This window comes from Macaca mulatta, chromosome 16 (genome assembly GCF_049350105.2).
Source record: "Macaca mulatta isolate MMU2019108-1 chromosome 16, T2T-MMU8v2.0, whole genome shotgun sequence".
Classification (NCBI taxonomy): Eukaryota; Metazoa; Chordata; class Mammalia; order Primates; family Cercopithecidae; genus Macaca; species Macaca mulatta.
Genome location: NC_133421.1, coordinates 14,029,119 through 14,272,911, shown reverse-complemented (window position 1 = coordinate 14,272,911; position 243,793 = coordinate 14,029,119). Strand labels below are relative to the sequence as shown.

General features: G+C 41.3%; 1 protein-coding gene and 1 long non-coding RNA gene across 7 annotated transcripts; one reads left to right on the top strand and one right to left on the bottom strand.

Annotated features, from left to right (window-relative positions):
* Positions 1-2,917: 2,917 nt before the first annotated feature.
* MYOCD (myocardin) lies at positions 2,918-221,574 on the bottom strand. Of its 6 annotated transcripts, XM_077970382.1 has the most exons (16): positions 221,302-221,574; positions 180,671-180,978; positions 63,551-63,616; positions 58,310-58,353; positions 53,174-53,229; positions 51,032-51,107; positions 47,301-47,462; positions 34,313-34,488; positions 30,982-31,107; positions 25,758-26,014; positions 24,486-24,639; positions 16,959-17,888; positions 13,430-13,573; positions 11,776-11,904; positions 9,263-9,320; positions 2,918-6,893 (listed from the first exon to the last, which is right to left on the bottom strand). In XM_077970382.1, the coding sequence occupies exons 6-16, from the start codon at positions 51,045-51,047 to the stop codon at positions 6,322-6,324; spliced, it is 2,724 nt and encodes a 907-aa protein (XP_077826508.1). In that variant the 5' UTR covers positions 51,048-51,107; positions 53,174-53,229; positions 58,310-58,353; positions 63,551-63,616; positions 180,671-180,978; positions 221,302-221,574; the 3' UTR covers positions 2,918-6,321. The 6 variants fall into 6 exon arrangements, with proteins under 6 accessions (XP_077826508.1, XP_077826510.1, XP_014974098.3 ...); XM_077970384.1 differs by lacking the exon at positions 58,310-58,353; XM_015118612.3 differs by lacking the exons at positions 180,671-180,978; positions 221,302-221,574 and adding an exon at positions 102,289-102,662.
* Positions 62,609-96,971, top strand: LOC144335341 (uncharacterized). Its single transcript, XR_013406123.1, has 3 exons — positions 62,609-63,371; positions 63,762-63,811; positions 96,645-96,971. It is a non-coding gene; the product is annotated as an uncharacterized LOC144335341 (long non-coding RNA).
* Positions 221,575-243,793: the final 22,219 nt, after the last annotated feature.

Genomic DNA, 243,793 nt, shown 5'->3' with positions numbered 1-243,793 from the left:
ATCTTAATAGGCATATGCATAGCTTGAGAATCTGTTTTGTAAAGGTTCTGATTGTATTAGTATGATCCACAGTAAGTATCAGCTCAGGCAGTGTGTGCAGTGCTTGAGATCCGGGCTTTGGAGGTAGGCGAATTGCATTCTGACTCTTGGCTCTGCCATTTCTCAGTCGTGTAACTTTAGGCAATTTATGTATCCTCTGAGCCTGGTGTCTTTATTTGCAAAAACGAGGATGATAATGATACTACTTCATGGGGTCATTGTGGGAATAAAAGGAAACAACACATATAAATAGAACAGAAAACCAAACACCGCATGTTCTCACTCATAGGTGGGAACTGAACAACGAGATCACTTGGACTCAGGAAGGGGAACATCATACACCGGGGCCTATCATGGGGAGGGGGGAAGGGGCAGAGATTGCATTGGGAGTTATACCTGATGTAAATGACTAGTTGATGGGTGCAGCACACCAACATGGCACAAGTATACATATGTGACAAACCTGCACGTTATGCACATGTACCCTAGAACTTAAAGTCTAATAATAATAAAAAATAAATAAATAACAATAAATAGCACATTCCACAAGGCCTGGGTACATCACACAGCCACGAGAAAAAAAAAAAAAAGCTTTACATTTCTTTTTAAAATAAACATTTTATTTAAAAATATATGCATTTTCTTTTAAAAAAAGAACACATGCCAACTTTGGTATTTTAGCCACTGCTTTTTGTCTCTTCCCAGTAACCCACATTTCTTTCTGATTATGCATAATGGAGCCAAAGAGACCAACGTGAAAACACCACTCCACAAGGTCCCACAGAGAACCTATGCTTGCTCTTTTTTTCTTTACAAAGTGTCTCTTTATGCTTCGCTGAGGGAGGATTTTAAGCACCCAGCAATACATCGTCCTCCGTTCCCACTGCAGGGCCATTGGAGAGGAACTCTGGGGAGCAGTGTGGGTTCCTTTCCTTTGGAAAACATTAAAATAACTTCCAGGATCCCCATCGTTATACTCCCCTTTTCCACTAACACACAGGAGCTGTGAAACCACTTCGAGGAAATGCATGCTCCAGTGTTCATGACGGGAGCAGATGGTTAAAATAAGCACAGGAGACCTTCAGGCGCTGGTTTGTCTTAATCCACAGGGAAAATCGCTGAGTCCCAGAATCAAAAGGGAACTTACTCACATGTTATTGCATTCAATGGGTCCTATGACAATTTCCCTGGCAGATGACAACAAAATTCTTCCCAGATCTCATCCTGTCTTGCAATCGTCTCCCCATGGGTAATCTCAATCTAACCATGGTTTCTCTATAAACCTGGACTCTAGAATCAAACTCAGCTCCTTAACGCAACTGACCAGTTCTTGGCACTATCGGATCGTCTTGTTCCAGGACCTGGGCTTTGTGCGTCTGTCAGTATCATCTGTCTAATAAACCATTGGCAATTTCACCCTGAACCAACCTACCAGTTTATATTGGATTTATGAGAAAACCAAGAACCCAGACTCTTTTCACTACAATTTTTCTCATATCTGATATTTGATAGCAAACTGTGTACCAGCAATTAGGAACTTCCTTCTGTGAGGAAGGCAGCTGAGGGCTGTAGGGGGAAATCAAATTGCCTTCGTATTCTTAGATGATTTTCTTTTAAGGGCAAGAGGCTCACCAGTAAGTGTCCCTTTTGTCTATAAAGCTGCTATGATACATAGGGATAGGACACAAAAAAAGTTTCCTCCACCCTTTCCTTGCTTTCAAGGGGCTTCTGTATCTGGCAATCAAAACAAATCTTCAGCCAGGCACGGTGGCTCAAGCCTGTAATCCCAGCACTTTGGGAGGCCGAGACGGGCGGATCACGAGGTCAGGAGTTCGAGACCATCCTGGCTAACACGGTGAAACCCCGTCTCTACTAAAAAATACAAAAAACTAGCCGGGCGAGGTGGCGGGCGCCTGTAGTCCCGGCTACTCGGGAGGCTGAGGCAGGAGAATGGCGTAAAAACCCGGGAGGCAGAGCTTGCAGTGAGCTGAGATCCGGCCACTGCACTCCAGCCTGGGCGACACAGCGAGACTCCGTCTCAAAAAAAAAAAACAAAAAAACAAAAAACAAACAAACAAAAAAACAAAACAAATCTTCAAACTCTCGTGGATGTTTTAAATGATGGGAAATATTAAAAGATCTCCAAGTGATAGACTACTGGTGTTTGTCCACCAAGAATAGTGCAAGAATTTTGGAGTGAGAGATAGCTTTTAGCTAAAAAGTGATCCCCACCTCTACCCTCCCTTTTGGAAAAATGAAGACCCCCCTCCTTTTTTTTTTTTTATCATAGCTAAAAGGTTTCTAGTTTGAGAACTGGGAGATTCTCAGTGTTCTTATATGTAGCAAATACAACTCCCTGGTCATTCAAATCTGAACAATCTGTGCTGAATCAATTCAGTATTGTTTATCTGAAGATTTGTGTGCTTTGCCCATGGTGGGTATCAAATATTAGCCACTGGATGAGTAAATCTGACGTGGGAGTTTTCAGCCAGACCAGAATCTGTTTCTAGAAGAGCCGATTGACTTTAAAATAAATAATATTTGGAAAGAACTATTTTGAATGCTTCGGATAGGTTTTACTGATTCTTTTTTTTTTTTTTTTTTTTTTCAGGTTGGATGTAAATGTTTTTGAATGGCAAAAGGCTGACAGTTCTCAGATCCTTGATTGTTCAAGTGAATGTTGTCTTGGTTTCCTCAATTACTGGTACAATTATTGTAGTGCTAAGAATGACTTCTCCTTAAAAAAATTCTGATTTACTTCTCATAGTGTTACATCTTAGCTGAACTGAGAAGTTCATAGATCAGAAAGTTTGGCCCTTTTTTTCTTCCCTTCCTTCTTTCCTCTCTTCTTTCCTTCCTTCCCTTCTCCTTCCTTCTCTCTTTGCCTCCCTTCCCATCTCCTGTCTTCCCTTCCTTTCTCCCTCCCTCTCCTTCCTCCCTCCGTCCCTCTCTTCCTCCCTCTTTCTCCCTTACAATAGAATATGTGTTGTCTCATTAACGTTGTTAGAAGCAGGGTCACGACTAATAAGCACTGGCTTGCCGCAAGCACTTGCACGAATAAATTTTTTGACTTCTTTAGGTAAGTATGAATCTACTAGACTGCAGCAGATAGCTGCAAATGTCTTCAAGTCTTCATCACCACGGGGGTTCAGAGGTCCTAGGAAAACTGCACATGGTCATCTTCAGGTTCTAAGAGCATTAGGAAACTTGAATGTGACCATCTTCGTAAGTCTCTGTACATCTTTTAGTCGTGCCTGAATTGTCATCACAAAAGACACAACTAAGAGTTTAAAAGAATTTAAAATAAAATTCTCAATGGGAGACATATTCATGGATTATCTGATGTACTGGAAGCAGCCAACTTCATCAATTTTCTCCCAATTATCTCCAGTTTTCTCCCTCAAATTTCATGTCTGAGCTATGCAGAGAGAGGGTGAATGTGGTTTGTGGAGACTGTGGAAGGAGGTTGAGAGCAGTTATCCAGAGATCTGCTCTTTTAACTGTGTTGGTTTGCATTGGGATATAGGAACCATTTTATCTTTTGTCTACCGTCAGGCGTATTGATCAGTCCTGGGTCATAGCCCAAAAGATCCCCATAAAAAAGCACAATCTGGAGAAGTACAGAGGCCTCCTAACTAGGTCTAGTCTCTCAGATAGAAATACCCAAAGGAAAAATATAATTAACACTCAGTCCCAGGTCTCAGAATAGGGGCACTGTGTGAATTTGTTTTCCAAAGGAAGTAAGGGGAAGAAAAAGAACGTACAAACAGCAAAACGTGACACCTGAAAAGTGCACTGACCAGCAAGCTTTGTCAAGACCCCAAGAAAACATCAACAGCTGAGGAATGAACAAATGTGTGGAGTGTATTAATAAGGTTTTCTTCCCCAGTAGCTTCATCTTCGAAGGAAACACTGGCAATTTTTTCTTCTGGATTGTGTTGGTTCTGATGACTGACATAAAAGCAAAATAAAAAATTTACCATGTGGATCTTTTAAAACACAATGCAGATAAAGGAATGTAAAATGATTTTCATGTTCCTTTCATATTCCTCTATAAGAGACTGTGATACCATTTCCAGCTACTAATGGTGAAGCCGTTCTGTCTTTTCACATCCATATTCACTGCCAAGATGAGCTTGTTCACGATAAGCAAGTAGCTGTGAGTCATCGGGTTGGAGTCGTTAGTCATACACAGAGAGACAACGTGTAGTCTGGTTGATTAATCAGAAATTCATAGTGAGAAAGGCCAGGTATCATTCACATCAGATTAAGGGTTAAAGGCTTTTGGTGTAGAACTCAGTAGTGCTGCTTTTGAAGATACATGCACACACAGATATAATATACACATATGTATATATCTATCATACATACATGTGTATTTGTGTGTGTATGTGTATTTGCCCACATCCCACCCCCAGAATAAGATCTGGCAGCTCTCAGAGTAGCAATCACCAAAACCTCTCTGTGTTCACACATTTTTTACAAGTTAACAATGGAATGACTTCTAAATCTTTGGTTTATCAAAAACAGAGCTTCTAAAATCACAACATTTTTGATTATTTTTTCTATAAGTGCACAGTGAACAACATTTTTTTTTTTTTTACAAAAGATAAAAACAGTGCCTTAGTGATTTAAATAAAAAAACAAAACAACAGCAATAGCTCCTTTCTACAGCATGCAACAATATAAAATGGTGAACTGGAGCCACAGTGAGCCTTACAGAGACTGTCCTGAAATTTTAGTTTTTTCCAACTCCCAGCCAAAGCCACGAGAGGTAATGAGGAATGCACATTCGACCATTGTCTTTTTCCTTCCATTGTTTTCAATGTGCAATTCTGTTTTCTTTCAAAAACCCAGATCTGAAATTCTCTCCTGTAAATATCATCCGTATTTGTCTTTACAATGTAACGATTTCCAATTTCCCCAGAGCAACACAAACCAATAATTTCTTGAAAACTAAATGAGAATAGAAGGAACGTGGTGACTGATGGACCAAGTCACCAGTTTCTTCCTCAAGAAATTCTTGCGACTTCCTTTTGCGGCAAACTGTGAGTGTGGAGAATGAGTTCTCCAGAAGAACCTGGATTATTACATTTGTCAAAAATGGCTTTCTTAGGAGTATGGCAGCTTGTTAGAGCTGAGAAGTCCTCCCCTCCCGATGTTGGGGCAGAAAAAGAAAGATGGCCAAATGAGGAACAGGAAAGGATTGGTACCTTGAGGGAAAAGTGGAGTGAGAGAAAGATAAACTGATAATAGCAAAACAAAAGGAGAAGTTGGACTCCCATAAGTAATAGTCCTGTTATAGGAACCCAGGGTGTTTATTCCAGGGTATGTGAAATGATGTTATTCTCTAGTCCTGTCTGAATTATCCCTGGTACGGCTTCCTTCCTGTGCCTCGAGATACGTTTCTACCAATGTGGTCATCTCTAGTCTTTGGAACTAAAGGGGGCTGGCGGTGTTGGGGAGCTTGTGGCATCTCCTTTGGGGGAAGAAGGTCTGCATCCTTCAGGGTTCTCATCTAGGACACGTACTTATCAGCAGAGATATGGCGGGAATGATTGGGTCACTGGTTGAAAAAGAAGAAAGTTCTGGGTGGAGTTCTGTGGACTCAGTTCAGGTTAACTGTTATTAGTGACCACACAGAGTCCTGGGTACAGGTTCAGAACCACTCCAGTGGGGCAGTTTTGTGGTAGAGGGACATTGAGTTGATTTAGCTTTCCTCGAAAAAGATTGGTTTTGTCCCTCTGTCTCAAGAACTTTTGATCTGAAGCTGGGTCTGGCTTCTCTTTTGAAAGATAGTAATGGAGACATTGGGCAACAGCTTCCATCGCAGGTATGTCTTCCATAACCTTGGAGGGCTGGCTTCCCTGTGCTCCCAAAAGACTGTGTTTCCTTTCCACGTTATCTCTAGTGAATTAATGAGAAAAGCTTACAGTGTGAGCTTATGCCCCAAAAATGCCTGAGAAAAATAATGGGCTAGAAAATATACTGGTCTTTGAAAAGGCAGTTAAATATCTTTTTTGGCATCCTTAATCTGAGAAAGCACATTTTTGAATGCACTGTTGAAATCATTAACAGGTACTGAATGTTGGTAAATATTACGGTATATGTATTTCTAAAAATGTCTTCTATTTGTTCTTGTTGATTGGCACAGAAGTCTCCATTGCTTCTCTTTAATTCTCTTCTTCTTCTTCTATTTTTGGACAGTAAAGTACGTATGGCTGTGTGCTTTCCCCCATGGTACTCCTATTGGTCTTCCGTAGCGCTGGTGCATCGAGCATTCTACCACTGCTGTAAGTGAAGGTCCATGGAAGAACTCAAATTGAGATCAGTGACATCCAGGAAATCGATGTTGAAGATGCTGGGACTGCTGGTGGTGAGGGCGCTAAAGCCTGGTGTGGAACTTGGCGGAGTGAGGTCCAGCCACTCCATGGTTTCCCAAGGAGATTCAGTGAAGCTTAACTGCAGCCCACTGCTGTCCACGGAAGAGGGTGAAAACTGTGTCTGCATCGGAGAGAGGGGGCCTGGCAAGATCTCATGTGCATTGAAGAGGTCTTCTGCAGCCTTCCCAGAGAATCCATCCATTATCCCATCAAAATGAGGTTCTTCGCTCCCAATTTTTAGGAGGGTGACATCACTCACCTTTCCTAGGGGGCTCTGGGAATTTAATAAGACTTCAAGATGCTCATCACTGTCGGTGGCATAGGGATCAAAGGGGATCTGGTTGCCTGAAGAGGCTTGTTCAAAGGAAGCCGAGGGCTTGGGGAGGACAGCAGTTGGACTTCGGGAAGATCTGGGTATCTTTGGGACTTTTTGAAGACATGAGTGATCCTCTCTAGCGTCTGCTGGCATTTCTGTGGGCAATACACGATGTGACTTGTTAAATCACTTCAAATTGAGCATGCCACGCAATATGAGTGAGTTACACTTAGATACAGAAGACGGCCATGCTTCCCTGGTCACCGCTCACCACCCAATCTCATCTCTAAGCTGCTCTGTCAATCTCCAATTCATCGTCCCTCTGGTTTTTCCCAAACCCTTTCCTCTTGGGAATTCCACTCTGTGATTCTGAAACTCTCTTCCCCGAAGGTTCCTGTGCCTACTCCTCTGACCCCTGGTAGTCCCTTGAGGACACTGAGTCCATCCCTACACCCTCAGTGAGGGCCTGAAGATGAGGGACCAGGTGCCACGCCATTGCCACTTTCTGATTGCTACTCCACTTCCTTCTGATGACAACTCAGCAGTTTTGGGTTTTGAGGGTGACACCAATGCCTCACCCCTAGCCTCCTGGTCACTCCTCCTCATTCACTGAAAACTCTACTTCCTACTCCATTGCCTTTTCCCCACTTCAGCCCTTCTCATTCTGTAACCTGAGCATCCTTGGAAATCACAGCATTCATGGTGGCCTCTCAGCTCCCGACTTGCTCCTCAACTCCAGTGATTCCCTCTTTCCCACCCTGTCAGACACACCTTGGATTGTGTCATCTCCAAATACTGCATCCCTCTGAAAGCTCACTTTCAAAGTTTCTACTCTCTGTCCATCCTCTCCCAACCCTCCAAGCCACTTATTAAGTACCTCGTAACAATAATTTCCCGACCATTTACAGTCACGCCAGTCCATAGACTCTACTACGTTATCACTGTCCACCAGTCCCTCTGGTCTTCACTTCTTTCCTTGTCCAGCCTGTAGTTTTGGCAGAACCCCACCCCTGGAAGAACCTGATCGTCTGCCTTCGCTGAGCATGCTCTGGATCAGCAGAACGTTGCAAGAGAAAAATTAAACAACTAAGCTGACTTAGTTTCACTTTAGATTTCTGATGTCAGACACTCCGCTGGCATTTAAGACTGCAAAACAACCCTGCTGGGTTTCTCCAGAAAACTCAATTCATTCATGATTAAGTCATAACTGCTCTTCTTCCTCTGAATCTTCCACACTCCCCTTCTGCATCCTCATGCGTTTCTGGCCTTGCCACATATTTCATTAAAGATATACAAGGGCAGGCTGGGTGCGGTGGCTCACGCCTGTAATCCCAGCACTTTGGGAGGCCGAGGTGGGCGGATCATGAGGTCAGGGGATGGAGACCATCCTGGCCAACATGGTGAAACCCCGTCTCTAATAAATATACAAAAAATTAGCTGGGCGTGGTGGCGCACGCCTGTAGTCCCAGGTACTTGGGAGGCTGAGGCAGGAGAATTGCTTGATCCCGGGAGGCGGAGGTCGCAGTGAGCCGAGATTGTGCCACTGCACTTCAGCCTGGTGACATAGTGAGACTCCGTCTCAAAAAATATATATATAGATAGATATATGTGTGTGTGTGTGTGTGTGTATATATATATATATATAAATACAGGCATCTGATATGAACTTTTCTCATTTTTCCATCACAGAACTCATATACACACATGTTTGTACCCATCTCTTTCTTCTTCCCTCTTGTTACAGTGGAGGAAAGGTCTGTTCACTTGCTTGTTATCTGTCTCCCTTACCAGACTGTAAACTCCATAGAAATCAGGACTTCATCTGATGCGGCACTGAGACTAGCACAATGCCGGGCTACCCCTTCTCTGAGCCCTTTGCTACCTCTGTCTCTGAAATTTTAAATGTTTTTGGCACAAGGGTTCCTCCAAGTTCTTTTCTTTTTTTCTATACATCCTCCTCAGGTCATCTTATTTATTTGTGTGGTTTGAAATTCTAGGTACACACTCTGTAATTTTTTAAGTAAATAAATGAACAAATTAAAAGATGACAAAAAGCACATGTTGATTATGTTTTATTGCTAGCATGAATAACATTTAAGCCTGAATGAACCATCCAGTGGAAGGTTACTAATTGAATTTCACTTTGAGTAGGTGGTACAAAACGTTCATTATCTGCTTTTTTCTTTTCTCATAATTGAGAAGGCAGGCACATTGAGATTAGAACATAGAAAGAAGTAGTGCAGCAAGAAAACACTTAAGGAAACAAGGATTAAGCTGAAACACGAAAACTATTAAAATGATTCTGAAAAATGTTCCTAGGACAAAGGCAGTGAGGAATCATCCACTATGCTTTCTTTTACCAGCTCTAAAAATGTGCGAGAAGCTCAAAGGAAATGACTCTCCCTGAGGACTGCCTGGTACATCCAACTCACAGTGTGCATCTGATCTTGCTACCGAGAGTTCATTCCTTAAGAGTTCACGCGGGCTCAGAATGTCCTAATGGACAGGACACAGGCAGTCTTACCTCCACTTTCAATAAGCACGTCCAGGAGTTCATCCATCTGCTGACTCCGGGTCATTTGCTATTACAGATTAACCAAAGGAGGACAGATAATTTAGAAGGTGGTTATCTCCGTAGGAAATCATTAGAAGCAGCACTGCAGGATTTTGAACTAGGTTTGGTTAAGGTTTTTTTTTTTTTTTTTCTAATTGTGGTAAAATACACATAACTTTAAATTTACTATCAACCATTTTTAAGTGTACAGTTAAGGGGCATTAGGTACATTCACACTGTTGTGTGACCATCGCCACCATCTGTCTTCAGAATTCTTTTCATCCTGCAAGATTAAAACTGTGTACCCATTAAACCAGAATTTCCCACACCCCATCCTTTAGCCCCTGGCGACCACCATTTTCCTTTCTGCCTTTACGAATTTGACTATTCTAAGTCCCTCCTGTGAGTGAACCAGACAGCATTTGTTCTTTTGCAACTAGCTTATTTCCCTAAGTGTAATGTCCTCAAGGTTGATCTATGTTGTGACATGTGTCAGAATTTCTGTTTTTTAAAGACTGAATAAAATTCCATTGTATAGATATAACGCGTGTTGTTTATCCATTCATTTGTCAATGGACATGTGGGTTGTGTGTACCTTTGGGATACGATGTATCATGCTGCTATGAACATGGGTGTATTGCTTAATGGTTTTTTAACCACGTTTGATTAAGCTTCAGTATTAATTTTAGGCAGATAAACTGCTGAATGAAACAGTCTACTACAACAGGAGAAAGGAAAAAGAAGGCACAATGCTTCCCAGCACAGAGTACTTTAGAGTCAGTTCTATCGTTTGAGAGGTTTTCATCCCAGGAGCAGGACATCTTAGTATATAGAAAATGTCTTTTTAGGCTCTTACTTTGAAGTGACCTGAATCTACCTCTTGCTTGGTTTCTGCAATGTGGTCCAAGAACTTGGCTCATATTTTGTTGGTTCCTCATTGCAGTAGCTTGAGGAAGCTGTAGACACTTGTAGGGTATGTCCCCTCCTCTCTGGCTCATCTCAGTAGAGTCTTATTTCTGGACGTCCACTTTGCCTGGCTCTCTTCTTTTGAAACTGAAGAATCAGCTGATGTTTACGGAAACCAGGGGAGAGGAATGGGGAGAACAAAGGCATATATCCATCTCACTACTCGGAGAGCCCAGACTCAATAAACGCAGGTATCAGTAATCAATATGGATGGGAGCACTGACCAAAAAATGAGTCATTTACCAGTTCAGAAGGTACCAGAAGCCTAAGTGTCTGGCAGGTAATTGAAATGAACTGAATATAGAATAAGAAAAAGAGGCAGAGAGCAGAGCACAGCTGTGGCTCAAAGTAGCAGGAGAACCTTGCTTTCGGCAATTGTCTCGCAGCAATGTGGCTCCTGGGTTGCCAGATCCTCTAACTTTTTAGAAATGAGAAAGCCCACTTTGCATACCATCTCCTGTTATTTAAAATATTCTTTAAGCCAAACAAAACTTAACTGCAGGCTGAGTTTGATCTGTGGGATATCTGTATACAGCAACTGATGTAAATGCTCTTCTCTGGGTTAAGCACATATGAAGGGCTATCAAATACCTTATCCAAGCTCAGACTATTTGAAATAGGGGATCATTAATTGTTTTCTGTTTTTCTTTTCTTTCTTTTTTTTTTTTTTTTTTTGAGACAGGGTTTTGCTCTTGTCACCCGGGCTGGAGTACAATGCTGCGAACTCAGCTCACTGCAACCTCCGCCTCCCCGGTTCAAGCAATTCTCCTGCCTCAGCCTCCCGAGTAGCTGGGATTACAGGCACGCGCCACCACACCCAGCTAATTTTTGTATTTTTAGTAGAGAGGGGGTCTCACCATGTTGGCCAGGCTGGTCTCAAACTCCTGGCCTCAGGTGATCCACCCGCCTTGGCCTCCCAAAGTGCTGGGATTACAGGTGTGAGCCACCAGACCCAGCCTTGTTTTTTCTGTTTCCTACTTTTTAATTTGGAGGCTTTCCAAATACAAACGAAAGCAGAGGATACAGTGAACGTCCTTGCGTTTATTATCCAGCTTCAACACCCATCAGTGTTTTGGCAGGGTCACTGAATTTTAAAGCCAGGGAGGACCTTAGGAAGTATCATTACCCTGACAATCACTGTCATCTATTTGAGAAGCTATTATGTACCTGATCAAAGTGGTAAGTGTTAGGTTATCTAGAATCCTTACCAAGCAAATATCCCTATTTTGTGTAAGAGAGCTGAAGTGTTCACCTGAGCGACAGTGGCAGCTGGCAGATGGCAGAGCTGGTACCAAAGCCAGACAGGTGATCCTCTCTTCTGTCCCTGCCTCACACAGCTACACACGCAACACTGTTTTCCAATTACTGTCCACATAATTTGCTCATTCTGGTGGCGTGGCACATGACACACTCAGTATCAGAATTTACAAACTGCGTGAAGTTTAATCGTATAAAACAATGTCTGTTCATTGAGTCAGTCTATTTATTCTTCCATAAAGAACAAATCACATGGTTACCTGCTTTACGGCATCTTCATAGGATGGAGGCTGTGTTACCTCTGAAATTGCTGAACTTGACTTAGAAAAAGTTGGGGATGGAATGGAAAACTTTGGCCCCACCTTATCAGAAGAGTGTAAACCAGCCATCTGCATGGGTAAAACATGGAGAAAGGCATTGAATTCATGGGTCTGACATGATACTGTTTCTGTTCTAGAAACAACAGGCTAAATTTTGGAAAAATTGATCTAAGAGGAAAAGAAAAGGTCCAGGACTTAGAAAACAACTCCCATATATTAACAATAGTGAATGCTACCGTGGGTTTATTGGTGGTGGCATCTTAGAATGGGAACTTTGCAGATCTATTTTCCCCCTTAAGGTGCACCCTCTTCTTTTAGGGGAAAATAAGTAAGAGTCCAGTTCAATACGAAAAACATCAGGCCGGGTGCGGTGGCTCATGGCTGTAATCCTAGCACTTTGGGAGGCCGAGATGGGCAGATCACCTGAGGTCAGGAGTTCGAGACCAGCCTGGCCAACATGGTGAAACCCCGTCTCACTAAAAATAAAAAAAAATCAGCCAGGCATGGTGGCGCACCTGTAGTCCCAGCTACTCGGGAAGCTGAGGCAGGAGAATCGCTTGAACCTGGGAGGTGGAGGTTGCAGTGAGCCGAGATCGCACCACTGCACTCCAGTCTGGGTGACAGAGTGAGACCGTGTCTCAAAAAAAAAAAAAAAAAAAAAAAAAAATTCAACCCAGGAATTTTCAGAGTAATCTATCCCACAGGTCATTTATTCCAAACGGGTTATTTTGCAGAGAGCTGGAGGCATTGCTGAGGTCTCTTTATGAACCAGCTTTGTTTATTGTGAGTGTGTTCTCCTGTGGAGTGCCTGGCCCACGTCAGGGTCTCTGTCCCTTCCCTGACTTGTGGTATGTGGCACTTTTATGTCATGCTTATGTTGTTTGTCTCCTTTCTGCCACCTCTTCTTTGCCCCTTGAGACTCTCCATACCCTGAATCCTTCATACCCTGGACTTCTTCCACCAGCTGAAAGGTGACGTCTCTTCCTTTTCCACAAAGATATTGCACTGTGACCCCTGCTTTGCACATCTCTCCAATCCTGTCCAGGGATCTGTGTCCCTCTCTCTTCCTCCAACATGTTTCCCACACACCCTGATCCCAATCTTTAACTTCACAGAAATGGGTTAATTGTTCACGTTGTTTTGCAAACAGATTATGGCCATTTTAGTCATCACGATTTCTGTCTGGGATGACCCCAGGAGATGACTCCCTGGGAAAACTTCTAACTCATATTTGTACATCCTTTTACACACACTTGGAGTGGATTTGTTTCTCTCTAAAACGAAATTTACTTCTGCCTTTAAAGGGAACTTCATTATTGCTCACGTTGGAGGACCTTTCCAGCCCTTTATAATCAATCTGTCCCTCCCTCCCACCAGCATTTAATGTTGTAAGCATAGATCAGTCATTATTAACCTATATTGTTCTTTATTTTTTTATTTTATTTATTTATTTTTTGAGACGGAGTCTCGCTCTGTCACCCGGGCTGGAGCGCAGTGGTGCGATCTCGGCTCATTGCAGCCTCTGCCTCCCGGGTTACAGAAGAGAGAAGAGGCAAAGTGAATCCCATGTTGAAGCCTTTTTTCAGGTGCCTACCTTTTGCTGTACACATGGGCTTTTGGGACAAGGGTTGCCCCCAGCACCGTGACTGCTGTCTGCTTGGGCTCCAGAGAAGGGTGGGTGGAGGCTGGAAGAACGGGGAGAGAAGCTTGGAGGATGGCCATCGTGAGCTCCTGAGTTCTGTAAAGGAAGAAGTGACAAATTACATGGCCAGCAGCAGCTCACTTGAGTGTGACCTTGGCTGACAATTCTGGTTCCTGCCCTGTGTCCCCTGGTGTCATTTTTACAAACCTTCCTAAATTCCATTACCAGATGAACTTGCCTAAAATCTGGCTTTTTAGACGTCATCTACTGCTCAAAAACTTTCAGTGGCTCCAGATATCCACATCGTAGGATTTCCACTTTCAACCCAGATGGGTGTTCAAGACTGTACAGTTTGGTGCTATTTACTTCTGCAAGCTTAAGTTCTACTATTCCCACCACGGACCTCGAGCAGCATGCCCCGTACATTCCATCTCCCTACCTTGTCCCTTTCCTGGCCCTCTACTTTTTAACATGACACTTCCTGTCAAGTCCAAGCCCTTCACAGAAGCTTCCCGGACCTTTCCAGCCCTTTATAATCAATCTGTCCCTCCCTCCCACAAGCATTTAATGTTGTAAGCATAGATCAGTCATTGTTAACCTATATTGTTCTTTATTTTTTTATTTTATTCTTTTTTTTTTTAGATGGAGTCTCACTCTGTCGCCTGGGCTGGAGTGCAGTGATGCGATCTCAGCTCACTGCAACCTCTGCCTCCCGGGTTCAAGATATTCTCCTGCCTCAGCCTCCTGAGTAGCTGGGACTACAGGCGCGTGCCACCACGCCCAATTTTTGTACTTTTAGTAGAGATGGGGTTTCACGATATCGGTCATATTGGCCAGGCTGGTCTCTATCTCCTGACCTCATGATCCACCCGCCTCAGCCTCCCAAAGTGCTGGGATTGCAGGCATGAACCACCGCGCCTGACCTAATTTTTGTATTTTTAGTAGAGATGAGGTTTCAACATATTGGCCAGGCTGGTCTTGAACTCCTGACCTTGTGATCCACCTGCTCGGCCTCCCAAAGTGCTGGGATTACAGGCATGAGCCACTGCACCTGGCCTAATTTTTGTATTTTTAGTAGAGATGGGATGTCACTGTGTTGGCCAGGCTGGTCTTGAACTCTTGACCTTGTGATCCGCCCACCTTGGCCTCCCAAAGTGCTAGGGTTACAGGTGTGAGCCACCGCACCCGGCCTGTTCTTTATTGTTTTATCATGAAATTTTTAATGTCTTCAAAGAGTCTTTGTGAATCATAAATCACTGTACAATGTTAGCAGCAATATCATCAGTACTGAAAAGTTTGGTCCAGAGCTACGTCTCAAGAGCTATTTTTACCTTTCTTTCCCAGGACACTACACACTCAATACTTGTTTGTTAATTATGCCAATAATTTATTTAGGTCCTAATTTCTCCCAGAGCGTCCCTCAGGGGTAGACATCATTCATTGGAATGCATGGTTCCTGTAGGTTTGTAAAAATTAATTCCCATTAGCTTTTGCTACCCTTCACACTCTTGGGGTGGAGATATTCCACTTGAATAAGGCATGCACTTAGAATTAACAGATCTTGGGTTCCTGTGATCCTAGGTAACTAATTTAAGCTCTTTGAGCCTCATTTTCTTCAATGACAAATAAAGAAGAATACATTGGAGCTCATAGGTTTCTTGTGACAATAACTGAGATTACTCATAGACGTGTCTCTTAATGCTTGGCACTTAGCAGGTATTCAATTAATGTGAGTTTTCTTCCAATTCCTTTTCTAATAATGTTGATTTCAGAACCTTCTGATAATGTAACCTTTCTCAACTTGACTTATATAGGCTTTCCTAGTAATTCCTCAGCTCATGAGCATAAAAGTCTTTGTCAGTCACTTTTGCCTAGTCTTTGAATTAGTGAGTCTCCTAAGCCATCTCCTATGACCACTCCCATTCTAGTCCAGCCACTGGCCCTCTTTCTGATCCTTGAACAGTCCCTACAAGCTCCAACTTCAGGGCCTCTGCATGTGCTATTTCTCCTTTGCCTTCAATGCCTTCACCCCAAATATCCACAACATTTTCTTTTTACTGCTTTCAAGGTTTTGCTAAATGTCCCTGGTCCTTCTAATTAAAGTTGTAAATTTCCAGCTGGGCGTGGTGGCTCACGCCTGTAATCCCAGCACTTTGGGAGGCCAAGGCGGGCAGATCATGAGGTCAGGAGTTTGAGACCAGCCTGGCCAGTATGGTGAGACTCTGTCTCTACTAAAAATACAAAAATTAGCCAGGCGTGGTGGCATGCGCCTGTAGTCCCAGCTACTTAGGAGGCTGAGGCAGAAGAATCGCTTGAACCCAGGAGGCGGAGGTTGCAGTGAGCCAAGATCATGCCACTGCACTCCAGCCTGGGTGATAGAGTGAGACTCCATCTCAAGAAAAAAGTAGCAAACTTCCAAATTACACACACACACACCCTTTTGCTTTTTCTCCAAAAAGATGTATCATCTTCTAATATAGTACATAATTTACTTTGAAATTGTTTCATTTGCTTTTAAACTGTCTCTGTTCCCATGAGAATAGAAATTTTTGTTTGACTAGCTCGGCACTAATTCCCAGAGATGAGAACAGGGCCTGGCACATAGTAGGTGCTCAGTAAATGTTTGCACTATGCAGACCATTACATGAAGAGTAAGATCTGATGATTTCCCCTTTAAACGTTTGAGGCATTGGTTTGGCCTATGATAAGGTTGGATACCAAGGAATCCTGGGAATCCTGAGAGCAGTGGTCAGCAAACTGCAGCCCACAAGCCAAGTCTTGCTCACTGACTATTTTTTTAAATAAAGTTTTATTAGGACATAGCCATGTGCATTTGCTTACATGATGTCTGTGGCTGTTTTTGTGATACAAAGGCAAAATTGGGTAGGGATGACACAGACAGTGTGACCTGCAAAGCAAAAAATATTTATCATCTGGCCCTTTACAGAGCAAGTTTGCCAACCCCTGCCTTAGAGGATGAGTGAGTTTGGTCTACCATGGAGATTCAAGGATTGTAGTGTCTGGGAGATGCTGGTATGCTTTTGGTAAACCCTTCACATTGAAAGTTCTGACATTAGCTCTTTAGCAGTTGAAAATTTGTAACCCGGCCGGGCGCGGTGGCTCACGCCTGTAATCCTAGCACTTTGGGAGGCCGAGGTGGGCGGATCACAAGGTCAGGAGATCAAGACCATCCTGGCTAACACGGTGAAACCCCGTCTCTACTCAACATACAAAAAAAATTAGCCGGGTGAGGTGGTGGGCGCCTGTAGTCCCAGCTACTCGGGAGGCTGAGAGGCAGGAGAATGGCATGAACCCGGGAAGCGGAGCTTGCAGTGAGCCAAGATTGCGCCACTGCACTCCAGCCTGGGCGACAAAGCGAGATTCCGCCTCAAAAAAAAAAAAAAAAAAAAAGAAAGAAAGAAAATCTGTAACCCACTTCCAGAAAGAGGTGTGCACCAGGCATGGTGCAAGGTGCTCTTACCTGTGCAGTGCACACCTGGCTGCTGATGGGCGAGGAGACCCTGTGTCCTTCTCCCTGGGCCCCGGAGGATGAGGGCAGAAAGTGCGGGTTGTTGGGTGATGGGGGCAAACTGATGTGCTGTGGGCTTTTCACGACCCCAAGCGGTGAATGCTGAGGGGAACACTGGGGGCTGAGAAATGTGGAAGAAAGTACATTGGTTTGATCTGAGGACTCCACACAATGAGCATTTCCAAGAGGCTGGAGTTGAGCCGCTTCACAGGCCGGCGCGTGACACTCTGAGCTGCCGCTTTGTCTTTTCACAGGTACTTGGGATGCAAAAGGACAGCTGGAGACGGCCTCTTCCTGCTTGATGGAGGCAGCCAGGAAAGGCAGCGGCTTCTTCTCTGAACAGTTATTCCTTTTCTGCTTCTGAAGCTGCATCCTCAGCTCCTCCACCTGCCTCTGCTCTTGCTGGAGTTTCCAGGTGAGTTCATTGATGACCTTCTGCTTCTCCACCAGCATCTTGTCCTTCTCGGAGTCCAGCCCATCCAGCTCAGAAGGAACAGAGCCCCCATTCAGGCTGCTCATGAGACTTTCCTCCGTGCACACGTGGACCGGGGACGGGTGCAGGCCGAAGGAGGGGGAAGTATCATTGAAGGTGTCCGGCAGGGACCCGGCGACCGACAGGTCAGAGGAGGCTGGGGAGATCGGGGGGCTGGAGCTGGTGCTGCCAAAGTGGTAGAAACCATTGGAGAGGGCGCTGGTGGAAGAAGTCTGGTAATTGGGCAGCGTGTTGGGTGTGACAGGAAAAGTGACAGTCGTTATATCCCCAAAGTTCGGCCCTGGGTTGCCAGAGCAGTCCTGGAAGGGTCGAAGCCGGTCCATGAGGGCCGTTTTGGTGCCTGACACAGGCAGGCCCCGAATTCGAAGCTGTTGTCTTAATTCAGAGACCTAAAGAAATCAGAATGTGGTCAGTGTGCTGTTTAACGACAATATTTTTAAAAGTGTATTCGTTATAAAATTAGCTTCAAAACATCACAAATGGAATTCTACAATACCCACTGTTTTTTATACTTCTTTCCAATTTCCTCTCCTACCCCTGATATAAACCAGTTTTGCACAATTTTAACAATTACTTTTAACTTTATCATATATGATGTTTTCACGGCCTTAGAGTCATAGAAATGGAGAGCTTGAATGAATGGTAGAAGTCATCTAATCTACTGCCCGTCATCCCTCATGGCGATCCGTGTCCCCATTTTCTAGATGAGAAAACATATCCGCCTGGGTTTAGACACAAACCCTCCAACAATAGTCTTGAAGTACAGCGAAGTCGGCAGCTTCTCTGGCTTCCTTGGTGAGGGCTCTTCCTACCACGTTCTCTTCCTCAAACCCGAGCGTGCACCAGAACCACCGGAGGGTGTGTTACAAAGCAGACGGCCGGGCCCCACTGTGGGGTTTCTGGCTCAGTTGATATGTATTTCTAACAAGTCCCCAGGTGATGCCCAGACCTGACTTTGAGAACCACGGCTCCTTATGAACATTTATACCCTAATTTTAAAGACCAGCTTGATAATAGTCGTCTACTGAGAGAGTAGGTGGTGATAAGGCCATCGGTTCAAATCCTGGCCCTGCCTGTTACTAACTCAGTGATCGATCACTCCGTTCCTCAGTTTCCCTTCTGGGAAATGGAGGGAATAACACTTTATGCATTTTTGTGAGGGTTAAAATGGCTTAAAATGCATAAAGCACTTGGAATAGTGCCTGGCAAATGGTTGTGCAAAATAAACTTTTACTAATATTATTATGTTAATTCACATGTAATTATCTTATCCCTGTATTTTTTATAATGTTCTTAAACTGGAAACTCTAAATATCTACAAATATGAGAACTGGCTAGGTAAATGATGGTGTATGCAAATGATGGGACACTACAGATCCAGTAAAGCTGATGCTATAAATATTTGCTGACATTGGATGATTAATTGCTTGTGGTATAGTAATAAGTGAACAAAGTTTGAATTGATTGTATTTTTCTAAAAATTATATAAACAAGGTATGGATATATATACATATATATATATTTAAAGCTATGTTTGCATATGAAATTATCCAGATAAAGATATGCTAAAATGTTAACAATGGTTCTCCTTATCTGTAAGTTCCAAATATTTCACATAAATGTATTACTTTTGTAATTAAAACAGGAAACATATTAAATACCTAAATTTCAATAATTTCATAAAACAGAAGACTATAGGCAAATATTCTGATATTATAGGAAATTCTGATATCTGTAGGAAAAGGTTGCTTGAGAAAAATATTGAAAACAAAATTTAAAACTTCTGTAAGTCAAGAAACTACAAAGCGCAAATACGAATAGCTACCTTGGGAAAAACTAATCACAACACAAATAATAAAGTGTTAAAAAGCTCAATGTATCAAGTGCGCTAATTGATTAAAAAGAAGATTGATACCCAATATAAAAATGGGCAAGGGATATATGATCCAGCTTTTTCAGAAACAAAAATAAAATTTAAAATATGGACTGTAATGTATGTATATCATCATTAGTAATCCAAGAAGTGCAAATCAAATGAATATATATATGTATTTATTAAATTGGCAAATGAATAAGAAGAGTTTGTGTTAGTTAAGTAGCAGCAAAAATTAAAATTAATTTTTTTTTCAGGCGGACTCTTGCTCTGTTGGCCAGGCTGGAGTGCAGTGGCGTGATCTTGGCTCACTGCAACCTCCACCTCCTGGGTTCAAGCAATTCTCCCGCCTCAGCCTCCCAAGTATCTGGGATTACAGGTGCACACCACCACACCGCACTAATTTTTGTATTTTAAGTAGAGATGGGGTTTCACCATGTTGGCCAGGCTGATCTGGAACTCCTGACCTTAGATGATCCACTCACCTCAGCCTCCCAAAGTGCTGGGATTACAGGCGTGAGCCACAACGCCCCACCCCCAATTACAACATTTTTGAAAAGCTCTTTACTACATTGCTATTCAAAGTATGGCCCTTAGACAAACAGCATCAGCATCGCCTGGGAGCTAGTTGGAAATGCAGAATCTTGGGCCCCTCTGCAAACCTGAATCAGAATCTGCATTGCTACCAAGAGCCCGGGTGATTCAGTTCACACATGATTGCTTGAGAAGGGCCGCTTCTGGGAACAGACTGACACAAACGTTCAGGGCAGAAATTTTACAATATATATCAAAAACTTTAGACAATATTAATATATTTCATTCAGGAATTTTATTCTAGCCTGAGGAAATAATCAGAGAAACTAACAAATGTAGGCACAAAGGTCAATGAAATCATATATATATAGCACTTGGAATAGTGCCTGGCAAGTGTTCGTGCAATATAAAGTTTTACTAATATTATTATGTTAATTCATGTGTATATAGATATAGGTTTTGAGACAGAGTCTCGCTCTGTCACCCAGGCTGGAGTGCAGTGGCACGATCTCAGCTCCCTGCAACCTCCACCTCCCGGGTTCAAGCAATTCCCCTGCCTCAGCCTCCTGAGTAGCTGGGATTACAGGTGTGCACTACCACACCCGGCTAATTGTTTGTATTTTTAGTAGAGATGGGGTTTCACCATGTTGGCCAAGCTGGTTTTGAATACCTGACCTCAAGTGATCTGCCCACCTTGGCCTCCCAAACTGCTAGGATTACAGGCGTGAGCCATGGAGCCCGGACTGAAATCACAGTTTGAATAGCCAAAATCTGGTGGCTAGTTAAGTGTCCAGCAGTGGAATGTTAACTAGGTGGTGAAATGATATGCTGCTATTAAAAATAAAACATTTATTGAATATTAACAGTTATGAAAAATGTTCGTGATGTGTTAAGAAAAGAAGTATGCCAGTAATTTATGTACACGTCATTTTTTTCAAGACAATTATTTTAAAACAAAATGTTTATATGCATTTTAAACCTAGAAGGAAATATAATCTGCTTTCTGTGAGTCTTAATTATTTTTTAAAATACTGTTGACTTTTCTACATACTATCATATTTCGACAGTCAATATATGTTACTTTATAATCAGTTAAAAGTTATCAGAAAGGATTGAATTAACTTACATTAGCAATTATTTAGTTATTTACCCTACAGTCTTGCTGGAATTGTTTTATCATTATCTTTTAGATTTGCTGGTTTGAAAAAGTACAAAATGGCATCTCATTATTGTTTTAATTTTGAATTACTTAAAATTGATGAGTTCTACATTTATTTTTAGAATCTGTCTTGGCACTGAATAATTTAACTACATTATTAAATAATGTGGCTCATATTCTAAAATAAAATGAATACGGTTGAGTTTAATTTACCTTAAACTTCAGAATATTACACTGTATGGGCTTGTTCAGGACAAAGGTTTGTATACACCTTTTTCCTACATTCACTGGTGTTTTAATCATTAATAACTTTCAAACCTATTATGGGAAAATTGAAACATACACAAAAGTAGATAGAAAAGTCTAATGAACCCTATCTACTCATCAACAAACTTCAACAATTATCACTCATGTCCAATCTTGTTTATTTTATACTCCAACCCACTTCTCCTACCTTTCCTGAATTATTTTGAAGCAAATCATATAATTTCATCCAAATAATTTGGTCTCTAGCTCTAAAAGATAAGTACTCTTAAAAAACCATAGATACAATAACATTATCACACCTTAAAATATGAATCATTATTTCTTAATATCAATAAGATATTCTCCCAGTTTTTTAAACTTTCAGTCTCTCTCTCTCTCTCTCTCTGTCTCTCTCTGTCTCTCTGGTATGCTCTCTCTCTCTCCAATTTTTTTTTTTTGAGATGGAGTCTCGCTCTGTCGCCAGGCTGGAGTGCAGTGGCGCAATCTTGGCTCACTGCAACCTCCGCCTCCCGGGTTCACGCCATTCTCCTGCCTCAGCCTCCCAAGTAGCTGGGACTACAGGTGCCCGCCACCACGCCCTGCTAATTTTTGTATTTTTAGTAGAGATGGGGTTTCACCATGTTGGTCAGGCTGGTCTTGATCTCTTGACTTCATGATCTGCCTACCTTGGCCTCCCAAAGTGCTGGGATTATAGGCGTGAGTCACCACACCTGGCCAATTTTTTTTTTTTTTTAATAGGACACAAAAAATTATCCACATACTGTCATATATAGCCATGAACTTTTCAAAAAGAAGTCAAAGACTTTTCTCTCAGTGTTCTTTTCCTTTTATGTAGCAAAACGTGAAAATTGCTTCCAAATGTCACCTCATTATATGACCTTGCTGATTACTATTTGGGGGGGGTCACCTCCATCCATTCCTCTTATTTCTTCCTTTCCCCAATTGTGGCTGCATCATATGTCTCCTTCATTCCTCTTCTCCCCTTCCTTCTGACTCTTTCCATTTTGTTCTTTGTCAGTCACATTCACCCTTCTAGGTTCAATGCTCCACACATTACACATGCTTCTGAAATTTCTTTTCCCACCCCTGACAACACAGCCTGGCTAATTCTTACTGACGGAAATGGATGTCTTTTCTCTCGGTTGTCCTGCTGGTCCCTGAGACTTGACTTTCCCGAACTGAACGAACTTGCCACTGTCCCTTCATAGCAACTCCTCATTCTACTCTCCCTCTTTCTGTCATTGATGTCACTCTCCCAGGACTCAGATGGCGCATCTCCCCATACACACAGTGAGTGGTCAAGTCCAGCCACGTTCTCTCCTGCCCATCTCTCTCTTTCCACTCGTCTCTCATACAATAGCAAGGCCCTTGAAATAAGTTACTTAGCTTCAAGCCTCAGTTCTGTCATTCATAAGCTGGTTAAACTGCCTATCATTTGACCTCTTTACGATTCTGGTTTGTTTTTTTTTTTTTGAGACGGAGTCTCGCTCTGTCGCCCAGGCTGGAGTGCAGTGGCGTGATCTCCGCTCACTGCAAGCTCCACCTCCTGGGTTCACGCCATTCTCCTGCCTCAGCCTCCTGAGTAGCTGGAACTACAGGCGCCTGCCACCTCGCCCGGCTAATTTTTTTTTGTATTTTTAGTAGAGATGGGGTTTCACCTTGTTAGCCAGGATGGTCTTGATCTCCTGACCTCGTGATCTGCCCGCCTCGGCCTCCCAAAGTGCTGGGATTACAGGCGTGAGCCACCACGCCCGGCTCTATGATTCTGGTTTTATTTTCACTTTTTAAACTGGGGAGACAAAACTTATCTTGTGGGGTGAAAATTAAAGCAAATCTACACAGAATAAATGACGGATGGCTCATATTAAAAAATACAAATTGGTAGGGGCTGGGCAGGGTGGCTCATGCCTGTAATCCCAGGACTTTGTGAGGCCAAGGCTGGTGAATCACCTGAGGTCAGGAGTTCAAGACCAGCCTGGCCAACTTGGTGAAACCCTGTCTCTACTAAAAACACAAAAATTAGCCAGGTGTGGTGGTAGGCACCTGTAGTCCCAGCTACTAGGGAAGCCGAGGCAGAAGAATTGCTTGAACCCGAGAGGCAGAGCTTGCAGTGAGCCGAGACTGTGCCACTGCACTCCAGCTTGGATGACAGAGCAAGACTCCATCTCAAAAAAAGAAAAAAAAGGCCGGGCGCGGTGGCTCAAGCCTGTAATCCCAGCACTTTGGGAGGCCGAGACGGGCGGATCACGAGGTCGGGAGATTGAGACCATCCTGGCTAACATGGTGAAACCCCGTCTCTACTAAAAAATACAAAAAAAAAAACTAGCCGGGCGAGGTGGCGGGCGCCTGTAGTCCCAGCTACTCGGGAGGCTGAGGCAGGAGAATGGCGTAAACCCGGGAGGCGGAGCTTGCAGTGAGCTGAGATCCGGCCACTGCACTCCAGCCTGGGCGGCAGAGCGAGACTCCGTCTCAAAAAAAAAAAAAAAGAAAAAAAAAGAAAAAAAAAATTGATAGGCACCATCGTCATCATCATCATCTCTTTATACCTACACTAATTATTATAACTCTCACCAGCCAATGCTTCTGAGCATGTGTATCTAGAGGGATCCACCTGCCTCAGCCTCCCAAAAGTGGGTTTTGAGGGGTCTGACAGATGGCACTATCATATCTGGATCATGTTTCTCTGTGACTAAGGCATCTCCTGTCTTACTTGTCTCCTGTCTCACTCTTATCTAGAAATAGCCTACTTAAAAATTATTTTTTACTATGGTGAAATAAACATAACGTTTGTCTTTTCCCTCTATCTCAAATGCTCTTGCCCTTCCACCTTCTGCCCTTTTACCATGGGGTGGCATTCGCCAGATACTGGTGCCATGTCCTTGGACTTCTCAGCCCTAGAACTGTGAGAAATAAATTTCTTTTCTTCACAAATTTCCCAGTTTCCGGTATCCTGTTACGGCTGCGTAAAATGGGCTATAGTCAACTGGGGTGTTCAACCACAGCAGGATAAATTCTGCCACCTCCTTCAGCGTTTCCTATGGTCTTCTTTCCCTCCCACTCTCTTACTCCAGATACCAGTTGGTCGTGGTGCTGTTAACAACATACTGTTGTATTTGTTTAAAAAAAGAAAGAAACTCATGCAAAATCCTATACCTTCAGATCATCCAGGTTAGGTGGGAGTGGGCCGGGTTTGAAAGAAGAGACACCAGTTTGTCCAGAAAAACTGTTCTTGACAGGAGACAAGGGGGTATTGCTCAGTGGCGTTGAAGAAGAGTTTGGATTTCTGACCATCTGTTCATTTGGTTCTCTAAAAGACAAACAAAGAGGCACTTCAGGTACAATCAAATATTGGTGGTATAACTTGCGTTTAGATCGGATCCCAAAGTGATGGCCTGCAAGGGTCAGGCATGTAATAAACCAGCAGAAGGGAGCAGGGTGAGGAAAAACAACAGGGCCGGCTAGATGGCAAGTGGTGTGTGACATCTGAACTTTGTTTAGGGAGATAAGAGGGAGCGGTGGGGACTGTGGCACACATCCACCTGTGATTCAGCTGCTGCTCTGTCCTGGGGAGGCCAAACCCACCTGGTGAAGCTTGGTTGTGTTTAGCGCTTGGCGTAATCGCTAGCATAGTCTGAGGAGGACAGGAGGAATCCTACCTCAACTTTACATGTAGGGATATTGACGATTTAAAAGGTGATGTAGCGATGTGGTCACACAACCTGGGCTCAAGAGTCAATCTTTGAGGGTTTCTCTCCGCTGCTCAGCAATGTTCTTTCCAAAAGCAGAAGTGGATCGGAATTGCTCATAATTCCAATATCACATTCTTAGACATTCCACAGTCCAATTTGAAAATGCTAATCCTTTCCTATTTCCCAAAGGGACCTTTTACCAAGGGCACTGATTTATAGTAGTCCACCCGTTATTGGCGGTTTCACTTTACAAGATTTCAGTTACCTGAGGTCAACTGTGGTTCAAAAATAGATGTGTACAGTACAATAAGTTATTCTGAGAGAGAAACCACCACATCCACATACGTTTTATTGTAGTATCTTGCTATAATTGTTCTATATTGTTGCTAGCTATTATTGTTCATCTCTCACTGTGCCTAATTTATAAATGAAACCTTATCATAGATATGTATGCCTAAGAAAAATACACTATACGTAGAGTTCAGTACTATCTGAGGTTTTAGGTATCCACTGAGGGTTTGGAATACATCTGCAGATACATCCCAGTCTTATGGCTCTGAAAAGGTGTGCATAGTTTCTAAATTGAATCAGCTTCCAAACATACTGGATGAGGAAATGGTGCAATACAGGACTTGCTAGGCCCCATGGTGCTGGCCCCACGTACATCAGATAGATATTAACAGACACCCTTCTCAACCTCTGCCCACAGCCACTCTCCCAGGCTTGCCGGACTTACTTAAGCTGAGCTTGGTGCATCCCTGGGTAGCTGAATCGGTGTTGCTGCTGCTGCTGCTGCTGCTGGCTGAGGATTTGGAGCTGCAGGAACAGCTGCTGTTGCTGTAGCAGCCGAGCGTAGGCTGAGTCCATAGGTGGAGGGGACTTCTCTGCCTTCTGGTCTGGGGGAATGTACTGGTGATATTTAAGCTTCTTCACCTTTGGCTTGGGGTCCTTGGGCTTTTTGTGGCGGTTCTTACTGTCACCCAAGGATTTGGACTGCAAAGAGGATGAGGAAATGGCATGTGCTTTAGGCCATGACTGAGAATGACTTTGCATCATGGACACATTGTGAGGCAGTTTTGTCTGATGGCCATTCTTGAACCTCAGAAATACAATATAGCAAAGGCATGATGTACAAAGAGCTCCTAGAACACTAACATTGCTAATGAACAAATTCATTGCAAATGTATCACACTGGAAGGACACTCCTTAGACAGGGAAAGTTGAATCTTAGAAGCAGCTCCAGAATTTTTCTTTTCTGGAGTACAGCAAAACGTAATCCTGTGTTTCAATGAATGCATTCTCCTAACCTAAAACCAACTGATGGCCTAACAAAGGCTGCCTTCTGATCTTAAGACTATTTGTAGAAAGTTCCTTTGTGGCTGGGCACGATGGCTCACACCGGTAATGCCAACACTTTGGGAGGACGAGGCGGGTGGATCACTTGAGGTCATGAGTTAAAGACCAGCCTGACCAACATGGTGAAACCCCATCTCTACTAAAAATACAAAAATTAGCTGGGCGTGGTGGCAGGTGCCTGTAATCCCAGCTACTCAGGAAACTGAGGCAGGAGAATTGCTTGAACCCGAGAGGCAGAGGTTGCAGTGAGATGAGATTGCGCCACTACACCCCAGCCTGGGCAACAAGAGTGAAACTCCATCTCAAAACAAAACAACAGCAACAACAACAAAAGAACGTTCATATGCATATGGGAAGTCACCTTTAGTTAAACACTTAATAAGTGTTTTTATTAATAAGTGTTATTATTAAGTGATTTATTAATGACATAAACTTAGATGAAACTAAGATTTTCTTTGACAGTCTAGGATGTGGTTATTTGTTGCTTTGGACTGAAAGTAAGATAAACCCTGCCTATCTGCCTGCTTAACACCCTCTCGCCTGCCTGCCAAATACCGATGAAAGATCAGGAAGCAACACCTTTTGAAATAAGGATACTTTACTTATTATGGGAAGGGTTATGCACCTACTGGAACACTTCCCAGAGTTGGAACCCAAAGCATGTATTGCATGATTCGGACACACTGGATCAGGAAGTTAAGGGTATAGTCTTGGTAGGATAAGACAAATGTTTGAAAGTGGTACAATCACTTAACTTTAATACATCTCAGTTTCCTCATCTGCAAGTTGGAGAAAATATTCTTTACTTTTTCTCTCACTAATTGGTATGAAGACTATAAAAGATAATATTGAAATAATAACAGGTAGTCAATGAGCAGGTAATTGTGTCTATAACCTGCTCCTGAAATAAAAGACTTTTGTATTTAGGAAGGAATGGGTCCATCCTGTTATCAGGTTTACAAAAAGTTAATTTTCAGGCTGGGCGCGGTGGCTCACGCCTGTAATCCCAGCACTTTGGGAGGTAGAGGTGGGCGGATCACTTGAGGTCATGAGTTCAAGACCAGCCTGGTCAACATGGTGAAACCCTATCTCTGGTAAAAATAGAAACAATTAGCTGGGCATGGTGGTGGATGCCTGTAGTCTCAGCTACTTGGGAGGCTGAGGCAGGAGAATAGTTTGAACCCAGGAGGCGGAGGTTGCAGTAAGCCGAGACTGCGCCACTATGCTCCAGTCTGGGTGACAGAGCGAGACTCCCCCTCAAAAAAAAAAAAAAAAAAAAAAAAGGAATTTTCAAACCCTGACTTTATTACAGAAGGTTGAAATGAAGAACATGGATGTCATGACCTCAAGTGATCAAGGATTTGGGGGAACATTGGAAGAAAAGTGTGTTACCACCGGTGTCCAGAAGAGGGGGCTCCTGAACAGCTGGCAGGCATATTCTGACTTGGCAGCTTCTCCACTTCCACCACAAACTACACATCTGAATGTGACCTTCTCCAAAGGAGCTTACAACTCGCTTGGACTCGGCGCAGTGCACCCCCAAAGGCTCTTTTGTTTTCCAAAGAGACTTCTTCCTGGCGACTAATGAATAATGAGCACAAGTATTTCTGTGTGTTTGGTGGCTCCGTTTCTCCCTGCTTACTAATCGATTAGCATTCTAGTTCATTAATCAGTCTTCTGTTCTTGGAGAGTTTCTGCAGGGCTCCCGAAACCAGCTCTGCCCTGGCTTGCTCCAGATCAGCTGCTGTTGTCGCCTCATTCTGGGACTTGCCTTGTCTGGGAAGGATGGGAGCTGCAGCCCTGGCAGGGTCCCGCAGCTAAGTCGGGGGTCCAGGAGCTTTTTTTCTCTGTGTTGCCTTAGCACATTCCAGAAGGTACTGAAATCGGATCATTTACTCTGGATAGTGTGGGGTAAAGGCTACTACTACTATTCTCTTTTCGAGCCCAGGGCATGCTAAGGTTGTGTGTGTTTGTTGACCAAGCAGAAAAAAATGATGGCTCTTCTAAAAACAGCCAGCCTGCCGGGACCAGCTGGGTGTCTGTAAGAATCGCCCTTTTCATTGAAAGTGATCTGTTCATCTCCTGGGCTTCTATCATACTTTCTACTACAGTGAGGTTGAAGGCTTTGCTAATTGTTTTGTTTTGTTTTGTTTTGAGACAGAGTCTCACTCTGTTGACCAGGCTAGAGTGCAGTGATTGCGATCTCGGGTCACTGCCACTACCGCCTCCCGGGTTCAAGCCATTCGATTCTCCTGCCTCAGTCTCCCGAATAGCTGGGACTACAGGCACGCACCACCACGTTTGGCTAATTTTTGCGTTTTTTGGTAGAGACGAGGTTTCACCATGTTGGCCAGGCTGGTCTCGAACTCATGACCTCAGGTGATCCGCCCACCTCGGCCTCCCAAAGTGCTGGGATTACAGGTGTGAGCCACCGGGCCCGGCTGCTAATTTGAATTATGCAAAATTTAAATACTGTGATAGAAATATGAATAACATTTCTCTTTATACTCAGCTTTAGAAATAATGGGACTCATCTCCTCCTCCTTCCCCTGCAATGAACAAAATGCATTGATAGTCACATAATTTCAAACCTGTTGAGCTGAGTGAATTTTCAGATGGGTTTAAGCTCTTGTGGTTCGGTGGGGGAGCCTTACTGAGAAACTGAAGTGTCTATCATCCATTAGACCATAAAACTATTACCATATCATTGATTTTTACTTCAATTTACCATCTTTTTTAAATCCCATAAGAGTCATTTTAACATTCATTAAGTGGTGGCACTCGAGCTGAGAAAACGTGTTCCCAAATCAGTCAGAAGTTATTTGGGAGAGGCCAGGCACAGTGGCTTACGCCTGTAATCCCAGCACTTTGGGAGGCCGAGGCAGTCCGATCACCTAAGGCCAGGAGTTCAAGACCAGCCTGACCAACATGGAGAAACCCTGTCTTTACTAAAAATACAAAATTAGCCAGGCATGGTGGTGCGCACCTGTAATCCCAGCTACTGGGGAGGCTGAGGCAGGAGAATCACTTGAACCCGGGAGGTGGAGGTTGCAATGAGCCGAGATCGCACCATTGCACTCCAGCCTGGGCAACAAGAGTGAAACTCCGTCTCAAAAGAAAAAAAAAAAAGTGATTTGGGATAAAACATTATGAAGAAGGCCACATGATTACCAGGCATCCAGTTAACTGAAGAGAGAGCAGCCTGTGTACTGTGAGATACGACGCTGGTGTTTATAGAAGCACAATTCGCAAGTACAAAGATATGGACCCAACTTAAGTGCCCATCAATCAACAAGTGGATAAAGAAAATGTAGTACATATACAACATGGAATGCTACTCAGCCATAAGAAGGAACGAAATAATGTCTTTTGCAGCAATTTGGATGGAGCTGCAGGCCATTATTCTAAGTGAAGTAACTCAGGAATGGAAAACTAAATATCATGTGTTCTCACTTATAAGTGGGAGCTAAGCTATGAGGATGCAGAGGCATAAGATTATGTAATGGAATCTGGGGATTGGGAGAAGATTGGGAGTGGGGTGAAGGATAAAAGATTACATATTGCCTACAGTGTACACTGCTCAGGTGATGGGTGCACTAAAATCTCAGAAATCACCACTAAAGGGCCAGGCGTGGTGGCTCACGCCTGTAATCCCCGCACTTTGGGAGGCTGAGGCGGGTGGATCACAAGGTCAGGAGTTGGAGACCATCCTGGCTAACATGGTGAAACCCCATCTCTACTAAAAATACAAAAAATTAGCTGGGCGTGGTGGCTGGCACCTGTAGTCCCAGATACTCGGGAGACTGAGGCAGGAGAATCACTTGAACCTGGGAGGCGGAGCTTGCAGTGAGCTAAGATCGCGCCACTGTATTCCAGCCTGGGCAACAGAGAGAAACTCTGTCTCAAAAAAAAAAAAAAAAAAAAAAAAAAAAAAAAAAAAGAAAGAAAGAAAGAAAAAAGAAAAGAAAACAAAAAAAAGAGAAATCACTACTAAAGAACTTATCCATGTAACCAAAAACCACCTGCACCCCCAAAACTATTGAAATAAAAATAAAAATTAACAAAAAGATAATGCTGAGAAAACGAAACATTTGCTATTATGAGTCTAACTACCTGCCTACTGTGAATGAAACCCCATGTTTATTTCCATCGGAAGACTGGCCTGAATGATGTAAATGTTACTTTATGCAAGCTTTTCAGGGATAATTCCCTTGCATAAAATTCAACGGCTGTATACCTGTTTTACGAAACTTGCAAATCCTGCTTTACAATCAGTTGTATCTACCTCAAGGGTGAGCTTATGAAATCTTTTACGTCGGAAACATGCTGGCTAAGCTGTGATCCCAAAGAAATGCAAATCCACAGCTTTCTCCACGGCAGAGGTGGCCTCTGCTGTGCTGCACGGATAATGAAACCTTGGTCCATATACACTGGCGACCCATTTCCCATTTCCTGTTTTGTGACCCTCCCAGTGAGCCGAACCTCTGCACGGGTCCTCCGTGTAACTCTCCTCGCGTTGTCAGACCTAACTCAGAAAGCTGTGCTTCAAGTTGGCTCCGTGAGCCGCGCGTTCAGGCGGGGCTCCGAGGCTGGTGCGATCGTACCTTTACAGCAGCATGCACGGCTATGGGGGTGCTGGGGGGGCCAAGCCCCTGCTTCCCCACATCTGACTGGTGGCTGGGCTGGGAGGCTGAGTCATTTCTGTCGTTTTCTGAGCCAGAAGCAAGATCCTGAAATCCAAATGTTACGGATATTAGGAAGATACAGGAATAAGTTGTGTGACACAGAACTCTGAACACACACCTCTGCTGCTTTCATCCTAGCTTCTTACCCAAGTAAACATCAGCCTACCTTCCCAGGGGGAGGAGTCACATACATATATGTGTGTATATATGTATACGTGTGTGTGTATATGTATGTGTGTGTGTGTATATGTGTGTGTGTGTGTGTGTGTGTGTATATATATGCTTGTTACCCAGCTGAGAACACTTTTGAGAGAGAAAGGGAATCATTCTAAGTAAGGATTCCAAAGACAGGTATAAAACTGGTCTGTTCTAGGCAAACTGGGACATCTGGTCTCGCTGTGTGAGCATTCCACCTGTCTGTGACAAGGTCCACCTGTCTTGATAATGCAATTGAAAAAGAAAGCAGCAGGGAAGAGTGGGTGTAGGAATGTGGGGGGAAAGTAGGACAATGAACAAGGTAGAGGAAAAGAATGTTAGCAGAGAAAGGGAAAGTGTGTGTGTGCAAGTGTGTGCAAGTGTGTGTGTGTGTATGTCCAAGTGTGTGTCTGAGTGTGTATATGTGCATGCATGTGTGCATGTGCATGCATGCTTCTGTGCATGTGTGTGCATATATGTGTGCATGTGTTAGGTATATACATGTGTATATATGTGCACATGTGTCTCGTGTATGTGTATGCACATATGTGAATACATGCGTGCACACAGGCATGTATATGTACATGTGGTTTTGTGTGTATACATATGAGAGTGTGTGTGTGTACGTATGCATGTGTATAAAGACATAAGAAACCTTTATCAGAGGCAGAGTCTGTAAAGGGAAAAATTATTTTCTCTTTCGCTCCTACATTCTTGTGTTTCAACTCTGACAAAATGGAGCCCGGGCTGCCCATGATCTCTCCATGCGGGGGTTAGGAATGAGCTTTGCAGTTCTTCCCTGAGCCCTGCCTGGCACCTGTCAAAGGCCTGAAGGATTCTTTTCTCTTGGAGCCTCAGGGTCCTCATCTGTCAAACATGCATGCCTGGAGAAATGACATACAACGACTTTCGCATCTTGCCCGGCATTGTTCGGTGCTTGTTCTCTTTTTTCCCTCTCCTAAGGTGAAGCAGAAAAGAACTTGCCTTTTCCTCAAACCATTCTTAAATCAGAAGCTGAGGAATTTACTGTCAGAATAATGTGTACAAATGATCTGATATACCGTTTGATGTTATCAAAGAAATTTGGCTGCAAAGACCAACTGTGGCTTGCAGGGGAAGGAAAAAATGCTTTGATTATAAACTCTTGCACAATAAACACACGAATAACTCAGCTCAGCTTTCCATGCCTCCCTTTTTTCCTCCCATTTCACTTTTTCTCCTTGGCAGCGTTAGGTTTGCTCTGATGGGGTGAAGATAGGCATGACGATAAACAGTAACTGGCATGGTTTTGGGAAACGAGGCACTGAATGATAATTATTTTAACTGTCGCTAATATCTGTATGGTACTTTTCAGTGGGGAGGGAAAAAAGAAACCCCAGCTTTCAAATATATCTAATTTCAGTTCATTGCACAATTTACACGAGGCCAGGAGGGGCAAATCCTTCCTAAAGAGAAGGGACTGAGGGTCTGAAGGACTCTCTGGATAGAGGCAGAATTGGAAGAGCTCACATCTGGCTTCCACGCTTACACATCTCTTTCCCCTCATATGTGGACGCCCGCGGGCATTTCTCTTAGGGGCTCCATGAATACCCTCTGGCTGGATTTCCCCAGCGTGGCTGGCACTCTGCCGTATTTGTAGAGCCCACTCAGTTGCTCGGCCTCACAGAGTTTTTGTTCCTCCTCTGTCAGAATCAACCTCGATGATATCTACTTGGAGAGGTCTCTGATTTCAAATGAGGAAATTTTGCGAAGCACTTGGCACTGCCCCTGGCCCAGAATGAGCACTTAATATGTGGCCGGAGCTGTTGTTCATAATCATCATTATTCTTTTTTGTTTTCCTTTGAGACGGAGTTTCTCTCTCGTGGCCCAGGCTGGAGTGCTGTGGCATGATCTTGGCTCACTGCAACCTCCGTCTCCCGGGTTCAAATGATTCTCCTGCCTCAGCCTCCTGAGTAGCTGGGATTACAGGTGTGCACCACCACGCCTGGCTAATTTTTGCATTTTTAGTAGAGATGGGGTTTCACCATGTTGGCCAGGCTGGTCTCGATCTCCTGACCTCAGGTGATCCGCTCACCTCGGCCTCCCAAAGTGCTGAGATTACAGGCGTGAACCACTGCGCCCAGCCCATAATCATGATTATTCTTTATAAACGTGCTTTAAGAGTATTCTCAATACACGTTCCTCATGCTCAAGGGTTTGTAGATTTGTCCAGAAAGAGGTGAATGCTACGGTTGGGTTGGGGCTGAATTTTGCAGCAGCTTGCTAGGTAGAAACCTGCTAAGAGTAGAAGCAACGTGGGCCTCCCTGCCTTGGACAGAGCCAGCGTTTCCTTCTCTGCACTCCCCAGAGCCCTGTAGCCAGTCCTCAGTGCACAGAGAGATGGTGAACTTTGAATCAGTCCTTGCTCTGGCACTTCCTAGCTGGGAGATTGTTGGCGAGTCATCCAATATCACTGAGCCTCAGCTACTTTGTCCATAAAAATGGAGAGAAAAAGTATCTGCTTGGCAGAGCAGATGCTTTAATGGATAAGTTAAAGGATGTAGTTCTGGCCGGGCGCGGTGGCTCACGCCTGTAATCCCAGCACTTTGGGAGGCCGAGGCGGGCGGATCACAAGGTCAGGAGATCGAGACCACGGTGAAACCCCGTCTCTACTAAAAATACAAAAAATTAGCCGGGCGCGGTTGTGGGCGCCTGTAGTCCCAGCTACTCGGGAGGCTGAGGCAGGAGAATGGCGGGAACCCGGGAGGCGGAGCTTGCAGTGAGCCGAGATCGCGCCACTGCACTCCAGCCTGGGCGACAGAGCGAGACTCCGTCTCAAAAAAAAAAAAAAAAAAAAAAAAGGATGTAGTTCTGGAGGTTCTCTTGCAGCGTTTTCTGGAGCTTTTGTCACCCCACACAGAGGCCTGTGCTGAACAGAGCGAGAAGAGGCATTGAAATGCCGTGGCAGCCAGGGACATCTCCAGGTTCTCTAAGCAAAACCAGCCGTAACAGATTTTAAGACTGTGAAACGATAATACATTGAGATGCTGGTTTTTGTTTTTTTTTTTTTCTTACCTGGTTTGTCCCCAGAGAACCTGTCGAAGGGGTCTCTGAGGCTTTATCGTCTGGCGGGGATCCCGCTGAGTTTTGGGGGTCTTCACTTCGAGTCTGATCCGGAGAAAGCCCATCACTACTGCTGTCCTCTTCAAAAGCAAAAGCATCCGTGGATTTGGAGAAACTCACCTGGTTACCTGAGGGGGTGAAATCCAGGAACTCAGTGAGTGGCTTAGGAGAGTCAAAGAGCTATTTTAGAAACGCTTCGATGTGTCACTTCTATTAAAAATACACCCCTCTCTCTCTCCAGTTTGTTTTAAGTTTAGGTAAGAGTGAAGCTGTACTTTAAATTATTGTGTTTATAAAAAAGTGGTTTGTTTGGCGTGTAGGAAAGAGTGCTCTATCAAAGGTCTGTCATCATTCGTTAAACTTTATTCTCAGGTTTCTGCACATCTTCCCGTTTTCTATGGGAACCCATATGTTTTTGAAACTAAACTGGGGAAGGAGAAGGAAAGAACAGGGAATGCTGGGTGCAGAATGAGGCCAGAGGAAAATGTGGTGGGAGCATGCGCCCATGTCCCTTGGGTTTTACCATGAGAAATGGAATCGAGATGACAGCCTGCCGTTTGCATCATCTTCAAACATAAAGCGAGGCACACAGCACACAATGTTTAGCAAACTTTGTTCATAAGGATAAGCGAGGACAGCTACTGAGTTTAAATTCCTAAATGTCAGAATTAGCTAATGTCACCACCGTGTCCCGAAGAGCCATTCAACGAGTGCATGCCTGTTTACAAAAGCCATAAATGTGTCTCAGAAACTTCAGCTTGATCCTTATTTTTCATTATTTGGAATTTCTTTGTATTCCTCGTATCTTTGTGTCTATTTTGGAACTCCTCAGTGGCTCACGCAAGCAGGGACTCTTCCTCAGCAGCCTGCATGGTTTTGCAAAGGCAACAGAAAAATTGGTGTGGGAGAGGGGTTATCGCACCAGATGGGACTAGAATGACATCCTTATATGTCCCTTACGTTTTTATTTGCCACATTTCATCTGGTTTATTATCCAGCTGCACAGTACACAATGTGCTGAAGCCACATAGCTCTCCTGACCCGATTCCAGGGACTGCTCTGCTAAAGGAATTTAGGTATTATCAGGAAGTTTTCCAGCCCGATATTCTGCAATCACACCGACAAGAACTTTTGACTCTTGTCTTGTGCAGATAAGAGAAAGGAGCTCTCACTGCAGGGATTGGAAAGGCAACGAGGAGCTGGAAGTAATGGAACAAATGTGGCTTTGGGCTTGTCATCGCCACCACTGCTGGCATCTGTCACAGGCCCTCTCACAGGCATTCAAGTGTCACATCAGGAAGGAGGCCGTGCAAGGACAGGGCAGGGGGAAACTCCAATCACAGGCCCGGGGCGGCCCACTAACTGGGAAGGGTTTGGGGCTGAGCATTTCTGCTCCATGGGTTATTTATAAAAGTCATTATTGCTTTTCCATGAATATAAAAGTCATACATGTTCATCATAGAAATTCATACCTTAGAAAAATGCCTAATGTGGCTGCACACAGTGGCTCACGCCTGTAATCCCAGCACCTTGGGAGGCCAAGGCAGGTGGATCCTGAGGTCAGGAATTTGAGACCAGCCTGCCCAATGTGGTGAAACACCGTCTCTACTAAAAATAAAAAAATTAACCAGGCGCGGTGGCGGGCGCCTGTAATCCCAGCTACTCGGGAGGCTGAGGCAGGAGAATCGCTTGAACCCGGGAGGCAGAGTTTGCAGTGAGCCGAGATCACACCACTGCACTCCAGCCGGGGTGACAGAGCAAGACCCTGTCTCAAAAAAAAAAAAAAAAAATTGGGGGATGATGTGTATTACTGAGGGTCAGGTAGGCAGGCAGTAGGTAGGTGGGTGGGTGGGGGTTGGGGGGTTAAGTGTTCCACATTCCAGAAGTCACTGTATTCTCTTAGGATCCACATGGCACGTGCCCTGGGCCAGTGCCATTCACATTGTCGGAGACCCTGCGTGTGACTTCGTTAGACTCTCAGGGCAGCCAGTCTTCTCTGCCCAGCGGGACCCTCTGAGAGCTTCGTCATCTTACCTCCCCTGCCCACTTCCTTCAGTCTAAATCCATGTGAACCTTCTCTGATCTGATACTTCTCGTGACAAAGACCCCTCCTGTCTCCACACAGGGTATCATATCCCAGGAGTGTACAAATTAGAGGAAATTAACCAAATTGCAACATTTTATACATATTCTAACATGTGGGTAGAGATGTTAAGAGAAGGAAGAGAGAGGGGTTTCTCCTCTTATCCTCCCAAAACCCAACTTCCATTGTTTTGAGTGGAGAGAGAGCAAATAATAACAATAGCAGCTGGATGAGTTCACCTAGCAGTGGCAGCAATAGCAAAAACAGCCAACTTTGTTAGACTTCCTAATAGTTCAGGAAAGGGGCACATTTTCTCATTTCTTTTTCTTTCTTTTTTTTTTTTTTTGAGACAGAGTCTTGCTCTGTCACCCAGGCTGGAGTGCAGTGGCGTGATCTCGGCTCACTGCAACCTCCGCCTCCCAGGTTCAAGTGATTCTCTGGCCTCAGCCTCCTAAGTAGCTGGGACTACAGGCATGTGCCACCACACCCAGCTCATTTGTGTATTGTTAGTGGAGACAGGGTTCCACCATGTTGGCCAGGCTGGTCTTGAACTTCTGACCTCAAGTGACCCACCCACCTCGGCCTCCTAAAGTGCTGGGATTACAAGTGTGAGCCACTGCACCCAGCCTTCTCATTTCTTTTTAATAAATGAACACATTGTAAGGTCTGGTCCACCCAGTTATTTCGGGACTGAACTAGGACAGCAGTGCTAGGCTTTGGAGTCTCAGACCTTGTGATCCACCTGCCGCAGCCTCCCAAAGTGCTGGGATTACAGGTTGAGCCACCGCGCCCGGCCTACTCTGTATACATAGGTCATATACTAAGGGTGTCTCCGGAATTCCACACAATAGCTGAATTTTTGAGATCTGAGGGACTGACTGTGACATCTTGCTTTTCAGGAACGAAGAAGGCAGGAGATTCTGGGAAGGGAGAGTCCCGATGAATTTTATTTGGACTTGCCTTGGTAAAGGGGTGGAAAGACTGTTGGAGCCCTGAAGTTACCGCCAGTGAATCAGCCCTTTCCACTCTGACACCTGGCGTTTGGTGACCTCAGGTCGAAGCACTAGAATGATGTGCAAAAGTCTAGAAGTTGAGTATCTGGAATAAAGGTGCAGGTGATCTATCACCCCTTCCCCAGGGCTGGACAGAGCATTCCTAAGCCATTGCGTTTAACTCCAGCCTCCCCATTTTAAGAGGAGTAGAGACAAGCTGAGGTGTGATCAGATAAGATATGGCTAAGAGAAGAGACAGAAAACCATGAGAAAGGAGATCCTTGTATCTCGATGGGACACAATCAGAGAATCTGTCACGGGCCAGACTGCCTGGTGAGTGCTAGTGGTGGTTACAGGGAGGAGAGAGCGATGCGAAGTTGTCCAAGAAGCCTCCCGGAGGAGGTGGGATTGAATGGAGCCTGAAGTGACTGTCAGCGGTGGACAGGACAGCAGAAATTGAGAGGCGCGCGTCTGACAATGAAAGGATGGGGCGCGTGGATGAGAAATGATAGAGTGGCCATTAGCAGGGTTGGGTTGGGGAGGATGACAAAGAAGTGCTTTCAGCCGGGGGAGAGGGCTATTTTAGGAGCCAGCCCCTGGAGAGACATTGCTTGTAGGAGACAATTGGGGGTACGTAGGGCAGGGGTAGCACAGGAGGGACATTCCCATGCTTAAGTCAATGACATCAGGAAACCATGAGCGCGTGGAACTCCATCCCAAGGACAGCTTTACACCTGCGTAAGCAACCAGGATGAGTGCCACGGCCCCAAATATGACTCCTCTCCAGTATCTAAAAAGCACGATGTGCCAGGTTAGAACCCTCTGACAGCTGCACCGAGGACCACTGGTCGCTGTCCAGGCCACAAGACCCCACCATGGGGGCCCCTGTCAATCACCACTCCTTCAGGGTTACTAGTGGCTGGTTTAGATTTGCCACTGCCAGGGCAGAAGACGAGGGCAAGGGCAGGGAGCCCACGCACAGCTATAGACTTGACTCAGTCGCTGTCAATGGGAAAAACCTTAACATTGGAGGGGTTCCTGTAAGTACATAGCAGTGCCTTCCGTTTGGCATGAACGCCACCTACGGTGTTCGGTGTGGTCCACAAGGCCCTGGGTTCTGGAGTCAGGCGCTTTTGAGTTTGCTTTTTGGTTCTACCATTTCAGGGATAGCGTGACTGTTGGCAAGTTATTTGACCTCTCTGAGCCTCAGTCTCCCCATCTATAAAATGGAAATCATCATCATAGTAGCTAGCTCTCAGGGTAACAACATATGGAAAGCACGGGGCCCGGTTCCTGACGTGTAAGTGATGAATAATTTCTTGCGGTTATTGTTGCTATTGTTTTTTGGTAGGAGCATCTGTTTGTCTCAAGTGTAACATCATCAAGAAATAAACAGACCACCCGGGAGGCAGTTTATCCTCTGGTCAGCTTGGCAAAGGTCAGCACAACTCCAGAACCAGAAAAACCGGTTGGTCCCGAGAGGTTCATGCTGGGAAAGCAAAGGCGGACCCTCCTCAGAGTAGGAGGAGTGTGGGTGGAAAGGCTGGCATGCCACTCCCTCTCCTTCCTGTTCAGGCCAAGCCCATGCAGAGAGGGACAAAGGTCACCTTATCTGACTGCCTCTGGAACGACCAAGTCTACTGGCTCCGTGGTGTGACCCTGGGCCTCCGCTCCAATCTCCCCCAGCATGAGACTGGCTGGGAGCTGACGGAGAGCGGTGTGCTGGCTATTGTCCCTGCAGACGCGTCAGGGGTGTGATGACAAGGACCTGCTTTGGGAAGCCCTGACATCATCCTCTGGCTATGCTCGCAGGGCTGGCTCTGGGCACCGGCCCCTTGGGGATCTTGGGCCGGTGACTCGGAGCCTTCCCTCTCCCTCTTGGAAGTGATCAGATGAATGAGTCAGTTGTACTTTCTTTGCATAAACATTTAAAATGCCAAGATTAAAGCAAGATAATTGGAGTCCTAGTTACCTTTCTGTGAGGACCCACACCGCGGGCAGGAAATCATGAAGTGAAATGTGAAAATGCACCTCCTTCCTTATCAACCTGTGAGCTGGTTCACTCCACTGCAACGGAGCTCTTTTAACTCATGGACAGACTACCTCCTAACATCCCAGAAGAGACTGAAGCAAAATTTGCTTCTCCAGGGAGAAAGTCGTACACAGAAAAGTAGCTATTGTTTCAGTGTTAGCTGTTGCCTAAAGATATTTGTATAGATTTAGCATGTCATAGTCTACAGACTGATTGGACTATCTAACCAAAGTCAGAACTCACCGCTCTTGAAGGGGAGCAGATGCCTTTATTATGGAAACGGCAGAATAGGTAGATGTTTGAATGAATAATTTTTTTTTACTCAGATCCCTGGCACTTTAGAAATTAGCCTTATGTACTTTTTTTTTTTTGAGATGGAGTTTCGCTTTTGTCGCCCAAACTGGAGTGCAATGGTGCGATCTTGGCTCACCGCACCCTCCACCTCCCAGGCTTAAACGATTCTCCTGCCTCAGCCTCTCGAGTAGCTAGGATTACAGATGCCTGTCACCACACCCAGCTAATTTTGTATTTTTAGTAGAGACGGGGTTTCTCCATGTTGGTCAGGTTGGTCTCGAACTCCTGACCCCAGGTGATCACCCCCACCCCCGGCCCTCAGCCTCCCAAAGTGCTGGGATTGCAGGCATGAGCCACCACACCTGGCTTTTTTTTTTCTTTTTTTGAGAGATAGGGTCTCACTCTGTCACCCAGGCTGGAGTGCAGTGGTTTGATCATAGCTTACTGCAGCCTCAAATTCCTGGGTTCAAGTGATCCTCCTGCCTCAGCCTCCCAAGTAACTAGGACTACAGGCATGCACCATCACGCCTGGCTAATTTTAAAAGTTTTTGTAAAGATGAAGTCTCACTATGCCGCCCAGGATGATCTTCGTGTCTTTTGATACACCTGATCCTAGGGCCACACAGGTCAGGAAAAGCAGTTAACCTGTGTAAATACTCGTCCTGCATTTCTCTTGAGATGAATCCTCTAGGGACAAAAAATAGCATCAGGCAAGGCGGGGGGATCACGAGGTCAGGAGTTCAAGACCATCCTGGCCAACATGGTGAAACCCCATCTCTACTAAAAATACAAAAATTAGCTGGGTATGGTGCTGCGTGCCTGTAATCCCACCTACTTGGGAGGCTGAGGCAGGAGAATCGTTTGAACCCGGGAGGTAGAGGTTGCAGTGAGCCGAGATCGCGCCATTGCACTCCAGCCTGGGTGACAACAGCGAAACTCCATCTCAAAAAAAAAGTGCTTTATCCTGTCTCCCTTTTCTCTTTTATAGGATCCTCCTCAGCCCCTCCCAGAGCCTCAAGCTGCCCTCAGATTTCTAGAGGCGTCTCTTCAACCTCAGCTCCCCCTTGGGCATGCCTTGCCCACCTCTCAATGATGCCTGAGATGACTTCCAGGGAGGCAAAGCCGTTACTTCACTGGGCGGCAGAGGCAGACTCCAGGCACTGCTTTTCCCTCTCTGCGCTCACCCTTTCCTCTCCCACACTCCCTTCCCGCCACTCCCACACGCCCCAGCGCTCCCAGCTCCCCGATTCTCTTGCCCTCCTCTTTCCCAGGACCATCCTCAGCAAAGTGTTTGTCATGTATGCCTTAGTGTGTTTCTTTACCCCAAGGGTCGTTTGCTCTTTGGAAATTATTTCTCATGATGGAGTGATAGATTTTGTTCATGAGAAAGTTATGCCAAAGCAAAATTTCCTTTTTTATGCCAAAGCAAACAGCCCTACCATCTCACTCAGGGCCACGGTTATTATCTAGCTGCCTTCAAAACGAATGATCAGAGAAGGTGCAGACTTCCGGCTTCTCTGAAGAATGCCTAGATTCTTAGTGAATAGGAAGGTTTTGTTATGAAGGCTAAGCGCGGGGCACACTGGTGAGCAGTGACTAGTGTTGGATCTTTTATAAATGTAAGTGATAGAAATGGGTAAGCTTCTGGACCAGTCCTGGAGGATCAGAATTATTGCTTTCTACATGTAAGGGTCACGGTGATAAAAAGAACAAATTTAGCTTTGACAATGGGTCTATATATTCTAAATCACGGGTTCTTTTTTAAAAAAAAAGCCTGGCTGGGCATGGTGGCTCACACCTGTAATCCCAGCACTGGGAGGCTGAGGTGAGGAGTTCGAGACAAGCCTGACCCACGTGGAGAAACCCCGTCTCTACTAAAATTACAAAATTAGCTGGGTGTGGTGGTGGATGCCTGTAATCCCAGCTACATGGGAGGCTGAGGCAGGAGAATCACTGGACCCCGGGAGGCGGAGGTTGCGGTGAGCTGAGATCACGCCATTGCACTCCAGCCTGGGCAACAAGAGCGAAACTCTGTCTCGAAAACAACAACAACAACAAAAAAACCTGACTCAGGTGAAGACTGGCCCAGTCCCATGAAAAGGTGAGAACACTTTAGGAGGAGATGGTTGTCTTTTGGAGCTGAAAACCTGGGCCCTTCTACTGTTGGGAAGGCTGGGAAGGTCAGCCTGGGTTCTGTTTTACTCAAGCTAGGAGTCAGACGTCTGGACATTATATGACTTTCGCGGGAGCTAAGGGATATTCACGTTAAGTGAAGAAAATGCTCTAATGACCAGCGAGAGAATTAACAAGCTAGAAGTAAGCCTGTAGGGGTCTCAACACAGAGGGATATTTCAGTAATAATGACCACTCATAAACTGAGCAAGGCCATGCTAAACTCCAGGATATAATATCTATTCTCATGAATCATTGCTTCCATGTAACATAGTGCTTTTTGTATTCAGTGTTCTGGCCTGATCAGCAGCTTTCTACAAGGTAGAAATAGGCCATGAGGTGCACGCTCCAAGATACGGCCCCAAGGAGGACCAAGTCCCCTATTCCCCCACAGAATGTCATTTTAGGGTGATGAGCCTGTTTTTTTCCCTCCACCTGGAAACTGTAAGACTCTATGAATTCAGAAAGTCAGCCTGCAGGCTGGGAGTGGGATCAGAAACTGGTACTCAAGAGGAGAGGGGAACAGACATGGTGCTTTCATCCTGCTGACTGCAAGAGAGATGATGTCTGGGAGTAAGAGGGAAAATCCCAGGGTAGGGACAGTCCTCTGTCAATAATGTCCTTCCCTGTGTTGTTGGGAGAGGTTCTAGATTCTAGAGTTTCTATTGCAGGGTTGGAGACTTGTTGGTCCTTAATGAAGTTTGGAGGGAGGGAGACAATGATGGAATGATCCTCTCAGAGCTTGGCAGAAACTCAGAAACACAGCTGCAGAGAGAGCCGGAAAATGTAAACACATCTGGAAAGGCACGTGGACAGGGGAGGGAAAATACACAGAGGCTGGAAGAATGATACACAGTGCAACCACAACCAAGGGAGAAGATACAATCACAAGACATGACACACAGAAGAGAGAGCTGGGTCACCTTTGCCATTGGAAGGACTATAGCTGTCGCTACAGCTGTCTCTAAGTCCGCTCTCTCTAGCTGTCTCTAAGCAAGTCCCTCTGTCTTTATGATATTCCTGTTCACCTTGCCCATAAAAACTCTTAGGCACATTCAAAGGGTGACTGCTAAAGAGGCTGATGCGTAGATGAGCAACAGGTGTTCAATTGCCCATTACGGCTGTCCACTTTTGGATTTTTCTTGGATTAAGTCACACTGTATCCTCTGCCTCTTTCTCTAGCCATTCCTTCTGTTTATTAGTCACAGATTCCCTGCTTCTATCTTAAATACTACTGCATGGGAGCCTCATTTTAGCCCTCTTCTCTTTTTATACATCCTCATTTCCCGCAATTACCTTCCTCCACTGGGTGCTCATGGTTCTTCAGAGAAACTTAGAACAATTGGGAGCCAATACTGTCTACTTCTTGAGGCCAATAACTTTAAAATTCAGGAGGGGAGTGAGACTTTTTAGTAATAGGTAAGTTGTACAAATTAAGGAGAAAATTTGAGTGCACAAATAATTATGGACAACATTGAAAAAAACTCAAAGAACTACTCTTGAAAAAGCTACTGGTTTCTTAATTTCCTTGGTTTCCTATGATTTTAGTAAGCAGTGTTTTAAAGCAACCACTCATTGTGATCATATTTAAATGCTTCCAGAACATGAAAAAATATGAAAAGGTAATTATAAACTATCTTGTGAAGTATGTGTAGGTTTGAATTTAAATCTGAAAAATATAAAACAACAACATAGACCAGCATCATTTATGAATATTGTGGCAGACAGGATTAGCTACTTATCAAAAGCTAGGATCCCTCTTCCGTAATATAAAGGCACTGCCGGAAATGGCTGTTCAGCCAGAGAATACCTTTCTCAGCCATATGTACTGTTCTCGCAATGGAATGTGAGTGCAGGTGATGTGGTCATTTCCAGGTTGAGATTTTTTTAACAAGTGGATGAACCTTCTCATCTTTTCTTCCCCCTTTCCTGGATACATTCAGAGAATGACAAAGCTCCAGGGCAGAGACTAGCAAACTAAGGCCTGTGTGCCTGCTGCCTGTTTTTGTAAATAAAGTTTTATTGGAACATAGTCATGCCTATTTGTTTACTTACTGCCCATGGCAACCTTCCTGCTACAACATCAGAGTTGAGTAGTGACAGGGACAGTCTCAAGTATTTATTATCTGCCCCCTTGAGAAAAAGTGCCACCCTCACTGTAGGGAATGGTGGCGCAACAAGACTGAAGGAGGCTTTTCATGGAGGAAAAGCCTCTTTGAACTCTTTCCAAGCAAGAAATACATCTTTCTTGTTAAACTGTTGAAGTTTTGTGGTTTGCTCCCCAGCCAGCATTATCCCAACTAATAACGAAATAGACGCAAAATCCCAAATAAGATACTAGCAATTTCTAAAACCAAATTTATGAGAGATTGTTTTCCCCTAGAAATTCAAGGAAGATTAGGAAAGGTAGCAATACTACATTACTTGGTCAAAGAAGAAAAGCCACGTCATCATCTTTTGAAATGCTTTGAAAGCATTTAAAAAAACTCAACATCTGTCTTGCAAACTACTCTTATTGCGACAGGAATAGAGAAATACTTCCTTAGAAAATCTATCCTATACCAAAGGTTACATCATATACAGATGTGAGTGACTAGAAAAATCCACATTTAAGAGAGAAACAAAACAAAAATGTATGTAATCATCAATATAACACATTATAACATAATATAAAACATAAGGCAGCACTAATATAATATAATAAATATAATATAATATTACTTTTGAGACACTGGCAAGGTACCAATAATAATAGTATTCTGCTATGTAATATATAATTTAACAATAACTATTAAATTATATATTACCACATTATTGATTGTATAATATAAACATGTGCTTTATGTAATTCATACATATAGTTTTATATATAAGATAAACATCTATATGATATAGATATTTTATATAAGATACATATTATTTGGTTTGTATAATATAGTATATTATACTTTATAATATATAATTTGTATAAAATGTATATAATGTATAAATAATATATTCATAAATAAAATACATAAACATTATATGTAATTTATTTCATTAATGTACTACATAGACTTTTAGAAACTATATTAATTCTATAATATGCTAATCATGTTGTTGTGAAAAAGCACCAGCCAGTGTACCAAGGCAGAAAATAAAAATGAAGTAGAAAACAAATTTCCATTCCCTTAGACCTGGACAACTTAAGATAAACTGAGAAACTATTGGAACTATTAAGATCTTTGACACTGCCCAGTTATAAAATAAATGTGTGAAATTAATAGGTTTCCCATATATGAGCAATAATCAACATGACTTTACTTAAAAACAACAAACTTTGCAAAGGGAAATAAAAAAAGACATGAATAAGTGGAGATAGATACTGTGGAAGAATTTATAAAATTATGTATTTTAAACATATGAATTCACTATAAACTAACACATAAATTCAGTGCAATCCTAAACAAAATTACAATAGAATTGAAGATGACACAAAAAATTGATTCTAATTTTCACTTAAAATATACTTGCAAGAGTAGCCATGAAACATTAGAAAAATCAGACAATTGTAAAGAAACTTGTGAAGACAGATATTAACACAAAATGTAAAACAGATCACAAAATTGTGATAAACAAAAAAAATTAGACCTCTCTCGTAAACCAACTACTTAAATAATTTCAGACACACTAAGGATTTAAATGTAAAAATAAAAGTATATAGATATTACAAGGCAATCTAAGTGCATAAACTCTATATTTTTGACTTAGGAAATACTTTCAATAAACACGAATTCAGAAAATATAATGAAAAAGATGAGGGGATTTGACTATACATTAATTAGGAACTGCTATAGGTAAAATTAACTATATTAAAAAAATCAAAAGTGAAGGACAAACTGGTAAAAGGATGCGAAATACCTGTGACAGATGGAGGATTAGCATTTTTTTCCCTATATAAATAGCATACACAAAGCAGTAAAGCGAGAACATGCTCAGCACGGAAGAAGATAAAAAGCCAAGTATTGCCAATGATACATAATCACAAGGAAAAATATAATCTACTAGAAACCTAAGAATGTAAATTAAAAGGAAACCTTTTGCCTATCGTGTAAAAATAAGTCACAAATGTACGTGCACCCAACAAAAGAAAAATAAATAAATACATGTACAAGCACAGAGCAGAATGCTTTAAGAAACAATAAGAGATGCCCGATGGAGATTTTTACCTGCCCGATGAGCTTATCAGAGTAAAGATGGTGGCAGTGCACTCCTGAATACTCAAGGCCAAGTCCAAAGGCCCCAGATATTTAGTGGGGAGGGAGAGAGTAGAGGAGAGAGAAAATCACAGTGGGATATGTAAGTGGGTACTGACAGACGAGTACATTGCCTCTCCTGGAGTTAATATTTTCATATTTACCAGTTCCAAAGGCAAAATTCATGTGGCCTCTGAATCGCTGGGTGAGAGCAAGATTTTAGAATGTGAATAAACTGGACGACAAGTTTTATAATAAACTTAGTTTTGGATAAAATGCGCTTATACATACTTTTTGACAATGTGTCAAAACATTTAAATGTACTCTGCTTATTAACATCTACCAATAGTTTTCAGAGCGGATTGCGGGCATAGCTGGAGAAAGTTAAGTGTGTCTGTAGGAGAATTAAGCTCCCTTTCTCCCTGTTACCATAGTTTTCCTGGTTTCCAGCCCAAAGCCTCTATGAGTGAATTCAGTACTGGCAGGATGTTTGGGTTCACCTAGTATCAGTTGTTCAAAAAGTCTACAAAATGATTTTATACAGTTTATAACAGAATCAATATTTGTGTCTCCTTTTTGAGTATTTGTCCTTTGACTTCGTGGAGCAAGTGAGAGCTGTCAGAGTTTTTACATGCATTGTTTACCATGAACTTCAGTCCCAGGAGCCTGTGAGCTGGGTAGGGTGGGTACTGTCACCTCCATCTCGAGGTGAAGTGACTGGGGCAACTGGGCCTGAGGTCTGGGTTTTCTAGTCTGAGGCCAGTGCTCTTTCTGCTGATATAGTCTACCTCTCTTTAAACAAGGAAGGCTAAAGAGGACCGTGATTGTGACTCCTAAGTAAAGGACGTCTTATAGGGGAGATGTATTGAGGATTATACCTGGTCAGGTTCTCAACTTGCCTGACTAGAGCAAAATTATCCTGTGTTGACTTGGCCTTGGGGAGTACAAGAATGGGAGTTGCAACCAATGCCCAGGATCCCTGGTTATGGAGAATTAACTGGACTAACAACCCATGGTATGGCTCTTGTCAGGTGAGAGGCCCTCATCCCCAAAGGTCCTAGTATGTCAGAGCTCCAGGCTGCCCTCAGATCTCAAGAGCACCAAGAAGAGACATGCCATGTGTTCTAACTACCTTTTATGGCCTCTTTCACAGCAGAATCCACAGGAAGAATGTTTTTTTCCACCAGCTCCAGTGGCCCTGGTCGTAGAGCAATTTTTTCATTGAGATCATCGGCGAGTCGGGCTCTTTTCAGCTTCATCTGAGCAGTTGGAATGGACCTCTCTGCAGTGGAAGCTAAAGGGTTGAAATGAAAAGGATCAGTTCTAGAATTTGATGTCTCTCTCTCTCTCTCTCTCCGTCTCTTTTGTTTCTTGGCTTGTGGTCACAAAAGATTGTGTCACATTGTGCTCTACCATCCTAATAATTTTTTGATGCAATCATCATCACTTTACAGGGATTATCACCAAAGCCTAGACACTTCCAAATAAAGGCAAATCGAGAGGCACATGGAAAAGTTAGAGACGCTTGCTTTGCGAGGATTTGTGAAAAAAATGTGCAATTAGGAGATTTTTGTAAGCGAGCAGTCTGCAGGCTCTGTATTGCTTGCCTGACCCTAAGCTATGGCACTTGGATACACATTTCGTCTGCATAGTGACCGGCATAGGCTAGGCCTGCAGTAAATGTTATCTGTTGTTATTATTAGTAGTACTAGTATGACTTTTAAAGGATTTTGGACTAGTCAAGGCTGTGACCGACTGAGTCAAATGTCCAGGTCAGTTGCGAAAGAAAAAAAATTCCATTGAAACAGTTATCTAATTAAACAGAGGGATTTTTAAAAGTTGAATTCATCCACAGGCAGTTTCTCATCATTTGGAGGGTGTGAAAGGTCACGTCCAGAGCCTTAAATCCACTTCGATACAGCTGACACCAAACTTCCTTTTTAGGTTGGGCCCTGACTTATTTCTGTGGAAGAACTCAGAGGAGAATCCAGCTTTGTTCTCATGGAGAACTGTAAGTTAAGATTCTATAAGAGTTTGCAACTTCACTCTCAACTTCGTGAATCTAGAAAGTGAGATATTTACAGACAAGTCCCTTAGCCTCATTATTTTATTAGTAACCACCTGCTAACCCCAGACCCTGTGTCTGGCACTGATCTAGAACTCTCCATACAGAAGAGGTCTAGGGATGTCTCATCGGTTGCCACAGGCTTGGCTGTGGAAGCTGCCCCTTCAAAGCATTTCACATTCAATGGAGGGAATGTGGATACTCTAAACCAAAGAATGGTTGTACCAAAGCCCATGTCCTCTCCAAAGGACCCCTTACAGTTCCTTGCAAGGGCAGCTTGCTGGCTCTCTGTCTCAGCCATCTTTCTGACTCATCCTGTGTACCAACTCAGGACTGATGTTCAGAAAGCCCTCCGTTCTTCTGGTGCCTCCGTACAAGATGCTTCCTACCATCCACGTCTCTCAATCCAGTTTTTCAAGACTGCTACAAATTTAATCTACCTCCTGTCATGACCTGTGGCTCTCCAGCCCAAATCCTACCATTCCAGAGGGCCTGGTCCTTCTCCTTCTGTCTTCTATGTCTTGAATTCACCTTTGCACCCTGGCTTATTTCCTTTCCCCACCTTTAACTTCTTCCCCACTCCCCACTACCAACATCGTACTTTTGGGTCCCAGCATAAGGCTTTCCTAACTCTTCCTGTTCTTACAGATCCCTTTCGCTTTGACTGCCTCTAGCAGTTACAAGCACAAACCCTTCACCTTGTTGCTTCTGAAATTGGACAACAAACTCCTGGGCAGCAGGAGTCATTCTGTATCTAGCAGATCTTTTATGTTCCAAGAAGCTAATTCCCAATTTCTGTTGACAAAAGAGGACCCCATGGGAGGCACCAGAGACGTGCAATTGAACTGGGGGTTGGTGCAGTTCACACCCTGATATTTTAATTCAAGACCGTATTGATGGAAGAAATAACATTTCGTATGTTTTTTGATTATAACATTACTGTGTACTCATTGTCATAAATGTGAAAAATGCTAAAAAAGTGTGCAAAAAAATGAAGATTTCAGGAAAATCCCCACTTAGTGTCACCTACTTTTTTTTTTTTTTTTTTTTTTTGAGACAGAGTCTTGCTCTGTTGCCCTCTGCAGTGCAGTGGCGCCATCTCGGCTCACTGCCAGCTTCGCCTCCTGGGTTCACGCCATTCTCCTGCCTCAGCCTCCTGAGTAACCGGGACTACAGGGGCCTGCCACCGCGCCCAGCTAATTGTTTGTATTTTTAGTAGAGACGGGGTTTCACCGTGTTAGCCAGGATGGTCTTGATCTCCTGACCTCACGATCCACCCGCCCTGGCCTCCCAAGGTGCTGGGATTACAGGCGTGAGCCACCGCACCCGGCCTGAAAAGTCTATATGTCATTTAAAATGACATCGCTTGGATTTTTGTGCAGCTGTGATTTTTGTGCTGACACAGCCGCTGCCTCTAAGCTTGTAGACACCACTGCAAAGGAGGTAAGAATTCTGTCACCTCCCTTTGAGGGCCTTTTTCCCCTGTTTTCCAGACACCTGGCATCCTTTGGCTGCCTCGTGCAGATCAAAGCCTTCCATCCCACACAGCCTTCCCTTCAGCTTTGGCCTCTTTCTCTTCCCTACCCTGAAAACAGTTCTCCGTCTTAAAATATCCCACCTACTTTAAGGTTGAAAAAGGGTTAGTCTTGGAAAGCCAGAAAAAAATAACTAATGATGCCAATCAAAGAACCAAGGTTCACAATTTCCAGGATATTTCAGAGCCTTTTGTGTGCTTTAAAGCTAGTGTTCAGTCTTGGAAGGAAATCCACGTTCTAGAGAAATAGCATTCAGGCTTTGTGCAGGCTGTTCCCTCAGACTGCGACACCCTTCCATCTTTTTCTACCTGGCTCAGTCCTCACATTCCAGCCCATTTCCTCACTCCTCCCCTGTCCATTCTGATCCCGATGGCTCTTTTCTCTGATCCTCTTCCATACACCCACCACACCAGGCATTTCCTTTCTTTCCGTGCTGGATTGTAAATGTGATTCTCATGTCCTCTGTTATACTATGAGACCATCTGAGGGCACAAACCTGTGGCTTATTCATCATTGAACCCACTGGCCTGGCAGAACAGCTAACTCCTAGCAGACACCCAATACAGTGTGTGTTCAAGGAACAAATATCTCATAGGTAACCGTCAAATTAGGGGTTGGACCTCTTTTAGGGTGGGTACCAATGGTCTCGGGGATTGTGTCTCAGTTAAGGCAACTTACCAGGCAGGAGTAGAAGCCTCTCCTCCTGCATCCGGATGTCAGAATATGGGGACCAATTAGTTGTTTGTTTGCCTTGTCTCACACGCCCCAGCACAGAGGCGGCACCCTAAAGCAGCACTAGGCCTGCTTTGATCAGTACTAATTTCCTCAGATTGTATTCCCTGCACACCAGAAGGTAAGGGCGTCAGCAAAGTGCAATCAATTACCTGGAGGATACAAAGGCAGTGAGGGGACCGTGATCCCCTGCCAAAGCGAGTGATGATCCAGATTAGTAATAATTGTCAGCACATGCTGGACATGTTCCTTGCACTCCTAGAAGTTATATGATTTGCCGAGGCCTTAGAGTTAGGAGATGGGACAGCTGAGATCAGAGCCGGAGTCTTTAACCCGCTTAACCATTTTATGGCTTCCCAACTTGGTTATCTACGTGGCCTCGAAGGCTTAGATGATTGCTTGAAACTATCACTTTGTAATGACAATGGAGATTTTTAAGAGGGCTCAGCAACTGTACAGACACAAGTAACTCTGGGAAAATGGCCCACCATTCTATAGCATCTCTTGGTGTCTGATTTCTTGCAGGCTTACCTTGGAGTATGTGCATATTAACCAAGTTGGCACTGTTACACCTGTTTCTGGCTTTGCGCTTCAGGGAATTTTTAGCCTGTAGAACCCAAACAAAGAGAATCACCTAGTTTTACCTTTTAAAAAACTCAATTTATCTCACAGGAGAAAATAACCTTTTAAAATAATAAATGAAACATGAAATATTCTTGGTGTCTCACATTTTGATGAAGGAACATTTACAAAGACCTCTCCCATAATTTTTAGATGGGAAAATAAGAAGGTGAAGAGCTTGGGTCCACGTCAGGGCTACAAACCTAAAGCTCTTTCAGGGGCAGGCAGGTTGGTACATGTTAATGAAATGTTACTATAACAGGATACTAGGCTGCTTGTATTATAACCAATCTTATTCCATTGCCTTTTTTTTTTTTTTTTTTTCCTTTGAGACAGGGTCTCTGTCATCCAGGCTGGAACGATCATAGCTCACTGCAGCCTCGACCTCCTGGGCACAAGTGATCCTCCTGCCTTAGTCCCATGAGTAGCTGGGACTACAGGCATGCATCACCAAGCCCAGCTAATTTATTTTTTAATTTTTAATTTTTGGTAGAGACAGGATTTCACCATGTTTCCTAGGCTGGTCTTGAACTCCTGGACTCAAGCAATCTGCCCGCCTCAGCCTCCCAAAGTGCTGGGACAGCCGTGAGCCATAGCACCCAGCCTCCATTTCCTCTGAAAACAGTCACAAAATTAACCAAGATCAGAGCTAAAACATTGCCTAAATCTAAAATAACAGGACAAGCTATGCCTCTTTCCCATTATTCGCCTGACTTCTCTTTTAGGACATGTGAACATGTAAAGCCTACAGATTCAGGCCCACCAGGAGATGGATGGGCATGAAGAGAGAGTTTATTTACCCAGTCTCGTGATCTTCTTGATGGGACTGTCGGTAGGGCTGTTGCAGGCTGTGGGAGGGCCAACACTGGACCCCAGGTTTCTGATGTCTAGTTCTGGATTTTTAATCTCACTGTAGTGGATCTCCCAGTGGCCCCCTGAGAGGGGTCTGGGAATCACTCCCGTTCTGATAAGAGTCGGCTGTTCTTTGTTATTCTCCAGGTAATAGGAATCACAGCCACCTGTGAGCTACTTTGAAGAGTAGCAGATCCCTCCTCTTCCTCTCTACCCACAGACAAGTTGCAAAGCTAGCGCTCTCAGGCAAGGAAACATCGGCAGGCAGATACTCTCTTTGCCTTTCCTTCTCACTCAAAGTGTTGATACTTGCTAAATAGTATTCATTAACATGTTATTGACAAATTCAGGTTGCAGAGATTTGTTATGAAGGTACAGAATATATGCCGAATCTCACCCTCGAATGCTACAAAAAAAGAAGGGAAAAAAAGCAAATAACCTTTTGCCTTTCAGTAGCCACAGATAAGTTCTGTATGCATAAACCATGCCTTAGCATTGAATTGGATTTTTAAAAATCTAGTTGTTAAAAAATGACAGGAATAAAAGGTGAGGCTGCTTGAAAGCCGACTCCACTTCCCTCTCTAAAGTGTTTTTTTTTTTTTTTTTTTTTTTTTTTTTTTTTTTTGAGACGGAGTCTCGCTCTGTCGCCCAGGCTGGAGTGCAGTGGCCGGATCTCAGCTCACTGCAAGCTCCGCCTCCCGGGTTTATGCCGTTCTCCTGCCTCAGCCTCCCGAGTAGCTGGGACTACAAGCGCCCGCCACCTCTCCCGGCTAGTTTTTTGTATTTTTTTTAGTAGAGACGGGGTTTCACCGTGTTAGCCAGGATGGTCTCGATCTCCTGACCTCGTGATCCGCCCGTCTCGGCCTCCCAAAGTGCTGGGATTACAGGCTTGAGCCACCACTCCCGGCCTCTAAAGTGTTTTTGACTCTAGTGCATCCTTACTGTAATTTCTTCCAACATTAGAAAAATGGGAGACTTTTTAAAAAAAAGCTAAAAAATAGGAGTTTCAAAGCTAACATAGTTGATCCCATTTTTATAGTTACTGGTTAATAGGAATCAGATTCCATATGATATGAGGGCAGGGGACTGGCAAATTGACTGAGTTTGTTGTAGGAATTCTACACGCATCCGCCAAGGGTTAGCATTCAGAGATTCATAACCTGTAGCCTAAGCTTGGGTAAAGACATGTGCAAAAATTACCTTGTCGCTCTCCAAATGTTTTCTTTGCTCATGGAATTCAGCTGGACGTTTCAGTGCTGAAACAGACACACAAAACCATGAGTGGAGACTGGGTTATGGGCATCGGTCAGTATCGCAGAATTTGCCGGTGTGCTTGCTGAGTTATGCACAGTAGGGAGGTGATTGCCTTTATTAGGCCACAAGCAATGAGAGAGGACAGGCCTGGAGGACACCAGCGGCCCTGAAGCCATAGGAGACAGAGGAAGTGGAATCGAAGCCTCAAACAGGGGGAGTAGCAGAGGCAGGATGTGCAACAAGAAGAGAAGTGATGGAGGCAGGGCATTCCAAATTCTGGAGGAAACAGAAGGGGTGGTGGATAGCTGAAAACAGAAAGAATGCTCTGGTTTGAGGGAGAGGTGTAGACTTGGGTAACTAACACCCTCTTTGACTTTGCTCTGTCCTAGAGTGCAAAAGGCTTAGGGGATGACTGTGGTCTGTGTCTGTGGGGTGGGGTGGTGCTTTGGAGGAAGGGACTGTACTCTGGATAAAGTGTGTGGCTGGTAGGTCAGGAACATGCAACTGAGGGTGTTGAGTGAGAAGCAGAGAATCAAACTTTGAGGGCTGGAAGGAACCTTGGAGACAGGGAAGTTAACTCCAACAGTGAACAGAATGGGGAAACTGAGGTCCACAGAAATTGATTGACTAGCTCAGGATCAATTAGGGCTGGGAACATAGGTCCTGTGACAACTCTAACCTCTTTCAAGGTGTGGTATGTAAAATATTAACAACCAGTAGACACAGGCACTGGTCAGTCATACAGAACACACGGCAGCTGTGAACAACCTGGACAGAATGCCAGCCTTCACTCTCTTCCCATGACCTCCTCCTCATCACAACTTCATAGCACCTCTTATGGGGGTTTAATAAACTCCTTTGAGCAAAGAAGTAGAACATCATTTTGCAAAACTCTACATTTTGCCTTGATTTTCCTAATCTAGAACAATCTCAATCAGGAGCCACAAATAATCACTTTTCATGATAAGTGATAAGGTGGATTAGCAGTTACAGACTTGCATTGATTTTTCTCCCCCTGAATTGTATGTCTGGACAACTTGAGGAATCACTCGATCCAGAGTTCCAATATGACTTGAACAGTGGTTTACCATAAGCTGCAGGCAATGCAATATTCTTCCAAATCTTGGCCAGCACAAAAATTAGGTTTCTGACCAGATCAGGGTGTGTGTGTGTGTGAGTGTGTGTATGTGCGTGTGCGTGTGCGTGTGTGTGCACACATGCCTCATTCAACCCTTAAGACCATGCTGAATCTGGACATAGTTCTCAGCAGGGTTTGCTGGAGATCAAGCAGACATAGTTGTAGTCACGGTGGCTACCATAATGGTAGTTGGCCCTAGTATCCTCTTTAAGGATGCTGCTTGGGGAGTTAATAAGTCACACTCTCTATAAAGCTCCCTGTTCACCCCCAACATTAACAATGTTGCAGAACTACCCCATCTGGCTTCCTTGTGCCAAAAATAGTTGACAGGCATCCTTCTCACTTTGACCAAAGATTAAGAGACTTCCCTTCTTATAGAAAAAAAAAAATGAACACGCTTCTTGAATACCATTGATCTGGAAACTGTTTTACAGTTGTCTCTGCTTTCTGCTTTGTACTCTTAAAATGAGCTTCTCTGCAAAACCTCCCTTTTTAGATGACCCTTTTCTCCCATTTCTCCCAACTCAGTGATTCTGAGAAATTTATATGCAGTTGTCCTGTGTTGCTCATGCATTTTCTTTGAGTTGGGTCTGGTCATTATCCTTAACAAGGCTTGCCTTTGCCTGCGTTTGATCGCAGGTGGAATTTATGTCGAGGGAGTTCTGCAAAGCAACTCCCTTTCCCCTTAAGCAACCAGATTATGATACAAAGTCTGCTTGAAGTCCAGTGGGCCATTGCGGATCTATACAATCTCTATCAATAGCTCCTTCCTCTGTCCTGTCTCCTGGTAATCATTTAGTTAGGTATTGCATATTGGTGTAGTTTAATTACTTACATAACCCCGAAAAGGAATCGATCTTCGTGTAGTCTTATTAAGTGGTTAAAAAGAATAGCATACCCTTTTCATCTAGAAACTCCCCGAAGGGAATAGCATGAATAGATCTTGGGATATCTCTGACATTCCAAACACAATTGGTTTTAATTGGGCTTGGGGTTTAGGAGGAATTTAACGGGTTCTCATGTCTCTGAGGCTGTTCAATGCTTATTAGCAAAGCGTATTAATTGTTCTAAGAAACACTGTATTTCCTGTATCTCAGCTTCATAGAGCTACAATTCATCACTTCTTGGTGTTAATAACTCCCCTGGGAGATGATTCACACGGTCCAGTTCCCTGATGCCAGGAGCACAAAGGTCTTCTGGGATCTTCTACCACAGGGTGGAAGAAACTATCTCCATTTAGCAAGGACTTGGGAGGAAAGCCAGAGAGGTCCACATGCTGTATTTTACCACATGCTCTTCTCCTCAGAGGTTAAGGGGTGTTCTATGGGGCACTGGCTTGAGGTCACACCATGGAAAACTATCCTGCCATGGACCTGGGCTTGAGGTTTGCCTTCTCAGTGACCGCAGAGACTGTGGGTTTTAGCCACCTCCCATGAAGGCCAACAAAAGCAATGGAGCTCCCCACCTCTCAGTTGGCTTTTTGGAAAATACATAAAAAACCACTTCTGCTGCCAGCCTGGGGAGTATCAAATGGCAACATTCTGTATTTAAAGAACTTTGACATTTAAGATTGAAAAGGAATTTGGATTCTACATTTTTAAAAAACTCCATGTGATTTTGAGTTAAAATACTGTTGTAAATTCAATCAGCCACACATCTAACTCATTCCCCCTGGAGGAAGATTAATGGCTCCTCACGAGGGAATTTGTGTTCTTGCCTCAGAGTTTTGTTGCAGGCTATTCCTATTTCTGTCCCCAAAGCTCTCGCTAATTTGGGTCAGCCGAGCATATAAACATTTGCTTACTTAGAACTTAGAAAAAAGATTCCGAGATAAGAACAGTCTTCCTGCGGTCCTCTGCTCTCCGCCGTAACCTCATGCCTCCAGCAGGATCCCAGTAAAAGGAGAAAACAGGCCGTGGAGCCACAGAGAACTCAGTGAAGGCAGGGGCCTCACTCCTCAGCACAGGGTAGGGTCCCTGGAGTTGGGCAACTCTGGCAGCAGAAGCAGGGCGGTACCTGGTGTTGGGCTGTGCCTGGTGCAGGCCCTGACTTCTCTTAATGGGACCATTCAGCAGCAGGCTTGGAGCAATCCCAGATCCATTGCTACTAACAGGACCAAGAGGCAGAATTAAAGAGCCAGAGACTTCAGGGCATCAATGAGTGCAGCGTTCTCAAAGTGCAGCCTCCGGACCAGCATCTTCAGCAACTGGGAACGTGTTAGAAATCCCAATTCTTGGCTGGGTGTGGTGACTCACCCCTGTAATCCCAGCACTTTGGGAGGCCGAAGCAGGTGGATCACGAGGTCAGGAGTCCAAGACCAGCCTGGCCAAGATGGTGAAACCTTGTCTCTACTAAAAATACAAAAATCAGGTGGGCACGGTGGCAGGAGCCTGTAATTCCAGCTATTCGGGAGGGTGAGGCAGGAGAATCGCTTGAACCCAGGAGGCAGAGGTTGCAGGGAGCCAAGATCGCACCACTGCACTTCAACCTGGGTGACAGAGTGAGACTCTGTCTCAAAAAAAAAAAAAAAAAAAAGAAAAGAAAAAGAGAAATCCCAATTCTTGGGCCCCAACCCAGCCCCACAGAATCAGAAACTCTGCCAGTAGGACCCAGGAATCTGTGTTTTAACAAGCCTTCTGGGTGATTCTGATGCAAAAGCTTCAGAACCGCTGTGATGGGATTTATAAGTCCAGTGGATCTAGATCTAGGGGTGTTGGGAACCTAGGACTTCCAAACGGGAGCAATGAATGACCAGGACTGATTTTCAGCATTTCAAAAAGCTGAAGAGAAAGAGTATGTCTGCCCGGAGAAAGGCTGCTTAGACTCACAAAGCTGTCACTTTTCATTGCTCCTGCCCGGAATCATAGAGACTTGGTTTAGTTACGGTAGTTCTCATCAACAAGCACTAGCTGGTAAATTTATATACCATGAATTAGAAAATTAACTTAAAAACATAACATTAACTATTTAAAAATGCGTGGATTAATAATTAATGTATGTAGGATTCTTTAGGGGGACAGGGAAGACAACGCTATTTTAAACGTAAAACCTATGGCGGTGTTGGGTAGAATTGAAGAAGTCCCGGGTGGCTAAAATTTTGGGAACCATCCATTTGAGCTCTGCTCTTGCTCTACCATCTACTTTTGGTATAACTTGGAGTAGGCCTGAGAGTTTTCCTGTGCTCTCTCTTTCCCACTTATAAAAATGGGCTTATTCATGCTTGTCTTCTCTCCATCTTGCTTTTAAAGACAAATCGGGTCATAAGAACTTTTTTTTTTTCCAAACAGGATACATACTATGCATAATGATAATGCTTTGGAGATTATATTTTCTTTTACGCTTGGAAAAAAATTGCTAGTTCAGTACTCCAATGATAGTCTTAAGGATCTGTTACCCCAATGATAGTCTTAACGGTCTGAAAACAGTGCATTTCCTAGTGTAGCTTTGTAATGTTCAAGACCTGGCTAGCGCACTTGGAGAATTTGATGCAACATCTGTGAACGCTTTGGAATTTCTCAGAAGGAGGGTACAAGGACGAATTCAAAGTGTGCCTGTAATGACTGGTTTTCTAGTTTCTAAGGAACAGGGAAATGGGAAAATTGAAGGAGAGATGGGGGGAAAAGAAGGAAGGTAAGATTTTTGACCCAAATGGGATTGACATGAAAATCCAGGGCACCTTTCTCTATCTCTGAATTTGAGATGTTAGAAAGAAGGGAAGAGGCAGACAGATTCATTCCCTTGCGCCGTGTACTGCTCAAACAGCCGACAGTGTGTGGTAGGGTGTAGGGAAAAGCCAAGTCAAATGAATGCACTGAGAAAAGGAAGAGAGACTTTGTCCGGTCAACTTCTCAAAACTATCGTGAAGCTGCATGTGATAGGGGTGCGGGAATTGCCCCGGTCATTCTTCTTGCTATTCAGAAGTACCACAAAATTCAGGGATTTACCAAGGTTTTGCAGTAAGTATGTGGCTGCTGTAGCTTGGATTAGTCTGCAAAAAAAATAAAGGCAGCACCATTCATAGACAGCTCATTGTATCTTTAAATTCATTTACATTGATCAGATCATGGAACTAGGCTGCCCAGACATTTCATTCTGGCCAGCAGCGGCTTTCTCTGAGACTCTGTGGACACGTAGCAGCCTCTGTGGGCCCCGTGTCCTCTCAAATCCACTTTAGCTCCCTAATCTCATCTTCTGTATTCCAGGAGAATAAATTAAACCTTCTTACATCTCTCCCCTGGGTGAAACACCATAGATTCACTTTAGTAGCAGAGGGAGAGGGAGACGGAGAGGGAGAGGAAAAAGTGATTTTTCTTTCAATCTTCCTGGCTACCCATTCTTCTGTAGTGGTGCAAAGTTGTCCAAAATTATTCAATGAGATGATTAAATGGGGGTGGTTTGGGACCCCTCCTAGACTGGAAGCACTTTGAAACAGAAGTTGAGTCCGACTTCTCTGTGTGTGTTCCCCAGAGCCTTTCTCATAGCAAAGGATTAATAAATATTTATTGAAATGCTCTATGACCAGTTTATTGAGTCTGATTTACATGGCTGGTCATCTTTCCACATCAAGTCTTCTGAAGTGGTTGGAATAAAATGGTGTTATTTAAAATTTTACCCAGGAGAGTGATACCCAGGGAGAAGAGTTGCAGGAGAGAAAATCTGCATAAGAAATAATGAACAGGCCCAACAGATCTAGGGAAGGAGGTGGCCTCTGTCCTAATGCCACAAGAATGTAGAGAACCCTGATGTCCTCTTGCAACCTTGAGCCCAAAAGGGAGGGATAGTGAAACCATTTCCTATGAATCCTGGTTGATGATGGCGAAGTAGGCAATTTGAAATCTCCATATTGAGATTTAGAGGTGAGATTTTGGAGAGAAATCTAAACAATAAGTCCTGTAAGTAATATTTCTAAGTTAACTTTGAGAGGACATTTCATTAAGGTTTCATGCCGATTTTGAAAATGTGAATTTCACAACTGCCATTGTAAATGCACCTGGACTGAGAACCCTTTACCTGCTATTTAAAATTGTTCTGGTGATTCTGTCCTGGCCTCAGAACCCTGCCCGTCATGATTAAAAATCAAGAGATGGTGCCTTTAAATTCATTCAAAGCACATAAAGAGGGAAATTAGCCTAAACTCATAATGCCCACACATAAGAATAAAGCGAATGTTTAAGAGAAGTGATTCACGAGGATTATAAAAAAGAATTTGTTGCTGGTTGCTAACGACTGTTTATTACTCTGCAGCAAGCTCCAAACCTGCAGGATGCATGCCCAGGAAAAGGGAAGGAAGAAAATTTCAATCCATTTGGATTAGTTTCACTAGAATTACACATGATTCACCTCATTAGAGTCAATGGGGGAGGAGCCTCATAATTTAATTATCAATTTGGAATGCCATTGAAGAGAGACCTGCCATACAGGTAAGTCAGTGAAATCTTTCATTCGATGCTCATCACGGCGAAGCATAGATTATGATATAGAACTTGAAGCCATTGCATTTAAATCATCGGTTTATCTTTGGCATTTTCACATGATACACTTTTTAAATTTTCCAAGTTCTAACTGAATTTTTTGGCCGTAAAATGCCTTATGATAGCAATATAAGTAAGTGTTTTTAAAGGCCAAGCGATTCATTTTGAACGTTTGAGAAAAGGAGCCTAGGCAGGGATCAGGAGACACAGGTTCTGGTCTCAGCTCCTCCCCAATAGGAGGGAGTTGCATGTTATCCAGTGGATAAGCCCTGAAGATTTAACCTAATGTAAAACTCACAACTAATTCTCGGCAGGTGCTTCTGTTGATGAGTTAAAAATAGTAAGTCTGGCCAGGTGCGGTGGCTCACGCCTGTAATCCCAGCACTTTGGGAGGCCGAGGCGGGTGGATCACGAGGTCAGGAGATCGAGACCATCCTGGCTAACACGGTGAAACCCATCTCTACTAAAAATACAAAAAATTAGCCAGGCGTGGTGGCAGGCGCCTGTAGTCCCAGCTACTCGGGAGGCTGAGGCAGGAGAATGGTGTGAACCCAGGAGGCGGAGGTTGCAGTGAGTTGAAATCACGCTATTGTACTCCAGCCTGGGCGACAGAGCAAGACTCTGTCCCCCCAAAAAAAAAAAAAAAATAGTATTGCTATTTTATAAGGACAATTAACAGTTCACTTAGCCATCAGCTTTGAGTTTTGACAATTTACGACACGTTTAAAAAGATTGCAACTATTTCAAATTTTATGAATAAAGTGAGAGATTTTATGAATAATTTTATCTGGCATGGGTTTACATTCTCAAAAATGAAACTGTAGAAAATGAGACCACATGAGATCTAGGCTTTGGGACATTGGAAAAATCTCTTAGGCCTCTTCAACCTCAGTTTCATGAACAAGAAAGACAAACAGGGATTGGGATGAGTCAGGGGTTTTCAAACTCTATTCTGAGGAGAACCAGCACTACAGAGAGAATTCTCAGGGGGCTTCTGGAAGGAATGAGGAGGGGCCTAGTAAATGGGGCAGACACCCTTGACACTGCCTCAGCCAGTGCATATATATATGTATATATGTACACACACACACACACATATATATAGTGCATACGATTTAACAATTAAAAAATTAGAAAATCACAGAATTAGGTAGGCTTTAAGGAATATTAACTTTTTTTCTTTCCTCCTTTCCTTTCTCCTTTTCTTTCACTTTCTGTTTCAAAAAATGTAAATAGTAGAATGAAAAAATAAAGTCTTCTTGTGTAAGGTAATGAGTTGCACACTGGATTATGGTTTTGTTTGTTTGTTTGTTTTGTTTTTGGATGGAGTCTCGTGCTGTCGCCCAGGCTGGAGTGCAGTGGTGCGATCTCGGCTCACTGCAAGCTCCGCCTCCTGGGTTCAGGCCATTCTCCTGCCTCAGCCTCCCAAAGTGCTGGGATTACAGGCTTGAGCCACCGTGCCCGGCCTGCTTCTGTGTGCTTTTTATCAGCTTTCTCCCTAATATCTTGACTCTCTCTGAGGGGCCATCTTGCTTGTTATTGTTATCCCTGAAGTGCCTGGCACAGTCCCCTGTATATAGCCTGGTTTATAATAAAATTTGTTGAAATTATATTGAATTGAAAATATCCTGAGGCCCTTGCTGAGGCCCTTGGTTCCTCTTTCCTTCTCCCAATCGTTTGCATTTAGACATGTTTCCTTAGGTGGCAGAGGAAGCACATTGCTCTGCTGAAATGCATGTAGATTGCATGTTTAATCTCTCACTGGGCTGAAGAGGCTAATCATCAGCAGGTGAAGAGACGCATCCTATCTCTAGCTTCCTGAGAAGAGCTAAGTAGAAAAAATCTGTACAGGCGGGGCCTGCGGTGTGCACCTGTCATGACTTGGACACTTTTCTGTAGCAGAATCTACACCCTTGGAAAGCCTGGTTGAGAGGAGGTAGCTGAAGATTGGGGAAAGCCTTCATCATAGTGTGTGATTTTAAAATGCTTTATTATTTCATGATTTGTAGGATTTTTTTTTCTAGAAATTATCTTAATGATGCAATGGACTAAAGATGCAAAATTTCAGTTAAACGGTATTTTGTTAATATGCATATTATTTGATTCTGGAATTCCTGCAGAACGAAATACTATATCTTCATTGGACTCTACTATACAAATGAACATTTGACTTATATAACTTACATGATAGGTGTTATTTTAAAATGTATGATAGTGTGAATTACCATCTTCATTGGGTGTTTTTACTAATTTTCAGATTTAACCCCGTATCCCTCAAAAAATATTTATTCTCAGCCAAATGCCAGCTGCAAGACCCAGGCCCAGAGTATTTAAGCACATGAGTCAAACTTTAAATCAGGTGTTTACAACTTGGGCTTACGGAAAGGTCCTGGGTCCATCTGCTCCATTTGCCTTTCCAGAATTAAGGAGAAAGAAACATCAGTGAAGGGATAGATTATCAGCTTTGAGCGAAATTGTCTTGACCTGATCTGACATCTGCAGACCTTTGGTTTCTCCCTGTCTTTAGCACCTCCAAGGAAAGGCTAAGATGAAACAGGCCACACATTGACTTGCTCCTTTGCTTTCTCAGCATAGTTGTCAACGTTGCTTAAACAGCCTTGAAATAGCAGGCTGAGCTGTTTCTTTTGTACTTCACAAACCTCTGAAAGAGTTGTCCCAGTTTAAGGTCACATACTGTTTACTATTTGTAGAGCTCAGCCACGAACAAAGGATTACTTTTGAATTACAAAACAAGAGGCTTGAAAAATTCTTAGTTTTGTTCTGTCTCTGAAACAAAGACTAAACTTTCAGTGTTCAGCCATGGGTCATAGTGCTTCCACATAACTAACTACGCAACATTTTTTCTAACTAATATAACTAACTACACTATACAGACCTACACATAGGGCTTCCATATAACTAACTACACTACAGTTTTTCAAGGGCAGACTTTTGCTTGTTGTGTACTGAACTCTGAAGTAACAGTCACAACAGCATTTTCCAGGCACCTGAATTTCTGCACAAGTCATTATAGATCTTGATTTTTAAATTTTATTGGAGAGGAAGTTAGAATCTATGGCCTGGTGCAGCTTCACCCATGACTTATTCATCCAGAGTACCCTTTTCTCTGTTTCCACAGATAATCAGGAATTAGCTTTCATTGCTGAATTGGTAGAAAATTTAAAATATATCTTCTAAAATATACAATAATCCTTCTTCTTTTACCCAGATCGTGGCCAGTAATTCAACATTATATCATTTATGCTAAAATGGTATTGCCACTCCACCTTCTAGGGAGGAAATACTTGACCAATGTTCAATTACTTGTGGACTCAAATACCCCAAACAGAACTGAAACTGAGGAGGTGAGAAAAAGACGATGTAATTGATGCTTCTGGAATGAATATTAATTATATCCAATTTTAAAAGTAGATGAGTCAGGGGTGCCCATACTGAATTGTGTTTACCCTGAGAACAAATCCATTACATTGGAATTTTAGGCATAACCAGTATCATTAAAAGGAGCCCCTTGCAGGTGAGTAGGTAGCAGCTGGGGCAAAGCATCCAAGGTCTGGGATTTCTGCTGATACCAATGCTTTGAAGATCTTGGGAGACCATGGCATTGGCTTAAACTAAATGACCTCTGAGGCACTTTCCAGCTCCCAAATGGTGTGGCCCTACGTACATCAGTAATTAAGAGATGCAGGTACTCACGTGGTATTAAGCCTTGGTTAGCCAGCTGTTCCTGAGTCCTTCTTTGTTGAAGTCTTAACTGTAAAACTTAGAAAAGGAAGTGTTAGTTTGTGAGTTGGGCTAAATATCATTATAATCATTATATTTTCATTATACATTCATAGCTCATCTCATTTTATTTCTAAAAGAGTTCTGAAAATTATTATGAAGTTCATTTTAATTTCTGTTGCAGACACAGTGGAAGAAGAAGGAGAGAAGCTGAGAAAGTTACAAGGTTTTGCGGTAAGTCTGTCCCAAACTAGAATTAGAATACTTGTCTCCTCTTTGAAGCACATGTTATTTTCGCAGTGCCACACTCCCTCTCTCCACATTCTGTCATTTGTAAGATAAATATCATCTAATTCCACTTGGGTGGCAACCAGTGATATCAAGAGGGGAGACAGAGTCCCACCTAGGTTCAAATCTCATCTCTACCCCCTTAATAGCTGTGTATCCCTGAGCAAGTTGCTTCACATTGCTTACGCTCAGTTTCCTCATTTGTAAATGAAAACGACGCCTACCTGGTGGTGTTGCTATAAAGTTTGATAAAACAGTGTATGCACATTGCTTAGCAGAATGTCTGGCACTTGTAAAGACATTTTGATAAGTGGTAGTAGTAAGAGAATCTGGAATTCTCCTGGGAATTCAAAGGCCTATTGGGGTTGTGCTTTATCTTAGAAAAATTAAAACACCGTAAAATTGTCAAATTATATATTATAAATAAATATAAGTATGTTCCCAATATGATGTATCTATAGCACAAATAGATTATATGTATCATAGACATGTAATGGTAAAAATTAAAGAATATTGAATTATTAACTTCTGAGGGCAGTATTTACAGTGTTCTCCTTCCCACTGCCCCTCTCCTCCAAACACATTCTATCTTTGGAAATTCAGACTCCTCCTCATGGATATTCCATGTTCTCTGTATATATTGACGGACACCCCTGACTCATCTACTTTTAAAATTGGATATAATTGTATATGTATAATGTATACATATACATTAAAGTTTGAATCCACTTGGATTAATCGTCAGCTAAAATAAAAACCATGTTTTCCAGAGGACTGCAACAGAACTCGGAGTCTGTATATCGTAAGGCTCACAATGTCCAGAATACACTCTAAAATACTCGAACACAAAAAACTGGGAAAATGTGACCAATTCTAAATGGAAAAGACGATGAACAGATGCAAACCTTGAGATGAGTCAGATGTTGAAATGATCAGACAAATACTTTAAAATAGTTATTTCAAACTAGGTTCAATGAAGTAAAAGAAATGGACAAAAAATAGGAAATCTCAGCAGCAAAATAGAACACATAAAGAAACAAAGTAGAAACATTAAAACTTAATATGGTATCTGGAATAAAAAATTATTGAATGGACTTAATAGAAGAATATCAAAGGAGTGAGTCAGTAAACTTGAAGATAGATCAAACTGGAGAAGAGAGAGAAAAAAGATGAAAAAAAGATGAGCAGAGCTTCAGGGACTAGTATGACAATATCTAAAAGTCTAATGTTAGCCTCAGGGACCAGTGTGACAATATCTAAAAGTTTAATGTTAGGTAATTAGGGTACCAGAAGTACAGCAGAGCTATAGAGCAAGTTTTAATTTAATTGAAGTAGAGCAGATTAACGTCACATAAAATGGACATCAAGTCACAGAGTATCATCAGAGATCAAGAATGGAAATTTCATAATTATAAGAGGGAAGATGTAGCAATTATAAATGGATAGGCATTTAAGAACAGAACCTCAAAATACATGAAGCAAAAATGGACAGAATTAAAAGAATAAATAGACAATTTCCAAATCACAAAAGCTTCCTGAAATTGGTGAAAAAATATGTACAGATTCAAAAGGCTCAAAAACCCTACACCAAATGTATACACAGAAAACCACACTTGGATACATAATAATCCATTGACTGAAGCCAAAGATAAAGAGAAAAGTCTTAAAAACAGGTGGGGGAGAAACAACACATTGTATAAAGAAAAGTGTTGATTTAAATAGCCACAGACTTCTCTTCAGAAACGATGAAAGCTAGAAAATAAAAAACTAAAAGAGAAACAAAGAAACACCCCATCCCCCAATCTACCAACTCAGAATAGAAAATGTCCTCTAGGAATGAAGGCAAAATAAAGACATTTTCAGGTAAAGAAAAAATAATATAATTTCTTACTAGAAATGCTTAAGTAAATTCTTCAGGCTAAAGGGAAATGATATCAGAAGATAACACAGATATTCAGGAATGAATAAAGAATGTCAGAAATGGTAACTCTATTAACAAATATTAAAAATATGTATTTTTCTTCTTAATTAAACATACATAACTTTATAAGGAAAAATTATAACTTTGTCTTGCGATGCTCTTAAGGAACATAAATGTAATACAGATTACAGTGATAACATAAAGGACTTCTTATGACTGCCAAATTGCTATAGTTTACATGCAGTGGTATAATACTAACTATAGGTAGATAGTCATAATTAATGATTATACTGTAACCAATAATAAGAACACAAAGGGTATAACTAAAAACACCCTATAAATTGAAATGGAATGCTAAAAGTATCAAGTAATCCAAAGAAGGCAAGAAAGGGGGAATATAGGAACAGAAAGCATAGGGACAAACAAAAATCAAGTAATATAATGGTAGATCCAAATCCAACCATGTCAATAATTACGTCAAATTTTAATAGTTGAAATGCTCAAATAAAACAGAGTTTATCAGAAAGAATTTTTAAAAGCCATATTCAATTATATGTTGTCTGCAGGAGACACACTTTATATATAAACTGTCAGATTGGTTGAAAGTAAGTAGATGGAAAAAAGATATACCATACAGACAGCAAGCATAAGAAAGCTGGAATAACTATATTAATGTCACATAAAATAGACATCAAGTCACAGAGTATTGTTAGAGATAAATAATGGAAATTTTATAAGAGGGAGAATTCATCAGGAAGACATAGCAATTATAAATGGATATGCATTTAAGAAGAGAACCTCAAAATACACGAAACAAAAATGGACAGAATTAAAGGACTAGATAGACAATTTCAAAATGACAGTAGGAGATTTTATGACTCCTCTCTCAACATGACATAATTAGATTTAAAAAATACTAATGACATAGAGGATTTGAGCGATAATATCAAACATCTTGATATAATTAATACTTGTTTAGCACTACAGCCAACAACTGCAGAATAAACATTCTTTTCAAGTGTACATGGTACATTTACCAATATATACTAGGCCATAGAATACGTTTTAATAAATTTGAAATAATTGATATCATGTAGAATACATTTTCTGACCACACTGGAATTAATTATTACTCAAAAGCAATATGCTATTAACAAAAATGTTTGGCAATACATTTCTAGATAATTCATAGTCAAAACAGAATCACAAGAGTAATAAAAAACATTTTAAACTGAATAATAAAAAATACACAACATATTATGACTATTTCATGTTACAATTTCCCATAACCCGTATTACAACTTATGAAATACAGCTAAAGCAGTGATTAGAGGGAAACTTAGAGTTTTAAATACTTATATTAGAAAAAGAGAAAGGTTTGAAATCAATGACCGAAGACTCTACCATAAGAAGATAAAAAAGAAGTATGCTCATAGTAAGTAGAAATAAGAAATAATAAAGATTAAAGCAGAAATCTTTATAATAGAAAACAGACAAGTAGTAGAAAAAATTAACAATACCAAAAGCTGGTTATTTGCAAAGATCAACAAAACTGAAAAACTCCTAACTAGACTGACTTTATTTTATTTTATTTTATTTATTTATTTTGAGACAGAGTCTCACTCTGTCACCCAGGCTGGAGTGCAGTAGCACGATCTCGGCTCACTGCAACCTTTGTCTCCTGGGTTCAAGCAATTCTCCTGCCTCTGCCTCCTGAGTAGCTGGGATTACAAGCGTGTGCTACCATGCCAGGCTAATTTTTGTATTTTTAGTAGAGACGGGTTTCGCCATGTTGGTGAGTTTGGTCTAGAACTCCTAACCTCAAGTGATCCACCTGCCTCGGCCTCCCAAAGTATCTGATTATAAAAGTAGAGAATAAAATTTATCAATAACAGGACTAAAAAATGTGTTATAACCATATATTCTAGACATTAAAGATAATGAGAAAATATCATTAACACATATGTGCTAATAAATTAAACACTTAAAGTGGATACATTTCTTGAAAACTAAAGCTTGCCAAAATTGATACCAAAAAAAACACAGAAAATCTGAATAGCAATATGTTTATTAAATCATTATTGATTATTATAGCCCCTCCCCCCACACAAACACAAAAAAATATTCAGGCCCAGGCAGTTTTACTGGTGAATTTTTATCCAAATGTGATAGGAACAAGTTGTTTTCCAAGTTTTCCATTAAACAACACATTGTATACATTATAACCATTATAAGTAAGAATTCTCAATTACTTTGTCTTTCAATATCATAGATCTTAATCAAATGAAGACAAAAGTTTATAAAGATCTCCCATTGTTAGAGTTAGCCAGTTAGAAGACTCTTCCAGTTCTCTAGCTATTAAGTCATTCTGACTTAGATTGAACTGGACAAAGGCAGTGGAAATGGAAACAAAAGGGGAAAATATTAAAAACACTTTGAACAAAAAGAATTAGGAGATTTTGGTGACGTGAAGGAGGATAGAATTATATGCTTACTGGCTGGGTGCGGTGGCTCACATTTATAATCCCAGCACTTTGGGAGGCCGAGGTGGGCGGATCACGAGGTCAGGAGTCCAAGACCAGCCTGGCCAACATGGTGAAATCCCGTCTCTACTAAAAATACAAAAAATTAGCAGAGTGTGGTGGCATGTGCCTGTAGTCCCACCTAGTCGGGAGGCTGCGGCAGGAGAATTGCTTGAACCTGGGAGGCAGAAGTTGCAGTGAGCTGAGATTGTGCCACTGCACTCCAGCCCGGGTGACAAGAGCAAGACTCCATCTCAAAAAAAAAAAAAAAAAGAAAAAGAAAGAAACAAATACATATTACTATCTTTCAAGGGGTTGTTAGTGTGGGATCTTTGGATATGTTGCAAGAAATACAGCTACTTAATGTATGCAACTATATCTGCATATATGTATTTTTTTTCTTGGGTATGGGTCCATAGTACACATTAGATTCCCAAAGAAAGCCACAGCTTCCAAATTTAAGCTCCTTTAATTTAAAGCTTAAAGATTTAGGGTTCTGAAAACATGTGTTAGAGTTATGCTATAATAAAGTTGACAGAGAACTCTGAAAAAATGATGAGCTTAGTTTTAGACAATCTGAATTTTTGGCGTCCTGGTAAATAAGAAACAAGGTGCCTGATAAACAATTAAGATATAGGGCCGGAGAAAGGCTGAGAGGTCAGGACTGGAACACTGATTTTGGGCATCATCTTTAAGCAAGTGGCCACAAAACCTTTTAGCAGAATTTCTAAAGGAAGAGAGAGATATTATCAAAGGAGGCTAGGCATGGTGGCTCATGCCTGTAATCCCAGCACTTTGAGAGGCCGGGGGGATCACCTGAGGTCAGAGCTCAAGAGGGGCCTGGCTAACATGGCAAAATCCCATCTCTACTAAAAATACAAAACTTAGCTGGGCATGGTGGCGCACATCTGTAATCCCAGCCACTCGGGAGGCTGAGGCATGAGAATCGCTTGAACCTGGGAGGCGGAGGTTGCAATGAGCCGAGATTGAGCCACTGCACTCCAGCCTGGGTAACAAGCGAGACCCTGTTTCAAAAAAAAAAAAAAAAAAAAAAATTATCAGAGGAGATGGGAGATAAGAAAACAGAGAGAAAAATTCCATTACAAATAGTGAAAGAATGACACTAAAAGAGGGTCTGGTAGGAGACAAAATTTCTTTGCTTCGATATGGAGAAATCACTGGACTACTTGACATCACCCATTCGCATACTTCTTTTTTTTTGTTTAATTGCGGATTTTTCAGTTCTCAAGATTGAAGGCATTAATTCATTACATTCATTCAATCATTCATGACATATTAGACTGCCTACTAAGCGAAAGCCTTGCTTGCTGTTGGCATACAGTGGTGAATAGGACAGTTACTATCCTCACGACCGTAACATGCTAGCTGGGGAGATAAACTCAATTTTCCCTGAATACAAAATAAATTCCTCTCCCTCCCACCTCAAGAACTTGGTCTTTAGGGACCCTGTTAAATCTCTGACTCTGTATGCAAAAATGTTGCTTGCATGTGTGTAAATGCGTATTTTTATGGACTGGCTTATGACTTTTATCAGATTTGCGGAAGTCTCTGAGACTTACAAAAGTTAAGAATCGTCAGTTCAGATCTGGACTAAACCATCTCACGTCTTTCTTTTCTTATTTTTATTAGTGGGCTCTCCTCGCAATACACATTACACAGCATTACCAGATCAATTTCCCCAAACTCCTTTTTTATAAGATTACTTGGTATATCATCTTGCAGTGACTCCTTATTCTAGCCCTTGAGGTCTTTTCCTATATGCACATTATTCCCCACACAAACTCTCTTTTCCAGTTCATCCTGCCCCTCTTGAGCCTAACCTATGTGTTCACGTTCTTTGCCTTTGATTATGATATCTCTGCACATGGAATTTGGTATATGGTTTGAGGCTAGGCTGTAACTCTAATTTATTCCAAATAGTTGGGAAACTATATATAACTGCCACTTATTAAAACATTTCCTTTGCTTACTGATGTATAATGTCAACTTCTTCATTTACTTAACTTCTAACATAAGCCACAATCTTGCTCTAGGTGCTAATTTGTAGTAATTTATACTTCCTATTCTATTTTTTTTAGTAGCAAAAATACCAAATATTTTCTGTTTCAAGATGGCAAACTCAGCAAACACCTGATTCCTATAAATAACAGAAATGACAGTTTTAAAAATGTATACCTAGGCTGGGCGCGGTGGCTCACGCCTGCAATCCCAGCACTTTGGGAGGCCAAGGCGGGCAGATCACAAGGTCAGGAGATCGAGACCATCCTGGCTAACACAGACTCCAAACTTAACCAAAGGAAAGAACATGACCTTAAGGGAACAATATGAACAAAGGGAACAGGCCTTTCTCAGAAACAGGCAAGAGAATTCATCAACAGAAAAATAATACATGAATCACTTCACACCCATAGGGATGGCTACCGTCCGTAAAACAGAAAAGTGTTGACGTGGATATGGAGAGATAAAAACCCTTGGGCGCTGTTGATGGGAATGCAAAATGGGCAACTACTGTGGAAAAGAGTATGGCAGCTCCTCAAAATATTAAACACAGTATTGCTGTATGATCCGTCAATTCCACCTGTGGGTATATACTCAAAAGAATCGAAGGCAGACACATGAAGAGATACTTGTACGTCTACCCTCATAGCAGCATTATTCTTAATAGCCAAAAGGGGAAGTGACACAAGCATCCATCAATGGACGAAGGATAAACACAACGTGGTGTATTTAGAAAATGGGGCCGGGTGCGGTGGCTCACACTTGTAATCCCAGCACTTTGGGAGGCTGAGGCGGGCAGATCGCGAGGTCAAGAGATCGAGAGCATCCTGGCCAACATGGTGAAACCCTGTCTCTACTAAAAAAAAAATACAAAAATTAGGTGGGCATGGTGGCGTGCACCTGTAGTCCCAGCTACTGTGGAGGCTGAGGCAGGAGAATCGCTTGGACCCGGGAGGTGGAGGTTGCAGTGTGGTGAGCCTAGATTGCACCACTGCACTCCAGCCTGGTGACAGGGCGAGACTCCGTCATAAAAACAAAACAAAACAAAACAAAACAAAAAAGGAATATTATTCAGCCTTAAAAGGAAGGAAATTCTGACATGCTATGACATGGATGAAACTTGAAGACATTATACTGAGTGAGATAAGCCAATTACAAAAGTAGAAACACTGTATAAATCCACTTATATAAGGTACCTAGAGTAATCAATCTCGTAGAGACAGAAAATAAAAGGGGGGTTCCAGGGGCTGGGAGAAGAGAGAATGGGGAGTTACAGTTTAATGGAAACAGAATTTCAGCTTTGCAAGATCTTAGTGATGATTATACAACAGTGTGAGTGTACTTAATGCCACTGAATTGTACAGTTAAAATGGTTAATAGGTTACATTTTATGTGTATTGTACTACAATTTAAAAAATTAAAATTCAAAAAATAATATCTTTCCTATTAACACTAATCGCAAAGTAAAAATTCATTCATCAGAATAAACTCAACTAAAAATGAATTTGTGAACTAGAAGGTTGAACTAAACTGTCCTCTTAGAATGTAGCACAAAGGAATAAAGGGGTAAGAAGCAAAAACAATATGGGCTTAATGCAGAAACATTGCAAAATATAGAAAAGCTTCTAGGAGAAAACATACTCATCTGCTCTGATCTTAATGTTTGTGTCTCTCCAAAAGTTATACGTTGCAACCTTAATCCTCAAGATGATGGTGTTAAGAAGTTTGAGAGGTCACTAGGTCATGCGAGCAGAGCCCTCATATTTGGGATTGGTGCCCTTGTAAAGGAGGCCCCAGAGAGCTGTCTGGCCCCTTCCACTATGGGAGGAGGCAGTGAGAGAGGGACTTCTATGAACTAGGAAAGGGGCCCTCATCAGACACCAAACCTGCCGGTAACTTTAACTTTCCAGCCTCTGGAACGGTGAGAAATAAATTATTGTGGCTTATAAATTACCCAGTTTATGGCATTTTGTTATGGCAGTCTGAACAGACTAAGATAATCTCTAAACTAGGGATACTTCTTGCTAATATTTCATTCATGAAGTTTAGGTCCCTTTTCCTATATGTTTGTGTGGGATCACATTATAAGGGTTCCTTCATTAGCTGATTTTTATTTGTAATATATCAAAGATACATTCATATGCCATGTAATACCCATCAAATGATGCTATTTTAGTAGCTGTAGAGTATTTCTTTCCTTTCTTTCTTTCTTTGTTTTTTTTTTTTTTTTTGGTTATTCCATAAGTTATTGAACCATTGGCTATTATTAAATGTTTAGATTTTTTAAAGTTTTAACATTAAAAATCACAATGACATTCTTTCCAGTGGATTTTTGGCCACGTCTTTGATATGACATTAAGAAATACTCCTAGAAGTAGAATGACTTGGTCACAGGAAATGTCAAATTTCAAGGCGTTTGGTACGTATGACAATAGCTCACCTAAAAGGTTGTTCTGATCTGCCCACAAAGTATGACCAGGTTGCCCATTTCCCTTAGCCCTGTTGCTTCAATCACATGGAAGCTACTGGAATCTTTCTCTCCTCTGAAGCTGGAGGCCTGGCTGCCCGGTCAGGGTCTAACTCTAAAGGGAGTGGGCAGAGAGCCAAGTCCCGGATGATCTTAGCAGTGGAATTTGTTCCTGGGGTGCCTTCTTCTCCAGGTTCTGCTGAGCTTTGATACGAGAGGTTGAGCTCGAACCCATCCCTCTCTGCAGCTGCTTCCCACTGCAGATAGGAGAGTCCTGACACTTCAGACAGAAACCTTGCTCCAGTGGCCTTATGCTTGGTGAAGCTGCTTTGCTCTCTGAGCACAGCCACCTGCAGCTTTTGCTTGGCCCCTTCCTGGATGCCTTTTTGTGCTTTGCTGAGCAGAGCCTCCCTTCCCTTCCCTGCTTTCAGCTTGCTGCACCCATTCGTGTCCCAGAGCTCTTGGCAAACCTCCATTGATCCATCATAGCTAAAAATACTGTTTGAACAGAAGGTGACTTTTTGGCCCATGCCTTCTTTCCACTCCCAGTTCTACCCACCTCTAAGTGACAGGTATTCATGGAGGTTTCTCTTCATTCATCTTTTTAGGGACCTCATTCTTATCTTTGGAAGGTCGTGGGAAGTGAGTTCTTGGTGTCTTTTCTACATCATCCCAATATGTTTTATCAACAGCAGAAATCTCTCTTATGATTCTGACATTTGGGCGTCAGTCTTTCTAGGCTTCCAGAATCAAAGCAGTATTTTTTCTATTCTTGCTTTCTTTCGGCCATTGTCATCAGAATTGGGAGTCATATGTTTGTGTTTAAGTCGCCTCTTTACTCAGAGGTCTGGGCTTTGGATTCTGATTTCCTCATTTGAATATTCTGTTCCAGTCCTACACCATTTATTTTATTCTAGACTAATGATATATAATGACATATATTTTCATGTCTGGTAGGTAGGGAGCACCTTATTTTATTTATTTATTTATTTTGAGACAGAGTCTCTCTCCGACTCCCAGGCTGGAGTGCAGTGGCACAATCTTGGCTCACTGCCACCTCCGCCTACCAGGTTCAAGCGAATCTCCTGCCTCAGCCTCCTGAGTAGCTGGGATTACAGGCGCCTACCATCATGCCCAGCTAATTTTTGTATTTTTAGTAGAGATGGGGTTTCACCATGTTGGCCAGGCTGGTTTGGAACTCCTGACGTCAGGTGATCCGCCCACCTCGGCCTCTCAAAGTGCTGGGATTACAGGTATGAGCCACCACACCTGGCCTATTTTTTATTTTTAAAAAACATAAATGTTCCATGACTGCTCCACCCTGTGATTTTTCTCCAAAATGAACTTCAGGAACAAGTAGCAAGTTCTACCACCACCCTAAGCACGTACCTTACCAAAGATGGGAAAATTTGTTTCCTTAGTATTCTATAATCATAGAATAGGTGTGAAGCCTATTGAGTCAGAGAAGCAGCCCACTGTTTAATAATTATTTAAAAATGCATAGAAACTTGTGGGTTGAGTATAGTGGAGAACCGGGACCAGATTCCATGCTTGCATCTCGGGGCTGGGACTGGGTTCCAGCTCAAGAATGGGAGCTAAACTATCCTGCACAACACGGGGGCTGCGACCAGAGAGAGTGTAGAGTTTAGAAAGTGATGAACTCACTAATGCCTTCCCAATAATCCTGTGAAATTGTTAACTATTATTTGTTGTTAATATTGAGATTATTGCTATGTACAGATAGGTGGGCCAGGGCTCTTGGACGTTGAGGGTTAGGAAGCTTGGTAGAGTTCACTTACCCGTGTCTGGGAGAGAAAGCAGAGGCACTCAGAAGAGGGAGAACCAGGTGCAGCTGTACAGGTCTCCTTAGAGTTTCAGGTTGAAGAGGAGGGAAATAGGATTGAAGGACATGGTGACATTTTGCTTAGAACTTAGACAGTCACCTCTGCCACATGCCCGCTGGTGGTAGGCAGGTCTTTCTTGATGCCAAAGAGAGGCAACAGGATGGGGCAAGGACATTGGGAATGGAAAACATAGATTTAACTTTGAGTCTGCCAAGCTTCATAATCCTCAATGTCCAAGAGCCCTAGCCTTCTGTATATATAGCATCTGTATACAGCTGTAATCTCAATATTAATAACAAACAATAGTTAACAATTTCAGGATTATTGGGACAGCATTAATGAGTTTACCACTTTCTAAACTCTGCAAGGTTATCAAAGACCTTTATGCTTTGTACTGATAATGGCTGCTTCACAAGAAAGCCCACCTATTTTCTGGATACCGAATCTAAAGAAGAAAAGGGAGCGATGGGAATGCAAGCGTATGCCTTTTAAAAAGTCATTACTGCCTTAAACATTGGCTGTGCCCAGGAGTGATGGTCCCTTAGAAGAAGTTATGCCATGTACATGAAGGGAAAACTGACGGCACAGGAGTAACACATCACATCGAGTGAGATGGAAAAGGCAGAAAATGAGGTGAATAGAAGAAGTTGAGTCATTAATTCACTACAGATCAGCTCTTTCCTATTCCTTTCTTTTATTCCTTTTCCCTGTCCCTCTCGTGTTGATAATTTCTAGTAAGAAAGTTGAAGGGGACTTATTACTAACAGAATTGGAAAGTGCCAGTCTTGGGGACAGAAGTGTTTTACGTAAATCATCTATTGAAATCTCCCAATAATCCTTGAGGAGTGTGTATTATTAACCCCGGTCATAGCTCCTAAGATATAAAAGCTTATCCAAGGCCAGGAAGTTATAAACTTAGGCAGGCAAATTTCCAACCATGATTTTGGACTCTAAACTTTTATCTCACGAGTGTAAGTTCCAAATGGAACTATTAATATTTGGATGAGAAAACAGTAACTTTAGTCATGTTATACCTTGTGTTTTAATGTATTTCCTCCATTTGGTGCAACGGTGAAGGGCATATCTTTTTCAATGAAGAATCAGAAGCCATTAGAACATGAGGCACGTTTCATGCTACCTGCCCCCTAGTAACTCAACATAAGGGATGCTAAGCTCAGAATCACTGCCATAGTGTCTCCATGGCAACAGTCAGGTAGGGTACCGTTTTCTTTCTGAAGCCAACAGGCAGCTAGGTGACTGTTCTGACCAACACAGGTGATGGCCCCGACCAAGTCTCCAATTAGAATGAGGCTCCTGAATGATCCCAGACTCTGATGGCATCACGTGGAGTCGTTGCCATGGTTTTGGTGAGAAGTATTGCTTTTCTGAGGATTGCAAAACACTTTATGTTCCAACCCCATGCTCGCTCATTCTTGACAGAGTGGAAAATGTGTCTCCTTGGCTGAAATGTTCCTCTTGAGTCCAGCCCAAAGATGACATTTTTAGGAAAGTTTGAGAAGAATCCTGTGGCTGTTACTGAGTCACGATAGAGTAGAAATGGATCTTTTCTATTTAAAGAGTTTTGAGCTACTGTTTGAAAATGTCACATTGCTAGGGAACGGTGAAAATGGAAAACTTTCCATTTGCTATCAACAAAGAAAGGTCATTACCGAATGTGCAACAATAGAGCTAAGAACTCCTGCCACCTGTCTACAAAGGGATTAGGAAGTTGTTGGGAGTTAAATTTAAGAATATTAGTGAATATGCTTGGGGCTTTAAAAAGGGATTGCTCATCTGGGATTGGACACACGTGATTCTAGATCCCATTCCGCAGCTAAATAGCTATTGCTTTTGACAGCTCCCAGAGCCTTGCTGGCGCTCAGTCTCAATATTAATTAAAGAAAGAGTTTACATTAGATTTGATCAGGATTTCCCCAATTTATCTGATATAACAACCACCTGGGGAGACTTGATAAACACAAATTCCCCTGGTCCCCTTCCTGGAGACTATTGCCTAGTACGTCTGGGGTAGACTGGGAATACATTTTCACAAACATTCCAGGAAATTCTGAGAAAAAAGTACGTTTGAGAAATAGAAATAAGCAAATACGCTACATGCAAAAGTGAGACCATGTTTTTATACTATTTTGTGCCTTGCTTTTCCATTTTTTTCCAATATATTCTTACTTTTTGTGTGGTTATGTATACATGAACTCTCATTTTTTATGGCCACATAGTATTTCATTATGCTTCAATATCCAGTTAATCCCTTTCGACTGTAAACTTAATTTTCTTTCCTTCAGTAAAGATGAGTCATTTTGCACTCTTACCAGGACTATGGGAGTGCCTTAACTTCACTACAACCTTGTTAACAGTGGTTGATGCTACTGAAGAAGAAGAAAAAAGCTTTGCTAATCTGATAAGTAACAATGGTATCTCATCATGCTTTTTAATGAGTCAAACATGTTTTCTTAGATTTTTTTACTATTAGTATCTTTTCTTTTGCAAACTGTCTGATAACATTCTTTGACAGATTTTCCACTGGGATTTTTTTTTCCTTATAGACTTGGGATATCTATTTATATCTGAAGTACATTAAACATAGTCAGTCATCGATGTTGTAAATTTCCACTGGTTTTTTTTAGTTTGCCTTTCAATCTTGTGATGATTTTTGGCATTTAACATCTCTATATGCAATCCCTTAGAATATTCTTTTATGAGTTCTATCTTTGATGTATACTTAGACCTTCTCCATCTCCAGATTATGTATCACTGAAATGTTCTTATATATTTATATTTTGGTTTTTACATTTGCATTTAACTTTCCAGTGCATCTGGAATTAATTTTAGTGTATAGTGTTACAAAAGGCTCTAATTATTTTTTCAAAATTTTTTTTTGAGACTGAGTCTTGCTCAGGCTGGAGTGCAGTGGTGTGATCTCGGCCCACTGCAACATTTGCCTCCCGGGTTCAAGCGATTCTCCTGCCTCAGCCTCCTGAGTAGCTGGGATTACAGTTGCCTGCCACCATGCCCGGCTAATTTTTGTATTTTAGTAGAGATGGGGTTTCACCATGTTGGCCAGGCTGGTCTTGACCTCCTGACCTTAAGTGATCCTCCTGCCTCAAACTCCCAAAGTGCTGGGATCACAGGTGTGACCCACTGTGCCTGGCCTCAACTTGTTAATTAGTTGTTCTAATATCATTCACTTCTATATCCAATGGATTTTAGATATATTGTTTGTCATATAATATATGCTTATATAACATCAAATCTGTCTCTACTTTTTCTTTATATCCTGACCTAAATATTTTGTTTTGTTTGGTGTCAGACTAGGTTTATATCTGACAAAATATATACTTTATACGGTGTGGGAGTCTAAGTTCCAAAATCAAGGCTTCAGGATTATTTCCAAGAAGTTACAAGATTTCAAGAGACCAAAAATTATACCTATACCAGCAATAGAAGTAATATATGAGATTCTGATAGTAGTGCTATGTATTCCTGTAAGTGTTCATGTGCAGCAGGTAGGAAAATTTCATCTGATTAAATCTGAGTGTGAGTCAATTCTAAATGTACTGAGGATTTTAGCGAAGAAAGGAGCAGACAAAAGAAGACAAAGCAAGGATAAGGGAAAGGGTAGAAAGAAGAAGAAATAAAAAAAGATAATGGGAATAGGAAAACCAAGTTTATTCTGTAATTTTAAGAACAAGGTATGCATGTGTGTGTGTACATGGGTGTGAATATCTATTCCACTGACAACAACTAATTAATTCACATGTATTTAATAGAAAATGAAAGATGTGTTAAACCAGGGATACACTAGGCCTTGCTCCAGAAGGGAAACAAGAAATAGGCCAAGTGTCCTAGCAGAACTCTGATTTGTAAGGCAATACTTTTGCCCACATCATGGATTGCCACCCAGGGCCCAAGACGGAAATGATCTGGAAGGAAGGAAGGAAGGAAGGAAGGAAGGAAGGAAGGAAGGAAGGAAGGGAGGGAGGAAGGGAAAGAAAGGAAGGAAGGAAAGAAGGAAAGACAGAAAGAGGGGGGAGGGAGGCAGCAAAGGACTGAAGGAGAGAAAGAAAGGAAGAAGATGGAAGAAAATAAGGAAGGGAGGAGAGAAGGAAGGAAGGAAGGAGATGGAAAGAAGGAAGGAGATGGAAAGAAGGAAGGAGATGGAAGGAAGGAGATGGGAGGAAGGGAGGAGATGGGAGGAAGGAAGGAGATGAAAGGAAGGAAGGAGGTGGAAGGAAGGAAAGAAGAAGATGGAAGGAAGGAAAGAAGAAGATGGAAGGAAGGAAGGAAGAAGATGGAAGGAAGGAATGAGATGGAAGGAAGGAAAGGAAGGAAGAAACATTTTTTAACATAAATGATTTGCTGTAAGAGTTTCAGAATGAATCTGGCTATCTGCTCAACTGTTTAGATAATTTGGAAGCAGCAAAGCGGGGCCCAGGATCATTCCTATAAGTGATCTGTTCTGCTCTAATAAGCAGGGTAATTGCACATCCATGCTTCAGTTCAGGTTGTACTGACAAAGCTGGGGGGTCAACTGAAACCCAGAAGCCTCCTGTTGACATTCAAGGTGGAGAACAGCTGCCTTATCCTCCATTGGGTGTAGGAGACTTTCCAATGCTTTCAGCAACACTGTTGTCCCAAACCAATAACACTAGGTATCTTAGTGCATCTCAACTCTTTGGGAATCGTTAGTTCTTGTCCATTTTCCATTCAGTATACAATATGGGCCCATGAAGTTTTATTATCCAAAGAATCACAGAGAAGTTACTGGAATCTGTGCGTTAATCTTCTGTTTCATCCACCCAAAGAAATCATCCTTGCTAAGAGCATCATCCTTACCCATTTCTTCTCCCATGTTGCCATGGATACACTGCTTCCTTAACACCATCGTATTATTCAAATGTGATTGATTTTCTTTCTGCCCCCTCTCCACTGACTATTTGGTTTTTGCCTACCCAACTACTCCATTTATCTTAAGTAAATTCCCCCTAGCCTTGCTTGACCTACTTTTGCCCCCTACTTGCCGCGACCTCTTCAGCCCCAAAGAATGGTTGTGTTTTCTAAAAGAACACAGAATACATGGTTTGACCAGATATTTTTTTTTGAACATAAGTTAATTTATATTTAAACTTTTAACGAAATGATAAAATGGTTTCTGTTTATTGTATACTTAATAAGTTATCCTTTGGGGAAAGAAAAAATAAACATTTATTTCAAAAGCGTGACCAATAAAAAAATTAAAAGATGAGGACTCACTGTTACAGCCATACATCCCTCACCCACAAAGTCATCTTCCTCTATTTCTTCTAAATGTTCCACGAATTCTAGTCCCTCTAGGAATGGCTCTGCCTTGACTATGTGGGAAGGTGAAAATAACCCCCCAGAATTTACTGAGTAAACCCACGTGTCTTTTTCTAGCAACACATCAAAATAATAATAATGCAAGAAATTCATCTCTCTGGGCTCCAGACTCTTTACTCACGAAGGGAAGGACTTAGTTAGAATTAGGTGGTTTCAAATTTTTAAAAACGTATTACCGAAAGTGGAGTGTTTTTTAACTAAAAATCTTACATGGAAAGAAAAAAAAAATAGCATGGAGGTGAACAACAAAAGCAAAACCTCTCCCAAAATGTTAAAACTCTATGAAGCAGAGTTTTCAAATCATTGGTTTGCATGGTCCCCTAAACGCCTTCCAACTTCAGTATGTTATTTTTACGATTTGGTTCTAAAAATCTCAAACCTCCTATGAGATATTACTTGGGAATAGATGAACGATTTTATTCAGGAGCAAAGAGCGGGTGTAGATTACAGTGCCATTACACCAACATGGCTGTTTCTCCCAACCCATCTGGGTCCTTTGAAGCTTCCTTGCAGGATACTGAAGGCTCCAGAGCACTGGAAAGCTCTCAAATCCAGGAGAGAGCCAGCTCCCTTGGCAACAGCAGAGAGGGAAGCCTTCCTTTTCCATCAGCAGATGGTGGTGGGCTTTTGCCACTTCTGCAGCACCTTTTCTTACAATGGACTCTTGGCTACTGTTAGACTCTTCTGTACCCTGCCTAGCAACCAGTGCCCTTGGCAACTACAAGAGCTATCATTTCATCAGATCCATGATGCTGCTTGTACTCCCATGCCTCTAGACTGTGTCCATGTTCTGCAGATACGATAAGCCCTGTGTCTAAATGGAAACCTTCTTTATAACTTGAGTGTTGTACAGTTAGATGCCAAATTCCAGAATTTTGTGAAAAATTAAAGTGCCTTAAAAAGAAAACTGGGCCTACATTCAACTCCTGCCTTGCACAGAGGTGAAATACCTACAAGCGTTGACTAGAAGTTGACCCAAAGTTCTATCTGCCCTGATATATCGGCAGGCTGTCTTGCAAGTCACACAAGAACTTGGGAGAAGAGCCCTTGATCCACCCACTAAATAGCCATATGACCTTGGCCGAGACACCTCTGCAGCTTCAGTTTCCTCCTCTGTAAAGCAAAAGAGATGAGTTGATGAGGTCAAAGGCTCCTTGGAGGGCTAATATTTCATGACATTTGGCTTCATTTTTGACCAAGGTCTGTTTTTGTAAGTCTCCAAATTCACGGTTCTGAGATTCCTCTTAATCTCAAGTTTTTCCCATGAGATTACAGTATGTCTTGTAATAGTTCTTAGTGTTATGTTCAAAGGACAGGAAAAGGCTGCAAGATTGTAAAGCAGATCTCACCACGGGGTCTAAGAGGTTAAGGTGAAATGCAGGGTCTCAAAGTGATGCTTGAGAGGGAAATGTCAACTAGAACAGCTATTACTTCTATGGTGACTCCAGAAGGCTTTGGGTAAGGTAAGGCCAGCCTGGTGCTCATGCATTCGTGTGTGTATCTTCCAATTCGAGTTCTCAAATAGTATTGAATAATTCCTTGCTATCTGTTGAGGTACCTCTAAGCACCAGGAATTATACAAAGCAATTTAAGTCATAAATACTCTGATGAAGAAAAAGATACACACGCTTGAGTTAACTAAACCAAGTGTTAGGCAACATGTTCTTAAATAATCCATATATGTAGAAGGCTACCAAGGGCAGAAGAACTGAACCTTTAACTCTTCAAGTGAGAAATTTATGGGTAAGATGTAAAAAGGGTATTCTTGACCAACAAAATAAAATAAATAAAACTTTTTTTTTTTTTTTTTTAAGCCAGTCTCAATCTGTCTCCCAGGATGGCGTGCAGTGGCATGATCTCGGCTCACTGCAACCTCCGCCTCCTGGGTTCAAGTGATTCTCCTGCCTCAGCCTCCTGAGTAGCTGGTATTACAGGCATGCACCACCACACCTGGCTAATCTTTTGTATTTTTAGTACAGACCGGGTTTCACCCTGTTGCCCAGGCTGGTCTTGAACTCCTGACCTCAAGTGATCCACCGACCTCGGCCTCCCAGATTGCTGGGATTACAGGCGTGAGCCACCGCGCCCAGACCCCCTGCTTTTTTTTTTTTTGTTGAGACAGGGTCTTACTCTGTCACCCAGACTGGAGTGCAGTAGTGTGATCCTGGCTCACTGCCAACCTCTGTCTCTTGGGTTTAAGCATTTCTTGTGCCTTGGCCTCCCAAGTAGCTGGGATTACAGGCGTGTGCTACCATGTCTGGCTAATATTTTTTCTATTTTTAATAGAGATGGGGTTTCACCATGTTGGCCAGGCTAGTCTCGAACTCCTGACCTCAAGTTATCCACCTGACGGCCTCCCAAAGTGCCGGGATTACAGGCATGAGCCACTATGCCTGGCCCAAAATGAATACAATCTTAAATCTGAAATAAACATGGCACTTCCTACCCGGGGCTGGCTTCATAAGCATATAACTTGTGCTGTGACTGAGTCCTATTTTTAGAAGGACCCTGTGTTTGGTTTGATGAGGTGCTATCACCATTGTGAAATTCTTTTTTTTTTTTGAGACGAATTCTCACTCTGTTTCCCTAGCTGGAGTGAAGTGGTGCCATCTAGGCTCACTGCAACCTCCACCTCCCCAGTTCAAGCGATTCTCCTGCCTCAGCCTCCCGAGTAGCTGGGACTACCGGCACGTGCCACCATGCCCGGATAATTTTTGTATGTTTTAGTAGAGACGGGGTTTCACTATGTTGGCCAGGCTGGTCTTGAATTCCTGACCTCGTCCTCCACCCACCTCGGCCTCCCAAAGTGCTGGGATTACAGGCGTGAGCCACCGCGCTCGGTCACCGTTGTGAAATTGTTAATCATTTTCGAACAAGGGATCCTGCACTGTCATTTTGCACAGGGCTCCATAAAATATGTAGTGTTCCTCTAGACATTGCCTGATTCAAGGAAAATGTTTCTATTCGGGAGTGCTAAGAGATAACACTGTAACAGGAGTTAGGAATTCAGAAACAGAGAGCCATGGATGCTGCTTCGTACTTTATCCTGTAGAAAGCGGGCTACACTGGCATTTTTTTTTGAGCAGCAGAGTAATTCAGTGAGGCTGACATTTTAGGAGGACTCATCTGATGCGAGGATGATGGGAAGAGACAGGGTTGGTTTAGAGACTCTCATTATGATCCATGGATAAGGCAAGAAAGTCCACTTGGGAATAAAACAAAGAGGCAACTTTGAGAAACAAGTGGGAAAAAAGAATTGCTATGTCTTAATAATAAATTAATGAAAAATGGAGAGAGAGAGGATGAGAGAAAGAGAGAGATGCGAATTAAACTCACTTATATGACACACTCTTTGATCAGACTTTTGAAAAAAACCAAAAGCACTATTACTATGATTATTGGTAGCCAAATTGGTAGGGCTGCCAGGAGCCTTTGAATGTCTTCATCTGGGAATTTGCCAGTAAGGTGAACATGCTAATGTCATTCATTTCTCCATTCATTCGTTTCATTCATTCAATATTTACTGATCACGTACTGTATGTCCAAACACTCTCTTGGACATGAGGGATCCAGCTATGAATAAAACTGTCACAAGTTTTGCCTATGGAGAGATTACAGCCTAGGGAGGTAGAAAGATGGTAAATAATTACAATTTGGGGAGTGTCATGCCAGGAGCTTCGCGTAGTTTGGGAATTAGGGAAGGCTTTTCTGGCCTTTTCTCTCAGAAAACTTAAACAAATAAATAAATGGAGTCGTCAGGCCCATCGCATTTAATTTGCCTCCTTCCAGTTCTACCTAACAACAGCTTGTGTGTGTATGTGTGTGTGTCTGTGTATGTGTGGGTAATTTTCATTCCCAAAAGACTTGACAGGCCTGATAAGAGAGAAAGAATGAGAGAGAGAGAGAGAAGGAGCAGGGCGGGGTGGGGGAGAGAGAGGGGGAGAGAGAGAGAGAGAGAAACTGACAGAGGAAGACAGGGAGAGACAGGTACTGACGGTAAAGTTGTTGGTGGCAGTGACAAAAGAAAGAAAGGAGGGGAAGCCAGAGTCTCTTTCATTCTCGTCTGAAATGGTTTTCCACTGCGTTTAATAGGAAATGCTTTTCTCCTCTGCCATCCACACAGTTTTTGTCTCTCTTCCTAGTCCCAGTTTTTGTTCTGAGGATGGGCATCCCCCCAGCCAGACTGAGCTTCTCCCTAGGAATTTTGGAAATGGGGCTGAAAGAGAAAATTCAATAGCAGTCGGAGGTGGCCATTTTCACCCATGTGAATTGAGAAACAAAGCCAGCCTATATTGCGGGAGAAGACGGAGCATAGAAGACAGCCAAGAAAGTGGCCTGAAAGTGTTCAAATCCCCAATTGCAGCTTATTTCCACCCAAGTCGCAAACACATTTCTGTCGTTCAGTTTGATGAGACACCCCGGTTTGTTTATAATAAGTGTTCCTTTTTGCTTAAGCTTGTTCAGGGTTTCTAGTGTTTGATTCTCTATTATTTGCAAACCAAGAGGCTCCATATGATCATTGTTGAAGAGGGGCAACCTGTGGTGGCAGAAAGCTGTCAGCACAGCCAGGTAAAGCTTTGAGATCTACTTCTAAATCCTGTTCTACAGGTCGGGCGCGGGGGCTCAAGCCTGTAATCCCAGCACTTTGGGAGGCCGAGACAGGCGGATCACGAGGTCAGGGGATCGAGACCATCCTGGCTAACACGGTGAAACCCCGTCTCTACTAAAAAATACAAAAAACTAGCTGGGCGTGGTGGCGGGCGCCTGTAGTCCCAGCTACTCGGGAGGCTGAGGCAGGAGAATGGTGTGAACCCAGGAGGCAGAGCTTGCAGTGAGCTGAGACCCGGCCACTGCACTCCAGCCTGGGCGACAGAGCGAGACTCCGTCTCAAAAAAAATAAAAAATAAATCCTGTTCTACCAATCAAAGATTTCTGGGTATATGGATGCACGTTTGTAAAAGTGAGCAGAACGTACACTCCTGACAGAATGCACGTGGCAGTTATCATACATAGGATCTCAGTTAAGCAGGTGGTGAACAGTAGCTTGAATGGCTATTTATGTTGCATCCTCTCCATAAGATGCCAGGTCAAGATCACAAACCCTGGATACAACAGAGCATGAGCCCACTGAAAACTCTCTCCACGAAAAGGACAGTGGTGCCTGTTTATAATTTAGTCTTTTACCTTCCCTTTTCTGTTGAATCCTACCCCAGGTTTAGTTGGAAGCATCTTCATATGTAATCTTTGACCTTGACATTATTGCCTTCAAGGACACTACCAGGCATAGGTCTTTGGGAAAGCTGTTGACTGATGAATGCATAACTTCCTGGAAAGTAACAAGCAGGACCACCATCAGAGGCTTCTGGTCTCCTCCAGAGCTGGAAGCTGATACTGTGTGGCACGTATCATAGATACAACTCTCCTGTTCTCTTCCTATGCGTGGTTCACCACCAAATTCTTTTCTTTGCCTGGCATTATCTGACTCTAGGACAAAGCCACTCTTCCCCACCAGTGGCCTGTGTCACCTGTGGGTCTGACATGTTCCTCCTTGGCATACAGAAGCATCGAATTTCCCGGTAAAATGAAGAGGGTGGCTGACAGAATGCTGGGAGACGGTGAAATGAGAGACCCGGTTATCCGCATCGGTCTTGCCCCAATTCTGGCCACGTTTCCCAAACAAGGCTGAGAGCCAGGGATTATTTTTGTGTGGAGTGCTAATGCCTGAGTACACTCTGCTCCTTGCCTTCTGATTCCAGGTACCGATGATAACTGTTCCCTAGCCAAATGTTGCCCTGCGTGCTGTTGTTGGTTGTATTCACTGACCAAGAATCACATAGGCCCGACTGTCTGCTCATCTACTGCAGGGAGTACCCAGAGAGGAGGAGGTGAAAATGATGGTCTCAAGGAACAAGGTGTGCTCTGGCGGGTGCTGGGCTGGCCTCAGTGACCCTTACAGGAGAGCACTCAAGCAGGGGGGCTGAGACCAGGCACACACTGTTCTTTCTTCATCCTAAGGGATGTCCTGGCTGTGCTTCCTTTAGGGAGATTAAGAGACGTGAATTCAGGCCAGCATCTAGTGCTGGGCATTTGGCGAGTCAAAACCAACAGAATACTGAAAGCCAAAACGCTTGGTCTCAGAATTACCATGCAGTGATTTGTGATTTCAATGATTGAGCCTCATGCATGGGCTCAAGTTGTTTTAGCAAGGTGTCTGTTCACACGAACACTGCGAAGCTATTCTTTCCCTAAGCACCACACTCTCAGCTTGTCAAAACATTTGAAGAAGACTAATTCATGCCTCAAAAGGAATTCTCTCTCACTCACAAAGCTGCCAGGTTTGTGAGCTTGAGGCTTTCATGTTAAAATAACTCAAGACACTAGAGGAATAGGGAACAAAAACCTCAAGTGGAAATGCCTCGGGGCTTATGATGTCACTTAGAGGGCAGAATTCACAGTTCACATGCTCACCGGGAGGATGGGATGGCAAAGTCAGATGGCTCAAGCCAGCTCTGACTGGTTTGGGTGCTTGTGAGAAGCAGTACAGGGTAGCAGTCACAAGCATGGACTTACAAACCAAAGGTGCGTGAGACCAAGCCCCAGCTTTTCCATTTACAAGGCATGGGATTTTGTGACAGTTCCTTCAGTGCTGGGGGCTTGGTTTCTTCTTCTATGGATGGGAGGACTGAAACAACAGTACCTCCTTACAGGATTGTTGTGAGGATTAAATTAGTTAGCACATACAGCAGGCATGTGAGCATCAGAGAGTCCCTGGGGTGCTCTGTTGGGGTGTAGGGAACCTCATCAAACCCCTCTCTAAGTCAGGGAGGACTGGGAAGCAGCTGACAACACTGTCACTTCAAGTGTCCAGCTAGCATGGCTGTTCCGTGGCGGGGAAATTTTCCTTCCATCACAAACAGGTCCCTGAAGTACAGAACAGAAACTCGGCAACTGACATAAACAATTTCAAACAATAATTGCAGAAGACAAATTGCTCCATTTGGGCACCAAGATTCCTCTCTGAGGCTTTCCCCACTTGTTTATGTATTCTGTGGCACAGAGCCATGAGCGAATTAAGCAGACAGCGTGCACACACGCCTGGGGCCGGCGGGAGGGGCCTCCGGGAAAAGGACCTGCCATTTGACCCGCGTTCCTTGAAAGCTATTGCTGCAGAGATGCCTGAGACAAAGGGACTCAGATTTACGCCTTCTGGTGTTCACTTGTTCATTGAGAGAGGCCACAAGATTTAGTGCCAGGAGATCTGAGTTCAAGTGCTGCTTCACCATACTGTATGTGTAAATTTGGGCAGGTCATTCCCCTTTCTGTACCTTAGTTTCCCATCCCTGTAAGAGGGACATCATTATACTCACCTCTAGGGTAATTATAGTGGTCAAATTAAGAGCCCTTTAGCCCTAGTAAATTACCATATGAAGATTAATGAGGTTAACTGTGGGTATCCACTAAGTAGCTGAATAAGAGTTAGGGGAATTAGAGTTTGGAAGAAAGGGTGTATTTTATGAGGCAAAGCAGTTCTTCTAAAATAAAGAGTCTTCATTCCATGGGGCTGTGGTTCTTGAATATAGGTTTAAGTTCTTTTGAGAGCCTAAGTTAAGCTTGTGATATATACTATTCTATTATAGCGTTTAAAGCATATATTACCTTTTCTGACTATAAAACAAGTGCATGTTCATTATAGAAAATTTGAAAAATGTATAAAAGTTTCAGGATGAAAGGCAAAATTAATAGGAATTCAAGTCTGCAGCGATAAGCAGCATCTGCTAATACTTTGCCTTTTTTCTTCTGATTCATATGCCTGAACATAGATATAAAAGGGCACCTACCTACCCTACAAGTTCTCAAGAATTGGGATCGTATCACATGCAACTCTGAAACCTCCTTCTTGCATTGTAAACAGCTTTGCATCTCATGATCCTTTGAAAACACCACATTTAATGCGCATGGTAAATCCCATTTTTGATGTATTTAAATATTTTCTTTTTGTTAAGCATCTCCAGTTTTCCCTCAGTTTTACTGTAGCATATATATCATTGCAAAGAGCATGTTCAAAGATAAATCTCTAACTCTCTCATACTATCTATATGTTATATATCATATACAAACATATGCTTATACATATATCTAAATATAGGTCTATGAACCATTCTTTAAATGTTAGAAAATAATCCTGGCTCTACTGTTAGACACGAGGTTTTGAAACAACGAAACATGATGCTTGAGAATACTTTCTGTCTCTGGGACATTCTCTAGTGCCAGGTTCTAATCTATGTGTTAAGAACACAATCCTGGCCGGGCGCGGTGGCTCAAGCCTGTAATCCCAGCACTTTGGGAGGCCGAGGCGGGCGGATCACAAGGTCAGGAGATCGAGACCACAGTGAAACCCCGTCTCTACTAAAGATACAAAAAATTAGCCGGGCGCGGTGGCGGGCGCCTGTAGTCCCAGCTACTCGGGAGGCTGAGGCAGGAGAATGGCCTGAACCCAGGAGGCGGAGCTTGCAGTGAGCCGAGATCGCGCCACTGCACTCCAGCCTGGGAGACAGCGTGAGACACCGTCTCAAAAAAAAAAAAAAAAAAAAAAAAGAGAACACAATCCTTTGTGAAGGCTGCATTTCTACTAAGCCAAGGATTCCTTTGCTATCCCTATGCCTCATTCTGTCCTCCTCTCCCAGCCAACCCTGAGTTACACTTGCTGAATTTTCCATCTCTCCTTCTCATCTCATTCTTTCAATCTTGAAGCCAGTGCAGATGGCTACCATGTTTAAAAAAAATAAAAAATAAATAAAAAAAGCTTTAAGCAGACGGACTGTTAGGTTGAGAGAGGAAATGGGTTAAATGCCAGGCATCTGCCTATCTGAAAAGACCATATTCCCCTGGGCTGCCCATTTCTCTGGGGGACCATGTGGTAAATTTGATTTTGTAAGCCCTGAGATGAGAGTTCTAGGTCTGAATCTATTGGGTGACCTTGGGCCAATTTCTTAATGTCTCTGGAAACTCAGTAATCTCATGTGTACAATCAAACTTGTAATCTTACAGAATTGGTAGAAAAATATCACGAGGTCAGGAGATCGAGACCATCCTGGCTAACACGGTGAAACCCCGTCTCTACTAAAAAAATACAAAAAATTAGCGGGGCGTGGTGGTGGGCGCCTGTAGTCCCAGCTACTTGGGAGGCTGAGGCAGGAGAATGGCCTGAACCCGGGAAGCAGAGCTTGCAGTGAGCCGAGATGGCGCCACTGCACTCCAGTTTGGGCAACAGAGAGAGACTCCATCTCAAACAACAACAACAACAACAACAACAACAACCCAAACATTAGCTAGGCATGGCGACGCGTGCCTGTAATCCCAGCTACTCAGGAGGCTGAGGCAGGAGAATGGCGTGAATTCGGGAGGCAGAGCTTGCAGTGAGTCGAGATCGTGCACTCCAGCCTGGGTGACAGAGTGAGACTCAGTCTCAAATAATAATAATAATAATAAATAAAAATATTAATGAATATGATCTTTTTTGAATACATCAAAGAAATATGAGGTGCTATAATTTGGAAGCCTGCCCCCAGCTGTCTATCCTCAAAACTGTTCTCTAGATCTCTCTCCAGCTCTCTCTCTTTGGTTTTATATTTAGACAGAACAGCATTCTCAATTATCAGAGAAGAGGATCTGGGCTCAGCCATGAGCCTTTGCTGGTCCTCATAGCATGTAGCGATCTTGCTGAGACCCAGACAAGGCTTGGCACTGTCTTCAGAGGCATCAAAGGACCAGATCCAGAATAAAAACCACACCTCACTGGAGAATAAGTATAATTATTATGCCTTTTCAGTTTTTTTTTGGAAAGGAAAAAAAATAAGTGATGATAGATACATAAAACACTTTGCAAAATACAATATAAGTTATATAACGACAATAATTACCTTCATAACTCTTAAGCACAATCTAGGGTAAAAAGAAATGATAGGCTGGGCACGGTGGCACATGCCTGTAATATCAGCACTTTGGGAGGCTGAGGCAGGCAAATCACGAGGTCAGGAGATGGAGACCATCCTGGCCAACACGGTGAAACCCCGCCTCTACTAAAAATACAAAACTTAGCCGGACATGGTGGTGCGTGCCTGTAATCCCAGCTACTAGGGAGGCTGAGGCAGGAGAATCGCTGGAACCTGCGAGGCAGAGGTTGCAGTGAGCCGAGATAGTGCCACTGCACTCCAGCCTGGGGACAGAGTGAGACTCCATCTCAAAAAAAAAAAGAAAGAAAGAAAGAAAGAGAAATGATAATAACTGGGCAGCGAATCTTTTTTTTTTTTTTTTTTTTTTTTTGAGATGGAGTCTAGCTTTGTCACCCAGGCTGGAGTGCAGTGGCCGGATCTCAGCTCACTGCAAGCTCCGCCTCCCGGGTTCACACCATTCTCCTGCCTCAGCCTCCCGAGTAGCTGGGACTACAGGCGCCCGCCACCTCGCCCAGCTAGTTTTTTGTATTTTTTAGTAGAGACGGGGTTTCACCGCGTTAGCCATGATGGTTTCGATCTCCTGACCTCGTGATCCGCCCGTCTCGGCCTCCCAAAGTGCTGGGATTACAGGCTTGAGCCACCGCGCCCGGCCAGGCAGCGAATCTTAAGAGAAATTCATGAGAGGCTGGTCGTTGTTAATTTAGAATCAATATGATATCTTATTATAACAAATCATTTTAAAACATTGTAAATTAACATATCATAGCATATTGATATAAACATTGATAATATACACTTTTTTTTAACTTTTAAGTTTAGGGGCACATGTGCAGGATGTGCAGGTTTGTTACATAGGTAAATGTGTGTCATGGGGGTTTGTTGTACAGATTATTTCATCACCGAGGTATTAAGCCTAGTACCCATTAGTTATTTTTTCTGATCCTCTCCCTCCTCCCACCCTCCACCCTCCAACAGGCCCCAGTATGTATCATTCCCCTCTGTGGGTCCATGTGTTCTCATCATTGAGCTCCCACTTGTAAGTGAGAACATGTGGTATCTGGTTGTCTGTTCTTGCATTAGTTTGCTAAAGAAAATGGCCTCCAGCTCCATTCATGTCCCTGCAAAGAACATGATCTCGTTCTTTTTTATGGCTGCATAGTGTGAATTAAAATATAATTAATATTCATGTGTGGATAAAATTGCTACCATTTATCGAGTACATCAGCACATCCCTGCACTATGTCAAGCACTTTTTATATACTTTTCCACTAAAGCCTCCAAGATTTCCAATGAAGGAGGCATTCTTGTTTCCACATTTACACATAGAAAAGTAGAAGATTGAGAGCTTGAAGGCATGCACTCGAGTTCATATCATACGACCAATAAGGATGGAGGCCAGGATTTGAAACCAAGTCAGTCAGATGGCATACCTATACCACAGATATACATTAAGATTTTCCAACAAAAATTAATAGCAGAGTTGTGGGTTTTCAGTCCCTTAGTTGAGAAGCAAGTTTCATTTGTTGTAGTTTGTTGCAGTTTGAGTTGTGAGCATGATCCAGGATTAATGAGAATTGGAGAACAACTTAAACCTCTCAGGGACTCAGCCAACTCCTGACTGAGCTGCTACGCAAATATGGTATCCTTAACCCGCTCCCCATCACTCCATATCTTAAAAAACAAATAATACTCTGTATAGGAGATACTGGATAATCATAATCAAGAATATAAGAAAGAACGTAAGAAAATTTAAAAATTACTCATAATCTCACCACCCAGAGCTAATCATTTTGAGAATGAGTCTTTCCAGGCTTTTTTTTTCCATGCGTGTGCTTTAGCACCTTCGGTATATTTTAATTCGCAACTTGTTGGGATTAAAGTTTTTTAACTTTTAAAAGAAATTTCTTTCTTTACTGTCTTATGGTCTTCTTTCTGTGTGTGCATGTGTGTATGTGCAGGGGGAGGGTGCTAAGTCTAAAATTGTATTCTATATCAAGTAAGAGGATTAAAATATGTCATCAAATATTATTTAGTGTTCACATCCTCTAAATCTTCACTTAAATCTTTGCCTACTTTATTAAAGACTTACAGATATGCTATTTTTCCCCCACCGCTATTAGGATGTCAATTTCTTCTTATGTTTTAGGCGTATTTAAAAATTAGGTAGACACGAATACAGTTTTATTTTAAAAGATGCAAATGGCAAAGGAAAGATAAGGTCTGGCTGTCTGTATCTGTGGATACCATAATCAACAGTTCTACTTATATCTTTGAAACTTTTTTTTTTCTGTGTACTTATATATAAATACTATTTATTTACTTATTTATTTTTTGAGATGGAGACTTGCTCTGTCACCCAGGCTGGAGTGCAGTGGTGCGATCTCGGCTCACTGCAACCTCCGCCTCCTGGGTTCAACTAATTCTCCTGCCTCAGCCTTCCGAGTAGCTGGGACTACAGGCTGGCACCACCAATGCTGGGCTAATTTTTTGTACTTTTAGTAGAGACGGGGTTTCACCGTGTTACCCAGGATGGTCTCAATCCCCTGATCTCATGATCCGCCTGCCTTGGCCTCCCAAAGTGCTGCGATTACAGGTGTGAGCCACCAAGCCCAGCCAATACTTTTTAAAAAACATAAATGAAAATATGTTGCCGGATTGTTTAATAACCTGAATTTTAAAAAATTAAGTATATGTTTTGGAGATCTTTTCACATCAGTTCATATAGAATTTTATCATTTATTTTTGCTTTGCATTGTGTTTTATTGTATTCTACACTGTGAATATATTGTAATTTAATGACTCATTCCCTTACAGATGACGTTTATGCTGTTTCCATCTTTTTTAGGTTAGGCATTATAAACTGTAATAAAATTGTATCTGTTAAGACTTTACAGTATGGATTGCTCACTAACATGATAGGTGTATTGTGTCTTCATGCTTATTCAATACTTAATATTATAAACATTTTAAAATTTTGTTAATTTGAAGTTTCTAAAAAGTAGTAGTCCAGGCGTGGTGACTGATGCCTGTAATCCCAGCACTTTGGGAGGCTGAGGCCAGCAGATCATGAGGTCAGGAGATCAAGACCATCTGGCTAACACAGTGACTCTGTCTCTACTAAAAACACAAAAAATTAGCCGGACATGGTGGCGGGCGCCGGTAGTCCCAGCTACTTGGGAGGTTGAGGCAGGAGAATGGCGTGAACCCGGGAGGCGGAGCTTGCAGTGAGCCCAGATCGCACCACTGCACCACTGCCTGGGCAACAGAGTGAGACTCCATCTCAAAAACAAACAAACAAACAAAAATCGTATCTAGATCTTTCACTTTGCATTTTCTTGAATGCTAGTGAGTTGAGTATATTTCATGTGCTGACTGATTATTTTTCCCCTTGAATTGTCATTGCCTTAGGTTGTTTGCTTTAAATCTTATTGTTCATATAAGTCCTTTTAATAATTTTGTCTCATGTATATTTTCAAGTATTTTTTTCAATTTACAGTTTGACTTAAAATTTATTTTGATATTTTACTGTGGAATTTCAAAATGTTTAAGTGACCAAATATGTCCATTTTTATTTCTAACCTGGCCGTGGCCACAAGTTTGGGAAGGCTTGTCCTGCTCTGAGATGATAAAATTATTCTCCTCTGTTTTCTTCAAATATTTTATAGGTTTCCTTAGCTCTTTAATCCATATGGAGTTTATTTTAAGGTATATTATAAAATATCTCAAAGTATTTATTTCCAAAGAGATAGTCAATTTTCTCAACAAATCCATTACCTATTTTGTTGTAGATTTGAACAGTCACTGTTATCAGAGGTTAAATCTATGCATATATCCATAAATGTATATATGTATATGCATGCACATACACACAATTCTGATCCACTGATAATAATTGTTTTACTTCTGGTATTAACTGTTAGATATTTCTTTTATAACTATGTTTGATGTCTTAGAGCAAATCTCCTCTTGCTGTTGCCTTTCAAAAATTTCTTAATTTTTTTTCTCAAATAAACTGAGGTTTAAAAAGTCAAGTTTTATTAAAACCCCTGGGACTTTGTAGGAATGGCATGTGTAATTTATAGGTTAAGTACTAGAAACAACTAGCTTGATAAATCACTATTTAGGAAATCAAAGACGATAGCAGTAATTGGGTATATGCCTGGAGTTGTAGCCCAGAAAGAGGCATATGAAATCTACTGGGTCAAGTACATGTGTATGGTTATGGGGTGGGGCGGGGCAAGAAAGAAAGGAGCTGTAGGTTATAATAAAGATAATCTTCATGGGACAGTGGAACAAACATGTTTATACCTGGCCTCCAAGTTGTCTAACATCTTTGAGCCTCAGCTTCTTCATCTCTAAGATAGGAATAATCACATTTTTGTAAGGATTAAATGAGATGATAAACATGCCCACAGATAATAGGTTCAGTAACTCCTAGTCCTCTTCTCTTCCCTTTTGATGAGGCATGAGTCATATTTGGTAACAGGTGGTCCCTAAATAGCAGACCACATGGAAGTTTCCAAAGCCATTAGGCAACTGTTACTCATTTTCCTGTTCAATCTCTACTGAAAAGGTATGAAAGGCTCATCAGATACCAGCCAACAGTGGGTAAGTACCCAAGGTTACTCTGAGTTAGTTGTACAGTAGGGACAAGCATTCATCGCCAAATAGAAATAGGCCTAAAGTTAAGTTTGTTACATTGTAAGTGCTCCAAAAACACTAGGCATCATTACAGCTTATAAATATTCAAATCCATTATTCCCACACTTAGGCATTTACTCTAAATAATGAGTAGCTTCCAAAACAATCCAAAGGAAGGAAAATATGTTCTTTCTTTACATGAAGGATTTCACAGTAGTGTTATGCATACAGATTTTCTTTTTTTTTTTTTTTTTTTTTTTTTTGAGACGGAGTCTCGCTCTGTCGCCCAGGCTGGAGTGCAGTGGCCGGATCTTGGCTCACTGCAAGCTCCGCCTCCCGGGTTCACGCCATTCTCCTGCCTCAGCCTCCGGAGTAGCTGGGACTACAGGCGCCCGCCACCTCGCCCAGCTAGTCTTTTTTTGTATTTTTTAGTAGAGATGGGGTTTCACCGTGTTAGCCAGGATGGTCTCGATCTCCTGACCTCGTGATCCACCCGTCTCGGCCTCCCAAAGTGATGGGATTACAGGCGTGAGCCACCACGCCCGGCCAATGCATACAGATTTTCATAGTCATGTTATTTATAATATAAAGATTATAACTGGCTTAATTTTCCAATACAAGTAGAAAAGGTTTATATTACTATACTATATTGTATAGTAAATTACTATAGTAATACAATATAGTATAGTAAATTACTATACACTCACTTGGGGGAATATTATACAGTCTTTAAAGCAAAAACTATGCTGCTATGTAGCCTCTTGAAAAATATTTATGCTATTACACCAACTGATAAAAAGGCTGAGTATAAACTTATGTATAGACTCTGATTATCACATTGTAAAAATCTTTATGCACCTGGACAAGGATGGAAAGAGAACACAAATGATAAAGATAAATGATGGAGGAGAACAATTGAACTATCATTCGATTAATGTTGAACAGCATTTTCTGGATTTAACTTTTTTGGAATCATTTTTTAGAAGCTCCAGACAGAGCAATAAGTCTCAAACAAATAACAAAAAGTTCCTTGTGGAACTTTACCCAGGACTGAAAAACCAGCGCAACCAGTCAGGAAGAAACAAGATTGGCTTCCTAAAGAGAGTGTCTCTGGAAATACAAAAGGCAAAATAGTTTATGGGGTATTTTCCAGTCATTTCACATCATCTGTGAAATGGGGATATTGCCTGGGGTTACTTGACCATTTTGATGAGAATTAACTGATTGATTGATGCTTTTGTACCACTTAAGAGGCCAAGGGGAAGGAGATACAAGTTGAGGATACTCAATGCAGTAGTTCAAACTGAGGTGTCAGAAGGGATTGCTGATAAAGACATATACTAAGTATTTGAGGGTCTGTGTATCCATTAATCATTGCTGCACAAACTAAGTGAGAGCTAGGAGAACCCAATACATACATTTTACAATATTACAGTGGCTTAATTCACTTTGAATTCAACTTCTTCTCTAGTGATCTAAGGTAGCTGAATACAGCAAACATCAATCAGTCAGAGGGATTGTACTCATAAGAGAAGTACTCCAATAGTGAAACGAAAGAACTTATCTTCCCTCAGCAGCAGGAGAAAAGAAGGACATTATTCTCCCTTCATTGGTTCCAGAGAACCTTTTGCTATGCTCTGGAAAAATAAAAGTCACAAAACAGTTTTATTTATTCTAAATTTCTGGGGATAAATGATACATTTTATTTTAACAAAAATTGGACACCTCTTTCTGTTTTATCTAAGAATAATGATCCAAATCTCGTTAAGTAAAGCTTGACTTACTAGCTATTCTGAAACATATAAGCATTATCGGCCTAATAAAATAGAAATTCAAAGTGCTAAAATCATAAGGCTGCAAAACTATTATTGGGCTAATGGTTGTTGTTGTTCTTATTAATCCTATTTGTGTTTATCAAAAACTTTTAACTACTCCACACACAAGCGAGAACTCTCATGCAACTCACATGCCACCAGATCCAGTAGTAATCCATTTCCACATAGTGAATACAAGTTCACTAATTTCTTTCTTTTCAGAAAGAAGCTCTTAATAATTCTACAAAGATCTTTCCCTCATAGAGGTATGAGGACGTGAAGACCATGAGTCATCTTACCAATGTGGAAACAGAGGCCCAGAGAGCCCTGGGAATATAAACATGTTCCCAAGATCACAGAGTCCCAGATGAGCTCCCACTGTGACTCGGCCCACAGGACAGAAGGAATGGAACCAGGAAAGCAGAGACCTGTGAAATGCACCTGCTAGGTCCTCCCCCTTCATCTGGACAGAGATGTGGGATACCCGTTCACCATTCATTAGATGCTCTGGAAGCCTTGCTAATTAGATGAAAATAAAGGAAATGAAAAACAGTCTGTTCCAACATCTCCTATTCAGGTTTGGCTTTTTTGAAGCATGTAAAATTCTAACCCTGGGTGGAGCTATTTGCTTCTGCCCTGCGCTTCTGTTATTCTTCAATTTAATCCAATTAGAGTAGAGCACATTCAATCTGGTTCAAGTCAACTTGACACAATCTTGCTAACTGTTTCTGTCGTATGCTGTAGCAGATAAAAGACAAATGCCACGCTTCCTGGTCTTAAATAATTTATATATTTTTTTTAAAGTACCTTGAGTACACAGAATTGAATTAATCACAATCCTTGGTTCATGACACACTGTCACACCATCGTCATTGAGCCTTTGTTTAATTAATTTGCTTAACAACACATGGACACAACTACTGACTAACCTAAGAAAAATGGGGATAACCTGGTTCTTACCTTTGGGCTACACCCCTACCTCCTCATTTAGCATCTTCCACTGTGCTATGACTTTGACTTTTGTATTTATATTCACTCCTCTCTTTTTGTTCTAGTTTCAGTACACACAAACACACACCTAACAGTAAACCTATGTTGTTTGCTTTTAATGTTTTTGAATAGACTTTGGAGGAAGAATAAAACATATTTATTCAACATATATTTAATGGGTACCTTCTCCATGCCCAGCAGTGTTAGGTGCTAGAGAATAAAAAATAAAAAACAAACACAAACAAACAAGTAATAATTTCTGCCGTTATGGACAAATAATAAGCAAATAAGCAAGTAAAACGGTTTAGTCTGTCCAATGGTGATAAGAGCTATGAATAAAACTAGGGCAGGGAAGGTGGGGGTTGCGGTTCTTGCTATAGTGGTTAAGATGGTGAGGGAAGGGCGTGAGGGCTGTGAGTGAATTGAATACAGCTGAATTTGAGGAGAAAGGAATGGTCTCAAGCAGGTGGCTTTAGCCAGACCCCAAATGTTCCTTTAACTTTTAAATTCCATGTAGAAATTAAAATATGTTCATTTCTAAAGGTGCATTAAATTATATTCTCATATGTAATGCTTTGATCAAGCATTTACAAAAATATTTAGGGCCATTCCCTTGGAAAAGTATTGAATCTTACAGCTAAAAGCAACTTGAAATATGAACCAGTCAAAACCTTCCATTTTGTAGAAGGTAAAAATGAGGTCTAAAAAGGTGAATTAAATTATATATACATACATAAATATTACAGATCATGGGAAAGGCACTCTTGTAGGTTAAATTATTTGTTCTAAATGAGAAAACTAATTGCTAATGAAGGTAGATAGTCTGGGCTTCTCTCAAGCTCATGGTGAAAATGTCTTCAATAGTGTCCATAATGATAAAAATCTCAGGGGCCGACCTCTCAGGCTAACCTCAAATCCCGAGAGAGAAAATTCCGTGCCAGAGGTATTGAGGATTTAGCTTAAAGTAGGAATCAGTCGTCATTTTAGGTTGTCTGAAGGATGGAGAATAGAGAAACGACAGAGAGAGATGACTGCAGCTTCCTGCTGAGATGTCCCTCTCTGAAAGGACAAGCAACCAGTAATAGGCACCGGAGGCCCGATCCTGAGTCTATTGGAGAAGAACACAGTGGGGTGGGTCGCACTACCTGAGTTCAGCCACAGCCTCACGAGTGCCTGCTTTGCGTGTTCCTTGCCTTCTTTTAACTACAGTTACAACCCCTGGATACTCTGCTGCCTGTGCACCGGCCTGCCTGCTGAGCTTACCTTCCACCTTCCCAGACGACCAGACACCGGAGGTGAAGCTCCCACGTTCTTCCTCACCCATAACCTGGCTGTACTCCAGAGGACCTAGGGTTCATTCTCATGGTACCCCCTCCCCACTTGGAGTTTTCTCCTTTCATGCCTAAAACACAAGTTTTGCATTTTGAGGAGTCCTTGGGAATCCAGAGAATCTCAAGAGCTTGATAGGATACTGGATGGGGTAGCAGAAAGTGTTTATCGAAGACCACTCAGACTGTAGGTAGGGTTGCCAAAAAGAATACAGAGGGCCCAGTGAAATTTGGATTTCAGAGAAAAGTATGTCCCAAGTACTGCTATATAGTAAAAATTAATCATTATTGCTTGGAAATTCACACTGAACTGGGCATTCTGTATTTTTATTTGCTAAACTGAACAAGTTTATATTTGTGGGAGTGGGGTCAAGGTCATGGCAGTTGCCAGACTTTGCCTCTGTTTGGGCGGTTTAAGATGGGGAAGTGGGAAAGAGAGAGAGAGAGAAGCAAAAGAAACACAATGATTCTTTAGAAGCAACATCCATTCACGGACCTCTCTCTCCACTTCCAATCCTTTGTGTTCGAGGGCTGTGTGTGTCTGTGTGTGGCACACATACGTACCTCCCTGTGTGTTTTGTAGGACACAAGGATTGATATTGAAGAGAACTGCTGATAGTGACACTGATTAGATATTGAATAAACAACATAAGATTAAAAACTGTAAAAATGCAGTTAGTTTAAAATCAGCACAAATGATTCCATTCATGTAAACTGCCTCTCCTTCATGCACAATTGCCATACAGCGCAGTCACAACTACACTTGTTCTCAGCCAATTTTTACATGTTTTCAGAGAATGATAAAATGTTACCAAAGGGGTCTAAGACATTGCATAATCCAATCTCAGCATTTACCTATTAGATAACTGAGACTTAGAGAAAGTGACCAACTGGGGGTCCAACTGCACTTCAATATTAATAATAGAAAAATATTTTGTAGGAGCCTTCTGAGGGCTGGGCATTTTCGAAGTTCTCTACTTCACATTTAATTCTCACAATGACCCTATAGTCATCCTCATTATTCAGGTGAGGCAAGTTGAGGCACAGAGAATTATGTAATTTACCTAACGTTCAGGATCATGTAGCTAATAAGTAGAGACGACTATTAAAAACCCAGCTAGTCTGGTCCCCAAGACCCACCCACTCAACCAGGACACCCTTTGGCTTCTCAAATGAGTTTATGTCACTAAACATGTTCATACATGTAAACTTTCAGAGCTTCCTGCTGCTGTAGCATAATTTCGTCCTTAATCACGGGGTCACTCAAATACAGCTTATAGAAAGTTGGTCGGCCATGGTTGACATCGATGACGATTTGAGAGTAAAAGCAGTTATCTCCTCACTTAAAAACAAACCCTGTCACAGCGAGTCTCTTGCTGTAATCACAGAACCATTCTGTTGCATTTATTTTTTGAAATATGTTTAACGGAATACATAATACCACGATCTACTATCAGAGCAAATATTCACAGTGAGAAACAGTTTTATGAGTTTACAGTTTGAGCTGTTTCTGAAAGAGGAGGAGGAGAAGAAGATGATGAGGGAGAAGGGAAAACAGCAAAAGAGAGAAATCAGAATAAAGTCAAGGCCCTTGTTCATTGTTGGTGACAAAATAAAAGGCATTCTCTTAAGGAGAGACCCTCTCGTTAGCATGCCTCCACCTCAGTGCTGGCACAGCTGTAGGAGTAATTACCTCCGGAAAGAATAACCACCATTCAAACATGACATTTTCTAAGTTTTACATTCCATTTGTTTTTTTTTTTTCTCCTGTCTGTCAAGAGACTATCAATGCTTGCATCTCAGACTCCAGATTCCCTGTTTATCAACGACGGGAGGATTAAGGATGCCCGCGTCTGCTTTCATATCATGTTTTCCCGAAGCTACCTTTCCTTATGACACAAGGGCCTGCACAACTTTAAAAAAAGTGAGGCTGGAATTCTCTGAAACTCCAGGATCAGGGTCTTCAGGGTCTACTTAGGAGACACCAGGACTCCACAAATCCACTGAGATGGAAGTTGGGACTGTTGCAAAAATTGTCTTCCCTCTCCACTGCGCTTTAGCTGAAGGAGAGATTGATGAGCATTTAGCAAGTCTACTATCAAGTATATCACCAAATCCTGTTAGAGAAAACCCAGCACCACCAGACCCTCCACATTTAAACTGGCCAGTAAGCATTTGAACGCAGCTTCATACAAAACAAATCTACATCCTCTCTTCTTCAGAAAGGTGGCAGTGTTGCCTTAGAGTTTTGACCAAATACAAAGCAGTGGTGAGGTCTCTAGCTAATTAATAGATCAACTGCCTCACCTCACCATGAAAAGGAAAGGAAGGACTTAATCCACTGCTGACCCCGGTGGCTGGCAGACTCATCCTAGAGCTTCAGGGGCAGTGAGGCTTGTGACCGCCTAAGCTCTTGAGTTTTCAACTTGCGTCAACAGTGAAGATCCTAAGAAAATCTCCAGCTGACCCCACAGGCGTCTAAAAACCAAGGGCATCTAAGAAAGTCATAGATGAACCTTCCCTCCCAGCATCTACATTTTTCCTTTTTGAACCATCCATCCCAAGTGAAACAACTGAGTTGGCCCCAATGTAGAAGGGCTAAGGAAACTTAGCTTAGCAAACTATGCCAGCATCTTTCTCACACCTGTTATGTCTAATGCTCACATCGGAGTTCTCATAAAAGTAATCAATCTAAGTAGAAGTCCTACATTATTGAGTGTGTTGTTAACCAGTTTTCTAAAATCAACATCATACACAGAGCTACTGAAAAATAACTTCAGAAGTCAAGTGTTGCTTTGTCCAAACGTGGAGACCCACGCAGACACCTTCCATGGGCGCGTGTACCAGCCCTCTGGAGAAGCGGTCAGAGCTCCCATCTCTCCCTTCCACTCACCTCCACTCAGCGTCCTTTGAGAAGTTTCTCCATGTGCCACTAACACAGAAATTTTAGGGGAAATTCTCTATTTATAAACATCAGATGGTTTGGGAAAAAATATTTGTGGCACTGGGCTTTCTTTTTTTTCCTACAGTGATGTCATTTTAAATACTTGGTGTGCTCCAAATTTGCTATTTTTACTTCCCCCAAGTGACTTTTTTTGGGAAATACATTTGTTTGGATTAGCTACATTTTAAGTGACCCCTGCACCTAACACACAACATCAGGTTCATCTTCTCAGCGATTATAACTGATACTACGCAGCTTCCAAACTTGAAATCCCTTATTTGTTCATTTCCAAAGTTGCTCCCTCCGAATGTACCCCTCCAAAATTTCTATTCATAGATGCAGATAAAATAAGATAAAATAAAATAAAAAAGGATTGGCCTTTTCACAGATGAACAACCACACTCAACCACCCAAAGCACTTAAAACGGAAGACACGAAAGGCCCCCAAAGTCAAATAAAATTCTTCGCTTCCACAATGTGCTTTTGGGGAACAAAGTTGCGGGAGACCTGGCAGGCTTTGAAACATTTATTGGAAAGCAGTTCTAGAGTTGAGAATTGCAGAAGAGGAAAGTTTAAGAAGGAATGCTAAATGCCTTCGCCCTACCTGATCTGAACTTGCTCCTAATCAGCAAGGAATGCTCAGACCCCAGGAGTGTCATGTTGAGTCTCAGCAAGCCGCTGGTCCCTTGGCCAGGCGCCCCCTGTTCTCCACCAGCAACAGGCTCCCGGGAGCCCAGCTGACCGCAGCTAACAACCCAGAATTCATCCAACTCTCCGTGAGCTCCCCTGGGTAGGAGTACAGTGGCAGCCAGTGTCCCCAGAAAACTGGCGCCTCCCCCCTCGCAGTGCGGGGCTAATTAACTCTTAGCCGGCGGGACCCTCCTCCTCCTCGGAGGTTGGCCAGGAGCAGCGGCATCCCAGGCGTTCCTGGCTGATGTCATAGGCTGCCGGCGATTGCGGAGAATCGCCACCACGCCTTTATGAAGGTCCCAACTTTGCCATCTGATACTCTTTACTACTGACAGGCGCTCAGCCAATCAGGAGCGGCGAGCGGGGCCTGGGGACCTGGAGCCGCCGGAGCCGTCTCGGGAACCGGCTCTTAACTCTTTGCAGCGGGCCCAGCAGCTGCCGAGGCGCAGAGGGCGGGAGCAGGGCCGGGGGTCGGGAATCTGGGAGAAGGGCGCGAGCTAAGGAGCGATGCCCAGAGGAAAGACGGAAGGGCTGCGACGCCACGGGGCTTGCAGGTGGTGCGCGGGGCTGCGGCGGCCGCTGGGAGCTCCGGGGGCCTGGGGATGGGCGTGCGCAGCCGGGGCTTCCCCGGCCGGGCTTCTGCCTGCAAAAGGGAAGCGGCCGGGATCTCCCGCCAGCAGGCTTCAAAGGCTGCGCGAAAGGGCGTGCGCGCCCGCGGGACGGCTCGCTCGGGGCAATTTGGAAATACGCTGGACCCCTCAGAAGAAAAGCTTCCGACGGACCGGAGCCCACGCATTCCCCTGGGTTGGAGGGGGCTCAGGGCACTGGCAGAGACGATTTTGTATCTCGCAGCTCCAATACGGGACTTAGATGACTTTCCACGGGGAAAATGGAAAAACTTTCATTTTTCTAGGATATGCTTTTTTGGGAGACAAATGTGACTCGGTGCATCTGGAGATCCAGCTGCGACACAGCGCTCACACCTCATAACCCCGAGGGAATGGGAAAAGATACCTGGGTCGGAGTGAAAAACTTACCGGGCTCTAAACAGGGAGGGGCTCCGGAGCAGGGGGCAAGTCAGACCTCGGATTGGGCTTAGCTTGGGAAGGCTCAAGAACTCTGCCTACGAATGAATCTGTCGTTAGGGGAAAATCCATTCCGTAACCGACCCAGAGTTACTTGTGCATCTGGCCGAGGTGTTATAGGCACATGGATCAATGAAATAAAACAAAGACCCATCTCTCAAGAAGCTGGTTTAATAGTTGGTGGCTCAGAACATAAAAACCACTCTATATACGTATATAATTAGGGTTTATTTGCAACTTCATATGCACGTGGGCCCCGGCCGTCGTCTATTACACACAAGCCTGCCTATGTCTCTACTGTGAGTCCTTAAAAAATCAGTCGGTGGCAGATGGAGACCCGAGGTGACAATAGCTCATGGGGACAACCTCTAATGTCCTGAGTCCCGGCCTCTGCCCCATGCCCTGTTGCTGAAAACACATTAGAGGGGTTAACCCTTGAGCTTACTCTCTGGATCTGAGTGGGTCGTTTTCGTAAATAAGGTCTTCAGGGATAGACACCTTCTTGCTGATGTGTCAAAGACGAGAAAGAACAAGCCATCCATGTTCCCTTTGGGGATCTAGTCCTGGCCTAGGCGCCTGACTCTAGGCTGATTTGGGGTGCAGGAGCATCTCAGCGGTTATGTAACATCATTTTCCCATTCCTGCTATAACAAATTACCACGAATTTAGTGGCTTAAAACAACACACATTTATTATCCTGCCGTTATGGAGGTCAGAAGTCCAAAGTGGGTCTCAGTGGGTCAAAATCAAGGTGTCGACAGGGCTGCATCCGTTTCTGGAGGCTCTAGGGGAAAATCGATTTCCTCACTTTTTCCAGCTTCTAGAGGCTGCCCGAGTTCTTGGCTCGTGGCCCCTTCCACCATTTTCGAAGCCAGCAATCATGGGTCAAGTTCTTATTGCATCTTATTGCTTTAACGCTCCCTTCCCCACCTTCTGCTTCCCTCTTCTACATTCACCTTACTGCAAAACTAAACTCTATCATAAAGTCAGTTTATTATCCTCCCTAATCTCATCTACTGCCTGGATTCCCTTTGCCGTATAATGTAACCTATTCACAGATTCCTGGGATTAGGACATGAACATGGGGGGAGAGGGCATGATTCCGCCTGAGCTCTTTCTTTCTCTTCTACCTCTCCTGGTCTTCAGTCAACCCCTAGCCCCCTGGTCTTCAGTGGAGGGAGGTTTGGGAACGGGTGCACACAGGAGTCTGGAAGGGCTCCGAACCGGCTTTGAGATGTGTGTGGCAGGGAGGTACTCTGCGGGGAAGAGATTGGTGGGATAAGGAATATTGCAAAATTATCTGAGCAGGGAAAACTATTTTGAGCAACATTAAAAAAAGAAAAAAGAAAACGCCAAACAGATTTTTATCCCGAAGGCTTTGGGGCTGAGAAGAGATACATGGCAACTTGGCAGAGAATTATTTTTTCAGTGCAAGTTGGGGTGAAATTAGCTGAAGCCAGCATTGAATGTAGGGTCTGCATGACCTAGATGAGTTGGCCAGGAGTAGGTTGTTTTTTCTCTCTGCAGGCCTGGGAGTGTGCGTGTGTATGTGTGGAGTGTGTGTGTGTGTGTGCACGTGTATGTGCGTGTGTAGGGAAGCACAGTTTCTTTTTTTCAGTGAGTTTGGGAAATGCCAGTAACCACAGACCCCCTCAATTTTCCCACCACAGTGTGGAGTTACTGACATAGGTCCTGAAATTTACACCCCCTATGGCTTGGAACATCTATGGTTATAAATATGCTCATATAGAAGTTCATCATTTCTCCTCTCTAGCCAAGCACTTTTGGTTTAAAAAAAAAAAAAAAAAATGGAGAGGGATGGAATCTGGAGAAGATGTTCCCAAGGAAAACGAAACTCCTAAGCTGCTGTGCTCAGAAGCAGCAGGGCTAACGCAGCAGTGGCATGCCGCCAGGCTCTGTCCTGCAATGTCACCACCTTGGAGTGTGTTCCCCTTGCCAGGCTACTCCATGGCCTTCTTTCCTGGGGCCTGGAGTAAGCCCGTGGTGTGACGCAGAGGCAAGACATGAGCCTCCAGTGTGAGAAAGATCTTTGAATCAGGATACCCCTGTACTTTGGAGTGAAGTACTGGGGTTCTCTGGGATGCTCAACATCTTATCTATAAAATGGAGTTAGAAATATTGACTTCCGGGAAGAGTTGGGATGTTTAAATGAAACAATACATGTGGGGTGCCCAGAACAATTCTTCTTGGTGTGTTTTATTTTTTTATTATTTTGAGACAGAGTCTTGCTCTGTTACACAGGCTGGAGTACAGTGGTGCGATCTGGGCTCACTGCAACCTTGCCTCCCGGGTTCAAGAGACTCTCCCTGCCTCAGCCTCCCGAGTAGCTGGGATTATAGATGCGTGCCACTGAGCCCAGATAATTTTGTATATTTAGTAGAGATGGGACTTCACTCCATCAAGACCAACCAAGCTGGTCTTGAACTCCTGAGCTCAGGTGATCCGCCTGCCTTGGCCTCCCAAAGCACTGGGATTACAGGTATAAGGCACCGTGCCTGGACCTGGTGTGTTTTAGACCCTTCTTTTTACTTCCCTTGCCCCAACCACCTCCGATCACTCATGAAGATTCCAAGCAGTTCTGTCTCCTTCCCCTTCATTTTATCTTTCTCTCCTTTGCTGTTAGTTACCTGTGTAATAAGTTGCTAGACATTCAGCAGCTTAAAACAATGCACCTATTTACTATCTCACAGTTTTCATGGTCAGGAGTCCAGGCATGGATTATCTGGGACCTCTGCTTAGGGTCTAACAATGCTGCACTCAAGGCACTGGCTGGGGTGGTAGTCCCATGAGAAGCTCCGTGTCCCCCTCCGAGCTTACTGGTTGTTGATAGAATTCAGGTGTTTGCAGTGTTAGAACTCACAATGGCTGGCTTTTTTTCCAAGGCCAGCAGGAGAATGTCTTTTTTTTTTTTCTTTTTTCCTTTTCTGAGCCGGAGTTTCACCCTTGTTGCCCAGGCTGGAGTGTAATGGCGCAATCTCGGCTCACTGCAACCTCCGCCACCCTAGCTCAAGCGATTCTCCTGCCTCAGCCTCCTGAGTAGCTGAGATTACAGGCATGTGCCACCACCCTGGCTAATTTTTGCATTTTTAATAGAGAAGGGGTTTCTCCATGTTGGTCAGGCTAGTCTCGAACTCCCGACCTCAGGTGATCTGCCCTCCTTGGCCTCCCAGAGTGTTGGGATTACACGCGTTAGCCACCACGCCTGGCTGAGAATGTCCTCTTTTAAAGGGTTCACCTGATTAGGTCAGGCTCACCCAGGATCATCTTTCTTTTAATCCAAAGTCATAGTAATTAGGAACTTTAATTATGTCTGAAAAACCTCTTCATCTTTGCCAAATAATGTAACTAATCATAACAGTGCCTCCATCACAGTCACTGGTCTCTCCCATATTGAAGAGGAGAAGATTATCCAAGGGGATAGCTCATTGAGAGGTCACCTTTCAATTCTGCCTTCTGAAGCTGTGGTCCTCAGCCTTCAGCCACAATGGAAGTGATTATGTCCATTGGTGTGAGTCCAAAGTACAGTGCAGAGTCATTAGCTTAAATCTTGACCCCTTACACATCTCCTTTCCTAGGAGCACCATGAGGTCAGTGGCTGGGTCACAGACAGGGGACAGTGTGGTGAGCAGAGGGACAGCTCACCTATGTTGGCCTCAGGACCTCGAATTCTCCCTGTGGTCCTCTCTTAGCAAATCCCCTTCCTCCACCAAGGTCATTATTGTGTGAATGGATCTCATGAACAGTTCTTAGGACCTCTCTCCAGTATCACCTCTTGTCTATTTTCTCTTTTTCTCTCTCACACATCGGTGAATAAGTAACTTCAGGGAAGCATTTGTTCATCTTTCATTAGTTCATTTAAGATGCATTTAGGGGGCCAGGCATGGTGGCTCACACCTGTAATCCCAGCACTTTGGGAGATCAAGGCAGGTGGATCACTTGAGCCCAGGAGTTTGAGAGCAGCCTGGGAAACATGATGAAACTCCATCTCTACTAAACACACACACACACACACACACACACACACACAAAAGTCAGGCGTGGTGGCACATGCCTGTAGTCCCAGCTACATGGGAAGCTGAGATGGGAGAATCACATAATCACCTGAGCCCAGGAAGTTGAGGCTGCAGTGAGCCATGATTGTGTCACTGCACTCCAGCCTGGGTGACAGAGTGAGACCTTGTCTCAAAAAAAGAAAAAGGAAAAGCAAATGCATTTAGGGTTGTGAGCAAGTCACTGTGGCAAGTGCCTGGCAGGCATGCATAGAGAGACAGGTTTGCAAACTCAAATGAGTCGAGTGACCCAGAGGTAAGAGAAAATGTAGGCAGAAGGGGGATTCCTGAAACCAGCTGGACAGCAGATGGCTCATCCAAGGAGGGCAGCCATGATCTAGCTCTAGGTGACTGTAGCCATGAGGGAAGGAACACAGGCCCTCACTGCTATACTCCTTTACTGTTCAAAGACACTGGAAATCCAGGTTGTAATGTTAAAGGTATTGGCTTTTAAAAATATGAACAACTAGGCCGGGCGCGGTGGCTCATGCCTGTAATCCCAGCACTTTGGGAGGCTGAGGCGGGTGGATCACAAGGTCAGGAGTTCGAGACCAGCCTGACCAATATGGTGAAATCCGGTCTCTACTAAAAATATAAAAATCACTTGGGAGGCTGAGGCAGGAGAATTGCTTGAACCTGGGAGGTAGAGGTTGCAGTGAGCCGAGATCACGCCACTGCACTCCAGCCTGGATGACAAAGCCAGACTCTGTCTCTAAAAAAAAAAAAAAAAAAAAAGAACTATCTGTAATTTTAAAAAATGTATTAAAACACTATAGGTCAGCCAGGAGTCTCATAAAATTTGAGGGTTCTTTAAAAAATGAATGCAAAATTATAAATGTGATTTTAAGTGCAAGGTTGACTTTTTACATAGAAAAAGCAATGAAATCACAACCTAACAGTAGCATGGAAGATTTAGTATTTTTTTATTTCTAAGATTCTTTAGTCAATTTGACCAGAAATGGTAATGTAGAGATGCTTTCTAATTGCATCCTGCTTTCTCTCCTTTCCACCTTGAACTCTCTAAAACCCCCAGTTACTCCCAGCACCCACAAGGCCCATGCAAGAGACTGTGTGTCTGTGTGTGTGTGGAGGGGGCGGTGGGGAGGAAGGGTCAGTCCAGCTCTGGAGCCAATAGAGCAGGTCTGCACACTGAGTCAGACCCTTATGAACCTTCTTGGTGAACTCTGTTCTGAAATTTATCCTCTGCTTTCCAAGAGCTTGACTGCAGTAGGGAGAATGAAGTATGTACCATCAAGTTACCTACTTAAAGAATTACCTATTTAAGAAATGCAGCCTCAGCCTTTCAATTTCTTTCCATTCCAGAAATATTTATTAAGCACGGACTGTGTTCTAGCACTCTAAGGAATATAAAGATAAAGCAGATATGGTCTGGAACCTCTAGGGGCTAAGAATATCGTGGTAGGGGTCATCCACAAACTCTCAACAAACTAGAAATCCGGTGTCATTATTCTATGAGTTAATGTCACGAAAGCACAGATGGAACTCGTGTCAGCCACACTATTAACATAACCTGCTTTCTTTCATAAAAGTGAATGTAAAAGGATTTTTGCCTAATTTAAACAAAGATTTAAACAACGTAAAGAAAGCAGTCTCCGTTGCAGGATCGGTCATAGCCCCTTCTGAGTCTGCCTGACAGTCAGCAATGCTTTTCACCCTTCCTCTCTCTCTTTGCACTTCTCCATCCTAGTTGCTGCCCAAGAAAAGGGAATACAATTGGCTCATCCCAATTTGGAGCCACTGGGTTGGGCCACATTTACTAGATAGCAGGGTCACCGTGCTGAAAGTCATGCACCCCTGTGTGGCCTCTTCTTTGTCTTCCTGGTTCCTTGCTACTCTCACTTTAAGAGGGGTGAAGAGGAGTGTAGAATAGAAACGGTGAGCGTTCCGGCAGTGTGTAAACGCAAACCATTCGTGATTCCAGCTCCGTTCTTGCCTTTAGATTATATGACACAGAGATATTGCCCAAGCTTGTTTGCATTGGACCCATGTAATGATAGTGTCCTTGGGCTCCAAGTTATATCTGAGAGGACTGTCTCACTGCTGTGACTTGTTTGTCATAGAGAATAGGGACAATGGAGAAGTGTGTTGCATGGAGATGAACTCATAGTTGTCATTCATTACTGGGTAGGTGCAATTTTCAGGGTGCAAATTCTTCAACTTTACTTGTTTTTTTTTTTCCCTCTATTTTAACAGTGTCAATGTGAGTAATGACCACTCAGTCTTCCAGTAGACACTTATCCATCTTTGTTTTTCCAAGTTCTATTAAAATTGATCATTGCTGCTTCTTTTCTTCCTCTTAGAACTCCTTCCGAAGCTGTATATCTTTCTGAAATTCTTCTCTTTTGCTCTAGACCCATATATCCGAATGCTTTCTCCACTTGATTTCCCAAAAGCTCTTTGACAATAACAGGTGCAAAACCAAGTTTAACCACTTCTTCTCATTAAGCTTCCCTTCAGACCTAATCCTTTTCCCCACACTTTCTTTCTTGAACTTTCCTGCTCATTCCAATGAATCGGAAAAAGTGTCCACATAATTACTAGTTTGGGGACAATGGCCACAATCTGTGTTTCTGCGTTCTCTCTATCCTCAATCGATCACCATGCCATATCCATTCTCCTCCCAAAATATCTATGGAATGTACCTCCTTTATTTATCGCTAATGCCTCTTCCTTATTTCAAGCTCTTGTTGATTTTTCCCCTGGTTTATTACATATGTCTCTTGAGTGGTCTTCTTCCTCTTAGGCTTTCCCTGCTCCAGTCCATCTTCCACATTGTCACCAAAGGGATAATCCTAAATCATAAGGCGGATCATGTTGCTTCCTGCCTAAACTCCTTTTTGGCTCTCTTGTGCCAAAGAATTATGTCCATGCTCCTAAGTGTGACATAGAAAGCTCCACATACTATGGCCCTTGTCAATTTCTCCTACTTTATTTCCTCCCCTTTCTTCCCAACCTTGTTCTTTCCCTCCCTCCCTCCCTCCCACCCTCCCTCCCTCCCTCCCTCCCTCCCTTCCTTCCTTCCTTCCTTCCTTCCTTCCTTCCTTCCTTCCTTCCTTCCTTCCTTCCTTCCTTCCTTTCCTTCGTTCTATGAAGTTTTGCTCTTGTCACCCAGGCTGCAGTGCAGTGGTGCGATCTCAGCTCATTGGAACCTCCATCTCCCGCGATGCTCCTGCCTTAGCCTCCTGAGCAGCAGGGATTACAGGCACCTGCCAGCATGCCAGCTAATGTTTTTTATTTTTAGTAGAGATGGGCTTTCACCATGTTGGCCAGGCTGGTCTCGAACTCCTGAACTCAAGTGAGCTCCTGAACTCCACCTGCCTTGGCCTCCTAAAGTGCTGGGATTACAAGTGTGAGCCACCGTGCCCGGCCTGTTATTGCATTTTCAAAGTATCATCAATTATTTTTATTTTTAACTTTACTTTTTATTTTATTTTATTATTTTATTTTATTTGAGACAGGGTCTTACTCTGTTGCCCAGGTTGGAGTGCAATGGTGTGATCTTGGCTCACTGTAGCTTCCGCCTCCTAGGCTCAAGGGATCCTCCCACCTCATCCCCATACCCTGCTAATTTTTGTATTTTTTGTAGAGAAGGGATTTTGCCATGTTGCCCAAGCTGGTCTCAAACTCTTGGGCTCAAGCAATCTGAGTGCCTCGGCTTCTCAAAGTGTTGGGATTGTAGTCATGAGCCACGTGCCTGGGACATCTACTATTTTTTAGCATAACAATTCCTTCACTGGTTTGAAGGCTCCTGGAGCATAGGAATATAGTTTTCATTTATGTTTATAACCCATTATCTATATTTCCTTTTATTACTATTTTGCTAATTTTCTATTATTCTTTCCATAATAAACTGCCCTTTGACATAATTTGTATTTGAATTATTATATACAGAATAGTGTTTGTTGTCTTTTGTCTTTTCTTCCGCGAATAGATTACACACTTCTTGAGAGCTTTGGCTGGTCCTGTATCCTTTGATTCTACCAAGGCATGATATATTGAGGCTTTCAAAAAGCAGCTGCCCAACAGGGGTTTGTTGTGTGATGCTCGGGTGTAGCAACTGTTTTGTTCTGATTCACTCTGTTCAGGGCCTAATACAACGCTATACACTTAAACCTCTTCTGGTTCGTAAAGTGTGATCTGGGAGTTTACTTTCTCTTCTAAATGTTTTTCTTTTCTTTCTTTCTTTTTTTGCAACTGGTTGCATTCTGTTTCCTAACTCCTCCCTTCTCTCAGTTTGCTTACTATCTCCCCCGCTTTGCAGAAAACAGAATGGAGGCCCATAAATCCCTGACCTGCTTCAGGTGACCTTACAAATCATGCATGCCTCATCTCATTAACTCAGGATGCCTATTATGGCTAAGGAATGGTGAAGCACCACCCTGTATGCAACGGGACTGAGGAGGGGGCGGAGGAAGTCCGGCAGTACTATTTAGTGGACAGAAATTCCTCAAGAGCTTTCCTTTTTTTTTTCTTTTTAATTATACTTTAAGTTCTATGGTACATGTGTACAACGTGCAGGTTTGTTACATATATATACATGTGCCATGTTGGTGTGCTGTACCCATTAACTCGTCATTTACATTAGGTATATCTCCTAATGCTGTCCCTCCCCCCACCCCTAAGGCATGTCTTTTTTTTTTTTTTTTTTTTGGTAGATGGAGTCTTGCTCTGTCGCCCAGGCTGGAGTGCAGTGGCGCGATCTTGGCTCACTGCAAGCTCCGCCTCCCGGGTTCAGGCAATCTCTGCCTCAGCCTCCCGAGTAGCTGGGATTACAGGTGCCTGCCACCACGTCTGGCTAATTTTTGTATTTTTAGTAGACGTGGGGTTTCACCATCTTGGCCAGGTTGGTCTTGAACTCCTGACCTCATGATCCACCCATCTCGGCCTCCCAAAGTGCCGGGATTACAGGCATGAGCCACTGTGCCCAGCCCTCCTCAAGAGCTTTCTAAGTCTCTTCACCTCCCCCAGCATCTCCAGGGCTGTGCGTCAGGAAGGGGGGCTTTTCATTTTAGGGGACACTGGGAAAGATATTTTTCTCTCTCTGATAATAGCATGGCCCATTCAGAGAGTTACAACAAATTAGCTAAAACCAACATCTGACTATGAAAATTAGTACATTCCAAGTGAGAATGTCTGAAAAGGAAAAATTCCAGATGCTATTAAAACCAGCTATAATAACAGCAAAGAAAATTCACGGTGGGAGGCTTGTCCACCAGCGATACTCTCAGGAAGCCGGTCTCAGGAACCCGGTGTTCACTCAAAGAAAACTTAATCATTAAATCCAGCAAATGGCCAAGGGACATTCAGATCCACTGAAGGTTTTTGGAGCAAAATTCCTTTTTGCGCCTAAGATTTGAGCAGATATGCTAGTTTTATAGAAACTGACTCAAGCGGTCCTCAGACTTTAACCTGCCCAATATCCCAGGAGCAGTTCACAGCCCTTAGCTGTCATACGCCTGTCTTGACAAGGACCTTCCTGTTTCACAGTTGCACTGTTTTTATGCTTCTTTTCTCCAACGTCATATGTAATTGTAACTTTTTAAAGCCCGTTTGTGTGCATTTTCCTTTGTGATTTTTCATCACAATCCTTTGAGAGACTTAAGAAACTTTTGTACCATTGAAAAAATGGACACAGGACAAAGAGTCACTGATTCACCAACAGTGGCCTCTCTAGCTGGAGACAGACCTAAGACGAGGTCTTGGTCGCAAGGCTTCTGTGTGACTCATGGACACATGGGGCCTCTAATGTGACAGATGACTCAGAAGCCTGCCCAGGTTTCCCTCTCTGGGTATCTACATGCCCTGCCTGAATCCCTGCCTGCCTGGGACAGGTGGTTTTTTTATTCCCCTGGGTGGCCAGCCTTCATGTCAGGGAAAATTTAAACATCTCTAAGTTGCTTCCTGGCTCATGCAGTCTTTTCTTACAGTACGTTGCCAATTCCTTTTTTTTCTTTTTTTTCTGGAAAATTCTTTATTACGAACTGACCTTGGTACTGACCCATTCCATTAATAAAACCAGGATTTTGTTACATTATCATTTAAAACTAAAGAACAGTAACTGCGTCTATGGCTTTCAAGACACGCGTCTAGGATATCTTCCAGTGTGTTTGACAGAAAATTTGTTCAAAATGACCAAATAAGAATCCTAGAAGATCCGATAAAATTTATGTGGCTGTAGATGGCTTCAGTTGGGAGAGAAGATTAATGAAACACCTAGTCATTGGTAGCTTTGTATGTCTTCATCTTTGGCTATAGCAGCACAGAGGCTAGTTAAGGCAAAGGATACGGGTTCTGGAGCCTGGCACCAGAATGCAATTCCGTAACTCCACCTTTTGTCACCTGTGTGACCTTGGGCAACTAACTTAACCTCTCTGTTCTTTGTGCCTTGGTTTCTTCATCTGTAAGCAAGGATATCTAGCTCATAGGTTATGGAGAGAATTCAGTGGGTAAACAGATATAAAGAAAACACTCAGGACAAAGCCTGGTACATGATAGATTTCCTACAAATGAGAGCCATGACGATGATGTTGACGATGATTATGATGATAATGGTGGTGATGGCAATGATGATGATAATGCTAGAATCCCTACGCACCAATCCATCCATTTACAGGCAAAGCTAAAGAGCAAAGAAACACCTCATCTATTCTAAAGTACTCTACAAATGCCACATATTCAGACTCTGTAATGGTGATCCTTTGGGAAATAACTATTTTTTGTGGTAAAATAGTCAGACCAATTACAAACCAGGGGAAAGTTCAATATCATTTAAACGGCATCCAGTTCCATCAGACCAGGCTGGCATTGCATGAAATCAGTGCCTTGTGGCTGCCGTGGTGCCCCTGCAAGGTGGGGTGGGACAATCTCCAGGGATGCTGCCATCAGACCCCCTGAGATGTCGGCCTGGGTTGGCGGACTTCTGAGTTTTCTGAAGCCTTCACTCAAAATACAAATGAGGAATGCTTCATGCTTAAATTAATTATAACAATGGAAACAATTATATTCAGTTTTGAGGCATTTCATTTTGGAAGTGTTGTTTCTGCCCTATTTGAAAGGAAAAAAAATAAACCCTGCAGACGAATATCTGCTTGGGCAGAACTCTGTGAAACTAAAGCTAATCGTTCCATAAGATTTTTGTGTCCTCTCTTTCTTTCCTTTGGCTGTATTTGAGCTTGCTCCCCAGTGGTTTTTGAAGACAGGCATATCACACCTGCTGGGGAATAGAGTCCGATGTTAAATGCTGATGAACATATCCGTTTTCTGAAATTGGGCTACAACACCCTTATTTATGTGTATGTATTTATATATACACATGAGTACAACATTAGCCAATATTGAGTGAATGCTTACTATGTGCTAGGAATCTGAATGGTGGTATTATCTCACTTAATACTTAACAATAACCTTAGCAAGTAGGTACAATTTTTATTCCCATCCTACGGATAGGGAAACTGAGGTTCAGAGAGAGTACCATCCTTAGATCAATGCAAGTAGGGCCTCCATCCCAGATGCCACATCTCAGGGATCCTCCCATACTTTGGAGTGCCTCTCTTGAAATCTTTTAAGTCTTCCTGTGGTACCTGGGAACTGTGGAGGCGAGAGGCAGCATCTCGGCTAGGTGTTCTGACCCCATGTCACATAAGGTAGGACCCTCTCCCTAGTTCCTGTTGTTTTCCCTCAGGGTACTCTCCAACCCTCTGTCCTGTGGTGGGATCAACCAGATGCCCAAACGAGCTCTGAAACTTGAGCCTCCTGAACTGTCCTGGGTCCCCATGATCACACCTGGTTTTGGGAGGGTAGCCTAGTGAGCTGATAACTTCCTTTGGCTTGTGCATTATTTCTTCTGTGGAATCAGCACAAGACTGGGCCTCGAGGATGGAGCTGATATGCTGATTTTCTGTGACTCAAATTATTTATACAGATGGGATCCCTGCTATATATATTTATATATATATACACACACACACACACACACACATATATGCAAAGCCCTTGCATCTTCTAGGGGTAGCCCTGCTTACAGAGGAGAAGCAATTTGGTGAGCATAGGGGCTGACATTTGACCTCAGATGTGTCTGAAGTACTCACGTATTTATTCTTTGTTTTTAAAAATACTAGGAGTTTTGACCCTTATACGTAAATTTTGCAAAAACCGATCAGTTCTCTAAACAATATTTATTACATCTTTTATGTGCAGAGTGACCAAACCACCTTTCCACGGTTCCCTTTGCTCTGTGACCTCATTCTATGCTAGGCTTACCTCACCTGAGAATATAACTTTAATAGTCTACATAGGTTTATTACGGGACACTGGAACTTGCCAGGAGTGAATTAATGTCTCGGGATTGGGACAGGAGCCATTAAGCTGCCATCATTGGTATAGACTGGTCCTTGAAGAAGCATTGATGAAATTTAGAAACAGCCTCACGACTCTATAGTTGGAAATGACACCTCACGTCTGGGGACACAGCAAAAGCATTTCTGATGTCTGACAAAAGCATCACCAGAGAGAGAGAGAGAGAAGACAATTCTACAGACATCCATGACTATGAAATGAAAAAAACATCGATGTTATTTGTTTATTAAAGATTATAACTCACTTCAACATCACACAGAAAGAACCCCCTTTAACCAGATAATAAGCACAGCCTGTTCTTTATGATAACACCAACAATAAAACTGGAAGACTTTACTATTTGTTATTTGCCGGGTTGACTGAACAAATCATCTTTCTACATGCCGGGCTTGGAAAATTCTTTTATTTTCTTTCTCCTTATTATAAATAAAAATGGCATAGAGCTGATAAATTTATCTCAATGCTCTTTGCACCGTAAAAGCAACATGAGTTGGTATTGGCCAGAAGTTCCAGGGTTTGCAGCAGGCACGGTGCACATATGTTCTTATTTTCCATTAGGGCTGCATGAAAGCTTCACTTTAGCTCACGGCAATGGTAGAACTTGGGATTTTTTTTTTTTAATTTTTATACCAATGTGTGTTATAAATCCATTTCTTTCTCTTTATGTTCAGCCATCATGCTGAACCATATTAGCATGCATTTCTTACTTAGATGGTGTAATTGCCTCCTGAATATTCTCCCAACTTCTGATCTAGCCTCTCTAAGTCTGGCTCCACACAGCAACCAGAAAGATCTTTTAACATAAATCATGTCCAAGTATTCCCTTGCTTAAAACTCTCCTGCAGCTTTGCCAGTGCCATTAGCATAAAGCGAACACCTTATCACAGCAGCTCTATCTCCTGACAGCTTTGCTTTGCCCCTCTGTATCTTCCTCCTTCTTCTCTAGTCCCACTCTTCACCCTGGGGGGTCCCCAGGGAGGCTGCTCAATAGGACCTGCATTAGTAGACTCCCTTGCCCTTTGGCTTCTGGGTGTGTTCAGCTAATGGGGAGTTCTACTGGGGATTGGAGGGAGACAAAGGGTGAGGTCAGGGCATTTATTTCCCAGGGTCCCCGCCAGCACTCCAGCCAAGAAGTTCTCTCTATTTGACTCCCTCCCTGTGGTCCCAGTGACCACTCTCTCCTATTTCTTCGGTCCTAAGAGTGGTCAGGGGTCTGCTGTCCTACCTACTATGTTTGGTGGTTTTCCTATCCCACCCGCAACTTTGTGAATATCCCTTTTTGTCAGAATCACCTCCATTTGCCCGATTTTTACATGCCCTCTGCTCCTTGCTAACTTAGAATCCCCGCAAGCCTGGCACCTGCCTGCCCTGCTAACCTCATTCCAGGCTCTCCTTCTTTGCTGGTCTCTGGCCACACCAGCCCCCTCTCCTTCTGCACACACCCCATGGCCATTTGCAGTCTACACTGCCTGGAACGTCCAGCCGCTAGATCTTTGCATGCCTGGACTCCATTCACAGAAGCCTCACAGAAACGAGTTTTCTGACTTTTCTATCTTAAGCAGTCCACTCCTCCCAAATAATTACAATCCAATTAATTTTCTATAAGTTCCTGATTATTCAAATTATTCCATTTAGTTATCTGCTTTTTTCTGTCTCTACTACTGGAATATGGGCAGGAAGCTTAATTCTCTTGTGCTCCTTGGAAACCTCAGTGCCTAGAACTTGTCCAGAGTAGGCGATCAGTGAGTAGTTGCTAGGCGTTTGTCCAATGAATCTGGTTATATCATCTCATTTCAGAGATGAGGAAGCTGAGGCCCGTGCAATGGACCCTGGACCCATTCGCTCAGGTACTCACTTGGGGACTCGAACCAGGGTTTCTGTGACCCAGGAGCTCTTCCCTGTTTTTGGGTTCCTATCTCATTTATGTCTCATTTCTCTCGTAGAAAGGGACCTTTATTCTTTACTTTCTGAGTTTATATTCAGTAAAAATTTGTGCTTTACTGAATTTGTATTCCTAAAATTATGAATACTTGGCTGGGTGCGGTGGCTCAAGCCTGTAATCCCAGCACTTTGGGAGGCTGTGGCAGGTGGATCGTCTGAGGTCAGAAGTTCGAGACCAGCCTGACCAACATGGTGAAACCCTGTCTCTACTAAAAATACAAAATTAGCCGGGCGTGGTGGCGCATGCCTGTAATCTCACCTACTCAGGAGGCTCAGGCAGGAAAATTGCATGAACCTGGGAGGCGCACTCCAGCCTGGGCAAAAAGAGCAAAACTCCGTCTCAAAAAAAAAAAAAAAAAAAAAAAATATATATATATATATATATGAATACTTTATTCTAAAGCATGGATTTTCTAACTTGCATTTTCCGCCAATCTTTTCTCATTCTTTCTCACTTTCTTTTATTTTCTTTCACCCATCTATCTTCCACATCATCTTGTAGTTATGAATCACTGATTAAGAGTTAATGTTTAGGTAATGACTTAGAGAAACCATGTCAGTATCAGGAAGAAATTGAGGAACAGGCCTGGGGGAGGCTTTACGGAAATCCGGGCATTTGTACCACAAACAGTAGGAGTAATAGTTACCACTACTTGGCTGATGAGTCTTCACTCTGGACCAAACACAGTATGAGGTTCTTTACACATAAACCACATTTATTCCTTACATCAATCCTACTATTCGCGCTTCATTCCTCTATAGTAGGGGAAAAAGCTGATGCTCAGGGAGGTTAGGAGTTTGCCTAAGGCTACTGACAGAAGCATCCATTCTGACACAGGTGTTACTTGCCCTAAATCCATACACCACCTTCCGCCAGTCTAAGGAAGCTTCTGGTAAGGAAGAAACCCCCAGGGGGCAGAAGGTTATCAGCCTTCACCCTTAGGGTAAGACAGATGTAAGACTGACTGGTAGTGGAGTTAAAGGTTAGGAAATTGGGTGAAGCAAGAACGCCCAAGAAATAGCCCAGAAGAACCAGGTTAAGGGTAAGGGGCAGAAATTAGGTCTTCAGCACCTCAGGTCAGAGGCTGGGGACCAAGGCCCGTCGGAGGATGGTGCTTTCTGGCCCTCTGAAGTTCTGACCCCTTCCTTATGTGAGTGTTCTTTGGAAGTGGTATGTAAAAGAAGAAGGAGCGGCTGTTGCGTTGGCTCACGCCTGTAATCCCAGCACTTTGGGAGGCCGAAGCGGGCAGATCACGAGGTCAGGAGATCAAGACAATCCTGGCCAACACAGTGAAACCCCGTCTCTACTAAAAATACAAAAAATTAGCCAGGTGTGGTGGGCACCTGTAGTCCCAGCTACTCGGGCAACTGAGGCAGAAGAATCACTTGAACCCAGGAGGCGGAGGTTGCAGTGAGCTGAGATTGTACCACTGCAACCAGCCTGGGGGACAGAGTGAGACTTTGTCCCCCCCCCAAAAAAAAAGGAAGAATGAGGGTCTTTCTCTCTAACTCAGTGATAAGAGGAGATACTGGTTGGAGATACTCAGTGATAAGAGGAGATACTCTCTCCGGGGAAGAGATAAGTGCATGGGACTAGCTCTTGAAATCTAGTAAAGCAACCATACAGGACAGAATTAGGGGGAAGCACTCAGAAGTTAGAAATATCTGGCAAGAAAGGAGGAGACCAAGCTGAAAACTTAGTGACCATTAACTACCAACAGGACACTTCAGACCATAGGCTGTCAACTCTTACTTTCGACCCAAGATTCAGTATTAAATATATTTCCCTGATTGGAGTCACCTGCAAATGCTGCCTCATTGCCCCAGGAGAGTTTCTCTCTATTGCAGAAAAGAATGAATGGCCAGAAAGAATTGCTAGATGTATCCAGGTACATCCTGCCATCAGGGGATCAGGCAGGCAGAGACAGCGTCTAGTCATGAAGGATTTAACCACCATACTTCAGGCATCCCATAGACATTTCTTAATTTATTACCATGCAGCGGCTGTTGTGCAATTGATACTGGCAAAAAATACTTCTGCATTTCACTAAGTCTACTTTTGAGCCGCCCTGTGTTTTCATCATAATATTTACTTCTGGGTAAATAGGCTAAATTCTCTGATTCTGATACAAAACAGAAAGATCAGAGAATGAAAATAAATAGATGACATGGCTGTTTAAAGATAACGTAAAATGTTTTCTAGCCGCATAAATATTTGATTGTAAAACTTTCAATATGTTGTGTCTATTAACTAGTAATGTACAACATTTAAATAATTCAGCAAGCCAAAGTGGGCTAAGGTCATGCAGGAGGACAGAGTGAAGGCCCAGCCAGGCGAGATGCCAACTTGCAGTCATAATACAACACCACGCCGACCCCAGACTCTCTATCCGTTCCATCTGGAGCTCTTTGGTCCGGATCAAGCCATAGACCAGGGCAGAGGATTAAACAGGACACTTTGGGAACATTTAAAATTTTCCTATCATTTTCTCTGGCTAATTGGGTTTGCACAGAAGTCTCTACATGTCATTTATGTGTGATCCTTTTGATACCCCCATTCTTTTGGTACTCTTTGAAATGATTCTTTCATTTTTGTGTTTGGGATGAAAGGTATGAATGATGTTTCTGGAATAATATGCATAATTTCTGTGGATTCACTTTAAAATTCCCTCCAGCTCACCATATCCCTGTCTCTTCACAGGCATTGTCTTTCAAAGAGTGTTGGATTTGCAGTTAAGAGGCCTGAGTTTGAGAGACCTGTTTTCCGATTTGAATTTTGGCAATTCGCCTCACCTCTTTGGGCCTCACTTTTATCATCTGTTAAATGAGACTAGTAAGATGTACCCTACCTACCCTTTCTCCATGTGAGGATACATATAATGCGCCATCTATGAGGAACAAGCCCTCACCAGACCCTGAATCTGCTGGCACCTTGATCTTGGACTTCCCAGCCTCTAGAGTTGACTCTGGTGAGGATTAACGGTAAAGACATTGTAACATAGTTAACACAGTCCCTGACCCATTAGGGCAGTTTTCGATTTAGCCACATCCAGCAATCTACAAATCAGTCCACAAGGCACTATGAGGAAGATGGTTTTAACATTTTGGGCTCACATCACAAGACTCATTTTAAATTGTGGGAAGACATGAGGCAAGTGCAATATTTATTTCCTTATTGCATGCAATTAAAAGTCCATTAAAAAGATGTATAACATAGAAATAATCTGTAAATTCTGGTGATCTTTAAAAATGGCAAAACAAAAATATTTATACACACACACACACACACACACAAAGATATCCCCTAGCTATTACACTGGATGGTTGTGACTATCAAAACCAAAAACCAGATAGAACAATTAAAAGCATAAAAATCCTAGTTTAAGAGAGTACTGAAAATAGTTTGCCTCTTTTTGTAGGTACTCCAATATTTAACACCAAGCCTAGCACACTGCAAATCTCTTTCTTTCTTTGTTTGTTTGTTTTTTATTATACTTTAAGTTCTAGGGTACTTGTGCACAAAGTGCAGGTTTGTTACATATGTATATATGTGCCATGTTGGTGTGCTGCACCCATTATCTCATCATTTACATTAGGTATATCTTCTAATGCTATCCCTCCCTTCCCCCAACCCCACGACAGGCCCCAGTGTGTGATGTTCCCCTTCCTGTGTCCAAGTGTTCTCATTGTTCAATTCCCACCTATGAGTGAGAACATGTGTTGTTTGGTTTTCTGTCCTTGTGATAGTTTGCTTAGAATGATGGTTTCCGGCTTCATCCATGTCACTACAAAGGACATGAACTCATCTTTTTTTATGGCTACATAGTATTCCATGGTGTATATGTGCCACATTTTCTTAATCCAGTCTATCACTGATGGACATTTGGGTTTGTTCCAAGTATTTGCTATTGTGAATAGTGCCGCAATAGACATACATGTGCATGTGTCTTTATAGCAGCATGATTTGTAATCCTTTGGGTATATACCCAGTAATGGGATGGCTGGGTCATATGGTACATCTAGTTCTAGATCCTTGAGGAATCGCCACACTGTTTTCCACAATGGTTGAACTAGTTTATAGTCCCACCAACAGTGTAAAAGTGTTCCTATTTCTCCACATCCTCTCCAGCACCTGTTGTTTCCTGACTTTTTAATGATCGCCATTCTAACTGGTGTGAGATGGTATCTCATTGTGGTTTTGATTTGCATTTCTCTGATGGCCAGTGATGATGAGCAGTTTTTCATGTGTCTGTTGGCTGCATAAATGTCTTCTTTTGAGAAGTGTCTGTTCTTATCTTTTGCCCACTTTTTGATGGGGTTGTTTGATTTTTTTCTCGTAAATTTGTTTAAGTTCTTTGTAGATTCTGGATATTAGCCCGTTACGGAATGAGCACCAACAGCAGCCTAAGAGATTTCCTTTCACCCAGTTCTCCAAGAAGTGTGCTCAAAGAGGATGAACTTCCAGAATGAGGAAACCCAGCTAATCAAGACTCACAATGTGCCCTTGCTGTTTTCAAGGGATACATCCTGCAACCTCAGGAAGCCCCAAATTCCTGAATAATGTTGAAGGGGAGACAAAACTGCATTGAGATGTGACTGCGGGGTGACAGTCTGCACCCACTCCTACCTAGGCAGCTCACTTCTGTGTGTCCACTAACCACCCCATTGATTGAATTCCCAAGAAAAAGGCTAATTTCTAGACATCATGGACTCTAGGCTCATCGACAGTAAAAAAACCCAGAAATCTTAAGACAGCCAGTGACAAGGGCCTGTTGGTTTGCTATTTTAATTAACTGAGAAGAAAGCAATTTCATAAATCAGTGTGAATAATGCACGAATTATAATTCTCTCTATTCATTTGATTCACTCAGAGACTCTCTGAGGCCTCCCGCAGTCACATCTATGTAACAGGATTGCTTCAACCCACTCGTGTGGAAACTTTTTCTTCCTTCCTATTTTATGAAGTAGTGTAAAGGCATTCATATTGAAAGGTCTACAATCTAACTACTTTTAACAAATTGTGTTTTCTCCTGTACCTGAGTTTAGAATAGAGTGTGTGTGTGTGTATATATATATATATATATAATATACATATATATCCTGTGTCCCTTTTTCTTTTTTTTTTTTTTTGAGACGGAGTCTCGCTGTGTCTCCCAGACTGAAGTGCAGTGGGGTGATCTCGGCTCACTGCAAGCTCCACCTCCCAGGTTCACGCCATTCTCCTGCCTCAGCCTCCCGAGTAGCTGGGACTACAGGCACCCGCCACCACACCCGGCTAATTTTTTGTATTTTTAGTAGAGACGAGGTTTCACCGTGTTAGCCAGGATGGTCTCGATCTCCTGACCTCGTGATCCACCCGCCTCAGCCTCCCAAAGTGCTGGGATTGCAGGAGTGAGCCACCACGCCCGGCCCTGTGTCCCTTTTTCTTATTCATTGTCTCAGTAAATCTTTAGGGTGTTTACTATGTGCAAAACAGAGAAATGTTGCATTCTGTGGGTGATAAAGTACAAGACATTATTTGTACTTTGTCTCTGAAGATCTTACAATCCATGGGAAGGGGCTGGTAAAAGTCAATTTTTTTTCTTCTGTTACAACCATTTTTAATAAAATGTATACTATAGATAAAGAGACAGATTAGTAAACTAATGGAATATTCACAGTGGTGGGATTGTAAATGATTTGTTTTTCTTTTCTGTCACTCAGGCAGAAGTATAGTGGCATGATCATGGCTCACTGCAGCCTCAACCTCCTGGGCTCAAGCAATCCTCCTGCCTCATTAAAAAAATTTTTTGTAGAGACAAGGTCTCACTATGTTGCCCAGGCTGGTCTTGAATTCCTGAGCTCAAGCAATCCTCCCACCTTGGCCTTGTAAAGTGCTGGCATTACAGGTTTGAGCCACAGCACCCGACCCTTATTGGTATTTTCTACATTTTCAGTCAATGCTTTACTTTTATGGGACTAAAAATGCAATTTTCAAATGACTATAGCTGCAGTGGCTACTATTACATACATTTTTAGGAATATAATTTCATGCTACATTTTAAAATACATTCCTACCATTTTTGTTTGTTTGTTTGTTCTTTTTTTTATTATTGTAAGTTCTAGGGTACATGTGCACAACGTGCAGATTTGTTACATATGTATACATGTGCCATGTTGGTGTGCTGCACCCATTAACTCGTCATTTACATTAGGTATATCTCCTAATGCTATCCCTCCCTCCTCCCCACTCCCCACAGTAGGACCCAGTGTGTGATGTTCCCCTTCCTGTGTCCAAGTGATCTTATTGTTCAATTCCCACTTATGAGTGAGAACATGCGGTATTTGGTTTTCTGTTCTTGTGATAGTTTGCTGAGAATGATGGTTTCCAGAATGATGGTTTCTGTTGGCTGTATGAATGTCTTCTTTTGAGAAGTGTCTGTTCATATTCTTTGCCCATACTTTTGATGGGGTTGTTTGTTCTTTTCTTGTAAATTTGATTGAGTTATTTATAGGTTCTGGATATTAGCCCTTTGTCTGACGAGTAGATTGCAAAAATTTTCTCCCATTCTGTAGGTTGCCTGTTCACTCTGATGGTAGTTTCTTTTGCTGTGCAGAAGCTCTTTAGTTTAATTAGATCCCATTTGTCAATTTTGGCTTTTGTTGCCATTGCTTTTGGTGTTTTTGACATGAAGTCCTTGCCCATGCCTATGTCCTGAATGGTATTACCTAGGTTTTCTTCTAGGGTGTTTATGGTTTTAGGTCTAACATTTAAGTCTCTAATCCATCGTGAATTAATTTTCATATAAGCAGTAAGGAAAGGATCCAGTTTCAGCTTTCTACTTATGGCTAGCCACTTTTCCCAGCACCATTTATTAAATAGGGAATCCTTTCCCCATTTCTTGTTTTTGTCAGGTTTGCCAAAGATCAGATGGCTGTAGATGTGTAGTATTATTTCTGAGGGCTCTGTTCTGTTCCATTGGTCTATATCTCTGTTTTGGTACCAGTACCATGCTATTTTGGTTACTGTAGCCTTGTAGTATAGTTTGAAGTCAGGTAGCGTGATGCCTCCAGCTTTGTTCTTTTGGCTTAGGATTGTCTTGGCAATGCAAGGTCTTTTTTGGTTCCATATGAACTTTAAAGCAGTTTTTTCCAATTACGTGAAGAAAGTCATTGGTAGCTTAATGGGGATGGCATTGAATCTATGAATTACCTTGGGCAGTATGGCCATTTTCACAATATTGATTCCTCCTATCCATGAGTATGGTATGTTCTTCCATGTGTTTGTGTAAAAGTCATTTTTTTTTTTGGCAGAATATGAGCTTGAGTGCAGAGGCCTTGTCAGCGTTGTTTGCTGATACAATGTGAACAGTGCTGAGCACACAGTAGGCAACAAAGAGATATTTAGTGAGTGAACAGAGGAATGATGTAACACCTACTGTGTCTTATGGAACCTAAGATGCACATATTTTCATCTTTTACTATCGCTAAAAAACTAAAGCCTCTTAAAACCAATGGAATGTCACACTGTACTTTGCAATGGTTTTTTTTTTTTTCTTTTTTAGTCTTACATAAAGTAATGGTTTATCTCACAATCAATAGTGTTAAATTTGATGATATATGGCAAATAATGATACAAGGTAGGGTTTATTGATTAGGTATTAGAATACAACACCTAATTCCTTGGATATTCTGAAGGGGAAAATTTCTTTGTGGACTGGGCTAGACCACATTTAAAGAGAATAAAGGAATGACTTGTTGAAACTGGAGGTTGGAGCAGGGAAGGTAGAAGTGGAAGGAGGTGAAACGAGGCTTCAAGTGTGTACACAGAAAGATACAAAGGGAGACATGGTTAAAATATGTCTCACGCCTGTATTCCCAGCACTTTGGGAGGCCGAGGTGGGTGGATCATGAGGTCAAGAGATTGAGACCATCCTGGCCAACATGTTGAAACACCGTCTCTACGAAAAATACAAAAATTAGCTGGGCGTGGTGGCGCATGCCTGTAATCCCAGCTACTTGGGAGGCTGAGGCAGGAGAATCACTTGAACCTGGGAGGCAGGGGTTGTAGTGACCCAAGATTGTGCCACTGCACTCCAGCCTGGTGACAGAGTGACACTCAGTCTCTTAAAAAAAAAAAAAAAAAACTGTTTCAGGGCTATTGGAAAGGTAGACAGTATTGGAATGGAGAGTTCATTTTGAGAAGTAGTACAGCATAAGCCTGTAAATAAAGGTAGGATCATGGCAGACTTTAGAGGGCTTTGAATAACAAGCTGGCAAGTTTGAATTTCATCTTGTATATACATTTTGAGCCAACAAATGACATACTAAAAATAGTGTTCTAAGAAGATTAATCTGTGCAGGGTGGATTGAAGTGTGTAAAACTGGAGACTGGGAGAGAAGTCAGGAAATTATCTTTGTAATTTAGCTGAAATGTAATGAGGGACTGTACTGGGGTGTTAGAAATAAGAACGGAGAACAGAGGTGAGAGATGGGTGAAATTTTGAAGGAATTGGTTAATGATGTCTCTTAAGTGTGTTGAAATGACCAAAAATATTAAATCCAGATGAAAATAATTAGGCTTTAAAAATTTATTTTTCCATTATAGAGTATTTTTGGCAAGAATTATCCTTACATTTGCATTTCGTCTCAAAAGCATTTTAACAAAAACCATGAAGCTTTACTCTAGTCTAAATATTACTGTTCTTATTTACACTTTGCCTTCTTCAATCTTGCATTATCATTTTAGATTTTGCTTACCTGTTTATTTTGGGGCCAGCACCTTCTCTGGTCTATTTTGCAGGGATTGAGGTACTGGTGAAGACGGAAAGTCTCTGCATGTCTGAGAGCGTCTCCCCCTGCCATGGTTTTTTCTTATCTAAAATTTGTAGAGTTGACTTCTGGTGTTTGTATTGTGAAGAAGAAGTTTGATGTGGAATTGACTTTTTTCTTTTGTGGGTAAATATTAAACATATTTGGATGCTTGTGGGATTTCTTTTCTCCCTAAAACTTGAATTTTTAAAAAAAGGGGGAAACAAAAGATGTCTGGATGTGTGTTTCAGTTCATTCATTGTGTAATACTCGGTGAATCCTTTACACTGAAGAGTCATATGTTTATTAGTTCAGGAATAATTTTCTTCTATTTCTTTGACTGTTAATCTTTTGAATACTTTGATCACTCAGGAATTCTTGTTACACATAACTACTAGATCTTCTGGATCATTCTCCTTGGGTTCCTCGTCTTCTTAATACTTTATTGTGTTGATCTCATATGCCAAGTTATAGGGAAACTTTTGAACTTGCACTGTAATTAAATTATTCCACTTTAGACAGAATCCATTTGGTATATACTGCATTTTAAAGGTATTTGTCATTTTTAAATTGCTAATAAATACTTTCTGATGTCAGATTGCTTCCTTTATGGGACTATTTTTATAAATGTAAAATCTTCCTGATGAGTTTTGAAAATATGTATTAGAAATAAAGTTGCCCATGATTATTTTAATAACTACTATTAAAATGGGGTAATTTCTTTGATTTATCAAATCAGTTCCCTTTTTGAGGGTTGATGGATATTTTCACATCCTGCTGCTTTGCTTCACAATCATTTGAACAGATGATTTGTCTGGTATTCAGAGATGAGATGGTCTCTATCAAGGATTTTGAGTATTGGTACTCAAATATTTCAGGTCCAAATGAAGGGAAAGGGGAAATGTTTAGATTTATAGATCTTTAGTTTACCAGATTAGAGATCCAGTATCTCATAGAGAATAGGTGGAGACTTCACCCTAGAGGCATCTGTGGGAAGGGAGAGCCAGGCCAGGGCACCGTGACATCACTCTGCATTTTAATTATCAGCAGGTATGCTGGAGCCAGCTCCCACTGGTTTGTGAGATTCAACTACTTCAGTCTCTGTGAATCTGTGTTCCCAACTCTGTGTTCAGTGACGCCACATTGCTAACTGAAAATAGATGGTGGTGGGAGTATTTACACCACTGAAATTGGCAAACACTACAAATCATGGCTCCCCCCTCCGCCACTGACTGATGCTTGTTAAACATTTACCAGCATATGACTGCTCATAGAAAACATACTTAGCTTTCCATTTTCCTGTGTCCAATGTCTAAATATGTCTTGAGAAAAGTTTGTGCTGAAGTTGAAGCTTGATTTTGGTATTTTTGATGCTTCCTCCCTGTTCTGGGCTGCATTGTGCCCCCTCTCCAAATTCATATGTTGAAGTCTTAACCCCTGGTACATCAGAATATGACTGTATTTGAAGACAGGGCATTTAAAGAGGTAATGAAGTTAAATGAAACTGTTAAGGTCATTGTATTGAGTCCCTACTCCAACCTGACTGGTGTCCTTATAAGAAGCGGGAATTTGGACATACAGAGTCACCAGGGTTGCACATACACAGAGGAAAGACCATGTGAGGACACAGTGAGAAGGTGACCATCTGCAAGCCAAGGAGAGAGGCCTCAGGAGATACCAATCCTGTGATGCTTTGATTTTGCATTTGAAGCCTCCAGAACCATGAGAAAACAAATTTGTTTTTTTGAGCCACCCAGTCTGTAATACTTTATTATGGCAACCCTAGCAAACTAATATACCCCTCTAATGATTCTGATGATTCAATACCTTCTCATTTTCCATCTTCCCCCTTTTCCCACTAGAATGTCAATCAGGGACTTTTGTAATTCTTTACAGAATGGCATAGAATCAGGAAATGAAACTACATCTTATTTATCAACTTGCATGTTTAGTGATGGGGTTAAAGATCCCATGCTTGGTCCGGCGCGGGGGCTCACGCCTGTAATCCCAGCACTTTGGGAGGCTGAGACAGGTGGATCACGAGGTCAGGAGATCGAGACCATCCTGGCCAACATGGTGAAACCCCGTCTCTACTAAAAATACAAAAAAATTAGCCAGGCGTAGTGGCGGACACCTGTAGTCCCAGCTACTCTGGAGGCTGAAGCAGGAGAATGGCGTGTACCCGGGAGGCGGAGCTTGCAGTGAGCCGAGATCGCGCCACTGCACTCCAGCCTGGGCGACAGAGCGAGACTCCGTCTCAAAAAAAATTAAAATAAAAAAAGATCCCATGCTCAAGGGCCAGGTCAGCTGTTTCATGCTGCAAAACTGCTGATCCCTTTCTCCACCTCGTCTTCCCACACTTGCTCCCAGAGTCTTGTGTTCACAGAGAGTGAGGCAGGTGAGAGAATGGAGCAGTGTGAAGAATCACACATAGGTGCAAATACAAGTCAAGGGTGAAGGGCTCAAAGATGACGGACAGACAGAGTTAAATTCATATAAGGAACAAAAGACCTTTTTTGGCCACAAAGAACTGCCTTTGTCCAAAATATGCTATCTTAGAAAACTATGGCATCATGGACTGAGGGCTGTTCACAGATGAAATTCTGAAATTGGCATATTTAATTCCAAAAACATCCCCAGTTGATTCAACTCCTTATCAGGTTCCCACCTAATTATGTCAAATGTATCTCACTCTGCAAAAAAGGCCACTGGATGAAGCAACTTCAATTTTTCATGAAGAATTATAATTCAGGCAGACCTCTTGATTATGTTTGATACCAGGCTTACAACTGATTTTTCAATGGTTGAGAAAATTGTGATTATGTAAGAACATTTGTATGGAAAGACTGTCTTTAATATGGCTAAATAAATATTTGTCTCACTAACTTATACTTGGCTCGGTTTGTGATCATAGAGATTTTCTGAGGTAACATGCTCTGTGAGATAAAAAGATGATTTATAACACTGGACTTACTCAAATACATGCATGGTAGCACAATATGTAAGAGATTAATTCCTCCAGCAACTGCTTACCGAAGCCCTGTTGTCTGCTAGACACTAAGGATGCACAGATGAATGAGATATAGCTCCTGTCCTAAAACAGTTACAAGGCATATGAATGGTTCCATATGGTAAAGCAGGTTCTAACAGCTCTACCATTACATGCTGTGTACACTTGGAGAAGTTATTTTACCTCCTTGAGCCTCAATTTCCTTATCTATAAAATGGGGTTACTAAATCTTGTCTGATCATTCCTAAATCTCTACTAAGGTCAAAAAAATGACAGTTAAAGAACACGCTAATGGCAAACTTTTGGCTTTCTCAGGTCTCATCTCAAAGGTAGAAACATGGATGCTCATTGGTTTGTCTTTTCTGGGCAGAATGATCCTCCTCTTTGCATTGGCTGGGCAACTTTGGTCAACCTCGGTCTACCTGAGCCTGGGCACTCAGAAGAGAAGTCCCTAGGGTTGCTTCATTTCCTGCTTCTTTCCTTTCACACATTCCCTGCCCACTATGTCACAATTTCCACTCTTACATCTGATTGTGGGACAGAAAAGTATAGGTCTTGAGTTTGAGGGGCAGGAAGGATAGATCTTACTTTCCTTTCCATGCTAATTTATTGATTTCTCTTCCATCTATTGCATTCGTTTAGAAGGCAGATACTTTGGACACCCGCCAGTAAATCACCAAATCAATAAATCTAATCAATAAATCACTCAACAGGAGCCAGATTCAGTCACAGGGACTGAATCTGACCATTCGTTTGCATTGAGCCACAGGAACAAGACCATCCATTTGCACTGAGGCTTTTCCAGGCCAGATGCTTCTATGCACACCATGAATTCTCACAGTAATTGAATTTTGCAGTTGAGAAAAAACCAAGAGAGTTTAAGTAATGTGTCCACAATCACACAGGTCGGCCTGCCCCCATGGTTCAGCTCCGTCTACTCTGCACAAATTGCCTCTCCACTGTCTCCAGGTTCCTAATGAGTTGTCAGAAGACAGGTATTCACGGAAGCCCAGCTTCTGGGCTTAGAACAGATTTGCCCATCTACCATTTTCTGTCTCTCATAATTGGGTCCATACTTTGAATTATATGCAAACATCTCTTTGTCTCAGCTATCGGCCATTACTGACTTTGGAGCTGTCTGACGTTAAAATCGGAAAGAATTTATATTGAAAAAAGAGGAGGTTAAGGGGCCTCGATTCTGAATTCCATTTCTCTACTACTTTGCCGTGTGATCTTGGCCAAGATACCTCACAACCCGATCTTAATTCCTCATCAGTAAAAAGAGGGTTGAGTTGGGTTTTACATTAGAGAGCAGTGGAGAGTCAGCCGGAGCCCAGGTGCCATATTTCCACCCCAGGTCTTTCACCAGCGGCTCTGTAGACCGTACATAGCCCTTTTATTGGAGGGGAGAAGGGAGATCAAGCTGGCACTCTTCTTAGTTCCCTTCTGCCCATTAGTTGGCACACCCTCAGAGAATAAAAATGCCTTTTTGTGTAACTCTAATCAAAACACACTTTGAAAGGGGTGCCTGTTGCCAAAAATTTATATTTATCCCAAGAAAAATTAGAAACTATTTTTGGATTATCTGCACATGACTTGACTGCCTTGCTGCAGAGAAACAGAAATTACTTGTAGGCAGACCCCTGTGCTGCTCAGGACACGTGTCATGAAACACGTGTCGCATCTCACCCTGCAATTCTGCCTGTGGAAATGAACGTTCTACGCACCTGCTTGCCTCCCTGGCAATTCCAAATTGTGAGAAGATTAAGGGTATGGGAAGCACTCAGATCTATGTTTGAATTCCTGTTTCCCATGCTTCCCAGCTCTTGAAGCTTTGGGCAAGTTATTTCACTTTTCTGAGCCTCAGTTTACTCATATGTAAAATGGGTATGAAAATGCCAAATTTCAAGGTCGTTGTGAGGATTAATTGGAATAAAGCCTTGTTATTTGGTTGTCCCTCAATGATTGCTACGTTTTTCCCCCAGATTTGGTATCGGCCTAGAAATAAAAGGTCTTAATGTACATTTAAGAAGATGACTAGAGGGCCGAGGCAGACGGATCACCTGAGGTCAGGGGTTTGAGACCAGCCTGACCAACATAGTGAATCCCCGTCTCTGCTAAAAATACAAAAATTAGTCGAGTGTGGTGGTGGGCACCTGTAATTCCAGCTACTTGGGAGGCTGAGGCAGGAGAATCACTTGAACCTCGGAGGTGGAGGCCACAGTGAATAGAGATCACACCACTGGACTGCAGCCTGGGTGACACAGTGAGACTCTGTCTGAAGAAGAAGAAAGAAGGAAGTAGGAAGAAGAAGAAGAATGAGGAGGAGGAGGAGAAGGAGCAAGAGGATGAGAAGAAGAAGGAGAAGACTAGAGAAATTAGAGAAACACTCACACGTTTACATAATCCTCAACATGCTTTGGCCAGGGAGAACTTACTCTGGAGAGGGAAATGCTATAGACAGCAGGCTGCAGAGCCGGAACTCAAATTCAAATGGCCTGTGAGTCAGGGATGTGCCATAGATGCTGAGAGCAGCATGAGGTGATGGAAATGCAGCTTAGTGTGGAATGCATATGTTATCTACAAGTATTCAGAGTTGAAAATTTCAAAACACTCTGTCAGTGCCGCAACCACGTGGATAGGCTGAATGAGGCCCTTAGAGGTCCAATTTGTAACTCCTGCTCCAGAAGAGCACGTTACTCCATTCCTTCAAAAGCTGTCTAAAAAGATGAAAATGAAAAAAAAAAATCACCTCCCCTGGAACTTGTCCTTTCTTTCTTTATTCATAGCTATTGGACTTTCTTGGTGCAGGCATTCATTTACAAGCATTTGTTAAACACTTATCTTGCACAAAACATTGCAGAATAGCAAAAGAAACTATCAACAGAGTAAACAGACATCCCACAGAACGGGAGAAAATTTTTGCAAACTATGCATCTGACAAAGGTCTAATATCCAGCATCTATAATGAACTTAAATAAATTTACAAGAAAAAAAAAAAACAACCACATAAAGAAGTGGGCAAAGGACATGAACACTTTTCAAAAGAAGACATACATGTGGCTGAAATCACATGAGAAAAAGCTCAGTATCACTGGTCATTAGAAAAATGCAAATCAAAACCACAATAAGACACCATCTAACGCCAGTCAGAATGGCTATTATTAAAAAGTCAAAAAATAACAGGCACTGGTGAGGTTCTGGAGAAAAAGGAATACTTAGACACTGTTGGTGGGAGTGTAAATCAGTTCAGCCACTGTGGAAGACAGTGTGGCGATCCCTCAGATACCTACAGACAGAAATGCCATTCGACCCAGCAATCCCATTACTGGGTATATGCCCAAAGGAATATAAATAATTCTATGATAAAGACACCTATACATGTATGTTCATTGCAGCACTATTCACAATAGCAAAGAAATAGAATCAACCTAAATGCCCATTGATGGTAGACTGGATAAAGCAAATTTGGTACATATACAGCACGGAATACTATGCAGCCATAAAAAAGGACAAGAACATGTCCTTTGCGGGGAGATGGATGAAGCTGGAGCGCATCATCCTTTGCAAACTAATGTAGGGACAGAAAACCAGACACCGCATGTTCTCACTTATAAGTGGGCGCTAAATGATGAGAACACATGGACACATAGAGGGGTACAACACATACTGGGGCCTTTTGGAAGGTGGTGGGTGGGAGAAGAAAGAGGTAACTAATGGGTACTAGGCTTAATACCTGGGCGATGAAATAATCTGTACAACAAACCCCCATGACACAAGTTTACCTATGGAACAAACCTGCACTTGTACCCCTAAACTTAAAAGTTAAAACAAAAAACACTGTGGAAAAGATAGAAAGGAAAAAATATACAACAATGTGGATGCAGGCATCAAATCTAGAGGCAAAGCATCTAGAACCAAAAATAGCATTTTAAGCTATGGAAATATAAAGAGATGGCTTCTGACCAGGGTGAGGCGAGGTGCTGGTGTAGGAGGGATGAAGATTAATTAATAGTTAAGGTGTCACATGAGCCCTCACGGGTTTTGACAGGCAGCAAAGGAGGGGTGATGAGTACATCCTTCATAAGTGATGGTTCTGGGTTTTGCTTGTCTCTTACATGTATGTTTCTTCTCTTTTGTCTATTGTCAGGTTGGAAGCCCCATGAAGGGGGTCCTCTATTTGGTTTTCCTGGTCCCCTCAACGTTCCGTAACACCTATCTTAGTTTCTTGCTATGTAAGAATCTTTGTCTGGACATTGAGAAAATGAGATGCCAGGTTTCCCTATCAGTGGGAAGCAAATAGTCTAAGGCATTTGGGGAACACAGATAAAGTTAGTGAGATTGGAGTTGTGACTGAACGAACCTGTAGATTCCTGAGACTGCAGTTGACAGATAATGTCTCATTCGAGATAACAGTGCATGAGGATTTCCTCCTCAGCTGAAAGGAGAAGAATGACAGGCACACCAGTCCCTAATTGTCCCTAATCACTGATGTTTGCCAACAACTAAGAAGGAAGACCTCACGCATTACAGATCTTACCAGGAAGCCTTTAGTGAGATTATCAGCAGCCTAAGGATAAAGAGTGTTGATTTAACTGTAGGAGGATGGAGCTTGGGAAACTCGGCAAAACCAATGAAAGGGGATCTCCGTCCTTCTCCTGAGGCTTCTTGTCTTGTAGTGACAGGTCATGGTGCTTTTCACTTCAGCCTGTTTAGGGGCTCCAAGAAAGGCAAAGCTGAAACACAGGAAGGGATAATACAATTTCCTGAACACCTGTTATTTGCTACAAACCACTAAATGGAGTTCTTTGCCTGGGATAGCTCATTGACTCCTCTTAGCGTTCCAGGATTAAATGAGAGGGAGGAATTGCTTTTCTCATTTGACAATAGAGGAAAACTGAGATTCAGAAACTGCATTTAGCTTTGTCTAAAACATAAACTTTCTAAACTACCAAGTCATCTCCCTGTCTTCGGCGGGGGCCTCTAGAGAACCGACTCTGCCAATGTTGGGTTTTGGGGTAGGAGGCTTTCTGGGGAACGGCTCGGAAATAATTTCTACAAAGGAGTGAGGAAAGCAGGATAGAGCATGAGAAGTTAAACTGTGATGTGTTTCCCTTCGAGGTCTCAGCAGATTCAAGCAGGGTAAGACATGTTAGGCACTCGCCTCAGGGCAAAATTTCAGGGGGGCCAGAAAACTTAGTAATCAAGATACATATTTTAATGCAGTATGCAAACATTTAAACTAATGTAAAAAACATTCATGATGATCAAAGAACCAAAATTTCAAATAAAAGGCAAAATCCAACCCTGTATTTACATGGCTGACCTCACTTGCCCCGCCCTAATCTCCACCTTGTCAGGGTTTGCCTTTACAACATGTTTTAAAAATGTATGATTATATTTTTTTAGAGACAGGGTCTCACTCTGTTGCTCAGGCTGGAGTGCAATGATAAGATCACAGCTCACTGCAGCCTAGAACTCCTGGGCTCAAGCCATGCTCCAATTTTGGCTTCCTGAGTAGCTGGAACTACAGGCACACTCCACCATGCCCAGCCAATTTTTGATTTGATTTGATTTTTTTCATTTACAGCGATGGAGTCTCACTGTGTTGCCCAGGCTGGTTTCAAACACCTGTTCTCAAGCCATGTTCCCTCCTTGGTCTCCAAAGATGCTGGGATTGCGGGAGAAAGCCACCATGCCCACAGCCCTATAAAATATTTTGGGCCGGGTGTGGTGGCTCACGCCTGTAATCCCAGCACTTTGGGAAGCCGAGGTGGGCAGATCACGAGGTCAGGAGATCGAGACCATCTTGGCCAACATGGTGAAACCCCGTCTCTACTAAAAATACAAAAAATAGCTGGGCATGGTGGTGCGTGCCTGTAATCCCAGCTACTTAGGAGGCTGAGGCAGGAGAATCGCTTGAACCAGGGAATCGGAGGTTGCAATGAGCAGAGATCACGCCATTGCACTCTAGCCTGGCGACGGAGTGAGACTCTGTCACACACACACACACACACAAATTATAATACTTTATTATAAACTTTTTGCATTAAGCTTTTAAAATATTGATTTAAATATTTGTGTTGTTTATTGAGATTTTTTTGGTTCTCCCTTAAATTTCACATCTCAGTCAAGTTCTTCACTTGCCTCACCCTAGTTCTTCTGACCCTGAATCCCAGGGAACTCTGGATCTGGGATAATCCTTCAGAGTTGTCCTGCCTTAAGGAGATGAGATCAGGCCTTGTTTTCCTCCCATCCCCAGAACCAGTTATTGGATAGATGTGCACCTAGGAAGAAGATGTAAGCTTGGGTGATTCCCATTAGCTGAAAGCAGATCTCTGAATAGGGTTCAGCTGAGAGCCGGAAGCCCCCAACACCCCCAGAAGCTGGTCGGCTCTGGGAGTTACAGCCTTGTATCCATTACACTTCCCAATGCAACAAACCTCAAGTCCAGGGCTTTCCCTGCTGTCCCCTTCCCTGAACTAGGGGCAAATCTTGTCATTAGGTTAGCACTCCTATGGCGGGAAATTTGCTTGCAGTGTATTGTTTACAAAATAAAAATTTCCAGTATCATGTGGTTTTATCAAGGAGGATAATTCAGGGTTGGAACTATTTATGCGTCAATTCAAGAGTTGTGTGCTGTTATTTCCATCTGCAAAGGTCATTCTACTAAGGCTAGAACTTAAGCCCCAGGGAGTTTCTTGGCTTAGCGAAGACTTGTAGTTTTCAACAGAGATGAGACCAGGAGTGTCTGAAGTCATTCACCATCAGCCTCCAACTCCACCACACATGCGTCCTCTGATAAGCGCCTCAATTACATGTGACTTTCTGCATGTTCTCTCATAGTAGTTGTCTGTCGAACCCCTGGACGCTGACATTGAGGTTCAGACATGTTCATCTTGCCACATTCTATGTGGGACTCCATCAGCTTGGAACGAAAATGGGATGAATTGGTGAGAAACAGGCCAGAGGTGCTCTTGCAGGTGCCATGGTCAGAGGGAAAACAATGCTTTGGCTTGGCCACTGGAGACCGTGTCATGAAAGGTGTCAGACCCAATAGGGACAGGACTTGAGATCTCATAGGTTAGGGGATTTAGGCAGGGGTTATACCTGGAGGAGGGGTGACCAGCCAAGCTGGGCATTCAGAAATGCTTCAATAAGAGCTTGCAGGCATGAGCAGAGGGGTAGAAAGTACAGAGAAGGGATCTGAGTAGTGGGGATCTGAGGACTCTAAATGGGATTTGGAACAGGGGTTCTGTGGACAGGAGAGGTTGGCTATCCCAGTCCCTCAGTCACAACTGCCATCACATTGTCTTTAATGACACAGACTCTGAAGCCTGACTGCTTCAGTCTGAATTCCAGTTTCTCTACATACTTGCTGTGTTGACCTTGGATAAGTTACTTAACCTCTCTGTGCTTTACTTCTTCAGAAAAGGCAATAATATGGGCTTTGTGAATTCTCATAATGTAAAAGAGTTAATAAGTGTAAAGCACTTAAAACAGTGCCTGGCACACAGAAAGTGCTGATTTTTTTTTTTCTTTTCTTTTTGAGACGGAGTTTTGCTCTTGTTGCCCAGGCTGGAGTGCAGTGGCGCGATCTCAGCTCACCGCAACCTCCGCCTCCTGGGTACAAGTGATTCTCCTGCCTCAGCCTCCCGAGTAGCTGGGATTACAGGCATGTGCCACCAAGCCCGGCTAATTTTGTATTTTTAGTAGAGACAGGGTTTCTCCATGTTGGTCAAGCTAGTCTCGAACTCCCAACCTCAGGTGATCTGCCCACTTCGGCCTCCCAAAGTGCTGGGATTACAGGCGTGAGCCACTGCACCTGGCCTGGTTATTTTTTTTTTTTTCCAGACATCTTGTCAACTCTTCTTTTACCTGTCCTCTCCCCTACTTACCTTCTCCCTTTCTTTCTTTCCTTCTTTTTTTCTCTTTTTTCCTTAACAGATCCTCATGTGAAGCTGACATATGTATATTAATTTGTTATCCAAAACGTGGTACCCTTTGTGTTTAATTTAAAATCAGGTAAAGGAAGTTCTATTTCAATTGCTCCTTTCTGGTTCTCAAGTGAGATTTTCCCATGGCTATGAGGCTCCAAATAGAAAACCTGTTTCCTACCCTTGACCTCTATGCTCATTACCTCATCATTAAGCCTCTATTAGCTTTTCCTGGACCCTAATGTTACCTAGATTAGATTTAACGTGGCATGGCCAAGTACACAAGGAACCATTCAGGCCATCAGAAAGCTTTCTCCGTTTCATGAGAAATCTTGAATTCATTTTGAGATGACTTCAGGAGAGTGCAGAGATGTTCTTTTTTTAAAAAGTTATTTTTGCCTGTGGAACACACCATTTCCACAAATAATGAGTCTCATCCAAAACGCCGCTGTGGGCAGGCAGACTCACGGCTCGCGAGACAGTAACTCTTTCCTCCCCCGCTCCTCCACTCTCCCATGGCCGGCTCCATCAAACACGGAAGAGAAAATTCATCAGCTCTGGAGAGTGGTCTCAGAGATACGCAGATTTAAAATACGCAAGACAGCACTGCAAAGTTAAAAATCAGTAACATCCCGTAAGGGGAACCGAATGGACAGTTTTTAGTATCTTCTTACTGTTGAGGGTGGAGATAGGAAATTAACAGAGAACCGCATAAAGTAGCTTGAAGCAAAAACAACTTGTGAAAAGTGGTGCTAGATTCAGATAAGCCTGAGAATGGAAGTTGTTTTCCTTCTACAGAAAGGCAGAAGCATGAAACAGCTCCCGTGAAAGAGAAGACAGCATTTGTACTCAGGATGTGAACAAGGCCCACATATTGAATACGGTTGCAGCACTTGGAATCTGCACAGACAAAAGAGAAAGAGATGGATCAAAGTTCAATGAATTAGAATTGTTTAGTTTGAAGCATAAACATTCCACAACTTCAGGCGCTGCAATTAATATTTACCCCAAATTGAGCAAAAGACTAATCTTATTCAGAAGAGAAGTAGATCTGTGAATAATGCAAAATTGGCAACCAAAAGGAGAGGCTCTATCTGTTCATTCGTCTATGTCTGGAACGTCAATGTGAGCTTCAGAGAATTCACAGACAAGTAGGGAGAAAGCTTTACAGAAAAGACAGATTTGGTGCTGGGATAATAAGTCTAAGCAGGAGTTTACCAGGTAGACAAGGTGTTCTGTCTACCCAGGACACCTCCTCTCCTTGTCCCCTGGCAGATAGGGAGGAAACAGGCAACCTTCTTGTTTCCTCTTTAGGAGATCTGCATTGGCTGAAATATACAATGTTACGGCAGCAATTTTAAGAACCACAGGCCTCTCTGGGACTCTCACGAGCATCCTGCTCCCAAAGCAAACACACAAATACACATAACTTAACACACGATTTCAGGAGGTTCCTAAACCTGTTTGTTGGCATGAGATTGGATGGCTCTAGGCTTAGGAGGAGGCGGAGAAGACCAGAATGGAAACACCTTCCCGTTAACTGAATCAACAACCTGCCTACTGAAGCCGTTGTGGTAGATAACACTAGTACCGTGTTATTGGTAGTTTGTGTAGATCAAAGTTTAAGTGAACAGCCCTGTGCCTGGTACACAGTTCCTCCCATAGTGTAGAAATAACAGGCACAGTTATTCTCAAATAAGCCCTTTATTTTGATGATTATATATTTTGGTGTAAAGAACCCCTTATTTTGTGTTAAAAGGGAAAGAAATAGTTAAAGCCGGAAGACCCACTTAACATTATCCGTCAAGATCTTGGAACCTGCTAGGAATCTTTCACGCTGCCAGGAAAAACCAGCCCTCTCATAGAATGGGGTCTGAATACGGCTCAGTTCTGTTGGTGGCACCTTCTCCATAAACATTTATCGTATAGCACCACGGGGAAAGCTGCCAGCACAAGGCTACCTTTTGTGGCAAAGCTGCTTCCTCATGGGAGGGGCAGTTACTAAGTTTGGGAGACATTTCTTGAAATTAACAGATTTTGGACAAGTCATGGGCACCGTGCTATAGACATGCAACCTCAAGAAGAATTTTACTACCTCTAACTCCCCCTAACTTCTGCCCTCCCAACCAGACTGTTACCCCTTGAACTCTTCTATATAGAATTATGGAGACCTTAGGATCTCTGGTGATGAATGCTGAAAGCATGTCACAGCGAGCGTGGGTTCTCTGGAAAACTAGTGGTTTTCTTACTTTCCTGCAAAAGTAAATTTAGGACAACATATCATTATTAGATTTATAACAAGGACTTTTTTTTTTCTTATTTATTTCTGGAGAAAGTGCAGGAAGATACTCTTACCTACCATTTTAAGGTTTTTTTTGTTTTGCTTTGTTTTGTTTTTGTTTTTTTTTAAACGGAGTCTCTCTCTGTCGCCCAGGCTAGAGTAAGGTGGTGTGATCTCTGCTCACTACAACCTCCGCCTCCTGGGTTCAAGCAATTCTCCTATCTCAGCCTCCTGAGTAGCTGGGACTACAGGTGCCCACCACCATGTCTGGCTAATTTTTGTATTTTTAGTACAGATGGGGTTTCACCATATTGGTCAGGCTGGTCTTGAACTCCTGACTTCAGGTGATCCACCCGCCTTGGCTTCCCAAAGTGCTGGGATTACAGGCGTAAGCCACTGTGCCCAGCCCATTTTAAGGTTTAAATACTTACCATTTATTATAGTTGATGGAAAACAGCATTCTCTTTAAACTTCTGGATTATTTTTTTTTACACCTAATGGTGAGCAAATGTTCATAAAGGCTTTACGAGAGTGAAGGGATGGATTGAGGCAAGCAGGCACCTCCGAAAGACACAAAAAGACTCAGTGAGCACCGTTGCTGTTTGTGAAAGAGACTGATGGGTACTTTTGGAAATTAGCAGCTCCCCGTCTTTTTTGGGCTGGTAATTGCTATGTGACCAAGCTCTGGCCAATGAGCTGTAACGGAAGCGTTGTGTGGGGCTTCTAGAAATCTCTTTAAAATAGAGGAGACCACACTTTCCCTCCTTTTTCTCTTTCCTCCCACTTGAAGTGTGCCATTCCGATAGACAGCCTTGATAGAGAATAGCTATGTAGGACCGTGAAGCAATCTGGAGAATGGAAGCCACGTGCTCAAGTTGGCAGAGGACACAGTTTAGAGCCTGGGTCCCTGATGACTCTTTGGTGTCACCATACCAGACATCACACCAGCCACAGGCTGCCTGCCTCTGGACTCTTTTTATGATTAGGCCACTACTAGGAGAGTTTTTGAGTTTAGCAGCAAAATCTAATTCTAATTAACAGACTCTTACGGGAACAATCACCCCGACTCTAAATTTTTATGGAAATAATCACCTATGGTTTATCTTCCTGTTTGGTAACTGTCTGAGCATTCCAGTCATGTTGTGGCGTTGGTAGATCATGGGGTCATCAGCCTAATGGAAAGTTCCAGTTGACATAGTTTAGGAATAGCTCGGATGCAGCTTCCGTAAGACTTAAGAGAATCTCCCTCCAGGGCTCTGTCTTTGAGCTGCCATTGGCCAATCTTCTGTCTTTACCTGGCCTGTTGAATAACGGATATACACAGCCTAGCTCCTCCCTCTGCTATAAATATTCTAGACGTGAGAAGCACCAGGCCATTTTTCTTTCAATTATTTTGCGACTCTTACGGCTATTTGACTTTTCTGCGTCAAAAAACAAACATAGAACATTAGGATGAAGCCAGGTCTGCCACAAATGCAAAAAAAATTTTTTTCTCTTCCCTTGAATGTTTTCCTAGTGACTCCTTTTGGAATGTTATTTTGAACTTACAAAGGTTCTTTTAAAAAAAACTTTGTATATTTCTTTTAAGCATCCCTTGAGAAAGTCAGATTTAAACTTAGCAAACTCATTGGCTTTTTAAAAGCACGTTCTTAAAATAGTTGATGTAAATCTTGGTGGGAAATCTTTAGGTGCCCCGAATGGACAGAAATAGAAATGTTAATGGAAATGCCATTTGTGAAGACATTGGTGACGGCTCCATTCAGATGGGCCCAATCAGGAAAGACAGGAGTTTGCAAAGCATTCCAGTGTGAGTTTGACTTTAGGAGCCCCAGAGGGGGGAAAAAAATAAGAAGCCAGTGAAAGAAAGAAAGAGAGCAGGCGATTATAATGTTGTTTGGACAGGACAGACTCCTAGGTATGCATATGTTAACACATTACAAAAGTCACAGTTATTTTCTAACCCTTTTATGGAGCAACTTCATCTTTCAAAGATTACAAATATTATTAAATGAATCACTCGGGTAGGTCTGCAAGACTTGGCATGACGTCAGCTGTTTTGCTGTAGGTCAACAGGAGAGTGAGGTCACAGAAGGTCCAAGCTACACGGAAAGCTAGTGGCAAAGGCCTCTGGGTGCTTGGCTTTACAGACTGAGGACTCTGAGGGTCAGATGTTTAGAAATGTGCTTAGTCACATGTGTGGCTCATAGTAAATCTAGGCAGTGCCAGCCAGCACAGAGGTGTGGCTTGGTGATGGTGCTGTGAGGCGACAGTACAGCAGAAGCTTTATCTCCCCCAATTCCATTCCAGACATCTCACAAATCGCCCCCCAAAATAAATCATATTGATGAAGAGTTGAGTTTTCCTTAGTGTTATTTCAAGGATGATTAAAAGTATCTGTAGAAATACAATTCTGAGGCCGGGTGTGGTGGCTCACGCCTATAATCCCAGCACTTCGGGAGGCCGAGGCAGGCGGATCACCTGAGGTCAGGAGTTCAAGATCAGCCCGACCAACATGGTGAAACCCCGTCTTTACCAAAAATACATAATTAGCTGGGTGTGGTGGCGCGTGCCTGTAGTCCTAGCTACTCGGGAGGCTGAGGCAGGAGAATCACTTGAACCCAGGAGGCAGAGGTTGCAGCGAGCCAAGATCATGCCATTGCACTGCAGCCTGGGCAACAAGAGCAAAACTCCATCTCAAAGAAAAAAAAATGAAATACAGTTTTGATTCATCCCCTACCACTCTCGCTTTCTCAGTACTTCTCTCCTTCTCTTCAAACCAGAGGACTTCCGTTTCTCTATAATTCTGCCACCCCCATTAAGTATTCCATATCCACCAGAATTCCCAGCCCACAGGTTTTTATGTGATAGTGCCTTGCTATATTTATTGCTATATTCATTGAAAGGCTTCAGTCTTTAATGGCACCAGACAGATTTTTAGCACATTAATAAATGTGGTTTAGGCCAAGCATGGTGGCTCATGCCTGCAATCTCAACATTTTGGAAAGCTGAGGTGGGAGGATTGCTTGAGGCCACTTCAAGACTAGCCTGGACAACATGGAGAGAGACTCCCATCTCTACCAAAAATTAGCCAGCATGGTGGCTAAGGCCTGTAGTCTCAGCTACTCAAGAAGCCAGGCAGGAGGATCCCTTGAGCTCAGAGTTCAAGGTTACAGTGAGCTGTGATCGTACCACTGCACTACAGCCAAGGCAGCAGAACAAGACCCTGTCTCTAAAAATAAAAATATGAATAAAATAAATGTTGTGGCTTAGAGTTATAGATCCCACCATAAGTCTGGGCACTTTTGCTGAGAGTCTAGTCATGGTGACTGTACCTCCTTATCTGCCCTGTTGTACCACTGCTATTATTATTATTACTGTCCTCTTTCACTTGAGAAAGTGTCCTAAGGCTGGGTGCAGTGGCTTATGCCTGTAATCCCAGCACTTTGGGAGGCCGAGGAGGGCAGATCACTTGAGGTCAGGAGTTCGAGACCAGCCTGGCCAACATGGCAAAACCTCGTCTCTACTAAAAATACAAAAATTAGCCAAGTGTGGTGGGGTGCGCCTGTAGTCCCAGCTACTTTAGACACTGAGGCAAGAGAATCACTTGGACCTGGGAAACAGAGGTTGCAGTGAGAGCCGAGATGGCGCCACTGAGCTCCAGCCTGGGTGACAGAGCAAGACTCTGTCTCAAAAAAAAAAAAAAAAAGTGTCTAAGTTTGCATGATAAATTATAGGCTGTCCCACAGCCAGGGGACAAAGGAATGCCAGGCTTTGGAGTCCAGAGGTTGGAGTGGAGTATGATGTACCCACGTCCATTGCTGGGGCAGGCCAGTTGGTGTTGGCCATAGATGCCAGCTCCCTGTTATTAGAAAGGTAGATCATCGGGTTCAAGACTCCTCCAAGTCGAGATTTTTCCTCTATCACATTGCAGACATGGTCCTTCAGGCTGGGACAGGGACCTGGCTTCGAGAAGCAGCCTATCCTGTGTGTAGCACTGACAGCAAGGGAGTTCTTTGTCAGACTGAGCTGAGTGCTGCCTCCTGGAAGGGCAGAGGACATCTGCTGTGCTTTCCACCTGATGACACTTTAGATGGTAGTGTGCGAGGCCAGAGGATGGAAAGATGCTATCTGACTGGAGGGTCAAGAAAGAGCATTTGCTTCTCCTCTCTCTCCCAGATCTCTCCCAAGGGCAGTGAGGAGGCGCGCTCCCTGCCCCTCCCCCGTATCTGTCAGCTGCATATCCCCATGCAGGGTGCCGGGCGCTCATCTTTACTGTTGGATGGTCAGTGAGGGCATGAGGCTGGGTCCATTGCCTGACTTGTTTTAGCTCCCAAATGGCAGGGCAAACACATATGCTAGTTAAAAGCATCCTGAACCTGTGAGGGCAGGTGTTACTGTGCCCCCAGTCCCTTTTGTCCCTTGACTTAAAAATCCATAGGCATTGGATAAACTTCAAAGCAGCTGTCTGGAACCTCCTTCCTCAGCAGACTCCAGAAATGCCTTTGGGGACTCCTTTTCTTTTCTTTTTTCTTTCTTTTCTTTTCTCTATCTTTTCTTTTCTTTTTTCTTTCTTTCCTTTTCTTTTCTTTTTTCTTTCTTTTCTCTTTCTTTTCTTTTTTCTTTCTTTTCTTTTTTCTTTCTTTTCTTTCTCTTTCTTTTTTCTTTTTCTTTTCTTTTTCTTTTCTTTCCTCTTTCTTTTCTTTTTTCTTTCTTTTCTTTTCTTTTCTATTTTTGTTCTTTTCTCTTTCTTTTCTTTTCTTTTCTCTTCTTTTCTTTTTTCTTTCTTTTCTTTTCTTTCTTTTCTTCTTTTTTTTTCTTTCGTTTTCTTTTTTTTTTTTTTGAGACAGGCTTTTGCTCTGTCACCCAGCCTGGAGTGCAGTGATGTAATCTCAGTTCACTGTAACCTCCACCTCTCAGGTTCAAGTGATTCTCCTGCTTCAGCCTCCCGAGTGGCTGGGATTACAGGCACCCACCACCATGCCTGGCTAATTTTTGTTGAGGGCTCATTTTCTAAAAGCCTCTGCTTCTCCCTGGGCACATGGTTCCTCTTCTACACATTTGTTTGGGCTGTGACTTACAACATGCTGCTGGCCATTCATTCAATAAATACTTTCTGAGTGTGGAGTTTCCTGGTAAACAAGTAGGAGTATACTCAACCTCATAGGGCTTTTTTTTTAAAAAAAATTGACAAATAAAAATGGCACATTATTATGGTGTACACATGATGTTTTGAAATCTGCATACGTTGTGAAATGGTTACACGGAGTTTATTAGCATATGTATTGCCTCAGCTACGTACTATTTTTTTGTGGTGAGAACACTGAAAGTCTATTCTCCCAGGGATTTTCAAAAATACAATATATTGTTATTAACTATAGTCACTGTGTTGTACAATAGAACTCTTGAACTTCTTCCTAACTGAAATTTTACATCCTTCGATCAACAGCTTCCCACTCCGGCCTTCCCAGCTCTTGGTAACATCTCTAACTTTTATGAATTTGACTTTTTTAGATTCCATATAGAAGTGAGATCATGTGCTGTTTGTCTCTTTGTGACTTGCTTATTTCACTCAGTCAAATGTCCTTCAGATCCATCCATGTTGTCATAAACGACAATATTTCTTTCTTTCTTTTTAAAGGCTCAACAGTATCTTTATGGGGCTTTAATTCCGGAGACATGTTGGAGTCAGGCCTCAGCAAACCACCTCTGGATTTTTCCTTTCCAACGCCCATTGGGAATTCTTTAGGGATCAGAGGAACTGAAAGACTAAACAGGGCTAACCCTAAATGAAAAAGCACAAGCTTTGTTTGCTTTACGACTTTTAACTAATGCAAATCATTAAGATAATTTAATAGAAAGAATTCAACCAGTCACTCTAATCAAATCTATTTTGGTTATTTTAAACCCTTCTTTCTTCTTATTTCAGCCATACTGGGCACACCCTTGGCATTTTGCTTTTCATATGCAGATGTCAGAGTGTGGGTATGGCAGGGATTTCCATACGCACGGAGTTGGGAGCGTTTTTCCCCTGACCTTCTCCCCTATACTCCGTGTCCTTCCTGCTCTCTGGAGGGGAGAGCCCACTTGAGAGAGCTTTCAGCTCTTGGCCATTTGGCTCTTCTAGACTTTCTGTCCCTGACTGAGATTATTCAGCAGCGTACACACCTCTGTCTAACTTGCCTAAGAAAAAGCGAAGATAAGGACGCTTTCATCCATTTGCTCGGATTCTCTGAGTGGACTCTGGACAGTGCTGTTTGGGAGCCTACTTCTCATATCTCTGTCGAAGGTGTCAGCTGTCCAGAAAACTGCCGAGAGAAAATAACACTGAGATTAGCTAAATGCAGATGGCCACCGTGAGCCCTTCTCCAGGGCAATGGCAAGCGACATCGGTCTGCCAGGTGGCGTTATATCTACAAGTTGTGTTCTTGTTGTTTCTCTTTAGTGGTGCGTATCACCAAGCTGGAGGGACACAGCTGGATAATCCTGGGTCCACACTCAGAGCCTTAAGCTCCTTTTACTTATTTTTTTTTTTAATAACAAAGAGGAATCTCATGTTTTGCTCCAACGAACAACATAAAGGAGAAGTAGTGCATATTTTAGGAACTTTGTGTCCCAGATACCAAAAAGATTTTGTACCATCCTTAGAAGAAGCAGATAGACGCCACCTCCCCAGCCCACAAGGTCACAGCTTTGAAGGTTATACGTGTGTTTGGATGTTTACGATCCCATTTCCAGGACCTTTGCTCTTTTTATTTCTCCTTTCCGGGAATACTCTTTCCTCACATCTTGGCAGCCTCCCTCTCTCATTCCATTCACGTCTCTGCTCGAGTGTCATCTTCACACAAGATCTCTCTGACTTCTTTATCTCAAACAGCCTCTCCCTTCAACATAACTTCCTATACTGTACTTTGCGGTCCAGTATTGAGCCCTTGATAAGTGACCACTGCAAGTGAGGAACGGAATTCCTAGTTGCACTTAACTGTAGCCAATTTAAATTTGAAAACTGAAGGAGTGTGAAATATTGCTCTGTTAAAACAACTCGATTGTTTGATGGAACTACATTTCTCTTTAACTGTGGAACATTTAGCTTCCAAACTGAGATAGGCTGTAAGTGTAAAATACATTTGAATTTCAAAGATTTTTAATGGATTTGGAAGATTAGGTAGGGAAAATGCAAAACATCTCGTTAATGTTTATATTTATTACATGATGAAATAAATATATTTTGGGTATATTTGGTTATATAAAATATACTATTAAATTAATTTTATTGCTTTCTTTTTACTTTTAATGTAACTGCTGGAAATTGAAATTTTCCATGGGATAGCATTGCTCTATACTTCGCCTTTTTATTACCTAACATTATATATTTTAATAGATTCTATATTATACAATATAAATATTATGCATTATTTCTGTATCATCTGTTTGTTTCTCTAGAAGTCCTGTTAGAGCCTTACATCTTTTAAGTACTAATATTGGAATGTCTTTGTGTGATTTATGTAGAAGAAACACAGCACCTTCTCAGAACTCCAAGGGGAGGAAAATACATTAGATTTGGTCCCAAATAGTAAAAAAATATGAATAGGAGCTAGGCCTAGGTGTGGGTGAGAGACAGGTGATTGGATGTTTAGAATGAGCCAGATGATTCCTTGAGCCATTGTTCCAAATCTTTCATTTAATATATAGGATATCTGAGGCTGAGCGCTTGACACTCTTCAGGACTGAACTCTTGGGAGGATGCTTCTTTTTCAAATTAAAATTATAGAAGCACAGTGAAATTATTTGGTGGGTTGTAGCTGAGAGGAATTGCCCCTAAGTAAATGTCCGTGGTCACCCAGAGTCAAAGGTTGCTGTGTATGCATACCTGCCCCTGTGTTTCATGAAAAGACAATGTTCTAGTCTTGTTTTATCTCTAGAGTCACACACATCATGCCAAAAAAACAAAAAACAAAAAACAAAAAAACCCTTATTTGGAATAACTTAGGTAAAAGTAAGAAGTAAGATACAATAATCCATTAGTGGAGGCCATGCGGAAGGCTGGCTGGAGACAGGCTAGGGTATGGTGATACATTTGCTCAATGCTCACAATGATCTACTCAGTTCCCACAATGATATACTCAATGCTCACAATGATATACTATACAACAGGATGTGCCGCAGTCTCTTTGGTATGAGCATAGAGTGATGGGACTTGCAAAATTCCAACCATGGTTTCATTCCATCCCTTCATTCAACAGGTATATTTTGAGTATCTTCCATGTGCAAGACATTGTTCTAGCTGCTGGAAATAATGCAGTGAAAAAGCAAGGTCTCACCATACAATCCAGAAGTTTCACTCCTTGGGCTTGAAAACTTAAGGTCCACACAAAAACCTGCACACAGATGTTTACAGCAGCTTTATTCATAACTGCCAAAGCTTAGAAGCAACCAAGATGTCCTTCAGTAGATGAATAAATACATCAGTACATCTAGACAATAGAATATTATTCAGCATGAAAAAGGAATGAGCTATCAAGCAATGAAAAGCCATGGAAGAGCCTTGAACGCATGTTGCAAAGAGAAAGAAGCCAATCTAAAAAGGCTGCACACTATAATTCCAACCATAAGACATTCTGGATAAGCTGAAACTACGAAAACCGCAAAACGATGAGTGGTTTCCTGGGGTTAGGGTGAAGAAGGGATGAATAGTCAGATCACAGAGATCTTAGGGCAGTGAAACTATTCTGTTGATACTTTAATGATGGATCCATGTCATTGTACATAAAACATGCAATACCAGGAGTGAACCCTAATCTAAACTAAGGATTCTGTGTGATAATGATGTGTCAATGTAGGTTCATTAATTACAACAAATGTACCAGTCTGGTGGGAAATGTTGATGATGAGGGAGGCTGTACATGTGAAGCCGAGGAGAAGGCATATATATATATATATATCTCTCTCTCTCTCTCCATATATATATCCCCATATATATCTCTCCATATATATATCCCCATATATATATCTCCATATATATATCTCCATATATATCCCCATATATATATCCATATATATCTCCATATGTATATCCCCATATATACCCATATATATAACCCCATATATATATCTCCATATATATCCCCATATATATCCATATATATAACCCCATATATATAGCTCCATATATATATCCCATATATATCCATATATATGTAACCCCATATATATATCTCCATATATATATATCCCCATATATATCCATATATATCCCCATATATATATCCCCATATATGTATCCCTATATACATCCCCATATATATCTCCATATATATCCCCATATATATGTATCCCCATATATATATCCCCATATATGTATCCCCATATATATCCCCATATATATATCCCCATATATATCCCCATATATATATCCCCATATATATATCCCCATATATATATCTCCATATATATATCCCCATATATATATCTCCATATATATCCCCATATATATCCCCATATATATATCTCCATATATATATCCCCATATATCTCCATATATATATCCCCATATATATCCATATATATATCCCCATATATATCCATATATATCCCCATATATATATCCATATATATCCCTATATATCCATATATATATCCCCATATATATATCCATATATATATATATAGAGAGAGAGAGAGAGAGGAAATCTCTCTACCTTTCACTTATTTTTGCTGTTATCCTAACACTGCTGTAAAAAAAAAAAAAAGACCTTAGGAAAATAAAACAAATAAACAAACAAGGTCTCTATTTTCACAGAAAGCATATAAAGTGACTATATAAAGTTTTCACAAAAAGCATATAAAGTGACCATCTTCCCAGCTGTACAAATGTTAGGTAAACATAAAGGCTGAGAGGAGAGAAGGCAGGGGCATTCTGTTGGCATTGGAGCTCTGGATTCTGGTCCTTCTAGGGACAGGCTCTACTCGTCATTTCCTGCATTTCGCTTTTATGAGCTTCCGTGGCTTATGCTAATGAGATATGAATGTCAGTCACTTGTCTGTGCTAGAATGCTGATGCCCGCGGATGCCACCAACTACTTTGTAAGTTTATCGAGAGCCTTAAATAAAATTATAAATGCAAAGTAACTAGCATGATGACCAGCATACAAAAGGCTCTCAAAAAATGATAATGACAATGATGATTTAAAATCTCTCAGAGTTCTCCAAATCTTTCTCAAGCTAAAGATCCCAAAGCAACACACAGCTTTATGCAAATCTAGCCACTGCTAAGCATTTCAGAGGAAGCTATATTGATTTGGGCTGCAAAAGAGCCTTTTTCTTTTTTTCGTTAAGAAAACAGAATGAAAGATGTAGAGTAAGTCTGAGTCATTCACCTGGTGTAAGCCAGGATTCACCAGGAACAGCTGGGAGACACACACACACACACACACACACACACACACACTGAGCTCCATGTGCTCCCATCATAAAAAATGTCTCAGAAGTCTGGCTTGTTCAATTTTTTTTCCCCTAAAAAACAGAACATTTTTTCCTCTTGCAAAATCTTTTGCAAAACTCAAAATATGAAACAGATAAAAGCAGAGCCCTCCATGCTGCAGTAGCACCCAGGACTCTAGCTTCTCTGCCCTTTGTGCTCCTGGGGAGTCTCTCCGGAGCTGCAGCACCCCTCAGAATGGATTTGGAAAACACTGTGGTAGGAGATGGGGGAGGAGGGAAGGACACAGAGGCTTTAGTTTGGCAAACTTAACTGTTGAAGAAGTGTCAGAGAGCTGGAGAGCAAGTTGAGGCATTGCAGTGGAAACAAGTAGTGATGAAGTGGGGCATTAGCCCTTGGACTTGACCTGTTACGAACTCTCCCAGTGGGGAGGGGGCAGAGGCAGGCAGAACTGTCCCAGGAGCCTGAAGCAGATTTATTAATGGGATAGACAAGCCTGAAAGTTAGAAACTGAGCTTTATTACAGTTAAATGGCAGAACGTAGGCTTTTATTTAGATGTCTCTTGCCTTTTTCTTTTCACTTTCTAAAAATGACATGTAAGTTTCTATATTACCTAAAATTTATAGAGCCCACACTCATACACTGTCTTTTGCTTTGGGGGGTTTGTATATACTGACTTTACATGGCACTGGATCATTTATACTTAACATGAAATTTAATTCATTCTACTTCTAAATAATTATATTTCTTTATATACTACACTAAATGATTTTTTAATGCCTGAAGAAGATCCAAACTTGTATTTCTGCTATGCCGTTCTGTCTCTCTCTTTTAAAAATTAAAACTTTTGTTATTGGAAATTTCAAATATATACAAAAGATGAGAGAACAGTATAATGAACACTCATGTACTCATCATACACCTTCAACAGTTTGCAAATGGGCAGTCTGTTCAATGTATATTTCTACTTCCAGTCCCCTGGATTACTTTGAAGCAAATTTCAGACACATATTTCATCTCTGATTATAGTTAATTCTTGTAATTCATGGCAGTTATGTTTTTTAAAGTCACTGTGAACACTGAATTAGTGAATACTGAATCACTGCTCCTAGGGAAAATACGGGATTAGGTTCCTGAGAGCCTCTGGCCACAACATTTTTGTCAACTGATTAATACATAAACTTGTTTAATGCATGTTTCTGTTTAAAGACACCTTATTTATGTTGTTGATTCATTGACATTGAATTTACCGCCAACAGCACTATAATGCCGGAATGAAGCTTACTGAACACATGCATTTTCTCTGTAAGGCACACATAGCCTTCTTGTACTTAGGAACACTATGCAGGATTTCAGCACCATGCTTGTGAACCCCTTCCTTACACCATAGTCAAAAATTAACTCAAGATGGATTAAAGACTTAAATGTAAAACCCCAAACCATAAAAACTCTAGAAGAAAACCTTGATAAACTTTGAGGACATAGTTGTGGGCAAAGGCTTCATGATGAAAATGCCAAAAGCAACTGCAACAGAAGTCAAAATTGATAAATGGAATCTAATTAAGCTAAAGAGCTTCTGCACAGCAAAAGAAACTATCATTATAGTGAACAGGCAACCTACAGAATGGTAGAAAATTTTTGCAATCTACCCATCCGACAAAGGTCTAATATCCAGAATCTACAAGGAACTTAAACAAATCTACAAGAAAAAAACAACCCCATTAAAAAGTGGGCAAAGGATATGAACAGACACTTCTCAAAAGAAGACATTCACACAGCCAACAAACATATGAGAAAAAGCTCAACATCACTGATCATTAGAGAAATGCAAATCAAAACCACAATAAGATACCATCTCACGTCCGTCAGAACGGCGATTATTAAAGCGTCAAGAAACAATAGGTACTGTCGAGGCTGTGGAGAAACAGGAACGCTTTTACACTGTTGGTGGGAATGTAACTTAGTTCAACCACTATGGAAGACAGTATGGTGATTCCTCAAGGATCTAGAACCAGAAATATCATTTGACCCTGCAATACCATTACTGGGTATATACCCAAAAGAATATAAATTATTCTACTATAAAGACACATGCACACGTATGTTTATTGCAGCACTATTTACAATAGCAAAGCCATGAAACCAACCCAAATGCCCGTCAATGATAGACTGGATAAAGAAAAGGTGGTACATAACACCATGGAATACTACACACCTATAAAAAGGAAGGAGATCATGCCCTTTGCAGGGACGTGGATGAAACTGAAAGCCAACATCCTCAGCAAACTAACACAGGAACAGAAAATCAAACACCACATGTTCTCACCCATAAGTGGGAGTTGAACAATGAGAACGCATGGACACAGAGAGGGGAACAACACACACCAGTCCGGTTGGGAGGTGGGGGAGCGAGGGGAGGGAACTTAGAGGACAGGTCGATAGGGGCAGCAAACTACCACGGCACACATATACCTATGTAACAAACTCGCACGTTCTGTACGTGCATCCCAGAACTTAAAGTAAAATAGTAAAAACTAAACAAACAAATACAAAGTGTAACCAAAGTCTCATGTCCCGTTATTCCACAAGAAATTTCACAATAATTGAAATAATTAAACATCCAGTCTGGGTTCACATTTCCCTGATTGTCTCATCATTTGTTTTTCAGGCATTTTGTTCATTTGAATCATCTCTTAACGGTTTTATCAACTTTGTCAACCGGACTCAACTTTTCCAGTTATATCCACAACATTTTAGCAGCCTTTAGAGATGGTGCGCCAAGGCCTGGATTCAAGGAGATTTCCAGGAGCTCACCTCAGGGGTGCTTTTCCATTGACAGCTCAGGTGGGGCTACTGTGCATATCTTCAACTATGGGCGGATTTCATCCGACTTCTTGGCTCTGCACTATATTCAGCAGAAATTCCTCCAAGTTGTTTTCATGTTGGATAATGCCCTTCCCGATTTTGCAACACTAATGCAGATATTTTTGCTGGTTTTTCTGTGTGGGGGAATGGCAGTTCTATGGACATTTGGAAGGGGAGTGGGATTAAAAACATGTGCTTAATCAGTCATCCTTAACTGAAACGATGTAGTCTTAACAGATTTACAGCACTCTTCATTTTACAACCACTTAAGTAAGTTTATAAAGTTAAAACAGACCAAAGAAGCATCCACCATTTAAAGGACTATTCAGTCCCCTAATTTTTAGATGCAATGAAAAATTCATTAATTAAAAAATATTTTCTTCTGAAATGATCTGTTGGACATCTGTCATGTGCCAGGCTCTATGTTAAATGCCAGTTATAAAAAGGAATAGGCACATTCCCTGTCCTCAAGCCTCTTACAGCCTACATAGCAAGGGGGTTATATACATAGGAACAGCAGGATCCACAATGGCCATCATGAGAGCAGAGGATTCTGGGAACAGAAGTGATTCATTCCACCTGGGGCTCCTGTGCTGGGAAAGCTTCATGAAAGAGGAGATATGGTGGCAGGAGGGTAGATGAATGGACACTAAGAAGAAGGTAAAGAATGTGCTTGGCAACTAATGGCTAACCTGGTGCTTCTGGATCATAAAGACTAGAAAGAAAGCCAATCTGAGATTATGAAAGCCTTTAATGTGAAGACTTGGGGCTTTATCTTCTCAGGCAGTAGAAATCCATAGAGACTCCTAAAAATAGTATTGTGGCATGATTAAAAGTTCAATGAAATAAGAAACCGCAATCAAATGAATCATTCTTTAAGGATCAAGAAAAGACTATAAGAAAGACTATAATCAAACTTACTCCAAATCTAACCAAAATTTAAAAGTGTCCCAGATATGAGATAAACAGTATATAAACTGTGGAAAATCCCTTTAAAATTTTTTCAGATAAAAAAGGAGAGCAAAAATAATTTTCATTGCAGTTCAATCTTAAGCCCTAACTTATCGGGCGCTTTTATAAAGAGAAGAAAATATGGCCCCCAAGTTCATATTTTTGACTACCAGCAGTACACCTGACCACACAAGAGGCCAGGACATAGACTTCTCAGTGGGGCTACCCCTTTTTCTTCTGGCTCAAAATTTGACTTTTCCTCCAGGCCAGTGAAAGCAAGTCCTTCTGCCACACGCTTTCCACTATCTGTTTTTCTCTCTTGATACCTGAAATACAGGAAAGGAGCGTGATTTCCTGATCTGCCTTTGCCCTCGTGAAAGTATCTTACTTGATTCTTTTGAATTTTAATTTTCACCCCAGGAGAGTGTTTATCTCTTTAACTTTATACATGCTACCCTACCCCCTCAAGTGCTAGAACGCTCCAGACTTCATTATTATTAGAATTTTTAAAGAATTTTGGACATACTGGTAATGATTTTCAGACACCAGGCCTTCTGCCAAAATCTAGAATCAGCTTTGGACCTGTTTAGAATCTCCGGTTCTTTGTGAGTGATAGAGAACATCTCCGGGAACACTTTTCAGAGTCCCAGAATGCGCTTTTCCAGCAAAGACACCTCACAGCCGCAGCTCTGTATGTCTGTATTGGCACTTTCCTCAGACACATGGTGGTCCCCATCAGCCTCTCTAATAGACCAGAGCACACGGCCTAAGGCCCTCTTGGTCTGCACTTATTAGCAAGTTACTTTAGGGCTTTGCAGACATCAGAGGAATCTTTTGTCCGTCACTATCTGTAGTTCCCCAACTGCTGACATTTTCTAAGGCCTTAGAATGACATATACCAGAATTGGAGGGAGCTCAGAGACTACCTAAACCATAAATGCTCACATTTCATTTTTGCATCAAAATCTTTTGTTCAAACATATCAAAATCTTAAGCTCAAATTTTAATCTTACAAGGGAGATCATTGCTTGAGATAAAACGAATAAAAGTATTGCTCCCAAGGGTGCACAGGGCAACTCTGCTAAAAATCCTGGGCTCTGCAGAGCATAGTTTGAAAACCAATGGTTAATTGAAGTTTTTATGAAAGCGTAAGTCATGAAAATAATGTTCAGAGACATGAAGCCATTTGTCCGCAGTGACACCATTGGAAGAAAAGTCACTATTCTAATTCCAGTCTGATGGATCCCAAAGCCCCAGGACTTTCTATGGGGTCATGCATACTGCCCACTTATTTGCCAGTCTTGTCTCCAAAAGCTTCTCCTAAGGTAGAATTGTAGACATTCATTTTGAGGACCCATTTGCTTGGTGATTCACCTTCATATTTTTTTCCTTTTTTTTTCTAAATACAATTCACCAATTTGCTCGTAAGGTACAAACTTGTGTTTTGGGCATCTTGTACCCAAAGCAATAAAATCTGGATCTCACTGTTCTTCATTAAGATGTTAGACTTCTAGCTATATTGCTTTCGGTGAATTTTCTCCTCAAACCGGTTGACTGTTTTTTATAAATGTTTTGCTCTGCCTGGCAAAACAACGAGTTGACCAGTTGGCTGTTTTTATGAATGTTCTGCCCTTTCTGGCGAGATTGATTTTTCATTTTGTGTTGTTCAAACATATCAAAATGTTACACTCAAATTAAAATCTTATAAGGGAGATCATTGCTCAATATAAAACAGATGAAAGTAGAACTCCAGAGGCTGGATCTGGACAGTGTGATTGTATCATTTGCCATCCAAACCCGGACATTTTTGAAAGTAAAAGGGGGTTCGATTAATTAGTAACCTGGGACAACAGGTGCAATCCTGGACTGTCTTGGACAAGCAGGACGGATCATCTGTTGTCCTGTTACAGTTTCCAAGTCACCTGAAGCTGGGATGAAGTTGACAACATTTCAGTTAATAAGCCACAGAAGAAATTACAGAGAAGGAAGAACACTAAGAGGAATCAAAGACAGAAAATACGAGAAACTGGTGTGGCTGACAGCTTGACAACCAGAATTGAAGCTTTGTGTCTGGTTGATTGGACCTCAAGCCCATAGGAGTGGGTAGCCCAGATGGGCAGAGAGTAGAAAGGAAGAGAAGAGGAGAAAAGCTCCCAAATCAGAACCAGTTAGAGGCTAGAAGTAGCCATAACAAGGGAATTTGGCTCCTGCATTCTCTTCAATTGTCTGTGCAGAATAGTATATGTGAGGCATTCTAGCTGGAAAATTCCCAAATTCCAGAGACAATGGCCTTATGCAAATCGTAGGAGATATATCTGTGTATGGCCTGAAAAGGATGAGCTCTGGAATGTTTTGATGGAAGACAAGGATGTTGGCATTGCTTCAGCAAATGACATCGGGGTTAGAAAGGACAGCTGCTCACATTCCTGGCTGGTGTTGCATGCATTAGCGCTGCTGAGTGCTGCCTATGTCTGCCTGTAGCCACATCAGCATCCCCAAACCAGGCCTGCAGGGGGCTCGTCATAGAGAGGCTATTCTGTCCCTCAATTCAAATTTTATTTTGCAGAAAGGCAGTCATTTTGTATTGCTTGATATGTCACATGTACAGTCCTCTCCGTTTCTCAAGAAAGAAAACCATATAACCTTTAAAAAGTAGAAATTCAGAGTCAAAAAGGCAAAGTTGGGTCGTGCTCTGGTTGAATGGCTCACGCCAGTAATCCCAGCACTTTGGGAGGCCGAGGTGGGCGAATCGCCTGAGGTCAGGAGTTCGAGACCAGCCTGACCAACATGTAGAAACCCCGTCTGTACTAAAAATACAAAATTAGCTGGGCGTGGTGGCGCATGCCTGTAATCCCAGCTACTCAGGAGGCTGGGGCAGGAGAATCACTTGAACCTGGTAGGTGGAGGTTGCAGTGAGTCGAGATCGTGCCATCGCACTCCAGCCTGGGCAACAAGAGCCAAGCTCTGTCTGAAAAAAAAAAAAAATCACCCGGACATCTTTATATTTATGTGCTATATATTTATATCACAACCATGGCTACTGTCCATTGAACATTTTCTATGTGCTTTACAGGTTTATCTCAGGTGACACTTGTGACTATGGGGTGGCCAACCATCCCGGTTTGCCTCGAACTATTCTGCTTTGAGCACTGAAAGTCCCGTTTCCTGGGAAAACCTTTAGTTCCAGTCAAACCACAACACTAGGCCACTCTACTTACAATATTCCAATGAGGCTGGTTTATTTTCTTACCCATTTCACAGATCGGACTTTACAGATGACCTAATTGAACCTCAGACAAATTAAGTCAATTTTATAATACCATGAGACTCCTAGAACATGAGGCGGCAGGATTTGAACTCACCTCTGCCTGACTTCAAAGCCAGTGCTCTTAACTATTACACTCTCACCTCTTCATTCTCACTGATATAAAACCAGAGACATCAACACTAATGATGAACCGCACCCCACTAGCAAGACAATTTCCTAATCGCTACTGAGAACTTAAATTATGTTTCCATATGTTATATAGCATGTGGAACATTAGAGTTGAAAGCGTTCCTAGAAGGCATCTAGTTGGCACTATTCAATTCATATTTGAGCCTCAGAAGGGTAGAGGGCATTACTCAATGTCACACAGCAAATGGATGACAAAACTGAGACTGTATTGAAAGTCTTCTGAATCTCAGTGCAGTGCTCTCTTTTCCATTAAGCGATATAATATAATTTCTCAGTGATCTCTTTTCCATGAAGTTATATAATATAATTTCTAGGCTTTTCAACAAAGCATATTTGAAATTAGAAACTTGGCATGGACACTTCGCCAGTAACTGGGGGGTTCTGAGTAAATTCAGCATTTCACAACATGGCATTTTATAACTGTGACAGATGACAGGGATTACAAAATTATACACTGATCTTTCTTTATTTTAAGTTGGTGATTACCTATAAGACTCATCCATCAAGGGCAGGCAGCCTAGAGTTAAACCCATATTCTACACAAGGACAATCATTGCTTCTATAGCTAATAGTTTTTTTTCCTACAGTTCTAGATGAGAAAGGGCATTGATGTTTTTCTCCATCTGTGGAATGGCATAGAAACAATCAACTTGCTAAGGTGTGACTTGGACCAATGGCATCAATGTCATCCGGAAATATGAAATTTCAGACCCCAACCCAGACCTTCTGAATCAGAAGCTGTATTTTTGCAATACCTCCTAGGAAATATGTATGTGCATCACAGTTGAGAAGCATTGCTTGAAGGATTGTAGAAGACTTTGTCTGCTATTAATGGGCTTTTGACAGTCAGCTTTGTGTTCCCTAGAACTGATTTGTAAGAACTGCACACAGGATGTCAGTATACCCAGTAGAGTCACCTGGAGGTTTGTTAGGCAGCTAATCTGTGTTAAAGTAAGATGGGTAAACAGAGACAGGTGACACATCTATCTACATAGAGCCTGTTTCCTAGAATTCCAATCTGTGCATTTTTCTTCTCCTTACGGACTGGATAGGACTTTATTGCATCTCTCACATCTCTGTAAACAAAGTCTTTCTTGCTGCTTTCTCATTTGGGCTGAAATGGTATTGAACAAGTATAAAACAGTAAAAGGACTTGAAATAGCCCTTTGGAATGCTTTGGAATCAAATTTGACTTAAAGTTGTGAGAAATCGCTTCAAACCTTTTCTCCCATCCAAGTTCAGTCTCTCCTTTGATGTGACCATCCCGTTACAAGGACGCAGATTGAATAACTAGTTATGAATTCCACCATTGCTTCCAGAACTGAATTTTACAACTCTGTTAAGGATTGTTGACTTCTTGATCATGGCTGGTGTTTTCCCTTTTTTCCTGCCAAAACAGTAAATCTTTCTGCTTTCCTATAATCTCCTACATATGAATTTTTTTGCTGTTGATGGAATAACTAAGCTGAACAAACTGCCATCTTAAGTCAAATATCAACATAAATGGCTATTTCATGTTACAAGTATTCTTTTTTTTAAAAAAGCAAGACTATCTTATCCCAGGTTCCCAGAAGGATTTGAATATATATTTACTTATGTCATGTTGCCCAAATGTCTCCAGGCCTCACCAGCCTGGGGCTGGGAATGAGGTTACATCCACATCTGTGCCCAAATTATAATACTGTGAGCTCAAGAAAGAATAAAGCGTCCTTTCCTATTGTTAGTTAGTGACTTTCAGGTGATCCCAAAGGGGTTCTTCCCAGGTGACAAATCATGCTTTCAGCTGAAGAACTCTCTTGTCCCTGCCTGTCTTGTTGCAAAGCATGATTTCTAAACTCATCTTTTTCAATGACTAGACAAAAACACTCAGGCATGTTAATGAATTTAAAAAAATATTTGGAGAGCGGGTGATCACTAGCGTTATCTGAATCCCGGCTTAGATAATGACAGGCGCTGTATGACTCTGAGTTGCAAAGCACGATCTTCAGCTATTATCCCTCGATCAGGTGTGACAATACAGGAACGGAGGCAGTGGCTTTGTTTTTTACTTTTCCCAAATCCATATGTATTCTTAAAGCAATTTCAACTATATATTCAGGAGGAGGCAAAAATGAATGAATGAAAGCACCCCTGCATATCTAAATAGGTGTTTCAGCAGCCATGCCCAAAATGTCATGCAAAGACCCTTACAAAGAGTCTATTTTCTGTTGTCGTACACACACTGCAGATACTCTAGAGCCTCCCAAGCTTGCCAATTTTGTTTTCTAGTTTTCATATTACAGATGATTCTTAGAAAAATGCTAAGTGTCAGAAAGGAAAAAGACAAAAGACAAACCAAGAGCATCTCAATCTACAGCCATTTAGATCAATGAGACATCACTATGTGATTACTCAGTTCAATAATTGATATTTATAAGATAACCTAACTCGTAAAGTAAAGGATGGATGGATATTGCCCACTATACCCTATATAAGGAGTGAAGGAAGTGTGATAGAAACAGTCCCCTCAAAACTGTGAAAAAATATATATATTTTTGGACACTCAGAGCTAAGAGAGACAAGAAAATGTAACACCAAAGATCTCTGCTGGGCCAAAAAAGTTCCCAAGGTGCGGGATCAGGGAATATATGAACTGAACTTTCTTGGATTCCCCAACTTCCCATCTTTGAACGAATTAACCTCCTTTAGCAAGACAGTCACGTGAATCTGTTGGGCGGAAGTCTTCTGATTATCCCCAGGACACTGACGAAGACCCGATCTTGGTCTTCCATTCTGATGCTGGAATTACAATTCTGTAATACCACTGGAATTATAATTCTAGGGGCCATGCATTAGCCTAGCCCAAGCATCTGAATTGTTTTGAGAATGGAGAGAAGTATGACTTTTTTTTCTTTTTTTTTTTGATCAACAGAAACTTAGTGCAGTATCTGATACACTGTAGATACCCCATATTTGCTGGGTGAATGAGATCACCCCACAAATTCACTGTTGCTGCTTCCAGGGTACTCTTAAACCTTCAGAACGTGAGGAGATACCTGTGCCTGGAACCAGCATGTAGGTAGAACGGGGGAAGAAAACGGGCAACAGCATTTTTCTTATTTTTGCCTGCTAAGTCCCATAAGGAGCCTCTGACTTAAGAGTTTGGATGGCAAGAGGACTTCTTTTTTTCCCTTTTCTTTTTCTTTCTTTTTTTTTTTTTTTTTTTGAGATGGAGTCTCGCTGTGTTGTCCAGGCTGCAGTGCAGTGGCATGACATCAGCTCACTGAAACCTTTGTTTCCTGGGTTCAAGCAGTTCTCCTACTTCACCCTCCCGAGTAGCTGGGATTACAGGTGCATGCCACCACACCCAGCTAATTTTTGCATTTTTAGTAGAGACGGAGTTTCACCATGTTGGCCAGGCTGGTCTTGAACTCCTGACCTCGGTGATTCACCTCCCTCGGCCTCCCAATGTGCTGGGATTACAGGCATGAGCTACCGCGCCCAGCCCCTTTTATGTTCTTTTCTTATTTTACACAGTATTTCTTCAGTTCTTATCAACCCTCATGATTTAAAATATTAAGCTATTTAAATCATGAAAAACCATGATGCGTATAAAGGTCTGTATCTTCATATATTCAATTTCCTAGTGAAAATCTCCATTTGAACAGCTCCTTTTGATTCCTCAAACTCAAATCCAAAACAGACTCAATCATCCCCTCCAACATAGATCTTCCTCCTTGGATTCTTAATGCATAGACCACTGCCCCCATCCACCCAGTTGCCCAAGACTGAAAACAGCTTCATGCTTTACTCCTTCTTCAGTAGTAGTATCCAACCAACCTTCAAACACAATTAAGTCTATTTTCTAAGTTTCTCTCGAATCTATTCATTTCTTCCCAATTCCTTTACCTATGCTGTCATTAGTGATATCTCAAATATACTTGCAATGCCAAAGCGTGCATTGTATGACCTGTCGGCACATGATTTGTATTATCATCCATAGACATACCTTGTTTTACTGTGCTTTGGGTTGTTTTCTATTTTGAACTTTGCAGATACTGCTCTTTTTTACAAATTCAAAGTTTTATGGCACCTGTGTGTCGGACAAGTCCATTGGTGCTATTTTTCCAACAGCATGTGTTCACTTCATGTCTCTGTGTCACATTTGGTAATTCTCACAATATTTTTCAAGCTTTTTCATTATTATATCTGTTATGATGATCTGTGATCAGTAATTTTTTTTTTTTTTTTTTTTTTTTTTTTGGGAAGGAGTCTCGCTCTGTCACCCAGGCTGGAGTGCAGTGGCATGATTTCGGTTCACTGCAACCTCTGCCTCACGGGATTCAAGCGATTCTTGAGTAGCTGGGATTACAGGCATGTGCCACCACACCTGGCTAATTTTTGTATTTTTAGTAGAGACAGGGTTTCACCATGCTGGCCAGGCTGGTCTCCAACTGCTGACCTCGTGATCCACCCGCCTCGGCCTCCCAAAGTGCTGGGATTACAGGCATGAGCCACCAAGCCCAGCCAATCAGTGTTCTTTGATGTTACCCATGTATTTGTTTCGGGTTGCCAAGAACCACACCATGTAAGATGGCAAATATAATTGACAAATGTTGTGTGTGTCCTGGCTGTTCCACTGACTGGGAGTTCCCATCTCCTTCCCACTCCTTGAGCGTCACCATTCCCTGCGGCACAACAATATTGAAATTAGGCCAATTAATAACTCTACAGTGGTCTGTAAGTGTTCAAGGGAAAGGAAGAGTCACACATCTCTCACTTTAAGTCAAAAACTAGAAATGATTAAGCTTAGTGAGGAAGGCACGTTGAAAGCTAAGACAGGCTGAAAGTTAGGCTCCTTGTGCCAAACAGCTAGCCGACTTGTCAATTCAAGGGAAAAGTTCTCGAAGGAAATGAAAAATGCTACTCCAGTGAACACATGAATGATAAGAAAGCGAAACAGCCTTATTGCTGATATGAAGAAAGTTTTAGTGGTCTGGATAGAAGATCAAACCAGCCCACAACATCCCTTTAAGCCAAAGCCTAATCCAGAGCAAGACCCTAACTCTAGCTCCGTGAAAGCTCAAAAGAGGTGAGGAAGAGGCGAAAGAAAAGTTTGAAGCTAGCAGAGGTTAGGTCATGAAGTTCAAAGAAGGAAGCTGTCTTCATAATGTAAATGTGCAAGGTGAAGCAGCCAGTGCTGACGTAGAAGCTGCAGCAAGTTATCCAGAAGATCTAGCTGAGATCATTAATTAAGGTGGCTGCATTAAAAAACAGATTTTGTGACCCGGCGTGGTGGCTCACGCTTATAATCCCAGCACTTTAGGAGACTGAGACGGGCGGATCACCTGAGGTCGGGCATTTGAGACCAGCCTGACCAAAATGGAGAAACCCCATCTCTACTAAAAATGCAAAATTAGCTGGGTATGGTGGCGGGCACCTGTAATCCCAGCTACTCGGGAGGCTGGAGCAGAAGAATCACTTGAACCCGGGAGGCGGAGGTTGTGGTGAGCTGAAATCGCACCATCGCACTCCAGCCTGGGCAACGAGAGTGAAACTCCGTCTCAAAAAATAATAAGTAAATAAATAAAAACAGATTTTGCATGTGGACAAAATAGCCTTCTGTTGGAAGAAGATTCCATCTAGGACTTTGATAGCTAGAGAAGAGAAGTCAATGTCTAGCTTCAAAGTTTCAAAGAACAATCTGATTCTCTTGTTAGGGACGAATGTAGCTGGTTAGATATGAGGAATAAATTGAAGAGATCTACTGTAGGAAACAAAAAGACTGCATGTTTTTTAACTGCTAAAATGGAAAGATGACTTTTTCCCCTCTTAAACAGTTTTTTGTTTAAATTCTGGAACAAACTGACAGGGTTCTAATTCCAATTCCATTATTTCACAACTGCGTGGTCTTGGGTGAGTCATGTAACACCTCCTTACACCTTGGTTTGGGGACACGAGATCTGAAAATTGTGTCAGAATTCAGTCAGTATAAAAAGGCACCTAACAGAGCCTGGGACACAATAAAGAGTATATAACTATCAGCCATTGTATCTAAACTTTGGCTTCTCAAATGCATCCTACAGAGTACTTACAGGCTGGGATCCTATGGTCCACCTAATCTTGGTAGGATTACTTGCTGTATGACTCTAGACAAATTATCTAGCCTCGATAAACTATGTCCATCAGTGAGAACAGGTGAAGTAACAGTATTTTGATTGAGAATTTTAACTGAAATAACGCATGTCACTATTAAAGGCTTATAAACGTTAAAAAAAAAAAAAAGATGAAGCAAATGCTCATTTACCATTCTGAAAATCCTGGGGCCCTTAAGAATTATGCTAAATCTACTCTGCCTGTGCTTCCTACATGAAATAACAACCTAGATGACAGCACGTCTGTTTGCAGCACCGTTTACTAAATATTTCAAGCCCACCACTGGGGCCTACTGCTCAGAAAAAAAGAATTCCTTTCAAAACATTACTTCTCATTGATAATGCACCTGGTCACCCAAGAGCTCTGATGGAGACGAAGGTTGTTTTCATGCCTGCTAACTCAACATCCATTCTGCAGTCCATGGATCAAGGAGTAGTTTGGATTTTCAAATCTTATTTAAGAGATACATTTTGTGAGACTGTCGCTGCCATGGGTAGTGATTCCTCTGATGGATCTGGACAAGGTGAAGTGAAAAGCTTCTGGGAAGTAGTCACCATTCTAGGTACCATTAAGCACATTTGTGGCTTATGAGAGGAGGTCAAAATATCAACATTAACAGGAGCTTGGAAGAAACTGATTCCAGCCCTCTTGGATAACTTTGCGGGGTTGAAGACTATAGTGGAGGAGGTCACTGCAGATGTAAATACAACAAGAGAAGCAGAATTAAAAGTGAAGCCTGCAGATGTTACTGCATTGCTGCAATCTCATGATTCAAACTTTAAAGGATGAGAAGTTGTTCTTAGACGTGATCCAAGAAAACAGTTTCTTGTGATGGACACTACTCCTAGTGAAGATGCTGTAAACTTTGTTGAAATGACAAGAAAATGTTTAGAATACTACGTAAGCTTAGTTGATAAATGAGTGGCAGGGTTTGAAAGAATTGACTCCAATTTTGAAAGTAGTTCTACTGTGGGTCACATGCTATCACACGGTATTGCATGCGATGGAGACATTTTTTGTGAAAAGAAGGTTCAATCAGCCGGACGCGGTGGCTCAAGCCTATAATCCCAGCACTTTGGGAGGCCAAGACGGGCGGATCACGAGGTCAGGAGATCAAGACCATCCTGGCTAACACAGTGAAACCCTGTCTCTACTAAAAAATACAAAAAAAAAAACTAGCCGGGCGAGGTGGCGGGCGCCTGTAGTCCCAGCTACTCAGGAGGCTGAGGCAGGAGAATGGTGTGAACCCGGGAGGCGGAGCTTGCAGTAAGCCGAGATCTGGCCACTGCACTCCAGCCTGGGTGACAGAGCGAGACTCTGTCTCACTAAAAAAAAAAAAAAAGAAAAAAAAAAGAAAAGAAGATTCAATCAACGAGGCAAACTTCCTTGTTGTCTTATTTTAGGAAACTGCTGACGCCACCCCAGTCTTCGCAACCACCTCCTTGATCAGTCAGCAGCCATCAATATTGAGGCAAGAACTTCCACCAGCAAGACGATTATGACTTACTGAAGGTTCAGATAATCATTCTCACTTTTTGGCAACAAAGTATATTTTATCAAGCTATGTACATTTTTTTTTTTCTTTTACACAGAATCTCACTGTGTCTCCCAGGCTGGAGTGCAGTAGCGTGATCTCAGCTCACTGCAACCCCCGCCTCCCAGATTCAAGTGATTATCTGGCCTCAGCCTCCCGAGTAGCTGGGATTACAGGCACCCGCCACCACGCCCAGCTAATTTTTGTATTTTTAGTAGAGGCAGAGTTTCACCATGTTGACCAGGCTGGTCTCATACTCCTGACCTCAGGTGATCCACCCACCTCAGCCTCTCAAAGTGGTGGGATTACAGGCGTGAGCCACTGCGCCTGGCCCGGTATGTACATTGTTTTTTTAAGACATAACACTACTGCACATTTAATAGACTACAATATAGTGTAAATATAGCTTTTATATGCACTAGGAAACCAAAAACTTTGTGTGACTCACTTTATTGCAATCTTTGCTTTATTGCGGTGGTCTGGATCAAACCCATTACATCTCTGAGGCACGTCTGTATTTAGAAGGCACCCCCCAGAGTTGTGTAAGTTCAGCCTGCACAGACCTCCACAGCAGCTGCAACCATCGTCTAGCTCTTAAAGAGATTTTGAACTCCCTGCCCCCAACTCTATCTTTTCCTATCCATTCTGCCCACCAGTGAGTAATTATTCAAAAGGATGAATCTAACCGTCCTTCCCCTGCCCCCTGCCCTTCTTTAGGACACTTCGTTGTCCTTTGCATGAATTTGCTAGGGCTGCTGTAACAAAGTACTAAAGATTGCGTGGTTTAAAAGACAGAAACTTATTTTCTCACAGTTCTGGAGGCTGGGAGTTCAAGAGCAAGGTGTCAGTTTCCTCTGAGGCGTCTCTTCTTGAAGTGCAGGTGGCTATATACTCCCTGTGACTTCATGTGGTCTTCCCTCTGGGTGTGTCTGTGTCCTAATTTCCTTTGCCTATGAAGACATCTGTCAGGGCCAACATGGTGGGTCATGCCTGTAATCTCAGCACTTTGGGAGGCCAAGGTGGGTGGATCACTTGAGGTCAGGAGTTCAAGACCACTCTGGCCAACATGGCGAAACCCTGTCTCTACTAAAAAAATACAAAAATTAGCTGGGCATGATGGTGGGCACCTGTAATCCCAGCTACCCAGGAGACTGAGGCAGGGAGAATTGTTTGAACCCCAGGAGGCAGAGGTTGCAATGAGCAGAGGTCACGCCACTGCACTCCAGCCTGGGCGACAGAGCGAGACTCCATCTCAAAAAAAAAAACAAAACTTCAGACTTCAGTTAGATCAGATTACAACCCACCCTCATGACCTCATTTTAACTGAGTTACCCCTTTAAGGACCCTCTCTGTAAATACAGTTCCATTCTGAAGTGCTATAGCATTAGGGCTTCCATACATATGGGTTTTGGGGAGACGCAATGTAGCCCATAGCAACCATGGAATAAAATCCAATTTCCTTAATATGGTGTTCAAGGCCCTTCATGAAGGAACTGCTCCTCTTGCTGGGCTCCAGCTCTCACACACCTCTTGGCATCCTGTGGTCTGGTGGGGGCTCTGTCCAGTTATTTAGACCCACCATGCTCACTCCCCTCCCTCACCTCATCTCCTTCAGGTGCAGTCACTTCTGCCTGGAGCACCGTTTCTTCTCCCTGGTCTCCCATTCTCCTGGGAAATGACTCTGCTTCCTCCAAGCCTCATGTTCCATGGACTGTTTATCTTGGCCAGCCTTTTGTGTGCCCAGGGGTCCAGGTTTCAAGGTGCTTCTCTTTTGGGCTCCCGTGAAATCGTATTGTCTCACCAATTACAGCACGTCATTCTCCATTTTATAATGACCAGTTGACCCCCTGGTAACTCCCACTTGGTTTTGACATATGAACCACAGTAACGTAAGGTGTGAACAATGGGAGAAACTGGGTGAAGTGGGCTTAAGCCACCGTGTCTGTGAGGAAGGCCCTTGCAAATCCTCAAGTCTCTGAGACTCGCAGAGACGCATTTGGAAATATGGCCCTCGAGAGTGGGTGGCCCGTGGGAAAGGGCTGTGAGCCGCTGAGTCTCCAGGGCTTCCGAAGTCGCTTGGCATCAGGCATTGCCTAATATCCATGAGCTTAAACGCTACTGGGAACTCAATCATAATGTATTTACATTCTTATAAATCCAAATTACAGCTTGGAAACCATCCAGCAGATTCATTTCTGAGTAAGACAAATATATGAAAATCTTGCATTATGTGGATATGTGTCCAAAATATTACAATAAATATCAGTAACATTTGCATTCAAATATTAGGCTATTTTTTCCCAAATATGGCACTGCTGTGATTATGTGATAAACATGAAAAAAGGCAAAATGCTTGTTTACATTTTGTCTTCAATTTTCTATTAGCAGGGTTTAAGCGTAGCGGGTTTGTATTTTCTCTTATTTAACTGGCCATTATTCTCTCTGAAAATCGTATTATAAATAACCAACACAGCAGAAAATAATGCTTGATACTGTTAAATTATTCTTTTTCTTTTTAATACATACCTTCACCCTTGTGTTTTGAATAGAATGATCTAAGCAGAGACAGGATGGGTTGGATCATAGTTAGAAAAAAGGGATATTCATTTAAATTTATTACTAAAATAAAGAGCCAGAGTCCCCATCAACAAAGAAGATCTTCTTTCTGTGGCCCCAGAGTTTTAAGGAGCAGATACATGATCAGGAAACCCCTGATTCCAACGTGTAAGACTGGAGATTTGGGGATTCTGCCTGCCCTACACCTACTTTCAGGGATGTTTTAAAATTCAATTATCCTTTGTCCTGTAAGAAATGTATATTTTTATTTAAAATTGGAACATAAATATAAGCAAAAGCAAATAATTAACTTTAATATATATTTAAATAGGATTATACTATGTTATAATTTGCTTTTTTATGATTCCATGTTCACAAATATACTTCTACAATATTTTTTATGTCAGTTTATCCTTTATTATATAATATGTGTGGTCATTGTACAACATTTTGTACATAAAATCTGAAAGTCATTATGTCTCGTATTAAAATCTCACTCTTCAGGATAACACATTTTGAATGGTTTGATTTTTTTTTTTTTTTGAGATGGAGTCTTGCTCTGTTGCCCAGGCTGGAGTGTAGTGGCACGATCTCAGCTCACTGCAACCTCCGACTCCTGGGTTCAAGCAGTTGTCCTGCCTTACGCTCCAGAGTAGCTAGGATTACAGGTGCTCACCACCACACCTTGTTAAGTTTTGTATTTTTAGTAGAGACAGGGTTTCACCATGTTGGCCAGGCTCGAAATCCTAACCTCAGGTGATCTGCCCACCTTGGCCTCCCAAAGTACTGGGATTACAGGCGTGAGCCACTGTGCCCGGCCAAATGGCTTGATATTTTAAGTAAACTTGTTATCTATAAAAATGACAAAGATAGCTTATAAAGAGTTCCCATATGCTCTTCACCCCGTTTCTCCCATTGTTCACACCTTATGCTGCTGTAGTTCGTTTGTCAAAACCAAGAACTTGACATTGGTCCATTACTATTGACTCAATTCCAGATTTCACCAGTTTTCCATTAATGTCTCCTTTCTGTTCTAGGTTCCAATCCAGGGAACGACACTAGATTCTAATTTTAACGTCTTTCCACATCCGTGACACTTTCTCAGTTGTTCTTTTGCTTTTTTTATGAGCTCGACAGTCTTAAGTGGTCCTGGACTGGAAGGATACTTATTTTTAATCATATATTCATATTTTTCCATGTATGTGTTAAAATACTAAACATAACAAGCTACAGAATTTTAATACAAATATGACTTGTACTAAACCCCTGTTTTATATATTTTTTTCATTTGTGGATGTCATCGTACCTTAAAACTTACTTTCCTAAAAAATTTCATAGTATTTAGTTATGTAGACTAGGTCTTAATTTATTAACCAGCCTCAGACGACAGATATCTCCTTAATATTCTATATTGAAATTACAAACTATGCTGCGATGTATCTAAATTTATTATCTAAATTTAGCTACTCCTAGATCTAAATTTCCAAGCACTTGACTGATAATTTTCTAAGGGTAAAATATTAGAAGATGTCAAAGACTTTTCACTTAGAATATTATCTACATGGCCCAAAAGCTCTCCAAAAAGTTTTTGTGTATTTTTTTTTTTTTTTTTTTTTTTTTTTGAGAAGGAGTTTCGCTCTTGTTGCCCAGGCTGGAGTGCAGTGGCACGATCTCAGTTCGCTTCAACCTCCACCTCCTGGCTTCAAGTGATTCTACTGCCTCAGGCTCCCCAGTAGCTGGGATTACAGGCGCCCATGACCATACCCAGCTAATTTTTGTATTTTTTTGTAGAGATGGGGTTTCACCATGTTGGCCAGGCTGGTCTCGAACCTCTGACCTCAGGTGATCCGCCCACCTTGGCCTCCCAAAATGCTGGGATTACAGGCATGAGCCACTGTGCCCGGCCCTAGTTTTTGTGTATTTGTGGTGCCAGCATTCATGTCTGCAACTGCATATTGAGACCGTTTCTTTCCCTAACGTGGAGTTCTGTTGCTTTTCATCTTTGACAACATGATACATGAGAAATGGCTGATTGCATGTGAAGCCGAAATTTTTTCATGTTTATTACCCTTTTGCCTTTAAAAAAAAAAATTCTTCTTATGGGTTATGCCTATATTGGCGTGGGTGGGGCAGGGAGAGGGGAACGGACGGGTCATCTTTTTCCTCACTCATTTATAAGAGCTCTTTCCACAGACAGGACAGTAACCCTTTAATCTGATATAGGAAAGTTACTTAAGATTCTGTTCTCCTTATTTTCTTCATAGTACTTTTTATATATATAAAGGGAAGTTCTACATCTTTAATGTAGTCAATGATTATTTTTCCCATTATAAATATAAATTCTGCTCTTAGTATTATAGTCACGAAACCTTTCCCTAAAATACAGCTGTTTTGCTATTCACCTGTATTTTCTTCTGATATTTTCATCTCTCTGCCTTTCTTTAAACATCAAACCCACTTGTGGTTTTAATTTGGTTTGAGATAGGATCCTAACTTTGTTTTTCCAAATGCTTCGCCAGTTGTCTCAACACCATTTAATGAACAACCCAGCCTTTCCCCACTGATTTGAGAATCCATTTTGACATTCCAAATTTAGGGACCAGAAGCAGACCATCTGTTAAGGATCCTGGAGAGATTTCCAGCAAGAGAAATAGGAATAGGCAATAATGGAAAACCTGCCAGTTCTGTCTGTATGACCATTTTCAGTTAAATTGTCACTTTGCTGAAAGACGTAGTCCAAGCAGAATACAATGATACATTTATATTCCCGCAATACACAGAGTTTATAGCTCTCTTGTCTCTTGCCTTTTACCCAGGAGCAGAGCTGTACTAGGAAGCGACTCAGGGCTGCCAGCAACAGCTCTGTGCAAAACTGCATGAGTCTCCGGAAAGGTATTCCAGTAAAAGTGTCCCTAAGCTTTAGGTAAGCTTTCTACTTTTGCCATTTCGTACATTTCTGCATAAAGAAACTTTATTTCTCAAATTAAGAAATCCACCACAAGTTACCAACTACCTAACAGTTTATAAGCTTAGTTGCAAATTCATTGAGTTACTTAAAGAATTAAAAAGTACCTCTCTGATAATAAGTACCTAGAGGCCAGGCATTGGACTAAAAAACATCCAAATTTTACCTAGTTCTCAGAGATAAGTGCAAATATTGTCCCTAATTTTACAGATAAGAAACAAAGGCACAGAGGTGGTAAGTAACTTGCAGACTGTCACACAGCTCTAAATGGTGCAGCGAGAATTCCAACCCCATCACAACCTGTGCTGACAACCACAGCTTTCCATAACTTTCATCTGAACCTGGAAGTTGATACATTTGCACCGCCTCTGATTCCCGGACTGAAAGACTTTAGTGACTATTGTAACAACTTCCTCACCAATGTGATTCCTTTCACTCCTAATGTATCTCCTTTTTTGCTTTGTGAAATGAAATCAACAAGGACAGCAGGTCTTGAATTGGGGTGTGGGCTCAATATATTGCATGGCAAACCCATTTTCCCAATTATGCAAAGATAATGTTGACAGAGTTTTAGTGGGTTCTAAAGGTTTATATCTGTTGCATTTCCTCTGTGGAATGTACCGTCTACAGCAAATGACAGCAGCTGACACAAAGCCAGTGACTCTGCCCATCTCTGTTCCTTCAGATCTCTCTGTGTTCCCTCCTGTCAACTCGCAATGAGGGATTTAATGTGATTCATTACCTTTGCAGTTATTAATTTTTATAAGATGTCAATTATAATAGAATATAGCCATTTTATGCTCCAAGTACCCTAAGCAATCTTTTCTGCACACCCCTGACCTTAGAGATTAGGAAACTGAAATTTGTCAATGTGAATTACATTCACAAAGGCACACAGCTGTTTAGTAGCAGAACCTGATGGAACGCTCAGATCTCCTGACCTCCGCAAGCTTTGTTTGCTCTTTGTCCAACAGCTTGCTGCCTTCAGTTGTATGACAAATCTTGCTTTTTGATGATTTTTTTTTTTTCTGCAATGACTGGATGGCTGACTTAGTTTTCATGTAACCAAACACAGCTTGAAAGGGCTCTTCCCTATGCCGTACAACAAAGTGCCTGTGAATGAGTTGATGGTTAAGACATGCATACCCCGACATCAACCTTCTAATCTTTTCTCAGTACGAAGACGTACCATTTATAGTGTCAGACTCCTGCAATGCAGGGATCAGAGCCCGAATAGTTTGTAAGTACATCTCCTAACTTCTTTTAATGGTCACATGTCACAAATGCTTTTTACAGGGCCTGCAAAGCACAATCCTTGCATAGTTTGGTTGTCACTGCATTCAGTCCATGCACTCTACGAAATATGCTTTTAATTTTGTACATAAAAATACTATGTGAAAAACTGCAATTGGCCCACTCAGCATCCATTCCTGGTGCCTTCTTTCTTGTCATGATCTACGCTAAGAGTCTGCAGAACTGCATACTTATTTTTTGGCTTCCTTTGTAGCTTTGGGATGTTCATAGGGGATGTAAGCAAAAGTCTGTTGAAAGGGGTCTCTGACAAATAGTCCTGATTAAAAGAGGCATAGGCGTAGAGGGTGGACTCTCTTTCTTCCTCCAGCCTGGAGCATTTGTGATATCTATAGGTGCCATAGCTGTCTTATAATGAGGCAGCAACAAGTGTGACAAGGAAAACCAAAATGCTAAGGATGGCAGAATAAGAATGTCAGAAAGAGCCATCATTAAGCAGTTGAAGGCATCCCCGGACATCCTCCACATACATTTATTGTTTTGTTTTAAATATAAAAGTATGATTTGTAATAATATATTTCGAAAATTAAAAAAATAAAAAGAAGAAAAATGAAAATACATCATGATTCCCGTGTTTAATTTTCAAGCGCTAATATTTCTGTGTTTTCTTTCTTTCTTTTTTTTTTTTTTTTTTTGAGATGGAGTCTCGCTCTGTCGCCCAGGCTGGAGTGCAGTGGCGGGATCTCAGCTCACTGCAAGCTCCGCCTCCCGGGTTCCCGCCATTCTCCTGCCTCAGCCTCCCGAGTAGCTGGGACTACAGGCGCCCGCCACCTCGCCTGGCTAGCTTTTTGTATTTTTTTTAGTAGAGACGGGGTTTCACCCTGTTAGCCGGGATGGTCTCGATCTCCTGACGTCGTGATCCGCCCGTCTCGGCCTCCCAAAGTGCTGGGATTACAGGCTTGAGCCACCGCGCCCGGCCTCTGTGTTTTCTTAATATGTTATTTCTGTGAACATTTTTACCTATTAAAATAGCATTAGTGTCTCAACTACTGTAATGTTTGACTTTTATTTTTTACTTAATGGTAAATTATGAGCATTTTTCCCATGGCATTAACTATTCTTATACAACATGGTTTAAAATAGCCACTTGGTATTCTATGCTATGAACATGCCACACTTTAGTTAACCAATTCTTCTTTGTTAGGATTTTAAATTTTTTACCTTTTACAGTTATTAATAGTTAATGTTATTAGTATTCTTCTCCATGAATCTTTATGTTAATCATCTTTTTCTTGGGATACATTTCCAAAAGTGAAATTATTTGGTCCAAAAAATGATGATATTTGCGATTTTTGATACTTACTGGTGAAGTTCCTGCCAAAAAGATCGTATTACTTTGGTTCCCATCGCAGCTGGATTTGCAAGGTAGGACCTAGCTCAGACCTACCTAAAGGTATATTGCTTTCATTTTATTTGAAAGGCTCATGAATAAGCCAAAAAGGAACGAAACTAAACTGAACCAAAAATCCGAAGGAATTAATTTGTCTAATTTTTACTTCTTCAATTATTTGAAAAGATGAGCATTTTCCCATATTTGTTAGGTACTTGTATTCTTTATGCAAATCATCTGTTTGAGCCTTTCTCTAATTATTTTTTACTTATAGTAGTCATATTTCTCTTACTGATTTGTAAGAATTATTTACATATTAAAGACAACCATTATTTGTGTAGAGAATGTTACAATTTCACTTCTCTGATTATATATTATGTGCTTATATTTTCTCTTATATATAATTTCACTTTTTAAATTAATTTTTTTTTTTTTTTTTTTTTTTTGAGACGGAGTCTCGCTCTGTCGCCCAGGCTGGAGTGCAGTGGCGCGATCTCGGCTCACTGCAAGCTCCGCCTCCCGGGTTCACGCCATTCTCCTGCCTCAGCCTCCCAAGTAGCTGGGACTACAGGCGCCCACAACCTTGCCCGGCTAATTTTTTGTATTTTTAGTAGAGACGGGGTTTCACCGTGGTCTCGATCTCCTGACCTTGTGATCCGCCCGCCTCGGCCTCCCAAAGTGCTGGGATTACAGGCGTGAGCCACCGCGCCCGGCGTCTTAAATTAATTAATTATGCAATGAATCTATTTGGAATTAATTTTGGAGTATTGTATGTGCAGAGGTCGAATTCTACTCTTTCCAATTGGCTAGGATTCCTACTGATCTTAAGTGGTTTTTATCTGACTTATAACTATTTCTGTTACAACATTTGACACTTTAATATTTTACAGTCTAAAATTATTACAGCTTGGGCATCCACTTTTGGAAAGATGGAGTAGACATAGTCTTCCGTTTTCTTCCTGCTAGGTGCAACTAAAAATTCTGGATATTCTGTACAAAAGAAACAAAATAAGAGTCTCAAAGATGGAGAGGAGGGAACTGGCTAAAGGTGCCAAGAGCCAATGAACGACGCAGAGGTGGGGCCCCTCGGTTTTTTGTTTGTTTGTTTGTTTGCCTCATGTATCCCAAACTTGGAAGTGAAGAAACCAGCAACCCAGAAACACTAACAGGCGCACACACACACACACACACACACACGCACGCACGCGCGCGCGCGATCATAATGAAAGCCTGTTCTCATTAGCCAATGGACCAGAAAAGAGTCAACCTTGCAAGACAGAAAACTTTCAGACCATAACTTCCCGCTCCAGCAAAATGTCACAGACAAAACTGCAACTATACCCTATACTCTCCAGTCAAGACCAACTGAAGAACCCAGAGTACGTTGCCAGGTTAAAATACTCCTGTCAGCCGGTGTCAAAAGAAGCTTAGTACAGATTCAGGACTTTCATCCCCACTCCGTGGGTACAAGGCCACCTGCTCCCCTCTCCATGGTGTCAGTGGAGGCCATGTAAAGAGCAGTCATGAGGGCCGGGCGCGGTGACTCATGCCTGTAATCCTAGTACTTTGGAAGGCTGAGGAGGGTGGATCACCTAAGGTCGGGAGTTTGAGACCAGCCTGACCAACATGAAGAAACCCTGTCTCTACCAAAAATACAAAATTAGCCGCACGTGGTGGCACATGCCTGTAATCCCAGCTACTCGGGAGGCTGAGGCAGGAGAATCGTTTGAACCCGAGAGGCGGAGGTTGCGGTGAGTCGAGTTCGTGCTATTGCACTCCAGCCTGGGCAACGAGAACAAAACTCTGTATCAAAAAAAATAAAATAAAATAAAATAGTAATAAGGTGCCCTTCTTGCTGGGATAGTGTCAGAGAATGCCTAGTGGGAGCCTCGACTCCCATCCGCATCCAGAAGTTATGAGGAATCCTCTCCCTTGCCCGCCATGTGTCAACAGAAGAGAAGTTAGACCTTTCAAGTCCATCCACAGAAATGAGGCAGTATCCCCTTTCATTCACTAGAGTGGTGTCAGAGAAGGCCTGCTAAAATAGGATTTCAATACGATCCAGTGTTTTGTATCATGATGCAGAAGATATACTGGTTTCAATAAAAAAAAAAAATCACTTATCAAACCAAGAGCAAAGAACTTTTTAGCAAAATAGTAGAACATTTCAGGCGAGGCACAGCTCATGCCTATAATCCCAGCACTTTGAGAGGCCGAGGCAGGTGGATCGCCTGAGGTCAAGAGTTCGAGACCAGCCTGACCGACATAGTGAAACCCCATTTCTACTAAAAAATACAGGAATTAGCTGGGCGTGGTGGTGGGCTCCTGTAATCCCAGCTACGCGGGGGGCTGTGGCAAGGAGAATTACTAGAACCTGGTAGGCAGAGCTTGCAGTGAGCTGAGATCGTGCCACTGCATTCCAGCCTGGGCAACACAGCAAGACTCAGTCTCAAAAAAACCAAAAAACAAACAAAAAAAAAGAGAGAGATAATAATAATAGAACATTTCAACAAGGAAATATAAGATAAAAAACCAAATGGGAATTTTAGAACTAAAATATATAATAACCAAAATAGACAACTGAACAAATGGACTGAACAACAGAACTGAGAGAATAGAAGAAAGAATCAGAGAACTTGAAGACATAACAATAAAAACTATCCACTCTAAACAACAAAGAGAGAATAGATTGAAAAAAAAAAAAAGAAAGAACACAATCTCAAGTGCATATGGCTCTTTAATAAAGATGTAACATTAGTATGATTTGAGTTCCAGAAGAGGAGAAGAAAGACAGTGGAGCCAAAAAAGTACTTGAAGAAATAATGGCTTAAAATATCCCAAATTGACCAAAAAAGAAAAAATAAAAATAAAAGATGTAAGAAATCTACATCAAAGCACATCATAGTGAAACTTCTAGAAACTAAATGCAAAGAAAAATTTTTGAAAGCAATGAGAGAGAAATGACATATTGGCTATATGGGAAAAACAGTTTGGATAATGGTAGATTTCTCTTCAACAATCACAGAGGTCAGAAGAAAGTGCTGCAATATTTTTCAAATGTGGAAAGAAAAAAAAAAAAAAAACACCTATCAGCCCAGAATCCTATATCCAGAGAAAATATTCTTCAGGAATAAAGATAAAATCAAGACATAAGATAAAAGAGAACTAAGAGAATTTAAAACCCACAGATCTACCCTAAAAAATGACTCAATAAAGTTCTCTAAACATAAAGAACAGAATAAAACAAAGACTCAGAACATTAGAAAGGAAGAAATTATACATGAGCAAAAATATAGACAAGGACAATAGACTTTCTCCTCTTGAGTTTTCTATATATTGACAGTCAAAACACAAAGCTGTAACACTGTCTAATGTGGTTCTCAATCTATGTAGAGGAATTATTCAAGGTAAGTATTCAGACATACATCGGAGATATTGTAGGTTTGGTTCTAGACCAGTGCAACAGAAATAGAATACTCATTCTTCTCGAGTGTTCATGAAACATTTTTCAAAATAAATCACTTGCTAGGCTACAAAACAAGTCTTAACAATTTAAGATTGTAATTATTTCAAGTCTCTTTTCCAATCACAATGGAATGAAACTAGAAATAAAAAATAGAATAAAAACAGAAAAATTTACAAATGCATGAAAATTAAACAACACACTCTCAAACAACTATTGGGTCTAAAAAGAAGTCAAGAGAAAATTAGAAAATATTTTGAGACAACAAAAATGAAACACAACAAAACAAAACTTATGAGATGCATCAAAAACAGTACTAAGAGGGAAGTTTACAGCAATAAACACCTACATTATAACAAAGAAAGATCCCAAGTAAGCAACCTAACTATATCTCAAGAACTAGAATATAAGAATAAACTAAATACAAAATTAGCAAAAAATAAATAAATAAATAAAGATCAGAACAGAAATAAAATAGAAAATAGAAAACATTTTTTAAAAACTGACAAAACTATGAGCTGGTATTTTGAAAAAATAAATAAAACTAATAAAACTTTAACTAGATTGGCTAAGAAAAAAAGATAAAATATCAGAAATGAAAGAGGAGCCATTACAAAAGATTTCATAGAAAAGAATCATAAGAAACCATTGTACAAAATTATATGCTGACAAATTGGACAACCAAAAATAATTGGAGAAATTCCTAGAAACATACACTCTTCCAAGAGTGAATAAAGAACAAATAGAAAACCTAAACAGTCCGATAAAAAACAAGGAGATTGAAGGAATAATAATAATGATAATAAACTGTCAGCAAAGAAAAACCCAAGACCAGTAAGCTTGGCAGGTGAATTTTACCAAACAAATATAGAAGAATTAATACTATTGCTTCTTAAACTATTCCAAAAATAGAAGACAAGGGAACACTTTTAAAGTTATTCTAGGAAGCCAGCATTACTCTGATATCAAAGCTAGATGAAAGCACCTCAAGAAAAAAAAAAAACACACAACAAAACTATAGGCCAATAACCCCGACAAACAGACACAAAACTCCTCAACAGACTACAATCAAATTGAATATAACAGAACATTTAAAAAAAATTATACATCACAACCAAGTAAGATTTATCCAATGGATGTGAAGATGGCTCTACTTATGCAAATAAATCAAGGCGATATACCACATTAACAGAACGAAGGATAAAAATAGCATGATCATCTCAACAGATGCAGAAAAAAGTACTTGACACAACTGAACACTTCGTGATAAAAACTCTTAATAAGTTACATACAGGAGGAATTTACCTGAGCACAAGAAAGGCCACATTGACAAGCTCACAGTTGACGGCATATTCAATGGTTAGAAAGCTAACATCTTTCACTCTAAGATCTGGAACAAGGCCAGGATACCCACTCTTGGCACTTCTGTTCAATTACATAGTACAAGAAGTCTTTACCAGAGAATTAGCCAAAAAAAAAAAAGCATCCAAACCAGAAAGGAAGAAGTAAAATGATTTCTGTTTGCAGATGATGCAGTCATATATATATATATATGTATATATATATATATTTTAAATCCTAAAGTCTACATACACAGAGAGAGAGAGAGAGAGAGAGAGAGAGAAATTGTTGACTTACAGACATATTCAGTGAAGTGGAAGAAAATAAAATCAACATACAAAAAATTAGTTTCATTTCTATAGACTGAAAAAGAAATTAAGAAAACAATTCCATTTACAAATGCATCAAAAAAACCAAAATACTTAGGAATAAACTTAACCAAGAAAGTGAAAGACTTGTACTCTCGAAACTACAAAACACAGACAAAAATTTTTTTAAGATGCAAATGTAAATATTTTTCATGTTTATTGATTGGAGGAATTAATATTGTTAAAATGTTCTTCCTTCCTGTAGGAGATAGCTTAAAAACTTAAGAAGAGAAAATGTCCCTACTTCCCAAATCAATCAATAGATTCAATGCAATCTCCAACAAAATCCCAACGGCATTTTTGCAGAAATAGAAAAAGAAATCCTATTATTCATTTGGAAACACTAAAGACCCTTAAAGCCTACAGTAAACAAAACAGTGTGGCATCAAAACAGATATACAGACAAATGGAATAGAATGCAGAACCCAGAATGGAACCCAGGCATATATGGTCAACTGATATTTACCAAGAGTGCCAAGAATATACTATGGAAAAAAAGAATCTCTTTCATACATTGTGTTGGGAAAATCAGATATTCACATGGAAAAGAATGAAATCAGAGCACTATCTCATGACACATACAAAAATCAACTAAAGTGGATTAAAGACTTAAATATAAGACATGATACATAAAATATTAAAATAAAACATGGGAGGAAATCTTCTAGATGTTGGTCTGGGCAATAATCTCTTCTATAAAATACCAAGAGCACAGGCAAAAAAAAAAAAAAAAAAAAGCAAAACTAGGTAAGTGCAATTATATTAACTAAAAAGCTTCTGTATAGCTAAGAAAACCATTAGCAGAATGAAAAGGCAACCTGTGGAATGGAAGAAAATATTTGTAGACCATATATCTAATACGGAGTTAATACCCAAAATATGTAAGGAATTCCTACAACTCTATAGGAAAAACCCCAATAACTGATTCATGCTTTCTTGAATTGTACTGAGAAAGAAAAATCATGTTTGTTAAAATTTTCTTTATGTTTCTTATAGTTTATCTTCATTTATGTTTCAGAGTCTCTCCATAGGCCCCAGTTGGCTATTTTCTCTCTATGCACCTTTAAAAGAGAGTTTTATCTGTGTCCTGCATTTGTATAATTGAGGAGTATTCTTTTTGATTCCTCTTATGTGTTAAATGAATTCCTTTGGAATTCTGCAGTCCAGCAGCCTGAGGAGGTATGCAGTGAACTGCAAGTCAAGAACCTAGATCTGCATCATTTCTTTTCTGCTATGTGAGAAGCTGCTATGCTGTCTGCTGTATCTGGTCACTATACCCAGGACAAGCTCAGACCCTTTCCTGATGTGTCAGCCTCCTGTGTTTGGACAAGCCGTCCCCTCCCTGCCTGATCTCTGCTTGGCTGTGTGAACAACTGGGAGTCCTATTTCAGCTGTTTTCCAGTCCCTCAGCAACGGACATTTGCAATCTGAGTCCTACCTAACCTTGGGGTACCATTTGGCCCTGTTGGCCCCTCACTCTCTCCTTGTTGAAACTCTTTCCTTGCTTTCTGGGACTCTGATATTCCTCTGACTTGTCTTCTGTCTTCATGACTATTTTTCTCAGTATCATTTGACAACTCCTCTTGTTCAACCTGACCAGTACATGTTTTCACCTCACAAATCTGTCTTGGTGTTCTTTTTATTCACACTCTCACAGGGTGACCAACTACTGCAGTTCGTTCAAGCCTGAGAATATTCGCATGACATACGACTTTCGGTGCCAAAATCGAGAAAGTCTCAAAGAACAATGATTTGCTTACCCTCCCACACAAATCTTTGTTCCATTGGTTTCAAGTACCATTTGGATGTCAAACACTCTAAAATTTATTTTTCGGCCCAGACCTCTCTTCTATCTCATTTCCAGCTGTGTACTAGACATCTCTGTTTGAATGTTCCCTCCCACTCCAAAATATCTTCTACTTTCTCTAACTCAGGATACTTTACAGCATTTATCCAGTTGTCCTATCCATCACAGGGAAATGATCCCTGACTCTTCCATCTCCCTCAACTCTCATGTCCAATTAATCAACAAATTTTAGTAATTCTAATTTGATTTAAAAATGCTTTCATAAATGCCTCTCCATGGTCTCTTACCTAGAATACTGTTGCATCTTGTTAAACAGTGTGTAGTCCGTAGGATGTTTACGACTCTCCTGGTTCTACTCCATCCAGACGAATGTCGGTATTTCACCTCTCAGCTCCTTGGAGATAGTCATGTACTTTGGCCATAACATATCAGCAGATGTGACGTGGGACACTCTGCTGTGTGACGAGCTGGTGACTGATTTGCTCCATTTTCCTCTCCCTGCTATGGCACATAACAACCCTTCATGGTGGAAACTTGTCAGTCTGCATCCCCGCGTGAGGACAAAGTGTACCAGAATCCATGAAAGATGTGCAGCCTGAGTGAGAAAAACATTTTTATTGTTTGAGCCACTGAGATTTGGGGGATATTTATTACCATAAGACAACAAAACTTACACTGACAAATACATGTGGCCTCTGCAGCTTCCATGTTCGGCTGCTTCAAGCAATTTTCCACACAATAACCAGAACAATCTTTCATATTATATGAAAAATGGATTGGTCAATCCATGTTCAATGCTTTCTTATGGACTTAGGAAATACAGTTCTTTTTCTTTCTTTCTTTTCGTTTTTTTTTTTTTTTTTTTTTTGAGACAGAGTCTCACGCTGTTGCCCAGGCTTGAGTGGAGTGGCATGATCTCAGCTCACCACAACCTCCACCTCCCGGTTCAAGCAATTCTGCCTCAGTCTCCCGAGTAGCTGGGATTACAGGTGCCCGCCACCACGCCTGGCTAATTTTCATATTTTTAGTATAGATGGGGTTTCACCATGTTTGCCAGACTGGTCTCGAACTCCTGACCTCGTGATCTGCCCGCCTCGGCCTCCCAGAGTGCTGGGATTACAGGCATGAGCCACTGTGCCCAACTGGAAATACAGTTCTTAATGCAGGCTATCATGCCTTGTCTCTTTCCAGCTTCTCTCTGCTTGCACCTCTCTCTCTCACTCTTTTGCTCTCCTTCTGTCTCTGGTTCTCTTTGCTTCAGATATACTGCATTTCTTTCAAATGCTCTACTGCTACACTTTCTTTTACCTCAATACCTTCACAAATGTTTTGTTCATTCCTCCTCACTCACCTTAAGAGCAATTAATTTTCCTTTGAGTGTTCTCCTAAAAGTTACGCTTTCTAGCATAATTTTTGGACCCCAGAATTAAATTAGGCTTACCTGCCGTATGCTTCTGTGGCACTCTGCTATTTTTCATAGTAAAACCCAGTGTGCCTATCATTTACTTTTAAAAATTTCCCACTGTAAGCTCCGTGAAGCCAAGGGGCTCTGCATACCTTGGTTCTAACCCCAGCATCTGACAGAGTGCCTGGCACATAAGAGCTGACATAAGTATTTGTTAAGTCAATTGAATACATTAACAACAAAAATTCCCATTGCAGTGTCTGTTAACTAAAGTGTGTGCTGTGGGGATGAGACTTTTTCCCGAGGCTGGAGTATTTGGCACTTCTCTGCAATGTATTCTGCTCACACGTGCTGTTGCTGATGCCTTAAATGCTATTCCTCTCCTCCCCTACCACACACACAAATTTCGTTTTCCATTTTCTCTGCCCACTGCCTTGCTCTTTGCCTGACTAGTTCCCATCTATCCTTCAGGTCTCAGCTTAAATATAATTTCCTTGGAGAATGTTTCTCACAGTCTCCAGACCACATCAGACTCAGTCTTTTATACTGTCACGATAACAGACTCTTTTTCTTTTTTTATTTAACTTTTATTTTGAGTTCAGGGGTACATGCGCAGGTTTGTTACATAAGTAAACTTGTATCATGGAGGTTTGTTGTACAGATTATTTCATCACTCAGTATTAAACCTAGTACCCATTAGTTATTTTTCCTGCTCCTCTCCCTCCTCCATTCCTCCTCCCTTGTGTAGGCCCCAGTGTGTGTTGTTCCCCTCTATGTATCCATGTTTTTCATCATTTAGCTCCCACTTATAAGTGAGAACATGCTGTACTTGGTTTTCTGTTCCTGCATTAGTTTACTAAGGATAAGGGCCTCCAGGTCCACCCTTGTTCCTGCTAACGATATGATCTCATTCTTTTTCATGATTTCGTAGTATCCCATTGCGTATATGTACCACATTTTCTTTATCCAGTCTACCATCGATAGGCATTTAGGTTGACTCTATGTCTTTGCTATTGTGAATCGTGCTGCAATGAACATACACGTGCATGTGTCGTTATGATAGAATCATTTATATTCCTTTGGGTGTATACCCAGTAATGGGATTGCTGGGTCGAGTGGTGTTTCTGGTTTTAGATCTTTGCGGAATCACCACACTGTCTTGTCTTCCACAATGGTTGAACTAATTCATGCTTGCACCAACAGTATATGTGTTCCCTTTTCTCTGCAACCTGACTAGCGTTTGTTATTTTTTGACTTTTTAATTATAGCCATTCTGATTGACACTGATGCTTTTCATTGTAACTCTATGAAGTCATTTGGTTTGAGTTACCACTGCTGTCACCATTGATACAACCAAGCTCACTTCTGCTTTTACCATTGCCCCTAATAGTTACTGACTGTGCACCATGTACTGGACACTCTTCTGTGTCTTGCTTTACACAGATTAGCCACCTGTAGCCTCAGAATGTCATCTTAAAAGAGGATTGATAAGACCTTTGATTTGGAAATCAAATTTGCATTTTTACTTCAGAGCTTACACATTTTAACCAGTATATTGTATTTGGTTAATGTTTTTGACCCATACTGTGATTATTCTCCTTTGAATAACTGAATTTGTTTTATTCACATTTATTGTTATGTTATCTTTGTTTGGCTTCATTTCTGTAGTTTCATTTTGTATCAGTTTTCTGTTTTTACTCATACATTTATTTTAAAAAGTACTTATTGAGCACTGACAGTTATACCAACTATGATGTTAGATGCTGGGATACAGCAGTGAACAAAATAGAATTTCTGCCTTTGTAGAATTGACTTCTAGTTAGGAGAGGCGAAAAATTATAAGAATAACAACAAATAAATATGCAATGGTGGTGGTTAAGTGCTGTGGAAAAAAAATAAAGTAGGAAAATAGGAATAAGGAGCATGGTTATGGGAAGGAGTGCTGCTATTTATTTAGGGAGGTCACTTGGGGAGTTACGCTCATGTTTATTTTAAATGACTTCATTATAAATACTTCCTTTGTTTTCTTCTTTTGTGATGGGTATTTGTTTTGCTGTGTGTGTTTTCCATCTGATACATATGTTCATACAATTGTCTAACCATATGCATATGTCTTTATTTTTATCATCTTCAGACAGTAGCTGTTGATGGTTTCTATGAAAGGTGAGGAAACCAAAGAAATGATACTTTCTTTAGCTTCTCTCTTGCCCACGTCTGTCTGATTTTTTAAAGTTATGGCGTAAGATGGTCCCGTGAGACTCATGGGAATTATGATATGTGAGAAATTCAGATTATGAGACATCTCCTGGCAAGCACATTTATGAGCAACTCAGCCATAGTGAGTGCCACTATGCAGCCACGTTCTCAGTAGTATAGTTTGCACAGGTTTTAGTAAACCCTGGCAGGTCCATGATTTGCTGGTTTGTAGTGGTGATGATCTTGTGAATTATTTGCATCATTTGTACAGATTTTGGGGGTCATTTACTATTTATTTTATTTATTTTGAGGGGGAGTCGCACTCTGTCGCCCAGGCTGAAGTACAATGGCACCATCTCGGCTCACTGCAAGCTCCGCCTCCCAGGTTTATGCCATTCTCCTACCTCAGCCTCCCAAGCAGCTGGGACTATAGGCGCCTGCCACCACGCCCAGTTAATTTTTTGTATTTTTAGTACAGACAAAGTTTCACTGTGTTAGCCAGGATGGTCTCAATCTCCTGACCTTGTGATCCACCGCCTCAGCCTCTCAAAATGCTGAGATTACAGGCGTGAGCCACCGTGCCCAGCCTATTATTTATTTTTAATTTTTAACAATTTTCATGTCTTTAGAAACAGGGTCTTGCTCCTCCATCACCCAGGCTAGAGTTCAGTGAGCGACAGCTCGACAGCTCACTGCCACCTTGAACGCCAAGGGCTCAAAAGATCTTCCCGCCTCCCAAAGTACTATGATTATAGGCATGAACCACTGTGCCTGGCTTTATTTTTATTTAAATTAAAGATTCAATTACTCAAATATTGAGGCGATATGTTTTATTTGTAACTGAATGAAGTACAATGTTTTTCTTTTGATAATTCACTTTACAAGGAATCTTTTTTTTTTTTTTTTTTGAAATGGAGTTTCGCTCTTGTTGCCAAGGCTAGAGTGCAATGGTGCGATCTCAGCTCACGCAACCTCCACCTCCCGGGTTCAAGCAATTCCCCTGCCTCAGCCTCCCGAGTAGCTGGGATTACAGGCATGCGCCACCACGCCCAGCTAATTTTGTATTTTCAGTAGAGATGGGGTTTCTCCATGTTAGTCAGGCTGGTCCTGAACTCCCGACCTCAGGTGATCCACCTGCCTCAGCCTCCCAAAGTGCTGGGATTACAAGTGTGAGCCACCAGACCCTGCCTACAAGGAATTTTTAAGGAAAAGATTACCCTCCAAATAGAAAATTTCATTATGTTTTCTACTTTTTCAGCATTAATAAAAATTTATATTGTTTTCTGTGGCTATAGTTTTCAAAATTCTTTAAGTTGGTTTAACGAACATTTTCAATTTTTTTTCATGTCTTTTCATTTGTCTCTTGGAAATCTCAATTAAGTTATCAGATACTTTGTTTTTTTCCCACAAGGACTTATGGATGTTATGTTTATTTCGTTCATGCATATTTAAATATGTCCGTCTTGCTGTAAAATATTTGGTCCCATTCCTTAACTGAGGAGTTGTAGACATTGCTTTACAGAACTTTGAACCCTGTTCGACTCTTTCTTTTGCCCTATAGGTAGCTTTTAAAAATACATGTATTTATTTTGCTTGGTTATTTATTGAGAGGCTGGGGAGACATACAGAGGAGTTGCTGGATGTTATGGGATACTACCTCTAATCATGGAAGCCAAAAAATTTAATGGCTATGTTTTGATTGATCAGTTTTTCTTGGAACACAGTGTGATCTTTCAATCGTAAGATACGTATCTACCTTTGTTTTATAAAATATCTTCTCTCATATGTTTGGATATTTCATTTCTACTACATTTGTTCAGTTTCCTTTAGGGGGGTTCACAAATTCCATGCATATTTATTCACTATGTCTTATTTTCTCTGTAACTCTTTGGCTTTTCCACATGTTTTGTTCATTTCTTTCTAACTCAGCCTGTCCTTCATGTCTCTCTTTCTCAGCAATATTTATTTTAATTTCAGCATGGCTTTAGTTTAAAATTTTTTTTCTCTTCTGCATTTTCACCAGATCTCTCTCAGCTCACATTTATTTCTTTGTATTGCCTTATCATGCCTTCTTTGATCCCTATATCTCTTCTTTGAGCTCTGATTTTCACAGGCACCATCATCAATTCTTTGACTCTGGATAAATGTTTGTGTGCACTGTTGTTCTGCCTGCAGAGTAATTCTTCTGAGCTCTAGCCACCATCTGGCTTTTGTATGGCATGTTTCATTCTTCCATCCAGTTATATCCATGCATATTTCTCAGGCTGGATCTTTTCTGATTATTACTTATCTCTAAGTGGGAGAAGTTTTTGCCTGGGTAAAGCATTTGCTAAAAAATTGGAGGAGGAAGAGTACAGGAGGACATTTTACAGGGCACAAGGCACTCTTCCTCAAACTTTGGAGTGGGTTTCTGCTAACAGCTCAATTTCTTCCCACTTTCTCCAAGGAATGACTACATCGATCACCTGTGTGTAATAGGTAGTCGTACTTATGGGACGGGATTTAGTGTGTATCGCATTTCAGTCGATGGTGACTGCCACCTCTCTACCTCGCCATACAGGCCACTGGCTATTCACAATGATACTGTGTCTGTGTAATTTATCATCCAGCACCGGCTCTCCCTGTCACTAGATAACGTGGAATGGGACTTGGAGATGTTTCCAGGGCTCAAGCAGTCCCCACATCCAGACGTTCCAGCAAGGAGCCATTGGCTGGCCTTTTTAAGGTGATGGAACTGACATTTGCAGTACCGTGCCGCGGAGTATATTCACTCTTGATATTTGCCACCAATTTGATCCAACTTTCATTTTGTTTAGCAGCTGTATTTTGTAGTTTGTGGTTGCAGATGCTTCTCGGTTTCAAGAGGCTTTCTCTTCTATGTTTTTTTGTTCTTCTTATTGCCTTTATTTGATTTTAGGAAGGAGAATGGGAAAAAATGTTTTTACTCCATTGTTAATTGGACAGCCCAGTATCCTTTTTTTCCCCTCTGTATACTTTCATGGTTTTTCCAACCGGAGCTAAAAATATGAGGGTCATTGCCTCTCATCTGCACATATGTTTCCTCTCTTGTGCATTCTGGCAATGTACTGGCTTTGGACTTGATTCATGCCATTCTTTCATCCCCAAAATATGTATAGAGCCCTGATCAATATTTCGTGATTCTTGCACTCATAAAGTATACAGTCCAGAAGTAGGTAAACATCAACCAAGCAAACAAAAACATCCCACAGAATTAATGTAAAATTAGGAACTATACTAAATGATCTAGATGGACTACTCTCCAGTGAAAACTTCTGTGATAATGGAAATCTTCTGTACCTATGTGTTCAATAGGGTAGTCACTAATTGCATACGATTATTGAGCACTTTAGATGCACGCAATGTGCTGACAAACTGTATTTCAAATGTTATTTAAATTTAATTAATTTTCATTTGAACACCCACATGCAGGTAGTGACTACTTACTGAACAGTGCAATTCTACAGGGAAAGGACAAGGGGTATGAGATAGAACAACAGGGAGGAAGTTTAGTTAAGGGTGTTTCACAAGAAAGATGTTATGTTTTATTTGAGACATAAAAGGTAAGAAGAGGATATCTAGGTAAAGGATGTGGAAGAACATCACTAGAAACTGAAAGGAAAAAATGCATAGGCCTTGAGGGAGGAGAATATGTGACATGTACAGGAACTGAAAGAGAACCAGTGAGGAGGCAAATTGACGGAGGGAGAGGGCAGTGTAAAACAAAGTTCATTACCCAATGACATGGTTCAGGCACTCCAAATCCTATAACCCAGCATTAACTTTCTGCTGGGTTATCAGGGTTTGGAATGCCTGAACTCAGACTGAGCTCATACTACCCCAAAATATCCGAACTGTCTTATGGTCTACATGTATGTAAACATGGATTATATGTACAATTAGTTTTGAAATAAAGATATTTCCCCCACACTATGCAGTGTGCTGCTAATGAAAAAAATTTTTAAATATTGACAGGCTATATTAGAAAGTAAAAACTTTATAAATAGAATAAGAAAGAAAGGGGGAGGCTAAGGAATCAACAGTGAACTTCAGAAGGAAAAAGAGATTTGGATTCAGGTCATCTTTTTTCTATTTTTACATTCTCTCCAGTGATTGGTAGTATCACCTACGTTGTCAAATCAAAACAAGGCAACATTTTACTAAAAAGTGATCTGCGCTTTACGTATCCTATTCATTTGCACAGAGGACTTTCAGGGCAAAAAACAATTCTGTCTGATACTATACTGGTGTATGCATTTGCCCAAACTCATAGAATGTATGACAGCAAGAGTGAACTCTAATATAAACTACGGACCTGAGTGATAAGAATGTGCCAATGCAGATTCATCAGCAGTAACTAATGTGCCACTCCAGTGGAGAACAACAACAGGGGGTCAGGCTGTGCATGTGTGGACACAATGACTTGTAAGAAATCTTTGTGTTTTCCTCTCGATTTTGTTGTGAACTTACAACTTCCCTAAAAATAAAGTCTATTGAAAAAAACCAAAACAAACAGAAAAGCCAGCTTTACGGGTGATGGATACATTTATTATCTTAATTGTATAAGATACATTTTGTGATGGTTTTACAGCATATACCTATGTCAGAACTTACCCAATAGTGTACCTTAAATATGGACAGTTTATTATGTTTCAATTATATCTCAAAGTGTTTTTTTTAAAGTGATCTGTCATCAAAATGGGCTTATACATATGTTCATTTATGAGGCTTTCATAAGCTGATCTCTGGATGTAAAGTGATAAAGGCAAGTGAAGATCATGAGGCTCTTGTCCTGTTCAAAATATCTGTGGGCTCCTATGACTTGATCTGGACAAGGACAGAGAAGAAGGACAAGGAAGAAGCTGTGGTCATCAGCTTGTTCAGCTTCAAGCTTCACAGTAAATTTCAGGCTGGGTTACCAATGCAGAGTTCCAAGGGGCCGGCAGAGGTATACTTGGGGCCAGATTGAGGGAGGGAATCTAAGAGTCCTGGAAGGACAGGGCTTCTGTCAATGAAGTGTCTGGGTGCCATGGCTCACTCTCTCTTGACTGGGAAGGCCTGGCCTTGAACCCCTATTTCCTGCTGTTTCTACTCCCTCTTCCATTTAACTGAGTGGTTTTTTAAACCAAACTTGGTGCTTGTGAAGCAGGATATTTCCCTGACCCCATTCGTGGGTGGAAACTGGAGTGCATGGGTGCCAGCAGGGGCCAACTCCACTCACTCACTGCTCCACTGCTTGCAGGAGGGGGAGCACAGGTGATCAGGTGCAGGAGCCAGGGTGAGCACTTTTGGGTGCTGGCAAGAACGAACTCCATACTGGCCCCATGGCAGCATCTGGGGGAAGGTGTCCACAACCCCCAAAGCCCAAGAAAAAGTGTTAGAGTACCCTTTTAGCTTTGCTGTCTGCAGACAGCTTAAGTATTAACAGCTCAGCGGAGGGTCAGTGTGACAGCCTTTTGCACCCACACTCGTGGTACCGAGTTCTTGTCCAGCATCCAGGAGGAATGAGGTCACAAGAACGAATTGAAGGTAGTAAATGCAAGAGATTTTATTGTTGATGACAGTGGCTCTCAGTGGGAAGGGGAGCTGAAAAGGGGATGGAGTGGGAAGGTAATCTTCCCCTGAAATCCAGCTGTCCCTGGCCAGACTCCTCTCTGAAGCTATACCATCAAGCTGTCCCTCTGAAGTCAAGCCACCTCTCTCCAACCTCCAACAGTAGTCTCTGATGTCCAACTGCTTCTCCTGTCAGTGCTGGCTGAGCCTGGGGTTTTTTATGGGCACAGGATGGGGGTGGGACAGGGCACGGTTGGTCTTGGAAAAGGAAACATTTGAGCAGGAAAACAGGAATGTAAGTTCTCACTTTGGGCCACAGTTCCAGGCTTAAGGGTGGGGCCCTCATCAGAGACTGGTCCACTTCTGCCTAGAATTTCCCTGCCTCCTGTCCCTATCACTTGGGCTGTCACTTCTATTGGACTCATTGAGAGTCCTGTTTGTCTCACGTATTCTCTAGATAAACCAATTCCCATTGTAGTAAATGCATGATGGGCTTATTGGAGATCAACAGGTGGGTGAATGTTTTCATCTTGACTTCCTAGAGGGTGGGAAGTCCCACTCTCAGAAAGCTTCCCAAAATAAGGTACAACCATTCTAAGGTGTCCTAAGCGGCCATTATTAATGATAAAGAAGGCTCAAATATAGTGAAAGAGAAAGAGTTCTCAGATTTCTCCACTTTGACTTCAAGGCAATTCTGTACATCTATTTATAGTGCATCTAATTTTATAGGGATCAATGACAGATCCAAACCTTAAACAGGGATGTAGAAAGTTCTAAGGTAGGAAGGAAGAAAGGAGAGAAAAGGATGGTTATGGGGCACAGAAAAGAGGAGACAGGGAGGGAACAGCTGAAAGAAAGGGAGGGAGGGAGAGAGTCAGATACTAGGTAAGAAAGTGGGGAGATGCCAGGGATGAGAAGAGGAAGAGGCCGTGGGATAGAGGTGGGGACGGAGGTGGGGTAGGACTGGAAGTCAGACAGAAAGAGTGAGCAAGGACACAGAGTGGATTTGAGCTGATTCCTGCTGTCTGGCATGAACTGCTCCTGTCTGCTGACGATGTGAAGTGGTTGTGGGTTCTTATCTCGGCTCTTTGAACAGCAATCACCTCTGGAGCCACTTAGAACAAATCTTTTCTTGCTTTGAGAAACAGCGATGTGCTTTTGTTTTCAAGCTTTGGAATATAAATTTTGAGGTGCAGATTTATTTTCTTAAGGAAGTTTGTACATCATAGAAAGAACAGAGACTTTTTTTCAGGATCTCTGCACTGGCAGTTATTATACAAACGATGGTGGACAAATTCCCTGGACCCTGAGGCGCTGCTTCATAATTATTCTTTGAGAGAGGTAGACAGACTGTTCTAGAATGCCTGCAGGCTGTCTGTAATTCAGTATTTTATTTTCAGTGTTCCAAGCCCTGTAGGTACAAACTAAATCTAAAATTGGGGGAGCAAGTAGGTCTGCATTGTGTTAGAATGATGAAGGCAGAAAGAAGTCTTTTGGGAATAAACCATTCACTGCTCCTGCTCTTCAACCCTCCGAAGGCCACGCCCCCCCTACCATGGCCAGGGGTGTAACTGTCTACACAGAGCTTCTAGGTCCCACCTGCCCAGGGGTTGGGGCTGGGGCTGGGAATTCCCACGTTCTCACAGTTAACTGCCAAGTCAGCGTCTCCTAAGCACACACAATGATCACTCTGAAGAAAAAAAAAAAAAAAAAGAAAATGCTAGCATTCTTCTCTGTAAGTAAGAAATGAAGACACTGCGGAGGGAAAACACCAATATGGGAAAACAAACTTTGTTTTCCTCAGGTTGAATGTATCTCCATATATTAAACCGAAATAAAAAATGTCAGAAGACACTTTCTGCTAGTTCAATTCAATTTTTGGAATTATCCTGACCATAATGACATTCGTCAAACGCGAGGATAGTTTTTTTGGTTTTAGGCACTAATGCTCACTTTGCATTAGATCTATCCTTTCTGAATAGGCGATGACATAATGGTCATAAATAACATCATATTGCTTTGCAAATGCAGTTGTTTTTTGTTCAAAGGGATTCTGCTCATTTAAAAACATAAATCGAATGAGTACTTGGCTTCTGTCGGTAGTCTCAGTAAAGTACTACTGATAACACTAATGCAGTTCAGATAATAGTAATCATTTATTGTTTCAATATGTACTGTTTAAACGTAACTGTGTTTACAGGGTTGAAAGGAAACTTGGAAGCAAAATAATCCTCAAACGTTTGAAATCCAGTTGAAAAGACAAGATAAGATAGTAATTAATTAGTCGGTTAATTAATCAATTAATTCATTTGTGCACCAAATGTTTATTGCCAGACACTTTGTAAAGTACTGTGGATATGAGCAAAAATAGACTTGATCTTTGACCTTGGGAAATCTTTAGTCTAGTGTGGGAGAGAGACAGGAATCAAATAACCATAGCAACAGATATAAAATTAAACTGCGAGAAGGGCCTTAGCCTGTGTTTGAGAGTGTAAACTTGTAATTACTGCCTCATATTTGTGTGAGGGTTTGTAAAGCATTAAGGCATGAGAGTAGCCTTTATCTGTTTCAGATGTGTCACCATGAAGGGGTGAGTTAATTCCTTTAGTAAACAAACATGTATTGTTTTAAAAAATGCCTGTGAGATTAGAAGTCTAAGAGGTCATTGGAAAAGCCAGAGTCTGCATTTAGAGCAAAGATTTGAAAGTGAGAAGACTCAGCATGTCCTCAAGGATCAGTTTTGCAGACGAAGGGGCCAGGCAGTAACATGTGTGGCAAGAGAGAAGGAACGCATGTGTGATGGGGCCAGATTGTCAGAGGGCTTGAAGGCCAGACTCAACCCTTGTGCCTAGAGTCTAAAGGTTCATGGTTCCCAAACCCAGTGATCTCACATCACTTAGATAATTTTTTTTAAGATACAGATTGCCAGGTTTCAGATTAACCTAGTCCTTCTCAATCTGGGACAAGACACTTGGCAATTGCTTTAAAAGGTAGTGGATTGGCCAGGCGCAGTGGCTCACGCCTGTAATCCCAGCACTTTGGGAGGCTGAGGTGGGCAGATCACAAGGTCAGGAGATCAAGACCATCCTGGTCAACATGGTGAAAACTCGTCTCCACTAAAAACACAAAAATTAGCTGGGCGTGGTGGCGCACGCCTGTACTCCCAGCTACTCAGGAGGCTGAGGCACGAGAATCACTTGAACCTAGGAGGCGGAGGTTGCAGTGAGCCGAGATTGCGCCACTGCACTCCAACCTGGCGACAGAGCGAGACCCTGTCTCGAAAAATAAAATAAAATAAAATAAAATAGAGTGGATCGTAGAAAATTTGAGATGTAATAAGGCCAAAAGATGAGAAGACAGCTGCCACTGACAACAAAGTTGTTGCTGACAGTGAGGGCAGGCCACACCACACAGGGCCAGGTGCAGAAGCACCTCGATCGGTCAGGAGTCTGGGGAGTGGGGATTGTGGGTAAGAAGCTTTCTTGTGGTTCCTGCAGCAAGGAACAGGTGAGGCAGAGTAAGCAGATTCATGATTGGCTAGTTTGGATAATTTCAGTGGCTCTGGGGCACAGGGCTGTCCCTAGTTGTCTGGCCCCTGGCCCTGGGGTTATTAGGGCAGGTGGAGAGTGGCCTGCAGTGTGACAGCCCAATAGAGAAAGTGGTTGTTGTGTGGGCTCCAGATGGGTTGGTTTGTATTTGAAAATCATATTTACAGATGAGTTGTTTGTTATACCTAGGAACTGGCTAACTGGGAAGAGCAGCCTTCCAGGGTGAGCAAGGCTCCAGGTATCAAAGCCTCAGAATACAGAAAATAAAAGACGTGATTAATATCACAATTTCTGGGAATATTTTTGGTTGTTACAACTAGTGGGGAAGCTACAGACCCCTAATGAGTGGAGGCCAGGACACTGCTAAACATCCCACCAGACACAGAGCAGACCCTGCTATGAGGAATTGTGTAGCCCCTAGTCTCAATAGCTTGAAAGTTGAGAAACCCTGAAAATTTGCAAAGTCCCCAAAGACAATCCAGGAATCTATATAATTTTGAAACTCCTGAGAAGATTCAGAAGATGACTTGATTTGGGGATCATTGGTATAGACAGTTGGGAGCCACTGAAGGGTTTTGAGCAAGAAAGTGGTTTGGGGTTAAAGTTTCCAGAAAAAAAGTCAGATGTATTGATGTAGTGAATATACAAGAACATGGATGAAAAAGCGTGACATCAACTTCAGGGCCACACAAACTCCGGGGCAGGAAGAAGAGGAATGGGATCAGTAGGGTGACAAATGAGGTTTCAACTTCATCTTTAAAATTTTGCTTCTTAATTAGAGATTCAAAGCACATTTGGATAAATGTTATCGTTTAATGATGTTGGAGATTGGGTACGTGGATAATTATGATATTATTTTTAGTACCACTGAATCTTTGAAAATTCCTGTAATAAACACTTTAAAAAGTCATGCATATGGGACATCTAGCACTGACAAAAGAGGAGATAAAGAAGTTGAAAGTCCACAGACTGGTGGGAGAGAAACATATTTTCTCATCAGAAAACTCATTCCATCTTTACACAATTCTGACTGCAGGAAAGATACAGCTTTTCTGTATTTCAATATATGGAGAGGGCTACAACTGTCCCCAAGTACTGTCCAATTTCTGAGTCTTCTGTGTTCCACGGTCCTCACTACGGAACTTGTCATACGGGTGGCTTGGTCCATGAGACAGGAACTATGTCTTATTTTCATTGTATCTACACAGCTTAGCACAGTTCTTAGTCAACAGAAGACATGTAATGCATATTTATTGAACATCTAATCTCTCAGTAGTTTCCCCCCTACCCTTCTAAAGTAGTAGGGTTGCAGACTGCATTCTTGGATGTTTTACCTAAGAAACAGAATGTTCAGGCCGGGCGTGGTGGCTCATGCCTGTAATCCCAGCACTTTGAGAGGCCAAGGCGGGCGGATCATGAGGTCAGGAGACTGAGACCATCCTGGTTAACACGGTCAAACCATGTCTCTACTTAAAAAAATACAAAAAATTAGCCGGGCCTGGTGGCGGGCGCCTGTAGTCCCAGCTACATGGGAGACTGAGGCAGGACAATGACATGAACCCGGGAGGTGGAGCTTTCAGTGAGCCGAGATTGTGCCACTGCACTCTAACCTGGGTGACAAAGCAAGACTCCGTCGAAAGAAAGAAAGAAGAAAGAAAGAAAGAAAGAAAGAAAGAAAGAAAGAAAGGAAGGAAGGAAGGAAGGAAGGAAGGAAGGAAGGAAGGAAGGAAGGAAAAGAGAGAGAGAGAGAAAAAGAAAGAAAGAAAGAAAGAAAGAAAGAAAGAAAGAAAGAAAGAAAGAAAGAAAGAAAGAAAGAAAGAAAGAAAGAAAGGAAGGAAGGAAGGAAGGAAGGAAGGGAATGTTCTACTGCCTTTCTCCCCTGAAAATGTTGAATCCCATTAATGGGCAAAATTTCTGTGTATTCTCAGAATGATAGATTCTGAGAGTGAGTGGTACATGACATTTTGTATAAGAAATGTCTGTTTGGAAAGAAATAACCATCTACCCTTTAATCATGTAGTGTCAAGGGATACCTCTTCTATGACTGTAATTTTTCTCACAGGACATAATGTATGAAAAGTGCTTTGCAAATGTTATATGAATCTAAGGTGGTAGTTGCGAGTCTACGCTCACGTATCCCAAAGCATGTATTATGGTTCTAATTTTACTTGGTAGTTTGAGCGATAATTTGATTTGAGTCTGCCTTTCCTTCTAGAATGTAAGCCCTTTAGGTTTGCTCATGGTAGCATCCATCACATTTAGCACAGGGCCTGAGGAAGTAAAGTAGACTTAACAAGAAAGAACCAGGAAAAGCATATGAAAAATAGAAAGGATGAGAGCAGATGTTAAGAAGAATGCCTAAAATAAAATATGTAACAATAAAGACTATAGTCTTGAATTATAATTCCGAAATTTCAATTTTGTTTTAAAAATTCAATGCCATGCCTGTAATCCCAGTACTTTGGGAGGCCCAGATGGGCAGATCACCTGAGGTTAGGAGTTCGAGACTAGTCTGGCCAACATGGTGAAACCCCGTCTCTACTAAAAATACAAAAAAGTAGCCAGGCGTGGTGGCGGACACCTGTAATCCCAGCTACTTGGGAGGCTGAGGCAGGAGAATCACTTGAACCGAGGAGGCGGAGGTTGCAGTGAGCTGAGATTGCTCCGCTGCACTCCAGCTTGGGCGACAGGGCAAGACTCTGTCTCAAAAAGAAAATTGAATGCATGCTTTTCATGAAATTATTAGTTGGTACTCATTGAGCATTTTCTATATGTCAAATACTACACTATTTGTTTTTATTGTGTTATTCTATTTAATCTTTTGAAACAACTATTAGAAGCATGTATTAATGTTATTTTTCTTTAAAGAAAACACATCTTAATCAAAATGACGCAGAAAAGTTAAAAGTAACATTGATAGTTAAAGCCTTACTCATAAACACTCAAAGAAAGATGAGTGCAAATATTTATATTGGATCAAAATGCAAGACACAAAATGTTACTTTAAAAAAGGGAGTCATATTTCAAAAGGCACACTTCACTATGAAAATATATCTCATACACATAACTGAACAACATCACCTCAAAGTACACGAAGAACACCAATTAAAAATACAAGGAGAAATATATAGAAACCCAATAAAATAATTTGCCACTCTTGGTTTCTAAAAGATACAAAAAGTCACAAATAATGAAGATTATAATGAATTTAAGAAAGCTAATGAAAGTACTATAATAGACATTGGTAGTACAGACTTGAGCCCTAAAAATGGAATTCATTTTATTTAAAAATACACATTAAACATTAATATAAACTGATCACATATTTATTTACAAAATAAACCTTAATGTATTTCCCAAAGCAGAAATTTTGTAATAGCAGGATCTAAACATACTGTGGCAAAAATATATATAAATTACCGATGCCAGTTTAAATGAAACAAACCCAAACTCATAAAATGAAGATAATGTCCCAAATAAATAGCTTTTCTAACTATGAGAGGAAAAGCTATAATTCAGAATCACTTCGAAAATATTGATGAGAAGGCTGCTCATGAAAAACTATGCAACATTGCCACAGTTGCACTCACGAGCAATTGCACATAAGATATTATATCTTATTATTATTAAGATATTATAAATATCTTATTATTATTATAGTGATTATTATATAATAATATTATATTATATTAATAAATATCTTATTATTAATAAGAAAAGGTGAATATTAAATAAGTATTTAACTAAGATATGAGAAAAGAATGGCATAATAAGTGCTTTAGGAAAGCAGGAAAGAGAAAATGGAGAAAGAAGCAGAAATTCATTGGCAAAGAAGAAAGTCTTAAAATTTATTTAAAAAATCTGAGATCTGGACCTTTGTAGTACCATATCTGAACCAATAACATAAACAAACTTTACAAGTCTAACTAAAAATAAAAAAGAAAACACAAATATACAAAATTAGTTACAAGAGAATGATGCTATAGATAAGAAAGAGTGTAAAAGCACTGCTAGAGAATACTGAGTGCTGCTCTGTCCTAATAAACCTGAAAATCTCAATGAAAGGGATGATTTTCTAGGAAAATATAAATGACCAAAATTGACTCAGGGTGGAGCAGTAAACCTGAACAGAAAAAAATAACTGGGGAAGACATTGAAAGTGTTGTCAAAGGCTTACCTCCAAAAATGGCTCTGGCTCAAATGTTTTTATGAACAGCGTTTTTCCAAGTTGGAAGAACAGATCATTCTTCTGCTCTATAAAACCGAGAGGATAGAAGATCCAAAGCTTCCTCATTGGTTTTATGAAGCTATCCTAACTCTGGCTCTAAAATGACAGCACTAGCACAAGAGAGGGAAAACGCAAACTATCTTCCCATTTGTATAATCAGAAAGAAGACAGAAAGAAGCTGAATCTGATATTATGTCAAAAACATCATATCCCGTGGCCAAGTTGCATTTTTTTCTAAAGAAAGAAAATTAGGAGAGCTACTATTAAAATATATAACATAAATAGGCCAGAGAAAAATATTCTATAATCACCATAATAAAAATGTATTAAATATTAATAAAATAATAATTAATAAAAATGAAATATTAATATTAGAAAATTGGGAAAAAGGTAATTCTTGACATGAGATGCAAAATCTATTTATTTTAAACCACTGAAGATTATATGCAATGGTGAAACAACAGAAGAGTTTCACAGAAGTGTCAGATACGTATCTTCCATCACTACGATTATGCAACATTTCTTGGAAGTTCCAGTCAAGGTAATAAAACAAACAGCTCTAACAAGAGGGGTCGTCAATGGCGAAAAGACAACATTGTCATTTTCAGGTGATATATGATGTTTTTTCATTTTTTTCCCCTTGGAAAATCAAGATAGGCAGTAAAAATCTATTCAGACTAGTGAGTTACACAGAAAGCTGGCTAAAAACAAAGTAAACAAGAACCAGCCACCACCACAAAAGCCACAATAACTCTTTTAGACATTTCAAAACCCAAAGAGCATTTTTTAAAGAAAAGAGATTTTATTCAAGAAAGTATACATAATAACTAGGAACAAGCTAAAAAATCAGGATCTGTGTTAAAAAATGCTCCAAGATATTATCAAGATATATTAAAATGGCACAAAAGTGAAATAAATGTTATTACTAGAAGGAAAGACATTGGTTATAAATGTAATTATTTCCTAAATAATATGTAAGTTTAAGATATTTCCCAATTAATTTCCTAATGATGTTATTTTGTAACTCGAAAAAGTGATTTTGAGGAGTATTAAAAAACATAGAGGAATGAAGATGGATAATTGCAGGATTTAAAAGAAGAGTTCTGTAGAGACCCTGCTAACATGTTTATAAAATTGCAATAATCAAAACCATATGATAGTGTCTAAGACAGATAAAGGAATGAAATAGAAAGCAACCAAAACACATATGACAGAAGTAACTTTTTAAATAATTGGAGGAATGATGCATTCGTTAGTAAATATTACTAGGAAAATTGGTTGTTAGTTCTAAAATCCAATTATGTATGTTATAATGACAAAAATTACACTTACAAAATAAACCCCAGATGGATCAAATATTTGAATGAAAAAATTACTACAATTATGGCAGGCTAAAAGAAAATATGAATATTAAAGACAGAAGCAAGTCTTAAGTAAAACTCTTTAAAGTAAGAGACAACTAAAAAATTAGTTTAGGTGTAGAAAAATTAAAGACATCAAAAGCACTATAGAATTAAATGCTAAGGCCACATTGGGAATAACAGAATACGTATGATAGACAAAGCATTACTGTTCTCACTATAGAAAGTATATATGTGTGTATGCATGCATGTGTATTTATATGCTATTTATATATATTTATACACACACACACATATACCAAAGAGTAAAGGGCAATTACTGTTAACCAAAAATTGCCAGTTTACAAAAAAGCAAATTTTTAATATGAAAAAATTCAATCTCTATAGTTATAAAAAAATACAAATGAAACAATCTAAGTTGTCAACAGACCAAAGGTAAGGATAAAATATTTCATCTGTGTTTCTCAGTGTGAGATGAGCATTCATAAACTAAAGCAACAGTGGGAAAGTGGGTAAAGCCACAGTCGAGGGTAATTTGACAGCTTCATTGGAGTTTGACGGTGTTGGTCCCTCCTTTTTATTTTCTGAGGGTGAAACTTTATTACCGAATTTTTCTGTGCTGCATTTTTCTCCTCTCTACTACGAGGAAAACAATAGTAGTGACCTTTAATACAAGAGTCAAGTGAGTAACAGGACTCCCTCTGACCCGGCATCTTCACTTCCAGATGCTCTGAGAACTCCTGTGCTTGCTTGTCTAATTCACAGAGATCGTCAACCAGAGGTGACACCACTCCAGAAGCAAAACAAAACAAAAAGTAACAAGAAATTTCAACTCATTAAAATATTAAACACATGCAAATGCAAAAGTGAATGAGGCCCCAGAAGAGATAGGCTCTGAGTGCAATTAGGCTAACAGCTAGAGATTAGATTCTAATTCAGGCTCCACTAATTAGGCATGAGATTTCAGCAAGTCACAAGACCTCACTAAGCCTCAGTTTCCTCATCTGTGAGATGGGCCTGGGGGTAGGAGATGAAGGTAATAACGAATTAATAATTATTAATTAATAGTAGATAATTAATCGTTAATTAATTAGTAATTAATAGTTAAGTGATTAATAATTAGGTAATTAACATAATAATGTTACATATTTAAAATAGTGAAAGGGATGGAGTAAGTGCTCAGTAAATGTTAATACTTAAACAAAAATCTTAACCACTAGGAAGAGCAGTTTGGACATTCCTCAAAAAACTAAAAATAGAGGTACTATGTGATCCAGCAATCCCACTGCTGGGTATATACCCCAAAGAAAGGAAATTAGTGTATCAAAGGAATTTCTGCATTCCCATGTTTATTGCAACACTGTTCACAGTAGCCAAGATTTGCAAGCAACGCGTGTCCATCAACAGATGAATAGATAAAGAAATTATGGTACTCATACACAGTGGAGTACTATTCAGTCATAAAGAAGAATGAGATCCTGTCATTGGCAACCACATGGGTGGAAATGGAAGTCATTCTATCAAGTGAAATAAGGCAGGCACAGAAAGACAAACTCTGCATGTTCTCACTCATTGTGGGAACTAAAAATGAAAGCAATCAAACTTATGAAGATAAAGAATAGCAGGATGGTTACTGGAGGCTGGGGAGGGCAGTGTAGGGTGGGAGGAAGTAGGGGTGGTTAATGAGTAAAAAAATGTAGTTAGAAAGAATAAAACCTAGTATTTGATAGCGCAATGGGGTGACTATGGTCAATAACAATTTAATGACACATTTAAAAATAACTAAAAGAGCATATAATTGGATTGTTTGTAATAGAAAAGATAAATGCTTGAGGGGATAGATATCCCATTTACCATAATGTAATCATTATGCATTACATGCCTGTATCAAGGTATCTCCTATAACCCACAAATATAAAAACCTACTGTGTAACCATAAAAATAAATGAAAATCTCACGTGCATAATCTTTGATCTAGTAATTCCACTGCAATGCGTTGAGGAAATAATTTGCGATGTGTATATAGGTATGTACAATTTAATGATTATAACAGTTTTATTTACAATGGGAAGACAGTAAAAACAGCTTGAATTTCCAATGTTTACGGCTTGGTTTAATAGATTAGGGCCCATGTAGAAACTGACGATAGGAAACTATTAGAATTATGCACTCAAAGAATATTTAAAGGACATAGAGTAATGCTTACAATAAAGTGTTAATTTGAAAGAGCTAAATCATATATAAAGTATAGGCCGGGCACGGTGGCAAATGTCTGTAATCCCGTAATTTGGGAGGCCAAGGCAGGCAGATGAGGTCAAGAGATTGAGACAATTTTGGCCAACATGGTGAAACCCCGTCTCCACTAAAAATACAAAAATTAGCCAAGAGTGGTGGCGTGCACTTGTAGTCCCAGCTACTCGGGAGGCTGAGGCAGGAGAATTGCTTGAACCCAGGAGGCGGAGATTGCAGTAAACCGAGATAGCGCCACTGCACTCCAGCCTGCTGACAGAGCAAGACTCTGTCTCAAAGCGGGGAAAAAAAGTAAAATATGGACTTTATTTTCTGAATTCATAGACCTATATTTAAGATATTTGTATATGTCTTATCAAAAATGCTACAAATATAGAATTAAATATTAATTGTGGTTAGCTCTGGGTTGTGAGGTTATGGATTCAATCTTCTTTATATTTTCTGCATTTTGTTTCCAATTTTCAAATGCACATAAATTATTTTTATAATCTGGGGAAAATGTGCATCAGTGATGTAGTAACATTGTCACTTAGCCACTAACTCACTACCAGGAATGTTCTCCCTCTCTCTGTTCCGACAGCTCTCAGGCTCAGTTTCACTGCTATACTGCTTCCCTCTCCACCCAGTTGGGTGGTGGTGACCAGGTTCCACCATTCGCTTCTGTTGTCAGCAGAGAGCAGCCCGGAGCAACAGTCAGGCTGCAGTTGCTTTGGGTTCTTTGCAATATTCTCTTTAGCCACCTTTCCCGTCAACTGATCTGCTGAAGTTTAATCATTACACCTAGCTCACTTACCATATATGGAAACTATGGAGTTACAGTTTGGTAATACAGAGCCCTGCCTCCAGGAGCTGGCAAGCAAGTAGAAGAGACTAGCCCAGAGTACCAGACAATGTCATATCACAGTTTACAAAGATGACGCCCACATTGTCTATTCCGTGGCAGGTGAATGTTGACAGCACAGGGCCATCAGATTTCACAAGTAAAAATACTGCATGGGACACAAATGGCATGAGGTATACTTAAAAAATTATTCGGTCGGGCGCAGTAGCTCACGCCTGTAATCCTAGCACTTTGGGAGGCCAAGGCAGCCGGATCACCTGAAGTCAGGAGTTCGAGAGAGCCTGGCCAACACAGCGAAACTCCGTCTCTACTAAAAGTACAAAAATTAGCTGGGCATGGTGGCAGGCGCCTGTAATCCCAGCTGCTCAGGAGGCTGAGGCAGGAGAATTGCTTGTACCTGGGAGGCGGAGGTTGCAGTGAGCTGAGATTGCACCACTGCACTCCAGCCTGGGCGACAAGAGCGAGACTCTGTCTCAAAAAAAAAAAAAAAAAAAAAAATTATTCAAAAGTATCTGAAATTCAAGTTTAACTGGGTGTCCTGTATTTTATCTAGCAACCCTAGGCAGAAATTATTTCCTCCATCTCCTCTCCCTATCCCCATTTCACAGATGTGGAAACTGAGACCAGTGCAGTCTTCCGACTTGCTGTATTCTCATATTTAATCAGTGGAGCCTGAATTAGAACCTAATCTCTAGCCTTTAGCTTAATTGTACTCGGAGTTTGGCTCATATGTGGTCTCATTGACTTTTGCATTGGTGTATGTTTCAATATTTGAATGGGCTCAGTGCAAGTGAATTTCTGTTTTGCTTCTGGAGTGGTATCATCTCTGGTTAGTGGTCCTTCGTCAATTAGACAAGTAACCACAGGGCCTTGCAGAGCATCTGGAAGTGAAGACGCTGGGTCAGAGGGAGCCCTGTTGCTGAGTCGGCCTCTATAGATGGATAGCATGCCTGCCCTGTTGCTGTTGAGAGAGCTCTTCACCACAGGTGGCTGTGCTGTGCACCCCATGGGAGAGCAGCAATTTGTGTGCAAATAAGCCTCGCAGTCTAAGCCCAACTGCTAGGGTGCATCAACAGAGACACCCAGGGCTACCGGAGCAGTACCCTTCACTCACACCTCCTCTCCAGGGCCCAGGGGGGTACCTCGCCGAACATAGGTGCCTGATTCACAGGCATCGAATGAGTAAATGAGTGCTTCCTGTTTAGCCTGGTCCCTGCAATGGGTTTTACCCACCATCTTTCCTGGCTGGCCTGTGGCAGGGAGCAGGAGACACTTACCTACTGCTCCAGGATGCATCGCTTCATGGCGGGGCCTGAAGTGGCAGCCGGGGAGACTCTACCTTCCATAGAGACTCCGGCTGCATTCCAGACTCGACTCTGAAGAATTGAGTTTTAGGCATTTGTGCTTAGCCCACTTGACACGTGCAGGGGCAGAGCTATTTCATCACACCTTGTATGTTTATCGTCTGGCATTGCACGTATGGAAATCTACCAGACGGGAACCCACTCCCTTTCTCTGCTTTTCTCTCTGCTTTCTGGCTTTGTGCAGAGACCAGGCTCTGGAGTGCACAGAGATCTCTACAGGTGCACCTGATCCAGCTGGACACCAGGAGATGGTTTTGGCTGTACCTTTTCAAGTTCCCTGCCAGAGACAGCACTGGCTTTTCTTCGCTGGCTGCTCAGCTGACATGCTAGGCTTCTCTGGTGAAAAACAGGCATTTCACAGTTGCCCAGAGAGGACTGAGTGTGGAGGTCATGGCCTTGTGTCAACTTGGCATGCTGATTCAGGCCCCACTCACCCCGGAGGTCCTCTGGGGGTTTCAGACACCTGCTTTCCCACCTTCCCTCCCCTGCCTATTCCTTCTTGCATTGGGAGAAGGGATTAAATGTCTGCCACGCTTCAGTGGACAGAGCAAGGGTCTCCAGGCTCTGCTGTGCCTGGGCTGGTGTTATCTCCTCTGAATTCAAGTCCTGGCAGACAAGGGCCATGTCTTTGAGAGTTGTGTGTCATTTCTGATACACAGAGAAGGCTCTGGGCCAGAACACTTTTGCTGCAGGGATCCAAAGCGAATGAGAAGGAATCGAAACTCCCTGGTCAGCGAGGCCCATCTGTCTGTCTGTCTGTCTGTCTGTCTGTCTGTCTGTCTGTTTGAGCTCAGAGGTGGTGAACAGCAACCTGAGGGAGGCATCCAGGCTAGGGAAGGGGCGGGTCAGATCTTGCTAAAATTTCATAAGATGAGCTTTGAGAGATTCAGAAAACAGCTGAATAAAACCCCCAAACCTATCAAGAGCTTTCAGTTCATTAAAAAAGAGTTGTTTCTGTTCCTATCAAAACAAACAGTCGCTCCAGGCCGGAGCTCTCTTATGTTATTGTTAAGTGCCAGGATACTGTGACTTTTTGAGTAAAGAATTATTTTAAGATCAGCCCAAGGAGGTGTGGCTGATTTCAGCTGCAAACACAAATTTAAAACAGTGGGGTTCTTCGAGGATGTATGTTTGGCTTTCTGCAGTTCTTTAAGCTGTTACACTTAATAAGGACTATGATCAGGTATTAGTTGTATGTTTCTCAAAACTGCTTTCACTGATCTGACTCTATCTCATATTAAACAAACAGTAATAGCTTTCAATAGTGTGGCTCAAAAAAAAAAAAAAAAAAAAAAAACCAGCAACAACAAAAGTTCCACTTTGAGCCTAACACGTTAAACTATCCCTCGCTCCCTCTCTCACTCTTCCATGACTTAATTAGCACCTTCCATGTGGCGTATTAGGCACCAGGATATAAAGCCAGATAAGACATGCTGTCAACCTCAGAGTAACTTCTGAAGGGAGACAGGCACATAAACAAACACAGGCAGGGAAGTGTCAGAAACGCAATCCTGAAAAATCTGCCTGGCAACCATGGAGCTTGCGGTGACTTACCAATATGGATGCTCTTCCTTGAATAGAAGCATTAAAAATGACGCATAGAATATAAAAAAAAAATTCAGATGCCTAGAAGAACTCATAAGAAATGAAGGAAATCACTAGCTGCCAAAAGAAAAAGGAAGAAATTTAATATCCAAGTGGTAAGAGTAACCGGAAACTCCAGGTCCGTCCGAATGTAGAGCTTAGAGGCCGGGAGCCTGGGATCCCAGCACCAGCAGGCAAAGGCAGGTACAGCTTTATTCACTGCCAAGGCAAGGAAGCTAGACCTAGACTCCTCCATAAAGTGTGGAGTCTCTAGGAGGGCCGTGCCAGGTAAAGGTTTTGGCTCACTGGCCCAGCAAAGTGAAGCGAGGGCTTGCCTTCCATGTGATGCCTTGGATGAGAAAAAAAACAAAAACAAAAACAACCAGGTCTTATAAGAAATGAAAGCCCTGTTCAACTTGTTATTATAGATTCAGGGTCCAAATTTACAGAACCTGTGTAGAAAATAAAAAGTACAAAATCCTGCCACCTGAGGCATGGAGCATAGAAACTGGTTCAGCACCCATGAATGACAGAGGAGCCGCTGCCCAGAGGGACCGAGGATGGGTGGAGGGGTTTTGTAATGTGATCTGATTCACATATAAGAATGATCCCTCTGGGGGTAGTGAGAGGGAGGGAGCAAGGACGGATGGAGAGAGCTGCCAGGAGACCAACACATAGTTTCAAGTAACCGTGGGCGACAGCCCAAGCTAGACACTGCAAAGGACCAGCAAGGGTTCCTGCTCTTGGGTTTCGTCCCTGCTTCTTTGCTTCTCTCTTGAACATCAGATATCTTTACTTCCACTTTTGTCTGTATCCCTGGGTGTAAGAAAAAAGCATTTTCTGCCTCACCCCCAGGCCCATCCATCTGGTGTAAGCTGAGGCCCTTCTGTCCCATGCCAGAGCCACAACTGGGCCCTGGTCTGAATGTACCACCATCCAGGGGAACCCTCAGGCTCTTGAGTCCAGCCATGCCCACCACACCCTCTGGCCATCTGCAGGCTTCTTTTCACAAGCTCTGCGCTTCCTCCCTCCTGAGCCAATCTCGCATCTTTCTCTCCCCCAAAACCTTTGCATCCTACTATTTGGGGATTAAAAACACACAACAATACTTTTCCTGACTGCCAAACTCCTCATCACCGCATTCTTCAGTAAATATTTTCATATGTCCATGTCTTAAATAAGACTGGGCTCTCCCCTACACACAATTTCCCTCTGATGCTCTTTCATTCTCCCACACCCCACACAGCTCAAGACCCAAAGGCGCAGTGTGTGTCTTCAGTATGTGTATTACAAATATTTCAATTGCCTTCAAAAAGAAACAGAGAGTCTCGTGTGAGGCAGGTGCAGAAACATACGTCAGCAGCCTGCACATACAGGCTGGGATTTCTTGTCAAACTGTGTGGCCACTCTCCAGATGAATTATAGTCCATATGAGTTTCCAAAGACCATTCAGTTGCAGGAAGTGCTTGTATCATGAAATTTCTCTTTCGGATTTAATAAGCATATAGAATCAATTTCATGCACACTTAAGAAAGCTGGAAAGAAGGAAGGCTTCCATTTTCCCTGGTAGGAAGGTTTTCAGGGTATCCTACAATTAAGTAAGTGAAGCAATTTTTTCCTCTCTTCCTAAAAATTAGAAGGCAGAAGAACTATTTCTGCAGGTGATTTCTGCCTCCCACTCAGCCGACATGTTCCTGTGTAGCTGTTAATCACAGCTAAGGGCAACATAAAAGTCTCTATTGGAAATATATAAGCACAGTTGTTTTGTGATGACATGAGGATGATGATGATGTAATTTATTGAGCCAGTAACTACTAGGAGTTATTCCAAGTGCTTTAGAACTATTAAGCCATGTGGTAAGTGGGTAAGTGTTATTACCGCCATTTTACAGTTAAGGAAACTAAGGAAAAGTCAAGTCACTTGTCCAAGAAAAGTCAAGGTCACATTACCGGGAAGTGGTAGAGCTGATATTCCATTCCAGGCTACCGGATTCCTGAGGATTCACTCTTAACTACTACACTATTGAAAGTTAGCATAAAACATAGCATTGTATAAAAACATAGCAATCCAGATATTGGGATAGGTAATCATTTGTATCATTTTTCTAAGGGGTTTATGACTATGCATATTCCTACATTGGTAGGTTTATACAGGTACAAAACTTCTAACTTTCTTGAGGAAGATAGATGAGAAAATGGAGACTGTATCCAACAACGTCTTTACAAATCACAAGCTCTCTTGAACCTACCTTTTTCTTTTTTCCAACTTTCTAGACCTGGATTCTCAGCCATGCAATTGATGTGTCAGAATGTATAGGGGTCTCCATTTGTCAGTAGGTTGCCTCCTTCAGATAGCTGCATCTGTTTGCTCCTACAATATGTAGCTCAAGTCACCTATCCTGTGAGACCCTAGAAGACCCTAGAAGACATCTCCTGAGAACGTGGTTTTAGAAGGTGACATAATTTTACAACAAAATTGATTTTTGTTGGAAGAGCTCTTTGACTAGTACTAGTCCTCTTGCTTAGATGCCGAATCCTAGTTTTTCAGGCGTTTTGTCTTGGGTCCAAATCAGACCTTCTGGGCTTTATTCTCCAGAGTAAAAGAAACTGCCAGCACCAGCCCCTCTTTCCCTCTTTGAGTAACCAATTTGTGAATTTGTGTTTCTTCTCTCGGTTAATAACTTTTCTGATGGGGCATGTTCAATATTTCAATATTTGTTGATAATAGTGATTTCCTCTATAAGGAAAATTCTAATATAGTAAAACATCTAAATTCAAATGCTCTGGCTCCATGTGGGAATTTTCCTAATGGCAAACGGTGTTGAACATCTTTTCATGTGCTTATTTCTTCCTTCTGTACGCTTGCTTTGGTGAGGTGTCTATTCAAATACTTTGCCCACGTTTTGCTTGGGTTGGATGTTTTCTTACTACTGAATTTTGAGAGTTCTTTATATGGTTAGGATACAAGTTCTTTGCCAGATACGTGACTTTAAAACACTCTCTTTAAGTCTGTAGATTGTCTATTCATCTCTTAGTGTCTGTCTCAGAGCAAAATTTTAATCTTAATGAATTCCAATATATCATTTTTTTTCTTTTAGGGATTATGGTTTTGGTGTTGTATCTAAGAACTCTTCATCTAACCAAAAGTCATGAAGATTTTTTATCTGTTTTCTTCTAAAAGTTTTATAGATTTACATTTAACATTTACATCTATGATGCATTTTCAGTTAGTTTTTGAATAAGATGTGAGATTTAGTTAGAGGTTTATTTTCTTGTATATGAGTGCTAAATTGTTTCACCACCATTTGTTGAAAATACTATCCTTTTTCTATTGAATTGTTTTCACATCTTTGTGAAAAACCATTTGTCGGTATTTGTGTGGATCTGTTTCTAGACTTTTATTCTATTGCATTGATCATTGTATCTATCTTTTTCTAATACTACTGTCTTGATTACTGTAGATTTATAACAACATTTTTGAACTTGAAAAAACAATTTCTTTAACTTTAGTTTTCCTTTCTCAATATTGTTTGGTTATTCCAGTTCCTGTTCCTTTACCTTTTCAAGTATATTTTAAAAATCAGCCTGTCTATCAATTGGGAATTTTATCACCATTTCATGAAATCTAAGGATATCTTTACTTAGAAAAAAAGGTAGAGCTAAATCAATACACACAATCTAAGCTGAGTGAGAGAAAGAACGATTGGAAAAATAGAACAGACTTTCAGGACCCGTGGGACAGTAACAAAAGTCTCATGTTCATGTCATTGTAGTCCTAGAAAGAGAAAGAGTATGGCATGGAAAAAAATTGAAGAAGCAATGGCTGAAAACTTCCCAAGTTTGGAAAAAAGAAATAAACCTAGAGATATAAGTGTAGAGAACCCCAAACAGAATTAATTGAAGAAATGAGCACTTAGGGATATCTCAAGTTTCCGAAAACTAAAAGCTAAGAAAACATCTTGAAAGCAACAAGAGGAAAATAGCATACTACTTCTAACTAGAGGAACAAAGATTCAAATAAGTATATATTTCTCTTTAGAAATTATGTAGGCCAAATGGTAGTGGAAATTTTTAAGTGTTGAAAGAAAATAACTATCAACTAAGAAGTCTAGGTCCAGAAGAATTTTCTTCAGAAATGAAGGTGAAAGTGAAACATTCTTACACGAAGAAAAGTTGAGATAAAATTGTCAGGAGATGTGCTCTAAACAAATTGTTAAATGAAGCCATTGCAACTGAAGAAAAGAGATACTAGAAAGAAATTTCAAAATATCAAGGATTAAAAGAAGAGGAACAGAAATGGTAAATAACTAGATAAATAAGAGATTATTTTTCCTCCTGAGTTTAAAATATATTAAATGGCTAAAAGAAAACAATGACAATATTGTCTGATGGGGTATTCAATGTATATAGATGTAACATACAAGATAGTTACAACATAAAAGGACCTACATAATGGTAAAGTTTTTACATTCCACTATAAAACGGGACAGTGAAAAAAGGTAAATATGTAGTAATCACACACACACACACACAAAGAAAAATATATGTGTAAAATAGAGTAAAAAATACAGTAGATAAGTTAAAATGGAATGCTAAATAATGTAAAAAAAAAAACAAAACAAAAGAAGATAGGAAAGAGAAAATAAAGGAACAAAAACCAGAGACTAAACAGAAAACAAATAATAAAATAAGAGATCTAAATTTAAACATAAAGAATTACACTAAATGTACATTATCTAAACATACTAACTAAACGATAGAAATTGTCAAAACATATTTTTTTTTAATGATCCAATGATGTGCTATTTACAAGACTCATTTGTAAAATAATAAGCAAATTAGGCCTTAATAAATAGAAAAGACATACCATGGACTTAAATCTAAGACGTGCAACCTTAAAAATTATAGAAGATAGCACTGGAAAAACCCTTTTAGACATCGACTTAGGCAAAAACTTCATGACCAAGAACGCAAAACAAATGCAACAAAAACAAATATAAACAGATGGGACTTAATTAAACTAAAAAGCTGCACAGCAAAAGAAATAATCGGCAGAGTTAACAGACAACACACGGAATGGGAGAAAATCTTTGCAATCTAAACATCCAACAAAGAACTAATATCCAGAATCTACAAAGAACTCAAAAAATCATCAAAAGAAAAACAAACAATTGTATCAAAAAGTGGGCTAAAGACATGAATAGACAATTCTCAAAAGAAAAGATACATAGGCCAAAACGCATATGGAAAAATGTTCAACATACTAATTGTCAGGGAAAATGCAAGTCAAAACCCAAATGTGATAACATCTCACTCCTGCAAGAATGGCCATAAGAAAAACATTTTTTAAAATATATGTTGGCATGGATGTGGTAAAAAGGGAACGCTTTTAAACCATTGGTGGGAATGTAAACTAGTACAACCACTAAGGAAACGAGTGTGGAGATTTCTTAAAGAACTAAAAGTAGAACTACTGTTTGATCCAGCAATCCCACTACTAGGTAGCTACCCAGAGGAAAAGAAGTCATTATATGAAAAAGATACTTCCAAATACATGTTTAGAGTGGCATAATTTGCAATTGCAAAAATATGGAACCAGCCCCAATGCCCATCAATCAACAAGTGGATAAAGAAAAATGTGGTATATATATACCATGGAATGCTACTCAGTCATAAAAAGGAATGAAATAATGGTATTCACAGCAACCTGGATGAAACTGGAGACCAACATTCTAAGTGAGGTAACTTAGGAATGGAAAACCAAACATCATATATTCTCACTCATAAGTGGGAGCTAAGCTATGAGGCGGCAAAGGCATCAGGATGATACAATGGACTTTGGGGCCTCAGGGGAAATGGTGGGAGGGGGGTGAGAGATAAAAGACTACATGTGGGGTACAGTGTACACTGCTTGGGTGATGGGTGCACCAAAATCTCAGAAATCACCACTAACCACTAAAGAACTTATCCATGTAACCAAACACCACCTGTTCCCCCAAAACCTATTGAAATAAAAAGAAATTAAAAATAACCCAAACATTTAAACAGAGATCTTAAGACAAAAAAAAAGCAAGAAAAAATATACCATGGAAACACTGATCAAAAGACAACTGATTGGACATAGATTTCAGAGTGAATAAGTTGACCAGGGATGAAGAGAGACATTATATGATGATATAAGGGTCAGTTCATCATGAAGACATAATAATCCAATATATGTGTGTACCTACTGACAATGCTTTCAAAAACATGATGCAAAATTCATGAAAGTGAAAGGAGAAATTTTTAAAATCCACGATTATATTTGGAGAGTTCAACACTCCTCTCTCAGTAATATGCAGAACTTAAAAAAAAATCAAACACGGATACAGAAGAATTGAACTGCATCATCAACTAACTAAATCTAAATAATATTAAAAAATGATTCTTCCCGTAACAGTGGAACACACATTCTTTTCAGAAGTACATAGAATAGTCAAGGTAGACCATACCTTGGTCATAAAAGACACATTAACAAAAGTTAGAATTATGTAAAAAATAAAATAAAATCTAAAATCAGACAAAGTATTTTCCTTGAATCATAATAAAAATAAACTAGAAATCAAGAACAGGATAACAGGTAGCATAAGAGAAAAATATCCAAACATTTGGAAATTAAATAACATGCTTCTAAATAGTCTGAGTCAAAAAGAAAAAATTACAAAATAATTTCTATTAAACAAAAATGAAAATAAAATATACCAAAATTTGTGAGCTACAACTAAAGCAGTGCTTAAAGACAAATTTATAACATTAAAAACTTATATTAGAAAAGAGATGCCTTATACAAGTTATCTAAGTTTCCATCTTAAGAAGAGCAAAATAAACTCAAGCAAAAATAATAAAATAAATAATATAGTGGTAGAAATAAAGAAAATTGAAAACAGAAAAATAATAAAGTCAAAAAAACCCAAATCTGGTTCTTTAAAAAGATCAATAAAATCAATAAAATTTAGCAAGGACAAAGACAAAAAGACAGCAAGAATAAATTGCCAGTATCAGGAATGAAAGAGGTTATTGCTACAGACCCCACTGGCATTTAATAATAACAGGGGCATATAGGGGATACTGTGAATAATTATATACACAAATTTTTGACAAGTTAGGCAAAAGGGATCAATTCCTTGAAAAACACAAATTACCTAAATTCACTCAAAATGTAATAGACAACTTAAATAACCCTATAACTTTTAGAAAAATTGAATTTACAGTTTAAAACCTTCTGAAAAAAATTCTCCAGGCCCATGTGATTTATGAACAATTGTATTAAACATTTTAAAATAACACCAATTCTACAATATCTCTTCCAAAATGTAGAAGAGAAAACACTTCCCAACTCAATTTATGAGATCATCATAACTCTGATTCTAAAACCAGACAAGTAGAAGAAAGAAAGAGAGGAAGCAAGAAAGGGAGGAATGGAGGAAGAGAGGAAGGGAGGGAGTAAGGAAGTGGGGGGAGGGAGGCAGGGAGAGAGGGAAGAAGGGAGTGAGGGAGGAAGGAAGGAAAGAAGGAAGGAAGGAAGGAAGGAAGGAAGGAAGGAAGGAAGGAAGGAAGGAAGGAAGGAAAGAAGGAAGGAAGGAAGGAAGGAAGGAAGGAAGGAAGGAAGGAAGGAAAGAAGGAAGGAAGGAAGGAAGGAAGGAAGGAAGGAAGGAAGGAAGGAAGGAAAGAAGGAAGGAAGGAAGGAAGGAAGGAAGGAAGGAAGGAAGGAAGGGAGAATCTATAGACTAGGCCAGGTGTGGTGGCTCATGCCTATAATCCCAACACTTTGGGAGGCTGAGGTGCATAGTCAGTCACTTGAGCTCAGGAGTTTGAGACCAGCCTGGGCAACATGGCAAAACTCTGTCTCTTGCAAAAATTACAAAAATTAGCTGGGCATGGTGGTGCGTACTTGTAGGCCTAACTACTCAGGAGGCTGAGGCTGGGGGATGTTTGAGCCTGGGAGGTTGAGGTTGCAGTGAGCTGTGATTATGCCACTGCACTCCAGCTTGGGTGACAGAGTGAGACTCTGTCTCCAAAAAAAAAAAAGAAAAAAGAAAAGAAACTATGGACTAATAGCCCTCATAAGCATAGATGCACGAATTCTGAATTTTTTTAAAAAGCGGATTTGTTCAACAATGTGTAAAAAACGAAAAAATAATGCACTGCAACTTTGTGAAGTTTATCTTGGAAATGTAAGGATAAGTCGATATTCAAATATCAGTCAATGTAATCCACCACAATACAGTCTCAAGAAGGAAAATCATATGATCATTTCAACTGATAAAGAAAAGCCATTTAACAAAATTCAACATCCATTCATGATACTATCAGCAAGCTAGGAACAGAAAAGAACTTCCTCAGTCTGAGAAAGAACATCTGAAAAGAAATGCATTAAACTAACATAATAAGTAATGGGTGAAACACTTAATGCTTTCCCCAGAAGATCTGGAGTAAGGAAAGTGATGTCCTCTTCCTTCCACAGTACACTGCATGTCCTCACCAGCACAACAGCAAATAACAAACAGGAAACATGGGAGCTTTAGGTCTCAAATGACATAGAGACATAATGAAGTAAAGCAACTGACCAGTGGAGAAAATTCTTCTGAATGAAAGGAAAATAATGAGAATATATAAGGCATTTGAATGTGCTCTGATTATTTTTTTTCCGGTGGAAGAAAAAATTTTACAGGGTATTCCATATTTAAGAAGTTATTGATAGAAAGTAGAAATAAAGGAGGTAAATTCTTTTCTGTGAATTTCAGAAATGTAATGCTATCAGTTTCATGAAGTAAATGTCTAAGGAGTGAAAGAATTAAAAAGTACCATAAATAAGAAATAAAAGGAACAAAAAGTTCTTGTTTTAAATCAGTATAAACTACAGAAGGAAAGGGTTAAGATTTCTTTTAGGATTGGTGGAAAAGGTGATCACTTGTGTTGAGAAAATTAGATTTGTATATCTTATTCTAAACTTTTAAAAATGTAATGCCATGGTAACACTAGTGTTGTGCTTTGCTGATTAGATAAACTCAAAAGCTCTATTTTTGATAGAAAAAAAACAAGAATTGAATGCAAAATCACGATTATCTATGTTTCTTACTTAAATACTCTTAGGGGATGTTCAACTTTTGGCACCAAAGTGGTTGAATGCAGTGGTAAAGAACTCCTTCTTTTTTTGGTTGGAATTCTGGCCCCAGTGATGAACTGTGTGACCTTGGACAAGTTACCTAACCTTGTGTTTCAATTTCCAAAGCTGTAAACTGCAGAAAATAGTAATAAGGCCTACCTTATAGGTTGTTAGAGGAACTAAATAAGTAACTGTAAAATGTCTAGAATAGTTTCTGGCATAAAATAAAGGTAGATGCTGGCTATCAACTGTCACCATTATCATCCACCTGGTGACACATTGTCTGAATTGAAGACATAGTCCCTAGGGAAGAAAATAACAAAATTGTACTTTGAAAACCCATAGGTTTATTGTGATGGTACATATACCATAGATAATATTTCTCGCTTCTGGAACTGTGCCTGAGTACTCCATAGGAGGCCGAATTAGAAATAGGGAGAAATTACATTAAGAACACAGATTTTGAGGGAAACCAAGCATTTTCTGCTAGCTGAATAAAGAACTCATCTGTCCCATACCCACAAGCTCTTACTTCTGTTACTCTTTTGAAAAAATAGAATATTGATCTAATAATTCAGATCCCAGAATACTGGGGTTAGCCACTTTTACTAGGACTGAAAGTTCAGGATGTGTGGGAATCAGTTTTCTCTGTCTTCTTCCAAATATTGCCTTTTATTTTCCCCTTTGCAGACACCCCACTTTCTACAACAGCCTTGAGTACGTGGTTGGATCAGCCACCGTCTAGGTTTGGGGGACATGCACTCACTCTCTGTAACAGAGACTGGCTAAGAGTTCTCCAAGACATTTCTCTTTCTCTCCTGAGCACATAGCGAGGTGACCCTCTTACAACAAAGGGTTGCCCTGTGGCTGGATTCTTGAATGTGGTCCCAAGTGATCTATACTATCTCAACCCCAGCATTGCTCAACCCCAGCATTGCTTTCCTTCCATTCACAAGTGGCCTCCAGAACCTTAAAAGATGGGGGAGCCATTAGAAGAATTATAAATCCCTGAAACACTGCATGGAGAAGAATCCTTCTCTTCTACCAACTCACATCATATTTTGATGTGAGAAATCAGCCTTAATCGTGCTTAGCTGTAACTCTTTGTTATAGAACTGCCCTATCCTAAGTAAAAGACACTGTTATTCTCTGTCTTTCTGGGGCCTTTTTCTTTGGCACTACAGAAGGTAATTTTTACTTAATGGGAGTAGCTAGTTTTGAGACCTTAGGTTGTGGTTTGGTGGCAAGAGGTAGGGTAGCTGAGGCTAGGTAAAGCATTTTACATAATCCCGTCCAGCTTCCCGGAGCTCTAGATAAATATTTTGGGCCAGAGGACCAGCTAAAAATAGTTACTTTGTTTTTCCTTGCCACTGTTCCCTATTCTTTTTTTCCCCTTAAAAGATAGCACCCGAGATGAAGCAAATTCAATTATTTAAAGACCTTTTGGACTAGATGCCATCTTAACGTAGTATCCCCTTAGAGCAATCTACTGTTGTTATTATTTTAACAACAAATATGTAAAGAAGTAGAAAAGCAACAGTCAGGTGCTTTAGACAGATACACTCAAAGAAGTTTAAATTAAGACACCTTATAGTTGGATACAATTGAATCTTCTCACTGATACTAGAAAGAAATTCTATGCTAGACACTGGAGTAAGTACAATGAATAACATGATTTGGTTTCTTCTTCGTAGGAGTCAGGTGTAAGGATTGGGAGAAAAAAAGAAAACAACATCGCATAAAATAGGAAATAATTAAAATAAGTGTAATAGATCATAAGGAGTTTTGAGAACCATTAAAGCAATCAGATACAGACAGGAGTTTATAAAAAGTGTTGCCCTAGTTGTCTAAGAATGGATACACAGTAGTTTCAGTAGTTAAAAGTGGCACAAGCCCCTATGTGAAAGTATTGGACAATGAGATTTTTCAGTCCCTTTAAGGCAGTGGTCCTGTGATTCTTTCCTTCTTTGGGGTGCCCCAGTCAAAATGTGGTAATTAGCACTGCATAGACTCCTTTTTGTTCATCCCCAGGGTAAAAATGGAAATGAATCATGGATTAGATTTATAGCCACTGAATTTATTGAGCAAGGCCCAAGTTCTTGTTCTAAGTTAAGATCCCTCCTCACCTAAATATGAGTAAAATGGAAATAATCGTCTTGAGATTCAAATTGGGAGTGAGTTGGAGTTGGTTACCTGTCTACTGGTTCTACAAAAAGTGAAAATAACTTCATATCAGACCAAAGTCAAGATAACTCATTCAATGATGCTTATAGAATCTGTTAGTGTTGCTGAATCTTTTCCCTAACATTATCTTCAATTCTTGGTGGTGGTGGTGATGATGATGACGATGATAAGTTAATGATGATGAAGGCAGCATAATAAAAATAACTACTGTTTATTGAGCTATTACTATTGCTACAGCATTGTTTCCCGAATTTCCCTGAAAACAAGAATTTCTTAACTGTGCTTGCTGAATACATAGACTCCCAGGTTGCAACCCAAATCTACTCTATTACAATTCCTAGTGGATAAATTTGGGAAGGTTGGGGAACAGTATGCCAGGCTGGCTAGGTGCTCAGTACTATTCATTCATTATGATATTTGAGTCCCACAACAATTTTATGAGGTAGATTCTATGATTAATCCTATCATACAGATGAGAAGTCTGAGGGATAGAGAAGTTAAGTGACTTGCTTTTGCCAAAAACTTTGGATAGGATTTTCTTCAGGCCCTTTCACTGGAGTTCTAGGCCTGATGCTGAATCCCAACAGAAGCCCTCACAGGCTTAGCTGGCTTCTAGCAAAGCTTACATGAAATTCCCAATTTCTTGGTGTTCCTATGCAGGTTAAGACTATTCCAGTTTGGAAACTTGTCCCATCCTTCTTGGTTCCTGAAAGATTCGCTCCTGTGCTTCTCCTTTCCTTTCCAGCATTTCAAGGTCCACAGGCTTCTTCCTCTCCTCCTTGAGTAATTACTAAGATTTCAGAGAATTTGCACTTTAGGAAAGAATGTAAGTCTCATAATAAGTGCCACTGAAGAGGTGCAGAGACAGAAAGTGCTGTGAAAATTTGGAAAAGAGAAATAATTCTTATTCTGGAATATTAGAGATGGCATGGCATGGCCCAGTTCACTTGTGCAAATTCTGAGATATTGGTAGGTTTTCCACTGGCAGAGGTGAGGTGAGCTCACCAAAAAAAAAAAAAAAAAAAAAAAAAAAAAAAAAAAAAAAATTTGCTTCTTTTCTCTACTTTGCAAATTGGGTCTTTGTGACTTAGTCCAAGCAGGGGAAATAAATCTTAGCCCCATGATGGTTTAGCAGTCTAAGTCATCTGTTTCAAAATAGGATGGAATTACAACCAGCTGGTAGTAATTTTCAAATCCTGACCCTTGCAGAAAGGGGTGAGAATTCACCAGAAAGTCCATTTCTTCTCCAGGGCACCAAGCTACATTTCCCTCAGAGGGTGACATGGATGCGAAGAGACTTTTTGTTTTTATTTTTAATTTTGTTAGTAACTGCAAGCCACACTGTTCCGGTATTTTGAATACAGCATTTATAAGTTGAAAGTAGAAGAAGGGTACAGAATGTGCCATATTTTCTAGTTCATTGTTCCATGTCCATAAAACAAAAACACTTTTAAAAGGCAAATTTTATATTCTTCAAGGTAGCAGCAGTAGTAGTACTGTTCTCTCTGCCATTTACAGTGAAGGGTAAAACTTAAGCTGTTTGGACACTCCATCAGTCTTATTCATCCCTGCAGCAGCAACAGTTCTTTTCATTTCTAATATTTCACAGTTCTTAGCTATGAATAGGCTTTTCACCACTTGTTATAAGCTGAATTGTGTCCATCAAGGAGACTGACAGATGTTCTAAGGCCCAGTACCTGTACATGTGACTTTATTTGGAAATAGGGTCTTGGGAGTTTTAACCACGTTAAGATGACGTCATCAGTGTGGGCCCCAATCCAAGGGCCTGTGTAAAGACGGAGACAACAGGGAGAACGCAGCGTAAAGATGGAGGCAGGATCGGAGTGATGCGTCTGCAAGCCAAGGGGCGCCGAGGAGTCCTGGTCATCCCCAGAAGCTGGAGGAAGGCATGGATCAGATTCTCCCTCAGAAAGAATCAACCCTTCAAACACTGAATGCAGCCTTCTGGCCTCCAGACTGTGAAGCAACAAATTTCTGCTGTTTTAAGCCACCCGGTTAGTGATACTGCCTCACAGCAGGCCTTGAAAATTAATACACCACCTTTATAAAAACTGTTCACAAAGGAACTCTGTGTAACATTACACATAAAATGTAACAAAAACACTTAATATGACAACTGTTGTAAATACGAAAAATATTATCACATGAAAGATAGTGGGAGATGTTATAGAGTTCACTGCCAGGTTACTTTGACGGAGAAGGAAAGAGACTGCTCACATTGAAGTTTGGTTCATCTTCGGAAAGGACCTGAGAGTTGGTCTAATCCAGGAGTGGGCAAACTAGGGCCTGCAGGCCAAAAGCAGCTGACGGGGCATAATCGTACAGACCCTGAGCTAAGAATAGCTTTTACATTTTTAAAATGTTCTTGAATGTGGGCCCGTCTCTTTTTTCCTTCCATCCAGAAGTTTCCGGAGCCTTAGAAAATGAAGAAACCACTAGAAGGAAGGATTTTAGATCCCCAAAAGATTGTGTGGCATAGACACCCTAACCCCCTACTCATGCTTTACTGTGATGTGAGAAATACAATTTAATTGTTTAGGCACTGAGATTTCTGTTACACACAGACAGGGGTTTTGTGTTATAATAGTTGCCTAATAGTTACTATTCTACCCTAATAGATGCTGTTATTCTCTAAGCCTAACTCAACCCGAACTCTAATAAAACCGGAAGAATATGCAATGGACAACCACATGTGGCCTGCAAAGGTGAAAATATTTGCTATTTGATCCTTTACAAAAAAAAAAAAAAAAGTTTGCCAACCCTTTGCCTAGTCCAGTGATTTATAACGTTATTATTATTATTCAGTGAGAAATACTTAATTTTGTTAAAAAAAAAAAAAAACAGACAGAGAGAGGGATAAACAAAACAGAGGAAAATGCTTCTGCTCTTCCTAAGGAAGCAGGGTCTGCAGTCTTGAATTCTCCCACTCAACCATCTTAGTTGCCCCTGACCTAATAGAGCTCTGGGTTCCACTGATAATCGTGATAGTGATATTGGCAACAATCAATTGAGTACACATAGCGTTTCACAACAGTACTAAACATGTCCCAGATACTCTTGAATTTCGTCTTCAAATTAATCATATGAAGGGTGTCCTATTAGCTCCATCTTTATACATGAAGACACTGGAGCTTAGATTAAATTAGTTGACCTACATCTGGTAAATGGCCAAGACAGAATTCATATCAATGGCCCTGTGGCTCCTATACCGCTAACTATGCCCACTGAGCTCTGTTCTTATGTGGTGTTACCTCCTCATCGAGGGCCCTAAGGTTCAGGGAGGTGAAGGAATATGTCTAAGGTCTCAGGCTAGTTGGTCATTGACTGGGTCTGGAGTTCAGGTCTCCTGACTTCCCATGTGATGCCCTTTCCACTGTCCCATTTGGGCTCATTTGTCCTGGCAGAATGTGAGTGGAGAACATAGACCAAACTGGCTCTGGGACTGGAGGGTAGGCAGGTGCATGGGTGGAGGTCCCGCATTCTCATTCTCATGCTCATCAGTTGGATGGGCCAGAGAAAAAGATTTATTTGACTTGGGACTGGTGGACCATTCTCTCTCCTACAGTTTCCTCTCATTGTCCCTGCTGGCAGAAGTGGTACCTCCCTCAGCAAAACCGCTCAGTGGCCTCACATCTCAGGAGAGGTCCCATACGTATTCTGTTCTCCAATAACTGCTGGCCATCGTCAACTAGATCCATTTCTCACACTGGCTTAGCCAGCCTTTCTCTCACTTTGCTCCCCATCCCTTTCTTCTGACTCCATCTTGTCCTATGGGCTACAAGCTTGGATCCATCTTCTGATTCAGACTCTAGATCCTCAAGAATCTGCCTCCCCTTGCTAGCACTTGAGAACTCCCTTGACTGAGGTTGGCTGATTGCTTCTTAACTCACCGCTTAGCATCGTTATACCCGGATTTTACCCAGAAGGACGCATTTCCAGGAAACTCATCCCAGTCTCATACTTGGGACCAGTAGCTCCCTCTTTCCCTGTGATATGTTTACCTTCTCCTCTGTGGGATGCACTGTGTATGCCAACCGCATCAACACCATTATGGTTGCCGATAGTATTAAGCTAATGGCTTTAGAGGACAGAAGTTTGTACTAGTGGTAAAAACAATGATAGTATAACTAATTCATTGAAAACTTTATACACATATGACCTTGTGAGGTAAGTACTATTATCATCTCCATGTTGCAGGTGGGGAAACTGAGGCACAGAAAGGTTAGACAACTTGTCCAAGGGCACAGAGCCAGGAAACATGGAACCAGACTTGGAACTTTCATATAAAGGTGCAGTCACCTTTGCTGGCTTCCTGCTGTATGTCAGGCCTTCCTCTTGGTGCGTCATACAAGTGGTGGGAAATTCTTGGGAGATAGTTGCCCATATGTTTTCCATGGTATTTCCTGTGTTTCTCCCCATTAGGCAGCTAGGCCTTCTGTAAAACTTCAGGGAAGGGAAAACCAGTGAAACAAAGATAACAGAGGAGTCATATTTTTAGCTTTTGAGTCTCAAATGGCAGGTTCTGGTCATAAACCAAAGATTTGGAAGATTAAATGAAAAGCTGGGAAACTTTTTCTCCAGACCAGACAAGACTTTTCAAATTTGAGAAGGAGAGCCAGGGAAGCCAAGAAACCTGACATGATGGTTGAGTTCCCAGGAAGGAGTCCTAGCGTGTAGCACCTGCCTGCAGCCTGGCTAACCGGCGGGGCAATGGTGGAACATGCAGGCAGGGCTGAAGGTGGAAAGCTACATGGATCCGACATCCTTCTCAGGTTTAGATGAGTGCATCCTGCTTTGACTGAGATTACATCCCCATGATGAAGCCAAATAGTGACTCAAAATAGAAACTAAATCGAGTTATAAAAATATAAAAAGAAAGTTGCTTTCCTTACACAGCTGAGTTTGGGGGCCCATATGTACCCACACATTCATTATCTCTATTCTGCACACTGACCTGTGGAGTTACTTTTTATCATCCCCATATTATAGCATTTGATTACAGAGTGGAAAAATCACTTGCCCAGGGGACACAGCTAATAAGTAGAAGAAAAAGTACATTAGGAGAAAAGTGGAAAATAAACAATGAAGGAAAAAGAAAAATAAAAGAAGTAGTGAGAACAGGTAGAGATCGCAAGGCATAACCTCCGAGTCACAATTCTCCCGGAAAGAACATTTCTCTTTATTCTCCAAAAAAGTGAACATTTTATCAGGATATACTTACATTTTATTTGGAGGAATAGTCATTTCCTTGTTCCCTTTTCCCGAAGATCTAGCTTGGAACCAGACGCTGTGAAAATGTAGCCAGCCTCCACAAAAGAGTTATTTCAACTGTGTCGTCGCTGCAAAAAAATTACATGTGAATCAGAGTTCTATCATGGAAATTATGCTTCAGGACAAATATGTTATGAATGATGGCTCATAAAATCATGCCAGTATGTATGCTATCACCGCATTCAATTATTTTAACCTGCTGTGAACTTGCTTGCGATAAATCATGGGAAAACTGAAGCGAACTATCTTAAGCCACTGCACTGTTTCACTCGCTCAAGTCATTCACGGCTCTAAAAATACAATTTATATCATCGGATTCCTGAAATTCTTTCAGTGCTTACATTCTGATTTAAGTGGCATTAAAGCTAGGGCGATTAAGCTGAGAAGTCCAAGGCTACCGACCAATGTCCCCCCGGGTATTAGCTGTCTATCAGATTGAGAACATTGTTTATCAGACTCCCAGGAAGAAAGCAATTACAACGTGGCCTGTGGGTTGGAAAAAGGCTTGAGATTCGCAGCCTGAAAAAGGAAGGATCTTTCAATAACAGCATGTGTGACACTTTTGGTGGGATTCATCTAGAGTAGGATGATCATAAAATTTAATAACCATCTTAGAATATTTTGGGAATTGATGGGGAGACCATTAACATTTATATCAGGAATAAAGTAGGACTGTTTTTTCAAACACACAACACAACTGTTTTTTCAAACACAGACAACGATTTAATAAGGGACTAATAAGGAACATGAAGTTGAATCTCCTTCATGTTTAAGGACCACTTCTTAACTCCCTCCTCCATGACCCATCTGGAGAAAAAAGTGGGTTTTTAGCTGCATTTTCTCCACAGTCCTGATATTATTCTTCATATTCCTCGGGAACACGGGAGCAGCTGATATTGCTTCTACAAGCTACTGCACGGTATTTGTGCACAAGCAAAAAGCGGACTGGGTTAGGTTTGAAGGTGTCGCTTTTATAAACACAGGGTTAGGAGATGTGAGACAGGAAGTTATGGAGTTACAGAGTGATTGTGAGAAAACACCTCCCTGGGAAAGAACCAAGGCAGTGTGAATCAAGTATTGTGGACAGTAACTTCTCCAGGCTCAATTTCCTCCACCCGTAAAATTAGGTAGCTAGACTAGACCCGTGATTTCCATCCAGGCAGCGTATTAGGGTCACCTGGAGAATGTACCGATGTCCTCGCCCACTCCAAGAGATTTTATTTAATTAGGCTGGGATGGGAATCCCCCAGGGACTCTGATGTTCAGCCTGGGCTGAGAACTGCTAGAAGACTGGAATGTTTCTCTACCGACTTTTATTGGGCAGCTTCTGTGATGGTCTGAGCTTTTGGGAACATTTAAAAAGGAAGCTGCAAGAGTGATCAATTACCATTGGCGTTGGCTGGTTACAATTGGAATGGTTCTGATGCAATGTTTACTAGGATGCTTTGTGGAGTTTTCTACCCTCTGCCCCATGGCTGGGGACAAACCACTAGTAAATTACATTCCCTCCTAGGAGTACAGAGAATATGGCCTGGGTACGGAAAGAAGCCTAGTAAGTCTTAAGCAAGTGTCTACGTAGCTGATGTCCTCAACATTATAATGTGATTAAAAATATATAAAGCTCTTCCTGGGGTTCCAGTTTCATGCCCTGCATTGACCAGGGCCAGATTTCAAAGTGGACATGAATCTTTCTAGGTCAAACATTTATTCCACCATTGAGGCACTTCTTACATAAGGCTTTGAGACACTGCCTGTGACACAGGGACTTGGAAAATGATTATGGATGTAAAACTATGATGACAAAACCCTCCTCATCAACCGTATTCCAGGGATTTCTGGATTTGATTACCAGCTTTCCGATGCTTGACGATTTGACTGGTATTGAACGCTTTCTCATTTTTCCTGATAGGGACTACTAAGCACGTTATGTTCTTTCTCCCAGTTGGCAACTCAACAAAGGCCAGCCATAAAAACCTCCACTTGTGTAATAAACTGTTGTACGATCTACTGCTTATGTACAAGGTCCCTGAAAATGTGCAACCTTTCTGCACATTAAACACAAAACAGATGGAGGTTTGAAAATAACTTTCTTCTTCACGGGAGGGAAAAGTTAAAGGAGGGAGAGTAAAACTCATGGTCAGAGGCCTAACTTCCCAAGCCAGGGGCTGAACTCTCCATCCAGGTTGACAGGGACGGCTGTATTCTTTCAAAGATACTGCATACCCTCGGGGACCTGGGAGGTAGGGGGCAGAGGACCATTAAACTTTAGGAAAATGGTGCATACAGTCATGGAGAGTGAAGCCGGCTGAGCTGCCACTCACTAGCTGGATAATTGAGGCAAGTCACCAATTTCTTTGAATCTGTTGTTTAAGCCTCATGTGTAAAATGGTGATAACCTGGAGCTCTAGACCCCACACACCCTGGGGAACCGAGTAGCTGAAAATGTAAATACTCTCCCCGTTACTATTGTTTTCAATTTTCTCTTGTTTATTTGCTGGTTTTACATGTGTAAAAAACCAAATTACATCTCTTAACTCCTGGGACAGAAGAAATGGCGGAGCCAATAATTTATAAACGATGTAGGTATGCATGCAGGTGTGCACAAATTAATATATGTCTATTTATTTTCTTATAGTTTGTCCTGTTTCCACAGAAGGAAATTGAGGTAGTTTACAAGGATACTCATTTATCATATACTGCTTAATAGTATATAATTTTATTTGTGGAAATGACAGAGTTTGGTTATTAAAGGAAACTGAAACTTCATCTCAGAATAATAAAAGCACCACCTTCCATTTGTGGGATGTCCCTGAGAGCAGTAAACATGCTCCCCCTATTGTAAAGTATAGATATTAAAGTCTTTATAAAATGTCTTGACGTCTACATGAGGTTTTCTTCAAAAAAGAGAATCATGTGAAGTGTTGAATGAGATATCTTCTTATTTTATTTTATTTTATTTTATTTTATTTTATTTTATTTTTGAGACAGAGTCTAGCTCTTGTTGCCCAGGCTGGAGTGCAATGGCGTAGTCTCGGCTCACTGCAACCTCTACCTCCTGAGTTCAGGTGATTCTCCTGCCTCAGCCTCCAGAGTAGCTGGGATGACAGGCACACACCACCACGCCCAGCTAATTTTTGTATTTTTAGTAGAGATGGGGTTTCACCATGTTGGCCAGGTTGGTCTTGAACTCCTGAGCTCAGATGATCCTCTTGTCTTGGCCTTCCAAAGTGCTGAGATTACAGGTGTGAGCCCACACACCTGGCCTGAATGAGAAATCTTCTAAAGGAATAAGATGCCACAAGAATGGGGCGGGAAGACTGGACTTTTAACTGGTTTTGTCAGTCAGAATACAGTGAGGGAAGCAGAAACGACATCGGGAATTTCGAACAAGCAGGATTTAATACAAGAATGATTCCTCAGGTGTTGGAAGACTGGATGCGCAAAAGGAATACTGAGGAAGTTTGGTTATTCGGTTTCCTTTAATAATCAAACTCTGTCATCTCCACAAATAAAATTATATACTATTAAGCAGTGTATGATAAATGAGTATCCTTATAAACTACCTCAATTTCCTTCTTGGAAAACAGGGCAAACTATAAGAAAATAAATATGCATATATTAATTTGTATATACGTGCATGCATCCCTACATCATTTATAAATTATTGGCCCTGTCATTTCTTCTGTCTCAGGAATTAGATATGTAATTTGCTTCTACCTCTGAGCTGATGCAACATAAGGAAAAAGATGCAAGTTGTTGAGGCAGTGGTGCTCAGATCTCTGAGGAAGGGGCATAGCCACTGCTGATGGCGGCTCTACAGGATATAGAAGGTTCTGGAAGCTTCAGAAAAGCCCGGCGGTTACAGGCACCTGCCTCTATCTGAGCAACACTAAATTAGTAAAGTAGGAGACCATTCTCTCTCTAGCACCACCTATTGGCAGAACATAAGAAATCAGCAGATGAGGGCGTAGGTTGCAGAAGGATGGGTGTGGAGCTGAGAAGCAAGAGGGCATGACTGGTGCAAGGGGCCGGGCATTAGCTGGAGACACTTGTGGAGTAGGATGGTGGGCAACATCCATGAAAAACAACGGAGACAGATGCAAGAGGAAACTAAGCTCTGTGGCCACATTTTCCCAGAAGCGAGAAAGCAGCAAGCAAGGAACCGATTGAATGCTATTGCAAAACAGACCGCATTGATGCCCAAAGAAAGCTCATTGTCCTCTAACAAACTCTTCCATAATTGTTTAGTGAGTGGGCGAGAATTAGCAAAGATAACAGAGCTACTAAGTGGTAGTGATTTTTTTCTACCATCCACATATTTGCCCAATAGTCTCAGCTGTTTTACTCTGCTCTGCTTAGCTGCCAGCCAGAGCACTGCAGCAAGTGACTGGACTTTATATGCATATAACACTTTTTTTTAAACAAAGTCTGTTAATTTATTTAATCCTCCTGCATGGCTACTCATCCATAAAAATATGATGCATTCAAAAATGTGTCTACTTCCCTGGTGCGTGTGAAAGGGAAACAAGCCAGACTAAAAAAAGCTACATATTATATGATTTCATTCATATGATGTTCTGGAAAAGGCAAAGCTATAGAATAGAAAACACTATATCAGTAATTGTCAGGGCTTGGGGAAGGAGGAGTAGTTGGTTACAAAGAGGTTGCAGAAGGGAATTTTTAGGGTGATAGAACCATTGTGTGTGGCAAAGTAGGAGAGGATTAATGACTCTCTGCACTTGTCAAGACCCATGAAACTTTATAGCACAAAATGTGAATTTCAATGTATGCAAAGTAAAAAAAAAAAAAAGCCACAGGATGTTAGGGGACCCTAGAATAGAATGTAGAATGTGATAGAAGAATCTGTGTTACAATATATGACACAACCTCACTGCAGGATATGGGTGGGGGACAGGGAGGACTGAACTAAGTAACTTCGGAAAACAGCATTTTGACTGAAAACTGGAAGGCTAAACACAAAAGCAGCTGTATCTGTACAATGTACTCTAGTTGGTAATGTTGTTTCTTGTGGGATTACTGGTTAACAGTTCCAGAACTGTGTTCCATGCATAGCAGGTTTGACAAGTAAATAAGTAAGTGGATGGTAGAGGACAGTAGCCAGTTTTCTTGCTATTCAAGAGGAGAGTTATAGAAAAGCAAAGGTAGGAAGCTAGGATGAAGTAATTTGTCCTGGATGAGAATCAGCATGAAATCAGGTTTAGCTATATATATATGTATATAAAATGAATGCATGTAGAACTCCTTATGGTACATGTGTATACGCAGGCAGGTCTGTCCACTGGGAGAGCCTAGAAACAGTAACACCTGTGTAACAATAAGCCTATCAAGTGCCCTGACCTCAGTTACTATTCTCCAATCAAGAAACCAGGGCTCCTCGGGGAAATGGCTGGTTCCAGGACTGGTGCAAGAAGCTTACAAAAATGAGCCTGGATTATCTTGTAGGGTGAGAAAGTAAGAAAATGCTCAAAAATCAAACTGATGGGGGACATGCATGTCAGAGAGACTTATGGGCCAACCTGAAAGAGCTCCCAATGACTGAAGCTGGAACGCGCTGAGCAACAAAATAAATAATGTAGCATATTACTATAACCCCAAATGCAAAATAAAAATCCGTTAAGTCTGTACTGATCTAAATATGTAAGTAAATAAATAAAGACAAATCTTCCCTTACAGAAGAATAGCAAATTATTTATTTATTTATTTTTGAGACAGAGTTTCGCTCTTGTTGCCCAGGTTGGAGTGTAATGGCGCAATCTCAGCTCACCACAACCTCCGCCTCCTGAGTTCAAGTGATTCTCCTGCCTCAGCCTCCCGAGTAGCTGGGATCACAGGCATGTGCCACCATGTCGGGCTAATTTTGTATTTTTGGTAAAGATGGGGTTTCTCCATGTTGGTCAGGCTGGTCTCAAACTCCCAACCTCAGGTGATCCACCTGCCTCAGCCTCCCAAAGGACTGGGATTACAGGTGTGAGCCACCGTGCCCAGCCGACAAATAACTGATGTAAATATTGTTTTCTCCAGGAGGTGACAGGCTTCCAAAGAGTAGCATATGAATAGGGATGAAGAATGTGACTCCGCAGTGGAGAGATGCGACAAACACTGCCTCATCCAGAGGCTGAATGTTAACGTCGTTAGTTGGTAGCATGAATTTCTGATACGCTATGACGGGAAAGGCACTTCCCCTCTATGGCAGCCTTCCCCAAAGTCCATAATCCCAGTCTAACTGTGAGAAAATTGAGGAAAATTTTACAACATACCTGACCAGGACTCATCAAAACTGCCAATGACATTTAAAAAAAAAATGGAAAGATTGAGAAATTGTCAGAGATAAGAGGAGAGAGGAGAGACACAATGACAAAATGTCATGTGGTATCCTGGAGCAGGAAAAAAGACACTAGTGGGGAAAAAAATAGTGAAATCAGAATAAAGTGTAGAGTTTAGTTCTCAGTAATGTACCACTGTTGCTCTCTTGCTTGTTGCAAATACACCATGATAATGTAGGACATTAGCAATAAGGGAAATTGGATGAGGGGTATACGAGAACCTTTGCGACTTTTCTATAAATTTACAACTATTCAGAATTTTTAAAATGTACTAAAATACCATTGATATGGCTTGGATATGTATCCTCTCCAAGTCTCATTTTGAAACATAATCCATTTTTTTTTTTCTTTTTTTGAGACGGAGTCTTGTTCGGTTGCCCAGGCTGGAGTGCAGTGGCATGATCTTGGCTCATTGCAAGCCTCCACCTCCTGGGTTCAAGCAATTCTCCTGCCTCAGTCTCCATTGTAGCTGGGATTACAGGCACACACCACCACACCTGGCTAATTTTTTTTTTTTTTTTTTTTTTTTTTTTTTTTTTTAGACAGAGTCTCGCTCTGTAGCCCAGACTGGAGTGCAGTGGTGTGATCTCGGCTCACTGCAAACTCTGCCTCCCGGGTTCACGCCATTCTCCTGGCTCAGCCTCCCGAGTAGCTGGGACTACAGGCGCTTGCCTCCACGCCCGGCTAATTTTTTGTATTTTTTTTAGTAGAGATGGGGTTTCACAGTGTTAGCCAGGATGGTCTCGATCTACTGACCTCGTGATCCACCCGTCTTGGCCTCCCAAAGTGCTGGGATTACAGGCCTGAGCCACTGCACCTGGCTGAAACATAATACTTAACGTTGGAGGTGGAGCCTGGTGAGAGATGTTTGGGTCATGGGGGCGGGTCCCTCACGAGTGACTTGGTGCCCTCCCTATGGTAATGAGTGTGCTCTTGTGAGTTCACAAGAGACATGATTGTTTGAAAGTATATCACTTCATCTGTCTCGTTCTCAATCTCCACATGACACACTGGCTCCCCATCACCTTCTGTTATGATTGGAAGCTTCTTGAGGCCTCACCAGGAGCAGATGCTGGTACAGCCTGTACAGCCTGCAGAAACAATAGCCAATGAAACATCTTTTCTTCACAAATGACCCAGCCTCGGGTATTTTTTAATAGCAATGCAAAAATGGCCTCATACAACCAATTACAAAACATCCCCAAATATCAAATACCTAGAGATAAAATGAACAAAGATACTTTAGATTGCTATCTAAAAAAACCCAAGTTATTGCTGAGACATTACATTTAACCTAAGCAACACAAACGATACGCTGTGTTCATGGATTGCAAACTCAATATTATTAACATAACAATTGCCCCAAACCTAATTAATTGAACCTAGCAGAATTCTTTTTTGTAGAAATTGACAAGACAATTTTGAAATTTATATGGGCATGCCAAAGGGGCCTAAAACAACTGTGGAAAAAACAAACAAACAAACAAAAAACCACAGTTGGAGCACTTATTCTACCTAACTTCAAGACTTACTTTTTTTTTTTTTTTTTGCTCTTGTTGTCCAGGCTGGAGTGCAGAGGCACAATCTCAGCTCACTGCAACCTCTGCCTCCGGGGTTCCAGTGATTCTCCTGCCTCAGCCTCCCGAGTAGCTGGAATTACAGGTGCCCACCACCATGCCTGGCTAATTTTTTGTATTTTTAGTAGGGACGGGGTTTCATCATGTTGGCCAAGCTGGTCTCGAACTCCTGACATCAGGTGATCCACCTGCCTCAGCCTCCCAAAGTGCTGCGATTACAGGCGTGAGCCACCATGCCTGGCCAAAACTTAATATTAATGACTATAATCAGAACTGTGTTATATTAACAACAACAAAAATGGACAAGTTATCACTGGAACAGAATAGAGAGCCCACAGATAGACCCAATTACACACAAATGATTTTTGAAAAAATGTAAAAGCAATTCAATGGAAAGGAAAATCTCTGCAACAAATGATATTGGAACAACTGGAATCCAATATGGTAAAAAGAAGGTCAATCTCTATCTCACAAAAAGTCACAAATTAATTTGACATAGGCCACAGGCTACATGTAAAAACTGGAACTATAAAACTTCTAGAAGAAATCATAAGGCAAAAAAATCTTCTTACCTTAGAGATACAAAGATTTCTTAGAGAAGCCACAAAAAAAAAAAAAAAAAAAACAGTTATCATTAACAAGATGATAGATGGAAGTTCATCAAAATTTAAAACTTTGTCATTAAAAAAACCATCAAGAAAATTAATGGGCACACCACAGACTGGCAGAAAATATTCACAACACATATATCTTGTGAAGGGCCCATATCCACAATATATGAAAACTTTTATAACTCAATAATAGAAGAAAAATGACCTAATAAAAATAAGCAAAGATTTGAAGAGAGAGTGCACGAAAGAAGACAGGAGAATGGACAAAAACGTGTAAGAAAGTTTCCCTCATCAGCATCGGTGATTTGGGAAATGCAAATTAAAACCAGAAAAAGGTTTTACTGCACACCATTAGAGTGGTTAAAATGAAAATAATTGGGCTGAGCATCGTGGCTCATGCCTGCAATCCCAGCACTTTTGGAGGCTGATGTGGGAGGATTGCTTGAGGGCAAGAGTTTGAGACCAGCCTGGCCAATATAGCAAGACCCTGTCTCCACAAACCTTTTTTTGAAGTTAGCCAGGTGTGGTTGTGGTGGTGTGACCTATAGCACTAACTCTGTGGGAAGATGGATTGAGGCCAGGAATTCTAGGCTGCAGTAAGATATAATTGCACTACTGCTCTCCAACCTGGGTGACAGAGCAAGACCCTGTAACTAAAAAAAAAAAAAAAGACCAAAAAAAGAAAAAGAAAATGATGATTGATCACATCAGATCAAATACTGGAGAGGATTCAAAGTAACGGAGACTCTCGTGCGTTACTGGTAGGCAAGTAAAATTGTGCAATCACTTTGAAAATTGTTTGGAAGTTTCTTAAAAGCATACCTTTATCCTATGACCTACAATTCTACTTCTAGGTATTTATCAAAAGAAATGAAAACATGTGTTCCCAGAAAGACTTGTACAAAGATATTCATAGCATATTCTTAATAATCCCAAACTGAAATACTCATCAGCATCAACTGAAGAACAGATACATTGTACAGTGGAATATTACTCAATTGTAAGAAGGAATGAACTACTGCTTTATCTAACAGTCGGGATGAATCTCAGAAACATTATTCTGGGTGAAAAGTCAGAAACCAAAGAATATGTGCTATGTTATTTCATTTACATGAAATTCTAGAATGGACAAAACTAACCTGTGGTGATAGTGTTTGCTTCTGATGGTGAATAACTGGGAGGGGCACAAGGAATTTCTAGGATAAACTAAGTATTCTCTAACTTGATGAGAGAGTTACACAGGTGTGAGATCGCACCACTGCACTCCAGCCTAGGCGACAGAAAGAAACCCCATCTAAAAAAAAAAAAGAGAGAGAGAGAGAAAGGTGTAATTTGTCAAAACAGATCGAAATTGTATGCATCACTGTATGTAGATTATGTCTCATTTTAAAAAGCATCCACGTGAATTATGAAAGCTCTAGAAGCAGTGTAAGAATAATACAAATTCTGGCCAGTGTGGTGGCACACTTCTGTAATCCCAGCACTTTGGGAGGCCGAGGTGGTGGATCGCCTGAGATTAGGAGTTTGAGACCAGCCTGGCCAACATGGTGAAACCCTGTCTCTACTAAAAATACAAAAATTATTTTGTATTTTTGTATGGTGGTGTGGTGGTATGTGCCTGTAATCTCAGCTACTCGGGAGGCTGAGGCAGGAGAATCACTTGAACCAGGGAGGCGGAGGTTGCAGTGAGCCAAGATCACGCAATTGTACTCCAGCCTGGGCAACAGAGTGAGACTCTGTCTCAAAAAAAAAAAAAGAGAAGAAAAAGAAAAAAAAAGAATAGCATAAATTCAATGATATAAGACATTGAAAAGGAGATGGTTAAAAAAGAGAATAAAATAGAAAACTGAATTGGAGAGGATAAATTGAGGGCCCAAATTGTATAAATATACAATAAATTTAGTAGAAAGAAATAAAATTGACATTGCTGAATACTTCATTACTAACACATAGAAAAGGACTGAAATAATCATAATGATAAAAGAAAATCCCAAGATAATAAAGTGATTAGATCATGATCATATGACCAATATGACCATGCACACCTCAGCTGCCCGTAACCTAGACCTTCTATCAATAACTCGAAGCCCTTTCTACCGTCATCTCTTATATCTCATTCTGACCTATCTACTCAGAGCACCTGGTACCCTGACCCTGAAATTTTTCAACTTCACTAGGACCTTCAATTTAAAAAGCATTTTTCAATGTTTTTCACATTTTGATGTTCTACTTCCTCCTTACCCAGATGAAATTCCATGGTCAATAATTATTGTTCCCTTGGACAAACCCCCAATTCCTTTGTCCTTCCCTAACTTTACAATTCTCACTTAGCAAAAGCAGAACATTGGTTAAATTCAACTTTCTGCCTCTCCTGCTGCTATACACAAGTTGAACGTAGGTGGAAAAATCCGTACAAACACACTGGCCTCAATTTAAGTTCATTATTATCCCCCTCAAGTGGACCTTAGTGCTGTCTGCAATTGCACATACTTGCTTAGACAATTATCTTCCAGTCTCCCGAGCGACAGTTTAACTCCCTATCCTCTCTGCTCAAACCTCCAGTACCTCCTTCCCCATTCTTATCCTTAGTTAGACATATGACTTCTTACTTCACTGAGATCTTCAGAGCCATCAGCAGAGAAGCTCCACAGATGTCCACCAAAACATCTCTACACACCTGCCGGTGTCTGCACTCACATGTTCTGTCTCTCTGTGTGGTCTTACGCAAAAACCATCCACACTCCCATCTAAGGCCAACAGCTGTACTAAGGCACCAGGCTCCTGACCCCTTGCTCACACGGGGAACCTCATTCAACAGTTAACTCCTCTCACCCATTTTTAGTTCTGTACCGTATTATTCCTATCAGTCAAGTAACATGCCACTGTTTCTTAAAAATAAAACCAAAAGTCCTCTCTCTTGGCCTTACCTCACTCATTGATTATTATAAGATTTATTTGTTCTTTTTTTTTGCAGCAAAACTCTTTTTGTAATGACAGCAGCAACAAAGTTATGTAATCCTAATGGTCTCCAATTTGTTTCCTCTCATTGTCTTTTAAATTCATTCTAATTAAACTTTACCCAAACTACTCCTCTTACCAAAGTTGCCAGCAAACTCTATGTTGCTAAATCCAATGTCAATTATTAAGTTCTCACTTTTTTTTTTTTTTGGCCGTATCAACAATATTTTCAACTGATCATTCCTTCCTTCTTTGACACATTTTCACCTGGTTTCCAAAACACCAAACACTTTCTTAGCTTGCCTTTCACCTCACTGATAATATATTGAGTCAGTCATCTCAGCCATCTCCTCTGTTTTACTTCTGCCTCACCTTTTAATTTCAGTGTTTCCTGGGGCTTAATGTTTGGTCCTCATTTCTTCTCTGCCTCATTCAATCCCTTGGAGAAATTATTTGGTTAACAAAATTAGAGCTGCAGCCAGATCTCTTTCTTGAACTCCACATTTGTTTGCCCAACTATCTATTCAACTTCTTCACATGAATGTCTGATAAATATCTCAAATTCGGTATGTCCCAAACTGAATTCCTATGCACTCCATTCTTCTAGTTGCTTAAGCTAAAAAATTATCTAGTTAACCCTGACTCTTCCTATTTCTCTCAAATTCCATACATGATCCAACGCTCTCTCTGCTTTCAAAGTAGAAAGCTTTGTTCAGAGTCACTAGGTTATAACCAAGGTGTTGGTCAGGCTGTCCTTCCCTCAACTAGGGAAGAAATCTGCTTCCAAGCTTACTCAGGTTGTTGGCAGAATCTGACTCATCATATCTCTGGCTGCCGTCTTTGTCTACGAGTTATCACCATATACTTGCACCTAGAAAATGGGTTGAAACCATTGCATTTCCTACCGAACGCAGAGCACATTTGTAGTCATCAAATACAATTATTAAAATCTTGTTTGGAAAACTGATTTGGATCAGGAATCCTATGTTAATATTACCATGTAAACTAGCATTTACTGTAAAGTAAGAAGTCTTATTGATTCTGGAAGACTTCTTTGACTAGTTGGAAGTGAGAGTAAGTTCTTACTCATCCTTTTTGCCTTTATTTTCATCTGACAATCACTTTTCTTTTTTTTCTTTTTTTTTTTTTTTTGAGATGGAGTCTCACCCTGTTGCCCGGTGTTGCTCAGGCTGGAGTGCGATGGTGCGATCTTGGCTCACTGAAACCTCCGCCTTCCAGGTTCAAGCGATTCTCCTGCCTCAGGCTCCTGAGTAGCTGAGATTACAGGTGTCTTTCACCATGCCTGGCTAATTTTTTGTATCTTTAGTAGAGACAGGCTGTCACCATGTTGGCCAGGCTGGCCTCAAACCCCTAACCTCATGATCCGCCTGCCTCGGCCTCCCACAGTGCTGGGATTACAGGCATGAGCCACCGCACATAGTCTGACAATCACTTTTCAAGTAACAGAACAGTATTTTTGGACATGCTCATTCTTATACCGAACTTCCAAGACTTTTAAGTTACACAAACTTTTTTTTCAGAATGTCAAAGGGGATAATTATCTTCCTCCAAAGATAAGCAAGACTTCATCATTCTATCCAAAGCCTACAGTAAGTAGACTTTTGATTTTTTGACCTCTCACCTCTGAGTACAAATAATGTCTGTATTTGAAGTTTTCCTTTGAGTACATTAGTCAGTATAAATTCAACACTTGACACAAGGACACATGCGTGAGGGTACATGTGTCCACTGTTAATGTTCTTCGATGATGACAGAGAAATTCCATCACATATGATACATCTACATTCTTTCATTAAGCCTACTGTATACCAGATGACTTCCACAATTTTGCAGGAAGTGCTGATCTCCATTTTCTAATTTTCTTCTACTTTTGAAAGAACTGAGACTATATTGTCATCGTTAAACATTATTTTGGAGGTTCAGGTAAGGCCTTCTCGCTAAGAGGTGGTTTTCACATAAAGGAGAAAACTGGCCTTGGTTTTAGAAGACTTAGATCCACTTCTGGCTGTGCCACTACTCGCTGGGAAACTTGAGCAAACGACTTAATATCTCAACTTCAACAGAATACTTACACATCGTGCAGGATTATAATGAGTATCAAGTGAGGTAATGGGGGTAAACACATATTTAAACTGGTAAAAGTTCTGCTCAAGTATAATTCAACAATTTCCACAGCCAGTTTACCTTGGTGAATAAACACACTTAATCATACCCTGATACAATTTTCTCGTGGTACACTGGAGTCTTGCAAATGCCTAAGGAGGGATAGATCGTAAAATAATGTAGTAACCCAGGTGGAGAAACAACACGTGGCATTGCTCTGCCTGTGTCATGCCACACTGAAAAGGGTAAGGCAAGGGCACAGTTAGCCTTCTGGTTTTGTACTTTCTTTCTTTCTTTTTTTTTTTTTTTTTTTGGTTGAGATGCAGTCTCACTCTGTCGCCAGGCTGGAGTGCAGTGGCGTGATCTCGGCTTACTGCAACCTCTGCCTCCCGGGTTCAAGTGATTCTCCTGCCTCAGCCTCCCAAGTAGCTGGGACTACAGGAGCACACCACCACACCCAGCTAATTTTGTGTGTGTGTAGTAGAGATGGGGTTTCACCATGTTGACCAGGATGGTCTCCATCTCTTGATCTCATGATCCGCCCACCTCAGCCTCCCAAAGTGCTGGGATTACAGGCGTGAGCCACCATGCCTGGCCGGTTTTGTACTTTCTTACATCCCTTGCTTTGACAGTGCATAAGTTTTCTATTGCTGCATATCAAATGACCAGAAACACAGTGGTGTAAAACAGTACACATTTATTTCATAGTTAGGAAACTGAGTATAGCCTAGCTGAGTGATTTCTTCAGAGTCACTAGGCTGTAACCAAAGTGTTGTTCAGGTTATATTTTCATTCGATGGCTCAACTAGGGAAGAATCTACTTCCAAGCTTATTCAGGATGTTGGCAGAATTAATCTCCTGTGGCTGCGTGACTGAGGGCCATGGTTTTTTGCTAGCTGTTGACTGAAGATTGCTCTGAGAACTTAGACGCTGACAGCAGATCCTAGAGCACACCCACGGCTTCTTGCCAATTAGGCTTCTCCAACTTGGCCGCTTACTTCATGAAGCCTCTAAGGAGAGATTTTAGTTTCAGTCTACTAGGGTGAAGTATTATATAAAGTAATGTAATAATGGCCATCACATCCCACCACCTTTGCATATAATACCACCTAATCATGAGAGATACCACCTATTATTGCATGTAATACCACCTAATCATTCATTATCTTTGCCACATTGTTTAGAAGCAAGTCACGGGTCTTGTCTACCCTCAAGGAGAGAGAATTACATAAGGGCATGGACTCCAAGAGGCAAGGATGATATGGCTACACTAAAGCCTGTTCATCATAAGCAGCACCTATACTTCTTTTTTTCCAGAGAATTAAAGACTTGGGATAAGTTGGAGGGAAGATTATATAGTTATTGTAAACAATCAGAGAAACTTTCTTTTTTCCCCAGATTTTATATACAAAGATTGCTACTGTCCAGTACCCTGTTCATTAGAGACCTTGGGTATCAGAGATCGACACCCTATTGAGTTTTATGGCAATGATTTTGTTCCAGCTGCTCAATAGCAGGAGAAAATGTTTTACTGAGGTGTGTTCAAAACCAAGGAAAAGGACGCCATAATGGCTAAAAGGGGGTGATTATTAGGGCTTACCTGGAATGGATAAGAAGTGGCTTCTCTGTGTACTCAACAGTATTGCTCTCTCTTAACTTCATCTATCTCGCTCCTGGCTTTGGTTTATCACTCTCCTATCTATGGTCTTCACTTTAGCCCATATCCTCCTGACTTCAGCCTCTTTTGGCAACTGCAATCCTTCTATACATTTTGTTCAACTTCCTGAGACAGAGAGTCCATTGTCTAGCTCATTTTAAAAACAAAACAAAACAACAACAACAACAAACAGGCCACTATTACAGATCACAAGGTGATGTGAGCCTTCGTATTGTTTTCTCATGGGTCCGTATACACGCTGGTTCTATTAGCTACATCTTGGGGTTGAAGTACACTGTTCAAAGCTTGTTCAACTTGCTGCAGCTTCCTTTTGCAAGAACTACAGAAAGGAAAGCCTCTGGCCAGGCGCAGTGGCTCAACCTGTAATCCCAGCACTTTGGGAGGCCAAGGCAGGTGGATCTCCTGAGGTCAGGAGTTCAAGACCTCCTGGCCAACATGAAACCCTGTCTCTATTAAAAGTACAAAAATTAGCCCAGCGTGGTGGTGGGTGCCTGTAATCCCAACTTCTCAGGAACCTGAGGCAGGAGAATAGCTTGAACCCAGGAGGCGGAGGTTGCAGTAAGATGAGGTCGTGCCATTGCACTCTAGCCTGGGCGACAAGAGTGACACTCCCTCTCGAAAAAAATTTAAAAAATTAAAAAACGAAAGGAAAACCTCTGTGACAACTCAGTGATGGTCATTTTCAGTCAAAAAGAAAGGTAATCACCATATCCATGATTTTCAAATATTTCTAATATTTCTGAAAAATATCCAGTATGTTTAAAATTTTTTAGTTTTCCAAAAGAAAACTAATCATCATATCCATTATTAAGGGCATGATGGACTAAGGTTCTGCAGTAAGATAGCATTATAGTAAGAATTCTCAAAAAGATGGAGAGAGCACAAAGTGTAGCATCTGGATCTGAAAACGATATGTATAAATTTTAAATGCAATCAAACTACTGACAGACTAGCTACTGCTGAGAAAATGTTTTGATGGTCTGCAAGATCACATGAAATAAATATTTTACAAGGAACATAAAAAAAATTAAAGCCATAAATGAGAATAGAAGAAGCTTAGGGGAGGCCAGGCATGGTGGCTCATGCCTGTAATCTCAGCGCTTTGGGAGGCTGAGGCAGGCAGATCACCTGAGGGCAGGAGTTCGAGACCAGCCTGACCAATATGGTGAAACCCCGTCTCCACTAAAAGTACAAAAATTAGCCGGGCATGGTGGTGGGCGCCTGTAATCCCAGCTGCTCGGGAAACGGAGGCAGAGAATTGCTTGAACCCGGGAGGCAGAGGTTGCATGAGCCGAGATCTCGCCACTACACTCCAGCCTGGACAACAGAGCGAGACTCAGTCAAAAAAGAAAAGGAAGAGGAAGAGGAAGAAGAAGGAGAAGGAGAAGAAGAAGAAGAAGAAGGAAGAGGAGGAAGAAAGAAAGAAGAAGGAGAAGAAAGAAGAAAGAAGGAAGAAGAAGAAGAAGAAAGCTTAGAGGATAGATACAATATACCTAATATGCAAATAAGAAAAATTCTAGAAAAAAAAAGGTCAAATATAAGAAAAGTGATAACTATAGAAAGAATACAAATTTCAACTTCAGACATATGCTTAATTTGATGAATTCTTTCAGAAATTCCCCTGACAATTCATAAAAACAATGTCATGAATAGAAAAAACTTCTGAGATACTAGTTGTGTCAAAAGAGGTAAGGAAGCTATGAAAATAAGTAAATTGTTTCCCAATTAGTAGGTAGCCCAGACTAGAGCAGTGAATATCTTGGAGAGTATAATTGCTTGAATTTGGTTGCCCACAGCAGCAATGCTCTTGGTGTGCTAAGTTCTCATAGCGAGGTAGTTTCACTCATGAATAAAGACCATCTAAAGAACTGAAGATGAGCAAGGTTAATTACATCTGGCTACCAGCAGAAGCAGAAGTAAATTCACTCAGGATAAAACCTTCCCAAACTGAGGCCCAAATGATTCCCAGAAACTAAGATTAAGCAATAAGCTTACATCAAAGATAACATTTTCAAACATATTACAAGTGAAGCTACTATTAATGGCATTTGGCAGAAACAGACAATATACTTAGATCCACAAGTATTGCAAATATTGGAACTGTTAAATACAAAACAGAGACGAATATCTCAAATGTTCCAAAAATTAAAGATGCTATTACAAAGAGGAGAATGCAACAAGAGACCATCAAATGCAGTGCTTTATGTATTTTAGCAGTGTATATTTGTAAACCACAAGTAAGACTGTACTTGCCAGTTTGAAGAAACAAAAGGTCTAGAAATGAAAAATATCATTGTTGAAACAAAAATATTCAAAGTTAGATTGAATAGGAGATAAGAACTGAAAAAAGATGCAGTTCAGAGAAACAGGGAGATGGAAAACATGTAATAGATGTTAAGAAGTATGAATTATGGAATAATAAAGTCTATTGTACATTTTATTGGGTACCCAAAGAAGAGACTAGTGAACAGAAGAAAGGCACTATTTTAAGAGGTAATAGTTGTAATTTTTTAGAAATTATTATCTTTTAAACCATAAACTAAAAAACCCAAGAAGCACAAAGTATGCCAAAAAACAAGTAAATTAAAAGGAACAAATTTCTAGATATACCAGAGCAAAATTGAAATGCAGAAAAAAGAAGTTGGAAGCCAGTAAGAAAGATCACCACATATATAGGAATGGAAAAAAAATAAATAAATGATAACAGCCTTTTCACCAGCAAATATGAAAGCCAGAAGACAATGCAATAACATTTTCGAAATTATGAGAGAAAGTAATGATCAACCTAGAATTGGTTGCCAAGAAAGTTACCTTCAAGAATGAAGGTAAATATAAAGATATTTGTAGAGATAGAGTTTAAAACCAAGTGACTTGCACTTAGGAAACGTATAGATGATATCGTTTAAAAAAGAAAAATGATGTCAGGAAAACATCTTGAAGTGTATAAAGAAAAGATAATCAGATAAAAGAATAAAAATTTAAGCCAAGTACTTACATTTTGAGAAACAGTAATGTTTATAATAATATATTTGGGGCTTTAAAAGAGAACAAAATTACTGAACAAAAAAATAGCATGCTTGTTAGGAATGAATGATCGGATTAAAAGTATTTTAAATAGAGTAAAAGAAAAAGTCAAATGTACTGTTGACATCTAAGAAGAAGAAAGGCAGGAAGAGAAACAGAACCAATATTTAGAGAGAAAGTGAGTGAGATATTTCCAAAACTGATGAGACAAGTCAGATATTCAAGAAGCCCTCTGAACTGCTTATAAGTATCAAAATTAAATTCATTTACCGATACATCATAGTCAAACTATTAACAATATACAAGGAAAAAATCTTAAAAGGAGTTAAAGATTATCTTTAAAGAAGAAAAATTTAGACAGACAGTAGATTTGTCAACCTAAACAATGGAAGCCACAAGTTAAGTTTTATCTCACAATTTAAAAAAATATTGCCTTTCTAGAATTCTCTACAAATTGAAAACTAATTTTTAATAATATGGTATACATTTATGTATTCAAACAAGACAAAAATGAGAGAATTTATTCCCATCAGGACCACACTAAAGGAAAACCTAAAAGATGTTCTCAAGCGCACGGTTATAATTCTAAATAGAACCTAAAAGAGGCAGGAAAAATCAAAGAGCAATGTACAAGATATACATATATGTGTGACTACATATACATATATGTGTGACATGTACAAGATATACATGTGATATACATGTGACTAAATCCAAATGCCTATTGAATGTGTATAACAATAATAATAATGTCTGTGACATTTAAAGTTTGAAGAATTAAATAGATGGCAAAAAATGGCAAATAAGTCTGAATAGAGCTAAGAGAGTTAAGGGTTCTAAACTTATTGCTTAGAAAAAGGATAATATTATTTATTTATTTCAGACTTTGATAAGTAAAGACTGTAGTTGTAACTTCCAAGGTAGTAAGAGTATATTATTACTATACTAATGAAAGCAAATGCAGAATAATTTTTAAAATCAAATTAAAGCCATCAATAAAGGGGAGAAAAGACATTAATGAGGAGAGCAATGTAAGTAATGCAAGAACAGTAAGATGATAGACTGCAGTCTAAATTATTAGTAATAACTTTAAATGTAGATCCACTGAATTTTCCTTAAAAATAGACCGTGTGGAAGATTAAATAACAACTATAACAAGCTATCTTCTTATTTAAAAAGATACATCTAACATAATACAGAAAAATTGAAGTTAAAAAGGTGGATAAAAGTTTAACACAGAATTAGACAGAAGAAAGTTAATTTTATTTATATTAGACAAAGTAGATGTTAAATGATAAAGCATTGCAACAGATAAAAAGAACACTTTACAAAGAAGAAACAAGAGAACAATCAAATAGACACAATAAAAAATGATAAAGGCAATATCACCACTGTCCACATAGAAATACAAACTACTATCAGAGAATACTATAAACACCTCTATGCAAACAAACTAGAAACTCTAGAAGAGACGAATAAATTCCTGGATACATACACCCTCCGAAGACTAAACCAGGAAGAAGTTGAATCTCTGAATAGACCAATAACAAGTTCTGAAATTGAGGCAGTAATTAATAGCCTACCAACCAAAAATAGCACAGGACCAGAGAGATTCAGATTCACAGCCAAATTCTACCAGAGGTACAAAGAGGAAGGTATACTATTTTCATGGATTCGATGACTCTATTTTGTATAAATACAAAGTTTCCCCAGTGCAATTTCCATCAAAATCCCAGCAAGCTTTGTATTTAAAAGTGTGAAGTTTGGGCCGGGCGCGGTGGCTCAAGCCTGTAATCCCAGCACTTTGGGAGGCCGAGACGGGTGGATCACGAGGTCAGGAGATTGAGACCATCCTGGCTAACATGGTGAAATCCCGTCTCTACTAAAAATACAAAAAAATTAGCTGGGCGAGGTGGCGGGCACCTGTAGTCCCAGCTACTCGGGAGGCTGAGGCAGGAGAATGGCATAAACCCAGGGGGTGCAACTTGCAGTGATCCGAGATCCGGCCACTGCACTCCAGCCTGGGTGACGGAGCGAGACTCTGTCTCAAAAATTAAAAAAATAAAAAAAAATAAAAAATAAAAAAGTGTGAAGTTTGACAAACTGATTATAAAATTTATATGAAGGTGTTAAGATGTAAAAATAGTTAAGATACTCTTCAAGGAAAACAAAATCAAAGGACTTGCTTTACCAGATACTAAGGTTTATCATAAAGTTAAAATAATTAAGAGTGTAGAAATACTCATATTTATTGCAAATATAGCTAAACAGAGCAATGGAAAATAATAGTGTCCAGGAATAGATCTGCATAGTCACAAAACTATAGCATAGTGGGGAAGTACCATACTGGGGATGGCCTTTTCAACAAATGACAGTTGGTCAATATATATACAGAAAAAATTAAATGACCTCTACCTCACAAATCAATTCCACATGAGTTTTAAATATAAATGTGAAAAACAAAACAACTTAGCTTCTAGAAGATAATACAGAATATATTTATGACCATGCAACAAAAAAAGTGTTTGTAACAGGATACAAAACACTCTAAATACAATAAAATATTATAATGAATTTTACCATTTTAACATTAAGAATTTCTCTTCATCAAAATATTTCTGTGGGTGCCTGAATTTTTAAAATGCTCCATCCCCAAGACTTAATTCCCTAATCCCCGGAAACTGTGGATGTGATGAGATACCGCTCCCATGATTGTGTTATGGTATATGACATGGTTCATTTGTCAAAACAGAGATTACCCAGGGAGTTCACATGAACCCTTAAAAGCAAGGAAATTTTGGTGGCAGAAAAAGAAGGCATAAGAAGTCAGAGAGATTTGAGAAGTGAGAAACACTACACACACAATTGCTGCCTTTGAACTTGGAGGGAGTCATCTGAGATGGAATGCGGGTGGCGATAAGGAAAGAAAACCTCAGATCTACCACCACATGGAGCTGTACTCTACCAACAACCTAAATGAACTTGGAGGAAAATTCTTCCCCCTCAATCTCTAGATAAGAATCCATCCTGCCTGACACCTTCATTTCAGCCTTGGGAGGCCATGACCAGAGAACCTGGTTTCTACTGAAAACAGAAAAACTAGCTGGGTGTGGTGGCCCACACCTGTAGTTACAGCTACTCAGGAGGCTGAGGTGGGAAATGACTTGAGCCCAGGAAGCGGAGGTTGCAGTGAGCCAAGATCATACCACTGCACTCCAGAGGCTGGGTCACAGAGCGAAACCTTGTCAAAAAAAAAAAAAGAAAAGAAAAGAAAGAAAGAAGGAAAGAAAGAGAGAGAGAGAGAGAGAGAGAGAGGAACAGAGATTGAGTGGTTAGATTAAGAAAAATATCAAACTCCATTGCGTTTGGAAGAGACACAACTAAAACATAAGAAATATAAGAACACTGAAACATTCAGAGTAAGATGAGTCAGAAATAGCCACATATCTCTCTCAATTATGGATAAATCAAATAGACAAAAAAGTCAATAACAATATTTAGGCTTGACCAATACAAATTATACGTCTGTACTAATGCACTTAAATAGAACTCAGCATCCAACAGACCTGAGATGTACATTCTCAAGTACACATGGTTTATTTTTTCTGAAGTTAATCATGGACTAGGGCATCAAGTAATTCTACAAAAATTCGAAGAGTCCGAGTAAGAAAATCCACACTTTCTTGCCACAAATACGATAAATGTAATATTTCCACTCATAGCTGTATAAACAGCAGAAATTCTTGTGCCTATGCCTCAGAGGACATGCACAAGAATGTCTCAGAAGGACAAATGAAATAGGAATAGCTCAAATCTCTGTCAACAGGCAAACAGTTAAAAACATTTTTAATGGCAATGGTTCATTACCATTAAAAAATATTAACTAGTAGTGAAAATGCATAAGCTAGAGCTGCACACATGATTGAATCTTAAAAAACAAAAATTGAGTGGCTGGACGCAGTGGTTCATGCCTGTAATCCCAGCACTTTGGGATGCCGAGGTGGGCCGATCACCTGAGGTCAGGAGTTTGAGACTAGCCTGACCAACATGGAGAAACTCCGTCTCTAGTAAAAATACAAAATTAGCCTGGTATGGTGGTACATGCCTGTAGTCCCAGCTACTTGGG

Bases quoted from the DNA above. Each gene is read 5' to 3' on its own strand.
- MYOCD (XM_002808117.4), bottom strand. From the start codon at position 102,343: ATGACACTCCTGGGGTCTGAGCATTCCTTGCTGATTAGGAGCAAGTTC. The intron at 31,108-34,312 runs GTAAGAAAAAAA...TTTGGATTTCAG, and splicing joins GTTCTCTGGGGACAAACCAG to GATCTTGCTTCTGGCTCAGA. The intron at 26,015-30,981 runs GTACGATCGCAC...TCCTCTTTGCAG, and splicing joins CCGTGCATGCTGCTGTAAAG to TCCAAATCCTTGGGTGACAG.